At 39.4% G+C, this 211,915-nt stretch overlaps 1 protein-coding gene across 2 annotated transcripts; it reads left to right on the forward strand.

Moving 5' to 3' along the window:
• The first annotated feature begins 51,830 nt into the window (after positions 1–51,830).
• On the forward strand, positions 51,831–209,580 carry LOC100651761 (disintegrin and metalloproteinase domain-containing protein 10). 2 transcript variants are annotated; one of them, XM_003397306.4, is made up of 17 exons: positions 51,831–52,199; positions 64,946–66,913; positions 91,095–91,248; positions 104,063–104,184; positions 169,979–170,249; positions 172,268–172,426; positions 174,070–174,254; positions 178,715–178,855; positions 184,592–184,716; positions 184,841–184,969; positions 185,810–185,978; positions 188,309–188,478; positions 200,145–200,312; positions 203,605–203,732; positions 204,414–204,528; positions 204,662–204,793; positions 206,244–209,580. In XM_003397306.4, the coding sequence occupies exons 2-17, from the start codon at positions 66,823–66,825 to the stop codon at positions 206,979–206,981; spliced, it is 2,997 nt and encodes a 998-aa protein (XP_003397354.1). In that variant the 5' UTR covers positions 51,831–52,199; positions 64,946–66,822; the 3' UTR covers positions 206,982–209,580. The 2 variants fall into 2 exon arrangements, with proteins under 2 accessions (XP_003397354.1, XP_048264012.1); XM_048408055.1 differs by lacking the exon at positions 51,831–52,199 and adding an exon at positions 58,817–58,835.
• Positions 209,581–211,915: the final 2,335 nt, after the last annotated feature.

Below are 211,915 nucleotides of genomic sequence, written 5' to 3' on the forward strand. Positions count from 1 at the left end.
AAAAGTATTTGTCTTGGCAAGCTCAGGAAAAATATACGAACGTTCTTTTATACCATTTTAGAAATCGACGTTTCTCGTGTATAAATGTGCTTCATTACGTATACTTTGAGAATTTTCTTCCAAGTAGAGAATCTATCTTTACCAGATGAGTTTCTGAGGGAAAGGTCAATTAACTACATCGTATAGTAGTTCTTACGACAGATAAAAGTCCTGAATTAATTAATTTTCAGGACTGTATACAGCATTCTACTTTTAACAAATTTAAGATACATACGATCAAAACTGAGCTTATAAGCCTTTATCTTCTCAGATCTTCCAAAAGATAAATTTATTTGTTATATTTCGACAGATATAAGCTTCGACAATTGATCGATGTATTAATTTATTACAGTTTCTTAATGTTAAGGAGATTAAGCAATACAGGGTCTACAATACCTTTGTACTTATCAGAATTCGTAATCAACATTTAACAGAACTATTTTACCAACTTTGAGTCGGGTATAAATAACCCTGGGTTAGTATACGCGCTCAAAACATTGGAGATCATAGAATATCATGCACGTTGCTTCCTGATTTCCATAGGCGCGTAGACGCACGCTTGCTGTAAGTGAGGACAGAAGTTGTAGGCAAAGCCGAACGTAGCGGTGCATTATAATGTTGATTTATGCGCTTACGATGCATAACGAGGCGTGTAACTCTACTCTGATGGACGACTTCGAATAATACTGTTACATTTAACAAACTCAAGCAACATTAATATCTGAACCGAACCGTGAGTGTAAAGAGTGTTCATTTGACAAAGTTACTGAACATGTTAGAAACGTGTATCTATGAATACCGATTCTCACCGGAACAAGTATCGTTTCACGACTATTATCACGTGAATCAATCCATTTGCAATATCAAAAGCGACGAAAATGTCAAACACCTGTGATTTATGGTGCGCCTTTGCTATGAACCATTTGAAAAATGACATGAGAACTCGTTTAGCAAAGATGGCTTGTTGAGACGCATTTGACATAAACTGATGCTTCTGTGCCGGCTGATCGTCAAAAGGAAACTTGTCGTTTGCTAGTAACGAGCGTCGGAGCAAATGCTACTACCACTTCAATGCCCGAAACTTCGAATAATTTCAACCTCAAAGCACATTGCCGGGTGACGTTCAAACGATCGATTCGTATCCATTTGATATCGACGAGGTGATATTTGATCCTTTTACCGTAAGTGTTACCGAATCCTTTGCCTTATTGACCATTTCGTGGTTAATGAGATCCATACACCATGAATGCTTGGAAATTTAATTAAGAGAAGCAGTTTCACGAAACGCTAACACGCTAAAAGTAATATCCGTGACACACATATGTGCTTTATAACATTAACTTTTATATACAGACTATAATTTTTATCTTTGTTTCTTTTTAAAATACAGATTGTTTTTGCCAAGTCGAAACGTTTGTATTGTTCTTACCGATCGTTGTTCTTAAAACGAATTCGTCAACGAAAACTAATTTATTACGTGGTGGAAAGTTTAAGGTGTTCGAACCATTGATTACTAAAACCTTAGTAATTAACGATATACGTACAATTAGAAATGGTCGGGTGTTAGCCGCAAACGTTTACGATCCTATCGTTGACGAGAGTATCGTCCGGCACGGCATGAATTACAGCAGTTCGATCGTCGATTCGATAAACGACGCTGCCCTCGGATTAGCCATCGATCACCAGCAACTAGTCACGATTCTAGCGATGAATTCGGTGACGAAGATAGTGCAAAATCTCGTAATTGAAATATACTACATGATGCCACTATGTTAAACGTGGATTAAGATACTAAATTAGTAGAATATTTGAGCATCGACCTTATTTCATATACAGTGTACGGAAATAAACGCGATAATTCTTGTTGTAACATCGAAAATCAAAACTTCGATTTATCCGTATTACGTACAATTGTTTGAAGTTTATATATGTGAATTTTCACGAAATTGGATCCATATGAATTCATAACAAATGAATTCTGTTTTACTTGTTTACATAGTTGAATTATACCTGTAGAGATATTCTGTGAAATATGTTTTTAATCCCGAAATTCGAAGCCTGTTTTCATCTCTTTAATATGAATTCTATCACGTCAAATGTATATTCGCGTATAAATTGTTTCATTAGAATTGGTATTGAAGATGGTCCCTCTGTTAGTCACTTTCACTTTTGGTTTAGTTATTTCTCCGATATTTATATGTATTGGCAAATGATACATATACATATATAGGAGTAACTTGAAATTCCTTAAAGATTAATCGTATCAGCTGCCACGGCCGTAACATCTTGCCAGGTCTCTTTCGATTTCCATCTTGAGCGCGTTCACCATTTCCGTGGCGAATCGAATCTCCAAGCGGTCTGCAATTTCCGGCGGAACTCGGCCCGTAGGCTGAACAGTATTCGAAGGGAAATCGAGTCGTAGGCCACGGAGAAATAAAACACGAACACCCGTGGAAAATGTCGAACGCAGCAGCATGAAAGTCTGAGTCGTAATAACGGGGCGCGTGTGCTCCAGTCGTAAATATTTCTTATTGAGCTCGCTCGATTGTATCGGCGGCAGGGCAGAACCTACCATTTCGCCAGGGAATCCCTTAAGGGCCGAACCAACGGATATTCAGAAACTTTCTAGACCGTGTCTAAGTCTTATAACTTTCGTCGCGAAATTTCGTTTTCTAATGGCCCTAGGTTATTTCTTTTACGTATTACACGTTCGTTACGTATCATTGCTTGAAACGTCTACAATGTCGTTCAGGCGAGACAAACCGCTTCAATTCGATACTTTTTCTTCTTTTAGTCGTTCACGAAAATATAAATATTCTCGTTCTAACATTTCACAAATATGCGGTATATAGTAATATTTTACAAATGTAATTCTTTCTCGCAGGCGCTATATTTATTAATGGTCAAGTTAGTTGTGCCAAATTGCCTGAACTCAAGACGTTTGATGCTATTTTACTAACGTGAACTCGGTGTTTTATTTGACTTGAAATACCCTTTTAGGTTCGAAACGAAGGTAGGATCTGTTACTGGTTTTCGAGATAGGTGTGAATTTATTTCCGAGCAGTCGATATCGTAATTCACTGTTATTTAATCTGAATTATTTAACACCTATCGTGAACATCAATTGCACAAAGGTGTTAAAAGAGTCAATGAAATGTCCAGCGTGGAGTATGACCACGGAAACGGTTTGCAATCGGTGAGTTTACGGGCCAGTGAAGTGCGAACCGCAGAATTCTCGTTCGAGCGTTAAAATCGCAGATAATGTTATCGTTGTCGAGCCCGACACCGAAAGAAACGATCGAATTTTAGCGAACACATGTTCCCGCCAGGCATAATGCCTTCGTAAATCTCGCGGACAAGCCGTTATACGCTCGGGAACGTCGTCGAACTTTCCTCGTTCCGAATGGATCGCACCCTCCTACCGCCTCAAGATGAATACTCACGCGGGAAATACTTTTTCCAAAGAATTCACCTAATCCAGCGAAAATCTTGCCAAGATACATGTTACTTGTCCAAACTTTCCAACAAATCGACAAACAACTTTGTAAAACGTTTTCTAATGCCGCAATAATCGTCATGTACAAATTTGTGTGCTTTCTACTTTATAATTAGGCCAGACATTCTTTTATACCTTTGAATAAAAAATCCATGGTATATTTGTAATCGAAGACCACACGCAAAAAGAACGATAAGCGTAGTTTCGTTGATCTTCGGACTTAATACAAGATAGTTAAAAAAAGAAATAATCTGATTCAATGATACAATCTTTCAAAAATTGAATGCAGTTTCTCCTTTCGTATCGACTTTAATTCGTACGAGACGACGTGAGCCAAGATCGAAAACTTGGAATTTTCTCACACTGTAAAAAACTTTCTTCATCGACGTCGCCTTTCTGTTTGTTTCGACGTCTCACAGCCTGCTCGTTGGATTCTCTTGGAGATCGATTAGTCGACACGTGGAGCAGATCGGGTCGACATGGTCCGTAGGAGCGTTTGACAAATTATAAGATTAATCGCGAAGGATTTCGGTCCGTTGGGATATCATCAATTATTTTTTTTTGCGAGGCACGTCCAATTACGCGCGAACGTGCCGAGGCTCGTACGAGAGGGTCGCGGCGCTTAATGACACCTTCCCGTTTCTTTCCCGCCGGCTCGAACCTTACGTCTTGATTACCACGACTTCATTACTCAAAAAAGGGGAAAAAGCTCGAGAAGAGGCGAAGGAGAAAGGAATAGAAACCGCGTTCATTTGGCGGCGTTAAAATGCCGTCTTTCTTCAGGCCCGTATGCTCGCTGAAATTAAAATAAACGCGATTAGAACGTGACTCGATTTTACGGCTGAATTGCCTCCGGGATCGAGCATTCGCGCTAGCAATTGAGAGGGTTGAATGAGGCACGGAATTGCGCGCTATCCGTTTGAAATGGGACGCGTGCTGCGATCCGCTCCTTTGCCAAAGAATTTTTACGGAAGCGCGTTTTCCAAAGAACGGTTCGCGACTTAAAGTCTACTAAAACGAACGTATGAATAGCTTTTTAGATTGAAATAAAGTTATCTGTTTCGAAGAAGCTTCGTTCCACGAAGAATCTACAGTGAAACGAAAATATTTGAACGTTTACCATAGAAACATTTTATCGATATATTGTGTATGTTTTACGAAACTTCTTGCAATTTCATTAATAGCATAATGAAACACAACTATCGTGATTTTATTGACAAAATTTGAAAGTATTTTGTAGTTTGAAACTATTGAAAATGTTTATAGAAATTACAAGGTATTTATTGCAAACATGTATTTGTTAGTAAAAAGTTAATATACAGCGTGAATAGTCTTAAATATAGAATTAATGCTAAAGATGATCACACTATAGATACTTCTATTAATATACATATAATGAATAATTGATCGTCCGAGACTGTGAGGAATCCGCTTGCTAGAAATATCTTGCAAATTTTATGTACATGTCCAAATTCGTTTCAAATTTGATCAACACAATCGCGATGGTCGTGTCTCGTTATAATGCTAATAATATATTCATAAATATATTCATGATACGCATAACATATTCATAAAAGCATTCTATAAATGTTCAGTTACTTTCACGAGTCAAATCTGATTCATCATCAGCCTTTTCTGTCGATTTTTCGGAAAACTCTCCTATTACGAATGATGTACACTGTTGGTCTTTTTTCAAGCTTCTCTTTGAACACTTCCGTATGTTCCTAGTTGCGGAGATGTAGGCTAGACTTACGATGCGATTTCTATTGTAAAGTTAGTATGAAGTTCCGTGGAAATTCGGTGGAAAGAGCGACGAGAGGTTTAATCGAGCAACTTCTCCGCTTATACTATAAATCTACTCCCTTATCGGCGTTCCGCGATCTCGGTGAGGAAACGGCTGGCTTCCGGCCGCGCCATCGGTATTTCATAAAGCAGTTAGCCTAGCAGCCGTTGGTTTCCGGTCCGCGTGCCGCCTTCCGGCGCGACCGCTCGCGTGCGACTATATATCGACGCTTAAAACTATGGTCACGCTTCCTGTTAATCCACTGAAATCCATATTCGAGTGTTCACGCGTGTTCAGGGCGACCCATTCGTGGAAAATTGATCGCGACCGGAACCACGCATTACACCCGTCCACTCCTCTGCTTCGACGCGATTTCACCAGAATTAACTTGGACCAAGTCCGGGCCAACTGGCCGGAGAAATCGATGCACTACAAATCCCTTTCTCTCTATGCTTGTTCCTAAGATGTACTTGCTCGGTGTTTCGTCGATCTCTCCAATTTCTGCAGGTTCGTCGTTGTTTTTGGTTATCTACCGTGAAATGCTGATGAACTCATGCCGAGCCGAATCAAACGCAGTTGATTCAACTGAAACGGAGCACTCAATATTTGACAAAACTTGTTTCTATATAAAGACTGCACATGTAGAATACAGAATATCTTGTCAATCAATTTTATATTAGCAATATTCCTCTATATTTGACTTTGCTATTAAATATACTTTCCAGCTTTCGCGAACGCTTCAGAGTTATTAATTGTTATAATATTCATGCCATTGGTTTGTTACGAACAATGGCTTGCATCTTGCAGTAGCATTAAAATTAGGAAATCAACTAATATAAATTTATCATGTTTTTCCGTGTTGTCATAATCTTAATTGATTCGATTAAACGTGGTTTGTATGGAAACTTCTCTAATTACATACTACAGTGCGTCGGTTTTTGTCTGAATAAAACGGCTTAATTAGGATCTGTATTAGCTAATCGTATCAATCTTCGTTCACGCTCCATTAACGTTAAACTTGTATCTGTCCCAGATAATTTGCATCAAAGTTCCAACTACAAATTCGAGGTAAAGTTCGCAGCATTGTTGCAACGTCGTGGTTCGATATCGATGTTGCAATCGAGCTTTCTCTCGAGATCGATGTTTCACCCTTCGCAGATAAAGACGAAGGTCGGCTGGCATAATTTTGACTCGCGGCCCGTCCAGGAACAGAAGTAAAGTGGCCATTTTACGGGAAGCGTTGAAATCTTGTCGATGGTTTTCCTCGTTCACTCGCTGCCTCTAAGAAAGATATTTTTCTATCGGATTATCGGATACGCGACCCTGTCGGGAACTTTGCCTTTTCACCAAACGCCCTGAAAATTCTCAATGAAGTTATTTGACTTTTCATACGTTCTGGATTTTTTCGATTTTTACGACGAACTCGTTTTACGCTGCAGACTGCCATCTCGTTGCAGGAGTGGTGACAGATACGAGTGGAAATCCACTTCGATTAATATCAATATTTTCCCTTTATGGCACAAAACAATTGCGATTTTTCGATGATAAAATTTAGCTTTTTCTGTCATCTAGGGGCTGTTGGGTTCTGAAAACGCATTTTAATCTCATTAGTGATCCTCCTAGAGAAATTAGTCGACATATTCCAGCGAATTTTTTTAAGCTCGATTAATTAAAAGCTAACCAAGAGCTGTAACACCTTCCTTCTATCGTATTGTAGCGGCACATGAGTCAATGGAAGATTTGAATCGGGAGAGACTCATATTATTATGCCTTGGGATACCAACGTTGTTTTGGCTTACTAGGTTCGAAGGTAAACGAACTTCGGACAAAACATTTGTAATCGTCAACCGGAGTTATATTTGAACTTCTTATAATAACACCGGTCGATACAAAAAGACGAACATGCTCTTTAGGGCAGTCATTATAGCGGGTCATATACAGTCGAATGGCCAGCGTATAGTTGAGCAGTAGCATTGAGCGAGCGACGATTACTCTATCTTTGTACTTGTACATAAAGCGATTTTAATATAATTGACTATTACAATTTTATCACTCGTTTCTTTAATAAATCAACACGTATGTATAATATTCACCTCAATATTAATTCGCGAACCTGCGTTTACTTAACATAGTTCTTCAAACAACATTCACGTGTCAGCCTTTCCTGCAGCCTCTTCAGAATTTTCCTTGCTTACAAGCAACCCGAACGTCGACACCAGCAGCCAGGCCCGGGCTGTCTACGAAACGACATATAGATAGAGACTCGGATATTGTTATTCTCTGGGTGGTAGGTATGAGTGGCGCCAGCTTGTCTTGACGTTCCACCCTCGTTTAAGGAATATGACGTATCTTCCTCTTCTCCTGTCCCTTCATCGTTCCTTACCGTCTCAGCTACTTCCACTTATCCAGCCACTCTACCCTCACGATTCGGTTCTCTCCTGCATACACCTATGCAACAATGGCCTCAAGCGTAAGGGGAACGACGTCTTCGAGTACTTTCCTCTCGTATCGACCGCAGCATATACCAACGTATTTTCTTCCATCTCTACCACCGGCATTATCAGCTCGATCCCTTCAGCCAGACCGCATAGTTTTCACGGTTGACACGTTTCTGAGCGTTGTTCGCGTTTCGATGTTTTTGACGAGCGCATTATTATTCAGTTTGGAGTTCCTTTCGATTGATCGACGCGTGATCGCCCGTTGAGCGCGATACTGGATCGCTGGATTTGTACTTGCATCGTGGAAGTCGGATTTGGAAGGAAACTGCTCTTATACAATGTTGCGTTTCTTATCGAGATTTCCAAACGAAAGATTATTTCACAGTTGCAATAAATATCCAGATTGAGTAGTTTTCATAATCGTCATGTCTCTGAGCGCTACTCGTATTTATGGTAAGTTTTTGATGAGCGTATTATTATTTAGTTAGTGTTGTCGCGCAATGTATCGTTAAATTTGTATCGTGGACGTGGAAAGAAACTGTTTGCACGATGTTATACCACGTATAGAAATATTTCCAAGCCGAAGATTGTGTGTGTAATTATTATTCGACGTTATAATAACTATCCAAAACTTTAGCAAAGTTGGTAATTGTTGGGCGTTGATAGCAGGCCACGTGTAGCTGCTCGCTCGAAGGTATGAATATTCAGTATTACATGTTTATTGTATAGCATCTCTGCCATGACACCGATAAAACTACCGTATCCTCTTTCGTATCTTCGTAGAGAAGCGTTTCATGGATGTCAAGCTGATGATTCGTTTATTGCTTTATTGGCGCGGCGAAATCAAAAACAAGGACTCCAATTACAGTGAAAAATTAGTCTGTCTCAAGTCGTAGGAAACGAGAAGATAAATTTACTAGTTTACTTTATTATGGAAAATAAACTTCCTCGATTATCAGTCCAAGCAAATTAACCAAATCTCAATTTCACGAAGCATGCGTTTGCTTTCACTCTATATTATCCGTCTGTTGATCTAAACGCACCTTAACGCGTAATTGCACGATCCGATTCAATTGCGTCAAGCACCGCGTGAAAAGTAACTCAATACAGAGTCAATGTTAACAGCGAGGTAACGTGGGGATTGGAAGCCAAGGGGAGTTTACCGCAAATTTGGTGTCCGATGACATATTGTTAGTACGCGTTCTTGGCAGCTAATACCGAGATTGTTAATTACCCTATTAGCATTCGGAACGGGGAGACCGGAGTTCCGGGTGTGTCGCTATGTATACCTCGTTGGCTCGTCGATAGGGGAGGGTAGCTAGTCATCCTCCATCCACCCTCTAACCGCTATCTTGCCCCTCTCTGTCGAGTCATCCTTTTCTAGGAAACCCCTAATGTACTCCAAGCCACGGACCAACGTTCCTGTTGACGGTACGAGTAGCATCCTTAATTGAACTGGGATTCGTGGCAATTCAATAAGCAAATTCTTGTTGAAATCCATACTATACGAAGACCAACGATTTCCTCCGGGTTTCTCTGGTCTCCTGTTTCACGAACAGTGAATCGAGTGGATCGTCTTTAACAAATTACATTAAAGTTTCATTTATAAGTATGAATTTGTCGAGGGGTAAATAATTTATATGAATGGATATAGAAACTGGGTAAAGTAGGAGTCCATGAATTCTCTTCACTACCTATAATTTTTCGTTGCTATGATTAGAATTCACGTTCATATAAATATAAGTGAATGTGACCTACAGGAATACATTTAATTGGATATTAACTAATATTTCGCGTAAGTGAAGTTCCACTGTACGTTCAATTTATCGACTTTCTGTACGTACTGGTAATTAGGCGTGGGAAATTGTTTTCGAAAACATTAACATCGTTATCTAGGTACTTCTAAATAGCTTGCCACGATTATAAGTATTATCCGTCGTTATTAAGTTCTTGAAAAAAGTACGTTTCTTCTATTTTCACGGAATCAGTAAATAGTAAATCACAGAACAGTATCGTAAAAATATATTTTCTCAATTAATTAATCAAATATTCACTCGTACTGTTACTATTAGTTTATTCAAAGACTCTTAACGTATATGAAAGATTTTTAGTTGACCTATTATTTTGAAGCGTAACTGAGATGTTATATTTGGCTACCGTGGACCGTATGCTAAACATAAAGGATATTGGAATAACCGAGTTAAAATATTTAAACGTGGCCATGGTAAATTTTCCACGAACCGAGCCTCAAAGAATTTGGATTTCCCGTTAAACGAACTCTCTTCTTTTTTCTCTAGTTACTTTATCAATCGTTAAATGCCGCTCCTCGATAAATTAAGAACGATCGATCGTTGTCTAGAGGCAAAAATTAATTACACTGTCCGTTCCAGAGAAACGTACAGCTTGCCGCTAAATTGCAGTATCTTCCGAACGAGCGTTCGACCTTTCCAATTTTCTTTACACTTTTATTCGAATCGACTGCGATCCGAGATTTCAACGTAAAACGTAGAATACTGAATAGAGTCGTTAATTACTTGTCTCTTCGATCTCATTCGTGCTCGTGTCAAACGCTGGGAAATATTTGCCGAAATTTGTTCATTAAACGTTTTTCCAAACAGAGAAAGAAAGAAAAATAAAACGAAGTCAAAGGATCGCCAACTATTTGCGAAAACACGGATACCATGAAATGTTCGGAAATTATTTTTTATTTCTGCTTGTTTACCATATTTCATCGAATTTCCCCGCTACCATAAAGTTTTCATATTTTGTGTACGGTCGACGTTCAATCGAAAAACTCTTTAACCCTTTCTCTCACGGAAAATCTTCGACGATGAGTCGATAAAGCATCCGAACACTGTCTCTCACGTCGTTGCTCTCGCGTGACTTATCTCGTTTCAGATTCGAGGGAAAAGCTGGTAAGATATTTCGAGATGGAAGAGCAACTCGCTTCACACACACGGTATAACAGATGTGTTACATAAAGTTTGCGCGTCAAGAGTCCCATAATGATTTGACGGCGACAAGGCGTGTGCGCGCGTGGTTCCGAGAAAAGTCGGGACCGATTCAATTTGGAAAAGTTAAAGTCGCTTCCGAAAATAGCGTTCCACGCTGTCGAGCTTTCCCGTGTTCCCATGTTTGAAGTCGTTGGTCGGCGTTTCTCGTCCTCGATATTTCTTCCTCTTTAATTCTTTCGCTGACGCGCGTTCACACGTATATTCCTCTTCACTGTTGAGGGAAAGCGACGATGGACTTTTATCCTCGCGAATTACCGCTCTTTTTTACAGCGAGAAAAATTTTCGACCGGATGCTTTCTTCTCGACGAATTCGCGCGAATGGAATTCCGTAATTTATCGGCTTCTTCGTGCTTCGCTTCTTGTTAAATACATCCATGCTCATAAGTGCAGTACAGCTTCTCTTATTCGAACTAATAGGGAGACAAAATTGTTCGGATAATAGAACAATCACTTTTCTCATATGAAATTTCATTCATTTAAATACAGATTAACATTCAAATACACATTCTTTAAATATTTATAGATTCCATATCTTCGTAGCCTGTTAAGTCACATCATTTTATTTTTTCAACATAAGTAACTGTATAGAGTTAGATTATTTTTGTACTTCGGAACATCGAATCCCTTCTTCGAGTACTACGAATACTTCGGCACGAGAAGGCATTTCTCTATTATCACTTCCGTTCGTTGTTTTCATTTGTTTAAAATCGTCATTATCGTCATGTTTATCGCGATAAAATCGTTTGATTACATTACGGTTCAAGATTTTTCTACTGTTGCATCTGAGAATTCTACGCGTTTTAAATAATTTTCAATATCATAGTTTCTGTGATCGCGGGTTTTGCAGTTTCATGTATTTTTGCTAATTCTGTTGCACCTATACCACTTTCGAGTTTTTTAATTACGTCGGATGTTGTTTCGACGCTGAGAACATATTTGAAATGGGAAAGAACATCCATTACTTGGAAATAATATGTTCGGATAATAGATCGTTCAGATAATAGAACATTCGGAATATAACGAAGGAAACACGAAGCATCATTAGGAAATTATCAAAGCCTTTACGAACGCTTATTTCATTTGAAATGTTAGATTGAATTATGAATTTCATATATCGTAATTAATTCAATTCTTGTCTATGCACATCTGTCGCATCTTCTGATCGACATTTTGATCTTGAGAAACCAACACGTTTAGTTCGAGACAATTTCCTTTATACCGTAGATGAACTATTATGTTTCGTACGAAACGCGAGCAGGTGTCCTTATATTTATGAACAAGAGTGTACATTGGAATTTCTTTTTGCTCAAGTCTAGCAGAATCGCCGGGCACGATCGAAGGCAGAAAGCGTTTAATTTAACTCGAGAAGCACGAGGGAAGTTTGAACATCTCCAAACACAAACATTCGTTAGTTCACAATTAAGTGCAGCAAGACTCGACGACTAATAAACAGCTCTTCGAACAGCTTCTAGTTTCATGCCGCTGGTTTTGAATCGACCACTTCAATTTCCTGACCTTCGACCTCTCTTCTCTTCAATTCCTTCCTCTCCTCTCTCGATTCTCTTTTTCTTCAGTCTCGCTGTACTTGGCCGCGTTTAACGTCTCGTTGTTAATCAGAGACGGATTCGTGAAATCGCCGGGATGGAAAAGACGTTTCAGGGGCCGAGTAACGAACCGCGAACTGCCACCTCTTTCGGTATCGTCATCGCGAGAATCGCTTTATCGCGCCGATTACCATAGCTGCCGTCTGCTTTTTTATTGGACTCTTTACGGTTAAACGACGTCGCTTTGCATTCTGCCGCGTGGAAAACGTCTCTCTGTTTCGCCCCTTCTTGAGCGTTATTGAACCGCGCCTCTGGGAACGTCTGGAAACATTCAGACCGAACAGGATTTTTCCCTCCCGATATCTTCTCCATTCGGGTTTTAGCTAACCGCCGAATGTAAACCGAAATACGGTTCTCGGATTTCAGACAAGAAAGGTCTATTCGTGAAATTGTAGTAGGAGAATTGTTGTTATTTATTTATTTTATATACATGGTAAAGTACCATTAGTACGCGATCAGTGTAAGACACGTGTACGCTGTTACTTGAAAGGTCTCAGAGCATCTGCAATTTTTGATAAAATTACTAACATATTAATAAGAAATAATTTCCTCGTTAAACATACAAATATCATTTTATGATCTCCTAGGACGTCCCTCATTTTTAACAAAATTTTCATACGTGACGTAGGTTGTGAATTTTAAATTGCATATATATATTTTAATTATTCGCGATTGAACTGTAATGGTCATTCTTTGTATATTTCGCTAGTAGCATCAGCTGCAAACAAATGAGAAAACAATGCCGTAAATACACTCTCCAACGCCTAAATTATAAAATTTCGTTGGAACATAAAGTGGCTATTGTAACAAGGAGGTACGGCGCGCACAAAGGAAGAACAGAGGAGAAACTTATTGCATTATAAAAATTGTTACGAGTACACTTTATACACTCTCGAGAACTGTTACTTTCTGAGAAAATAACGCAACAACGATCTCTTGTGGGGATCTCTTGAAACTTCTGACCCTGTTGATCGAGGCTGTTCGATACGATGAGCGTAATAACGCCTATCGTTGGAATATTTACGGTACAAGTAGCAGGGAGAAGCGTAGTGACCGTGAGTAACGCGAAGGCAGTGGGAGGAATGAAAAATTCACGGAAATCCGCGTCCGAGGTGGCTGAATTTCGAACACACGTCGGAACGTGCACGCGATACACCGATCCTTCTCTTTTTCTCATTTATTCCTTCGTTCTATTCGTAGCGACAAAACACAGTACGTTGTCAGCTGCTTGTATCCGCGATTATGGCGCTTATTTTCTACTCGCGGGTCGTGAAAATTTATGATCGTTCGTTCAACCTCAGCATCGTCTTGGATGATAGCACCTGAAGGATATTATACAATTCGAGGAAAGCGTAATCTCGTTCGCTTGTTAACGCGAATTTGCACTTTTACGTTTGGCATCAGCGATAATTCACATACACTGTACGTGAAAGACGAAAGAGTGTCTAAACTCCTATTTCGCTAGTTTTGTCAACCGTTAAAATACCGTCTGTTGGTGTATACTGAATTAGCAGCTTTAGTTTTTGCAGAAGGAGGTCATTTATGGCTTTTTATTTGTTGCCGAATAAGTATAGACTTATCGCTGTCGTTTCGCTATGAATGAATTATTCTTCGATTCGTCAAAACAGCGACTAGCTCTACTTCGTTCACTTTGCACGTTCACTGTAGTTGAAATACAGATAGAAATAATCTATGTAACTTTCAGTAATCGAATCATCCGCGATGCATGTGCACAGTGTAAAGTGTAAATTGGCTTTTACCGTGTGACTGCAGTTCAATATTCCGTGATCGCTATTCCCGAGGTTTGTGGGGCAGTTGAAATGTTAACCGATCGCTCTTGCGCAGAAATATCTTCAGATAAAGAGGGTGGAAACGCGCATCGGATAGAGCAACGCGACAATCGTGTCGATATCGTCGAGTAAACAGACCGGTTGAAAGAAGTCCGGTATAAAGTGGAGAGAGAAAACGACGTGAAAATATAAGCAGGAGAGTCAATATCGCGCTGCACAAGAAGATCGACAACTGAAAGAGACGGGTGTAAGCGGTGGTCGGAGGGTAAAGCGAAGGTAGATGGTTAAGGGGCTGCTGCTTGTAACTGGAGCTTCTACAGAGATGGTTACTTGCTGCGTATAAACTTCGTATAACAGGCTCGAGTTCGCCGTGCAGTTCCTGTAGCATGAAAATGAGAATAGTATGTGCCGGCTCGTTTCTTATTCATATTCGCGTAAAGGGGGCTTCATTTCGGTCCCGGCGGTGCTCTTATTGCCCGTTAGCTACGTTGCCTCTATTTGAGAAGGAGCCGCGTCATTATTTCGGCGTCGTTTAAACCAACAACTGTCTCGTCTGTCGGTACGTGCTCCACGCGGATTCCTACGTTCCGCTATTTTTACACTTCACAGATTTCGGAGTCGGTAAAGCTTGATTTTTGAGGTTGTGAAGCGGCAATCCGCATGGATGATGAATGATTCGTTTGATTAAATAGTCTAATTTCCTTTTCTAAATATCCGCGCTCTTTCCACGTTCGTATTCAAATAGAAATATAATCGTGAGAGAGGGTACGTCTGCATTTAGAATACTTCTCTCTTTCTTTTTTTTTTCTTTTTTTTTGAAAAGTTGCAACTGTATAACAGTTTAGAAAGAGAGTTTGGAAAGAATCGAGAGCTGGCTTTGCCATTTACTCTCTTAATTTACCTGATGTAATTTATTCCTCTAAATTTAATAAGTAAAAACCTACCTGACAATCTAGTTCGTTCTTACAGTATCATCAATTGATTTTTGGTATTCTTAAAGTCGACTTTTTAGAGCTGATTTTAAGAACCGTTCCAGGTTAATAAATCAAGCGACGTGCTTTACATTGTACATGATATATATCGGGGTTGGTTACCTTCTAGACCAATGAATCGGAAGGAGGGAACGTTATCGTAGAAATATCGTCTGAGCTTTGATCGTGTTTCCCCTCGACTCAATTTCCCTATTCGTCATTTGAAATTAAAATCATTTTCCTTTTGACGCATGGTATCGTGAAAGGAACTCGAACAAGTGTCACTGTGAAATATTTATGCGACTTTAGAGAGTCGCATCGGGGTGGAATGAGATTCTTTTACCCTGTGTAGAAAAAGGTGACACATTGTACCTCGATGTATGTTGGAGCTCGTAAAACTTTGCCAGCTTAACTTAAACTTGATTCAAGTCTAACTTGAACCAAAGGTCCAACGGTTGTAATCTGTTTAAAAAAAATTCCAAGACACGCACGCTTTACCTCGAAACAAAGATATTTCCTCGCTTAACGCGTTGAAATAAAGAATACCTACGATGTTAAGAATCCGTTTGTTGTTCACGGAGCAGTTCCGGAAAATTTGTGGGGCACACTCTCCAAGCCGTTTTCTTTTTTCGGCAATCCGAAACGGCATTTTCCGGTCGCTTTGTAAACGCGGCCGGTTTTCATTGTTACGCAGATTTCACGACTGGCTTTGTGGTACGGGAAATTATGCGCGAACTCTCGAGAACGTTTTTGGTTACAATAAGCATTCATCGGGACAATGCTCATGGCCGCGTGCACGATTTCTACATTTAAACTGGTCCTGGCTGCGTTCGCCGAGCGCCCTTTGAGAGCGAGAGCGTGGCTTAATTAGTAAGTGCGAGCGGAAGTGGCTTGAAAGGTAGCCTCGCGATTGCGAAATCGGGTCACCAACTTCCATTTTTTTTTTCGCCTTTCTTTTCCCACTTTTTTCTCGCCCTTTAAACGCACAGTTGCCTCCTGTTTTTTCCCTAGACGAGGCAACGGTGCCGAGCAACACACCGGATTTAGGCGCAACCTGAGCTTTCATTATTGTAACTCTTTTGTGAAACAGCTGCATGGTCAAGTATATGTTCGTAGGCGCGCGTTTATCCTACGGTAATGAGATCGAGTCTGGGTAGAAAGAATCTGGCACGAAGATACGTTGCTTCCTGCGGCTGCTATCCCGACAAATTGTTTGTGAACGTGTTTCAGGGTTATTTTATTGTGAATATTTTTATAATTTTGGGCGCGATATTCTACGACGATAGATTACGAATAAAGATGCTTGCGAACGATTTTACATTTAGAATTGAAAGAAATATTTAGTCAGAGAGTATCAGGATTTTCAAAGGTTTAAGGACAAAGGTTAGGAGTGATAGTCGAATTCGTGATGCACATGGTGGATTAGAAATCGTAGTACAGAGAAAATGCTGGTTAAGAAACAGGATAAAGATAACTCGATTGTTCAGCAGATAAAAAGAATTGGAAGATTAGAGCCAGAAGAGCGCACTACACTTGTAACGATCCTTATTAAATTCGATTCAGGTTTCGAGTGTCTCGCCACTGGCTCCAGAAATATTAATCACCGATGGTAAATTACGGTAGTCATCGAGCTGTACAACCGGTGAAAATGTAATTCTACGGGGATAAAAAGAAATTATGCCATCATACGTGTTCCTATTTCTCAATGGGGCAATATCATCGTGGTCGAAACAAATTGCCGCGACCCGTTATCTGGCACCGGCTCGAGGCCGTATTAATTTTTCCTCACGTATCGCATTTTTCAGACCCGTGAGCAGATAATAGTCAGCTCGGCGAGAGTTCGCGGCGGTCTGAATTTATGGGCATCGATGAGATTATTGAGGTGCCGTGTAGGAGGAATCGGTTTTCCAGGAAGGAAAGGAAATTTTACAGGAAGAAGAAGGTTGTATCTCTATCGACACTTTCGAAGGGGTTTTGAACAGTGGCAAAATTTCCGGTGAATATTCATCGCGTTCTTCGCCTTAATTTCCTTAACAGAATTCCGCGATAGACTTTGCGAAAATATACAGGAAAGAAGCGAGTTCCACGAAAAATTTAATGAAAAATTTCATCACACAATATCGTTAAAAATATGTAATATAATGATACCGTGTCAGAATAATGCTACTTTTCAGAGGAACTATTTAGAGAATTTTGTCGAGTTTGTAATATGTTGCCTAGAAAATTAGTTGCTATGTTCTAACTACTTGTTCTTCTCGTTCGTCGCACTATGCTTTGAGTTGCTTAAACTCTGAATTTATACACTGTTCAACTGGATTTCTAACTTTGAAATTCCATTAACATTCACGATAAACAAATTCTTATTCTTCTATAAAACGTTTCACGCACGTGTTTCAAAACCAACAAATCGTCGTAAAATCAACTTGTTCGTATCGGGTCGTGTCTACGTCAGTGTGACAGTAGGTTGTGAAAGAACACGTAAGAAAAGTTTTTCTTCCGCGAGAAAAAGAGAGAGGGTGAGAGCGAGAGAAAGGGGGCGGTTCATTAACGAAGGAAGTTAAGTCGGTGGATCTCGTTATAAAACGTAATTTCCAAGGATCAAGGTTCGAGCAAATCTTTGATCAGCGTGGCGGATTAGCACGACCAGAAGTTTCGGCTCCATTATGTCTACTTCCTTTGGCATGGGCCTCCATCATGTAAGCGTGTTTCGAAAGATGCTTTAATCTACCGATCAGCCGTAGCGGCTCTACGAAGCAGCGTTTAAACTTTAAACAAAGTTCCACAGCAAAGCGGAGGCAACTGCTTCTTAATGGAGCCTTTCCGATATTACTATTTTTCCGAACTTTGCATCTTTCCGTTCCTCGTTTGCCGCAAGCAAGCTGGAGACACGTCCCCGATACTCTGGATGCTAGGTGTTCTTCACTCGCTAGTGCTAATTGCTCATCTATAACCATCGCGATATTACTACACTGCCACTCCACTTTCCACGGATTTTACTTTCGAACGTAATTAACTTTTCTGTTTGCATAATATTAGCTTCCAAATATCTTTCTAAATACTCTTCCTAATTGGTAAAAGCAAGCAGCTAGTATTCGGGAAAATTTCGTGACTCATAAGTTAGAAAGTAATGTGAAGACAAGGAAAGAATATAAATCACATTAATACAATTTATTGAAGTAAATTAACAATAAATTATCAATAAATTATTTTTACGTTCACTGTCTTATTTAACGACTCCTTTGTGCTACTCTATGAAAATGTTAAATGCTTCGCAATATATAATTTAATATTAAACATATCTTCTATTCATGACCAAGTAGCTTGCCTCTACCATTGAACAATCGTTCGTTAATAAACAATTCAATCCAGTAGAGACGAACAAGGGAAGCAGTGGATGCTTACCGTACAAGTAGTAATTCGTGATATTGTCGCGACGAGACAGACAAGCACCGATCGCATTCATCAATTCTCGTACGAAGACGTCAGAGAATTGCGATGGGAAAGCAACAATGCCAGTCGAAAGCTCAGTTAAATTATTTTCCATTCGACGAAGCACGCTTTCGATCGTTCGCGGCAGAAAAAAGTTCCTCTCCTCCCGTTTCTCTTGTTTCCTCGTTGATTCGCTATACTCTTTCGCTCATTCCCGCCTGAACAAGTTTCATATTCCGATTGGATTGTCGCGAGACACGGACAATGATTTATCGACTGTCGAACCAGTCAACCCCGCACTTTTCTTACGCATTACGTTCTCTGCGTTTCGAATGTCCTCCAACGATTCGAGACAACAACCGAAAGGTTCGCCTCTCGTTCCAATTCGGACTCGCAGACGTTCGATTTTTTCAGCTCGTCCGACTTTTTTTTACCGGACTTGCCGATAAATTCCCTACGCTTCTTGCCCCATCCGATTGAAGTGTCAGTCAGACCAAGTGAAATATTGGGAACCGAAAATCGTCAGCTTGGACGTTCGATCGGCTGAACCGACGGTTTTGAATGTTTAAGAATGTCGTGATCAATATCTTTGTTGTCACAGTCTTTGTCGTGCAACACAAAATCGATAATTATCATTGAGTGCTATCAATCACGGAGCAATAAACCCAAGCCGAACTATGATCTTCGAGTCTGGTCGTCAAGACAGTCAAGTAATCAGTGTTTGACAGAAATGATTTAACACTTGACACGCTTTAAACAATCAGATTCTTACATTTCGGATTTTTACACGATTTCGGATTCATTGCTCAATTATTCAAGGAGATTCCGACGAGATACACACACAGATTCAAACGATATCGAAACACATTCTCGCAAGATACACTCCTAGGTTGCAGAACACATTCGAACACGCTACATACAGCGCAAGATCAGTCTGATAATAAATAGATGATAAGATCTGTAAATAAAAACGCTAAAAGAGTTCAACACCGTCTCTTCGACGAAACTCTGCTATTACTGAATCATCAAAGGAACGCGTCACAACGCTATTTTGAGTGATGTAAATCCATCATCGCAATCGCGATACATCAACGCGTCTCACATATTTTTCACATATTTTGAACGAAGGAATTTTCTTTCTAGAGAAAAAAAGGAAAAATCAATGAATGGTAGGAGAAAGAGAGAGAGAGAGACAGAAAATGGCAATCTCCGGTGCGCAGCGTCACGGAGCAACAATTTGAACAGGCGTTTCTTTCGTGCAAGCTCAGCATTGCCACGAGATCAAAAATCAATGACATTTCAGGATACCCGTGTCGTTCTTTCCCTCCGTTCCTTGATGCTCTCCTTTTTTTTCTATATTTATGGAACTCGGTCACGTGGAACGGTCATTTTTATTCCACGGAGTCAGCTTTATTTTTCAACAGGCTTGTTTCTCCCCCTCGTCTGAAAACGACAAACTTCTTGGGTCCCCGTATAACTCACACATTCCTTGGCTTCGTAGTCTCTGCGCCGCATAATACTGCCGGAATACGAGGGTGGGCGGTACGGCAATAAGAAATCCTGCCGTTTTGTGACGCGGTTGGCCGGCCGTGGAACCGTCGCGCCAAATGAAATTTCACTCGTATCTCGTTGAACAAAGGGGGTGCGCCCTCCGATAATGCGAGACACGAGCAACGTCGATGTACTCGCGCGATACTAGAAACATACTCGTGTTGTGCTGTACGGGGACTAGATTTTCCCCTGTTGTTTGACATCTCTGCCTCGTTTGTCTTGTCGAGCTTTAGAGGCACTTCTCACGGAAGTTTGATAGTGTACGCGTGTGTGCGTTCTGATAAGAATTTTCACTCTCCTTGAAAATTGATCTTTCGTTTTAATCAAACCAAACTTTCTTGACTATTCCGATTAAGTAGCAAAGGATGAGTACGTTAGATGTATTCTGTTCAGCTATGGAGAAAGTAACTGATAAAAAGCATAAAACCTTCTACTTTTGAGTAGGTTGAAAATCGCAGCGGGAAAGCGTTATAAGTAAATTTTTGTCGATTTTCTGATTTTGATTGCCACTCGGTAATTAAACAGGAGTTTAAACCGTTAACGGCTGAAATTGTAAAAATTTAGATACGGCGATTTGATTGTTAACCACGAATTGCTTCTTAAACAGGTGGCGCGTTTCTCCATCAATATTCGTATTTGATTCTCGATTTAATCAGTTGTTATTATAAATGGCTACGTATAGCGCTGTTATTGGAATCAATTAAACGCCTGGAATCGATTGAATCAACACCGCGTTCGATTAACTATCAGCATGACCTGTGCCAGCGTTTGAAGCAATTTCCTATTCGCCAAACTGGAAACACGATGCCACGCGGAGGAACGTTGCTCGAAAATAGTTACACACCGTCTGATTAGTTTGGAACTGCGGTTTTAATGTTTGTCCTGCCCATGTTCGTTGACCGTTCGTTTCGTTTCCCGGGCAATTTACAAGGAAACAAATCGTTTCGCTCGAACCTGCCGATGTGCCTCGAACATTCTTGCCTCCCCGTTCCTCGTTCTCGATCACTTCCATGCATCCAGTTGAATTTTCTATAGAACCGAGTGAAATACCCGCTCAAACTTTCTCACAGGTCTTCGGTGTGGTGAATTGTCGCGGCATTCTGTCAAATTTCTGTTCCGCTACTTGCCGGCTGACGACTTTTCACCTCGAAAATCGCGGTGTTTCCGCGATAAGCAAATCATTGATGCGAAAACGATGGCTGCGCGCTCCAAGATCACCGTAACGTCCCTTCTTACTAGAAAGACGCTCTTGAACGACGTTCTCGGCACCAGAAACGTCCCGAATCTTATTTTCAAGTTACCATACAGAGCTTTGTCGCTGTCCCTGTCCCTGTTCCTGGAAAAATTCAGTACGTCCATAAAATCTGCTCCAATGAAATTTCTTTAAAAGATTTATTCCATCCGTTGTTGTTGATGCTGGCTGGTAATCTTCCAATGGGATAAAGGAGAAAAAAAACTCTCACCCCTCGATCACGCGAATAGGAACATTACACAAATTTTCCATCACGGAATTCCATTTCTAGCCGCAGAAAATATGAAAAGCAGCGCGAATTCCATCCCTCGACGTGATTGCATCTACCTTTCCTACTGCCGCCCTCCCACCCCATTACTTCTGCATTACATGCGCCTACCTTTTGATCTCTTTCCTCTTATCTCGTCTCTACGCCCTTTCCGCTCCCCTTGTCCCCGTTTCTTCTTCCTTTTCATTCCGTTACTCCATTCCGTTCGCCAAGTCATTCGCGTCGAGGTCCCCGCACGTACAAAAGTCACAGTCGGCAGACGCCCGCGAACGTCAATGGCCGTGAACATTGCATCCGCAATTTTATATGCTTTCCTCTCGACCTGTTTCCTTACTTCTCGGTCATTCGGATACGCGTAACCGCGTGTTCTTTGTTGCCTCGACGTCGCGGTCACTATTGTATCGTTTTCGTGGCGTCGTTTACCTGCGTGTCGCCCGCGGGCAAGCAGCGTCTATCTGCGAAACTTTCTCGCGATTCGCCGGTTCTCCGCTGTGACTTACGAGATACCGAATGAACTCTAAAGGGAAAACTGCTTGGAGAATGGAGGATTCCGACGAGCATCGTCTTAATCTTCCTAGGTTGCTAGCCTTAAAAGTTGCGGCATTTAATTTAGCTGCCTCTCGAGTTGAATTTCCTTGCCACAAAGATCGACGTTCCAACGACGTCTCGAGTCATCCCTTATACGTAGGTCTTCCGCGGACGGAAGCGAAAATAAAGCGACGAGTTAGATGCAACGTGCGCTAGCCAGATAGAGGAAGGATTAGTCTCGTATACGAGACACGCGAGTTATTCGGTACGGGTAACTCATAACGTTGCACGTTCGCAATATCAAGCCAGCTGCAAGAAAGAGCGACGACGAAATGGAGCAGACAGAGACTACGGATCGGGAAGAAGTTGGCTGAAGGCCGCTTTCTAAATTACATACGGACGAACAAGGTCGGTGCAGACCTCCGGTGTTCCCATTTCTGTCGCTTCGCCGTGTCTCCTGTTCCGTCTTGGGGATCGTTCCTTTCTATTTCTCGTCCGACGAACGATTTTCAAGGTGTATTACAGGCGGAGACAGAAGACGAAGCACAACGAGGGAAATGGAAAGGAAGACAGCCGAGAGAGGATAGATAAAGGGGGAAAATCGAGGGAAGAAAACGATACGGACGTACGGCTGAAAATTTAAGCAGCGGTAAAACGAGGAAGTATTAGGTCGATACTTCTTTCGATCGTCACCGTTTCGATGTGACACTGACGAGATTGTTTTGTACGTATCTAAGGCTCGCTCCGATAGAAATGGATTTTCTATCTGTAATATAGAGAGATTTCGTTCTTCTCTCTTTTCATTCAACCGACGCTACATCTTCGGAAACAACCTTCTACATCTTAGCTGAATTGGCTTTTAAACACTCTTTCGTTTTCTGGGAAATGCAAATTTTATTGCTTGAATACGGTTGAGGGTAAATCTTCCACTCGGCTCTTCGCGAAGTATGTACAATATTGTGCAAACTGCGCGAGTTCAGTGAAACAACCGTGGACTTTACGCATATCGTATACGTGCATAGGTCATAGCACCGTCGTAGTGGAGAAACAAGTTTATTTAAGCGGATACCGGTAGTTCATTTGCGCAAAGTCTCTTATAACTTCCACTTTCTGGTCGACTATATCAAACGATCAATTTTGTGGCAAACTGGTTAAGTCTTGTAAATATTATTATTATCCATTATTGGTAGACGATGGCGAAAATTTTACTCCGTTTTTACGTATCCTGTAAAGTTTATTTTCCAATAGATGGAATTGTAGGCACAAGTAGAATTGTCCCATTATCGGTCAGCCAACGATAGATATAGTATACGTTAACTTATCTAGTAAATAGTACAAGTCAATCATAAATCAACCTACCATTGTTCTATATAATCCTTACACCGAGATTTGTTAACTTTTGTTCCTTTCTAAACAATTACGATATGCATTATTTTATCTAGTGATACAAGTCAATGATAAATCAAACCTTCATCGCCTTTCATAAATTTACGCCAAAAGTTGTTAATTTTCTTTCCTTTTTAAAATAATCAGAGCAATGTCGCTTTATCGGTAGCAACTCGTGAAGAACAGAATGTCTTCTACGTGACTTATTTAAGCAACACGGCTCTGATCCCCTTTATGTAACGACGGCAATCCTGCAAGACGAACCGCTCGGCGTCGTCGCGTTTGTTTTCCGGGGGTATATTGAAAACAGGAGAACCACTTTGCTCCAGGAATTTATCGACGTATCACGAGAAAATGGATCGAGGACATCCATCGCTGCCGGACCTTGCAAATATTTTTCGTTAGCCCCGTAAGATCTCTTTGGATATGATCTTGTTGAAAGCTTCGGTCATATCCTTACTCAAACAATCGAGCGAGCCCTGGATCCGTAACATCATTGGTTTCGAGAAGTCGTTGTGTGTATCGTGTACTATATCCGTGGCATGGTTTCTATACGCGATCCTCTAGACGAAGATCCGAGAAATCTCTTTTCCACCAGATTTTGCCAGTTACTTTCTTCGGTAACAAGCTTCACTGAAAAAGTCGCGTATTTTTCTATGAGAACACGTTGTTTCTTGGAAAACAGCTTATGCCAAGCTTCCGCTGCTTCCCAGTTCAAGACATTCGACAATTTTTAAATTAAACTTTCCGTCCTGGTATTCGTGGCTGTTAAAATTTCATTGAAACGCTGAAAATCGAAATTCACGCGAAACACGCGTTCGCGGATTTCCAAGTTAGTCGTCGTTAGACAAGCATCCCTTTGTTCCTCACGGAAAAGGTGTGGTTTGGTTCTCGCGCATTGCATCGCATTTCGGCGGATGCCGTTTAACGAGCTCGTTAATTTCGCGCCACGCGCTAAAATCTGTCCCCCCATTAAAATTTTAACGAATACCTCGAGCGGAATTCGAGTGCAACAATGCGCTACCGAGATAATTGTTTTCCATAAAATCGGTTAAATCCGATGCAACGCGACCGCAGTCAGCCAGCTGGTCTCTCTATTGTGACGACACGCTTGTCCTCCGTCGCCACGTTCTCTCTTACTCTCTCTTTCTTTTCCGTTCGTGCGAATAGAAAAGCGAGTACAAAGACCGAACCGCGATGACGCGTTTGCAGACAGTTAATTAAATTTTCTGACACGCCTTCGTACCTTTGACCGGTCGCAATTAAAACTCATAGCTTGCGGCAAGTTTTTGAATTGCGGCTGTAGCCTCCGCTCGGATCATTCCCCGAATCCAACCATCGGGAAAATTAATTGGTTCCATCGAAGCGACAGAAACTCAACCACGGATGACCGTGTACTTGCTCGAACGGGGGCTTTCTTCGCTTCGTCGATCGATTGCCTTTGCGATCGGTTGTTTTCACGCCTTTTCGTTAGTCAGAGACCGTATGCCCTCCCCGAAATGTAACGGGATACACGGTGCATCGTTACCAGAAGAGGCATTAACGAGCCAACTTGGTCGTAAACTTTAATTCCATTTGCTTGTAAATCCATTTAGGATGTCAAACGGTACGCAGCAACGGGTACACGTCGTCTGTGACGGCGTATTACGATTCACTTGCGTCGTGCTGCAATTCAATCTCATTTGCATGGCCAGCCTTGGAAAGCGGACTCCATCTTCAGCGTCGTAGCTTTGTCGCGGCGAACGCGATCTTCCAGTTCCACCATTGCTAACTAAGATCTTTCTCTATGAAGGAAAGGAAGAGCGAGGTAGCGGTGGTAGAAAAAGAAGAAGGCAGTCCAGATGGGTGGAATGAAAAATAGAATTGCAAACGAAGGAACAGGCTTCGGAGATCCTTTCGTCTTTCCGGTACTAGACGCGGTCGGTATCGCTCGGCCGTGTACTTTTGTTCGTACAGCTCGGCTGTCGCGACCGCTTCTCTCTGTTCGCTATGCTAAAATCCCCGCCATAATTGTTATGCAAACTGCTCGTTGAATAATGCAGCGCGCGAAATTCATACGTGCCGCGCTCGCGCACTTCTGTCCGCCACCGCCGTATCAAATAATTTTATAGTCTGTTTTAATAATTAATACAGCTGGCCAAAACTGTGTAGCCAGCAACCGTTATCGTTGTCTCTCCTTGCCTGGTGGTCCCACCTCCCTTGGTTTGACTTCGCGCAGACGAACCGTGCAGTGTGGAAATCCGACTACCCGAGGGGAATATTTTTTCTCAACGCTGAAAGGGATGAGACACTTCCTGCTGAGTCGACCGCCATGCCGGTTTTTTCGACGCGCTTTATCATGCCGAGATAATGAGCCGCAGCAACAGGAGGTATCTAGTACTGCGCGAGCTTATTTACTCCGCATCTGTCGCCTAAATTGTTTCTAGCTATGGTTTATATCAAACTCACGAGAAAAGCACGAAGACGCGGTCGGAATCGTCATCGGATCAGCCGAGGTTGAGTCGTTGGTTCCGTCGTTGTTCGATTCGAATGGTGTTGTTACACGACTCTCGTATAAAATCGGCAGGCCACGCCATTAATCTTGATATTATTTGACATGGTCGAGCAACGTGAAGCGTGGCTCAATGTCCGTATTATACCCTTCATATTTCAGAATGGGTATGATGTGGCCGCCCGCTTTTATTTGTAGATAAACAAAGCCGTAGATCGCATCACTCCACTATGTTACAGCTCGACGAGTTTATTTTTAGTTTCTGCTGCACACTTTATAAATACTCGATGTACAGCGCTCGCCACGTATCGCGGACGTACGTCACATTTTACGCTCGCAGCCAAACGGACAAATAAATCACACCGCACCGGCACCAACCCCTTTTACCATTGCTCTGTCTGACCCTCCACTCCTGCGTTCTGTGTACGTCATCGGAATTGATTTTGGGACGACTATTCCCCTACGCTTTATGGACTGCTTTCGACGAAAGATGGGATAGAATTTTTCTGCTCTTTCCAACGCTCAAGGTATTTAGCATTTCGACATTTCCACACGGAAAAGGGGAAAATAAAGTACGAGCAGTTTTATAGAGTGGTAAAGTAGAAAAACCAGTGACGACTCTTCGTAGCTATAAATCACAAAGTGATATATCTAACAGAAACGTGGTTGTTGCAAAACGCAATTAGATACAGACTTTTAATTCATTGACCAATCCATGGGCAACACGACCAATGAGAAAATGACGATTCGCCGATTCTCGAGGTGCTGAAACTTCACAAGCTGGCTCTGTTACCTAATATGCTTGCATCGATCGAGGGCTGGTGTCAATTAATTTCGCGATTTCAAGCTCGACTATGCTGAGAGACGACGCAGTTCGTTACTCGACCGCGAAAAATGCGAATTTCGAGAAGGAACCGCAGGTACAGGGATAATTTGGTGCGGTTTGGCAAGCAGCTTCCTTCGTTCTGACGCGTCAGCATCAGCACAACTCGAACCTCGTGGAGTCTTCGACCGCGAAGCGACGCGCTGATATTATGCTCGATTAATTACCCGTGAAAATCCGGTCGCGACTCACGGCGTCGTTTCACGCGTTTAATTAGGACCTACCTCGACTTATCTCTTTCTCTCCTTCTCTTTCTCTACGTTTTCTCTGCTTATCATCCTCGATAGTCACGGGAAAGTCGGAGAGGTTCCAACCTTGCAAAAAGTACAGGCTATCTGATCGTGAGCTTTCAATGGCGGCTGCTGGATAACTTTTGCCTTGAGGTAACGTCGATAACCGGCGCTAATGTCCTCACCCTCCGTCTATCTTACGTGAAGGGATGAGAGATTCATTGTTCCCTAACGACCACCATCACTCTGAACGATCGTTATTACCTCCCACGAGGGTGGTAAGTTCGACTGTAAATATCCTTCGGTGGCGTTTCAAGGCCATCGGCAACCGACTCTACCGGAGGATGAATCTTTCGCATCTGCCGCCGTTTTGTCAATTAACGATGCCAGAGTCCTGTCGGATTAAGAGCCTTTGTAAATGAATGCGTTTCGAAAGCAAAGGACCGAAAGTTTCGCTTGTAATATAAGCACGTCGTTAAGGGTCTCGTTTGTTTTACGCGTCGCTGAAAAAAAAGAGGATCCTCGTTGGTTAAAGTTTAACGAAGAACGCTCGTCGAGAGTTTACTGAGAAATTTTAAGCCCCCGTCGTCTGCTACGTCGATTACTTGGAGTATCCTGCACTCTGCTTGCATTTGGAGATAACTACGATGTCCACGTATCAATTTCTTCGATCAATAGAAGCTAACTTCGAAACTTCTCCGGCGATCAATTAACATAGTAGCTCGTAATCAACATTGTGTGCACAGTGGAGATAGTTGCAGACTGGTATCGGATAAGATATAAGATCAACAATGAACGAACTCTGAAATCCTCTACGATAAAATTGTCTGCCTTTCACGATGAGATAAAAAGTAGCTTTGTGGCTGTAAATTGTTTAACCACGGATTTGCATCAAATTTTTCGTAATATTTATCTAATGCAATGATATCGATGTAACGTAGTGGGCGAATAAGCGACGAATAAACGCGTGCTATCTCTTCATACGAATGGCTGGTACCTCCACTTTAAACGATCTCCAAGATTTATCCTAGTTCCGATAGGATTAAAGATAATTGCTTGAACATCGAACGATCGTGCAGGCGATAACGAGTGCGCACATTTCTATGATCACGTTTCGATAATAGGCAGGAATAGTTACTTTTATTGCCGCGATACTAGCTACGATTATCACCGCGACAATGTCCGATACAATTCTTGCCCGACTTTCGATTGCTTTTATCACTGGTCGTATTTATCGCTTTAAAACCTTCACTTTATCATCGTCGTAACTTCGTGGGCTTTTTTGCTGTCTGTAACCAGAGATCCTAACGTAGGAGAAAATCGCGTCGTACTTAGTCTTCGATAAATATTAACGTTGTACTTGCGTAAACAAACGTTTGATTACGTCATGATTTAAGATGTCGAAGCTTACTCAAATAACCCTATATTTAGCTTGTGTAAGCAAATCTTGAATAAAGCTTCCCACGCTCATTGATATTATAAATTAGTTTTAAATTAAAAAATTTGCCAACCAAATAAGTTTCTCGTCTGTCACAAATTTTAATATCTTTATTTTGCTAACCATTTAGTCTCATTATTAAATTTTAGAGAAACAATTTTCTTCCTTCTATTAAGTTTCACTAACGCTACCAATTTTCATGAAAAAAATTTAAATTTTCTCCGACCGAAATTACAGTAAAAATACTTGGAATGGTCAGAGTACTATGCGACCTTACCTTAATCGACGACGTAAAAGCGCGGTCCCGTGTGTGGAACTTTAGTCGTTTTGCTATTCGTTAATCGATACGGGAAGTTTTCACAACGAGAACACAGGAAGGAAACGAGTTTTCTCGGTGAATGCTCAAAGTTACTAGCGTTTCCAGGCTGAGTCGACGTTTATGAGCGCAAAAACGAATTTCGTGAATTCCAATTTCCATGCAAACTACCTTTCGGCTTAATCCGTTTATAGGGCTCCCTCAAAAATTTGTTTACTCGAATGGTGCCTTTTGCATACTATTTTTGCTTATGAGCCCGGGGGTGCTCGAAAGTTCGCGCGACTATCAACATCCTGCGCTATCGCACCAACCAGATTTTCTGTCGAGTGTTTCTAATTAAACTTACGATTTTTCTCTGCTTAGGGATTCGCGAGCATTCCGAATATTCGGCGCGCGAATTGTACCGCGAATTTCGCATGAAAGGTCAAACGTCAAAAGCGAAATTGATTAATTCAGCGTGATTAAAAGCGTCTCCGTGCAACGGCAAGTATTTCGCGGCTACAATACTGGCGCACGTCAACGATGTACAATTTGTTTAACCAAGTAATTAATGTCCGCGATTTAGAGTTGGAACTACGAACGAAAACGCAATCAAACGTTACATCAAAATTTCTGAAAGTTTCACGAGCATTGGTCCGACGAGTAATGAGCTTTAACAGATCGCATCGAAATTTAACTTTGCGTTTTGCTTATAATTGATAGCCATGTGTAATTCAGAACGTCCGAAATCGGGGGAAATTTTCATTTGGTTCCAACTGTCGAGGAAAAAATTTCCAGTATTCGTCAGCAAAGCTGAATATCGTTTATTTAGAAAAATGATCGATTTCAATTGAACGCAGACGCGTTTAAACAGTGACATAGAGATTTTTACCATTTACATATCATGATATGTTACAGCGATTAACGTAGTAATGGAATTGAGGATTTTGATGCCGCTACTCTTTCGTGAAAAAAGACAGCAATTTTTTTTATAATCTGACCGCGCAGAATGCATCTACTCGTTAAAAAGTCATGTTCATTCGACGATACATTCGGACCGGAAACCGATCAATTTCGTTTCATCGTGCTTCCGACGAAACGAGCTGCCGTTATAAACGCAGGATTACCTACGCAACATGCAGATCTGGATTTTCCGCTCTAAAACGATACAAATTTCAACATAGCAGTTGCATTCTGTTTCTCTCTGACTTATTCAACTACCGAATAAATTATTAACAATCTTTTCAAATAAATTCTAGTACACTACTCGATGTATTTCTATGCACACACGTTATAACGTTATTTTTAAATATTTGGCTTTTTACTAAAATTTATTTAGGAAGCGAAGCGGAATTAATTCGCATGCATCCTGAATGACAAATGAGAACGAGTCGAAGCGATCACTTTATATCAAATGTTAATTTTGGTAAAGGGAATAGGCAATGAAGGTGGGAATGGAATGGAGAGTAACACACACACACACACACAGAGGACATAGAGAGAATCAGACGATGGGCAACGTGAATGGAAAATGTACGATCAGATTTTATAATTAGCGGACCCATGGTCCATCGTCGTTTCGATGATTCAATGTAATCCCTGTTTATTGAAATTCTCTGTCAATTAGTTGTTGGCGGAATTCGATCCTTCCCTGGACGCTTTACGGCTTAGTCGATGCAGAAAAACAGGATTATTACGGTGGCGAAGATTGACGAGCGTGGAAAGGGGGCTGCCCGGCTGGGCTCGCGGAAATATGCCGATTACTCGATTAAATATCGTTCTCAGTCCGATGATCGTTCGACCAAAAATTTACTGGCGACGCAATGACACGGCCGTATGCACGGGTGCAACGTTATTGCATCCGTGTGCCCCGGGTGCATCCGGCTATGTAAATCCCGGACGATTTATTTTCTATTTTTGTGAATCGGCTGGGCTCATTGTTGCGTAACTTATACACTTGTCGTTCGATTGTCCATTAAGCCGCGCACGGTTTAACGGCATCCCGTAAAAATTCACCTACTGTCCACGAATTCGTAGTGTGTACCTAATGTTTTGGGAAATGCCGGGGATTCCTTGTCTCCCATTTTAGCCACGATTTTATCAAAGGGACTGAACATTTTTATGCGAGACACCTACAGATTTCTTAGATTATTTTGTACCACTGCTACGTCTAATAAATTTCGACGTGGCAAATAAATTTAGAATTAATTATTTTGGCTGAAAGAAGACTAATCACAATCTGAAGGAATCATTGAAGGAGTCGTTAGAATTATTTTGGTTAAAACAAAGAAGTGCGCCATGTGTACCGATTTCTCCTGCAGTAAATATTTTTAAGATTTATTTAACCCCTATTGTTATAAAAAGGAAGGGAAGAAATTATAGGAAAAAGATATAAAAGGCCTGGACATGCATATGTGAGAAATTTTATGGTACAAAAATACACAAAATGCGTGTAATATAAAAAGTTGTATGAAACATTGAAAGCAGGGTATTTATCATATTAGACGAAATGAATTTTCATTTAAATCTCATTTCTTTAGTTACGTTCATTAAAATATAAAAAATCTGCTGTCCAAAAGGAACCATTGATGAACTTCGGTTCAAGCCAGAATATCAACTTTCGTCCTCTCGTCGTATCCTGCACGTTGCTCTTCTCGTAATCATTCAGAAAACCCTTTATCTCGGCGCAGTGCATTGACTTTAAGCCGCTTTTGTGGTCAACCAAAAAGTACGATTAAAATCGTCATTTTCTCGTTTCAGTTGGAACGAATAACTTTGGAAAGAAAAGGCAAAAGCAAAAGGGATTTCGAAAGATAAAAGGGAAGAATGGCGTAATTTTATTTATGTACAGCGATAGCGATTAAATTTGTATTAATCCCTTTTCAATGCAATTCAATCACTCGCTATTCTCTTCATCTACCGTTATTGCAGATTCATCAAGATTTAGCGATCGACTGTGCATTTCGTTAAAATGTTTCCAGGCAAAGTTGTCTTTCGCGCGTTTTCAGTTGAACAAATTCGGATGATACAGAAAGTTCAGTGAACTTTCGTATGTCAATGCAGAATGCATTGTACGAACAGGGTACATTCATGGTAGAGGTGGTTTTGAACCACAGACCGATACATAGGCTTCTCTGGTCAGTCGAGGATTTCAAAGGGCCAGAAATTCTCTGCATGAGCTGAATAGTTGTTGTAACAGGAACGAGAAAGTTGTATACACCTTTTGTTGGCTCGTTGCTCAGCTAGCATTACCGACTTGTTATCATTTTAAGTAGTTTGCTAGATGACGCGTTGTACCAATTTTGTCAGATTCACGAGACCATTGTACGCTCGTTCGTTCGTAACATAATCAAGAAATTACGATCTTTCGATGCTCCGATATTGGTCCATTGAATATCAAACAAAAGCTAACTTTATTAACGAAGCTTCGATTTTATTTATCTTTCTTTGTCTTATCGAGGTATCATCGATGCTTTCTTTTACGACGCAAAATCCCGCGAGCTAAAATATAACATTGATCATAATTTTCTAGGGGTTAAACATTCGATCGTCGGGAAATTTATCGTGCAAATATTATGATATTACGCGGGCTGTGAATCGCACACGGCTGATGAACGAACCTGGAAAATTCAAACGGACCGTAGTAAAACTCCAGGCCTTCCAATACAGCGGAAAATAAATACATCTCGATAAATTTACTATGAAAGTAATCAAACGTTGGAACAACGATGATCAATCGATGAAAAGCGAGTTACGTTCGTGTTACCATCAAGACTAAACTTCTCACACCACCTCTTTTTTCGATAAGGTGTTTAATCTCGGGATTACGACTTCGACTTTTTACAGTTCTCTTAAAAATTTCAATTACCGAGTTCATCTCGTGATCGCTTGTCGTTCGTTTCGTTGGAAACGACCGATATTGAAGAAAGTATTTGTCTTTATCCAAGTTTATTCGGCCAGAATGACGGAGCACTTTGTCTCGAATTTTTGCCCGCGCTACGAGAATAAACTCGTACATTATGCAACCGCGAGTTCCTGCTTCAACGCGTTCTTCCCGACCATGTGCCAACACATAGACGGCGAAGGATCACTTTGTTGCACGTCGTTGCACTCGATGCGGTAGATTTTCACCTACAAATCTCCTAGGACGGTGATTCTAGAATTTTCCTCTTGGTGAGTGGAAATTTCGAGTTGCCGCGACATCACGTCATCGAAGAATTTCTTGAAAGCGTAGGTAACTTTTTGTAAATCTTTCCTCGTTATATATTCGACGTAATTTGGTTGTAAGCTAATTTACACGTTACGTACGTCACTAACATCTGCAATATGAGATTGTTATAATGATAGAATATAACTCAAAATGTTGATTAATTAATCGTCCTGAAAAAACATATTTTTATATTTTCACCCATTATATACATTCTGCGAATTTTTATTTTTATTTCTCCTTTCAATTCTCCATAAATGTATAAGTATCAGTCTAGATACAACGGTTTCAATTGAGAAAAGCAAAAGATGTAAAAGGTAATTTTAATCGAATCTAGTCCACCACCAGCTATTAGGTGATGCAATTAATTGAGCCTTATTTGCTCTTTATGCCTGACATAAGTCCAGAGTTCAACGATCTCGAACGTTTCGATGGATCGATCGTAGATCGGAGAGCTATCGGTTAACCGACGGTGCCGCGACACTCGAATGGCCACCCTTATTGGTTCAGGGATCAGTCACGGTTGACCGGTGGGCTGACACTTCATGGCTATTTACACACACGTGTTCGCTATTGCTTAAGAAGAAAATACCACCATGAAATATGTAATACCTTTTGCCATTTGTTCATTCAGGTCAATCGATAATATATAAAATATGTATACGAAAATGAGGGATATAAACTACTTATTCATTTCGTATCGAGGATGTAGGTAAGAGTGTTACGTCTCGGAAAAAACGGCGGGTTATCTGATTTTAGTGAACTGTTTCGCGTTAAATTAGGTCTCGGTATTGTTTCAGTTCCGAGTTAAAGAATCGTTATTTAATTAGAATTAACGATGGAAATACATCTTCGTTTCCATCTTTCATTTTAAACGGCGCGATTCCAGAGGCAAATATTTTTTTTTTATGAAAGTTACGACGACCGAGGGTTATGGCGATTGCTTATCCAATTGCAACAGAAGCGAAGGAGGGTGTGGATAAATTTCTGGGAGACTGGAGGACCTGACGGGGGATTCCAAGAGATATACCGCAAGTCTGGACCGAATACCAGTCCACCGAGAACTATGCACCAAGTTAAAAGCCAGATACTAGGATGCGAGGGTGAGGGAGGGGGCGCTGAGGTATATAACCTGGATAGTCTGCTAGATGAGATTCGATTCAGAGAGTAATCCAGTAGCCGAGGAAAACGAAAATTAACGAGAGTCTAAGGATCGTGAATATTTCACGTCGTCTGGTGGACAAACAGGTTCTTGAAAATTTTAGCGTTCGATCTCCTAAATAAAAGAACATCGAATTACGAAATAATTAAAGACCTGAAATAAACGAACGTATTGTGACGTATAGGTAGAACGAATAAGGGTAATTCATTTTCGTCACAAAATGCATCGGCGAATGGTAATTGACGTTAATTGTATGTCAATCGAAATAATACGTCAAAGTCATAAATCATTTTGTAATTTCCGAACCTCCTGTGAAACGAATAAAGCGAAATTGCGTTAGACAGATACAAAGAGAGATTACATTCCTGCTATAATCAATAATAATAGAAGCTTTCATCGGAGAGTCGATGTTCAAAGATTTTTACCAAACATATATCGCTTTAAATTGAATTATTACACGCCTTCGAAAGAAGCGGAATATCTGTCTGTGCTCTCTCAAGCATAATTGCAACGTTGAACGTCCATTTAACATCTTCGACTCTTTGTACTCTATACTCGAACCAAATTAATTGTCGCTCGTGAAGCTACGAGTATCTTCATCGTTGTTTAGGTATACGTTCGTCCAGGAACCGTCCAATATTCATTCCAAAGAGGCGTATTCTCACGCGTTCAACTCGAAAATTAATATCCGCCGAGGATGTCAATATTTGCGCAGAAAATAGCGTTTCATTGATAACCGATCGGGAAATCGGGAACTTGTTATTCTCGCGCAACATTGCTCTCAACTGGAACTCTCCAGTAATATATTTTCCCCAGCTGCCTGGTAGAACACAAGTTGCTCCCTTCTTCGAGGACGTCAGATACTTTTTGAAACGATTCTCCGTTATTCCCAGAGGCCACCCTCCGACGATCCCTCTAAATTTCGTTATATCCGCGTAACCAGGTGCGCGGCCGTCTCTGCGGAGCAATAATTTTCGCATACGCCGAACGTTTTTACCAGGATTCTTCAAAAATCTACACCGTAAAGTTGCGGATAAATGATGGTTGACAGCGGGTGGGGACGGTAAACGGCGCGGCTGGAACGAGAGCGTGGATCTACAGGGTGGGGTAAAATGGGTATGAACTGTCGCTATAATTTCACATTCGCTGTTAACGGACGACCTCTCGGTATCCCTGTGTGTCGTCGTTGTTCACGCTGCAGTCGCCTTAATCGCAGCTGCAGACGGCGTTCAAACACTTCTGTCGCTGCTAGTTTTCCATGGCGTGTTAGTCGGTGCATTTTGCCACTACAAAATAATACATTGCAGTCGCACATCGGCGTCGTTAATGTAACATCTGGCAAAGTTTGCGGAGACAGACATTCACGCTCAGGTCTAAACGGTTAAGTATTGATTCACGCGTTTCAAATATGCATGTGTGGTCTGTGTACCCGCATGCTTAGATCCTACTTCTGATTTTTTGCTTCAGATTTCGTACGACCAGCGAAGCATTTTTGAGAACGTCTGACGATACGTTAGACGATATAGTCCTTATTCGTTCATTCATTTAGAAATTACTTTGCTTTGCTCGTACAATTACTGAAAATCGCGTCGTTTTCCGGTCTGACTGCATACTATTCTGTTCTACTTGTTACGTAGCTCCGCAGCATTTCTACAGTAATGTTTATATTACCTCCCATGGTAAAACTACCCTCATTCGCTTGCTGATCCAGAAATTATTTTATTTCGCTTGTACCGATACTGATAGTCATGTTATTTTCTGGTCCAACCATATAAGGTTCTATTCTACACGCTACGTAGCTTTGTAGCTTTTACGCAGTCATGGAAACGATTATTTTGCTAATGTTGTCTTTCGTGGATTATACAGCTATACGCGTCGATAATACAATAGTATGGTTGTTGTCTGATCATGTACCGTTTAATTCTACTTCGCGTATAGAATACCATTTCCTGGATTAACGACAGTCATAACTTTCGTCGCTGTCTCGTCCTACTTGGGTTTCATTAGCTAATCGATATCAAGGATGATGTATTTCCTCTGACTATGGTCAACCCCTTTTCCATTGCGAAAATTTTTTCCTCGAAAACACGACGATCTTCGTATAAAGAATTAATCGACGAAAGACAACGAGCACGCAAATACGGTCGCTTCGTCTGTACCATCGATCCAGACGTTCGCTTGCGTTACGTAATAAGTCCGCGTAAGAACGTTGTCGTGTAACAGATTGTGATTTGTACGATAATAAATGTCTAGACTTTACGGCCAGTGGGAGTATAAATTCCACACTTTTGTCGCTTCCGGGCTTTCCACCATTGACTGGCCATAAAGGAAGATGATCTCGGGGTAAATACGAAGAGTGATGGATTCATCTAGCACGCGCGCCTTTTTCTTTTGTTCGGTTTATATGTATGTATCGTCAGTCATTCATAATGTATTTATGCTAGATGTAAGGTATAATAGCAGTGACAGCTTGTCGATAGGATATTCCCAATAGTTTGATACATTGCCCCAACATTATTGGCTATTATATATTATTCCGGCACGTAACTAAGATCGATGGCTACCAACGACTTCGGCTACATCTATATCGTTGATGGAATCGTTCTGTAACATTTGTCTTAACCACTTGCCTGGCCGATGATAATACACCGCTGCGATAATTACATAAAATGAAACCAGGAACGATGAGGAATTCGCCATTAACTTTCTACTATATTCATTTGCTTCTCGTTCTATTCAATCCTTCCGTATTTTTATTTCCCTATTTTTACATTGTCAATTGTGTCAATGTTAAAATTACTGTCTTTTTTAGCATTTAATATTGAATCATAATATATACACGTAAATGTTAATGCAGACCCATCGGTTTCGTTTCGTCTCATTTCTGTTGGTGAGAATGATCCAGTAGTATACAACGTCATCGTCGCATATTAGGAACTGCAAAACTCCGCCAATCAACCCTTATTGCAGCCTCATCGTGCAATCACTTCATTTAGAGCAGACTGGTTGCTATTATTTGCTTCACTGTAATTGCAGCCACGTATATAGGATACGTTGTTGCACTCTCGTGCAGGTATTCTACAAGAAATTCTCGTTATCTAAATTCGCGTGCCGTACATTTTCTACTCGAACGTGCATGCCATTGCTTTCGCATTCATTTTTAGATTCTCGTATATCCGAGATGGAGACTCGAGGCGATCAACTATTAATGCGTTCGTTTCTCGTGTATACCTGCATATATCCATGATTACGGTAAATTAAAATCTTCGGGAGCGCGCGCGCGCGTTCGTCGTTTAGATAATGTTCGGCTTAACGAGCCTACGTGCTGCGATATCGTTTCCTTTTCGAGGTTAGCGGAATGCCGGGTTCCTTGATACGGTAAAAGCATTGATACACTTTTAATAACTCACCGCTGAATAAATGTTGCGATCATGCGATGTTTCTTTGTTCTAAAATAGACCTGGCCTGTACTACTTTCATGCAATTTCTTTTTTTAAAAATTATTTCATGTATCTAGAATACTAACTTTCTTCGTTTAGAGTTTCAAGGTTTTATTCGTTATTTCGATATCTACAACCCACCCTATAAATATTCCCTCTTTTTATCTTATCTCATATAATATTTTACAAGTAAATTTATTTCAATCGTATCAATATATAGACCAGCGGAGAAGGAAGCAACTCAAAGGAAATGGGAATTACAATCCACCATCAACTATCAGCGAATTCGCTTTTCCAATTTCCCGAAACGCAAACAGCTGCAATCACCTTTCGTCTGAAATCACCGGTTCGATTGACAATTAATATTCTCGGTTGAAAGAGCCGAGGACTCGATCGACCGACCCGATACCATCGATTACCCAAACAACGCGTTCAATTAATTCCAACCCCCAAGATCAACCCACGTTGTATTTCAGCCCGATCTCCATTCACGAGTCGTCAGGCTTCGCGAAGGCAAGCTACCCGTGCCGAAGGAAGAAACGAGAAAGCCGAGACGAGAGAGCCTCTTAAAAACCTTGCTAATCTAATCGCATCGCGCCGCGTACACAGCTTTGCAAGATTGAATTTTCGTATAACTTTGAGATCTCGACAAAAGCCCGCCGAAGATCACCTATTGAATTTTACGTTTTATCGTGTCTCAACCGACCTTCGACCAAATTTTCATCGCTGTTCGCGGGCAAACTCTTAAACGACGTCCTGCAACTCTTATCGTATCCCGCCAACTCCTGTGGGACCAGCAACCGCTGTTTGCACGCCTAATTGGTATTCTTACTTTCCCAGCTGACGAGCTCCAGCTCATGCATATATTCCAAGGGGAGCAAACCCCTGGCGTCCCTTTTAACCCTCGATATGCGTACACCGGTGCGCGTGTACACCAAATTTATCGCACCGTTTCGACCATCGTTGTCATTTCACTCTTCACCCTTCTCCGCTTTAACGTCTCCTGTTCTTTTGGGTAGATTTAAGGAAAAGGAAGGCTGATTGCAGTTACTTGGATGCTATGTACAACGCGAATCGGAATATTACGACTGATCCGTCTGAATGATGTGTTCGTAAAAATTGCCTACAGGCGAGCAAATACCTTCGCGAGCGATTCTATATAAAATTGCTGTTCTACAGTAACGAAGGTCAAGGGGTTATTTTGCTCTTTAAAGTCTCGAAATTTTCCACACAGTACGACTATCCTAGTTTCGTCGTTTCTAGTAGGATGTGGAAAATTATCGATGAAAGGCGGAGAGTATTTGTAGATACACGGCACGAAAACTTGGAGTTTGTATCACGGCAGATGAGTCGTTGAACGAAGAGTGCCTTGTAAATTGTATTACGTGTTTCGTCGCGCGCCAATCAAAGACCATAGAAAGCCGGCTGAAACGGACCCCTAGTCACGTACGCGCTGTAGACTAATTCGCGAAACTGTCAACTGGCGTTTACTATGTAAGACGATCCGCGCGGAATGTAGATGAGGAGGTGCTTTAGAGATAGTTGTTACTTGAGAATTTCCTGAGGGACTCTCATCTGCGATAACTTCTTTACTCGCTTCGTTCCTACCAGCAGGAACAGACAAGCTTCCTTTCTAGGAAACCGCGTTATGCAAACATTGTCTCTTCTGGATTTCTTTTTCGCTTGAGATGTTTTAGGCAGACCGTTGCCTTCCGGTGACGTTGAACGCTCTAATTCTTTCCGTATCTTCGAACCCAACTGACGTTTATTACGGATTAACGCCAAAGTAAATGTCGGCAGAATGCTGCGTCGAGATCGAGTAGCTTCTTCTATGTTTCTCTTAAATTTTTTAATATATCGCGCTGCTTATAATACGCTGGTTATTCGATATCGTCGGGCATTAATGCTAAAACCGAAAGTGGTTGCTACCTCGACGCAGCAAGTTTGCGGATTATGCTCGCTAACACTCTTTTGTTTGCTCCTGACTCTAGACCGGCGCACTATCGTCCTAAATTCCGAAACTGCTTATCTTGTGTTTTATAACACAACATTCGGCGAAACTGTTTACTTAATTTTTTAATTCCCAATGGTGAACGGTCGCGATCGAATGTTTCGCTTCAAGTTTCAAAGTTTCACAGGAAGAAGGAAATGGGAGGGAAGTCGTCGTTAAACTTAAAAATCGAAGGTTTTGGGATCGTGGACCGATTCAGCGAAGCAGAGAGAAAATATAACGGCAAAATAGGAGGGTTCGTTGGACACGTAGCTTCGATTTGTCGAGAAAGTATGTGGAGGGCCGAACTGGAAAAACCTTGGACGCCGTTGTCCATTTCCTGACCGCCGTATCGCCGCCCAATAAATTAGACGGCGAGAAAAGAAGACGATGAAATTTCACAGGATAATACAATCTGCCGGCGGGATGCCTCGAAAGCGGCGAGTTTCTTATTTTTCAGTTTTCTTCCGCTGTTATTTTATTTTCTCTCTTTGTTTGCCATACCTGTGCCCAGTTTTTGGTTACTCTGGTGCAGCCTTTCCGCGTATACTTCGTCCTGCTGAGAACAAGAACGCAACGAATTGGAGAAGTGGATGCTTTCCTGATGTGTATTTCAAATAGATTTTCAAAGAATTTCCGGAGAAGGTAGGAAAAACTCGTTTAAATAAAAAGAAACATGTAATATCAGAGTTTCTTATCGAATTGGGTATCTCTAAATACGTTTAAAGTAGTTTCCCCCATTTCCCAAGAAGACAGATAGAAGAAAAAGGAAGACAGTTTGGAACTCAAAGTGACTGAAATAAATTCTTGCTTCTATTTGTCCAAGTTGAGACCATTTCATTCAACTTACTCGATCTGTTGCCGCTTTTAGATTACGTACGTCATGGTCAGACCTATTCTACTTGTCTTATCAGAGATAGTCCAACTTCACTTTTTCCTTTACTCGACCGTTCTCGTTCACCCGATCAACCAGTGGATGGATCAATGACGTTCAATTTCCGTTTTAATAGCCTAATTAGGATTGATCCTATTCCACTGTTCAAGCTTGCTACTACTCCACTTTAAAGCTCGCCATTAATAATTATAAGCACCTCGCTTAACGCATTCGCCGGTATTGGTAGGATACGATTATTTCCTAAAATTGCATTCATTACATGAGAGACTTTATTTAACGCACTTTTCGTTGTTTTATTTACCTTCGTAAATCAGTTTGTCGAACGCCAATGAAATAGAAATGCAGCAGTTGCGTTTATTTAGATAATTCAATCGATGTACTGTGCAAGTCAATAGCAGCGAACGAATTGAAATAACACTTTGAATTAACGAAGAAAATGTTCAAGGACGAGAGAAGTTAAACGAAGAGAGATAAGTTCACGTTTCACAATGAACACTGCAAGCTTTCTATTCGATCGACAGCTTTTCTCTAGAAAATGAATTTCTATTCGGAGCTTGCTTTCATTTTGGTAGAACGGATTCTCCGACCGAAACATTTTCTTGCTCTTTCATTTCCGAGCTTTTTGATCTTACTATCCTTTTATATATCAAAGACATAGCGATAGTAACATAGTCGATCGCAGGCTACGTGTAACTTTGCTTTAAATCTCTCTTTTTCTACTCGTATGTACGATGTTTAACGATATAAAAAATCGAAGAAATTTTCCAGAGTACAAACATTTAGACATCGATTTATTCATAAATACTTATTCTTTGAGTTTTAATGCAATCGGATAAAATTTCACCTAGAGGAAAATTTGCTTCTATAGAGAATTATTTTCACGATTTTTCATTAAATCTTTATTATGCAAATACCTGGGGTGTCGCAAAGCACACCGAGCTTTTCAGTCGACCCGACTCGAAGGGCAAACGATCGTTGAACTTAATCGAAGAAAGAATTGAGAAAAGCAACGTCTGGTTCTACCAAGTGTTTCGATCAAAGTCGTTCATCGAGTTGTAATTTTTGTCGTTACTCGCTTTGTGTAGAATCCTTTTGTATTTTCAAGCATTCTCTCGGCCCGAGAGTTTCTCGACGTCCTCGAACCCTGTAGCCACCTTCAACTTTCTCTTCTTATATATCGTCAGCGGGAAAATGAAGCACGTTCTTAATGAAATGCATCAAAGTAACTTTACATGCTTCTCAGATTTGTCCTCCAAAGCGCGGCTCGAAAAATATCAAGGAGAGCAGGATCTCAAATACATATATCTCACTGTCATCCAAAACACTCAACAAATATTATCATCGTCATAAGGTATCATTCGTTAAAATATTTCGGTGGGAATCTACTTTCACTTCCGATTTTATTTTTGAGACGTTATACGAGATGACAACAACTGCGTAACTTCGGACGATTTGCTTGTATTCATATTCGATGCTTTAGGTTGATGGTAAAGCAGCCCCAAAACGATTTGAGCGCATGACCTTTGTTTTCGAGCAATTAATCAAGAAATTATGTTCCTGATGCAGCAATTTCTTACCTTTCAAATGTTTAACTTTAAATTATTACAACTTTCATTCGCGAAATTGTAAGAATATGCAGGGATACTATAATAAAATTTATTGAAATAAATTGCACAAGTTTAATATTAAAAAACATATTAAAAGAATCTATAAAGTAAGATATAATAAAAACATTGATCGCAAGGGCCAAGTATTCATATTCTTTTGCAGATGTTGTACCATCAACCTGAAACATCGATCGTTTATACAGCCAACTTATTCGTGATTTTGCAGTTCTTGCTATTTCCTTGTTAGATTTATAATGTTATTTCCCAGTTTCAACGCTTGATTTCGCGATTTCCCATATTTCTTTCTCTTCAAGCTTCAGGAATTTTTGCTGAGCACAATTCGCTGCCAAAAGCCATCATTTCGACACACCTTTTCAACCATGTTGAATACGAAACGAAAATACCTACAGTCAACTTGGCTTGCAATTAAATACAGGTTTCAATACACGCCGATATCCAATTTCACGTCGATATTGAACTTTATTAAATTTGCTTCATACAATCAATTTGACAGTAGCATAGTTGGAATACTTTCGCGAGCCCGTGTATAGATCCTCGAAATAATTAGCCGCTGATCGTCTGGAGGAGATCCGGTGTAGGTTGGTTGGCGAAACAGGTGACGAGGTTAACCGGAAGGAGAATCAATTTTCATGTTGGCCCAGTTGAACGGTTCGATTCACAGACGATGATTTTCTTTTGAACGTAGAGAGCGGGCGGTGTTTTCCCGGACGATGTTACGCCGACGCCAAACGAGTTTTACGTGTAGTACGATACAACGTCGGATGGAAATGGAGGTCGCGGAACGAGTATGCGGCCTGCCTTTTCTCTGCCACGATAATGGTCCGTATTTGCTCGACTCGGTTTCAATCGACTGCACGGAAAAATGTGGGGAACACCGTGCACTTTAATTCCTCCAGGAACAGCCTCTCATTCACGCCGGGATTAAATTTGATCGTTAATCCCTCGATTACATCCCCTTTTCGAATAATCGTACGTATAGGAGCGCTTTAGTGTCTGGAATTTTAACTCTTGCTCCGTGTTCTGCTTATTCCTCGGATCATTCTTTCTGAATTCGTTAACGAGTTAAATTGCACGATTCGTCCAACAAATTATCGGACGCTGATAAGAGGCCAGTGGTTTCTACATTTTCCAACCCAAGCAGTTTGTTTCTGTTTTTAGATTTTACATACGTTTAAAGTCACGATAGATTAAGAAGATTTCGATAAATAATTTCGTTGATATCTGGTGGAAAAGCTGGGTTGTAAATCGTGGCATAATTTGCTTACGACTTTATTCTGCGAGAGAAACTACAGCAGCGGGAACTTTGCGAGAACGTAAATCGTAATTAAAGTTCCGTTCAATTAAGACGCAAGGTGTAATTCAAGATCACCATAAACGCCCCTCCACGGTCATTAATGCACACCGTACGTGCCGAATGTTTATGCCCGGTTATTAAAACTGTCGGACCTAACGAGGTCATCAATGAATCCTTCCTCTTCCAAACGATATTAAATTCCTCGACGATTAATTGGCCAACTTTCGGTAATCGGGCACAAGTTCGTCTCAAAATGAAAGGAATTTATTTCCTGTTTAATAATCGCCATTTAGAATGATACATTTACGAGTTCATATCCCGGAGGAAGATCGCGTATTATATCTAGGATTGAACTCTGCGATAGAAATTTTTATCTGAAACAATTTTACGTTGTTGCTTCTTCTCCGAAAATTCGTGTCGAAAAACATTCTGTTTTTACTTGCGCGGCCACTTCGTTTTCTCGTACTTCTTTTTGTTCGATGAATTTTTTTGCTATTCGAGTCACAGCTTCGATATCGTCCAGCCAGTTCTCGCCATTCCGATTGCATTTCAACGGAGACGTTCGAGGGGACAATCTTCTTATTACAACCAAAAAAGCTTCATTTGTTTCTTTGCTGAATTTCTGACATTATCGATATCGTTCCTGAAGAAAATCGATTGTATGAGTGATTAGCGTGGAAATTACTTGAAGAATTCCTTCAAGCAACCTTGTCACAGGCAATTCAGCGAATTTTTCGTGTCCATCGAGCAAATCACTAACCAAGTTATTACAGCGTGGCACGAAAGAATGTTTAAAATTAGTACGAAATAAGTTATAATTTTTACTAAATACAGTTATATTTGGCGAAATTTATTAATGGACGCAGATAGTTGTGGAGCTTCCTAGAAAATGGTCGCATAAACCATAATGATTTGACTGAAAGATGGTACCTGTATTATATATTCATCATAGACTAATTGATTCTTTTAACAGAAGGATTCTCAATTATTATCTATATGAATAAAAAGTGTCTACTACGAAAATTACTAGCATCAATTTTAAACTTTCTCTTGATAGTCGCCAAATTATTAATAAATTTGAAACTGTTATTGAATGAAATAATAAAGTATTAAATTTGAAACTATTAAAGCGACAAACTATGAAAGGATGGAAATGAAAATAGAAAGACTCTTAGTTTTATACGTGCTACATTCAGTTTGTAGCCATCTAGAAGTACCCATGCATTCTCCCAAAGAACAAGAGGCTAAGTTCGGCTTTAAACGGCGATTGAGACCTCGTTTAAGTCGTACATACCTTACCTCTCCTTTTTCCTTTCTTTTATTTGGAGAGCAATCGTTTCGTAATGTAGAGCGAAATCGAGCTTTACGAGGTCTCCGGATAAATCTCGGAACGGTGTGTTCTTTTGTCTTGATTTTTCTTTGTGGTATCGTACTCCTCGTAACGCGTGTTTCGACCGGAGGATCAAATTAAAAGCCTAGCCAGACGGATCTTATTTCTTTTACCAAGAGATCTCCTTTCGCTCACGTTCCTAAGATAGAGAAACACATAGTATAGCAACCTCTCTCGTTGTTTGGAATCAAACAAGTTACAAGCTTGTTCTTCGTATTTGAATTAGTCAAACTAATACGGAACTGCACGGATATGGTCACTGTCTGGGTCGAATATGGCCTTTTATCCGGAGAGGTCTATTGTCCAGAATTGGTCGCTGATATCTGATTTTAGTTGGTATTTATGCGAGTTAAACGAGAAGCCACGTTGTGCATACATTAAATTACAGAGAAGAATAACGTAAATTACATGCATACGTTACTTTTTACAAATTTACCATACTTGTCATATACCCGGACATTACTAAAAATTAATGGTTCATTAACAAAAACGTTGCAGCAAAAAATAAGTGGCAATAGGTGAAAAACTGTTTTAAAGCAGCGTGGAAAATCACGCGATGGACGCGTTCCCTCAAGAACAAACGCGAAACGAGGTAAAGGGAGTGGTTAACGATCAATCACATCCCCGCAAACAAGCCTTCTACGCCTCCGAAAATTTCCATCCGTCTGCAGGCGTACTATGCTTGACAAACAACCCTCTTTTGAAAATCATCCCCCCAACAACTTTCGCTCGGTTTTAGCCAAACGAACATTCAACAAATGACTGTCCCAACCTTCCAAATACAAAATACATTTCTCTGCCCTCTAATTTCCCTCCTTCTCATACACCTGTAACTCGACCAATTACTTGACCGGCAAGTCAGCTCGTGGATATCATACGTTTTACGGGTGGAGGGACTGGCCTGGTAGCTATCTGGTGACGAAACGACGGAGGATGCGGGCGCGATCAGGGAATTGTTGTGTTATCACGCTTGTTAATCGGCGAACCCTGACAGATGCACGCTCTTCACCAATGCTAGTACTTGGGACAAGTCTCATGCTCCTTAATCAACCAACCGGTCGACATACTCACAGCGTTTTCCGCGCTCTTGACGAGAATCGAGCTCGCCACCAGCTGGACGAGAGCCTGCCTTTTAATCAATGCCGGACCTCCGGCTCCGCTTGAATTATTCAACCCAGACCTGGTCGTTCGAGGGTCACGGAATATTCTCAAGTTCGTGTAGACGCCTCTCTAGAGGCCAACGATCCGCCCTTTCCTTATTTTTCGTTTTAAAGCCTCTCTATTTCTTTTTGCGGCGTTGTTTGACTGTAGAAAAGGAACGATGGATTGTTTCATTTCTTTGGTAGTTCCGATGGCGGCTAAGAGGCTTTTCTTTCCCTTAGACTTGAAATATTCGAGCCGTACAACTTTTTGATGTTTGATACTCACAATTATGATGTAGTACAGAACTACGTAATTAGTTTTATTTCTTTGATAGTTCCAGTAGTGGTTGACAGGTGAACCCTTTTTTGTTTCCTTGTTTTAACTGGAAATATAAGAAATTTGTATTACAATTAATATAATTCTTCCTTTCACAACTGTGATGTACAGCACAAAATTGCACAGACTATTTCTTAAGTTGACTCCGCTTTCTGTAAGTTTTCTAACGCTTATAAAAGAGAGAGTACCTATCTATAGGAGGAAATCATAGTGTCACGAATATTATCGGCCATACAGTTGCATTTACAGTCTCTTTCAAATATTTATCGAGAAAATACTCGAGACGCGTGGTATTTGAACTGACATGAAACAGCCGATACGATCGATGCGTTCGAAAATGGGCAACGTGTTCGAACGCACGCTCTAACGTTGATTTCCTATCCGATCCTTCTCGATTTTTCGTCGCGACAGCGGGGCTCTTTTTTTAAATAGCACCAAGTGAAGGTATGTGGTTTTTCGAACCATTAGCAGGATTTGAAGAGCAAGCGGGTTGGTACGTTTGCTTTCCGGCGTAGAGACTGTTGCAAACACCTGGTAAAAGAGGGGATGAAAGTCCCTCTCTGCGAAGTCAAGGAAAATGTTGGGAAAATGTTTGAAATATTCGAGGAATTCACTACGTAGGAACGCCGGCCGTAAAAGAGTTAAATAACTCGAGAGAAAATCAGAAGCGTCACCTGGCATTTTAATTGGCCCGCGTCATTAAGAGGGTTGCGATACTTTCTGAATGCTCGACGGTCAATTAGAAAGAAACTTTGGAAGAACATCGTGTATTCGTTAAAAGTTTATTGCTAATGGAATTACCATTGTACACTGTCGTTCATAAGCATTTGGACACCTGCTGCTCTCATACGAAACTTAACAATGAATTTCAACAGTTTATTCGAAACGAGATTAAGAAATTAATAAAAGTTAGAGTTGGATGAGTTTGCCAGAAGTTTAAATATAATAAAGAAGCTAATGATATGCCGAGATTAATTGAAACGGTTATCGAGAGATACAGCATATATAGATGAAAAGAAATTTAGAAAGTTATTGCAATACCTAAGTATACTTTTGCATTTCAAACAATATGTTAGATATTATTCTAGTAAATCTAACTTCTCATAAGTGTTCCAACATTTACAAACAGGGTACCGCCGAGTTTTCATGGTGTAATAACTGGTTTCATCCAAAGCCAACAATCTCCCACGGAGATGGTGTATCAGGATAAGCGGTTTCATTATTTTTCGCGTTAGGCTAACGCCGCGTGTCGACCACGAGCCCTCTCGTTAAGCTATGATAAGCGATCGACTATTCAGGGTTCCCGGGCTGAAACGACAAGAAAATTATTCAGCGACATATCGGCTAGGAAAATACGTTTACGGAGGCTTAGAGCCTTAAGCGCGTCAGTGAATTATTGGCTAGGGAAATCGAGCGTGGCGGGGTGCAAATCGAGAATAACCATCTCTATGTAAATCCGGATATAATTCCTGCCGTGATTCATAAGATATATGTCGTTGACGTTCCGACACCACTATCGCACGCTGAATTTCATGACTCCGCATGAATTTCATGAAAAATAATTAGACTAACCCCCGGACTCAATTTTACGCGGAACGATCTTATGGAAATAGAGGGACGCTCAATTTTTCCCTCGGTTTGAAAATAATGCTCGATTAGCTTATCCCTTCCACAAGTAATTTCTACGATATGATAAATTAATGAATTATTAATAAATGAACACCTAATCGTAAATATAAGATACATTTTAAGATTCAATATCTTGCCAATTAATCGCATCAATCTTTCTATGAAATTTAAAAGTGGAAAGATATTTACGTGAAAAATCTTTTGTTTCAATTCTCTCGTAAAGTATTGGTCTCAAAAGTATTGATTGCCGTGTTTTAGATATCAAATATGCCATTAACTTTTTGACAAAGCTTCATCGTTTCATCTTCTATTGCTAAGAGTCTTATGTCTGTAGCGGTACCTGAATCAACGGAAGATTTGGATCTAGAGAGACTCATATTATTGTGCCTTGAAATACCAACTATTTGGTTTGCTAGGTTCAAAGGTAAACGAACTCCGGACAAAATATTATTGCCATTATTTGTAATCGTCAACCAGAGTTACGTTTGTACTTTTTATAATAACAACTGTAGTTATAAATAGACGAACATGCTCTCTAGAACAGTTCAATAGTAGATAGTAATTAGGGAGTGGAGGAGTTGAATTGTTTCAAGCGAGCGACGATTACGACCAGTGTACACTATTTCTGTACCTGTACTCGTCTCTGTATTAAACGAATCGATACGTTTAATATGCACCTCGTGTCTTCGGTTCGGGCAGGTTGTCGATCCCTTTTTTTAACTATGTTACATTATAACACGTTCTTTTAACCGCCAAATGACATCAAAATCAGAACATCAACGACATCGTACTAAATCATATCCTTTCTCCGTAATCTTCACACGATATCTTCGATACTAATAGCATTTTAAAGTCGTCAAGATATATCAATATTTTTCTTTTATAACCTGATGTAAAATATTCCTTGATCAGAAATTGATAACAGAGAATCGATGCAACTGGAGTAAAATAAAAGTATGAAGAAAGGTTGCTTCCATTTTCTCGACGGCGTTAAGTCGAAATCGTTTTGTCCTCCCGGTGCAAATGTTTCCAAGGATGTCGTGGGATCGTTGCGCGGAGGGAGGATCCGTAAAACGAGAGGTCCAAGGATATATTACGGGCGGCTTGGCTGCTCTTTGCGTTGTTCTTGCGGCGCATAAGTAGCAGCGGAGAATCCCGACTTAAATTTCTCGCTTGCTTGCTCGCGAGGGAGCGAGGGTGAGAGGCGATGGCAGGGAGCCGGGCTTGGTTTTACACTATTGTTACACCGAGAGATTGTGGCAAACAACGGCCGACCGGTGTAAATTATTGAAGAGAACCGCTTACCCGGGAAGTTACTCGGAAAAACGCTCTGAAAATGGCGCACGTCCTTTTATTTTCGTCGGCATTTTCCGCGCTTGCGTTTGTTTTGCCACGAATCGTCGCTGCTTCGGTGAGTACATTTTCCGGTAGAATTGTTGTACTTGCCCGTTTTACTGATTGCAGCTCGCTTTTTACCTCTTTCAATTTTGCCCCCATAGCTACGAGGATTCAGTCGCGGAAATCGTTCAACCCTTTCACACCGGCTTTTTGTCCAAAATAGAGAAAAAAAAAGAAAAATAAAATGCAATTTCAAATTAACGATCAACGCTAGAGGCGTCTCTTCGTCCGGCGCGTTTTTGCGACCATTTTTAATTAGCTCGCTTTATGTTTCCCCACTGCACTTTGTTGTTTTTTTAACGCAGAATTATTTTTTTCAATGATCGTTGCTGAATGGTCGCACTTTGTCTGACAAACATGTGCGAAATTTTCTTATAAGTATTTCCAAATGGACACGTTGTAAAGTTTATTGATAACGAGTTGCTACTATGCGATACACTAAAATGTTTATGCGAGAAAAGAGAAAGCGAAATGGAGGGGTGGAAATAAATTGAAAGGAAGGAAAAGGAGAGAGAGGGAGAGAGAGAGAGAGAGAAGATGAGGAATGAGTGGAAGGAAACAGAATGGGAAGCGATGAATGGGAGTTAAATGGAAGGAAAGCGAAGAAAGAAAGGAAGTAAGGAAGGAAAGAAAAGGGAATAAAGAAAAGGAAGTATAGAAGGTGTGCAGGGATGAAAAGGGAAGGAAGGGAAGCCATTACGTACATTTGCTCCAGCTCATCCCGAGAGTGAAACAGCCAGGCTGGAAATAATAACTAACAGCGTAGTGTAGAATTTTTACACTCTATATCTCCACTGCACCTCACCGGAGCTTTTTATTTACTTCAAAACGTTACAAAATATACCTAATTAGGTCATCTATATTTAAAAACCGTTAGAAATAATTACGAGTTACCAGGAATGAAAGATTGATATTAATTTCGCAGTTTCATCCGCAAATAAATTTCTAGGAATTCTTTTTTATCTTTAATTAAGCACTGTGAACCGCATCGTGTTCGATATAAGCCTCCCCCTCGCCCCTACTTTCATGTATCTTTATTTTTCCATTTGCCGAGAAAGATTCATTACCAGAATTTCTGCTTTTCATCCGAGTACACGGAAGCTGTATATTTGAACAATTTATATCTCCTTTCTCTCTTGTTCGAACATGTTCGTCTTTGAAATACGATCACGTAGCTTTACGCGACTGATACCAATCTCCAGTATAATTCGACTCGGCTTTCATTGCATCTCACGTTTGTGAGCGTCGAAATATAAATAGCTCTCGTTACGAATTACCGTGCAAACAACATTGTTTCGCGAGAACCAACACGAACAGAAGCGGAACACTCGCTTATTTAAAGACTCCATTTATCTTTTAAACATGCGGCTAGTAGTCAAATCGAGTTTCAACGAAATTTCGCGATATTTATATTTTTCGAATCGCCGCGTTTCTCGTCGTTTTGTCTTGCTGCCATTTTTCTTCCTTCCATTAATCAAAATATCATAGTATCGCGAAACATCGAACAGTCGAACGATGATCGGCCTTAAATTTATTTGCCCATTTTATATCCTCAAATATTCTTGATGTCGTTTAATATTCCATATATTTCCACTGTTTCCGTAAACAGAACTCTGCAAAAGTTAAAATTACGCGGGGATTCTACAGGTAGACCACTAAAAATAAATGTATACCAGCGAAACAAGAGAATCTGCATCTGCGCTGGCTTTAAACAACATCATATTAAAGTCGATTAAGAAACCATTAAAATTAGCGGTGAATATTAAATTACGAAAAGTTTAACGCTACCGGACTCGTTTAACAATTCTGCGTTCGTAGTCTCACGAAGCGTGGTGCAATTTCGTGTTATATCACCGGCGATGAAACTGATCTTCAAAAATAAGTAAACATAACGTACTGGTGTTTCTACGCTTCCTGCGCTCTCTAACATCTTTTTTCGAAAAAAAGGGGGAAACAAACTAACGAAAAATACAAATACATTAAATACAGACGATAGCAGAAAATTGCACAAAATATGGTGTAACTTCATATTCCATCGATATCGAAACTGAGCTGTCCAATATATAATAGTTTTACTAAAAATAGGAAAGTGCAAAATACAAATACACTAAACACGGAAAGTAATAAAAAAAATACACCTGTAAAATTTCCAATATCCCTCGAATCAATTATCGATCCTTGTACCTTTTCTTTGTCACTTCTTCCTAAAAAGCCGCTGCCGTTTTCCGGTGAAGGCGTCCACGAGTGTAAACAGAATGAGAAACGTACCTTTCAGGCTTTGACAACGGGCCGCCAGGCCAATAATCGTCCGATCATACACCGTACAACTTTTCCACCCATTTTTCCGTTGGCTCACGGCTTGGCGTTCGCGCGGTGGGGGCCGCAGCGACGGTTGGCCGTGAGGTGGGGTTCGTAGGACGGCAAGCAGCAGCAGCGGCGGCAGCCCGGCAGTCGTTCGGGGTGGTTTCGGCGCAGTAGTACACCGCGAGCATTCCACGAGATTGTACACGCGTGCTCGCGTTCCTACTCGTCCCTCTCGGCTCCGCGTCGCGTCATTCTTTCGCGACACGTGATGATTCTCATTCTCCACATCGTCTTCACGCCGTAAAAAGATTTGCCTTTCTTTCCTGTGAGCTTCAATTTTCGCGTGACGTCAAGATTTGTCGGTGGTGAGCATTCATGCCGATTAGAAAACGACGTATGGAGCGGCTCGTGCTTCGAGCCTGGTTTCTCGGAGATTCCTGTACTCGACGACGCTGACGAGACTCGTTCGGCTGTGCATAGAAGCTGCTTGCATGTCGGTAAGTATGCACCTTTTCTCATATCGCTCGAAAGGGGTGCGAACACGTGTTGGCCGAGTAACGACACGGCATCAATGATAGTTACGACTTTCGCGTGTTTATTTACAAAACGGTTCGGTTCGCTCGATAGAGGCGTTGTGCTAGAGTTTTTGTAAACAGAGACAGTTTGTTATTCGAGATTCGCGGAATCGCCGGTAACTGTTAGTGTTATTGTAACGGATTATTTACGCTCTCGTATTTTTTGGAAATATGGTACGGTTTTACGTAGATTTATTTACAAGTGTCGTAACCTCGTTGTGTATTGTCACGAATAATCAGAATATTCGTGTGACTTTCTTATATGTGTTTGCATCTCGAAATAGTCAACATGAATTACGATTAGCGATTTACTAAGCTACATTATCTTCAAGATGAATTGTTAATGTCATGGTTTTGTTATAACAATCGTCATTGCAATAGCGTATAAGTGGTAACCACGAGTCCCAACCTTTAATCTTCATTCAGTTAGAGTCTAATCTTTTCAATTCGTCAAACGGGCAGACTCCTTCATCATAATCAAGCTTATTGATCATTGAACCGCAAAATAATTCACGAGGGTCTTAAGCGTTTCACACGCGAGCTCGCGATCTAAAGCCGGCTTAACGTCTCATTCCAAGAAAGCCCGCGTTGTCGCTAATTTTCCGCTCTCTCGTCGATCATCCTCAAAGTTCGCCGTCAAACCTTTCCCTAGGGGATGTTATCACGACGAAGGAAAAAAGCCGCGAAACTCGAAAGCGAAACCATTACATTTCCTTGGACGACGGGGCCGCTTTATTACCACTTTTTTACAAGCATTATCGCACGATCCACGATCGCAGATATCCAGACGAAGTTGCAAATGTTCCTGGAAGTGAAGTAACACGTGATCGTCGAAAACTTTTCAAACGATTACTTTACGCTGCTATATATCAATGTTACGGTCTATCACGATTTCTTTTTACGATTTTTTTTTTACGACCGTTGCAAAAACCTAGATTAATAACTTAATGTTTAAGAAGGCAACCAGATGTATTTCCCGAGTATTGGATTTTTTGATTTTGTTTTGTGAACTCGTTTTTCTCGATTGGCGAGTATTTCTCGTGGTTCGAAGTACTGTACGTTGCATTCGGAATGTTTAGAGGGAAAAAGAGAAGGGTAGAATATCAAATGACGTGACTTTCCAAGCGGCACCGCCGCCAACAGGTGGAGGACCATTAAAACAGGTGGAGGAACGACGCTGTAACGACGCACCGATCAACGCTCTCGCTGCTAAATTATCAAATTAAATGCGTAGGAACATGGTACAAAGATACGAACAAGAAGAATTGCTTCTTCGAAACTGTCTTCTCGATGCTGCTTACCAGCCTAAAAAATTTTAGCTTGTTTTAATTGTCGCTCTCAGCGAAAACCAAATTATTATGACGAACGACGAATATTGCATTTCGTAGTGATAGAACCAAGTGTATAAATTTATTTAAAAAATAAAATTATTCGCATAGTAGAAAGTAATAAACGTGAGATAGCCACTTGAGCCAGAATGAAGGCAGCCTTGGCGGCTCGAGCGTTAATTATTTCTTAGAATGATGCGTTGAACTAGTATAAGAGACTTTCATGATGCCCAGGGGTATCCTATTTTTATTTAGAATTCGACTTAGAGCGTGTGGTTTACCTTACGCGGTGGTATAAAGTTTTATTTCTATGCGAAACATGTACTCCATTGTTGCGAAGGGAATTCCTTTATCTGCCCCCCAAAACGGGGACGCTGCAATTTAATTTAATTTTGCCGAGTATAGAAGCTCACAGTTTAAAACAAAATTCTGCGCTCTTTCAGAGCTATACGCATTTACACTAAACAGTGTCTTGTAATGGAATGCAAAAAGGTAAGCTGCGTGGCCTTGTCAGCGGAAGAGCACGGCTTTAAAAGGCCTGTTAGCGTTATGCCTCGCAATTTTTATGATTTTTGGCTTCGTTTAACTTTGTTAGATCAGTAAGTAGACGGAATCCGAATGAAAGTTAGTTTTCACGCCATAATGAATACCTATTATAACCCATGTAATCTTTACGTAAGGTTATGCGCGTTTAGCCAAACAATACACGCGGCTTCACCTGTCAATAACCGATGCACGATTTCGCAAACAATCGCGCGTGTATAATTTCGGTGGCGAAATTTATTTGTTCGATATAATGGCCGATATGGTTCCGAGATTAATGTTGCGAACAACCATTTGCTATCGTGGTCATGAATTGATTTAGCGGAAGAATAGGAAGACAGTTCAATTTTCAAGATTATCGGACCACATTTTTCGATGGAAATTAAGTCACGGTGATGATGAATTTTACGCGATTTCCGATGATAGATCGATTATTTCCCCGGACAACCACAGCTATCGGCGGAGCGTGATTTCAGCTACGAATATTTCCAATCTTTATCGAGCAAATCTTCATCGATATTCGAAATATCGTTTTCGAAGCTCTCGGGAATACTGGGTATTCCTAATTGATCATTTTTATTCATTAATCTGATTGCTGATCGAGTTACTTTCCTGAAACTGTTCGAGATTATCATTCGATCCTTTGGAAATATCGAAAAATCTTGAGATCATCGCGAATGCCAAGAATCTTCGATTGTCTGACAGCCTTTATCCGCCACTCCGGCGACAGGCTATTCTTGTTCGAACTGCTTCCCTTGAGCAATTTGCACGAAGACACGCGGCGTCTTTTAAATTGCCAGTCAGTTGGCGGCGCTCCCACGGACGTCGGTCGCAAGAACGCGAAACAGTCAGGCTGGAAATGATAACTAACCGCAAGAACGCGCGTGTACCGGTCGCTAAAAAAGCACAAAGGCAGAAGGAGACTAGAGCTCGACAAACAGCTTGACTGAACTCGCTGTTCGGAGAGACAGAATGCTTTGAGAGACGCGTTCATATCGTTTAACGAGTCGTTGGCAAACAAATGTGACGAGAACGGTATCTAATAAAGTCGCACATTAATATTTAGGTCGTCGCGAAACGCGATTTGAAACGGTTGGGCAAAGGCTGCAAGCGAGGAGGAAAAAGAAATGTTTTTTTTTTTTTTAAAGAGAGGTGGGATGGGGTGCAGCGAAGATGAAGGCGATCAAACGAGTTTCTTTCTAGGTCAATGTGATTTCGAAATTTATGTCGCCTCGGGAATCAGGCGAAAACGTTCGATTTCGGTCGAACTGTTCAGACGATGCGTTACGGAATTGGAAAAATTAAAGCGACGGTAGATTTTCTAAGGAATTATTCGAGTACGTAATCGTTTCTTCTATTTCCGAATGTCTCTCGTATTCAGAATACACACATTCGCTTATCAGCATTAAAAAATTAGGTAAACCTCAAATATTATTAGAAAGTTATTAAGATCACGAAGCATTATCTCGTTTGATATTTTAGATTAAGACAGGTAGATAAAGACTGTAGAATCTTCGATAAATGAAATAAATGCTCGTCTTGATGATGTTTATACGGGTTGCGTCTCGATCATTGTATTTTTAATCAGTCCTAACACAAATTTCCTCTTTTTAAAGTATACACTTTTTTAACGCGGTTAATGTTGCGAAGCATGTAAACGCGCAGATATTATTTAAACGTATCACCGGATATCTTTAATAAGGAATATGTATGTTACAAATCCCCTTTTTTATGTCACCCATGGCGAAGGATAAAGTTGCGCTAAAACCTGAAACGGTAAAAGCGCGCCGCGTAAGAATATCCACGGGCGTGCGTCTGGGAAACGTTAATTTCATAAGGGATGAAAAATTGTAAGTGTAATCTGCTGAAACGCGCTTCTTAATTCCAACATTGCTACATTAATAAATCGCGGCCCACCGAATTAACCTAATTTCATATTAGCGCTATTACAGATGATATATACATCTGCCCGCGTAGATTAAACGTTCTTAATTTTGAAGTAGCAACCGAGGCAAAGTTGATGCGATCTTAATTTCGAATTTCCCACGTTTTTACGAATCTATTCTCTCGTCTCTCGTTCTTTCTCAACTTTCAATTAAAAAGAGGCCGCGTACCGTTAATTGAATCGTGTATCATTTACGTAACACAAAACCAGCTCCTATATCGGCATCGAGTAGAATGTAATTAAACTGTCACGGTAGCAAGAAACCAACAAATTTACCTCGGATAATAACGTCTAGCTTTGACGCAAAGTGCGATACCGTTATCGTTTATCAAGAACCAACGATCAAAACATTCCCTGCGGATTTTACCGATGTCTGGCAAATTAATCAAACGGGCGAAACACAGTGAGTAAAGAAAGGGAACAGGAAGTCAGAGAAACAGAAAGGAAAGACGAGAAAAGGCAAGGATAGGAACGAAGGCAATTGGTTAGACTCGGTCGTGTAACTAACTCGGCCTACCGATCACGTACAATCAGACAAGATTCATTGAAAATCTGTAGCTGTGCCCCGGGGATGATACAAAATTCTGGTCTTCTTCTGGGGTAATTGAATCCCGGTGCGCGGCCAGCCTGTTCTCCACCTGCTTTCCTATCTGTCTCTAACTTTCTCTCTCTCTTTCTCTCTCCTGTGTTCCATTCAGTCGACCGAACTGGAACATATACGCGGCCTTGCAGTTTATTTTCCATCCATCTTGCTTTACGATAAGACAGAAGCAATATCTTGCTACAGGTGGCTGAGTATACGTACCTCTCATTCACGGCCACTCGTGTTCAAGCTCTGGTTCCCGCGCGTTGCTTCGCCTCCAGGCCACGGAAATTTCTCTCGTCGTGTATGCGTTACACGTAACCGTGTTTCGTGTGCCGCTTCGTGAATCAGAGGCACGGGAAACATCGAAGATGCGACTTTTCCTTTATAGCCGAGTTATCAACTCTTTCCAGAGCTTTGGTGGCTTTCCGTCTTGTCTAATTGGCGCATTGGACATTTTTTTCTTTTTTTTTTGAATCGGGTCGAGTATTTGGATGTAATTGGGGAAACTTGTTGGGAAAATATAACGAACGACGAAACGGGAGATCGCAGGAAAAAAATTAGTTAAAACTCTGTTTAAAGGAATATACGAGTGTTTCATTTAAACTAAATCCTATAGCGACCAGTAATCTGCATATCGGAGATATTAATTAGTCTGGCTGTGCGCAACGCGATCGCAATAAATAAAACGCTGGAGCGTAAGCGCGATAACTCGGCATCGAGACTCGTTTTACTATGCTACGTTATTGCCAGCCGCTTCATAGTTTTCGCTCGAAATATCGTTTTTCCGCGGATCTTCCGCGCGTTTTCTGCAAATAAATCCTTTCGCCAGTCGATGGGAAAAAGTTTGATGATGCCATTAAGCAAAGACTGGCGCTGATCTATTTTTTGGTGATAAAATATCGCCGAGATCTATATCAACCACCAATTTTAGTTAAATTTGTTACGGCGTACGACGATATCGTATTTGTGAGAAATCCAATGAAAATCGTATTTTACGAAGTGTACAAAAATGTTATCGGTATACCGGTGTAATTTATAATGGATAGGCTGTGCAAATATTACGGATAAATAGAATTTAATTTTCGCTTGGTGTTTCTATCGAATTAAATATTTCCAGGGCGTACGGATTCTCGTAATTCCGTAGCAATCGATAAAATCATAAATAATCATTTATCCGTGTTTCTTTCATCGTTGTTCCGTGTTATTGAAAGCATTGGAGAAATATCATGTATCTATAATCAACCAGATATCATGCACTACAGTTTTAATGAGTTTAACTAAACACATATCGTTAGTGGGAAACCACGATTTTTATTTACTTGAAAATGAAATCTGATAATTTGCCTGGCAATGTCTGTAATTTATGCTGGCTATGTGTAGATTTATTATTTACTGTAGCGAATACCAGAATAAAAATAATTACTTCGTATTTTTTCGTAGTATCTTCATAAATTTATAACGAAATTTTCGGATTTTTGAGGATTTCGATAATTTTCGATGAAATATGTAGATAAAGCTTTCATCGTATATCTCTTTATGTATCTTTCATTTTGATTTCCTTATATTTTAAACGTTAACAATCCTAGTGTTAATTGGAGCATTAAGAAAGAAGGTAAACCAAACATTTTTCATTTTTTTAAACATTTTTCTGAACGTGAAATAATAGAATCAATTAACTCTAGTAAGCTGTATTAATTATACTTATTATACTTACTTTATTATATAATAAAACTGGAGGAATTCGTTCCTCCTTTTCTCCAAAAACGTTTGTTCGATTTCGTATTTGAGGTATTGCAACTTCTTGAGCGAGCAGTGTATCTATCGTAGACAGCTGTATGATTTGTTGACTTTTTTTAAACATTCTATTTGATCCACTTTTACACTCAATTATCCTCTTGCCCCTAACAAACCATTATCCTCTAAATCTCTTTAAAGCGTTCGCTCGATTTTAGTCGCTCGTCAATAGATAGGTCGTAACAACGATTTTGTAAGAAAGCACATGTATCTACAAGAGTTAATCTTATGCAGGTGTACGAGGAAGATCCAATTAAACCGCGTTTGGCTTTTCGTAAGCTCGGTCTGTTGGGAAATCCGGCGGAACAGCAGCGTTCGTTAAGGCATAGAAAGGGGAAGTAGCGATATAGCAAAAAACTCAGGTAATTTTGGTTGTGCTCGACTGTGACCAATTAAAAGTACTACTCGAAACAAGTCTCCTGCAACGGATAGAACCAGTCATTCTAAATTTATCAAAGACGAGATGTTTTCCTGCTGCTGCAAATTTTTTCATATTTTCACGCTCCGCGATTCGTAATGCGTGCGTAATAATTTTACCTCCCGGCTTGCTTTGATGTTCTCTTACACGTACGTTACGAATACGTGACACGACGTTGAAAAATGCATCGGTCGAGTGCAAGACGATCCCGAGTAGCGACAAGTTTTTCGAAAGGTTGCTCTCGACGCGTTAAGTGCGGTCAAAGTTCACGCCCGACAATTTTCAACCCTTTGTTCGTTCGCGTATCGAGCGTGAACGATTTATCGAGGCTTGATCGAGTATTTTTAGTTAATTTCCTTGCACGTGAACTCGCTTGTCAGAAGCTCGATTAATCAAGTGTATCGTTAAACGTACGTGTATTTAAGCTTCGTAGCGTTTAAATGGTGAAAAACATGATTTCGAAGCTTCCGATCGGTTTGCGCTTAAAAGAAATTAATTCGCAGCGAGATCACATTAGAAGGATGTTCAACCAAAATGTTGTTCTCGTACGATTTAACGAGAAGTAACGGTACACGTGTACCGAGCGGTGTTGTTGTGGCCTGTTTGAAAGAAACGACGTGCAGTAAGTCGCGGAAATCTCGTTTAACGTTGCTTTTATTTCCCTCCTGTCTTCCGCTATCGCTTTGTAAAGCAGCTTCATTAAATTTATTATCGCGCAACATCACTCGCAAATATGTTCTAATTTTCCGTGGAGGATAGGAACCGACCAGGATTGCGGTGTCTCATTATGCCGGGAATTTATAAAATCCTCTATCGGTTATAATGAGAAAACGTGTTTGTGTTTCCTGCGAACGTGATCTAATTACACAAATACCGGTGTATGTATTATATCCTTGAAAAGGCTGGCGAGTACGCCACTTAGAAAATATATTATTAAATTTATCTCGCTCTTTTCATCGAAACAAGTTGGTTTCCGTTCTCAACCTACCACTTTCATCCTTCGACCCTCTGCCGTATGCAGACGCATAATGTAACGACCAGGTCTGCACGACCCGTGTATGTGTTATATTAATTATGTTTATTTCCATGAATATCCTGTAAACGTCTAATCGCTCGATTATTTAACCACGGCGAACATTTATATCAGCGTATATTTTTTAATGTACATATATAGAAGAAAAATGCGGAGGTTACGAAGATTGATTTAAATTGATGCGATTAAAATCGTAAGAGGTTGAATTACGATACGACACGCTGAAACGCAAGGTGGCTTTCTTAATATTATTCTACAGTTACCAAGCAGATGAGAATAATTCGTTATTTTTCACAGAAATTTTGCAGATCTTATCGTCCAACTTAAACAATTTCTTATGGTTAAAAAATATTATTAGATCTGTCAAGCAGCATGCATGGGTTAAAAATATCTCATATCTGTGAAATGTTCTAGATGCCTAATGATCTCTCATTTTATCTTCGAACCTAAGGAATTCTGTTAGGTTACGAGTACATCAAAAATGATTGAAAGAGCACAGGACGGTTAAACAGTTATCATCATATTGAAATATTGCAGATGTTGTTTGAGTTATACAGGACAGAGGAAGATCTTTTCATACGATTGGCATATTTCAATCCGCAAAGTTGTAAAAGCGCGATACGTCCTTCTTTTCACGTTGCGTCCAGCGTCTCCGTGGTGAAAGCACGGCTTTGTCGTGGCGTCGATCGCGATAGGAAGTGCTCATTGAAGAGCACAGAGCCAAAAGCGAGCGAGTGCGACAGTAAGTCGCCTTTCACGCGGTCCACTTTACCGGACGCCACTTGCCGGTTCACGGTCTTCCTACCTTCTTTTATACGGACCACTTCTCCGCCACCGACGGTGTCGCCCTAGTTCAATGCGACCCGTTCGCTCGTAAAACCTGTACGTCGAACAAATAGCGTTGATTTTATTGCTACACATCCGGAGGAAACGCGTGCGAGCTCCCTTTTCGCTTCAGCCTCAAGAAATCGACCAACCCAGCGAATTTTTCATTCGAAGGCTTTCAAAAATACCTTTAACCATCTCGTATTTGGTTAACTCGCGATAGAGTCAGAAAATTAAGCTTTTTGGGGTTGAATGTTTCTTCAGCAATGATATAATGTTTATTAATTGGTTTGTCGTTCGAAAACTAAACCGATCAACTTTATTTTTTATGAATTTCTCGATTTACGAATCCAGTAATTAGTTCAACCTCTTGAAAAACAGAGAACCTATTCTCACGAATTTATCTACCGCAAGGAGATAGCATAAATAATCATAAACTCTACGGTAAACTTTAGAAGGTAGTATTTGTAATCGTTATTTTTCTCTGTATTTCAATTTATGTAGTTCATTATTTTGCAGACATTATTCATAGTAGAAGCACCTGATATATCTTGCGAAAGCGACTTAATAATGAATTACTTGTTAAAATACAGTAAAAAGAAAATCTTCTGTCGATAAATTCACCAGTTTTGTTTTCTCGGTTTCATTACTCGAGTATACGATAGTGTTTAACTACACAGAAAAGAAATCATTTGCATCGTTTAAAAAGAAACCACGCCTCTGTCAGTTTTTCCTGGTCGAGTGTCCGCTCTATTAGCGACAATTAAAAATGGTGAAACGACCAGCATAGGCATCGAAAATGGCTAATTATCATGTTAATTGCGTTTCGTCGAGGTGCACCGTGTTAAATCGGTATGCAAAGGGACGCGTGACTAAAGCAAGACGCGGATGAAACCGGGAGTTTCGTGCAGCAGGTGATAAATAGCGAAAACACGATAAGGCGCAACGAAAACAAGGGGGAAGCTTCGCAATTAAAATTCAGTAACTCGCTTACCGGAGTACACGTCTCGATTGTAGTAGTATCCATTTAATACGATAAAGCCAGCGCCGCTTTACACCGAGTACAAATCACCTCGCAATCACAGCTTTCAATTGCTTCTACGCGGAACGATGAAGTGTTACGACTACCAGGCTAGATTCAAATTAATAGTGTATTTTGTGGCCCTTGTTAATGATCGCCCACGCCATTCAATCGTTAGTCGTCCTTTCATATTTAACGGTCTCTACATATACACGTCTATCCTCGTAAGTATTAGGACACTTATACATAGAGAGATAAATGGCAGAAACAATTAGAGAATTATTAAAAGCTTCAACGATTGGAGATTACAGAGGAAAAATACGATGGCTTATCATATTTTCCCTTGTGGTCTTCAATTATTATCCGCTTTAAAACTTACAAAGATAGGGCAGATTATACGGTTTGAACATACGTGAGGGATCTATATATTCAGTGTTTAATATTTATACCGATTATTTCATCTTATATAAAACTAGGAGATGTCGAACGTAATTTTACATTTGCAGTAAACAAGATATTTTTTCGGTTCATTTACATCTGTTTTCGCGACCTCTCAACTGATTGGTGATCGGTTAAATTGAAAAACTGGAATCGCGAACCTTGAACGATATTAACGCTCAATGTGAAGGGAGATTAAAGAGTTCTAGTTTGATTGTGATTTTTGTCTGTTTATTGGAAGTGTTTAGTATAAATGTGAGAGTATGAAACATTTAATCGTATCTTATTCTCTAAGCGCCTGGTGTTTATATTCTAAGTATCGGTTTAGGGGATATTCTTTCGTCAACGTTTACTGCGAGGTTGGAATCTATGTTTGTCAAATCATGTGACTGTTGAACTACCGTAGGCTTCTCGCGTAGGCTTCAAGTGGTGCGTCTTGTGCATACCTGGTCGAGAGTGTGTAGCGTAACGTCACATTAGCGACTTCACCCGGTTGTCTATCGTCGAATCCCAATCTGTGGTCGAAGTTTATGACACGTCGTCTGTTATTGAGCGGATCCGTCGAGCGTTCAAAGATGCTAATTATGTTGTCGACGTGATCTGAGTTGTAATGTGCAATGTAGAAAATTTCAACTTCTGAACAAATAGCAGGTGTGCTGTCCGTATCGTTAAGTTGAGATAATCTTATATCATCAACACCTGTTATTTTTTAGAAGGAGAGTAATTTACTTACTGTCTGCCCTAGTATTTTTCTCGTACGATAATATTCCTTCCAGAACACTCGGTTCTGTTATCACTCACAACACCGTCTTGCTGTTTTCTTATCTTCCGGAGACAAACAAGCTTTCGTTGCGTCGAAAACAATGCCGCTATCGCTGGTTGCATGTAAATTTTTCTTGTACACGACATTACCGCGTATGGTTACTCTGGCGTCTCGAAACGAACGTTTCTCTCGGGGAAAATTTTCGAGAGAGATTTCTTAAAGTTTCTGAACAACAGATAGCAGCAATTATTATTAGAGTTATTTACGTTTGTCGCCGGTTATATCGCAGCATGAAATATTACAAGTTAAAGACGTTGGTCGAGAAGCAAGGTATAATAATATTTTTCAAATGCATTAATTAATATCAGTGAGAGGTAGCTGTTGTCCTGTTGGACAAAGATAAATCGTTCGTTTAATTGGATTCCTCTAACAATGCAGAGATGCAAGGAAGTGTAAGGGGTGAAATATTTAGCATGAGCTGCACGACTAATTAATGAAACGGGATTACGCTATAATAAACTGTGCGGCAGCAATTGTTCGGATTTAATGTACCAATCGTTACATTTTCTTTCGAACTATAATATACGTCCGTCATCGTGTTAACAATTGTTTCTTCATTGGCATGAATAATGTCTTCGTAACATTAATCAACGAATGAACTAAAATATCGTTACGTATTCTGTTCTCTTTCTGTTTGTTTGATTTGAGTGTTACTCACTGTAAAATTCAAGAACATTAGAAATAGATCTCTGTTTGTTTCTTGATTTCTTGAGTTCATTTCTTAAGAGCAATTTGCTCGTGTAAATGTAGACGATAAACCTATGAAATTTAAAAAACAATCAAGTAACGAATTATTTTTGAAATGCCCAACAGAGTACGAAAATATATATTTAATCCCCTAAACACGTAAAATTACAGATTTCATAGAATGGAGTTAATCGTTGAATTGTAAAATCCCTCATCGTGTTTTCTGCTTGTTATCATCGATAATATTTCAGATAAAAACTAATCGTCTTTATAATTTAATGTTCCAAATTATAATCGTCAAATACTCGTAATATTTGTCGCGGTACAAGTACGAATTACACCACTATATTTGTGGAATATTCAAAACGGTATAAAAAACTACAAATGTAAATTTTATCAATCTGTGAAACTGTACTCGGAGATAATGTACGGCTATAGAGAACCCTGTAAACGTTTGGGATTAGTTTCTGGCACGAATCAAATTATGTCTCTTCATCGAGCTTCTCATCTAGGAGTGTGGCAAGGCAAACAAAGCGAGCCGACCGGATAAAGAGAAAGGGAAAAGCGCGAGAGAAGAAGAGAACGATGCCCGGTGCAAAACATTTTCAGAAGCGAGGTCCCGCTCGTTAGCGGCGTGCGAATTTTATTTGCATCCTATTAAAATGCAACTTCGCTAAATACTTCCAATACTTCTGCGTTCGTGACCCGCTCGATAAAGTTGCAAGTGTTTTGCGGTCGTGAAATTAAACCTTGCGCGCGCACTTGTTCACCGATCGTAGAAAAAAATAGTCAAACAAATACTGTAGCAACGAGATTCTAAATCTGAAACTTTTTAAATCGTAATTGTAAGCTGCGATCAAATTAGTGGAATTGCTTGAATTCGAACCGAGCGAAACAACAGGTTTGCATCAGTAGAGTGTTCCAACTGGCTTAAAGTCGAGTGACCTGATTAGCGAGAATGGGAATAGAAATTTGAAACGGTATTTCGAGTCAAGTGAAAACGCTCACTCGCTTTCAAATAATTTGAAACGCTTTATTAAAAATTAGTATCTTCTTTTTTTTTTTTTTTTTTAACTTGAGATGCGTTTTCGAATTCGAGAACGATTAATCAAAGAATATTTCGAATAAAACGAAGGGGAGGGTTTCGAGTTCCTTGAGTTAATCAAAGTTTAAGCGTTTCTAGTTGTACAAGAACGGAATGAAACGAGTTGTTGCATCGTTTTCCAGGCACGCATCGCTGGAAACAACCGCGAATGTTGTTGGCCGAGCTGTGGACAAGCTGTGGAGCGTTGATCATCGGCAGTTCCTTTGAACGGTGAATGCCGCTTTAATAACCAGTCAACCACGCGAAGTATTTCATTAGAGGCCGGAGATCCTGGTGGTGTTGGAGGGACAGGGACGAAGAAGGATGGGCGTGTTGGCGTCGCGTGATACGAATCCACGAGTTTAGAGGAACCAGAAGCTTCCCTTTGACGCCGTTCTCTCGTCTGGCGAGAAAGGAAGTACGATGTAGCACGATTCCGCTACGACCAGAGGCTACGGAAAGTTTAATAAGTGTCCGCTCGCTGTGACTACTACTTACACATGTTCCGGTGTCATCCCGTCGCCAACGGAGATTTCTATCGATGTAACTGAGCTGTCTCCTTCAAAGATAAAGGTTTCGCCTTGATCCAGGGATGCATCAGTCAAGAAGTATCTCATTCTCTGCCAGTTCGGTTATCGAACGTTTGCCAGCGGCAGTAGAACGAGGGAGATATAGTCAGACATCGACATCGCTACAGTTTCATCGACTTTGACGTATTCCAAGTGTTTAGACTCGATTCGAGTAAGTGTAGATTCTAGAACGCTGATAGATGAAATACGAGAATGACAATAACGTCGAACAGATAGAGATATAGCGACTAGAATCTAGGTTGTTAACAGAGTTACAATGGATACGACTGAAGAGACTACATAATCGCATAGACGTCTGAAGCCCGAAAACCCGTCCAGTTTTTCCACTAAAATCAAGCAAGCGGACTTCAAATGTGGCTCAACGTCAATCGTTGGTTCTCCATCGACGTGACAGTGACTTTTGGCAGAATTTCCAACGGGCGGGTCGTGATGCTCGACAGATCGGTTTACGAATCCATTGCCTCCTCAAAACAGTCTCGTGCATCCTGTTCTTTCCACTCTCTGCTGCCTCGAAGTGGAATTTATTTCCAATCTGTATTTCCAGCCTGTAGAAAGGCGACCGGGGTGACAGCTACGTATGTACGGTCCGTAGGAACACGGAACTCGATTCGACGAAATAACACGTGGCTAGGGATCAGCAGCCGGGGATCAGCCTCACCTCTCATGAGAATAGATCTGCGAAACCTACTCTAATTCTTCCTTCGACTTGAAGTTCCATTCTTCGAAGAACGTCGATATCCTAACGACAGACAGAAATGATACTTCGACAAAATATAGTAGTATAATACAGGTGCAAAGACAAGTTAACACCAGACGATACTCTCACAGTTGAAAGAACACAGCAACGACCTGATTCGCAGTGGTTTTCGACTAATTCAGTGGCGTGCTTAAAAAGCTCTCAGTGAGAAGACAGCACGCACCGTTCGCGTGAAGTCAGTTGCAGCGCAAAAAGGGGGTGGAGCTGTAGAGACTATGATACCAGTTTGATAACGTGGGTCAGAGACTCGGTGCACGGTCGCGAGCAGCTACGTCCGTGTCTGGCCCGGCCAGCCGTGTTCATCCTTTTGGTAAGCAAGTCAGGTTGGTTGGACGAGAGTTCGAGGAGACTCGAAACAAGGAACGAACGATCGAGAGAGTGGGAGAGAGAGAGAAGGTAGAAGTTGCAGACGAGGAAAGCAAGGAATACACCAGGTCAGAGAGAATGCAGAGATTATAGAGAGTCTGTACGTGTGTGTCTGGGTAAAGAAGAAGAGGGTCAACCGGGAAAGTAAGAGACAAAGAAGGAGCAAAAGGGATTCGTAGGTGGAAAAAGAGAAGAAGAGAACAACGGACTGCAACGTGAACGTAGAAGTTAAAGAAGAGGAGGGTGCGGCGGAGGAGGAGAAAGAGGTGAGAGGACAAGCAGGCAAGTTTCCGTCTGTCCAAAGTGGATGGGGGTGAAAATGTTCGGAGTGTTGCTGGCATGTGTCTGGCTGGTTGCCGGCTCCCCGTTACATCCCTGGCCGCTAATACCGCACAAAGGTATGTGCCCAATCTACTAGTAATTTCTTATTACTTCTTTTTTCGTCGATGAAATAAACCCGATGATTATGAATCCACTCAACCATACGATTTTCATATCTTCGTAAGAGCGAGAGGATTATGAAGCAAATGTTCATTCGTCGAATATAGGAAATAAAGTTTCTCGTTGTATCTTTTGTATCGTTGTTGGTATTGTTGTTTATCGTTCTATGCACGTCCGTTGATTTTTTTACATCTTGAACATACGGTCTCTCTTGCGATGCGGTTTGGTAGAACGTCGACAGTTTGTTGCAATTTTTTTTCTCTTTCTTTCCCGGTCCTTTTTCCATCGAAATTACAGGAGCCCCAACGAGAGAGCTCTGGCACTCTTTCACCCTCTTGCCCCCCAACGCTGTTGGCAGACTGTAGTTTTACGGCTGACGCGAACACCGTAATTTAAAATACTCCGCGATAAAAGAGACGAACGATAACGGCTTAACAACAAGAACAAAAAGTTATTCCATCTCGCAACGTTGATAATCCGATGTAGAAAAGTTGCCCGACGTTTCGTTGAAGTTCTTAACGTTGTGCTAAACGTTCTCTGTCGACTAACGATGATAGGAAACATACTCTCTGGTCGAACCACTGTTAAAAAGAACTGTTGACTTCCTTTGTGCTTTCCTTTGTTAATCTAAACTTCGATCCCCATCAACTTTCTTCATTAAAAATACGCTCGTTAGGTTACAAAACTGACGTAGGAAGTAATAAGTGGGGAAGTTTCAGTCTTGTGGATGTATGTTCAAGTAGAATGAGGCTGCCCTTTGTCAACCATTTCCTATGCGTTACGCGTACGTAAAAGTATTTGTTGAACTTTTTTTACATCTATTCAGTGAAAGGGATATTATTCATACCAATGATAGAATTAATATAAATCTTCATTTTATCAAAACATTTTAAATAGAGTAAGGCTATTTATCAGCCTGACGTAATGTTGTTCTATCTACTCTAAATTGAAGCTGTTGAACTTTTGTTCGCATTTATCCATTCAAAAGAGTAATATTAACCGTACCAATTATGGAAATAATATGGATTACCCTCTTTTCTAAGACACAATAAAATTTAAAAGAAAATTTAATTTTGTCATTAACAATTGCTTGGAAGAAACATCATTGTAACGACGACAGCGATTAATACGCATTATGTTAACGATCTGGAGTAGGTAATAGACGGTTCCATGGTTGGCAACCATCCTACAGCGGCAGACACAAAGAAAAGTAGCCACCTTTTTCCAGGCTCTTTGTATCGGTATCACCGTCCTCTCTTTTGTGTCGTCGCTTTCTTCAAGCTCCGTGGATGGAAATGAAGACACGAACCGACGGTAAATCGAGCGACGCGCACACCGGAAAGGCACGCTCGATTTCGCAAACGCGCAGCACCGACTATTACGTGGCTTTGCTCGCGTAATCGTGCTTCCATTTCGAGAATTAGTCCATCAGGATTCAACGTCGCGTGAGATCAACCGACTCATGTCAACACCGCTATCGTTTCTTTTCGGTGCATCATTAAAACGAAAGGAAGAAGAGAGAAAGAAAAAGAGAAGAAATGTTTCTGCCTTCGTCGAAAAGAGTTGGACCCTGCTCTTTATCCGCGAAAATGACCCGTACGGATGTTTCAAACGGTAATTGGCGTAATGTCCCTCGAGTGTTCCACCTCTGGTCTGATGCTGATAGACGCAACTGGTTTTGCGAAGAGAATTCCGATCGGAGTTTTTCCGTTCTAATGAAATTAATTCGTTAAAACGACGAGAAAGTTACTCGTTGTTTCTTTCCCACTTTAGACATTCTCTGGTTGTCGAGGCTCTGCATCGATTAACGAGTTCGGGGGTAAAACTTCGCCCTCCCTTCTTATCTAAGTAATAACAGAGTAACAAAGTGAAATTAAAAGAATTTAAGAATTCGCAAGTTCGATCGATTAATTTACCAGGCGAGACTTTTAATCAAGAAGCGTTCGACGTGTCTCGGATTTCATTTCGCGCGTTGTTCCCTGTCTCGGGATTCCCACGAGGCGATGGATTTCATTGGAAATAGACGACAGAGAGCTCGTCACGTAGTCCGATAAGAGCGATCCTCGATCAACGCCTCGGTGGTTTGTACGTAGCAGAGCGTTCGAATCGGTGATAGCGATCGCGCGTGCAAAGGCAAACGGGCCGAGACTGATAAATATTTAACCAAGCCGTAGAGACGACCGACATACAGGCTACGAGCCAAAAGAAAAATTTAATATCGGCACTCTCGTCACGGTGTGCGCGGTTGCATTACGCGAAAAATGCCGACGCAATTAGAGCAGCAAATGGAACAATTTCATTACGTCTAGCGAGCAATATATCCCCCGGCAATACGTTGCTTTTAATTTGGACAAGTCTGTCTCAAAAGAGTAACTCATGTGGCAGTGGAACACGGAAGACAAAGAGTAAAATCAAGTCTCGCTTCGCTAGCTACTTCGCCTATCTGATCCCGATTATTTGCATTATACATTTGTAACGTTGCACGGAATGGAACATTCGAATTTTCGATTAATATTCTCCAATCAAAAATTGAACATTTCGCACACTTTTCACGAATTTCGCACTGTTACATAATTAAACATCGCTGTGTTTTCTCATCGTTATTATTTACAATAATTTCTGGCTTTCCTCATTTGTTTAAAAATTGTGAAAAGTCGATTTAAAAATATGCGAATCACACGATAGCATTTTTCTTATTATCGTGTATTACTGTTCGCAAACGGGAAACAAAGAAATAGAAAAATATGTGCTTGAGCCTCTCGTATTCATTTTTGACTGTTTAATATCTAGATAATGGAAACCTGAAGCTTGTTTGAGCTACATTTTGAAGTGGAAAATAATTAGGCCATAGTCGTATGAATGGTTGAAAGGCGAAGAGGAGTGATATTTGGCAGACAGAAAAATGAGGAAAACGTTGTGCGTTTCAACGCTGGAATGAACGATCCCCGGTGTAAAGTAAAAAAATGGAAACGAGGCAAATGTCTCTTTCAGTCGAACCTTTGTCAACGCTCCCCCAAATTTCCGTATCCATTTTTATCAAATTCAAGGGAACCACGCTGTGTTGTATCGTATCATGACATTTGCCGTTTAAAGCGTTCGTCATCCTTTATTCCTTTTCTTTTTACTTTTCCTCTATCATTATTTGTATCGTGGTTGAATCCGTTCAGATCTCATTCCCCAGTGAATTAAGCGAAATCACGCGAAATTTCACGATGAAAGCGAAACACGGGCGTGACATAGGGTGAAAGTGACTTTTATTTTGTCGAGCGATGAAATCGGAGATTTCCTGTCAATTTCGAGAGGAAAGAGTTTCATTCTCTGCTCCACACGTGATAAATGCATCGAATCGTAAATTTGATCGCGCCGTTTAACGCAATTTTATTGAATTTTACTGAAAGAAACATGTACTCGGTCAAGAAATAAAAGGAAATTCCAGCAATTCCAGTTAATTTCCTGATCGCATGGGCGAATGTTACGCGACTGTTATACGTCGATAAATTATTCTAGCTATCTATGCACCGCCATATACCTATCTCCTCATCAGCAGGAGTATCTACTTTGTATTACAAGCGACATGTTCTCGAGTGTAAACCAAACGCGGCTGCACACCGGTGATGAATAATACGCGGTGAAACTGTACACCGTATAATTGCATATTTTTGCGGCGACTAATGCACTCGTGGCTCGTGGTCGTTCGTTACGCACACTATTCGGCTACGGCGATGCGAATGTTTTATAAATTCGACTGATGACCGGCGAATGTTTACTGGCTGAAGCACAGTGGATCGATACTCCGCCTCGTTTCATTTCCTCCATTTTATTCTTATATTCGGCTGCAATGGACAACTTTTGTAGTTGACCTATCAACGAAATCAGAGTCGACTCGATTTTTTGATAAAAATATTTCCAAGGATGAATAAAATACGGATATTTGCGATATCTGACCAATCACGGCTTTATACCACTTAAAAACACCGCGATAATAATTTGCAGATTAGTTTCTCTAAATTTATTTCTGGTATCTATATATCGTTTGTTAATTTTCGAGAAGAAGTGAAACGAGTGTTTCTCTGATGTCTGACCGTACCGATCAATCGCGGACTAATACCACTTAAAAATAATGCGCAATAGCAATAGAGAATTTAATTTGTCTAAACTTACTTTTGGAATCTATCATTAATTAACCTATTCAGTAGATGAAGTTGCAAAGATTAAGAGTAAAATTTTGGTCGCAGTCCAACACCCTACGTGACCAGAATCGGGGAATCGTGTATAGTTTAACGTACATTTTGCACGCTTTTCAGAGATTGCCTTTCAAAAGCAGCTCTCGAAGAGCAGCTGTGAGATTGTTAAAAGCAAGGAGCTAGAACTGAAGACAAAGCCGAGCCCGGAGCACATCCTGTACTTTGAAATCCGAGAACCGCCTACGTAAGAAGGACGGGCAATGAGCTGGGGTTGGTTGAAAACCATAAGAAAAAATCAAGGTAACTGCTAGCGGGCAGATTATACGATCCAAAGGTAACCGTGCTGGTTAACGATGGCGTTGCCACGTTGATGGCTCCACAGAGGGAAAAGTTGCAATCGCGACGGGTAACAAGCCTGTGTAATATAAAATTGCATATTCATACTTAGCTCGAGGCGAGCCGTGAATACGTGTCGTCTTATCTGAACGATGTGCATTATCGAATTGTTTTCGCTCGAACGGGGAACAGAGGGTTGGAGCAGACCCGTGTTAAATGATGGAACGTTGATAAGGGGAACGTGGCCTTCGTTTGACCGATTGTGCACGGGTCAAACGTTGTGGAAAGTGGAAAACAAATTGAGAGTGGAACGAGGCTTCGATTAGATCTCTCTCTTACGACATAACGTAGAATTCATCCGGTAAGGAATACGAGAGACGATTAGCAGGAACTGTTATAACGTTGACTTAACAGCTTGTGGAAATTTAATTAGAATTTCATTTTTGCAAACACGGATCTTTGCGTAAGGGTAAAGCTAGCCCATTTCAGAGACGTAGCTTTCACGGAAGCGAGGAGCACTGATGGTACGGTGGTTAAATCTGGCTGCACACAGGCCAGGTATTTAAAGGCCAGTGCTACAAATAAACGTTAAATTATTGTTCACTATACTTCCTACTACGGTCTTGAATAGAACCGTTATGAAGTGCCTGTAAAGACGGTAATACGACCAAGTACCGTACTGGTCTAAGTACCATTCACTTTCGGTTACATTCACTGGATTCTTTTACATTTATTTAACGTTCGAGAAATCGTTAAACAATTCTCATTGTTAGAGTATACCGTTGGTCGATAGAAAGAAGGGTTAGAAGGAAGGGATAGAAAGTAGTATAGTGTACATTAACATCAGACAATGGTATATTAATAAAAGTTAATTGGAAAATTTCATAATTAAAACAGTGGTATAGTTCGATTATAATAAATAGTATATCCAAGTTGTCGGTGTTGAGCGAAGGGTTGTTGAATTTCGTGTACTATAGACACGGATCGGAAAGAAACAAAGAGGGCAGCGTTATCGTGAACCGGTTGAACTGACTGAAGGGCTCTTGGTTTTTCGAAGAACCGAATCACAAGGAGGACAAGTAGAGGAGGATAGACAGAGGGGAGAGGAAGAATGTCTTGCAAGGTGGCTGCCCCTGGCAGTGCTCGCGTGGAATAAAGGGTCCTCGAAGGGCACTCGACCTCGATGTAACGACTTTGCACACGCTCGTAACTCGATATTGTGAAATCCTCTTATCGCGTGGTAGCAGCTGCAAGTGCATAAGAGCCATCGGGAACGCGAAAAGACTGTGTCGCGATTACTCGCCATTACTCGAACCCCGTGAACTCTAATTTCCCTGTTTGAATGCCAAGGAAGCGGTGACAAAACGAATACTCCTCCTTCCCCGTCTTTCCTCGTTCTCTCATCTTCAGTTTGTAAAATTTATCGGACAGAGCGAGTGAATCTCTTTCTTTATGACCACAAATACCTTGGAAATTAATAAGTTTCTCGTTGGACGATACTCGAGATTCTCTTCTTCGCGAGCATCGATACTTGAAATTGAATACTTTTTTGCACTTTCGAAGAGGGATATCAGATCCCCTGGAATAAATAATTTATCAGCGTGGTAACCAGCATGCAAAACGAGGGTCGAACGCATAACTCTGTGAAAAAGGGGATGAAGATGTTTTCGCTCACTACGAAGAAAAAACAAGCTCCACCTTTTAGGAGGGATCGAAAAGTTGGTCCGAAGAAGCTCTCGAGAGGATCTTAATGAGGTTCGAATGGAAGTCCTTCGTCTTCGTCTTCGAGTGGTTACTGGAATATTCTAGTGATCGTAACGAGCAGCCAGAATTCTTAGGGATCGTCGAACGAATCCATCTCTTCGAGCATTTGACTATAAACTGTCAGATATAACGATTTTGGTCTCGAAAATAATTAGTACATCGATAGACAAATTATAGAGAAACTATTGTGAATTCTGTGACTGTAAAGAAGTAGTCAGGCAACGACTTCAGGTTTAACAGAAATCATGAATTATATTTGATCGTTCAGGTTGAAAAATTAATTGGTACTTCGACAGGGAAACTGTACAGGAATTATTGTGAATTTTATGATTGTAAGAAGAAAGCGACGAGACCACGATTTCAATTTTAATCACTCGACGCTTTAATAAAAGGAAGAAGAATTTAGAATGAACAAGAAATACATAGATACTTGCAACTTTCCATTGAAACTAAGTACGTATTAATAATAGAATTTGTTAAAAATTTATTTAACGTATATAAAGTTAATATTCAAAAATATTTTACGAGAGAGAAAAATCAATTTAAGATATTAAACCCATAATACTATATTTGGTACTTTGCCCGAGTTTCTCTCGAGATTCTATTAACGGCTTAACAGAAATTATGAATAATATTTCACTTCTAGGGTATGAAAGAAAGGAAAAAAAAACAGGGAAGATCGAATGCAAACGCGCTAGAAGATTTCATTCCCTCCGCGGGCAGATATCACGTCTGAAGATGGCTCTGATGACGGTGCATTTTGTTTCAAGTCCTTCGGCGGTCTCATTTCTCTCCATCGTACGTGTAGGCACTTTTTTACGTTTATTACACTCGCGACACCACCATACTACTTTTTTTCCTCGGAGCACCGTGCATACGGAGAGAAGCTCCCCCAACTTGATGAATTGCTGCGTACGCGAGGAACAACACCCAAGATTAATAACGTCCTTGCGCTTGAAAAACCGGATAATTGAAACAATGTACTGGTTTCATTCGTACGGTCACTACATCTGCTAGACCGTACCAGACTTTATCCTAAATTACCTAAGAAAATGATTTATTACTCGGTTGATCTCCGTTACGAGTCTAATTAAACTAGTTAGAGTAATATCTTGGCAGAGGGTGCGAAACGCCGATAGCGTATGAGGAAGCAGCCTATTAGAGACAAGGGTTGGCGGCAGTTTCTTAATTCGTTAGGAAGTTTCGCCAACGTATTAACGGCGCTAGATTCGATTAACGGACGCCGGGTGGATGCACGTCGGGCTATGAACGTGATTTAATTTAATCAGCACCTAGACACGGAGAAGGAGCTAGAAGGTCGGGGATCTAAGATGGTATAGCTCGGTGAAAGGGCAGAACACGTCACGAAACCCTTCAGGGTTGAAACACAAGAGGGATGGTAGAGACACGTCGCTGTTAAGGCGTCAGCGATAGTTAGTTTCAAGTTGGGTCTATTTTTGTGTTTCAGATTCTCTACTAAATATTTTTATCATATTTCGCTCTAGTTTCGTTTGTGCTATAGTCAAGAGAATTTCTAATTTCCTAGGATTAGTGGTTTTCTTCTTGCACATTAATAGTAATTGATATGCATCATAAACTCGCGAAGTTTCGGGCTCTACACGAGCAATTAGTACCATTACCATTTCTAACTTGGGAGACGCGTACGTCTCTCCAATATTCTCAAGGCTGTAATTATTCGTGAACATTGCCAATGTTCAAGAAATCAATTAATTAATTATCAGTCGACGCTCAAACATCTTATTATCAGGAATGGGATTTTCACGTGGAAGGGAATTATTCAGAGTTCGATAGAATACGTTTACCGAATGACGTATCGTCACGATACCTTTCAGTAAGCGAAAGGACCTGTACATTACCGTTTTTAGTGTAAGCCTCTTACAAGCAGGATTCTGGGATGTATTTAATGCGAATTATCTTTGTTTCCGCGTTTCTAAGATATGTTTGCTGCAGTAACAGCCACGTAATTTGCTTTTTCAATGGAAGCAAGCCTTTTAACGCAGTGTTCTGGGATTATCCTGCGCGAGGAGGCTTTCTTCAAGCTCTTGCTTGGAATTTAATTAATGCCGCCTTTATCGCATGGCATGAAATAAAAACTGGTTTTAAAGGCGAATCTTAGCGCGATGCAAGCTCTGTATGAGAACCTACAGAGCCTCGATTCGAAATGAAGAAGAAAAACGTTAAGAAACAAGATCTAAGAGCGTACAAGCCGGAACGAAAATTGTAAGGAAACTTCGTGAACAGTAAGTTTTTGACGAAGGATTCTGGTGAATATTAAGCGAATTATTTTACTAAGACTTTATTTTTCAAACAGCAAAAATTAGGTGTATGCTTTTTTCAAATACCGCAATAAAACGCTTGGAATTTATCAACTTACGTCTTATTCAATTTAAGTTCAATAAAATAGCGAAATGTTGGAAAATATCCAATTTGAAAGACTGTCTTCACCACCTAAATGTTTTCAAGCGCCGATAAAAAAGAAAGTACAAGTTAAATATTTCTCTACAAACTAGCTTCAAGAATTTCAGAAAAATCGATGATTAACATTTAAGCTAGGGAACCTTCCTTGTTAGATACGAAATTAAAACGACTCATAAATTTAGCGAAGCGTCTTAGAGCGGATAAGATTTTGTTTAAACGAACGTTTAACTCGTTCCTTGCTGCATTTCCCATCCTGGTGCATTATTAAATGTCAAAGTAATTTCACAAAGTGATGCAAGCGATGATTCGCTTCTAGCGGCGAGGGGGAAAAATAGTGCGAGTCTTTGTGAGAATGACTGCAGTTTACCGTAAGCAAAATGGAACGGGAAAAGCTTGGATGAAGCTTTCTCGACTCGAACGCAAAAGAGATTGCGGATTATCATGACAGATCTTGATGCTCTCGGGGATCAAGGCTCCTCCTATAGCCAACTCCTTTAGATCCCCGGAGACGGTACCAGTGTTTTGCATAAAACTGAAGAAAAAGCTGGTAGAAAAATGACGAAAACACCGATGAGCCGGGTACTAGTTAAATGCACTGGCTACAGATGCTGGTTAATGAGCCGTTCGATCAATGTTATTAAATAATTAAGAGATACATCATCTCTCCTGTCTACGGAAGATTACTTGCTTACCAGTGTCGTTCATCAACGCGAACAACTACAAGTTCACACAACATTTCTACGTTCTCTGTAAAGCATACAATCGTTTAACTTGCGATAAAGTTACTAGAAAAATCGTTGTTTCAGTTTTTTCGCGTGTAACGCGTCGTAAGTAGATCGTGACCGCGACTAGTCGGACCGAATCGAATCAAGGTACGGGCGAATTGTGACTGGATTTTTACCTCGACCGCCAGTTCGATCACTCGACAATGGGTTTAATTATCTTCTTTTTGCTTGAATTACTACACGGTCGTCGGACATTTCCTCAAAAACATCGTCAATTGGCCAATTACAATCACCGGTGAATGACGGCGCGTTAAAAATCCGATAGAAAGGCGGCCGACACTTTTCCACGCGGACGATCCGATTTAATCGACGCAACGGATGACGGAGGGCTCACTATCCAGCGAGAATTTGCAATTACGTTTCTCTAATTCCTCCCGACGTGGCGACATAGACCGGACACAGGCGTTCCGTTTTTATCGCATGAGCCGCTCCGCTTATTTATCGATAGCTCGTAAAAGAGCGGCCGGCAAACGGCTCATAAACGAGCCTCCAATAAAACTGGCATACTTTCTCTCTCTATCTCTTCTCTTCCCTTTTCGTTCATGCTTTCCCAATCCGGCCTCTCGAAGCGGATCGTTAGCCGGAAATTTCGAGGCTCCTCACTCGTAAATTTCGGCCATGAATTTTTACGGCACGGCGAATAGCCGTCACGTTCGATCACCGATCCGTGAGAAGAGACAGACCGTGTCCCTCTGCAAAACGGCGTTTTTAATTGCCCGACACAATTGTAATTCGACGGGTATTAAACAGAAATCACGGGAAAATTTTGCCCACGCTGTACCACAGGTGTTGATTTTTTCCCTTTTCTCGTTTTTAGTATAGCGCTGTTGATCAGCCTGTAGTTGATTAGTCATTGTCGCTTCTTAACCCTCTGCCTCGTGATTTTTCTAGAAAAATATAAACGATAGTATTTAGTTGGGTAGTGTTTCGACGTTTATATATTTTTTATATTTTTACACATCATGCGTATTCTATGCGTGTTTGTACTCGTAAATTTTTCATAATTCGATTTACTAGACAGCGAGGCACCGATATATTATACATGTGTAATTTATATTTATATACTTTGGATCTGAAAAATCGAAGTTGAGGTCTGAATGTGAGACAAACTCTATTAAAAATATAATTTGCAACAACCATAATCTGTACCACGAGTGTAATGAGATGTTATAAGGCAAGAAGTTAATTAACATGCGACGCATCGAAATTAGAAATCTGACAATCTTGTTACGCGTTGGTTCAGCCGAACCGCTGTGAAGTCACGGACCGTGGTAATTTGGCGCAACAATTAAATACACTGGGCGCCATCGAATGCTAATTAAAATTTGTACGTTGTTATCGGTTTGTCGCGTGGTTGATCGTTAACCATGGGAGCGCAGGAAAGCGTACGTTTGATGGGCCGCAGGAATTGAACGTTCGTTCCCTTGCAAATTCATTGTCCGCTTTATTTTATTACGCAGTATGGCGTTCGAAAAACAGCCGCAAGATTGATGGTGTCCCGTATTCCTGTCAAACGCAAAATACACCAAATCTAGTTACTCAATACTCGTTATAAATATATATTAAACTGACTTTTGATGCATCATTTTTCACTTATTGGTAAGCCATACAAATGTGAGTTCACTTGTATGGCCGACAAATTGAATAAAATTAATATCTCGCTCGTTTTTCATTTTATCACAAAAGCAATACGTACGGATTTTCCACGTATTTTGTTCATTATTCGTTTATTATGAAGCATGCAGGAATTCTATTGCTTTACGCGAAGAAGAGTTCTTCCCTTTTTCCTTCATTCAACGCTAGTGATCCATTTCAATGATGGATCAGTCACAAAAGAATGCCTTCCATCATCGTTGAAAGTAGTACAATGATGTCTAAGGGTCGTAAGGGAAATATCCCAGTCAAATACAGCCCTCAGCTCGAAGACTTAAACGGTTTAACCTTATCTATTCTGAAAAGCAATTTTGTAATAACAGGGAAACCGTGACAACATGCATCATAGTCGAAGGTAACCACATCGCAAGTAGAATAGGTTGACCATACATCAGTCGAGGCGCATGCGTTTTATTAAAGCCATATTTTTCGCGAATGTTTAAAGATACTTACACTGCTGTCCATACGTATTTCGACGCAATTCGATCAAGGGTTCGTATTTTTATTATATTTCGAAAGTTAGTACAAACACTCTGTTACATTTGAATCGAAATAAAGAATGTATCCGCGTCACTCAAGTCCCGTGTTTTCCTCTAACGAATAGTTGAAACTTCGTAAAATCTCAATGCTATAATACTAATCGAATATTGAAGTATTGATCGCATACTTACGCATGTAATGACCATTAAGGAATTGGTAAAAGGTGGAGCTGATCAGTTTGGTTTCTGGAAAACTCAATTTGAAAGTGTTCAAATACTTAGAGATGGTAATGCACATTGTAAGACATACAATGTACTCTCTGGAAGTAGTAATCGCCTGGTTTAATCCACCTTCCGCGAAGAAAAAGTGGTTCGAAATGCGTTAGCGTTCCTGCTATCGGTATTTACCTCCGTATCCAATTCGAGTCTGCTAATTCGACTCGGAAACCGGATACTCTCTCGCTTTTAAATGGATCTAATCTAACCATCCCCTCTTCCGCCAGCTACCCCTCTGAACGAGCGATCGTTTTTTGTTCCGCTCGAGCGGGGGTGTAGCAGGCTGCGCGCGTGGACCGTCCGGATTTCCAAACGTCGTAGTCAGAGTAGGAAACTTTACGGAAATGGAAAAAGTCTTGGAAGAAGATTCCTTCTCGTCCTTCGTTGGTCACACAGAGGTCGGGATACGGAGGAGGTTATTCTTGCTTCTCTCCAACGGGCCAGCAAAAAGTCGATACGCCACTGCGGCGAATTTTCAACGTTGAACCAACTCTCGCCGGAGAGGTCAGGTGGGATTCACGCTGGACGCTTCACGCGGAGATCGAACTTTTTATCAGCGACTCTTCTCGAAATTATATTTCAGAGTTCAGGGCACAGAGTGGACTAATGTCGTCCGATTTACTTTCACGAGAAAGATAAATGGAGAGATATTTTAGGCCAGATATGTGGCTGTTGGAAGAAATATTCAAGTATGACAAATAAATACGGTTAAACCCTTTCCGCGAACTTGGACGTATTAGCGAAATGTGCGGTTGGAAAGTAGGGCATGCTATTCCAGATTTATTTAATTTAGTAACCTCGCAAGACAAAGTGCTGTCCTTCGCAAATAGGAACTTAAGCTGAATAACGTGAGCTCTTGGTACATATTTGGACAAGAATTAGGTAGAGACCCAGGACTGACACTTTTTACCTTGAAACTAGCATGCTTGAAGCAAATATCCAGGATTAACAACGGATTGCATTCTTCCTTCGTACAGTTTTTCATGTTATTCCGAGATAATATAACTATTTTACGGTGTAACACAGGACAGACTTGGATAAATAGTCAAATGTAGAATTATTTGCGTATTAGGAATGATATGGTGGTTAGTTCCTAAAAAGAGTTTAAAGCTTGTGCTTCGTCATAAATATCAGAACTCTTATAAGAACCGAGATAAATCCCAAAAACCCGGAAAACATTAATTCCAAATTCTGCGTTATTTTATTATACCGTCAAAGTTCTATAAAGATCAGGGAAATTTCTCGCTTTAATCATATTATAAACGACAAATTCAAGGGGGAAGTTAGACGTTTAACAAAACGATTCTCCTTATTTCCGATTCGACCTCGGTATACCTTCTTTCCAAAAGATAGAAGAATTTTCAACGTTTCCAAGGGGTAAATACGTGACCAACGAACAGTAAAAGAACAGAGGGAGAAAGGGAGCCAACCCGATAGACAGGACGATTGTGGCGTAACGCAGTCGTTATCTCGCGTTTTTTTCCGTCGTCAAGGGCTCTCCGCCTGCCTCCGGCTTCTCCCCTCATCATCATCCCTTTCCACTCTCGTTCGTAACTCGTCGAGAAGTGCGGATAAAGGGATGAATCGACGGTTGAATAGTAAGGGTGAGAGGGATTAGAGTATCGGAGGGAAACGGCCAAAGGGATACGGAAAAACCGGTCGCTGGGATTATTGAAACTTTTGGGAGCAGGATGAAGGAGCTCGGTGTGTAAATTAGTAGCGATTTCTTGCGAACTTCGAATAATTTCACGAAGGAAGAAGAACGTGGAAGCAGAAGAACGAAATATGAACCTCCGAGAAGACGAAGAATTAAAACGCGGGGAGAAAAGCAGCAGATGGAAACAGATTAGTGGGGAAAATTAGGAAGTGCAAGGTAGAAAGGCGAGGGAGAAATAAAGAGAGTACGAAGTCGAAAGAGGCGGCGATATTGCAACAAAGAAGGTTGTGTAAAAGGAGAAAGAGGAAATCAGGTAGCGTGTAAAGGGAGAAGAAGAAAAGGAAGGGGAAAATATAGGTATACTGAAAAGGGAAGAACAAGTACGTAGTGGATGGACGAGCCGAAGAATAATGAAAAGAGACAAAGAGAGACAAAGAGTAGGGTATAATAGATGGAAAGAATAGGAGAAAATCAACGCGTCCTGCAAACATCGACGCCGAAAAGAGCGCCACGATGGTTTGGAACGTATGTAATTGCAGCGAGAAAGTGACCTACCGAATCGGGGACACGGTACGTGACACACGAAAAATTGGATAATGCGAATTGGCGGTAACAACCGGCTACCGTGGGAGGAGTAGCCGGAGTAGGGAGCAGGAGGTGGGCGGTTCCCGAATAAAATTGCGGACAACGATGTGTACGTGTCGAGGATGGGGCCGGGAATGGAACGTGGAACGACGAAAATGGCAGGCCGATTGCGTTGTAACTGGCACAGGAAAAATGCCGCTGTTAATGTATATCATTGCTGACGCGGCGAGGTATTATTTTTCGAAATATTTCGCCCCCGCATCCGCGACCTCCGATCGTACATTTTGCAAGTGACACCTCCGTCATGGACAAGTGCACCAGGAAAATTGATAATTCATCTTCTTTCGGACGAAACATTGTACTACTTCTGCCTTTTTTCTTTCTTTTTTTGATTTTTTATTTTTTTAAATTCATTGCTCTATGTTGGAACGAATATTTCATATATACAGAGCGTTAAAAAAGACAGCCCACGACTTTATATCAGGTTATATTACTCATTCAGTGAATTAACAAATGTTTAATCGATAGAAGTCTGAAAGACAATACTTCTGATATAAAATCAATTATTCTTAATTGTGACATCGCGGATTTGCCATCGTGAGATGCTTCTTTGTTTCTAGATACAGATCAACCCATTTTCGGTTAATAAACTGAAACAGCTCGTACTGTAATTTTTTCGAGACGACGTCTGCCACGCGAAATCGAATTACTTTCACTAATCTCGTCGAGTTTCACGGAATTTAATTCGATCGGTTGAGAATCTCTGGCGGAGATCTTAACGCAGATTTCCTTGCGGTAATTTCGCCCCAGCAGCCGGCGTTGCGAAATTCCCTTGCAATTCGTTAATGTTCTTCCGAAGAAAAAGTAGCGAGTCGATAATCCCAGCAAGTTTCTCAGTTTGCGGAGAAACATTTACCTGTGAAACTGTTGTGCCTGTGTGCACAGATTATTCCGAGGCACTCTCCCGCGCGCGGTTACGTACGAACCGGGTAATTATGGAAAGTTACTGCTCTTTGATCGAAGTAAATCCGTATATTTTATTGACAAACTCCGGCTACTAACTTTTCCATTAGGAGACACTAAGGATTTCCCTACAGGCGAATAAATCCGCCGAGTGGTTCTAGATGTTGCCTCAAAGGAAGGCACTGTTAAAAATTGCGCTTAATAATGCATGCCTTTTGGTTAAAGGGAAGTTAAGGGAGGAAAATATCTGTATTTTTCAAAGCAAGTTAATATTTCGGGAAAAATGTAACGATTTATTCGTTAACGAAGGGATACACTGACTGGCGAAAGTATTTGAATACTCGCCGTAGTAAAGTTTTACGTCCGTGGTAAAACATCGTGGAACTTCATTAGAACTGTTGCAAAACACGAGTCTCATGAATATATTGCTAAATTTGTAATCAGTTCGAAAATATATGTATAGAGAAATTACAAGATATTTACTGGAAACATACATTTAGTAAAGCAGCGGCGAAATTTCAAAATGTTTCGTAGAACACACTTAATATATTCGTAAAAGGTGGTTACAAATGTTCGAATACTCTACCGAGTATGTCTGTGCACCTTGAGTTATCGAAAAATGGCAAAGATAAATACGGTGGATACCCGGTTGCTTAGAAGACACTGATTTCCTATTCGGTGAAAATCTGTCTGAAGTAAACGCGATATTAACCGACGAAATCTATTTAACGTTTCCTATATCGATATTTCATCTCGGAGATACGGACGATTCGGAACTTCGATTAAACTTTAATTGCTTCGCATCACCGGAAGCGAACCGCGTTGAAAATGACATTTTCACCGTATCACTTTTATTCGCCGTGATAAATAGCGCTTTTATAGCCTCTCACTTCGTTTATCGTGCTCGTTTCATTTAATGTTACGTAAAATGCCGCTTTCGTACGTAGCTGTTTCTGTAATATTTGATAAAACTTTTGAAAACCGCATCACGCGGTACATTTCAAACGTGAAACACGTCTACTGAACTTACAGTTACGACTCTATTTAAATCGTAAGTAAATTTAACGTCGATTCTTCGTCGGCCCGCTTGTTTAAAAACGGTGACATCGATCGGTCGATTTCGATAATTGAATCGCGCTCATCAGCGGACGCTTAAAGGGAATCGAAAACAAGGGGCGAGGTTTTAATTACGTAGTTAAAATTTTACACGGGACTCGTAACGAGTGCGTGCGGCGCATATAAAAATGGGGGAAACTCGAAACATGGATGTTCGTTTTCATGTAGCAAGCATACCTCCAATATACACAGAGCTAACTCCACTGTGGCTGACCTTTAACGAGTTATTCTACTGCGCGCGATTCAAGTCGCGTTTCATCGTGAACGCTCGACTGCGATGCAATCCGATGGTCGAAATTATAAAATTGAAACAATCAATTTATCGATGCCTCGATTGCTTTTCAGTTTACGTCCGTCAGATAGAAAAGACGTGCCCTCCCAGTCCCGTCTCGTAAAACGAATTTCATTACATTCGCAATTTATCAATTTTCCCTCTTTCTTTCGGATGTTCAACGAGACGTTTCACGACGAGATCCGTATTTCTTTGATATTCCGGCTAAAAGAACGGTTACTCTTATTAAGTTTCCAAGTACCACGAATTGATTTTGTGCGCGTGTTTTAACTCGTGAATGTAAGCGTTAATAAATAAGCGGTACGAGCGTAGATCATATAAACTCGTTGACAAAGTGTTTCGTGAGAACTTGACTGCATATCTCGACCAAGAATTTGTTACGTACTTTAATATGCCGTAAATTAGGGGATACGCGTATCAGACAGAAATACCCGCGCTGCTAAATTAAATACAACACACGCAACGCTGTGAAAGGTCGAAGGCGAACCTGTCTTAATTGTTTTAGCAAACTCCATCGAGAAACGACTGTGGAAATAACAGGATAGAAAATAAACGTTAGCATGCAAAACTGTAATGTGAAGAAAAAATGCAATTTATATGAAAAACTGAATCAAGCTACTGTCAAAGGTAAAAGTCCACCTTTAGCGAAACGTTGCTAGCTCGTGTCGATGTTCTCGTTCGTGAGAGTTTATACAATAATTCGTTGATTCTCTCAAAGTAAGCACGAAACGTAAGGGAATGCCTGTAATATAATGTAAGAACGATAGAACCGATCAAGGGCCTCGCGGTTCCACGAGAATTTCATCGAAGCTACATTGCCTTCGGCGTCATTTCCACATCGTAGAACCAACGAATATTCTCCTACATAGCGTAGTTTCGAAAAGTCCATAGGCTATTGTCATTAGAAGAAACGACAACGAAGACGCCGTTCACGCCAAATTGAAAATTAATTGCAAGAAACTTTGCTAGAATGTTAACAGATGACGACGTGCGGAGTTTTAATCTATGGAGAGACCAACGTTTCGTTAACGCAGCATTTCATTTGTAGCTTCTTTTCAGTCAATTCACGTTATTAGATCCTATAGAATTCGTGACGTGATTATGAAAAGGAATTTCAAAAGTTTATTCCAGCAATATTACTTTCATTACTATTTCTTCTTTAATTTAGAGACGGTAATTTTATGAAATTTCAAGAAATTTGAGTATTTTGTAGCATCGCGGTAAACTATTTTTTTATTAAATTATAGAACTTCGACATGATCAAAATTATGAATTTTCTCTCTGTCGGAGAACCGTTCTTAAACACTGAGCGACATTGGCATACAAGAAGTTCATTACGTGTTCCCAACAATTTCGCAACGCTATCCTCGCACGTCTTTCGTATCCTTCCGTTATATTTAATTCGCTGCCACCTTTCTCGAGGTAGATCTCGCGTATTGTTCGTGAGAAACGCCGAGAAAGCCCGATTCCGTGGTACAAGCAACATTGGGGAAAACGTTGGTATAGTCTTCGAAATGAATGGTGGGGATGAAAGGAAACGTAGTCAGCACGGTTGTAAATTCACCTTGCACAGGGATTACAAGACTCTGTGAATGGAGTAGTTTCCATGATTATTTAATTCATCACCGGACCGGCCTTTGTGAGCAATTTTTTAAACTCGACTTCATTTTTTCCAAGAAAATTGCCACAGAATTTATTATCCAAGGCAGATCGCTGTATTTTTAATCATCTGACAATTTACCCTTTATTAGTTGGAAAGAATTTTATAAAAGTGCCTATGTACATTTTCATAACTCGTTTGTGGTATCGTAACTCTGAGATATTAATTAAAGTACGAGACTATGCATCACAATCAAAGTTTTATTGTCAATCATATTTTTAATAAAGCTGTTTTGTGTGCTCACGTAGAAATGTTTCAATAGATAAAACGATAATTTCCGCTTAAAAGTCGTCGAGCATTTCTCATCAAAATAAACACGGTTCCTAATTGTCGATAGTATCTTTTTTATTTTTATGAGTTTCGTCTCAATTATAACACCTAACAAACTATTATTAATTAATTCGTTAATAATTTTCCATATCTTTTATGAAACGTCGTCATTTCGATTTCCAATAGCTTTTTTACAAGAATGATTTATGTACTCGTCTTTTATCAAGGCAACATCAAAGAATCTAAGTGAACTCGATTCGAGTTAAGTTGATGGATCATGGATAAGAATTGAAGGAATAAGCAGAAAGCACGTTGCGATCGAATTCTATGGATCTCACTGGATAATACCTTCAAAGAAACGATTTACACAGTCCGGACGCGGGCTATTTCCTTTACAAATAAATGATCAGTCTATTCCATGTAGTTTGTTTCAAGCCCGTGTCGGTTCGTATCTCCGTTAAATATTTTATCGGTCTCCGAAGTTTTAACCAATGGTTCGCACGCATCAAGTGCTCATCCTCGTCTGCTAGTCCAAAGTATAGGGGAAAAAACGTGAACAAAAGACAGCTCGAACGCTTGTTATCCATTTAGCACAGTGTTAATCTTAAATTGATGAAACACGCGATGGGAAATCAAGATTCCATTTCCCTTCGACTCCCTTTTAGCCATAGCTGTTCGTTTACTCTCTTTTCACCTATCAATACGATAGAAAGGTGTTTGGTCGTGACGTGATCTTATCTACAGGTAACCAACAAATCCACTGGAAGACATAGAACGATTGACTTAAAAATATCTTTGTGTTGAAACCCAGACGAGAAACTTCAAAGATAATTGCACAGATCCTGATTATTTAAAAAAATTTTAAATCATATTCGAGTGTTTCACTTTCCTAGTTATAGTATATCATATACACAGATGATCATACACAAAATATATATTCAGACCAACAGAGGATTAACATTTTTTATTTGGTCACCCAACAGAGGTGTGCTGATAAAGGAATGAATTTTGAAATTTTGGAGAAGGTACACGTGACGAAACGAATGGCCTGTGATTTATGAAACAGGTAGAATTTTACTCTTCGTCGATTAAAATCAAATTCAAGGAATTTCGGATCGGCGTTAACAAACCCGGTAAGAAGTTGGAAAACTGCTCTGCCACTGGCGCTGCCGTGGTTGTGGATATATCGTTGCCATGTTCAAGTTTCGATTGCAGTTAGTAGGTGGAGAGCAACTCGTGCGCCCGCGCTTCGGAGAAAATTGCACGCGGAATTCGTCTTAGTTTCCATACACGAATTTCCTTTCCTATTTGTCACAAGCGTAGGCGAGGCTACTTATTTGTACACGTCCGCGTAGCCATGCACCACGATAGAACGCAACTGCGGCCTCGAATCTACCAGTCCGGAGGAATGATCGATTCACTTAGAGGGTCAGCTTGCTTCGACGAGACATTAGTCGTCGTGCTGCGTTTCTAACTCACCCCTACATACACGTGCATCATTCATGGATGCACACACAAACGTTTGCTGGAACCTGATGTTGCGACTATTCTGTTACACGGGACCAGAGGACGTTGGCAAACGTCTCTGCAGAACGTTCCGCTGTTTGGCGAAATCGACTGGTGGCGAGATTCGATATTACTCCGTCAGAAAAGTAATTTACGGCGTCGTTCGGATTTCATCTGCACGGTCTTCGAAATCGAACGATTCATAAAGCGAGATAAAGGCCGCTCGCCGTTTTTTCTCCATACATACAGATTTTTTCTCTTGTCAAAACACACAGAAGGGGGGCAACGGTTGTCAGGTTTCCGTTTTATCAAATCCTCCGCTCTCTCTTCCTCCCCCCCTTCTACCGAGTTTCGCTGCTTCACAACGCTGGCAGACGGAGCCAACTCTGGTAGCGATGTAATTGAGTTTGAAGCGAAAGAGGATGAAACTTTGAGACAGTTTCGGCTGGTAAGACAAAGAGGCAAGTTTAAAGCTTCTGTTAAAAGCAGTTTACACGTCGGCCGGCCGACCTGTTAAATAGCCTGGTCTCTTGTCCCTTCCAAGATTTTGCTCCCCTTTGAGCGATAACGGCGCCATTAAATTTGTAACACCTTAAGAAAAGAATTGTTCTGAGATATTGTTGCGTATCCGTATGGGTGAGTCTTTCATAAAACACAATATAATTTCACGAATTTACTGCGATGTTAGTGTTATTTCTATCTTTCATATTTAATCGAAATCAATAGCTCTAACACCAGCTGTATTGTCTGAACCTTTGAGGATTTCTAATAATTCGTATCTTCCCTTTCATTGCATTTTCAACATATCATTTTTCCGAGATAAAAAATTCAATCTTTCGATCCTCTAGAAAACTCGCAGATTTTGGTTAATCGCGGTAACCATTCTGCTCTTAGATACATACGTACCAGTGAATAATCTCGTATTAAACAATTTTAACGCCGTAATTGGCAACAAATCACATCTCTTAGCGTTTCGTTGAGCTCGTTCGAAATTCTCACTGCGACAACGATTTCTCGGCGGAAGTTTCGACGAGAACCAGCGCGCAGATAACCGGTCGGACGTGTCACTCAATGGTGCGTGCGATATCCGGCGGAAATGCCGGATAAATCTGTCGGCAAGAGAGTGGCCGGAGTGATGGCGGCCGAACGATATCAGCGCGTACACGCGCCACCGAAATTTAGCATATCTATTCCACGCTCGGACGTGAAGTGCCTATCGAGGTCATTTTTTTGAACTTCGTTTCCGATCGGCTGTCATAATTGCATCGCGCCGATTGACGCAGATTCGAACATTGCCCCGAATATCGCGATGCTTCGAAGCCGCTCGAGCGTCATTAATGGGATTTCAACGGGGCTGCACAGACCCATACGCGATTTCAGGACAATAACGGTTACGGTTACGATAATGGGTAGCGATAACGACGACAGAAATAGCGACAGCTCTATTTTTGTCGAGCTCGCGACGCAATATCGCTCTAATCGCGTCAATATCGCGCAACTTGGGGACGATGAACGATGTATCAGAGTCAGCACTGTAACTAGATTAGGTTGAAATCTGAGAATGTCTAATTCAATATTTCGTTTTATTTTAAAGACGAATTTTATTATTATTTGATGTTTGATTTCGTGATGTTTCGAAGTACTAATTGGTAGAAAAATTAATGAATGGTGTTTATTCGTACACGATATTTAGGCATGATAGACAGTTTACGACAGTCAGCACCGCAATTCAATAATTGAAATAAAATATTCGTAATTGAAATAAAATATTTGTACAGTAAAATATTTTTACTGTCTAATATAAAGACAGCTAATTTTGTAAATTCTATTTTATATACAAATTTTAATATTGTTTGATGTTTCAAACTGAGTGGAGTACAGATTGACAGCAAAAGTTGAATTTTATTGATATGCGACATTTATCGCTAATCTATGAGAATGCAATTTGATCATTGAAACTATTCTTGTTACAAATCTGAAACTATCTAATTAAACATTTTATTTTATACAATCGTTTAATTTTATATATTTTATATCGGTGCTACTCGATGGCTATCGGTAGAAAAACATTTAACTATTTCGGCTGCTTAATAACAGTTAAAAGTTCGCCGTACAATGTGAAACACGACAAATGTTATTGTTATCGCGGTGTTTTGAAGCGAACGAAATACAAATTGGTAGCAAAAGCGAAACTTTGAAGTGGTGCTCGTTGCGCCTGGAAGGTGCCAGCAAACAGCTGCAATCGAGGTTGATCTACGTAGCACAGAAGCGTAATTTCGAACGCGTTCGACGAGCTTTGGAAAAAGAAACGTGTCGCCCGTAAGTTACAGCTGACTCTCGAGACCGATCGAACTCGTTTCAAGAGCGAAAAGCATCGGTGGGAATGAAATTTGTGCTTGGTCCCGTCGCAACGGCAAATATTTAAAGATTAAAAGGTCGACGAGCATTTATTGTCGGGGGTGTAAAGTGACCCGATGCAAGTGACGGCGAGCAATTACCGGCGTCAAATGTTTGCGCGGGTAGATAGTTTAATAACGACGCAGTCACTTTATAATGCACAGCTAATGAAAATATTCTTCGGTCCTTTGTTCTCCAGTCTACGCAAGATTAATTCAAAAGTTTCGCGACTCGAGAAATTTCTTCTCTACTGTCACGCGGGAAAATTCCTTAGCTTGGAGTATTTCGTTCCTTTTTTATTTAGTTTGAAATTTTAATACAAGATAGCGAGGCACAGTATTAAGATTTCAGTTACTATGCTTTATAGTAACGTGTATGATAAATTATATTCTAAATTTCTTAGATAGCAGTATTTCTCTTTTTTACTTGTTTCTTAAGTATTTCATCTTAAATTGAGAAAATTAGTAATCGAGTCTTTAGTTATATGTTCATAACATTTAGCTGCAATTCAAGGTGGCGAGAGTAATAACCGAGACTTCAATCACCGTGCATTTTGCGACTGTGTATGGTAAACTAAACTGTATACTAGTTAACAAGCTGCAACTTCCAACACATGGGGCGGGAAATTATCTAAGCTACGTCTAGTAGTCTAATATCGATTCGCCATGGTTTCCGAAAATTAATAATTGCCATCTATCGACAAGTATGCGGCAGCAACAGCTGCTGAGGCTAATATCGAATTAGCAAGGAGCCTTGAATGGAATGGAGGAACAAGAATTTTCGGAAGGTTGTCCATGTTCCATCGACCACAGGTGGCAATATTATTTATCAAAAGATAGACGACATCGTGGAATTTCTTTGTTGTTGATGCCGAATCGCGAGAATTGATCGCCGTGCCTCGAAGAAATAAGTCAGCAGGTTTCGTCTCAGACCACCTCGCGGCATTATGAAAGCAGAACGATAATATCTTCGGGGGTTGTAAGCTCAAGGGGCTGGAATCGTTACGGCGTTGCGTGCGGTAAATAGATAAATGTCGACTTGAAGTGCATGAAACGGCACGGCGAAGATAGGGCGCGCCGAATCGAGAAAATGTATTACCACGGAAATAATTTGCATTTAGATCCCTCGATATTTCAAACCAGAGACCCGCGTCCCACTGAGTTTTGCAACTCTTGTGAAAATTCCATGCTTCAACGTTACCACGAATTATTTTCTACTCGCGATAGAGAAACTATTCTATAGTTGATTCGGAACTGAGAAATTTTGTTTATTTCTTATAGCATGTCAGGATCGTTGATTCATGAGCAATAATAGCTTTAATTCTATTACCTGATCTTTCAATTTTTCACGTATCAATCTTTAGTTTCAACTGAATGGTTTAAAAAATCATTAATGGTAAGAGTTTCTTCTTGTATCTCAATAGCTATTAACATAACATAAACCCATAAAATCTAGAGCGAGCAACAAATAGCGTTGCCTTGTGTTTTGCCTAATTCGGATAACGTGTGAATCGTTTTAGTATTTTGAAGGAGGTCAGTTATTTGTGATCTGCAAGAACAAACTGATACAGAGCGATGAAATAATATCCTTTCTACGTCCCAATTAATTCACACGAAATTAAGTCAATCATCTCATATGAACCTAATGAAGAGGTCGCGAAAATCTTGAAAAAAATTATGCCGAGTGCTCGTGACGAATTTAACGATATACTTTTGAATGTTTAACGATTTATTCAAAGATGACGAATTTAATGTGAAACGTTTCTCGTGTTTTCAGCGATCATTCCTGGATCGTACATCAGACACTATAGCGCCGTTTGGTACGACACGGCTGCTCTAAGGGAACATCGCAGTAGAAGTCGTCGTGACACTTCAGCTTCCGGGCATCCAGGAGACGCGACGCTGAATCTACGTCTTCACGCTCTCGACAGGTTCGTAAAACCACGTACCACTCTTGCTCCGAGTATATATGCAGGAAGAAAAAGAAATCCGCCAGTAATGGTAACGCGGTCAACAGGGGAATGAGAAACAGGTGGGAGGGGGAAGTTTTATCGAGGAAAATTCCAGTTTCTCGCTGCCGTCAAAGGCGGAATAATCTATGGACGAACGGCCGTTTTACCTGCACGTGGTAACAGAGGAATATAAATTTTCATTTCGGCTCGACGTCAACGAACAAACATTGGCCGTGACGTATAAATGATCATGGCGTTAGGTAAACTCGGGCGAACTCGGGATTTTACTAAAAATCTAGAAAATATTCAAATTTCTTCCACGACAAAATGAGAATTAGTACGTTTAGTATTGTAGTACATTTAGTAGTACAGTAGATTCTCGCTAAATTGATTCTTGTGGAATCGAGTGTCACCGTTTAATCCGAAAATATATATCAATTATCATTCATCGGTTGTTAATAACAAAAAGTCACATATAATATTGTAACTTATTAATATAACGAATAAATTGATCGTGCAAATATTTCGATTGCAAATCGTTGCAAAAAAATAATCAATATCTTGTAACTACCACATATATTTCTAGATCGGTTTCAAATCTTATCAATATAATCATGACAGTCGTGTTACACTGCTAATGAAACTTCAAAAGGTTTTATAGAACATATAATTTATAGAACATGGATATGAAAGTTATCTATGGCAACTGCGTACCCAATATGGCAATGTCGAATATGGTATATGTAAAATGATTTTTCTGTAGGTCAATTGTTTACATCTCGATAAAAATGTAATCGATTAAAGTGGAACCAGATAATGGAGGTTCTACTAAATTCAATTTAAAATAGCAGGGCCGCGTGATCGTCGATCGTTATTTGTCTGAAAGAAAACGTAATTTTCTACTTGCCCGTACTTACATGAACATCGATTAAGAAAAGTTTCGCTGTTTCTAACGTGTTAGTGCCACGATGATTTTCTACGTGGCACCGAAGTAATACAAAGCAAATGCTAGTAGCTTAGCCCGTCACGTTGCAAAGAGGTAATTGTTTTGTGCACGTAGAAAGCACTTTCTTGTGAGAGCGCTACTTTCAGGACCTAGTTGGGCCAAAGAAGCCGAATCTTCTTACCAACCGAGACTTGTTTCATTATATTTTGTCCGGACCAACGCGACCGTCTGAAGTTGTGCGTGTAATTGAACGTGCGTCAGTAGTTGAAGCGAACCACTGCGGACGACAAAATAAAATATGGGCTAAAATGGTGGAATACACGTTTGGAAAGAAATCTTTCATATTTTGATATATCACGGAAATGATTAATTTTATAGTTGTTACTATTTTATAGTAATCTTTCATTTATGCTATTTATATCAAGTAAAATTACACGATCGTTACGCAAATATGATTTCGGTAAAAACGGTCAAAGTTAGTCAGATGCATTAATATACCGTTTCATCCGATATAATCAATCTCTATCAATTGTTATATTCATGAACTCGTGTTTGATAACGATCACGACGATAAATTAGATAAAACAAGCGTTTAAATTATTGCTATTATATTATGCTTCAAATTAGCGTGATATGTACTTAGCGTGGCCGCAGTTGCATAATAAGTCACTCTATATGTTGGAATTGAATGGTATGTGGCGAGGAGGAATAAACGAGGCAATAGATGTACATAAAGAGGAAAACTTGAACAAATTTCCATAATTCAACAATTAAGCAAATTATAGCATCGAGGGTAGAGTACCATAGAAAATCAATTAGAAACACATTATAATGTAACAGTTGCCGAACGAATGGCATGACGTAATAGGTAGATGGATGTTTGGCCTCTTGTATATTCTCTACATATGGCAACTATCGTCAGCCTTATGTGACACTGGCTCGACACAGTAACCATATGCCTCGTTGAGCATCGTGATACACCGTCATTGTGTTGTCAGTGCCATCGACACGAGCCCTCTAAATCTCCGCGTTACACTCAAGAGATGCGACAGTTCTGTTTCAGTGTCGCTGAACCGTTCTCTGTTATGCGTGCTTTTGCCTTCCCTTTTCTAAAATTTCCTATATACTGAAGATCACGGGGGAAAAATATGATTATCTAGCAGTTTTAAAATTTACTAGGTTGTCGTTCGATCCCACGTTACCAAAATTTCACCCTCTTTAAAATTTTCAAAATATTGCTCGTTTTAATATACAGACATATATGTACGATGTAAAAACACATTAAAGTCAGAAAATCAACAATCCTTTATTCCCTTTAATTCTTTTATCTCATAAATTCTCTTTCATTTATCCATTGATTCATCATTTTCACTGTTGGTTCCACTGTTTTTCCATTCCTCTCTGTATATTTGATTTCTTATCAAACCCATTCTTTACCTAACTCCGTGACATCGATTTTATTCTGCTCCCATCACTCGTCACACGTAGGGTAAAATAAATTCAGTTTTTTGACCTGTTAGTTTATTCTACTTCTTCCATTCACGATCGTCGATGCATCCGCGTCGGTTCCTTCTACTTCGTGATGGAATGGAAGATACTTGGTCGATACGAAGCAGAGTTCCCATTCGACTCGCGGATACCTAGCACTCGTGCGTCGATTCTCCTTTTGATTCAGCCTCGAAGATCGAGGGAAATCGCGTGCACGCTGGCCGAGACGCCACATCTCTAACCCTGAATATCTCTCTACCCCCTTGAGGATGCACTCGCTGCCGCGGCACTAAATTTTCCTCGAAACACGAACGGTGGAACGTGGCGGGGAAAAAATACCGGCGGAAAGTGGCGGTGAAATTTATAAATGCTCGGTTCGGTCACGGATAACGCGCGAAGATAGTCTGGATATATAATGGAAGTGGTCGGTGTGTTGGTGAAGATGCTTTACGACGGAGCCTGTTTTTCGATTTATTGCGAGTTTTATCATTCGCTCGTCTTCCGATTCGAATACGGAAATGTTTAGAGGTTGATTCGTGGTATACCGCGTAGTTTACAGCTTTAATGGTCCATAATTTAGGACAGAATCAACTCGAGGGTCACTGGAAAACACTGGAACATACCGCTGAACGTATTTAACATTGTAACATTATATTATTCGAATACGATTCTGTTTGATATATCGTGGCATACCACGGTGTTTACTGGCCGAGCAGAAAGCAAACCTGAAAGATTTTCTTCGCAAAACCTTTTTCGGGTTGCAAACTATAAAACTTCGTTTTTATTGCTTGATTCGGTTATGGAGGCCGATGGTGGGACGGTTTTACGATGGCCAGAGTATCAAACTCGAGGGAAAACAACTGAAATTCTTCCCGCGTCTCGATAAACCTAAGTAGAGGATAAATTCGAGAATTCTATGGCCTCGTATCTCTTCTGGCTGTCCTGACAAAACTCGACTATATCCGGAGATGATCAAACATGAACCTTTTTCTAATCAGGCAACGTATGGGCGCTAGTCGAATCCAAGATCTTTTTTTGCTTTGCTGACTAAATTGCGATTTACCGAATGATATAAAAAATCTTGAATGTTCTAAGATAAATCGTTCATTAGCATTTAAAGAAGATTCGAAGCGATACCAACACTAGAAGTTTCTAAATATCTCATTGAATAACAATATTTTCGACGGGGAAACATATATAATCGAGCAATTCTTTCTCGTTACACGTTATACATATACATATATTGGTGTAATATAATTAGAAAGACGCAATAACGAATTATCAGACGGGAAGGTCGAGCTACTCGAAAAGGGTAAAACAGCTTTTCATGGTTAACTCGCTTTACAAAGGGGTAGATAAAGAGCGATTGTTATCGCTTGGACAATGGTATCGCGACGGGAACGTACCAGTTAGCGTTATTTTCGAGTTAAACCCAACCTGTTCCCAGGATTCACCCCATCGAATGGAGAGAGGGAGGGATGCAATTAAAATCAGCTACGTTGGCGTCGTCGAATCCCGGTTTCTTTTGTCGGCAGCCTCCGTTTAAGATTTAATTGGATTGTTCATTAATGAGTGATAATCGGACGGACCGTTGCAAATAAACTGGCGATACGCTTCCAATTAACCTTAATATCGATACTTATTGCTTTCGGGCCAATTACATCTTCTAATTGTAGAAATTCGGACGTGCCGATCGGCAAAAGGGCACCCCGGAGAGTGTACCAAAATCAATTCGAAATCGATTCGACTGAGGCAAACAGGGTAGACCACCTCTCTCCATGTGGGTTGTAGGTGCTGCGCGTGTTTCTACCTCGGTATCATGGACTAACGATTCTCTGCTTATTAAACTCTATTTATCGAACTATCTTTTGCTACCGATGAGAGATTCTATTAAGTTCTGTTTGTTCCTCTTACGTTTATTACATCTTTGCTATATACTTACCAAATATATTTACATTCAATTTTCCTACTTTGCTAAGAACGATTGCTTCCTCTTCATTCCCATTAATAGTAGTATATGAAATGTAATAAACGAGAGAAATTTTTATTTTATTAACAAACCATTTCCATAATCATTAGTGTAAGTAAGGTGGGCAAGTTCAAGAATATTAATAAATCAGAGAAGTTGTTGATAGCATCGGAAAGAAAGTTTTGTAAAAGTGCAGTGCATATATTTAATCATGAAGTTATTATACGTTTTTTCAGTAGAAACATCCATAGTCAAGAAGAAATCAGAGATTTCAGTAGAAACGTCCAAAGTTAGTCAAACATATAAATATATCATTTTATGCAATATGGTCATGTCAATATAGTTGATCTCAGCTGATTTAGCTGAGACGTTGTTGCTACATATCATACTTCACTTTCTGAAAAAATAGACTCAAGATAGAATCAAGTAAAAACGTATGGATAGACAGATAGGTGTATCGAAAAACATTAATCGGGAAGGTTGTTCATAGAATTCAGAAAGGAAGCTTTGGAAGAGTGTGATAGAAGTATTTAATCCGGAAGTTATTATACTTTATTTTACTTTATACTTTATACATCTTACTTACTTACAATACTTACAATCGAGTGAATTTATCGGATGTATTAAGCGAACGAATTTCCAGTACAAATGTCTGATCTTAGTCACATATATAATTTTATGCAATTTTAACTAACTGTTATATTTATGAGTCTGTACTTGGTCTGTCACAACAAGACAGCAGATTGGACGAGATAAACGTTTAAATTATTGCTAAAGTATTGTATTATTTTAATTCACATAAGCAAATACTTAAACACTGGAATGAATAAGAAAGCTTGTTCGTATTATATAGAAATATTTAATCATACTGAATACATTACTCATGTCGAGCGAAATTATCAATTCATTAAGCAAATAAGACTCCAATAGAAACGACTACAGTTTATCAGACGCATAAATGTATCATTTTATAAGATTATTTATAAGATAAACAAAACAAACATTTAAATTATTACTAATATATTATATTTTAAATTAACACAATATATATACATATATATATTTAACCATTTGAATGAAGGAATAGGGAAGTGGACACGTCCAAGGGCATTAATCAGCTTGGGAAGGTCGTTCCACGAACGATAGCATAAAGCAATGGGTAAGGGAGGGCAAGAAATGGCTTTTACTTCCCGCGTTTTCCTCCGATGTGCGTGAAGCTATATACACGTGAACGTGTCCCTTTCGTGAATGTATGTTACGAGGCAAACGAGGTTGTCGTGGGTGGAGCGTGCATTACCCTTGCAACTAATCCCATTTCTCAATGGTACATGCATCACTCACCGCTCCTGACTAATCGTCCTTTCGAGGAGGCGAGCGTCGTTCTCGCGTAAATTGAGCAATAACGGGATAACGCGTGCCTCGACGATAATTCTCGTGCCACGATGCAGCCAACTGTAACCAGGAATTTCCATAAATATTCGCGTTTCTCAGACCATCTCTCTGTTGCTCAACCTTTCAAACTTATTTCAGACAGGCAGATCGCTTAGATGGTGGGAAGCGTGTCTTTCTTCTTCTTTTTGTTTTCTTTTCTTTCTTTTTAGCAGAAAGGGCTTTTTTAGATTTAGTGTTAATATAACTCCTAAATTATCAGCAAAATGGTTATTGCCAAAATGAAGATGTTATACAAAACGAGGCGGGAAAAGTTTGAAAGAGTTTCGCTGAGCAGCACCGCAAGACATTGAAAGCACAGTGTCGTGGTTTCTTGTTAAACATAAAGCGAATTTTATGTGAACCTTTAAATACGAAATTATAGTAGAAAGCCCGGAAATAGAGTCAAGTGGGAACGTGTAACGTATTCAATTTTTTATAATCTAAATGGACGAACTAAAATTTCATTACAGAACCGATGGCCGAATAAATCGATTAATATTCTCATAACGTTCGCTCATTCTAATTCAATTTTGCATAAATATCGAACGACGTGGGATTAATTACCCTGCTAGCATTTAAACTTAAATTAATTGATAATCAATAGCCGATGGAATTATTAGGCAATTTGGTTCGTACGGAAGCCTGACAAAATTCAGGCTGCTCTAATTAATTCAAGCAAACGTTAATTCGCCGACGTATTATACCGTTTGATTTCTCTCGCGCGTTCCCATTCTAAACGCGATGTCTTTCACGAATCATAAATCAATTATCGGCAATATTATTAAACGGCCTCTAAGAGCTGGCTCGCTTTTATCTAGAAATTGTTGCTGGTAATTAGTACCAGACGAACGCTAATTAAGAAATACCAGCCATTGTCTGACTTCCTGTAACATCTGAAACTGCCGTCGTATCGTAATTAGAAACGTCGCGTTTCTAGGATATTTCGCTTTCCTCGAAAACGCGCGCGCACACGTGTACAATTCGTTCGGAGGTAGAATGTCACAGCACGTCCGATGCAAATCTGCACACGATATTGCTATCTGGCGAGTAATGCCGCGCAGATACGCACCCCGTATCCAAACTTTGGGAATAGTTGTTTCCTTCCCCGTCTAACGTGAACGTCGTTTGCATACTCGACCAATGGACGTCAGCATCTTCGCGAACCGCCTCCGTGTATTGTGTTCGGCACATGTGAATAATGTGCATCGACGTCGCTATTGTGTGCCCACTGCACGTACTATTGAGCGGTTCAGCTTCCGGTTCATCCAGATAGCATCCACTTTTAGTAGTTGCTCTTCAGTCTTTAACAATTCAGAGACTCTCTTCTGCTGGCGATCATTCGTTTGCATTTTATACAGCCGGAATTATAAATTAATAATATGCAGAAATATACAAAAATATAATTCATTTAATTTAAATGCCGAAGAAAAGGGATCATAAAGACCTGGAAATCAAGACGTACTTGGGTTAAATAATGAAATTTCTAAATTCTCCAGAATAGAAATGTCACAGATCCATGTGTCTCTAACAGCTTATCATAGAAACTTAGTATTTAAGAAAATGTACATCTTTGATAAAAGCATTTGTTATGGAATTATATTTATCGTGATAATCGCGTCTAGAGAGATTGATAGAAATAGGAAAGACACTATCGATTATCGGTGGAAAGTTGGAGAAGCCTCGTGCAATTTTTATTTCACATAATGCATATCGTTGCGCTTTCGTATCAAACTTTCCTCTGCGTCTCCGTATATATCAATTTCAAAAGTTACTATGAACGTAGCAGTGAAATGTAAGGAGTCATGGATTTATGCGTTCGATATGTCAGCTGCCGGTGTTCGTTCAGCTGTTTGTCGCGAGCTACTGGGGGCGACAGAGTCTCATGTTTTCCGACAGGCAAACTTCTCCATGCATGGCTCCCTTAAGATTCACACAGTAATCTCACGTACCGACTTACATAATGCAACGACAAACTTGGCAATTACGCGAGGAGGAATCAGACGAAACTGTTGATTGCTGCTTTGCGGATGTACTACTCTGTCGAACACGCCGTATCTGTTGATGAAAATCAGTCTGACCCAGCTGCATTCTCCTTATTTCTCAACTAAACAGAGAAAGAACGATATTCGCGCATTGCCTGCATAGAACTTTACCAATTTCACAATTTGTAAATTGTGCATTGCTGAAATACGTTTGTGAACAATATTCCATTGGACAAAATTGTCCGTGGACAAAAAACCAATGTAATGGCATATTGTTATGGCAATTAATGTTTTTAAAAGGTCGAAGAAAGTGGCGGAAATGTATTGTGCAGAATTGGAAAATTGACTAGCGTAAGGAATACGGATCTGATTGATCATTTCTGATAGGCCTAACGCAATCATAAAGATACGCGTATTATCACATATATAAATAAAACAATATAAAAACGCGCGACTGTGAGTGATAAGGGAGCGGTACCTCTCTTATCTTTGGGTCGTTGCGGTAGTCATTTTCCCAGCTCTGCACTATACATCCATATGTGAAAGAAAAAGAAGGGGCAAGGAAAGAAAGAGGGAAGAAGAAAGCGAAAGAAGAAACGAATGAAGTAAGGGAGAAAGAAAGAAAATAAGGACGAAGGAAAGGGAAATAAAGGAAAGAATGGAAAAAAAGAAAAGAGGGAAGAAATCCTTCAGAATTAATACTTAACTTAGTTCCTACTTTTATCATCAATTTATTATTTTGGGGATAAAATCAATCGACGTCTCTAAGAAACTCCCAATTTCAGTTCTGTGCTTTCCGTACTTCGAATCAAACCTCACGCGTGTCTCAAAAGAATAAACGAAATTAACGTTTAATTCTAATATCCATTTTACCCTCATTCCATATATTTAAAACCGACTCAGCGAAAGAAATTGAGTCTCGATCATGAAATAAATGGCACGGTAAAATTGTTTACGGCTTTCAATACTCTGCTCTCCGAACAGCAGTTTTCGCGTTGCATTAACGTTTATGCAATATGATTACTGTTGAGTAACTTCTATGAGAGTTAGCGTGCAGCACATAGCGCGACAGTGAATCGTTTACGCACGTTATAGAACGTTGTAATCCGCTTCCTTATTTTCTGCTTCTTTTTTGCGGTTCTCGTTATTACACAGAAAAGAGGATATTATGCTGTCTTTTCTTTCGTCGCGAAACAATTGCTGGGGAATTGCGTTTCGAAGCGGCGACGCGTTGAAGAGATCGCGTCTCAACGACCGTAGGATAGTTTTATTAAAAAAAGGATTTAATCCGTTGATTGGTTGGTTCGTTTTCCATTCGCTACTAAATATTCCAGTTTTTGTGCTCGTTCAACTGTTAGAATTTGTTGTCTAATTGTAAGCTAAGTGATGGCTGGTATTTGGTTAATGACTGGCACAAATTATTTTAACGAGATTTGTTTCATAGCCAAGTCACTTGTGCGAGTACAACGAACTAGTTAACTCATTTTAACTAAAATTGTTGGCTAATGAGTTCCTCTGGCACGATGGTCAGTTCGTATACGTGAAAATTCAAGCAATCGAGAACGTTGTTTGAACAGTTACATTCGTTCTGACTATTTCATCGGTTCTTTAATAGGACGAGTCTCGAATTAGCTTCTCAATCGTGTAAATCAGTGTTGCTCGTTCCGCTTAAACGGTACTGGCTTGAAAAAACTATTTTTCCAAGGAAGAAACGAGGTTCCAAAGGCGAGCGGTATTTCTTGAAGAAACAGCGGGGCTGCGCATGTTTCAAGCAGTTTTTCCATCCAGCTAAAGTCTCTTCTTGCGTCTCGGCCTCGGTCCATTATGGAAATTCATTAAATCCCAGCCATTCGAATTCGTCGCTCCCTCTGAATGTAAATTTTCAACCTACCAATTCCGTAATTACTTTCGCATAATGGGCATTTATATGTATTACGCATTTGCAGGAATGTTAAATCTTCGACGTTCGCTCGTATAAATATGTATGATTCTTTTTTCCTGCTATTACACGCTTTTAACGGGGTTTACATATAGAGTAACGAACATTATCGTCTTCGTTGGTTGCATAACAATTTACCGCGAAGAGCATTAAGGACGATGTCGAAATTTTTTACGCGCATATCCACGCTTACCAGCGAGGCAGACCGTATCTAAATCACGCGTTACATCGTGTGAAATGATTATTGGTACAGCGATATGGTAATTAACGTGTCGCTGTAATTTAATTAATGCTCCCTGTAGTACACGATAACATTACCAATTTGGTTGCATTAGCTACCCTCTGACATCGTGATATTAGTTGCTAAAAGTATGACGGTCGAACGCGCTTCAATTTACGTTATTTCGCATACAAAACAATCAGCTATTAACTTGCTGCATAAATTGGTTAAAAATGAACTCTCTCACGAATCGTTGTGCATTTACATATAATACTTCCGTTCTTCGTTTTCCGCTTTCTTCCTCCGTTACCTTTCGACTTTACGAGTTTACATTGTTTTCCCGAGAAGTCAGATCGAAGTTTATCTTCTTACACGCGATCCAGGTCAAACAGAGAAACTTTTCAGAATAGAGCAGCTCCTCTGAACTCGAACGGAAACCACAAGGGCTTGGTCCTCGATCTAGAAATTACGTCTTCGGTTAAAAGACACCCCCGTTCGTTATCTTGAAAATGATATTTTTCTCATTTCCATCGTATACAGTACATGTGTAGTACATATATATATATATAGTAATATAGTATGTATAGTTATAGTAAGACTGTTATAGGAGAGAGTTATTCCAATCATGTAAGCTTCGATATTTAAAAATTCAATCTGGAACTTTGCACGGAATAATCAAACTTGTTGTATACTAGACATCGGTCGTTTTTAATGTAATAACGAAAGGATATTAAGGATGTATCTTGCTTTTTATCACGTCTCTACCAACGAGACAAACAGTCGGTTTTCAAATGTAGGTCGCTTAATAAATATTCATAGAATTACAAGCTGAATTACTTGGCCTGACTCAAATATGAGATTGAAATAACGCTATTTTACCTTAACTTTCTTTAACGTGAGAAACAAAGCCTGTCGTGTTCGATGAAAAGCATCGACGACTCCGTGCGATCACGAAATTACCAGGTTTCATCAATCTTTCCGCCCCGCGTAGGAGATAAAGCCGTGCACACAGGGGAAAAGCGTTCGACAGTCGATAACCACTTCATCAGCGCGAATTAATCCTGCACGCGTTGCTTTCAATGTCTCATTAGGTACATTATCACGGTGACATCCGCGTGCACAAACGCGAGCCAGCTTTCTCCATGATGAATGATTGAAATCAGCGGAACGTTAACTATGAAAGGAGAGCGGACCTCGATCGATAGACTATCGTGGGCTTAGACAATAATTAGGTGAAAACATCGACCCCTCCCGATCGGATTATCGATTGTACGAGAGCATGGTCGCGTGTAAACCTCGCGCACGACTAGCTCGAACACGTAAGGGACTGGTTGCAACGTAATATGTGGCTCTCGTTGCGTTACATCGCGCGATTATTATGTGACACACCTGTCCCGTGAAGTTTAGTTCCCCTTGTCGCAGTGTTTCTCAGTCTAAATGCCTAGAAGCTTTGGTATTAAACTCCGAGATACGCGATCATTCCATAAGTAATTTACATATCTAACTTAAACTTAAGGCACGAACGTCTGTGAATATGTGTAACTTTAAACGAATGAAGTTTACTTCTTTCATTGAATGATAATGTATTATCTTAGCCTCCTTGCGCTATTGAATTAACATTATTAGTGAAATTTTACAAGTTACCAATACTAATAAATACCTTTGCACAGTGGTAACAAGTTTGTTAACCAAACAAATTACATGTTCCCTTAATACCCTATATGATAAACAATTAGTTGTAACTTGTCAATTTACTAATACTATTAGTTGGTAAAAATTGTTGTATAAGGGAGTCTTTCAATTGTTTCATAATCTTTGAATTTCACTTTTCAAAAAATTATTAAAATTCAAAATATAAAAAAATAGGGAATGAAATTACTTACGGAACGACCTGATATAAATTGAATGGAAATTTTTTAACGAAGTACGAGAAAAACCTGAATTTTGCGAAATCGTTGTTACATTACTTTTTACTGATTTATTTTCGAGGAAGTAAAAATGGGAGAAATGGGGTTAATCAGAATAATTGGAAATCGACTGAGAATCGACTAGCTGATGAAAAGCCGACCTATCGAGTGTTGTGCGTAAAGTCAATTCATAGCTAGCAAACGAAGACTATTATTATATCTATTATTGCTATGTTATATATTTTACTCTGTCCTCTCCTTGCAAAACCAATATTGCACCTCACAGGGGCGAGCTGCGTTTGTAATTCATCGTTCCGAATCTAATAAATCGAGTTGAATTACATTTACAATACCGGTGTATCTCGATTTCGTGAAAACATCATATGTCGATGAACGTTTGTTACCGAAAGAAAAATATGATCGAATATCTATTCGTTTAAATTATTTTTATGTCGTTTATTTTGGATTGAAGCATTTATCGCCGATCGTGGTATCCATTTTGAACTACGTACAGCGCATAGTTTATTCGATTATTACGTGAAAACATTATTTTTTACTCCTCAAAGGTGTAACGTTTAGATGTTTTAACGAAGCGGTAAGTTGCGCGGAATGTATTGTGCGCTAATATCTAATAATCGATTGCTCATGCATTTACGTAGAAATTATTATACAACGAACACATAATTTATGCGAGTTCTACATGTAATCTATTTTCTGACATATAAGAAAGTTTTATTAGGTTATGATGAAATTTTAGATTGAAATAACTAGATAATTTACTTGCTCATGTAATAATAGACAAACTTGATTGCTACACGTATGAGTATAAATTACCAGAAATTGGTACCAGATGAAAGAAAATTAACTTTTATCCCTCAATTATGTGTAATCTGATCTTCTCTCTGTTCCAGGGTCTTTAAGATGAGGCTTACGAGGGATACGAGCTTATTCGATGAAAACGTGGTCTTCGAGGGATCAAATGGTCGACAAATTGCGTTCGACCCATTGCACGCCTACAGCGGAACCCTTGAGGGTAAGTGGGCAACGAGTTTGTTAGAATTTTTTTAGTGGAAAAGGGGCATCGCGAGCGAACAGGCACGATCGGTAATAGCACAGAGGTAATCCATTAAAACGAAACGCGCTTGAATGTGAACATTAAGCGAAATCGCTATAAAATAAAACGGGAGAGCCTGGCATTTGATTTCCAACATTTTTGAAGAGCCCGGTTCATTATGCTGAAATTGTCAGAACTGCGCGGTTCTCGATGTCAAAGTAAAAGAAAATAATAATCGCGCGGTCCTCGCGTTTGCTTGAAATTACATACATTACCACTCGGCGAAATATTCCTCACAGTAAGGGATAAAAAACAATCTCTCAACTTTCATTTAGTTTAAAGGTGAACAATTTTTGTTACCGTGGCAACTCGTTGCCGTAATTCAATTATCCATTCGCTGATTACCGTGGATATTTCAACTCGGACTACTTTCAAACGTTTGCGGTTCATTTTCCTCGGAATTTTTTCTCGCATTTTTCATATATTTAAACGTACTAAAAAAAAAGAAAAAAGAAAGAAAAAGAAAGAAGAGAGAAAAAGAGAAGGGAAACGAAGAAAAAAATGTATTATAGAAGAAAATACAGTGTACGATAACCAACAAGGGATCGAGCTTTGAACCGGACGCATCCAACGAGAAATTCACGCGCTGACTCTAATGAAAGCACTTCGCGCTTATTTCTGAATCTTCTAGTCGGCGGATGGAGGAAAAAAGAGGCGAATTCCGGTTGGTCGGTGGTGAAAGAGCCACTAGACGATTCCCTTTCTTTCTTAACCAAGATCCTGCCAGTGAAATTAAAATGCAGACGTGAATCGATTCGCTATAGTCTGGCCGGAGTTTTCGACCGGTTTTCCCCAACGAAATATCGCGACGATATTAAGCTGTATATATACTGGCTTGTTCGCGAGGATTCATCGTGAGTGTCGGTCAAATAGATCGATAGATAGTTGGGAACTATTCTCGTCTCTGGGGAGGTTAAAAATTCCTCTAAAAAATACTGCAAACAGTTACTGGATGAATAATCGAAATTAAAGCGCCCAAAGATATTTGACCAAAATATTCTCGTTCGTCACATATTTTCGCCGGCATGTTTTTTCATTTTCGATTAACGTAGCACGAGCGTCCACAAGAGCAACCTGCAATATTTTTTAATACAATGCAGCGTCAGTTGTCACGAGCAGATGGCACACAGCATCGAGATTCGAGTCACGTGGACGTTTCTCGCGCGTGTTATTCGATTACATCAATTTTAAAGCCCCTCTCTCTCTTGCTCCTCCTTTACGGACGCACGGACGACGCGTAACGAAATTTCAATAACGTGTAACATAATTACACGCGCGACCATTTGAATATCGAAATCGCTGGCGAAAAGCACGGCCGATTCGTCCGTGTTCCACGTTTCGTTGCAACTTTGAACCCACCGAAAGCGTGATAAATTCTGTAATAAATTCTCGAGAAAATTTGCGGCCATTGAATTTCATCGCGACTGTCTTATCCCTTTCTGTCATTTTTTTTCCTCGCGGCCTATCGTTCCTCCACATCCCTTCCAATTTCTCGTTTTACGCCGCGGGACTCTCTTTTCCGTTCTCGCCTTGCTCTTTGTTTATTCTATTCTCCCTCTCCTCCTCTCGCTCTGTCGCTCTTCATCTTTTTTTTATTTCGCGTATCTTTCTGTTTGCTTCTATTTCATACTTCTTTTCCTGCCCCTCTACACCTCTGCTTGTCCCTCTTTTTTGCGTTTGTTACCTCTCTCGTGGCAACGATACAGCAAGCCAAGTGGGTTATTGGATGGTTTCCAATATGCCGGCTCGCTCGACCACTGCGGTACTTTATGCGCCCTCGTATCATTTCCACGGTTTTTACGAGGTGACGTTGCTCCTGGCCAGAGTGGCTCGTTGACAAGCCTGGGTAATTTTTAAGAAATTTTTAGACACCGAGTGCTACTAACAAGCTTAACATACTTGAATGGGGATAAAAGTGGAATCCTTTAAATATGATTGTCATCGATAAACGAAACAAACATTTAATGAGGCAGCGTTGCTGTCAATTAACGATATTGAAATTTTTATTCAGTTTGAGTTTGAGTCTAAATTATATTTTGACAATCCATTTATGTATCTACTTTATTTAAAAAAATTGAATGAACTTATTACTGAACCTAATAGAAGATAAGAACAACGAATGGACTCAATTTCTACGAAATATTAGTGAATTTTCTATTACTTACGATTAGCAACTAGAGTTTATACATAAAGTAACATACTTTTATAATTTTATCACTTTCTGTAAAATACGATATTTAGAAGAGTGACTTGTGAAATTTTGAGTATTGGATAACCATTTATTGCAGTTTACGATAATGTGCTACATCGGCGAGTCCAAATTAACGTGAATTAATGTTCTTGCAGTACTATATTCGGAATAATATCAGGATAATAAAACCAATGAAAAGGAACTACGGTCGTGCCCTGTACAGGGTACTTGTCTTCGAATAAATTGGCCCAGGTTCGATTTCAGAGAGAGAGAGGCAGTGTGTGTGTATTTTTGTTTTTTGCGAATTTCACCTATTTAATTCGATCCTCTCTCCGTGCAGAGTTTTTCCAAACTGAGAAAACCAACAATTATTTTCTATTAGGAAGAAAGAATAAAATGATTTCATATATAAATATCCTAAAAATGAAGATGCACGTATTTCCGAATAAAATGTCGTTATACGACTGTGATAAATATAGCTTACATGTGTTAAATAATACTTAAATAATATAACAGTGTAACAAAACTGGTGGGTAGAAATTTAAAAAAATTCAATCAAAATGTCCGTGTCAAAGAAATCCAAAAACTGAACAACTGAGAATACAGAATATACATAAAAAAAAAGTGGCTAAAAATCTTCTACAGCAGTCGAACAAATATGGAATTAAAAACATAAAAATACGAATTGGTCGTTTTTTAAATACGTTATTTAATCTGTCACTTATGGCGCAAAATACTGTGTGCATATAATAAATAAAATTGACAGTTCTATTAACTATTAACTACTAAGCTAATAAGCGTTTTAATACATCTATGAACAACTAATTCAATAACATTATTATAATGAAATGTATAGAATATTGATATCTGGAACACTGTGATGTCCAATTAATAAGTCACCATACGTACAGAAAGTAGGAAATTAAATAAAGGGGTGCAGTGGTTGATTCGATTTAGAATGTTGCAGTCGCGTGTAAACACGTGTGCGGAAGTCAAATAGCGAGTACGGGCGGCTAATATGAGCACTCAAAATTCAATGTAACAGTGTAAACCTAAGCAAACGAAGCATCGAGCTTTAACAGGGCCTGGCATAAAAGCAAGTACACTCGCTGAAGGAGTAAATCGAGTTGAAAATCCGAAACTTTGTGAAGTCCCTTCCTCGTTGGCGTCTCAAAACTCCTCCCTTTTAGCAACAGGACCGTCTGCATGCGTCATACTATGTTTCTGTGTGCTTCTTTCTCCCTATACATATAAAAACCTGCACCATGGTCCCGAGTCCCGAGTACACGTTTACACCTATGTTTATGGCTACCTTACACGGACAAACGTTATCACAGGTTGCCCTTAGAACTGTATCCATACCGAAATACAACAAAAGTCCGTCTCCGTTCCCTTTATACACTTTTCGACAAATATAAAATTTAAAAACTCGTATTCTTTCCGGGTCACCGGTGCCGCGCACGTAACGCCGCGTTTTCCACGCTAAAAGCGTGAAAATTGAAAGACGCAGATCTAAATTTCATCGGCGCGTAAATTTTTTGCCGAACGGCAAAAGAGAGAAAAACGCGGAAAACGAGAAATTCTTCCGCGCTTGCTTTGTAAAGCGAATTTTTCGCTCGTTCGTTGTTTAAAAAAATTTTACTTTCGTGAACGGTTATAGTTGCTCGTAACCACTTCTGTTTTTAATTCAACTCGATGTAAAACAATGACATTGTAGTCAATCGACGATTTGTTGTAAAGTGGAAATTGCATAATAACGCGACGATACCTCGGTTATACGGCAACCTCATAGAAGATAACGAAAATCCGTGTAAAGGATATAAATATTCATAGTCTGGGCGTAATGAATGTATCACCTCGGCGAGGGGCACGAGCACCGTGATTAAAAGTGCATTGCCACGACAAAAAATTGACGGGGCGATACATTTTTCTAATTAAAACTTGAAAGCGGCTGGTAATTTCTCTTGGATTTTATCCTAATGTACTATTTGAAATAGCCAAGCCGGGAGTGAAACATTCGAGATTTAGCTCTTGAGACATTATGTCATCGTTTTAACGATATTAACGTGTATTTAAGTGAGAGTTGGAAACGGAGACGAAAATATTTCTCTCTGCCTGAGTCGAAATCAAGAAAGTCCTGTGTCAGAAATGCGTCTTTTGCGCTCACGAGAGCTTTAAAACGACAAAAATATTCAAGAATCAAGGTATTTTTACCAAACTATTATTTAGAATGACGCGAGGAAGGATTCGATGTTAATTTCGTATTAATTTTAACGCTTTCATAGACGCCTGGTTTTCGATATCGGTGAAAACACAGTGTTCCGGTATTAAGAGAATAGGACCGCGTTTACTCGATCCCGTTATTTATTAACTATTCGTTATTAATTAAGCTCGTTGCGCGTGTATACAATCAATCACGGAATTACAACACCAGCCATGATTCATTTCTATTTAATGCGTTTAATTATGTTCGATTCGCTAAAACACGAAATGTTTTCCAAATATTAAAACCATCATCGCTATGAGAAATGTATATTAATTTTGCACTGGCTGCGTGTAAACAAACTTGAATTACACGATACATTTAGCACATCGTAACGTTTCGTCACTATATGATAAAACGCCATTAATTTTGCCATTCATTAACCTACGTTTCACCTATCTTGGATTAAAAGATTGACATCAAAACGAATGTATCTGAATATAAAAGAGACTAGACCGGAAATAGAAGCGTGAACTGAATCCAAACACGGACGAACCACTAAATCGGTGAAGCTTCGTGACAGCTCGTCGAAAGGAGTTTCTGAATTTATTAGGATTCCTATCTTTTAAAATTCGCGAATAACAAGCCTGAAAAGAGGGAAACAAAGTTTCAATTTAAGTGAGTTGTTTGCACGCTAATCCCCGATTAGCTCAGTCATCGGTCCACTGTCTAATAAAAGGCAGTCGTCCGTCATCCGCTCTTCATAATCCTCTCGTAAATTAGCATCGAAACGACAACTTCTCCGAAAATACGGATGAAACCAGGAATCTTTAGACGAACGACGATCGTACAATGACGTTTTCTTCGTTCATCGACGCTAGAGCGCTAAATGGCTATTTTGCAATGTCCTTGGATGCTTCCCGCGGTGTTCGACAGAAGGGGCGGGGATATTTTTAATCATCTAAGAGTCACGAGGCAGCCGAGAAGAAAGGAAAAAGAAACGTCCGCATAGAGAGGGGAAACGTCACTTACGAGGAATTGCAATTTTCTTTAAAGACGTCGAAAGATGAGGAAACCACCCCTACGATCACCACCCTCGCCACCATCGGTGTCGAGCGAATTCAACGCCGTTGTGCACATCTCTACCGAACCATTCGTCGAAAGCAATTTCCATCTACGAATAGTTTTCATCGACTGCCATCCAAACTCTATGACTTAGATTCGTGGCTTGGAACTTTCTGTTCTCACCGCGTTTGTCATGCAGTCTGCTAAGGTTGTCTCCCGTTTCCAAATATTGCACGTTGTTGGAGGACTGTTCTCTATAGCATATTCTAGTATATACGATATTGTCTACACGATATCGTGTATATGCCGTTGGATGTTGAAACTCTGTGTGAATATTGTATTTAAACCTTGTGCCGTGTTAAAACTCTAATGTACTGTTACCAGCTATCTGTGAGAAAAGCAGTCTGTAGTATCCTTTTCCTTTATATCCTTAACGCGACGTTTCTCTGGGGGAGTGGTAATGTATTACTCTTAAAGCGTATGAAATTTATGACAGGATACTTGTTACTGAAGCGTGGAAAAGTAAAAGCTACAAATGCTATCTAAATCCGCTACAAACTCTTTAAATCATATACTACCTCAACGTTGGTAAACGAATGGCCGAAAAGCTAAAATCTGTTTTTAAAAATAATAATTTCCTTTGAACATGTCATAAACCTGGCCAACGTCCAACACAGTCGATGGATAAATGCAGGAACGGTTATTCCGTGGCTGACAGGATCGCCTCTCTGTTTAAGGAAAGCAAACACTATGGTGGTAATTGGAACACGATGGGAGTACCTTCCGCTTTCTAGCTGGTCCCTATCTATACCCGTAACGAAGGGATGAGTAGGTAGCTTCGCTTTACCGAGACATCTCGTTAGAAACGACGCGTCTTAATTATGTTGTCGACCTGCTGGATTAGGTTTTCTGACAGAATCCTGGCGTGGAGAATTGTCTAGAGGCGTGTAGTCACCGTCGTGTCGGGGATTTAACGTCCACGAACTCCGAAGGCGGTGACTTACTCACCTTTGGTGCTACATGATTCCCTCTTCGTATAAGCGTACCATTACAATCCAAGTCTCTTGAAATTCAGAGTTGTTCGAAGTGGAAATAGAATCGCTAAATTCTCATTCTAAAATATAATACAACGGATAATAATACAAATAATTTGAAGCGTTTTTTTTTTTCAAAGAACTTGTCTCACAACCGCCGAAAAGTTTTATGACACATTATATACTTCAAAAAGATTCAGTATTTAAGATATGGATTATGAACTTCAAATTAAATGCTAACAGCAATTGGATCAATTATTAAATATCGTTTCCGCGTAGAATACTTTATGATGAGAGTGTCGTAATCGAACTTGTACTCCGACATCGTTAAGACAAAGGAGTGAAGATGTGCGGAAATTGCGGCAATCTCTACGATTTAATCGTCCAGCCTAGTCGAAATTGTCTATTTATAATTATCAGAGAGACAAAGACAGGACAGCGGTGGGTGGAGAGGAGGCAGGGCGCACGATACCTTTGAGGGCTGTATGTCTCTTTCGTTATGAATGAATCCGGCAATGAGTTGGCACGGTACCAAAGGATTTCCAGGTGGCCGCGAAATTAAGCTCGACCCCGGGCTGGAATCCTCGACTGCAATCTATGCTTCACTGAATTTACTGTCCTCTACTTCCACGACCCGTAGACGACATCCACCCCGTTTCACCCTCTCCGTCGCCCACCGCAACCACCGTGACAACCCCTCCCTTCCGATGTTCCAGCCCGCGCTCAGCCACACGGGGGTCTCCTAGAAGCGTCGTTCCTAACCTTCGTCTCGAAGTAAGTCCTGCCAGCTGCTACCAGGATGATTACTTCTTCATATTTTACGCTCCGCCGACCGCCACCTCTCATCATCTTGTTCGCCATGCTCTCGCGGAGTTTGCCCGTACGCTCGCCAACGTAGAGGGGTCAAGTCGCTTCTTCCACCACAGCAATCCACTCTGCCGGTTACTCCTCGGCCCAGCGGTAAAAGAGCTATCCCCCTTCTCCGGACCCTTCTATCTAGAGATGAAAATTTAATCAGGACCGATATCAGAATGCGAAATGAGACAGAGATTCTTTAGAATAATTTGTGATTGAAACTTTTTAGAATGGCCATATATTAAGAGCTTAGAAACCAATAAGTGTTTCATTGATAAATTTTTAGACATTTGTAGAAGATTCAAAGGTACAAAAATGCGAAGAATACACGTAAAGTGGAGATATATGTAAAATATTGAATATACAGCTCTTTGTTAAAGATCTGGTAGGTGAAACGTTCACTCTCTAAGTTCTTCTTCTCTAATTCTTTAATGTATACAGTCCATTCAACGTATTTCACCTATATACGTGAAATAAAGCAGCAGAAATTAGCAACAGGAGAAGGGAGAGGACGCAGGTAATATAGGAACGCGTGTAGACAGATCTCGCTTTATTTCGTGTTTTATTTTAGGTACACGTAATGTAGAAGAATTTAAGTATTCGTATAAGTATATAAGAACAGCTCTTCTTAAAATATCTAACAAGGGATTGTATTTGTTTATTTCTTTAATATATTTATTAAAAATGATTTGTCATGCAAATACCTTTTTAATATCAAAACCTTCACAGTTTAGCCACTATATTATAATGATTAAATGAATATGAATGTGAATGTGAATGAAGTGACACATGTTATTTTTAATAAGAGATTAATTTGCATATTACATCTAGTTTGATACCTGATATTCGTTTCTTATTTTATCGACCACCAAATATTTTAAAAGAACTTTTCGTTTTATCTGATCTTAAATAAAAATTGCCAAGTAGAACCATCGTTCAGTTTGTCTCAGGTATTGACATTTACAGTGACAAAGCAGCAGAAGATTACGAGGATGGAATCGAAAACCGAATGTTCTAATCAAGTTAATGCGTATTTTCCTCGCGTCCACGGTACGCCGAATTACAGCCAGAATTTCGTTGCACGTCTACAGACTACCTCAGCTTTCCGTACTCCATCAGTCTTTGATGTCGAAGCGAATGGCGTGCCTCGACTTTCGACGCTTTAAATTTCCAAGCTGTACCCAGAGACAATTCTGCGACCGTTCTGCCAAATTCGATCTTAGGTTTCCACAATTCGACGATTACACGGTGAATAACCGTGGTCCGAAATACGAAACACCAGAACCTTTAGCACTTTGCGATCGATTTGACAGCGCATAAAAGCTCCATCGGAGCGTTAACAAGCGAGCGTTTCGCATAATAATCTTTTGTGCAGCGTCCATCGTCTACATCATGCTAGTAATGCATTGGAAATTAGTCACACCCGCGTAGATTACTTATTGATTGAACTTGGGTTACGGAATCAATCTTTAAAGGAAGTTGTAAGTCGAGCACAAATGACGTTTAATAAAGCGAAACAGCCGTCGAGTAGCATATACCTTCCACCAACCTTAAATGTTCATGAAAACTTTCGTAAATGTTCTTCTCCATATTGAGAAGTTAAGAAGCAATTTTAATTTTGTTAACTTCGTCTCAACTACGTGTTTCTTCTTAATTAAAATGGAATAGGATGCGTTCAAAAATTTCGTATAAAAATCTGAAACTCGTTCGTAGTCGCGAAATAATTAAAAACCTTCAAAGAAATCCATTTGAATATAAGAAAAGCTCGAGCGTCTAAAATAATCTTCGAGATTGAAAATTGGTTTCGGCGAATTAGCTTCGCATTTAAAAACCGTGAAAGTAATTTACGGACTCTTGATACACACGATAATTGTTTTCGAAGAAATATTTGGTTTGAGAATGAAGGAAGTGCAGAAAAGCACGGGGTAAGGAGAAGCAGGGGTCGCGGCGGAAACGAATTTCTTCGTCTTGAAGGAGGAGGATGTAACAGCTGGTGGTAACAGGATAATTACTTCTTAGCATTTCACGGCTCGCCGAATCTCAGGCACATTATGCACCCGTGCTGAAAAGCTCCTTGGCCGTTTTCAAGAACTCGTGATTCTTGGCTCGTGAAAAACTTCCTCCTCTTTCTCCTTCCTCGTCTCGCTTATCCACCGCCACGGTTCGGTGATTACCGACCAACTATTCGTCATTTTTCTTCAACGAGGAAATACGTTTCTCTAACTTGGCTCTACGGTTGTACATTGATTAACAAACTCGCGCAACCGGCGACTGCCGTTTCTCCCAAACGTGGAAAATGAGAAATATTTTCCCTCGTAAAGATTAAAACCTCAAACGATAAAAAGATTTTTCCTGTAGAAGATGTTTCGTTAATGAAAATATCATTGGTATTTTCGCCGCTAATAATGAACAAATATCGATCGTTCGGAGAAAAGGCAACAGGAGCTTCGGAAAGACAGACACCATCAAATAAACGGCGAGTTTAATCGAACGACAACAGAGACGACGCGCACACGTACTTTGCACACCGTTCCGCTTTACCTTGGAGCAAACGCGTTCAATTCACTACCCTAATAATCGATAGCTTCTCCATGGGAACACACCAGCTCGAAGATTTACGGAGGCGCTTTGATTGCCAGTGATTAATTCTTTAAACGCAATCAACGGAGTGCTTCTAATTCTATGGCCCCATTGTTCCACGTTAATTGCATATCATTAGAAGGTGTGGTTCGTAAATCAACCAGGTTTTTCCTCCGTTAATTAACCATTCTTCGAATCGAGTTACTTGGGTTGTTGAACGTCATGGAAGCTGATTAAATTTTAATAGAACCAACGACATGAATCATAATATTATATGTAAGTCTTCTTTTAATTAGATTCGAAAGAAGCCGAGGAAAGCTGCAGGAATACGAAGTTGAAACGCAATCCCATTCTCTCCGCCATCGACTATGCGATCAACGCTGATTGAAATATATAGGCGGTCTGCCGCGCGAAATCACCGGTCCAAAAGAACGTTTGGTAATGCCACGCCGGTGCGAACAGATTGAGGGCGAAAAGGGTTAATAAGGGGCGTCGAAACAGAATCTCAACCTTACAACACAGCTTTAAGCGGTAACGATAAAAACGTACGAAGCGGTTCATATTCATTTGCCGCTTAATTGGAAATTTATGGCTACCGGGAATATATTACTCGGTTGTATACCGAAACTGTCAGCCGTAACTTTCGCGGCAATGAACTCTAAGCGCGTATTGGCCTGCGCGATTCCTATGTCTTCTTAGACTAGTTACATAACTTTGATCGTGGTGAACATTTATTACGAAGGATACGAACTGATCGATTGGAAAAATACTTCAATAAATCGAGCCAAACTCGAGTCTTCGGATATTTATATAATTTTCAGAAGTTTTTTATGTGAATCTAACATACAGCCAGGAAGCAGATGTTTTTCGATTTCGGGGGATAATGAAAAGGGAACAGGAGCGAATCCTTCCGATAATGAGTCAGTCGACGAACGTAGAAATATCAAAGGTTACGGAACAATTTTCTCGCCCTCGTGGGAGTTAGTTAGATGGGAGGGTTGAAACGGAGCGCAAAGATTGAGCGGATTTAATGGGGTATAAAGGTATAAAAATGACATCGCTAGGGAGAGGGTGAAGGTAAGATACGGTCAGCTATGGCGGTATTTCAAACTAATGGCCAGATGTTGTCACCTCTCGTCGACCAGTTTGTCTTAAGGAGCGTACACAAGAATCGCGTGAAGGAACCTCAGCTCGAAACTGCAACATTTTTCTGCAGCACGTAACGTTGTCTAACTTAACTCCACAGTCAGATAACTTAATTGCGTTCCAGCAGAGAATTTCTAACCGAGTTGAACCTTATCTTAATGGAAGCATATTGTTCATTCTATCCGTTGGTTATTAAATTAACCTTCCATCTGATCCAAATACAATTTACACGTTAAATCTACGATCATCTAAGATCAACAAATTTCAGGGGAGATTTTTTAACAGAGTTGAACTTTATCTTAATGAAACTACATTGTTCATTCCACTCGGTGGTTATTAAATTATCCTTGAATCTGATTCGAGCGTATTTTGAGTGTTAAAAATTGTAACTTTTGTTGAAACTTCTTCATTCGCCACGAATTTAATTAAATCTACTATCATCCAAGATCAAAAAGTTTCGAACGAGAATTCTTAACAGATCTTATCTAAATGGAAGCACATTGTTCGTTCTAGTCGTTGGTTATTAAATCAACCTTGATTTTGATTCGAACACATTTAATATTTTTTGAATATATTTTTCCTGTCTTTTCTGTGAATCTAGTTAAACTGACGGTCGTCCAAGATCAGAAAAGTTACAAAGTAACTCGCGAATTGGATAAGGAATCGTTACGTTTAGTTGGAAATTCATGAATGCGTTTCACGTATTCAATCCGAAAATACGTATTTTTCAATCTCCACGGAAGATTCACTCCGAAAAGTTGGAAAGGAGCGCGGCGAATTCCTGACGACAAGTGTCGAACGTCCTAGCGGACGGACGTTCAATCTCGAATTCTCGACTATGCTGTGAAGGAAAACGAAGTCGATAGGAACCGTGGGACGAAAACACGATGTTCGAAAAGACGAAGCGTGTCGTGGGTAGAAAGAAAGGGCAACTATTCATGGTTCGTTTGCAGCGTATAGAGTCTAAACACGCGTATACATACCGAAGCAACAATGTTACCTTGTTGGCACAAGTTTTCAAGCACTGAGATTTTCGACGGTATGGTTAAGTGGTTGATGTGTTTGGGCCAATAAATCTCCAGCGGCGAACAAATAGAGGGAGGAAGATGGTAATAGCGTTAAGTGGCAGCCACCGAAGAGAACGAGTATTAATTTATGCAAATCTGTCCCCTCAAGTCCAGTAATTCTGTCAATTTCAAACAGAATTGACGTTTCCGACCGATTAAACGTGCATTTCATTTTAAGGATCGTACGGTTTACGCGATGAACAATTTGCTCCGTTTTGTTTTTGTTTTAATTCCACATTCTGTACCAGACAAACGGGGAAAAATTGAAATTATTTTTCGTCCAGGGGGAAAAAAAGCTGGAAACGATCTAAAAGCAAAAATATTGAAAAACTCTGAGCGTTGTTTCATAAGAGATTTTAATTTTCAAGAGGAAAAGAGAGACTTCTGTTCCTATTCTCTTTCCTGGTTTGGTTAAAAAACTTACGGCAAGGTTTTTCTTATTTCTGGTCGGTAAAATAGACCCGTGGAGCTAGATTTTATTTATGGGTAGGATCTACGGACAGGCTTCAGCCGGAATGCCGAGTCGTTTGTTATTTTTTATCACGACCTTGCCGCAATTATCGCTGGCGTTTCGTTATCATCGTACCAGGGAGACGATATCTTCCCCTTAATTTTTCACTTTGGCGCGGTGTGGTCCGCGCGCATTCGCGCAATCGCACCTCTGCTCCAGCAAGATTGTTATAAGGCAGATAGAACCGGTTCTCTGGCGCTCGTAACTTACGCGGAATATAAATTAAACGTCGCGCGTTTACGCTGCTTAGTTAGCGGCGAAGAATAATAAATTCTAATGAAATGCAACCGGCATTCGCGGTTGCGCGTGTACACGGCCGCGCACTCCTGTCCTCTTTGAAAACTTCGTAATTGCGGCGACAAGGGTGTGTGCACACCTGTAAAACTCTTTCCGTGGCGAACAATCCGTCCCGGTTTTCTTTGCGATTAACTTTCTGCAATTCACCGTCGTTCTAAATTCCTGGAAACCACGTCATACCGAGTTATTAAGTATCAGCCCTTTGAGCTTTGTCCCATTCGACATGATAAAAATTCACTGAATTGTGAAACGTAGAATCATGAAACCATCTTGAACATATAACAATTGTTAAAGATGGCCCGACTAAAAAAATTATTAATGTTTATTAATAGAATGACGACTTCTATATAGCTGCCGCGTTTATTCTTAAATTCGTTTCAAACTTTACCAATATATCTATGGTAGTCGATTTTCATTGTAGCTGTAACACACATACATAATGTGTTCAGAAAAGATTTGTACTCGAATGTTTCTGTAAGTCACTGTAAATGGAAGTTGTTCAAAATCGCTCTGTTTCTCGTTTCATTTTTGAATTATAAAACATCACTTTATAATCATCATTTTATACCATACTCCATACAACCATACTCGTCTTCTTTTCAGGATATCAATTCGATAATCAATTTCTTCCACTTTCTGTCAGTGGATTCTCTGTTCGTTCGCGTTCCAGCGCGCATCTGATTTATCAGCGGCTCGATTATAATCGTAAATCCTCTTTCCAGCCCGGCGAATTGCTCCCACGGGCGAGAGATGGAAAAAACTAACCGAATATTTTTCGCCAACAGGCCAGCAGTCTGGCCGTTTGATTCGGATCAAACGAAAGAGCCGTTTCGCGAACGAGTCATCGCTCCTTTCTTTTACTCTCACTGTTCTAACAACTTTTGTTGCTGGCATCTGTTGAAAGCACTCGTATTTTCGTTAAACTTCGAAACACTGTAGATAGACAATTGCGTGAATCGTTGTAACACGAGTATAAAAGTTAAAAAAGAAAAAGAGCATGAAACGGAAATTTGCGCGGTTTTTGCAGCAACGAAAGCGTGAAATCGCAATTTGCACATGTAACGAGTGCAATCACGCGGGGAATTTGTTCGGTTTCGAAAAATATTTAATATACAAGCGAGGCAAACTGCGGTTCTTGGAAGGGAAGCGATTCAACACAACTCGCTTCCCAATATCGAGAAATTTCCATGTGATTTGCATGCCAGTGTTTTTTAATCGATAATATTTTATTAGGTATACTGCTGCTCATAAGCATCCAGTCGCTTTGATCGATTTATTTGTAATCAGAAAATCTGAATTTTACCAAAGTGTACACAAATCGGTGTATTAATCACTAGAAGCAACACTTACTACTGCTTTTTCATAGAATTGTCAAACTGTAAATCTAAATTGTCTATTTAAAAACAGTGGAATACTATATTTTACTATTTACGATATGTACTCCGGTATATATCTAATATTCAGTTATCATTGGTTGTATCAACACCATTTATTCCCATTTATTCCCATTTGTTCTTTATTTTATAATTAAAGATACATGTAATAAAAAACGAGCAATTGTCCGGATATTTCTAAGCGGTGACATATATTTTAAACGGACATAATCGTTCGGACTGGTGCAGCCTTAACAAGGGCGCCATTCTCTGTTATATCGATTCAACATTGTTAACGTTTCGCACAATAACGTGACATTAATATGTATACAGTAGTTACTTCGTGTTTATGGTCAGACGCAACCGCTCTATTGTTGAGCTACTTCGCCTGTTTCATTGTGTTACGTTTACAGCGTTAATTTGTCTTCGAAAATAACAACCCATTAGAATTCTCAATGGAATAAACGCTAGAAATACGCTGTATGCATAAGGGGCAAACTCGCATTCCGTTTTAACACCGGCCTTCATCTATCATCCAACGATCGTAATGTGGATTTAACGTGGAACCATGGAACCGTGGATAACATAAATACATCGATACGACGAAATTATGACAAACAACTGGCTAGAATTCTTGCCGAGAAAACTCGGCGGTTTGCAAGGAAATGCAGGGGAAACTTTTCATACAAATGTTTCATCATCTGTCCGGTGGTCACGGTACATTTGTTTCGTTCCCGGCAGCGGATACGTTTCTCACAAATACCAGAGCGTAAAATTTGATTTCCCGAAAGCTGTTTCGTGTGTTATTTCTTACGTACGTGAACGTACGTTCACGTCGATTCATTTAATCGTTTCGTTTAGCCGGCGTTCTCGACCAGGAAATGGAAACAGAAACAGAGATCGGAGAAATAAGATGAACTTGGATATTTTTAAGACTTGACGAGCGGCGCCGTTTTACGTTTCTCTGTTATTATGGGAAATTTCAACGAATTTATCGTCGAATACGCCGTAATGACTAAACTTTTCGGTATATTTTATTCTTTATCGAAATCTTAATCATGCACAAAGCCGTGTAGGTGTTTCGAGCACTGAATGCCGTCGTTCCTCAATGTTCTCGGGCAACAACATCGCGTCGCACTTTGCAGATAATTAACAAGAGTTGTAGTTCGAGATGAGCCGTTTATGTTTGCTTTCAAGTTGCACACAGCAAACGTGTCATCGTCTAACGCAGCAAGGCAGTTCTCCTTTGATCTCCGCTAAATCGCTGTCTTCGAATTGAAACATTTTTGCCGAACAAATTTCTCATTAAGAGAATTTCATCCGATACGTTTGTTTTTGTTAAATTCCTTCCACGGTTGCTTCCGCGATTCCCTTTGTTCCTTCGTTCAAAAGCATCGTCCGTTTCTCCTGTTATTTTGTTTCGCGAATAGATCGTACATTGGAAATGGTTTTCATTCGATTCCTGACGATGCTCGTGATAGACACGCGTTTTCATTGCTGCGCCCGTTGAATATTTTATAGCGGCCGCACGCGATATATATTATGCTGGCAACCACCAAATTAAAGCTCGCGAAACGGATATGAATTATTACCGTGCCATCGACTGGTTCAGACTTTGATACTCGGCGAGTAGCGCATCATATTCAGCTGGCGTGCGGCCACTGATTGACGTGCTCACGTTACATTTACCATCAAACAATGCTGCTACGAATATGTTGTAATTGCGTGATTTCCATGCTGACGGACAGCACAGGATCGATCGGACACTCTGGAATCGAGCGTCAAGTGAAAACCTCGTGTTTTAATCAAGACCCGTTAGTTACCTTCGTTAACTTGATTTCTGAAAACTTTCCGCTACATCGATGTCATTATTATAAATTATAGCGTGTTTTTCAGCCTCTTGTTGCTTCCAATAATATTTTGAAACAAAATATGAAACGAAACGCGAAGTAAAATAATTGACGTCTGACCGTACACGTTCCTATGCTACTGGCGCTCTACCATCTGCTTTTGTTGGTAATTTTTGATATTTTGTTTTATGCATAGATGCAAAAGAAGAATTTTCCAAAGTAAAATACGAGATACTACGACGTCCGACTACACACGCTCTTATACTACTAGCTCTTCTCGACTTTTTCTCGTTGGTAATTTTTGATGTTTCATTTCATGTATATATTCAACAGAAGAATGTTCAAATATATAGCGCGAAAAAAAGCGATGCGCTGTTTTCGACTTTGCCTTTCTATATAATAATTTCTGTTGTTTCATTCGTATATGGAAAGAGGGTATGTTCCAAAATCCTAGTCGAAAAAATATAGCCGCATAATTACCGCATGTGGCAACCGATTAACCTTGTTGCAGTCACGGTCTAGTTACATTGATGACATACGAAGAGGCACGGGTGCACACCGTGCAGGCGTCTCTGTCAAAGAGATAATTGCGAGTAAATAATGCTACGTTGTGGCTAGGCGGTATGGTCTCCATTGGGTGGATGGTTGAAATTGCTGCAATAATAGTTACACAAGCGTAGCTGGAAAACACGTTCTAAAAGATGGACGCCGGGACATTACGAAGCATAATAATAAAATTCGAGTGTAATTGTGAAACGCAAAACGCAGGAAACGGCGCAGAACGTATGTACGTACACTGTCGTAATTTTCGAAGAAATTTTGTCACAAAGTAGAATTAAACGCCGCTGTCCCGTTTCGTCGAAATAATTTCCCGTGGAATTTAACAATTACAATCAATAACATGTTATTGGCGAAATGAACATCGCGTAATAATTCGACGAAAACGGCGGCATCGGACCGATCGATCGAGCTTTCTCCCCCAAAGAAATCCCATCTCCTTTAGATTGTTTTATGCGAACTCTAATCTCGTTGGAATTGCATGCAAAATTCAGCGTGCATTCGTGTGCTGTATTCACCACACGTGTACTATGCGGTGCTGGCGGTTAGATGTTACATACTCGTATACAAGAGATGACTTTGATCGAACGACCGAGCCAATCAGGAACTCAATTTGTCGAAGCTAATCCAGTTATGCGAGATATGAGCCGGTCTTTTCGTGAGCTATTATTATTGCAAATAATAACGCGATACCGAACACAATGCTCTGCTAGTTCAACATCAATCGGGCCAAAGCGCTTTGTGCTTCAGGTTGACGTACATGGCGTACGAAATAGACAATTTCACAAGAGAGAACGTTGTTATACAGACATACCGGTTCATATTAGAAAACTTACAGAATTCGATTTAACCTTAGAAACAATTAGAAAATAATTAAAAAATCTTCAACAATTATAAATGTAAGATGGTTATTCGTATTGCGTAGTAATCTTTTTCTCTAAGTACATGTTTCTTGAGTGAATGTCTTGTAATTTCTATATTCGTTTTTAAATTAATTTCAAATTATACCAGTACAATTACGAGAGCCATGCCTCATTACAATGCTAATAAAATTTAACTTCAATTAAAAGAGTACTAGCATGAATTGGCGCTTAGTGATGAAAACTGTTCGATATAATGATGTAACGGAAGCTGGATATAAAAATTAAGAAGGTTCATGTTTACGTAGGGTATCATCAAATTACCAAGCTTCACTGCAGACGCGCTTATTACGAAAAAGAAAGATGCCGGTGGTTTTTCAGGCAGACGGTGAAAAAGGAATATTAACCGTGCGGCGAAACGACCCGTATGTATGTATATGCCGCTCACGTAAGTGGATTTTCATGTAAAATATTTCACGAGAACGTCAGTCCATTCGTATAGCTGAATCATGAGATACTTCGTGCGTCTGCTCAAGACCAGACTTTGCCATTTTAATTTACACTTTATCCCATTATTTCGTCTCCTCGAATTCACTCTAATTTGCCCTCTGTTTGTCTGCCATCATCGTCGTTAATCCTTTACTAAATTGAATTCTGATTTATATCTATATCTCTGGTTGCCTTGAAGACTAGAAAAGAAACAAGCCGATCTGTTCCTTTTCTTCTTTGTCAAGATTTTTGTCCTAATCGTAAAAACAACATCGAAGAAATCCGTCGAGTGGTTAACTTTTGATATCCTCTTCCAACTTGCTGATTCCACGCGTTCGTTTCCATCAGTGTAATGTCCTTAATATCATGCTTACCGCATATCGAGAAGAAACAGTCTCATCAATTTTCAAACTCTCAGTTATTAGGGGAAGGCAAAAGAATTTGTGAAAGCAAAAGGTTACGGTATGGACAGCTTTATTGGATTCGCCAATATGAACACATTGCTGATCAAGCACACATAATAAAATCCCATTTTTACATTTTCTCTTATATCTATATTGAGAATGAATATATATATATATATTCAGTTTTTTATGAATATAACGAAGAGGATAAAATCTAAATTGAGATTTGTTTCATTCTGTAAATATTACAACAAGTACTTTATATCGAATATTTTATACGTTTTTCCATATTGTATGAATTCTATACATTTTTGTACATTTATATTGTTCGTAAATTCATAATATTCGCGATATACTTATATATTAATCACTTGTCCACTCAAACATTGAATGGCCTAGTATTATATCTGTCTGACCACCAAAGAGCGGATCTGCTTAATTCACTGATGCCTTCGCTGAACGACAGAACGGATGTTCTTAAAATCAGACTAGCGATTAAAATTCTCTTACGTGATTAAAAATCTGTGCGATTGCCGGATGTTCGCACGTTAGAACTTCGTAAATATACAAAATTTATTTTAAAGAACACAGAAGCAAGCAACCAAAAAATTATTCTTCCATCGACAGAGAAATATCCATTCGATTAAACTCTAAAATTATCGCGTGTATCACGACACTTGGCTCCATCTCGCATCGTTCGAAGGATGGTGCAGCAAAATTCGCGAAGCCTTCGAGGATATTGTAAAGTTTCCGAAAATGAGGAGGGGAGAATTTCGAAAGAGTTTTCCAGAAGATATCATGTCCCAGAAGGAAATCACGAGTAATTCACATAAAAAAGCTTCAGCCAAGTTAAACGACCGAAAACGGTCAGGGTTGAAATTTCGGTTGCTCTCCTCTCGGTTTACGTGCGACCAGTCATCTGGAAAACTCGAAATAAGTGAAATCCCCCCTTCTCCCGGTCGCTATCCCATCCACTGGAAGAATTGTTACGCAAAGCTTGAGCGTAGCTGAGAGCGTGCTTTACGGCGCATTCCTTTAAGCTGAGCCACTCTTTTTCATTATCTGCCCCCAACCAGCCAGCCACCCGTCACCCCCTGCCATTTTTCCGTTTGCTTTCTTCCTTTCCTGAGGGTTGGAACAACGACGGTAGAACGGTGGTCAGGAATATTGATCGATTTGAATTTTACTCGAATCTCCTTATCTGGATTATTTCAGTTACAGTTCGCAAAACCCCCGACCTTCTAGGGAATTTACATACAAGTGGGAAATTTATTCATTAATAGTAAAATTATCGGATAAAGCGTAAATCTTGCATGAGAAAAATCTAAATGAAAGCTATAGAATAAAATATTAAACGCAAGATTTAAATTCTTAGAAGTACGTTGTGAATTAAAAATATTATTTCTTCTAAATTTTCAAGCGGCCAAAGTAGATCTCGCACCCAAGAAATCAAAATGGCGCGAGAATTAAATTTCCAAAAATGCCAAAAATATAGTATCGTTGTCAGTGCATTCTCCTTCTAATTTTAAGTTCCAAAGTAACCGTTATGATATAGGGTTATATACCGTCTATAGGGTTTCTCTGAAAAGCCGCCCCTTGGTTATTTTAATCGCATCGGTGGTTCTAATATTAATAGACTCGCATAGATTCGCGCAACTATAGGCAATCTTTATTATATCTAGGTGCGGTAAGACAGATTTATCGCAAGTCAGATTTGTAGCGGCGACGTTATTGTTCGAAGTAGATCCGGGAATCAAAATCGCGTGATGTCTGTAATTACGCGTTGATTAATTGAGCGCTCACGGCAAGCTGCTGCTGCCTCATAGCGACGGCTGCCAACGCCTCTTTTTTACAGCGAATTTATTGGGCGGTAGCCGTTCACTCGGTTAAATAAACCGTTCCCGTTAAAATGTTCTTGCGCATTAATAATGCCATATCTGATCAAAAACGCAGCACCCGTTGCCCCATTTTTCCAGATACACTCGACCGATAGTGCATGACATCCGCTACAGGAGTTGCTTGATGTTCACCACGAACGCGACCACTTTTGTCACTAGAAAAAAGTATCTATATATCTGGTCGACTTATAGCTGATTTTAGAGGAAGGTAAATGCTGCGGGGAATTCATTCATCATATGGCGAATTGAAAATCATAGTGCTGTAAGTCAAGATTTTGAAAGTTTGAATTTAGCTAGCTTTTTTAACTAGTTGTACTCTAAATTCATAATTAATCGTGTCACTATTAAATATAACAACACTTCTGATAGAATTGGGTTAATTAGGAAGGTACTTTATTAACAATATAATTTTATAACTCCTTTGTAAGAAATGGAAAATGTGCTTATAATGTAAATTCATGTTTTAATATTTAATCTTTTGTTCAATAACGACCTGAAGAAATATCAACCGTACCTCGACAAATTTGAACGCGCGTTGGCACTGAATTTTTATCCGGTTGAATGTCTGACATGTCATCCGGTCGGTGAGTTTCATTTACGACGATTTAAAATTCGCGAAATCGTGTGCAAAGCCAAGTAGATCGTGTTTCCAGGACGGGCATGAATTCTTAAGTGAAACGTTGCTCGTTGCCGTGTGACGGCTGGAGCGTCTCACCGAGGAAAAAGTTTCGTTAAATTTACCGAATGGTTGGTAGGTCGGCGGCCATCAGACCTACGTTAGTTACTTGGATTAGCTTTTTCATTACGCCGTCCCCGAGTCCGTTTAAAACGAGGCCAATTCGTGCAACCGGATAAATCATTCATGGAGCAAATTACCTGTTCGCCAGACGATCCCTGCTTGTTTAGGGAATCTAATCACGTTTTTCTCCGTCATCCGACCAGCTAGCGGACTCGGCAACAAGCCACTGAAAAGTTTCCAGCCACGTTTTATTTTTGTCACGATTCCGATTCATTTTAATCCTTCGTGATCCATCAATGTTTGCAAATTGTAACCGATGACGTGAACACTCGCTCTTTCAACCTTATCAATTAGTATCCTATATACATAGCGATGTAATGTGTAATTATTGCACTGCTCGATCATCGCTCCCATGACAGATCCTGTCAGACTCATCTGTCTTTAACTATTGCACGATATTGTCGTCTAAAAATATGTAACTTCTCCAGACTATATCCTGTCGATGTTCCTCCACGTTCTCTTACCATGCTGTAATAATGTTTTGCGTTTCTGTTAACACTTCCACTGTGACAAAAATTTCACTTTGTTCTCCGCAGAAGCGATATACATACATGCTTCTCTGTCAAGAATCGGTAAGTTATTATGTAAGATAACTAACACTACAATTATCGTATCGCGTCTTCTTCGATACTTTTCAAACTGAATACATCTGTCTTGACAACACTTTTACTTAATACAAATCGAGGCTTAGTTGAAATTGTTTCACAATTATCCATCCGGGAGAATAATCATCCGCGAATATCCGCACAAATTATAGAATTAATATGAATTACCTTTTATTTACTTAAGGCGAACTTTTTTTCACGCATATCTAGAAGAATAACATGTTTTCTAAAGCTAAAATCCGTTTCTCGAAATTAGGTCTTTTTCCTGATGATGATGACATACCAATGTCCGACTTCTGCACATCTCACGAGACAGATATCGAAGCAAAAAGAAAATACGGATCCTTGTACATTCGGTAGACCGAAGGAAACCATACTGATAAATAACCAAGGGATAAACTTGAAGGGTTCGACGCCGATCGCGGAAGTTACTCAAAGTGACAGGGATTTATTGAGAAAGTTGCGATTGTATGTATAAGCGCGCACCAGGTGGTGGGTGGTGGGACAGCAGCCCTCGTTCCGTGGTTGGCGTTATCAGCCAAGCCAGAGGGTGAGAAGTACGCTTTCCTGAGGAGTTCCTCGGAAGCAGGATGATCGCAGCCGGAGAATTTCCAATCTGCAATTTGGAGTTTCACCACCCAACCGTTCTCTTCGAAGGAGGGCTAGAGAGAATAATGGGGATGTCGCCGAGCATATTGTCGATTTCGCAACTTTCCGAATCTCTCGCCCGTCGCCGATCGATTCTTCGATCTGTCGCGCGTATGTCTGGTTGCGACGGTTTTCTGCGGACTTTCGCGGACTTGTGCGCTCGTACGCTGGAGTTCACTGACTTTCTCCTCTATTTCTTGACGGGAACTTTCTGACGTCGAAACCCTTCCGTGCCGTTTCTTTGACACCGCTATCAACAGATCTGATTGAACCAAACCACATTGATTTTATCCCGTTAGTATTGTACATTATATTTTCCATTATATTTCTAATCTTACTTTATTTGAAGAATAATTCTATATCGCGTGATTCACGATGAATAATGAAAATATACTTATAATTTAAAACACTGTGATTTAGATGCGAATATTTAAATTTATGTTTACGGGAGGAATGTGGTTTTTATTTGAAGAAAATATGAAAAATCTATTGTTGTTGATTCTCTAAACATTATGTCATTTGGTAGATAAAAAAGTATTCGTGTAATTTGCTCATGGCAAATATCATAGAAAGTCGAGTTGAATTCGAAGCTTCTATGGATCCAATAACTTTCTGCCGTTGGAAGCTCTTCTCTTTACGGTTGCTGCAAGAGATACTCGGCTTTCAGTTTCGATTTCGGTTTTTTCCCTATCATCTTGCCGATCGCAGACGCAACGAAAAAACAAAGATACAGGCTGACGCTTTCGCGGAGCCTAGATACAGAAAGGATGACAACTATAACAGAGGACTCGAAAGAGGAGGATGGAAGGGTAGAGACGAAGCTCAAAGAGAAACTGAAAAGCCACGATAGAAATTCTCTCGTAATTCCGTTCGCTTTGATCTTGAATCCCATGCCGCAATATTTTTCCCTTTTATACATTTTCAGTTGCAGTACACAAACTAAATAAAAATGTCGGGGAAACAATCGTTCCGGCCGACTGAGCCTCTTTCTTTGATGCCCACGCCACTACGAACTATTGTTTCAGTAAGATCCTCCTCGTGTTTATTGTTCGGAGACGCGTAATGGAAAGATAGGTTTCGAGCTCTCTAACATTCGGATATGTTCGCTTTAGTAGGAATTTCGATTCTTCAAATGATGTCAGTTCTATAGCTTTGAATTTTTAAAATGTTTTTGACAAACGTTTATTCAACGACGGATCTTTTTTAATCCTTGGCCAGCAAAAGCTGTTGTCACCAGAGTTGAATATTTTATTTTATGGAGATTAAAAAGTCTTTTTATCCCTCTGTCATAACTAGATTGCGATTTTTTATGCAACTTCGCATTTTAAAACACGTAAATGAAAATTGGATAGAAATTTCGTTCATTCACCAGATATTGTAATTATATTTATTTTGGGTACCATGTTACATTTTTGACTCCAGTCTCTTCTTATTAAATATGTTTTTATTAAATATAACAACATTTTAACTTGACAATTTTTACCGCTAAATTCATATAGCGTTTATTCATATTAGTCATATATAGTACATAGCGTTTCATCATCGTCATATATAGTTTCATGAGATTAATATACATAAATATAACTTAGAAAATAATGAACATGAAATATTTTTCACCGTCTGGAAATGAATTCTAAATGAAATTTCTGCACAATCAAACATGCCTGTAATTTCCTGAATTCTAAAGAATTAAGAGCAGATGCATGAGGATATTGTAGAATAGCTTGCTCTAATGATCGAATTAATTAAAAATTTGCCTCGTATAGATTCGATGCGTATTTGGCTCCTCGTCGATGGTGGTGGCGTTTGAAATTTAAATAAACTATAAAGCTTGATATAAAAAGAGGAAGTTGGTGACGGAGGAATACCAAGGGACTGAAGTGTACATCGGGTCCGCGATGCCGGCGGCGTCTTTGACAAATACTTCCCAGCTCGTCGTCGCGTCTCTCGTGACATTTACTCGGGTCACCTCAGGCCAAATGCAATTTATCTTCGCCCGAGGGCTAAAGAAAAAGGCAAAGAGAGCTATCCCTCGTTCTCCATCCCCTCTCTTCTTCTCCTCGAGATCTACATCTTGCAAATTACTTGCTAAGTCCACCGAGACACTACCATGGTTACAGGATATCGAATAGCTGGACCTGATGCTTGGTTTTGCCAAGAAAATTGCATTCCCCGTTTAAAACACAAGAAAACGAAAAAAGCATCACTTCCATTGCTTCTACATTGGATATTTAGATATTAAGTTGATCGAAAAATTCGTTCGGTTTTATTATTTAAAAGGGAAGAAATTAATTGTTTTAATTGAAATTCATGTTAATTTGCTTTTTATTAATCTTTATTAGTGATATGGTTATGTATTTACTTCGTTATTTTTTCATTCTTCATTTGTGGTATTGAAATATTTCTGACACGATACAAAACGCATTCTTTATTAAATGCTTTTATATTTTTTTAACACATAAGCAAATTATTAATCTACCTAAAAAATTGATATTCTACCAAATAATGTGAAAACTCTCTCAAGAGATAAATTTTTTATTTATAGTTTCTCTCATAATATCATACCCTTTTTAATAGTTTGTTTTATAAAATATATATATTTATACTCGAACCTCCAAATAAAGTTATGAATGTACAAGGGGTATCGAATCAAACAAATATATGATACAGAAATTTCAGATGAAATAGAGGCTAGTTACCGATGCAAGATAATAATCACAATTTTCTTCATTTCAATGAGAAGTTTATCGTACAAAGACAAAAAGGTGACAGTCGATAACAACTGGATTATCGGATATAGCTTTAATAACATTTCATCGATGGTTCGATTTCATAAATCGAAACATGCCAATGTTAGATCAGTAAGTACACATACATTGTAACACGTTACGTATGTTATTACGACAGATTAACTGCCAGCAATCTCAATAAACCATATTCTGCACGCAAATGGTTGTAAATTGACATTGTCACGCTCTACTCCAAAATAGCGATAAATGAAAGTTTCCAGCGATTAGTTACGAAATCCACTTAACCTTGTGGAAATAAAGAGATGTGATTTTGTACCGCATATATCTGTACGCCTCCCCTCGAAAGTTATCGTCGATTAATTTTTTTATCGCATCGTTAGCCACGGATCGAGCACTCGAACAACCTGCAGTGGACACGTTTGACGTGATCGACGCGGAGATTGAAATTTTTTACTAATTTATCATTGCCGGTAGTATCCTGTCGTTGTCCGCGAAACGTAATATCCGTTGATTTACAAGTTGATGAAAAACTCGATATTTCCCCTGTTGAATTTATTAACGTTCCAAGGGAAAAATCAATACAGCCGTAGCTGAATTTTTTTCCTCGCAAATGAAAAAATTCTTGGACGCTCCGCAAGCCTTTCGTCCCTCTGTCTGTGTTTAATCGAAAGGCGAAAAGGACAATTAGATTTCGTCAGAGGATATTTCCCGCAGAAATGATTATCTTCGCCGAGGCGTCGGCTTTTTAATTGACAGCCGATTTTAATTAATATTCTTATTAAATTCTCCACTGCCTTGGTCACGGAATATAATTACGCGGAATTGCTGCGGTTAGACAGAAAGGGTAGAGAACGTCGATATTCTCAATCTATCGAACATGCCTAGATGTGTTTCTGAAAGTTCGGAACTTCGATGCAGGGCTATCAACTTGCCGACTTTCCTGATTCGTTAAGACGCGTCAAACTCGTTTGCAAAACTTCAAGAACTGGAAATAAATCCCCCGGTTTATCAACAGGCGACTGACGTACTTCGATTGGAAATAAATTAATTCACGTGGCTTCGTACTTTCCAATTAATTACACGTACTGGGACACATTGTCTCCTGACGCTATTAATACTACTGCTATAACTCAGTGTTACTTTCGAGACTGTAGTACGGTTATTTCAGTCACTTGAGCTTTAACATCTTAAATTTCAATCTTAAACTTTACAAACAATAATCAAACTTGTTGCGGGTTACGAAACATCGTTAGACTTTAATATAATAACAAAATAATGAGCAAAATAAATAACATTCGAGTCGACCAAAAGGTATTATAAAAATTAATGATATAAAAGAAATAACTTCTACGCATATGTAGTATTATGTATGTTGTACAAAACATTTTGAAATTTCATTAGCATTTTATTGAGAAACGATTGGCAGTGTATAGGCTGTGAGCCAGTGTAGTTTGACTCGACTATCGTTCAGGCTCAAATAACCCTACCTTACCCTATACTACAATACAGAGGCTCTGAAAAACAGTGAATCCATAGAACAGAATCGTTCGATGCAGGCCATTCAGCCCGTACAAATATCACGTAGTTTGTTCTCCAAAATTGTTTCTCCGACAACGGTGTACCATGTATGTCATTAAAACAGGCCAACAAAGAACGCATCTCCCCGAATATCCCATAAAAATCAACTTTTCCCGTGTAAGGAAGAAAACAAAGACAGAGAGAAGATATAAAAAAGAGGAGGATAAAAGAGAACGAATGGTAGAAGAAAGAAGGGATTCAATAAGCTTTCATTTTGGTTCTACCGAACGAATTGGTGCTCGTTACAAGGATGCTTCGAGACGGGAAAATCTCGCTCGGAAACATTTCGAGGAGAGCCAAACCCGATTGAGTTATGGCTAGTTGCCGGTACGCTCGAAGAAAAAAAGGAGCGTCGGGCTGCAGCCGCCTTTTTTACTCTCCTTTTTATCTTTTTTTCCAGGCTCGACGATGGAATGTTCGCTCTCTATCGGCGGGAATTTGCGAAAAGCTCTCCGGCCGGCGAAGTACAAGCTTCTGAAACTACCGTTAGTTTTCGCGGCTGCGCGGGATTTATGGGGGCTCGCTGTTCGGAAATTCGTAACACGCTGGGGAAAACCTGTTTTTCATAGGGAAATTTCGTTGTTCACCGACCGGGCATCGAATCGATTGGATGCCCGGTGATCCTTTCTAGCCGCTTTTACGGCGGAGCAGCATCGAAGCTCTGCGTTATTTTTAGGTGTTGCGAATCTCCCTTTTCTCGCGTAACATTTTTCTTCCTTTTCTTCTCCTGTTTTTTTCCTCTACTTCTAACCAACAGTTTCGTGTTTGCTGTGTTAGAGATGAACAGGGCGTGTCTCGAAACAACAAGCAGAGAAAATTACTGTGTACCTGGGACAAAAGAAACACGAGACAAAGATGACGAGCAAATAATTTTCCAAAGAAACCTGTAAAGACGCTTGTCTCGAGGATCTGTTGGAATCGATAACATCTCGGTCGTGGTTTCTGGTTTCTGGCAAAAGGGAGCTTGCAGAAATCGTAAGCTAGTTACGAAACGATTCGCGAGCTGTCCGCAACATGCTCCATCCAAACGAAATAATAATAATTGACGACACATGCTGTTGTATAAAATCGTACATCTAACATTTGCACGTTTGCTTCTACATTTGCTTCTAAAGAGATACTATGTAAAAAATATCTATTCGTCGGAAGTTTCTTTTAATATATTAACCTTCGTCTACTTTGTCTCGTTAAACATTTTATTGAAACATAACTATTGTTTTATTCGTTTAAATAATAGAAATGACGTACCGTGTGCGTCAGTAGTAGCGGAAATATTAGTTCAGACACTTCTGGCGTTTAACGCTTTAACCATAGTCTTGGTCAACCAAACATTGACTAATGTGAGAACGGTTTAAGAATCCTCACATTTTTCGAACTAACGACTATTACTGACCAAGAATTAAGTAGGGTAGCTGAGCAGACGGTTCAAGTGGTATTAAGAAGTAGGGGTTAGACGGGAGTTAATAACGTCTTCGGTGGAAACGCTTTAAAACCGAGGCGTGAAAGCGTGACGTCGTGTCGTGGCGGGCTTTATCGAGCCAGCTCAGAGCCGGCAATATCGGGCCGCGATAAATTTCCCTATATCTGTGAGAAATTCTCCAGGTGGTTGGTCCATGTCGCGTTGCGTCACAGAGCGAGAGAGACTCGATTTAACGAGGATGAGCGTAGCCACGTCGCGAACCTTATAAATTCCCGGCAAAGAATGGCCCTGATGATGAGAAACTCTCGTTCTACCGGGCTTCGAGTGCATTCGAGGGGAAAATGGATGCTACGATTAGGCGGCTCGCAGATGCCTCGGTTTTCAAGGAAATTGAGAATGGGTTTGTTCGTGTGGTAATTTCACGGCCTCCGGTACCGAACTGTGAAGTGTTTCAAGTCGAACTCAAGTGAAACTCTCCATTTAACTGGAGCTCGAAGAAAATTTTTTAATAACAACTGCGCATGTGCTCGTAACGCAACATATGCGACATTTTATTCTTACATATAGGGTGATTCCAAAGGAAACCGAATAATTTTATCAGTATGTTTGGCAGGTCATTCTTAGTTTAAAAATGTCAGATGCATTACGAATCTTGGATCGTTCATTTTTTAAATAATCGCCGTTTGCTTTGCTTAAGTACGGGATAAGATAAGATAAAGACGAACAGTAGACTGTCTATGATATAATCTGCCTGATTCTATATTTTAAGCTGTCATTTCAGTTCTGTGGCTGATGAATTTTTAGTCGCGATAATTTTTAGAATGAAGTGATAGTTACGTTTCGATTTACATATGAATAGTTTTACGTTTACAGACAAATAATCACCACTTTGAATATCTCCTTCGACACGTACAAGTGGAAAAATTAAAAAAACACACATCATATGCAAGTTATTCAATTCCTTGCTAGGGCATCCTGTATAAAACCAGGTACAATTATACTTTAATAAAAACGTGAGAATTTTCTCTACTCGCCCCCAGTATCAGCCAGTATTAAGTAGCAAAATCGATGAATAAAATAGAAAAGGAAGAATCGCGGAACAGAAGTAACCGGATACTTGCCGAGGGTGGATCGCGTTTTATAATAATGGGTAAATGAATCTTTCTGTCGGAATATTGACGCATAAAAGACTAGTGGCTGGCCAATGTACTAATTGCTGGTTGCCTCGACCGCTTCGATCGACCACCGAAGTAATACCAGTATACCGATCCAACTAATTACCCAGTTGGTCCATTAGTGTAATTGCTGCCAGCACAATATCCAAACATTACTAGGATATCAGAGCCTGTTTGTTAGGAAATTAGACGTCCGCTTCGTGACGTTTATGATCGACTCGACGAATACGAATCTATCGCTTCGTCGATATATTTGCAAATTCTTTCTTTGGCGATTTAAAGTATATAGCGATAAAGAGAAGCGTTCAACTAATGCACGTTACCTTATAAAAGCACGGAAAGGAACGAAGATTCTTATCAGTAACTTGTTCGGAAAGTTCTCGCCAGGGTTGGTGAAACATTAAAAGTGACGGGAGCATCAGTATCAAATTTACGTCGCATTAAGTTGACGGCGATGTATCTTCCAAAGTTGAGACGTATTTGTTCAGAGTGAGAAGACACATTGTCCGAGTTGGGAAATACGTCTTCCAGGAGTTGGAAGTTTCCCCCCGCAAAGCACAATCTCGCCATAAGTTACGAGTATAAATTTTGAATTGTTTTCGGGGACGCTTACGGAGGTCTAAAAAAGATGGGAAGAAGACTTAAGACACCCGTGGCGGCCTGGAAAAAATATTTTTCAAGCGTATAAGGTAGGGAAAGATATACCGAGGTCGTAAACTAACATCAAAGATCGACTGATATTGTCCTAGTTAAAGCTGCACGCTGCATCCTTTTCTAAAATTTCATATAATAAATAAATGACGCCTTGTGCCTAATAATATTTCATTTTTCTTACTTCTAAATAACTATTAATGCTTATAAAATCTATTTTAGCTTACTTTGATAATAAAGTTTGGAAGATAGAAAGAGAATAAGAAATAAAAGTGATTGAAAATAAAAAGAACAAAACAGAAATTTAATATTAATTTAATGATTAATTTAATTTATAAGTTATATCAAGTATGTTAACACTGGACTAAATATTTCGTTGTACGACTCTTGCGAAGCTTTCAAGTTTTTAATCTTCATATTTTTGTGATTTCGTAACTTCACGTTTACTTCAACTTCTAACTGATTTTACCAGCTCGCTGTATCTTGGACCAAACTATAATGACCATGCTCTTGTTCGCCAGTGATGAAACAATATTTCGAATCAATCAACATCCTGTTACTTGGTCGTAATCATATTTCAGAAACGAATGCGATAAAATGATTCGGCGTGCGCCGCTGCGAACGTGATTATCGAAAATATTGAAAGCGTGTTCCGACTCGAACATGGTCATTCGTTACCGAAACTCGACAGTACTGATTCCATTGTTTCGTACTTTTAGGGGAAGCACCATATTTGTGAACATCCATCCTCTTTTTTAATTTAAATTTAACCAATTCCACTTCGTACCGCCATATCCTTTGAATTTTTATGAATTCCATTGTTCCCGAAATACCTTCACCTTTTCCCGGTTTCAATTAAGTTAGAATCATGGTGAAAAATTGTGTAATGGAATTTGTGTTTCGTTTTCCTTTTTACCACGTAGCTAACTTCAATTTGCTCGATAAGAAAGGATATAACGTATAACCTTTTGCATTTTATTCTTTGAAAGATTTCTTTTCCGTCGAAAAAAGTAAAGCATAGATCTTGCCGAAGGAAGAAGTCATAGCTGGCAATATGATTTAAATTTATGAGCTGTTCATCAGGCGTGAGCTGTACGTTTACGTTTCGTTAACCGAACAGGAGCTCGCCCCTCTTGCTTTTTGCCATTGAACACCATCGAGTCGCTTCAGAATAATCGATAAGTCGATCGTGGAGGGAAAGAGAAGGGTAAATAGTTACGTACCTGGATTATGACATCGTTCCGGTCTTACGACCTTCCGCCACTTCCGCCATAATACCTTCGACTCATCTCGGAAAGTTGTAGCATCGTTCCTTACAACTGTGCTCGCAGTCATGAAATCTCGAGGCAAAAAAAGAATATCGACCATCAGACGGAATTAACAACTCCAAGAATTGGCAGATTTATCTTTGTTGACGCGTTAGAAATAAGGATAAAAATTAGCCTTAAGTTGAATTTATGATACTAACGTAATCTTGCTGCTATTTTTTTAAACAAGGGTATTTATCTATATTTTTAGCTATTTCGTTTCTACTTTCGTTTATCGACGAAAGAACTGTAGATTTTCACTTTACAAAATTGGGAAAATTTTTAATTCTCCATTTAAAGTAGTGCGCCTCTGCGCGTAAAACTATTTCACGCGAAGGTAACTCCCTGCGTTTTTTGTTAGGAGTTTTTCGTTAAAAAAATTTGTCAAGTATGAAGAAAATAAAAAAGAATCATTATTTGTAAGTGTGGTTTCTACAGTCTCAATTTTATGTTAAAAATGTTTTTAAAACATTAGAAATCTTCCTCACGATCGAAACGAAAGCAATATTGAGACATAAAAGATTTACTTAAGTTGCCAATTTTATCAGAAGTATAAAGGAACAAAGGAACGAACCGATTGAGAAATGAGAAATCACGTGTTGAATCAAACCCAAGCATCGACAATGAAAGTTGGCGAGCCTAATACTGTTGAACATAACGGCCTATCAATTCAGAGTAACGAATATAGATAATCAAGGGTCGGAACTTTACCTTTGACCCAACTTCTCTACATAAATCAAGGCTCAATGACTTTTTCGGTTTGCAGAATCACATTGTTCTTGCTCGATCGTGACCCGTACACGTAGGGAAGAGTCCTTTCGGTATCGTAAAAGGGGAACCCTTACGACATTTTTATACGACGTGGTCAAGCCCATATCGTATCCTGCTGGAGGGTTGGGCCGGTTTCAAAAGGAAAAACGTCGATACAGAAACCGTAACATAGGGATAGTCTTGTACGGCAAAAGTAACGACCACCCTTGGATTCTCTGTTAAGCGAAAAACGAGGCCGTAGAATCCTGTTATTGCTTTCCTACGATATCAAGGATTCAGATTGATTCAAAGTTACAACCGACCTTATATCCTCCACTATTTTTTCTCTTTTGTTCTCCACAGTTGTTTCTTATTTCACTCTGTAATGTTCATTTGCGTTTACGAATACATTTAAATATATTCATATCTCATTTTAAAGACGACCTAAATGTTCCGCGTTGCCTTTGGGCAAACGTCCTTTCCGGTGGAACAGCCAAGGAGAGGACAGTGTGGCGTTTGAAAGCACGGCGTGTGACAAATAAAACGCCAGGAACGACGCATAAGAGGAAGAACAAATACTCTTCGGAATGGAAGGAAGAAATCATCTAAGGAAGTCGAGTGAGCTGAAAGCCATATAAAACCATCCCCACGATTCTCGGTTCATGCAGAGAAAAAAAGAGTAGGTTTTCTCTTTCTTCCTGCATCGCGCGACGGGGTGAAGAACGGGGAACTGGCACATTTATTTCGCGTCTTATTCAAAACGGCGCGTAAGACACGATGAAAAGAGGGGAAACTTATGCGAATATATTTATTTTTGCGGCACATCGCGAGTTGATAGAGGAGAGAAGAAGCCAAGGGATGCAGACAGTTTGTTTACGTAACAAACCAATTTATTTCTTTGTCGTTCCTTTCTCTTTTTGAGCCCCCAACTTCCCAAGGGAGAGTAAATTTCTGGTCCTCCCAACGTGGCTACCCATTTTTCAGAAAAAAAAAAACTCCAACCCCTGTTGACTCACGTTTTAGGCTTCTGTGTCACTTTGTACCCGGCCTCTGGTTTCTTCGATTCCCGTGCCGTATCTCACTGATCCTCTGGGACACCATGAATATCATTATCGCCCCTTTTCAACCCCTACTGAAACTTACAAATCTACTAGCCAACTGACCCGACGATAATTCCAAACGCTATTTCTAGATAAGTTCGTGATATCTTGGTTATTTGTAAGTTTTGTCCATCTTTGATCCCTTTTGCGTGACGAGGAATCGATCCTTGCGATTATTGGCATAGAATATTTTATTTCATGGTAATAAATCTAGAGAACACTAAAGAATAATGGCAGAGGCAAAACGACAAAGTAAAAAGGGAAATAACGAGAATAAATTACTTAACAAGCTTAGGGACGTCTCAGGACATTTGAAAGCGGGGTTCCCTTAAGGGGCTGCGATTTTCTCGGAATTAATAAGGGGGAGAGTCGCCGCTTTTGTTCCCTAGGCTGGCATACTTTGTGAGGGGTGTGATATTTAAAAGTTTCGAATAAGATCCTTTCGTGAAAGCTTTATTCTGATAGAATATTATTTTATGTTCATCTTGCGGTGTCTGAAAAACGACGATTAAATGACAATCATATATCATTCAATAAAAATACCATCTGTATAAGTCCTTTTAATATTTATAACTTCGAATAAGATCCCCTCGTGACAGATTTATTCTGGATATTATTTTACGCACATTTTTGAGTTTCAAGAGAATAAGCGTGAAATGACAATTATATATTATTCGATGAGTGTTGCGTCATAAATATCAGTTTAATAATTTTGATATTATGCAATATTTGTCGGTGGGAGCTTGAATTCAATTAAATCTCGCGTTTAAGAAATCTCCGAATTAATCTATAACGTAATGCGTGGTCTCGACATTGATGAATAGGGTTGCACCGCTCGGTGACACACACACATACGCGTCGAACAGTCATGAACGTGTTAATTGCCTTAATCCAGTATTCGCTTGTATCTATATCCTGACGGGGCAGAAGATAAATTACACGCGCGTTGTTTTGGCGCCAATCATGCGAATACCATTTCCTCGATCCGTCAGATCACCGATTCGTGTTTCCACCCGCAGAACGTCAAAAATAATTCCCAACGATCAACGTTGTTTGTCACTCGTTGTTCGCGTACCATTTGTTCTTTCACATATCACCGATGAGTAAAGGAGACGTGTAGTACTTACCATTAAATAAATCGTTCTCGGATTATACAATAAAATTAACAAGAAAGCTACAACCTCGTCGCCATTCTATCTGTCGTAACAAAATTGTTTCCCCCAGATGTCATGTCTGCTTTTTTTTATCAGAACACATTTAATCTTAGGCTCCGTAGGAAGAAAAGTGAATCCTTATATGTCTTCCATTTTCCTTTATTTCTAACATCAAATGTATTGTTTTAACTCCATCTATTAATGCATTCAATCCAGTAACAAACTAACTGTTTAAGTACCTTTGTGACGTTTACGAAATAAATATTTCGTAATTACCATATACAATAGCAGGCGAAAGTAAGCTTAAAATCTATGATTGTATGGAATAACTACGCTACATTAGTAGTAATTTTGTCACATTGAACATTTTTTACCATGTTGATAACGGTCACCCGTATTATACGGCGAGCAATGAAAGAAAGCTAACAAATTTACTAGAATTCTTCGTTGAGCGTAGAATGGGCTGGTTGAAGGATTCCAAACCTCCCGGGATACGATGTTTCAAGACTTTTAAGAGCAGTGGAAAAGTTCACGGTTCCTTAAATTGATCAACACTCTCAAGTCATTCGCGAACTCCGTACCAGCTCGAACGCTTTTAAAGTCGAATAATATTTGAATGAATTGGAACACGTTCGCGAGAGTGGCTAAATATCTGAAAAATTTACAACAGAGCGATTCCCTTCTGAGAGTCCCAAGCCTGGGCGGACTCTTTTTCGTTTGCCGACTTCCGGCCGCGTTTCTTTCCACCCCTTTTTGACGCGTACTAGGCAACTTCGTTCCCGTCGCTACTTTTCCTCCGTTTTAACTTCATCTTCTCACTGTCCTCGCTTCTTTTCGCTTCGACAGAGAGAGAGAAAGAGAGAGAAAGAAAATCCCCTTTGCCGGATCTGTTACACCAGAAAATCCTGTTCCGAGGTTTGTCCCGCGTTGAAGAAAAACGAAGCTGACTTCATGACCGTTATCCCTCTTAGCTGGCAGATAACGAGCAAATTAAAATGCATTTTTCCGCCGCTCTTTTAAAGCCGCTCGCAATACTCGCCACGTAAATCAGTCTTTGTGCGAGTCGTTTAAATTCACATAGTGTTTTGTCGGTAATTCTGATTCCCGTGACCGAGTAATTAATGATGATGCAAAGGTTGTAGTATTCAGTGAAAAATCTAACGAAGGTAATTACAAAATCAAGGGAGGATACGAATGCCGTGGAAACAGTTTCTCGCAGTTATACGACGATAGTAGAGATACATCTCGGATGGAAACGGTCACGATCCTGTTCAGAGATCCAAGAACACGCAAATTTTTCTGGGAACTCGATTCATATTCGTGTTATTACGTAGAGGCGGTGGAATTTTATTTCTCGACAGTCATTCGCACAATAAAAGCACATCAAAGGGTATCTCATGGTATTCGTGGAAGAGCTTTTTACGGCTCGGATTATACATCTTGAACGATCGAGACTCTATAACTGCCTTTAAATTTACGCTTTGATATTTCTGTCCATTTTCATCGGCGATTTTTTTAAGAGAAGAATAAGAAAAAGAGAAGAATGAAAACGAGTTTGATGCGATAGTGCTAAGCCAATTATGCACTTTACATACGATAAGTTGCTTTTATATAAGAACATATTATCGAGAGTAGTGCGCTTGGCTTTTATAAATTCTATCGCTTTAACCACCGAGATTTCAACTTTGCCAGGCTTCCAACTTTGAAAGAGTATTTCGAGCGGCACAAAGGTAGCATTATAAACGTGGTAATCGGATGGCGTGTGTAAATCTTGGGCAATCGATGGATGGATTCAGCGAACCAGATGGAACAGCGAATTCCACTCTTTTCGTCTCGTGTCAAGAAGCACTTAAGAACAAGCGTTGACGCGGAATCGATCGCTTACACGGCGGCAGGAACTTTGTACACGATTCGGCCAATTCGTTGTGTTCGTTTGTAAAGTGTCGCCACTGCTACCTATGACACGCTGCCTCGATAAAGGGAACAGAGTCGCAGGGGCACCTGACAGCGAAACATTTATCCTCCGGGGCGAAAAGATAGAAAACTTGGGCAGGGATAAAAATTGCCTGCCATTCTGGAGGAAGTATACTACCGCCCATAAGTATTTGGACACCTGGTGCAATTTGATCAAAAGCTTGATATCTTTGTTATATTTCCAACATTATCTATTGTACATTTGGTTGGCAACAACAAAATCCTTCATTCGATAAATATTACTTGTAGTTGAATATTATATACTATAATTTATATTGGACACCATATAATAGTTAAAGAGAAACAGTCAGAAATTGCCAATGTTAAATTGACAAGTGTCTGATTTATTCTAGAACATTCTACTTCGTTACATTCGCTGTACGATTCGATCATCGTTTATTCCACATAAAATCTTTTTAACGTCACGAAATTAGATACATTAGAGTCTGAAAATACAATGAAACACGAAAAATATAATAGATAATTGATTATTTGAGTACTTTTGTGATTTCTATGAAATATACAACTAAATATTTTGTAGCTTTTTCATACATTCTCGGATTTTATTTAAATTTTTATCAGTATAGCGCTCTCGTTGCGGTGCCAATGAAATTTCCAGATATTTTAGGTAACACATACAATATACAGCTTTGTATGACGTATGATATATTCACAAATTTCTACAGTTCTTCAAATTTTCGTGCAAGTTACGTATTTTTGCGATAATTCGAATCTGTGTACGTTCAACTTTCTCTCATTCAATCTCAAATAAATTCCAAAATAATCTTGAAGCTCCTAGTGCACGGAATAAAAACCAGCTTTGTCCGATCCACTAATTTAGACTGGGAATAACGATGAAAAATGAGGGCGAGTCGATATCGTTGCGTTGGAAGGGAAACCAGCGACTTTGGTGATCCTCGAATACTATGGCTCTACAGACTGGAAGCGTTACGAATTATAATTTCCGGGCACGCGACAGCAAGCCGATCCTACGGATTACTAGCAACGACAGTGTGGTCAGCCGAGCATGCACACGGTGCTCTCGCCGACCAAGGGGTGGGAGCTTGGTCGGTTCGTACCGTGAATTTTAACCAAAAGGGGGATTTACCTCTCGCCACTCTCGTTGCGCTCCAGTCTTCACCTTTCCGTGCTTTGGAATTTCCGCTCGATAGCCGAGCTTTGATTCGCCCCGCCACCCCGTCCACCTCTTTACCCTGTTCTTATTGTTCTCTGCAATTCCTGCTTCACCCTCTTGCTGCCGATAATTATCTGTCGAGCAACGGTACTGTTAATGTACCTTTCCAATTTGTTATATTTTCTTCGTACTTCCGACCGTGTTGAGGATTTAAGATCGACTACGACAGCGAACTTTCAGTTTGTCCAGTTTGATAACACAGTTCTTGACTGTTACTGTGGTTACCGATACTTTTAAATATTTTAGAATGATTGAAATAGGATTTCTATATCGATAAATATTTAATCTCGAGACCAAATCAAATCAGAAAATATATGAATTTTCGCATTGTTCTTCTATGAAGGACGGGAAACATGGATTATTACTATATGTGTTTTACTCTTAGTCTTCGTATTCAAGATCAACAAAAATCACACTAAAATTATTGGAATTCTTCGTAGTGTGAACGATAAATCTAGTTAACCCGAGTTCGATTTACGATTATTTAATACGGACGAAGAACTGTGCAGTGTTTATTTTCTAATTCATGATTGAAAGTCTTGGGTACGGCGAATTAACTTTGCGAGATCTAGAGGCAGACAGGGCAAACATCCTTAAAGAAAGAGCGAAAGCTTGCTGTTCCTTGCAACAGGATCCCCGGTCTCGTTCAACATGCAAACACGGCCGGCTTGGACGGTTGTTTGCGTTCTCGAGTGCAACTTGTTGCGTATCCCAATTTCTTTCGCGAGCTCTTCAAAGCTTGTCGCGGACTATTCTTCGCGTTAATGTGAATTTCAATGCGAGGAAAGCATGATTACAAAGCGACGTCAAGCGTGGCTGCCGGTTTTGTTCGCCGACAAGGTGTTTATTCGCTTTTCGTCGCGTTCGATTCGATTTTGCTTTTAACGAGACATCAGTAAAATAACGAAACTGTAGTTAGAATTTATAACAGGATATCTCACGAGGAATTAAATTTATTAAAAAAAGTTTTCACAAAAGATATTTAATTCGAAAGAGGTCATCGTATAGCGCAACTCTTTTGTAAATCAAATAGCGGGGGAGATTTTATGGATAACTTCGTTCCTTTAAATAGAACCATATATTTTTCAACACGTAAGTCGACCCATCTCTGCATTCGCTATAGAAAAGTATTAATTTATGTCGAAAAATTATTAGTTTAGCAGATATTTGAACCTTAATCTATCAAATTTAACTTATGAAAGACAGGATACGACGCGAAGCGATATTCTTGTATTTACATTGTCTTTATCTTGTTAAAACACCTTTTTGATAACTTTAATCCCTCATGATATATTCTGCCGTTTCTAGTTAAACGAAACCATCCTGTATATATAATTCTCAATGTACTTTAAAATTTACTATTATTTATGTGTTCTTATAATAAGTAAATTTACGAAAGTAAATAATTTACTTTTTAAGAGTTGAATACTAATCATGAATTTGTGCAATGGAAGTAAGAACATTCAAAAAACGGAATTGATCGATTTAACTGTGAAATACCCTTTGCTAGTGCACTAATATTAGATATTGTGAAACAGGGTCCTGGAATACTAATTAAATAGAGAGAACGATTGCTTCTGAAATTTCCAATCGAATGATCAACGAAGGACGACGGCAGATGAAATCAAATAATTATGGAAATTTAATGAAACGTGCAATTTATGTTTAACGCAAACAAAGCATTAATATCGACATTTGATGTACCGCCAATTAATCTAAAACTCTGTAAATAATATCTAACCAATCGCTAGATCAAAATCATTTATAACGTATATACATATAATATATAAAAACAATCGATGAATGTTTAATGATTTGGATGAACTCTTGATGACATTTTCCTGTCTGGATGTTTCTTAGAAACGATCTCTCCCGACGACACGACACGCTAAAGAGACACCATTGAAACGTGAACTTGCACTCCCCGGCGGTTTCTCGGCAAACCCGACGAGCATAGTCGGAAAAGTTTCTTCTAGTAAGCAGAACGTAGACAGCGTCTCGGTGTCTTTGTCTGGAGAACAGAACACTCCATTTGTGAGCTGCGATTGACCTCGATAATTGTGCCGGCGAAGCACGTTATAATCTTATGAATAGGTTTCATGTAACTCGACCGTACCTAAAGGCGCCCGAGCTTGTAGCCGAGAAATGGAGTAACGAAGTGAGAAGTTGAGCAAACAAAACGGTTAAAACGCAGGCAGAAAAAAGACATGAAAGGAAATGTTTGATGGGAACAAAAAGGAATAGAAAGATCGTATATCATAAAAACAATAAAAATTCCTACAAAAGACATGGAGATCAAGTGTTAAAACACATTGTCAAGATAGCCTATAGTTCTTAAAATAGTAACGTCTAAATTTCTTTTAGTATCCCAAAAGTCGAAAAGACATGTTTTCTACTGTTCTATGTTTTTCTACTAATCCATTTACTTTTAAAAAAGTTCCAGACGATCGGTCATCGTAACTTCTAATTATAGGAAACTATTTTGTTATTTAGACATAAAAACAGTAAATATGCAAAAGCTATAATGTTACTTGAGATCTATCAAATCTATTAATCTGCTGCATCAAACAATCTAAAGTCTACTTAAGCTGTAAAATACACACTGAAGAATTAATTAAGCACTAGCGACCTAAGGGTGAAACAGCGCGAGGCAAAGTGTTTGTGATCGGTAAGAGAAATAGTAGAAAAAAGAGTGTGTTTCGCGGTTGTAGGTGGAGAAAGACGAAATAAAAGGACGGCTGACGTGGAGACTGAAGGGAAGGCGGCAGGAGGAAAGGGTGGAAAATTCGCGAGCGTATTTCAAAGAAGAAAGGAATACGTTGCACAACTATATTGTGGCGGTTAATAATCACCGTCATTAAAATGCGAGCAGTTGCCGGTATGCGGCCGTAGTGCAAATTGAAAAGGTCTCGCAGGGATCGTGAACCGGCTCGCAGAAATGACTGGAAAAACGAAAAACGAGAAGATGGCTGGGTCGAAGGGAGTGGAAAGGAACTAAGTAGGCGAGGATGTGAAAACGGGAGCCGCCACGTAACTTCTAAAGTATTTTCTGAGCCAGGACTTTTTTAACTGACTCTTTCTCCACCTCCGTTGGTTTCTACCCTCTGTAGGTCTTCACGTCCCTCCCCCCATGAATATTCATGCTCGCGAACATGCGTGAACCTACATTCCGACTTGAGAGCGTGTTCCTCGTGTAACAAATTTTTGTGCCTTCGACGGTTTCCTTTACTACTACTGCCACTATGATTTTATTCTTTGGAATTTAATTCCCTTTTCTCGCCGTACAGGTATTACTATATAGATAGAACTTTAACAACGGACAATTAACAGAGGGCACGCGTGAACGAGTAACTGTGGAGAACTTTTAAGGGACAGACCATGATTTATTTGCTGTTACAGTTGCGTGTTGTTCTCTGGATTTGTGTTACTCATGGTGTGTAGTAGCGACATAGATTAACCCTTAAAAAAGAGTTTTGTTTTTAACAATAGAGGTAATATTTAATACAGTGGTAATTTCCATACGAAGCACCCTGTACAGTACTTTGATCAAGTTTGAGAAATAATATAGGTTCATAATAATTTCTAAAACAGTGGGGTCAGAGAAGTTATAACAACTTAGCAATCTTCCCAGAAATTACTCTGCTACGTTTGTGCCATTACTCTAAAAAGAATTAATTTATCCTCCAAATATTAAGCAGTGGTTCTACTCTAATTTTACTGCGTTTGTCACACATTATACGAGGAAAATTGGAAAGCAGGAATGGGAAGTGGGAAGAAACTGGAACGTTGGTGAGAACCATAAACTCTTGATTCTTTTGTACGGTTACAGAAGAACGTTGCATCTATATTCAGATAATAATACCGTTATCCCCGCCATTATCGTTATCGCCGTCTATGTTTCTTTTCCTTATTCCCTCGTATAAGATAGAATTTAACTGTGAACGCAAAAATGAGACTTTACTCGCAATGAGGCGGGAAACAAAGTGTTCAAAACGATACGTACGGCTTTTAGGTAACTCGCAGTAGTATTTACTTTTTCCACGATCGAGATGGACGTTCTATTCTCGACCTTAATAACCTTTGTGACATTCAAAGGAACTTGAGCGTCGCCGACCTTAATGACTGTGAATTTTCCATGAAATAATTATACATAACTACATACACGAGATAAATAATTACATACTCGTAAAGTTTTGTAATTGTGAATTTTTATACAAAATAATGTGTTTGGTTTTTCATTTGATAAATATGCATCAGCTTCTGCGGTGTTTAGTTTAATTTTACAAATTATACTGCAGGAATTTTCTTGGGAGTCTAATTTGCGAACCTGCAACTAGATTGCTAAGGGTCAACAAACTACAGCTTTTAATCGCATCATTTTAAAACACATTCTGTAGTTTCCAAAGGAAATCTAAGTTAGAGAAATTACTAAACCAACTTTAATCGTGTTTTGTTTTAATTTCCAAAGGAAGAGTTAATCGATGAGAAAATTACAAAAAGAAATACATGTTGAGATTCTAAATTTATTATTTACATTTATCAATAGATAATATGAAACTCTGATTCTACAAAAATGTATTAACTTAAAGTTTTTCTCGACGAATTGTCGAACAACCTAATATCACAGATAACGATCTTCTTTAATTCAAGTAAATTCAATTCTCAGCACGGTTTCTTTGCCTCCAGATGTAATTAAGCTTTCGAACAGGTACTAGAGGTATTAAAATAAGGCACGAATTCGCTATAGATCTAGACAAAAAGCAGCCGATGCTTTGTTATCGGTTTCACGACTCGATCTCAAAGGAATATCGTTTCATGGAGGATGTTTCAAAGAGAAATCGTTAGGCTTGAAAATCAGCAACAAGGCTCGAAATAAGGCGACCTGAATAGTTTCTCCACCCTCGTTCTATTGTAACATAAACCTTTTGAATGCTTGCCTTCTGAACACATCTTTGCAAGACTTTCTGGAAATTACACTCCGATAAAATTTCAACCCAACGTAAAAAGCAGCTAATTCTTATTTGCCTCATCCATTCGCTCGAATCTAAAAGCGTAGAAAAAAAGCAAAAAGGAACGAAGTTAAGAACGTGCGGAAGTTTCATTCCATGTAGAGACACTTGGCTGCACCGGACGTTATCTTACGTCGAACATAATGCAACCCTCCCTGGAGCTACTTCATCGCCTGGTAAAAACATCCCGCTGTATCAGCCGCGATACACACACGTCGTCTAGATAAATTCAGACCTCGATGGGAGGAAACCAGTACAAAGGGTTAACTCGACAAAACAAAACTGAAAAGCGTAAGCAGTCGCAGAGGGAGAAAAGAAAACTCTTAACCTGGTAAAAAATCTCGTGGACGTGGCAGTTCTAGAGACACGGCTATCCAGAGAATAAGATAAGCGTATAACTCATTGGCGAGGCGATTCTTCTCTGGAAATATGTGCTAATTATACAGAATGTCATAAAACAGCGGAACAATAAAAATAATTTATGTACGAAAATGTCATTGGAAGCTTCTTTTCCAAGTTATAAGTAATTTCATTTGACGATGGAAATATATATAAGGAAATTAACGAATCAGCTGATGATCACCAGAAATTGTCAATAATTATCGAATTGTAAATTTCGTCTAATAAGAAATCAATGTTGGATTGAAAAGTGTCTGACCTTTGCTGGGCTACTCTACTTTATCGTATGTACCGCACATACATTATCCCATTGCATTTACTTCATGTATACAACATTTATACATATATATATAAGAATACAAACTCAGATGTGTTTGCAAGCATAAATTATATGATCAGCTTCCACACCTTAGCATAGCACAAGATTGAAAGTATAACTGCAAGTTTTAATAAATTTCTAACAACGATCTTAACACCTATGAACAGGAACGTATATAAAGGCCAATGTAATCGATGAGGTATCTTTTCTACATAGTTACCAGACATATTTCAACGAAGAGTAAAGAATGGAAAGTGATGCGTGGCAATGGAGAGACGGCATTTTAAGTAGAACAAGACACGCGCGGCCATCAGTGTAGGTAGAAGGTTGGCCGTGTTTGCGCGTCAACGTACAGCTATTTATACAGCGGTCGCATCCAAAGGTCCTCTGGATCACGCGCTGGCACAGCCTGAAGCAAGGCAGACGGATTGGGGTCGAAAGTCGTGTACTTAGCTTAATTAATAAAGCTCGCGGCCCGAAGCTGCCACTTTTTCCCCCTCTCGCCCACGTTAGCTGGGAACTGTTGCCACCCTATTGTTTCTACTCTCCATCTCCCTCTTTCTCTTGCTTTTGCTCTTTCTTCTCTTCTCTATGTCCCCGTTCGCCCGCCTTTGTTTGTCCATTTATCTTCGAGCTTTTAGTACGCTGTGCCAAAGCTGCTATCGGATATCTTTCACGATCTTAATTGTTAATTTATCTATTTGCTCGATTTCACGGGAACGACGTTTACCCTGAACTCGTTGTCGATCATTTCATCGAATGCATTTGCGTAATTCGCGGTGTGTACAAGTTCTAAAGAACGAGTATACACGGCATCCAAGTATTCGAATGTTTGTAGATATTTTCTATGAATATGTTATGCGACTTATACAAAATGGATTTTGAAATTAGCATTGGTTATATTGATAAAGTTTAAAGCAATTTTGAAAATGTGTATAGAAGGTACAAAATATTTAGTACACATATATATTTCACAGAAATCATAGAAGTATTTAAATATTAATTTTGTACTAAATATATATTTATTTTAACTTTTATATACATTTTCAGATCGGTTCGGAACTTTACCAAAGCAAATAGTTACGAGGGTCCTGTCTCGAAATTTCAATACGTTTTGTACAACATATAAAATATACAGATAAAAGTTTGGTATAGTATAAGTGTTCGAATACTTCCATAAGCACATTCGAATCGGCGGGATTAAAAGCAACAAAGCCTCGACAAGATTTAACCGATTTTCCGATGATATTTGCATCCGTGTGGGAAACGGCTAAACGTTGGTAATAATTTCCGCTGGAAACACTGGCGTTCGGGAGTTTTTACGGAAAACAAGAGTGCGAATCGATTCTCCGCGGTGTATCACACAGCGAGATCAAAAACAGGTCGAACACCAAGAAGCATCAATCGTGAAATGTTTGATCGCGTTACCGGCTGGATTTTTCGAGTGTACCGTAAACTCAATCGGCCGATTAATCATGTGAAAGCGCGCGTAAATCGTCAATCCGATCACATTGACACTCTTCTTCCCTGATCGGTGATTCGAAAACATCAGTTAACAGAGAGAAAGGAGGGAAAAGGAAATATAGAATGCCGGATCGTGCCATCATCGAGAGTGTTCGTTGCGTTTTATTTCTCGCGTGACTGGTGATTCTTTCGAAATTCCTCGTTTTCGCCCAGTGGTGTTTCTGCGAAATCTGCGAAATTTCAGCTACAAAAAGAGAAAGAGGGATACAATGTTGGAAATCGAGGATAGAGAAGAGACGCCGCGAGCAAAGGAGGGGGAATATGGCGGCTGGTGAAACGAGGCGTACACCGGACGAGACAAGGGTTTGCAATTTTGATGGGTAGATCCGAATCGTGACCATGAAGCTGATGGGAATCTCTGACAGTTCGTGGGTCAGCGTTTTCACGAGGATTTAAGCACTCGTCCTGTCTGGTCCTGTGACGTTTTCGTAGAACACGATTAAATTACTCGATTAAATTAAAAATTGCTCGTCCGCATAAAGACAAGAGGAGATTCGTGACGTTCATAACGCAATGCCGCTTTACATTTTAATGGCATTTCGTACGCGTCTGTACACAGTGTACCGCTAGATAGTCGTATACCGCGACATGGAATAGAATTCGAAACTTGAAAGCGCGGAACCGTCCATAGGTAAGAAACTTGTGCGTTCAATGGATATTAATTAATTTTGGAATTTCGCGAGAAATATACAGCAAATTCGAATAGTTTCCTGTCAAAGTGTGGTGTTATTGAAATTATTTTGCATTATTTAATTTGAATTTCATAACACAGCGCAGATCGAGAGCACTAGAACGTTCCAGGTATTAAATTACATCCAATGGAATTTCATTAACTTCAAATGTTGAACAGCGACGCTAATTTAAAAGTATTAAACGTGCTACTCTAATCTTATTAGCGAACTCCTTCAGTACTCCATTATATTTATAATCGTCCTGCGTTCGCGTTAATATCTTGAAAAGGAGGTTGCATCCGGAATAACCCAGTTTTAATCATATACATACGTATATACGATTAATTATTTACAAGTTAAATTCGAATCAATTCTTGTTCGAGTTTACCAATTTCATCTATTATTATCCGATACTCGCAATGTATACTTTGTGAACTAGTCTTAATACACAGAATAAATAAAGATCGGATTTCGATAATGGTACCAGACATTTGTGGCTTGGTAGTAGCATTAGCCTCTCGCACTTGAAAGTAAAAGGCATTAGTGATTAAACGTTACTAACTAATTGTTCGATCATTTTGTGCAAGGCTTTTGTACGATATGCTTCATGTTCATATATCAGAAAATCTCAGAAATATATTATATATAAATCAAGTTAAGAAAATTGCTCTAAATTAATTGAAATATCTCCGAGGTCCTTTAACAGGTAATTCAAGCTTATGACTTACCAATTCCATGAAAGTTTAACAAACGTTGCTATTAATTAATTCATCAACTGTTTATCATTGCTTGATATTCGTAAAAAATTTGGACGTTAAAATGGTTAGATCATGAAATTACACTAAAGAATGTTTACCGAATCTTCTGCGCTTGATAACATGATCTGCGTGTTTCCCAGTATCTAAAATCCGTATTTCAAAACTATCACTCAAAATTTCCAAGTAAGATTTTCCATTAGTACCTAGATTAAATCGCCGCCTAACAACTAGGCGACTTATACTGGAAACTGACCCACGATAGTTCGTTTGATTTGCATCCCTAGCAGCGGCAAATATTGGATTACATTATTCAGTGATCGAGCAAAACGTAAGATTTGATCGTTAATTATCCAATAGAAGTACAAGCAGTTTACCGGCATTCGAGCATGAAATATTTTCCGATCGACCGACGCGATTCCCGATGAACATTAATAACGATAAAAAGAAGAGGATCGACGTTGCTCTAACGCCGAACAACAAAAAGTTGTCGGTTCTTACACGCCCACCGAGATTCCCCCCGACAACCTTACTCCTTTTTCCGTGGTTTTAGAGTGTTCGGCTACTTATCGGATCCAGGAAACTACTCCGGAAACTTTCCAACTCTCCCCGCGAGTCTCGTGAAACGAGAAACGAAGTAAAAGAGATCGAGGATTCTGAGAAGGTGGAAAGAGTCTCGACACGATTCAAGGAATAGGGGGGACGAGAACTGTTCCTACCCAGGAAATTTATCGTATTTAGTAAATAATTAATTGTTTCTTAAGTATTTGTGCTTCCAACTGAGCCATAAATAAATTGCTTAGAAATCGTGCTGATCAGTAGGCTGCGAATCTTTACGCATTTAAAAGAAATTTTAAAATGTAAACACGCCCGTATATAATATACAAAGGTATATAGAATATTCGAAGTAGGGTATTTAATATAATATTTAGCAAATGAAACGAATTTCCATTTCTTTAGTTATATGCATAAAAGTATAAAAATGCATAAAAATCCGCGGTGTATTGATTAACTTGATCAAACTGATAATTGTATAAAAAGTGGAGTTAATTAACTTGACTTTTGATAGGCTCTAATATCCCTCACTTCACTCGTCCTTATCATTTCGCACGAATATTCCATTCGATTCAGTTTTACTCAAAATTACAATACACGACGCTGTGTTTTCTGCGATCTGGATAGGATCAGTTTTGCGTTTCTTGTTGAACCGGATACTGAATAGGATTCTGGATAATTTGTAACCGAAGCCAGTTAAAATTGAATCCTCGTCGGTTACGGAACGGTAGAAGGTCGATTATGACTCAGGGCGATCTTTGATAGAATTCCACGGGAAGGAAAGTTTGATGGAGAACAGTTGGCAGAGGGATCTTTGGGGAGTACCAGATGAAACTATGAGGATCGTTTAAACTGTGCGCTTTGAGGGGGACAAATGGATCAGACGGTAATAAAATATGTGGCTCCTTGTCTGGTGGAAAGTTTAAAGAGCTTTCGAGTTTTCATTCCGATAGCTCGAGGAAATAATTGACTCGAATGTTCTTCGAAAGAACGAAAATACGTCCTCCAATGTCCGAAGATACTTCTCCAAGACTTTTATGGTTATATAGTTAACTTATTAAGATCGAATATCTTGGAATTGTCTGATATTTAAGGAACGTTCTGCAAGTTCTGTATCATGAAATATGTTTACTGCAATTTTACGATTCCAGCGAGTCACTGTATTTTTATGACTATACTTGAGAGAAGACAGAAACATTTATAGATATGACAATATATTTCGAACGTTGCAAATAGACAGTTCGGAATACAATCGTTATTCTTCTAGTATGAAGATGCACGGCTGTACTGATCGTCAAAAAACGAAATCACATAATTTTTAGTAGTTGGATCTTAGTTATACGTCCACTTAAAGGATATCGTTCATTCTTAATTGAATTTAGATATATAAAATAAATTATGCAGTTTAAATTACACGCAGAATTACCTTACGTTAATTACATTTAACCTAGTCAAATTTATAATACATTATTTTCAATCGACATCAGTGTACACGGCGATGAACCAGATTTTCTGTAGATCTAGAATTTTAGGAAACGAGGCTATGTAATTTGTTTCAGTGCAGCTCGATCGTGTTTATCAGTTGATAAGTGAGTTTGGCTTGATTATTCAACAGCAAAGATGTTTGCAAACGTAAAAAGAAGTTTCAACGGAATCAAAAACTAGAAAACTAAAAACTCAATTTCTCACGCCAGTTTCATGATGTCTGTTCATCGAATAACATTATTTTCCCATCAAATACCATTTATGAGAGATAACCGAAGCACGTCATGAAATCATCCAGGTAATCAATAGATGCGTTTAACTATTCCATTAACCTTGATCAAACAGTCGCAAAGTTAATTACACAGAGTTTGAAAATAAAACCGCGTTCTCACAATATCCTCTCTTAACTGTTGGAATATTCATGAAAATTCGTTTCATACGAAAACAAGGCCAGATTAATTACCAGAGAAGTGCTCGATCAAAGAAACATCCGCGCGGCCACTTTAAACAAGCCAACCGAAAACAATAAAAGTTAGACCGAGTAGCGTTCGGGAAGCGACGGGAGAGTATCGGGGAACAATTAAGGAGAATCATGAAAAACAGGAACGGAAAAACCGGGCGGACATCGAAAAACGAAGGTGAAGCTTCATGTTCCGTAAAAAGAGGGGAGGCAGCGAATAGCGTTAGTGTGTTCCGTGAACAACGCGAGAAAGAGGAAACGTCGAGAGACGCGAGCGTGGTTTCGCGTGGCAGTCGAAGAGGAGAGGGCATTTGTGTGTCTGCTGGAAGGCGAGATCTCATTAGAGCCTGTCGAGTCTCGTTAAGAATCGTCGGCAAGTGTTTACTTTCTCAAGAGATGGCGTACGCGCGAATCGGTACGTTAGCCAATGAACGTGTTCCGCGAACGCTTTTGGTCCATTGAATTTCTGTCTTGATCTTTCGACTGCTGCTCGAACAGAATCTACGGACCGAGTTTTCCAGTCGAGCGTGACTGAAACGAAATTGCAGTAATTTTCGATTCTAACGAAGAGATTGAGATATCAAAATAAGCGCAGAGCGTGATAAGGAATCGGTGAAAGTTATTGGATCGGTAACCGAGTTCGTAACAGCTTGTCACGTCGTTGAGCGAAATTATTTATTGAAATCACTAACGAATGAATGAGGTTCGCTTTGTTGAGGGATAAATCGTTTATATAATCGGAGTCCATGCAATAGGAACGTATCAATTTTTCTCGTTACCTATTATTTTTCGTTCACATAGTACAAGCTCGCGTACGAATAAATAGATCTAATCAGTAAAAGTGCAACTAATAAATTAACTAAAATCTCGTTGCAATAAGTGGAGCCCTACTGTAAGTTGCAAACAGGAAAATTCTTCATATGCAATGCTAAAACATAGACTACAAAACACTTAAAGTTAATTTGACTTTATAAAGTATGGAAAGAATAACTGTGGTACGCATTGTGCATTCCTTTTATCTGTACACTTTCATCTGACTTTATCTATTCACGTAATCCATTCACCCACAAAATCAAGGTATAACAGTTAGCCATAGGCCCTTGTCGAATTTCGAATTTACTTCAAGGAGAATGAGAAGATGCAGACATAAAATAATAGAACAACGAAATGGAGCAACGTTTCATGAAAATTCAAACGCTGAAAGGAAACGTGAAAGAATGGCGGAGCTCAGCTTGACGCCAGAATTTCTCATCAAAGTTCACTTGGTCCTGGCACAAAGTCCTCGCGGATCCTAAAGGGGATTTCGTTGGCTTTGATCGCAGCAGGATATCGAACCAGCCGAGAAAGTATTACCCGTCTTAATACTAATTTACTACGTATCTCGATCAGAGACACCGATGAAAGCACCGCGGAAAAATTCTCGCCTTTCTAAATTAAGAATCCTCGCCTGTTCAAGAGCGTCCACTCGAGTATTTCAATTTATTCCCCCCACCCCCCTCCCGAGATTCTCGCTGGTAATTCTTTCGTCAGAGAAGAGACAGGGTTCCATCAGGCAGGGCATTATCTTCCAGAAGTGCCCAGAGGATTATCCACAAGGATCCTTCTTATCTTCGATCTTTCTGTCGCGTTTCCAAGCTTCCTACAAGAGGAGAGCCGCCCTCGAGCTTCGTTTTCCATCTCGTAATCTTCAGCGTTTCCACTCGCGCCACGTCAGGTCACTTTCTTTGGATGCACACGGCTTTCGTGAGGTCCAACTTCCACCGGAAAATGAAGTTTCCGGTTCTTTCAGTATTCACTGAGAATTCCCAGGAAACACGGCCAGCCGTTCCTAGTCATTCCGCCCCAGCGTATAAGTGAAACGTGTACTTTTAACGACAATGGTATGTCGAAGATCGCTCTTGTAGATCTCCTGCCGCTTGAATAGTTACAAATAACGCGAGAGAATGTGGAAATTCAAGCTTTCCGGACGTTCGGACGCTTGCTGTTCAGTATCTTATGAGGCTTAGGGAGATACAGCGATAGACATTTGAGAGCGTCATATATTATAGTAACTAGACGTTGAATCATGAGTTAAGGAAATAGACTGACATGCATCTGCAACACAGAGAATAGGTTCCTATTTCTTGTAGAATCGATAATGAAGACGAAGCAAAGAATAGACAAGTAACCAACATAATCGTAACAGTTATGTCTCGTTACAATTCCGATGAAATTTTTAAATGTCTTAAGTGACACATGCGATACGAACATAAATGTTTCCTCCGATAGACGTTCAAATATTTCCATGAACGTATGAATGTATGTTCACCACTGCGTATACGCTCTATCAGAGTCCAGTCTTTTAACTTAACCACGCATCAACAAACTATAATCTTAAATCTTACGATAGTTTGTTCAAATTACGTATCAGAATGATTAATATTTCTTTCTTTCTCCGTATAAGTACCATGGAGAACACGGCGACAGAATGTGGAATGCGTGTCGCTGGAGGCGGAAGTATCGAAACGAAAGCAATTTCCGAAGTCTCGGTAAGTGTCCTCATCAGATTACAAGCGTGAGAGGGGTTGTTTTAACGTAATATCGTCGCCGTTCTCGTGGGAGGGTCGTAGCGCTTGCGATACGAGGTCGAGAATCAGGCGTGGAAAAATCCGTGTAGCATCCCCCGGAAGCCGACTCCGACCCCCGGATTAAAGTAGTTTACATCGCGGGCGATGTAATACATACGAAAACCGAGTCGTCGAGGACTGAAAAGTTCGTGGTATCACGTAAAAGGGGTGGGCCGCTTTTCCGCGGATCACGTTCGCGACTTACTGCCGAGCCAAGTATTATGGGAAGAGCATAGTCATCCATAGACGTAATCGGTCGACAGTTTTTCCTCTGGGATACACGCTGATCTAGTTTTTCAAGGTTTCTTCGATAGATCAAACGAATTCCATGAACGTCGATATGAAAGTGTTTACCTTTCACGGGGCTGAATTTTGGTTCGCCAGAGATTTTCGGGATTTGAACTTTAATATCATCGGTTTGAACGATGTGTGATAAAAGGGGGAAAAACCAGACCCTGCATATGATGTGGACAGTTTTTTAATACATCTTTTTTCTTTTTATTCTTTTCCCTCTTTTTGTGTAAAACATGCATGATGAATACAAAGGGATAGGGTTTGGATCTCCAATTTTACATGAAACTGATAGAGCGGACAAGGGAAAGATAATAACAGCGAGGACAAATTTAATATCACGTTTCTCTTCCCTGATTTTTTTTTTCGTGAAATAAATAGAAAATCAGGATAAGGCCGAATATTTATATTAACTTCGAAATTCATGGCTATGTGCGTCAGTGGAAGAGAGAATATTGAATATACAAGTTCTTTATAGTCTAACGTTTCAAATGAAATAATAAATATAAATTTTATAACATAATTACAATACATTTTCATAGGTGATCTAATACTTATGAACGAGATTGTATATTAATAGGAACTGCACATAACGAAAAACTTTCTATTATATCTTTCTGCCCCTCTTTACCAATGAACAATCGGAATAGAAAATTCCTTGTTCATCCGGTGATGAAGTTTAAACTCGCTAACATAGTTAACGCGTTGGTAGCGAGGAGAACGAAGCCTCGGCACGAATGGGGTAAGCATTATCGATCAGTCAGATTGAACTAACAGAGAATAGTCAGTTCCAACGGGGAAAGTATCGATTGATGGCTCGACATGGTTTTATACCTGGTCGATCGTTCGACTGTACGCACGTGCTATCTACTGAACGCATTCAAATGAAGTTTACTTTTCAAATGGATTCCCCTCGCCCCCGTGGCACGCGTATAAAGTACATTTCCCACGAATGTATCTTGCAAGGCGAAGTATTCTTGCTACGAGATGGAATTTCAAGTATGCGGTGCGCGAGAATAAAAGCCTCGCTCCATTTATGACTTTGCTTCCCGATCGATTGACCGATTGTACAGATCCTGATATCAAGAAAGTCTGGCACGGAACGCGCACCGAATGGTGACATTTTCGAATGGAACGTATACCAATGCGGCCTTGTCAGTCACATTGAGCTTAAAAATGAAAAATCGCGAGAACTTGTTATCCAACCATTCTACTAAAGATGAAACTTTGTAGAATAAATTTGTTGTTGTAGGAACCTAGTGAAAATAGCAGATTTTCTACTTTGTCGCTGAATTTTATACAATTTCGTGAAATTTGTTGGAAATGTTCGGAACAGTCGTTTCTGTCACTATGAGTTTTGGAAAGAGTAGGCAAACACTTGACAGTACCATAAATTAGCTCTTTCTGATACTACAACACCTAAAAAAATATTTATTTTTTGTAGAAGCGATCCAGATGAATATCTAATAGTGTTACCCGAATCTCGAAGAATTTTTGAGTATTATATGACTTGAGGATATTCTATCTAAGCCCCCTATTTTTAATTGCATTCTCGAAAACGTAAATTTCCATGAAAATCCGTAGTCTAATCATAACGCTGTAAAATTCTCACGAAACGGTAGAATTTCTGGAATAAAAGTGGAATTGGTCGATGATTTGTCGGGCTCGCGACATCAAACACAGTAGTTTAGCATCTCGGCGAATGTAACCTACGCTATAATCAAAAAGTCACGCAATCGTTATTGAACTATTTATTAGAAGCTCTAGTGTGTTGCGTGACTTTTCGATCGTAGTTCCGCAGAGACACACACACACACATACGTACGCCGCATTCTCAGAAGCACACGTCGTTTTAGTTGAAAGTTAAACGGCGTGTTTGGATTAGACTAGTCAGCCTGTGGCGATAATGCCAACATTCCGATGAGTAAAGTTTCTAGAGGGATCACAGTTGAGCGTGCCGAGACTTCGGCGACGTTACAATGAAAATCAGTCGACGACTAGACCAAAAACAAACGAGTCGATAAAACAAGAGCTCGCACGAAATGAAGGATCCTCTTGGGGATGCCCTGTTGAAGCAGAGTCAGGATCACAGCCAGAAACACGGACTAGTGACAACGTCGTTATTTCTCCACCGAGATTTCCTCGGGGACCTCGTTAGGATCCGTTTTCCATGCAGTTCGATCGTCTTTTAAATGGTTTCTCCGCGGAAAATTATAGCTACCGTCAGCCACTTACCATTCGACAACTCTGTTTTTTGATTTCGTTCCATCATGGTGTACCATCGTATTGATTTAAATTAGCGAAATAACGTTCGCTGTTCCATTGGAAATTGAAGTCGAGAGTTTTTTCGAATCTTTTTTCCGACTAGAAATGAAAATTGTACCGTGTGAATTTCAGAATTGGAAATATCACGGTTGAAATCATGGCAATATGATTCAATACAATGAAGTTTCGTCGATACTTGCGCGATGCACGGTTCCATTTATTAGCGTGAATGATTAAATTTTGGTGACACGCCACGAGAAACATAAATTTCCATAAAAATTCGCTTCTACTCGTGAAACGACAGCGAACTAATGACAAGGTGCATCGTGGTAACGGTAATGAAATAGCTATCTTCGCGTTTCGATTCACCATCTTGCCGGCAGACTGACCACTAATTTGCTGCATAACAAGGCCGTGACTGGCCCAATTAGCGAGCTGATTGATAGAATCCGAAACTCGAGCAATTAAGCCGTCTACGGAATTTCATGATTTGACACCGCCTCCCGTTTATCGTGTCCCTAAATCGATTTCGTTCCAACCACGGCCTCTAAGAAAATTGATACCTCCGTTAAACCACCCCTCCCCTTGCTGAGGTGCGGGCTTTTCTATCACGCGATATATTTTCTCTTTACATCGAGGCTCTAATGAGCTGGCGACTCGTTCGAACGTTGCACGAGATACAACAGACTCTGGTGGTCTTATTTCCAGCGTTTCAAACGAGGATTGCATTCCCTTTGAGTCACGCTAAAGATAAAAAGATATAAAAAATGTTGGTCGAAGAAGATCAGTTAGAAAGAAAAGATACTTTACAATTTTCTTAGTTCAGATTATAATGTAATTTTTCTTTGGATCATATGTCCAATATTCCTTGTTTTTAGTTTTATTACAAATTATAATTTCCTTTCATCATATCTCATTACTTTATTGAATATTAATAAGGTTTGCCTCAACCATAAGAAAACTGCGTCACATGATATTATATACAAAAAAAAAAGAAAACAACACATCAGAATTACAATATCAGTATTGGAGCGGTGCACGATATGTTCACATAATGCATAAAGATATCTACTAGCCTCTCTAGACTTCCAATGCATGTAAAAACTCTGCATACGAAATATCAGGAAAATATTACTAAACACAGTGTAGATCTGTTATGTCGATCTGATATATACAGTGACAAAACGGTATAAAATATTTAGAAAAACGACTCGTCGTCTGTTACATCTGTTTTATTCTACATGATCCTCGATCACTCATCGTTTAAGTTTATCGTTTACTACACAATAATATTTGACGAACATGCGATGAAATTTAAATGATCCCAATTAATCGAACCAGTGGAAAATGACGAAGACGAGAAGATCTGTGACAAATATTCAAGCCCGTTATCGACCAATTATGACAGGCGAGTATCGAAAGCAGGAAAACTATTGTTTAAGAGTGACTCCTCTATCTCGTGACACAGCACAAGTGATACCGATGATGGGCGCATCAATCACTGGCGTTGATTGCGAGGTTTTACCACTTACACCGGCGTCAAATAACAGGCGTGCCTGGCATCAGCATTAATTTTCGTAACCACTGATCCCGATAGAATACAACGTGAGTCGAACGGGGTTGACTGACCATGCATACCACAAAACCCATCCTGATGCGCTGACGGAAAATAAATATGGCATTGATGGAAGAAATTCAGTGGACGTGTGAACATCAAAAGCTACATCTCTGCCAGATGAACGTACGTATTATATTACACGCTCTATGCAGATTGTTCGACTTTAATATATATAAGTTATGTAATAAATCCGTTTTCCTTTCATATTTCGAGTAATATCATATTAGCTGCAATGAACAACATATTGGATTCGGCGGAAAGTTAGTAGTAAAATTTTAAATTTAAATTTAAAGGAAAGTTTGAGGGTAATACAATATAATTTCCCAAACTAATAGGGGTATAAATAATGAAATTTGATCAAAGGAGTTGCGCATTTTAATGGGAAATTATTAACTATCCGATTTGTAACTTGAAATTTCCCGCAACGTTTTAAAAAACTTCATTAGAATAACGCCATGAAGTAGAATTGAAAGTTTTCCAAGCGTTTACAGAGGAGAGAATGGGGAGTCTTAGAAAAAGTTTGCTACACCGTTAAAACGTTACGCGCAGTTCGATGAAAGAAAGATTTAATTCTTCTGGAAGCTGACTTCCATTGGAAAATAAAGGGAACATCCAAATGGAGCCAACTTTCTAAAAGCTTTTCGAAAAAGAAAACTCCGTTTTCTCAAACTCCCTACAACAGTAAGTAGCGTTTAAAATTATTTTCCGATAGCAAACACCAGATCCTTTTCTTTGATCCTTTCTAATAAAACTCGAGAGAGTTCAATGTAAAAAATTCTAACTTGTTTGATTCGAAAACGAATAATTCTGACGAGGAAACGTAGACGGGCGTAACATTAATGAGATGATAAAAAGAATAGGATTCCGATCAATTTTTCGGATCGTGCTTGGCAAATGAATCGTTTGGAATATTCAACGCACGTATTAGGCGAAAGAGGAAACGCGAGAGGTGGGAAAATGAAAAAGAGGAAGAGACGGAGATAGCGTTTAGAGTGAAGTTCGAAGCGACACAAATTAGCCTCCCGCCGGCGCGGTATTATTATCGGATAATTAGCAACATTCGGCGGAGATTTATCGAATCGGGTTAAATAGAGACGTGTGCTGGGAATTAATGATGCCGATTTTCAAAATGAACGCCCGATCAGTAAGCACTTCGTTATCTAACCAACCACGTGACGTGTATTCGTGATTCATTCGATTCTTCTTTATTGATCTTTCGCTCAAATTTACGAGAGATGTTACACGCTTTTCAAATAAGTAGTTCCAAAGAGTTAAGAGGGGATCGATTATGGTTTCGTAATCGTAAATGCAATACTAATTTCAAGATTATTTTATTGCTAATAATTTGCTTACAACGTTTTGATAATGAATTACGTTTAGAATTGTAAGCGTTTTGTCGAAAAGTGTTAGCTGCTTTAAAAATGTGTGAGAGGTTAAAAGTGGAGATGGTCAAATTTGGCATTATATTTATTAATTCTATGTTAGGAATCATAAGGCAGGGATAATATGGATAAAGGAAAGAACAGAAAAATTCGAAAACGTAAATCTTACGAGATATCGCAACTGGATTGAGCATGCGAGAGAATTTAATTCTGAAGCATCGTCTCGTCAGCAACAGAGAATGGAATTTGCACATTTGCGTTTCCGCGAATGGGCTACACCGGGGTAGAATAGAAGGATGCACGCGCAAAAGAGAAGAGTCTTTCGACGGATTCTGAAATCTCGATTCACGGAAGAGTAGCTTTCACGCGGATAAACAGAAGAGCTTGCGTACGGAAAGAAAAGGAGGTGCGCTCCGACTGCGCAAGAAAGATTGATAAAGACGTGAAACGAAAAGAGCTGGAAACGAGTAAGAAGAGAGGTGAGGCATAAAAGGGGGAGACAGAGAGAACCATGGGGGTGCAAGCGAAAAGAAATAGGAATAGGGAAGAGGGAGAGTAGTAGAAAGGGTGAAAGGAAATGGTGAAAAGGCTGAGCTGAAACGTAGCCAGTGTTGGGGCCCGTTCTGTCACTTTGCAAGCCAGATCCACTTTTCGAGCTGGATATATAGACTTTGAGAGGATGGATACGGTCTGCATTAAGTTTTGAATAATTGGGAGACGTCGCCGGGTCGAGGACTCTAATGCACCACTAACGAAATTGAGCTTATATACGTTCCTGCTCGGTGAAATTGTATTTAAAGTTCGTACGTTGTTTGAGGTCTACTTGAGGCTTCTGATATTTCTCCGAATAATTTCATTAATTGCTTTATAAATTGAAACGGAACATGGCTTGAAATTCGCCAACCCAATTGAGTATTTTCGGAACGATCCAACCACACCCAGACCAAAATAGTTTTATAATGTGTACCAAATAATATTCACCGACAGAGTCTATGCTCTATACTCGTAAAATACGACGATTCGAATCACGGAAAAAGGAACCAGGAAACGATGGTCAAGAGAGGAAATAGAAGAATAAACGTTCCCAAATTAAATGCAAACTGGTCAGGTCAAAGCCTCCATGGCTGAGCGTGGAAACCTGTCGGAGACAGAGAGAAGGCTGATCTTTCCGGGCCGAAAGGCACACACACATACGGTGGTGGAATTTCCTCGAAATTTTCCCAGTCGTCGGGCACATAAATTCCAAAAGGGATCGACGTCGATGCAAGGAGAACATATCGGAGCGGCGGTGTCACGGCTGCCGTCGAATCCCTTCGTCTGCGATCCCGAAAATGGATAAACCGAAGAGGGGGATTCGATCGAGAGCGAGTGATTTACCACGAAGGACTTCTACGGGAAGCCTTTCAGAAACGTACAGAGACGTCTGCGTTCTCCATCTTACGTATCCAGCATTTTACATCAGATCGGCTGAGAAAAGCGAATGGAAGGGGGAGGACGTTGGAGCGAAAGCCGGCACACGCGCGGCAACGTGAAGAGGGAACCAGCTGAATTTTATTTTCCTCCTGGGATAATCCTTTAGCAGCAAGAAAATAGTGTACCTCTCGGGACTGCGAGTTTCCAGATCTCAAGAATAAAAAATTCAGTATAAAAAATTATTCGACTTTTTCCATTCTATTTCTATCCTAACGAGACTTTCGTTTTATGTAATAAGCTAGAATTATTTGAATCACTCGTGCTACAACATTTTAAAGTTCAATTTTGGATTATTCCAGAAATAGGGTAACATATATATACTACTGAATTAGGATAACTACAACTGAAAATATTAATATTGAACAGGCTTCTTCTCTTTTCATGAATAGAATATTCTATCAGAATAAAACATGTCCAGCTGTCAAGTACACGATACACACACTGTTTATCACATCACTAACAGCTAGTTAAACAATCTGTTTCCAAATATATTGTAGATTGCTTCAGAATTGTACATAATCTTTTATCCCATCTATTGATCCCCCTTTCTCAAAATTTCTGTTAACTAAACGTTAAAGCTGATCTCTCTGTTTTTACACGACTAACAATGGTTTCGTAAACCTTCGACTTCTTTCACTTGCTTCCGGAAGTATTATTTTCTATGAACAAACTCGAGACTCCATGATATCGTTGCACCAATCGTTCATTACCGTGATCGCTTTTGTTAGCACACACGATGTCAAAGGCAGAATCAGTATCTCAGTGTTAGCTATTGCCCAAACATTCGCGCGATTTCAAGCAATTTACATGAGTTGGCCGACTCATAAATCGCTCATGAAGGACGGTTTGTCTGTCTCCTTGTACACTTGCAGAATCACGCCTGGCGGGGCAAAGTGTATTCCGTATGGCAAGAGAAATGATTGGAGGCCGCGTCGTTTGCATGTCGCGAACGAGAACAGGCTGCCACCCGTTATCGACTTTCTATCAACACGTTGGTCACTCGAACCCGTCGAAATACGATTGGCTTTTCGAACGGCGACCGCGTTCCCCTGACGACAGATCGTTGTAATTAAATTCCATCATGGGGAGAGAGAGCCGGCTCAATTTTGCATTTAAAACACCGGCAGCATACGCGCGTTTACATGTAACCGGCCAAGCCCACCGACAACCGGCTCTTAAAGGGACAAATTGCCGCCGATACGCCTGATAAACTGCCGGATCAGACGGAATTTTCATCGACAATTTCGCTTTCTCTCGCGAGTCTCTCCAAAGGGATTCGGAATCTTACACAATGACATATATTTAAACATTACTGAACAAGAATTTGTAATCACTACACATTAACTAGAAAGTAAGATTTTTAAAAGAAATCGGATCAAAATTGTGTTATCTTAGAAGGTATTTTTGACAAAAATCTGTCAAGAATAAGTGAAATTCTTGATGTAAAGTCGTGCCGCAGCAACAACAACGGCCGACATTATCCAAAATACTGTTTATTTATTTGATAATTATTCTGTATTGATTGATTATCAAATTCCATTGCGTTGAAGCACCTCAACAGCTATCAAATGATAATCCATGAACAGGCATTAGATCACAGGCCACATAACGCGCTTTGTAATTTACAATCTTCGAAATTTCGTCTCGGCTACTTATTGTGTCTCATCATCATCCACTAACAAACATTTTCCAGAATCGTCTAAATAGTTTCGATCTTTATATCGTATCTAGAAGAACAAAGTTTCTGCGTGTGAACCTAACTCAATGACCAGAAACTGTAAAACGACACCTAATTGATTTTCCATTGGGCACTAGCAAACGCGAAGAAAAAAATTAACGACTTTTACTTCTCTCCCGTGGTCGATCGAAGGAAAGAAAGTATCGCTCATTTGTTAATCAAACAAGGTCCGTGATCCGCGCGATCGTCGCCTGAAAGGATTCGCTCGCCGAGGGTGACCGCGGAGATTTTCTATTTCGTCGCGTCAAAGAAAACGAGTCGACATCGGGGAAGAACCGAGCGAGTACGTCTGCGAATTAGCTAGCAGCTCGGGCACTTTGTGCAGAGTTACTTTCCCATTCCCTTTGCTCCCTTCTGCCTTTTGCACGGTCGCTGCCCCTCAATGCGACTGCACCCGTCGACGGAGTACATACCGCGGCACGTTCCTCCATTATTCATGACATTATTTTCCACTTCGATAACTAACGCGATCGACTTTCCGGGAATCCTGCAGCTCGCAAATCCGTCCGCGGTCCGGCTTGTTTGAAAAATTTATATTGATTCGATGTACTACCGTGCTATTTGCACGTTTTTCAAATACGAAGGATCAACGCTCTTTACAAAGTCGTTTCTTTGAACATCGGTCTCCAGAGAGAATATCTACATCGTTGCAATTACGTAGAATCCATTAATCCTTTGAACGTTGTTGAAATAGAATTTCGGTATAAATATGACAATGGTTCGTGCAGTTCTACGAAAAGGTTCGTTTAAGTTCGTCCTGCAATTGATTAAGATTCTTACGATCTCCTCTCGCGTCAATCTTATGAACGTAACGTTAGATACCAATACGTGACATTGATATTACACATTGATTTTGCGTTAGAACTTTTCTTTGATCCTGCCAACGTGTTTGAAATTTTCATTTACAAATATCCTACGGGTCTATGTGCTTTTGTACATTTGGATGTTTCCAGCGGAAATCGGCCTCCGGCAGAGAATTTCTATATCGGTTTAATTATATAGAATCGATTGGTCCTTTTAACGTTGATAAATATGATTTTTATAATCGTTCCTCTCGCATTATTATAATTCAAAATTCGCTGTCTCTGATTCTATTAAACGATCCTCGTTATATGTTCAACTCAAATTATCTACCAAGTGTTGGTTGAGATCCTTTGAATTAAATGACACTATTAAATCACGTAACACAGAATAGCAAGAGCAAGGAATATTGAAGATAACACCAGAAATTTCAGATATATCGTAGAATCCACCCTGGGTTTTATAATTCGCTACGATTGGATCCGATGATGAAACTGATCACGTGGAATCCGTACAGCCTCGTGGACCTGGAACAAATGTGCGATACGTTCGAACAAAAGGTTTCCAAAGTCGCTTCGAAATGGCAATAGTATTGAAACGGGGTGGACAATAGAGGTAACTTACAATATATGGCGGCTTAGGAAGCCTCAAGCGAAAACATGAATAGGAGCGAACCGTGGAAATTCATAGAGAACGCACATCACGTTGTAACGTAACCAACGGACACGAATATCACAGACGGAACAGTGGGAAACTGTCTTTTCCCGCGAAAGCCGTTGTTCGCTATTTTCGGAATCTGATTAAAATCCGAAAATAGAAATCATCAACGAGGAATATTTACAAATTGTTAGATATTTAATAACTCCGACCCTTTTGACGCGACAGAGTATGAAGTAAAATCAAATCATACCATCGCTTCAGCTTTTTCTGCAGATTAATTAACTTTTACGCTTATGCGACGCGGCATGCGGAATAAAATATCACGAGCTGATATTCTGCTACATGAACTAGCGATGGAGTAAAGTATAGTGCGAGCAGGTTCGAATCTAATTGAAAGTTTCGAACTTCTAACACTTTTAAGTAGGGTCGAACTTAGACAGAGTAAGTTTAAATTGCATATAAGTACTATGAGATGCTTTCAATTATAATCGTACTTCGACTAAATACATTTGCTTAATAGTAATTTTATTAGTCTCAATATCTGAAAAATACTATCGAAAGATATTATTTCATTAACACATATCAGTTTTAACGCGTTTCATTCCTTTCTGATGAATCGATTGAGATTTTTCTGCATTTATGCGAAATTTGAAGATAGCGATGATATATTTGCCTTCGAAAATATAGTTTCCGACGGATATTCCCATGATGCAAAGCATTTTAGAAGAAAGGTATTCAATAGAATTTTCAGCTCAAAACAATAAAACATCAGCTGCATGACATTTTGATAGAAATTTGGCAAATCAGAATTCAATGACGTTTAAAACGCGTTTTACATGTCCTAATCTTTGAAGGATGCTTTGTCTTTTTAGTGCTACGAGTTCTGTACTCCACGTTCGTTATATTTTGAGCCAACAGGGAGAATAAGTAAGGCGATACTTGAAATAATATCAATCGTACTTAAACTTAGCGAAGTTTAAAATTTCAAGTTAATCGATCAACGAGAATGGCTTATATTTGCTAAAAGAATCCCGATGAAGCTGGAAAAGATAACTCGACTATATTTAAACTTGTTCTTATTGTTCATTCTTTATTCGATCTCGATTAATTAAATCATTTTCCATCGGAAAACATAATGTGGGAAGAAAAATTTTGGGCTATTGTTTTCTAGAAGTGATTGAGCTTCCATTGATAGAAGTGCGTAAATGGATTCAATGCTTGAGATTAGAGTTTGAAGAAGGGTTAGAAATTCAGGAATACGATTTCCTATAATTAATTGGAAAATACGTCAGATTTTATTAGAATTAATCTATTTGTTAAAGGATTATGTACCTAATGCCCTGTAAACCTTCCAAATTCTCTATTATAATCGTGTACAAATATATGCACTTCTACCATTTCTCACAATTGATTACTGATTATTGAAAAGCAATACGTCGTACAAGAGATGTCAAATGCTTAACGACGATTCTAATCTTTGTTGGTGAAAACTTTCGCTCCTATTATACCTAACATTTCTAAATATTTAGCATTCTCTCTAACCATTTTTCATATACGGTTGTATGATCCAAACATTGTAGGTCCTAACAATATAGATATATATATATTTTACTTGAAGTAAATGGAAGAGATTGTGAAATAGAACAAGAGAGGATACGTATACCCTTATATTTTAACATTGTTTTAGTATATCATTCAATTACAGTTTTGTCTTCACTGTCCCAGAAATATCATTTTAAAAATTCCTACGCTATCCAATAGTACACAACTGCAAGTATTGAAGAGCAACGTTATCTTTCGAGTAACAGTTCTTTCCCTTAGCTTTGCATTTTTCTTGCATTCTGTATGTACACGATTCTCGACAGAATAAAAGAGAACCACACGCGAAGGAATCTTACAGTGCGCACCCTTGTATGCAAAAACAACAGGGCATTGAACGTTGCATTCTCAAATAGAAATTCTCAAAAGTAAACCGTGGTTATCGTTCCATGAAACAATCATACCAAAATGACAAATACCTGTATAGATTGTATTTATCTATATACATATTTAATATATAGATTGTATTATAATTTCGGGCTTCTCCGATTACACATTGTTATATAAACAAGAATTATAATAACCTCCTCTATTAAACGTATTACACAATATAACTGCGCGAATAATATCGCAAACAATGTCACCACGAGAATCGAAATTTATGTTGCAACGTGATAATAGTTAATTAACTCAAAGTCAATCAGCGAAGGGTAATCGACGCTCGAGCTGATCCATTTCAAAAGAATGACAAACTCGTTGATGAAATGGACATCAGAGGATACAATTCAATTCCATTTCGCTCGAATTAATCAATTGTTCGTAATTTGGAAGATGTTCGGTGTTGATGTATTAAAAATTCAATTATCTCCTCCAATAGGTACGTACGGGGGGAAAAATATTACGAATTGTGTCCAGTGAAAAATTCGGACAGAATATTTTGATCGACATCCAGGCCTCTAGCTCTTCTCATCCACGACAATCTATTTTTGACACGTTTGAACTTTGCAGCACGGATTTAAATAGATAATAGAGATAGAACATAAATGGATCTGGGCGAGGGTCTACGTTAAACGAGGACACAAAATATAGGAAAATATTGTAACAGCGAATTTAGTAAAATTATCTAAAAAAGAATGGAGGAGGGTAAAATAGGAATAGCTATTTATATTCAGGATTAAACGTAAGATTTCAAAATCAAATTCTACCGAGGATGAGATTAAAGTGTAGCGTTATAAAAATGCTATGGACGTTATTTCATAATCCGTAGAAAAATGTTACAGAATATTCCGTGAAAAATTGTTTTCATTTTAAACGAGTATTGTGCACACATTGTGTCACGTGTATATACGTAGAATCGTTCGATAACCACCCTAAATGTTAAGTAAATATCAAATAATGAATAATACAATACATCGCCGTGAGCGTTTAATCTCGATATTAAACTGCAATTAAGTATTGAACAAGCCATATTACGATGTATGGAAACCAATGTGGCGTCCCGTATTTATACATTTACAGTAGCAATGAGTGGATCTCTATTATGAATTCTTCCACTAATTTGAATTTTTTATGTTGATTAATCTCTTGGCTTACGATTTACTTTATTATTATGTATACTCTTTAAACTCAACTATCTGTCTTTACAACATTCTGAGTAATATTAAGATTACCGAGATGCCAAATATAACTTTGAATTTTATGAATTAATTGGAATATATGTAATTCTTTGTCGTTGATATGATTATAGTTTCTCATAATAATTACTTTCTAAATCATTTTACTACATTGACATACGGTTAGTATATTACCCAAGGATTTTTCTTATCGAATTATTTTATTCAACAGTAAGATAAGAAGGAACCTTCGAAAAAGGAGTATAAAAAGAAAACGATCGAATCACACATACGAAACCCGTCGATGCATCATCGATATGATATGCTATGATGATGCAACGGATCAAACGTATATAAATTCGCACTTGCCGGGGCCATGTCCGAGCGGGCAAACGTGATATAAACGCGGATTCTCCCGTACGCGGTTCTTGCACGCGTAAATCTCACGATTTACGAGCATAGTAGCAACGTTCAGGAAAAAGATGGTCAAAGTGACTCAGGAAGCATACCGACGTGCATTCACGCTAGACATCGACGCTGATCGAATTCTTACAGTTCTCTCTGAATTTCACAATCGGAAAATTAGATCTTTGTCTCTCTTTTTGGCATCGACAACTCTAAAGAAGATTTCAAATATTGCATAAAAAGACTTTGATAAAAAGCACTGAAAGGGAACAATGTCTCTTTTCAGTCAATTTACATATCGAATTTTATTTTTCCAACATTGTGGTTATGAAAGAGAATTCTGAAGATATGTTCGGTAATTTCTTCGTCGCTTCATTTCTTCTCCTACTTGAAGTTTGAACTTCCTACCTGGAGTTTTATGAATTTAACAGAAACTAGAATATTAATAGTAACGTGATAAACTATTATATAATATTTTTCGTTAAGTCAAAGTAAATCTTCTGCATATTTTTTATTTGTGTTCCTGGCTTCTGAAACGTGTCTATTATTCCGATACCACATATAATATATGAAACCATATATAAATCCTTCATACTGTTGCATTTACGCAACTTTGACTAAACAACATAAACTATCAATTCTTCATTTTTTGTTTCAGATGATGAGAACTCGTCGGTACATGGGGTCGTAACAGAAGAGGGACTGTTTGATGGAACTATCTTTACAGCATCCGACGAAATCTACATCGAACCAACCAGCAGATACGCACCCCTCGTATGTCATCGGCAAGATGGCGAAGATAAAGATACAACAGACGCTGTGCATCATCATACGATCGCGTATCGTTCTGTGGACGTGAATGTCCCACGTAGTAATGGGTATCCATGTGCCAGTGAGCTTTTGCGAGAGAACACGTTAAATGAATTAAGGTAAATACATTTTAAACTCTTGTGTTTGCCATTAAGCTAATTATTTCGACGTAATAGTACAACAACATGAAAAATGCAATTTCCCGTATGAAGACTCTTAAGACAATTTAATTAAATAAAACATAAATTATACTTCGTTATTCATCTCCCGCTGTTATCTTTGTTCCTTTGAATAATATAAGAAGAAATTCAATTGGCCGTTCACAGTTGAATTTCCAACCTAGTCTCGCATTTGAGACAGCTTAGCATGCAATTTGGATGTATAATATCTTCCCGTATGATCTAACACGTTCAATATTCCAGGTACAAACTTAATATCGACCGGCTTAGTATCTACTGACCGGTTTAATAGAATTTCAGATGGCACCGTAATGGCGGTTAACTGTACGAGAGATCAAGCATTCCAGTTTTACATTAGAGATCGCGATAACTAACGTTTCAAAGCATCAGTGCCATGAATCGAAGTTAACAAAATTAGTAGGGAAGCTGCGCGACACAAAGGCTCTGCAAGGGAAACCGATCATTTCCTGAGACACGTTCGTCAAAGTGCACTCACGATTACAGGGAGAACGCATTTTAACAGAGTATTAGAGAGGGAAGCAGCTCTAGCATTGATTAATTATAATGTTCTCTGGCATGGAGCTCAGAAAGAGTTGCTGGAGAGAAGGAAACAGATTTTAAGTTATCTTAATAATTGAGTAAATTGTATTACATGGAAATTTTAGTTTCAGTTACGTGATATTAGCTACGTTCTAACTAACTATTATAGTGGCTCTTAAATCACATAAATCTTCACTGTAAATTTTCTTAATTTCGAAAGTTTTGATCCATAATTCGATAATTGTGAATTTTTGTACTTTGTTTCAAATTATTATTAATTAATCCCATCTCAATTAATAACATCTTTTTTATTTACTCATATAACTTTTTTCTTTACGCGTATAAAATAAATCAAAGTTTTATAATTATCCAACTGCGTGATTAGAAAATAAATATATATTTAACACAGATTAGATTCTTACCTCGTTTCATTCCAAAGCTTATCAGTGAAATGAGTTTTGCGAGAGTACTGGCGAATCTCATCGGATATTCCGGTCAGATGGCATAGAAAGAATTCGAGGCAATCTTTCTATCTACGCGCAACAACCTATCGTTTCTGCTATATATCGAGGCCGTTGGAACAGCGTGGCGCAGTCTCTAAACACTTTAAGCGCTCGTTTCGTCTATGGCTTCACTGGTGCATTTTCGAAATCACGTCACGCGCACGCAAGGAATTAAACGGATACAGTGAAAAAAAACACATAAAACGCGGCAACTGCGTTGGTATATAAAAGACTCGTAAAAACGGAATGTACTGAATCTTATAAAGAAAAGAATAAAAAAAAAAAGAGAGAATAAAAATGAGAAAATTTAACGAGTTTTAATATACAGTGTGTACAGAACACGAACATATATTGAATCAAAAAATTAATACACGGCATGAATCGCATAATGGATAATTTGTTGCTTAAATACATTTATAATCTCTGCGATATATATGCTTGCAGTAAGTATCTTATAACATCTATGTACATTTTCAGATTTACTTCAAACTTGACCAATGTAATCATGATAATCGAATCTCTTTACAGTAGCAATATAATTTTCAAATGTTTCGTATAACGTACATAATATACTCATATTATTATATAATATGAGTGTTATACAATATTACTCAGAAACGATTTTTACAAGTATTTGAATACTTTCGTGAAATGCTGTAATTCAAAGACGTGGCCTTGGTCATCTTGATACGAGCGCGTAGAGATTCGACAGGAGGCCCGATGGCAACGATCCTCGAAGTAAATTGGCTTCAAGCCTGTTACGTATTACCCAACATATGTCACTCTTATCTCCTTGCCGCACCCCGACGATTTCTCTCGTTTATCCCGGGCGGCCGGAGTTGATCAGTTCAGCATGAGGGATTCACTGGTGCGCTGTAGTTTTCCAAACGCTTACCGACGAAAAATCGTTCGCAGGACGAACAGGACGTGGAGTGGATATCTCGGGGACACAATGCGGCCGCTTTATCAACACCTGAACGAGGGGAACTCCCGCGCCAAGCCGGGCTTCTATCCGAAAGACGTTAGGAAGAAAGACCCCACGGCGAGCTCGCACAATTTAGAGTTACTCGATAGGTAAGCTTTTCAATTTAATCTTCCTTTTTAATAAAAACTTTACAAAAGATTTGCACATCCTGCCAAGAAGAAGCTGAAGTTTCCTTTAATTTAAAAATGTTTTGCCTACACACCTACGTTAAGCCTTTGAGTCGGCTAAAAGTGAATGACGTCCGTCTGATCGCGCCGAGCTAATACTACTTGGGTAGTCTGTTTATCGGGGATGAGTGGGTAATTCGTCACTCGAATTATTAAACTCTTGTACATATAGGAGAATTTATTGGATAGTTATATGTTACAGAATTATTCATTCATTTTTCTATCATCTATACTTTTTTTCATATAATAATTCTCATCCTGATAAATAGATTCAGACAATTTAATCAGACAGGATCTAAAATATTTCGTTAAATAAAGTGTCGCTGTACATTCCAGTATATATATATATATATATCCCGATATAATTTTTTTATTTAAAAACCTTTATTTTTCATAAATCATTCCATAATTGTTAAAAATTAATTATAGCATATTTACATATAGAAGAAATACCTAGACTAAAAATTAATTTATTTTCATCAATTTTTAACTCCGTGGTTGTGGAAAGAACGACCCAGTTAACAGGTTAACTCGTTTTAGCTGTCTGACCATGAACCGCCTCGTTTCACTCATGTCTCCGCTGCAAGTTGCATCGAAAAGAGGCCAAGTGTCTTCCGTGCAACTAATTGAAATCCCCCGTTTCCCTTTTTACGGTAGCGACTGGAAGTTGGAAAAAATAAAAAGTTATACAGCCTGTAAAAGTTTTACACGGTCGTTCGTTCTCGATCACCGGTCTCATCCCCCCAACCCTCTTCCCTAACCCTGTTCGACTCTTTTCTTCCTTCCCGGTTGTGTTCAACGTTTTCCACTCTGCTTCCACTTAGCCCGTCTCTACGAACACGTCGATGAAATATTCTAGCAGATGCTGGGAAAGCCAGGTCAAAGGAAGAAAGTTGCCCGTTGCTGGGGAAGAAAAGCGCAACGGTTACTTATCGTCCCGTCGATTCTTCCCCCGGACTGTTTGCCGTGCTATGCTTGCGCTTCCATTTAAAGAGCACACCCATTTCCGGGCAGAGAAAAGCCAGACTATCCGGCAGCGAATAGCGATGAAAACGTCAAAAATCGAGAGCAAACACCATTATCGAACAATCCAATTTAACGTTGCCCGCGACCGAGTTATCCTTATCGGACGTTTCCCGCGATCGGATTCTTTTTCTGGTAGAGAGATTTGATTTGTTGTTCAAGTGCGGATCGCGTATCGGTTAAATCGACTATCGTAACATCGAAAATCCTGCTCTTTTTACAGCCTACGAACCAAATGCGGACGTAGTACGCGTAGAATCTAGAAATTTTTTCTGTTCACCGTTGAAGTCGATAACTCAGTTATCTCGTTGTTCAAACTTCAGAGGTTAGAAATTAAAAAATTTTATTTCTACGGAGTTCCATATAATACGGAAAATATATTTGAGATGAAAGAAATTTCGAATTTTGGAAATATACGAACATTAATTAAAATTCTTTTGAAGGCGCATAAACGGAAATATATTATTAAGTTAAAGGCGATAATGCTTCTTTGTCAGGCTAATTGTATTTAGTGAAAATAGATGTCATTTCTTTGCAATCAGATTGTACAGGGAACGATATTCTCGAGTGCTCCGCAAAAGGACGTCCGTGGATCCGAAGAAAACCACTTGTATGTTGTACCTGCAAGCGGATCACACGTTCTTCAATCATTATAAATCTGAAGAGGCCAGTATCGAGGTGATGACTCGGCATGTACAGCGTGTCAACTCAATTTATAGATATACAGGTACATAAAAATTATTAATAGATTACAATAGACTGTAATATTAGAGTATAAGTTAGGATAGGTGATACATGAACCGATTGCCGATAGTTTTCTGTTTCGTTTTAATGTAAGTAGGAGATGACGGATTGATAGCTACGTGCTGTTCTTGTGAGAGACGTAGGCTTAAGCCAAAAAGAATGTGGATGAGCATGTGTGTATGTTTGCAGCGTGTGCCTGCGTAAAAACAAAAGAGTCTTAGTCAGCAAATGTAAGTGAATGGAACACCGAGTGTGAGCAAACTTATCTCTTTCTACCTAGCAATAAAATAATAGTTTAACCTCCCGTAATAGTCATCCGCTCTATCATCCTTACAAATCTGATTAGTGTCTGTTGTTCAACCAAATTCCAACAGAGTTTTCGTCCGAGATCGGTACATAATTCGTCGAAATGTTCTATAAGATTGGTTGTCGAAAGAGAAGTATCAGGACAGCAATGAAAATTCTTTCGTCTTTCCGGTGTGGCAATCGGCAACGTTTCCTCCCGAGCTAACAAGTGCGCGTCTTCTGTCTCATTCCGCTGTAATAACTTCGCAAACCAATTAAAACTTTCCCGGACCTTCCAGTTAAACCAACTTTCTGCCAACGGCGATCGGAGGAAATGAATGTTCCTTAGCCTTACTGCGGTTCCTTTCTGCGCTGCGACCGATTAATGTCAGTTTCTGTGTCTGACGTTGACCGATTGATTCCATGGAACTTTATTGCGCCACTACACACACCTAATGCGTAAACTTTAAACGATGGTTATCAAGGAATAAGACGGGAGGAGAATCGCATACTGCCTTCCTGAAATTGCTTTCGTTCTACTCTTTCGAATAAAGATAAACTACCCCCTTCTTTCTTTTGATCAAAAAACTTTTCCCCAAAAAGAAGCAGTACATTAGGATAAAATAGCGTTATTTGACTCAAGCCAAGTAATTTGTCTCGTAATTCGTCAGATTCGGTTATAAACAATTTTTAAACGATTTACATTTCATAGCTTGATAGCCGTACTTTCCTACGACGATGTAACTCGTCAAAAAGAAAGAAATTCGTCCAATATTAATAGCCTCAATATATTGAATCTTAAAACGTGCAAGCTTAAATGATGCAAATAGCCATATTTCACTGTATCTAGTCCACCATTCGAGCTATTCAATTTCAGCAATTTCTTGATTGTTATTTCGGCCCTACGTCTCTTTAGAAATTTGTACTTTGTAGCCGAAACTATCCACGCAAATTATACATATAATCCGCCGTTTAATGAAATTATTTCATCTACTTCGAGTACAACTGAGAAACAATCAAGTTCATCGATAGTGACATTCAGCACAGGCGTACAAAGCTTCGCAAATCAGAGGAAAGCGTTCCTGAAAATCTCATTTGACCAGTGCGGCTTGCGAATATTAAGTAAGAGTGGGCGCACAGGCGAAGCACGGGCAAGCTCGTACTGGCAGAAGGGCTTTAAACGTCGCACCACCTGCCGTAACAACAAGCAAATATTTGTGTCTCGTGACTGAGCCGTGTTTAACGTAGCGTGACCGCGCCTACACGCGGACTGGTCTAGTGTATTACTTAGACTTCCCTATCTCATCCGTCGTACGATTCGCGGATAAAGCTAGTCTTCCGCTGACGTTTCCGTCTTCGTCTCCTTTCCCTCTTCTTCCAGCCCTTTCTCTTTCCTACTTGTTCGTTCCGTCTCGTTCTATCGTAACTTGACCATATATATACTGCGAGCTAGGATATCGATCTTCCGGAACGATGGTCGCGCGATTATCGGCCATCTCTACACGCGAACATTTCGGATGACCGATCGACCACCCCTCGGAAATGCCAGCCCGAACGTGCCTCCCTTTGTCTCCGGATTAGACGGCATTAACTCTCTTCCCATCGCGATATGTACAACTCGGTGGCCGCCTAGCTAAACGCTCTTGTCCGACGAGAGATCCGGAATTGCACCGATTAAGGATTGCCCCTGTCCCTCTTGCATTACGATTCCGTGTTTCTCCGTCGATTTTGCACGACCGCGCAACCTAACGGACCGACTATTATCTCCCTGCTAACGTCACGATCTTTCAAAATTTCGATTTAACCACTTAACTCCGTCGCGTCAATTTAACGGTGAATTATCTGTTTCGTGCTTATGTCAAATCTTTCAAACCTGAAACCTAACCAATTAACTTTGCCGCGCTATTTAAAAACGAATTAATGTTTCCGTGCTATCATTGCGATTTTTAGGATTTAAATTTAACGTCGCAATCTTTGAAATTTATGTTTAACCGGTCGACTTTATTACGGCGCAATGAACTCACCGTGTAAACGCCGTGGACGCGGCTATTATATAATATTACGGAAGCTCGGTGGATATTATTACGGTAGAAAATAAAGCTAACGCGATAACGGGATATCGCGACGGTGATATCGGTCAAAAGTGGAAGTTCGAATGTTAGTCATTACACCTGGGACGCCTGAGAACCCTGACGACCAGCCGCGTTTACGATCCTTATCTGGCGTACTCACGTAAAAAAAACTTTATTTCCGAGCGGCATATCCGAGACAGCTGTCACGCGACGCGTTACCCCTTTATTTGTTTGCGAAGTAATTTTTTACGACATCGGAACGCGAACCAGCAACTTTGTAACACGAGTCTCACGTGACGATCGCCTTTTAGCTATTCAATAATAAGCACCGTCTGTTTCCGTCTTTCTATATTTTTGTTCTTTTAATTTTATGCGTAGAACATAGGCTTAGAACAAATTTCTCGTGACTTGTCGCGATAGAAATAACTCTGGAAAAGAAACACCTATTTTATACAACTATACGGTAGCAGACCCTGATTGGTCTGATTATGCATTGACTCATTCTACTTGATTTTATGCTGCAAATTCTCCAGAATCTACCTCGTGGATTCGATAAGGGATAATTTTAAGATTAAGATTAAGATTTCTTTCGCGTTTAGATCGAATGAATACTAAATAACGTTAGTTGTCTCCATAGATTGAAAAATATAGAAAATTAATGATATTACAAACACTGTTTTTAAATTTACCTTAAATTTTATCTTGCTGTTTGTTTCTTGAGGATTGAATTTTTTTACGTACCGAAACTAAGAAATTTAAAAAAGGTCGAGTTGATCGGTTTGGCTTTTGACAGGTATTTCGTATAGTAATCTTTAGTTCCTTAAATTTTCGTGTGACTGTATTTGAAACATGGAACTTGCATTTAATCGTTAGAAAATTTTATTGGAAAGCAAACGCATGCAAATATGGCATCCAATAAATGTTGCACGCGTTACCATGATGTACGCAGAGGCGGACCTGATTAATGCAACATCAAACTTGAATACAATGGATTTTACGTTAATTACCAAATGCACATATACATTACATGTCAGATATAGATATAACGATGCTCGGCATTGACGTTGGAATAGGTTGCTTGCGTATGCACACGCGCAAACATCTGGAGACATTACCATAGAATTGCATCGTTTATGTGAGATTGGAAATCTTACTATCGTGTCTTCTAAGTTTCACTACTTTAACGTACAAGGTGTCTCGATCTAAATCGAATAGCTAAATATCCTTCATTTTCAAGAAGATAAAAGAAATTATAGATATGGATGGAAATGCTACGAATGCTCAAAAATTGAAAGAAATGATATGAGATAAATAATATCTTTCGTCCATAACATTCTTCTTCCTCCTTGGAACCATTAATGGAAATCTTAATAAATAAAATAGAAAAGTTACTGAATTCAATCGAATTAATTATCATCTCAATTATCTTACCATTAATATTAATCACCAATTTGAATGCTTAAATATTCTCTATTATCACTAAAAATAAAGGACACATTTAAATGTCGTGTTCATACGCGCGATACCGAGGATTATTTTATAATTCGACATGGTCGATTAAAGGTTGAAAGATTGGAAACCTTGAGATAAAAGACGAATTCTCCGCAGAATAAAATTACGCTTGACTCGTAACTTTTTTTGTGACGCGCTGTCAAAATTAATTCGTAATAATGAGATCAATCAAAGAGATCTGCATGAACGGCCGTTGGTTCGTTTTATATTTGAAAAATCATGAGAATTCAGCGGCGGGAAGGAATCGCGATCGCGTGTCACGGAATCGTTTTTCCAGTTTCGATTGGTATTCCCGCGGAGGAGGTGTTTGATTAAATGCTTTCCACCACGCGACGGTTCAACCGTTTCGGAATACATTGATCACTGGGGGAAACCCGAAAATTACTCGTCTGGAGCCCCGGTGATTTTCCTTATCAGCTATCGGTTACCTCGATGAGTAGTTCCTCTCGACTCCTATGAATTTCATAGTACCACAATGTCTATTCCGCAAACGGACTTTAATCCGTCCAACGTTGCAATTTGAATTTCTCATTTCTCCTTTTCCATTTCGAACGTATTCTTCGCTATTTTACAGATTTCAATCAGGATGGCCAGCCAGATAATATTAGCTTCATGATAAAGCGCATTAAAGTTCATGGTGACGATGCACTGAACGATCCAAGCTACAGATTCACTGGGACTTACGGGGTTGAAGAATTTCTTGAGCTGTTTTCCGGTAAGTAAATTACTTTATCTATCCTCTCCACGACTTGTCATAAATTATTACTAGTACTATTGACGGTGTTATACATTTTAGAAAAAAGCTCGAAGTTTGAAAAAGTGGCGAAAGTTACTTAATCAAAGAAATCTGATATCTCATTAATATTGTATAGTACTTTCGTCTTAAGTATATTATTAGATGTTGATTCCTTTCACGAGAATTTCTAAAACAAATTTATTGTTTCAACTCATAGAAGACATTAACATGAAACGAAACGTAGAATACTAGGAGTGAAGTTAATTAAAGAAAAGCGTTCTTGAATTGAACCCGAAGGTGAAAGGCTCGACTAATCCAAATACATCGGTATGCGTTGGACATCACCCGATGAGGGTCCTTGAAAGTACTTTCGGCACTCGTTCGTTAATTAAAGTGCTCGTTTGCGTGAAATTTACACGAAATCGTCGATACCAAGACCGGATGAGTAACACGTTGCACGGCGCGACGTTTCAACTTTAATGAAACGTCTCGTGTCGGTCATCATTGGTTCATCGCAAAGTGTTCGTTAAGCGCAAACTCCCCTGTTCCGTGACTTTAAAGCATCCTCGGTTCCGCCGGTAGTCGTTATCTAATACCATAGTTAATAAACACGTGAAGGTTAGATTACACAAATGAAAGCCTACACCGCATCTTCCCTATCGAAGGCTATTAGGACGAAATGTGCATTTATCACCTTTTATGGAATGATTCTCTCGTTAATTGACTCAGAGGCTATAGAAATACATTCCAAGACTTGGTTTCCATTATCGTGATGTCTGACTAAGATACTAGCTAGATTGTCTTATTCTATCGTACACTTCTTTCCTTCCTTCTTCCTTATTTCATTCAATTTGTCGTTGTTGAACAAACGATTACGATATTAATTGGCAATACATTTTCAAGCCCCTTTCATTATTTTGCTATCTAAGGCACTGGGCAACTAGATTGTCTTATTTTACTTGACTGCCCTTTGTTTCTCTAGACTGTCTTATTCTATTTTACTCTACTTCCTTTCTACTTTACTCTCTCTTCTTTTTATTTCATTGAATTTGTTGTTACTTTAAACAAATAGTTACGTTATTACTTAACAGTGTTTAATAGATATACAATTACATCCACACGCTTTCTAGAATTTTTCATTCAAGATCATGAAGATATAAGAGACATGAATCGGATCATAAAACATCGCGTGACAAAGAAATCACGTCGAATATTGGGTCCAAATCCTTACCACTCGCATACCAAATCTAACCATCTCTGCTACAGTCGATTAATCGTTGATCCTTTCCTTCCCCTCGGATTTCTCTCATTTCTAATCAACTATTCCTGCAAATGTCAAACGGAATCCACAATTCTTCCATTCTTTTGATTTATTTCTGGAGTCGATGTTTTCCCAGCTTTCTAACTACCAATCCTACCCTCGTTCAAAGAACATGGCGAGGAAGTTTCGATTCATCGATCCGTTTTCACCAAGAATGCCTATATGTTCGAGTAAAATCCCTAATAGTTGGACAAGAGTATCGCTTTATCGAGTAACGTTCGGTCCAATATAATGTGATATCTCGAATGTGCTATCTCTTTTGCGGAATCCCGCCATTCCACTCGATTAATTCGTGTTCAGACGTCGTATAACAACAACTGACAGAGAGCTAGCCAAGAAACTATATCGCATTAAAGTTTCCACCGAACGAAGTTAAAGTTTCCATATAGCCGGGATTAATTATTACCAAACCACATCTCCAACGAGTAACGAATCGCAGCTCCATGTGGTTGGAATTCCTAAGTTAGGATCATTGAAACCATATAATATATATAGAGTTGTTTTCGACGCTCCTTCGAGCTGATTTAAGCCGCCACTTTCTCTCTATCCGTCTATACAGCGCACGCTTTTGAAGATGGCTACTATGAATGTTTCTCTATCAGGGGCTATTTATGCGAAATGTATCACCTTCTAGTTTTCACGTGGTGAAAACAGTTTAATTAAAGAATAATCGTGTTTTTATGTTTCCATGGAAATGAGAAGATTGGTAAATATTTTTACTATAGAAAGACAGAAGAATTTTTAAGTAACCGGAACTAATATAATTGAAAAACTTTCGTAAAAATGAAAGTTTGAAATTAACTGGTCGTCATGACATGATACAAAAATAAAATAAATTTTATAAATTACAAGCCATTTCGTTATTGTATTTAACACAAAAATATAATATTTTTTAAAAATGGTCTGACTAATATATAAATAACTAGTAACTTGTCAATTAAGTAATAGTATTAGTTGTCAAATTATAGGACAAAAGGATCCATTTATTTAATTTGTTAAAAGTATTTGATAAATCGAGTTACAATTTGACGCAAATATGATTTTGTCCAATTTAGCAAATTCGATTTCATCGTTGGTTCCATTCCATTATTTATGAAAAATATTTGCACCGTAGATGACATTTGCAATTTTAGAGCCAGTAAATTTTGTCGGAATATAATATCGATTTTATTAGAAGTCACTTCGTATTACATGTCATATTCTTCTACATGAAATTTGAAAACCAAATGATATCTAATACGATACTTAATTAGGTTGTTTAATATATCCATATTATAATTATATTCAAGTTATTGATTACATTGAAACGTTAATATGAGTTACCTCTAGTGCATCGGTGTACGCATTCCCCAATGCATTTGAATTTGCATTGTCTACCATAATTACGCAATTTCGGTGGAAATGTTTGCAGTTAGCGTGATGACTAATAAGCACGATTGCATCGTTAGGGTTGTAGCGTGATTTTACTATCGAAATTCATTTTTCTTCGTGTCCAATTAATTATTTGGTCAATTAATACAAACGGTACAAATTATCGACATGAGAGAAACTAAACCAATGAACATATTAGTTTTATACATATCTTCTTATTTTATTGTATAATCCTTATTTCATCGCTCGGTTCTTATATTCCCTACCCCATATCTAATATACACAAGCCAATGCTAACATTCCACACCCAACATTCCCTACCTCACACCACTTTTCTATTTCTTATGTTCCTTATTTTATTTCCCAAATCTTGCATTCTCTACCGCACAATTGATGTATGCAAACGAATACTAACATTTTAAATCTAATATTCTCTACCCCATAACAGTATTCCATCCCTTACCATTCGTCATACTTTGCGAAAACTATAACCTATAGTTAAATTATTCCATTGTTCCTATCTAATTATTTAGCTTTACACATAGCAAATAAAAATCTGCCTACAGCCGAAAATTCCAAAAATCTTCTATAATTAATCACAGGTTCGCCCGCCACGGATTTTTACAGAGAATATTTCGATGAAAAATTCAGTACACGCGTAATCCCATTGGAATTTCGATGCAGATTACGCGGACAATTCACGCAGGCACATTTGTCGAGTGTCAGGATAATGTAACATCGTTTCACGTTGCTCGGTGCGACAGGTACAATAACGTCTCGTCGGAAGAGCGTCTGTCACCTTCGCGCTAGTATTTCGCTTCGTGTTTCGCTGATATAATAATGGCCGGGCCGTTATTAAATAACAGCTACTCGTTCCTGGAGAACGTTCTAAATATTAACGGTTCTCTCTCTGCGTTGAAACGCGACACGGTTTGCCTTGAAATTAGCCAGTTGAGAAGAACGAACCAGACCAAATAATTTCCAACGAAATAATCCACAAAGAGAGACACACACACGGTCTGTCTACTAGTCGTGGTTATTTCATTGACAATGAGAATATCAGCGAAATGGTGTCTCATTTTGGTAGGTACTAAATTGAAATCAAGGTAGAGAACATTGAACAGCTCGTGCAGGTACAATAGCTGATGTACTAGGATCGAGAGAAACACAACCGAGCAGCAGTGGACCATGACGTATTTGCCGCAGGCATACAGTAACCAAATATGCCTCCTGAGACACGCTACACAGCAAACACGTATCCCACGTTCTATTCTCTCCCCTTGCAAAAAGCAGCTGCCGTGCATGCAGACTGCAAAAACCATTGTGCAAAGAACCAGGCTTGTTTTCTCGATGATCCGCAGCACTTTTACCTTCCACACGCTTGTGGGCACTTCGTGGTTCCAATAGCTCGATTTTATGCTCGAAAGTTGAGCAACTATGACTGGTTTATTATCTACGTAGATCAATCTATAAGCGTTAGGCCATTTGCTTCGTAGATTTATTAGAAAAGTCGAAGAAAATTGCTTTTAGTTTAATGTACTAAATTGTAAAACACATATAATGCCAATGAAATAAGTGAAAAATGTAGGTAGTGCAATCGAAAAAGATTGCAGTGTAGTGGAATTGAAAAAAGATATTTTTATCGTTAGCTTAAATATAGAAAATTAATTGTCCTAAGGCCACGTGCATTATTTCAATCTTAAAAAGATAATATATCCGCAATTTATCTAATAAACTATTTTAAGTTTGGTTACTAAATTCTGGCGTTAAAATTGCGTAAAATATATTGTCTTTTTTTCTTTCTTTCTTTTTCCTTTTTAATAGCAAACGTTTGTCCATCGCGCACAATAGTGCCCTCGCTGGTCCGCGAAGTACAGTTAACTTTGGAAGAACGTGAACGCGATGAACACGCTGCTGGACGTCCGTAAACAACCCTTTTCATTGAAATTCATGCACGACGTTCACAGAGTATTCATCGCTCGTTTTACTCTTCTGTTCTCTCTCATTTTTTCAAGCACCACAAAAAATTTCCGTGAAGGAGAAGGGCGAATAAAAGGGGTGCAGACGAGCGGACGTTCTCCTTGTTTTTTTCATTTTTTTCTATTTTTTTTCATATACCCGGCTACCGAACACACCGATCCCAACGGAGGAAAGTTGCTACAGCATAAAAGTTCGCCAGAAATTAAATTACCGGACATTCTGGACGCCTGATTTATTATTTTTCCCGGATAACATCTCGGCCGATGTTTGGCCGCGTCGGCTGGGAATTCAACGCCCCCTCGAGCCATCCTCTTTTTCGCGCGCGCCATCAGAAATCCAGCCAGGTGAAATACTGCCAAGGGTAGAGTGGCCGAATTAAAAATGAAATTAATTAAAAGGCTGCGAACGACGGGTATTTGTCTCCGTCCCTCGGAAATACCAGCGTGAGACGCGACGTTCTTGATTGGATGCAACGAATTCCAGGGGTATTGCGAGTACAACGGCATAGAATTTTGTCCGTTAATTCATTCGCGACAGATTAACAGCGAACGAAATTGATTTACACTCGAACTTTCGTGATATATGTACATATATACATAAATCGGTCAATAAGAAAGTTATCTCCTCTCTCCAACTTTTATTCTAAAAGAGATATGGCGGATTGAGAGTCATTGTGGTGCATGTACGCTCGTGGACAAAAATAAATGGACAGAATAGTGGAAACAGGTATCAATGAAGTTTCGTTAAACATACAGTTACTTCGTACACGGAAATATAAACATAAATAAAAATTATTTACTAAATACTTTATAATGATCTATAAGGATATATAATAAATAAAGCTATACAACAGATCTACTCGTATTAAGTTGATTAAACTTCGTTGATACCTATTTTCATTGTCTACACATTTATTTTTGTCCGCTACCGTATGCTTACGTATTCTTATGTGCCTAAGTATTTTACGAACGAAATATGATAGTCGATCAGAGATCAAGAACCGAGAATTATAACGATTAATCGTCCACTGAAACTCGTTACAGAAGAGGACTATGACGCGTTCTGTCTATCGTACATGTTCACGTACCGCGACTTCGAGAAGGGAACTTTGGGTTTGGCATGGACTGGAGATCTAAAAAATGCTGGCGGAGTTTGCGAGAAAAACGGGGTAAGTTCTGTTCCGAATGTAACGAAACTAATTCGACCGTGCCACGTCTAAAATAACATCGTTCACGGCGCATTCACGATACTCAGACAATTACCTCGAGAACTAACGCTATTTCGTCTTGCAGCACTACAGGGGTAGCATGAAATCGTTGAACACTGGTATAATCACCCTCCTGAACTACGGCAAACACGTACCACCGACGGTTTCTCACGTCACCCTCGCACACGAGATCGGTCACAACTTCGGATCCCCTGTAAGTTCAACGGCGCATCGAGGTTGCATGTTGTCGGCGCGTACGGCGAATACATTTGAAAAGTTTCGAGGGTTGTTTCGGAGACACTACCCCGTCGAAGCAATCGTGATCTATGCTACGATTGTTCTAATGTTTCTTTTTTTTCCTTCTCTTATTTCTTTCCGATTCAAGGAATAGTACGACGTAAAATTGCATTTCTTTGATAGAACGGCAGAGGGGTAAGTTTCCATCTAAAGAAGGTGTTTGAGGAAAAAGTCCTGGAGAAATATCCTGCATAATTAAGTGATGAATTGTTTGAAAAATTGCCGTTGGAATTTTACACGTGGAATAGTGCGGATTCAGGTTATTTCAAGAACGTTTACACACATTTTTCTTGCTTGTGACTATGAAATATCAAGAATTTAGACAATTTGAAATATAGAAAATATTTAGTTGGAATAGTTAATTACATAGGAAAATTGGAGACTGAAAATTAGAATGTTCGGAAACTGGAATATTCAAAAATTAGAAAACATTAACATTTAGAGTCCCAACAATTTTTACATATGTACCCGCGTGTTTATTCCCGAGACTTCGCCGAAGCTTTGTTCTCGCTGGACGTTAACACGAGGAAAGAGCCATTTGATAGCCCATTACGATCGAAACTGTTTCCGCGAGAAAGGTCCAATTATTTAATTCGCGTGGCTACAGTTGCCGGCTGATTCAAAGGGTAAAGGCACGTCAACGTCGGAGTTAATTACAACTCCTTTCTCAAAGTTAGCTCCGTTCACCGTGTTATACATGATGAATGATAATACAGAGTCGTCGTCTAACGTTTGATCTTTCTGTTAACGCGACAAGCACGATCCGGACGAGTGTTCGCCCGGAGGAGAAGACGGAAATTTCATAATGTTTGCCAGAGCCACCAGCGGGGACAAACGAAATAACAATCGCTTCAGTCCGTGCAGCTTGGTCTCCATAAATCCCGTTTTAAATGCCAAGGCCCGTTCGTCCAAGGGATGCTTCGCCGGTGAGTAGAGAGAAGCTTTCGGAATTTTAATTAGATCCCGAAAGGGGTCAACGTCTGGCTTGCTTCCAGTCATCACAGCCCTGACCTCTTCCGTGCCCCCCTCGATCGTCTCTGTACACGGTCGTTACCTGAATTATTTATACAATCGCTGGTAAAGCTGCTTACAGGCCCCTTTGCTAATTACTTGTTAACGTATTTCCTGTTGAATCTCTGCACCGCGATAGTGAGAGAACATTTAAACTGGAGAAACTTAAGCATTGTTTAGCTCTTGCATTTAATGTAAGAAATTGTTGCTGTTGAGAAATGTAAATTACAGAATAACAGACTTGGTGAAGGAAAATCGAACCAAGTTATTGTAGAATGCAGTTAGACACGCATTCTCCTATTCCGTATTTTCACTTTCACTTCAAACGCAGCGGCGCACCTATCAATCAAAAGGACAATCAGTATGAAAATTAAACAATCTCCTAACTGTAACTGTACATAGCTTAGAAATAAGAATATTAAGGAAACGCATACATTTTGTTCACGAAACTCTCCTGTTTTTTAAGTAACTCAAATTCAATTTCGTAATTGTGCCGCAACAATTACGTACGAGAAGACATAACGAGAGGAAAAAGAGCGTGATGCTCTTTGACCTACTTATATATAATGCTAATACCATCGTACAGCAACATAAAACGAAAAAAAGAAAAACAAGGAGAGGACGTACCGGTGTTGCTACAGTATATCGATCGACCCACGGTCTAACTGCAACTCAATTGCAATTCTAATAGCAGGGCTCTACATGGTCCGCGCGAAACTCGTTTTGGACAACGAGCATCGACCGCGCGAACGTACCAGCAAACGTGCGACAAGTCGGCCAAACAAGAAACAAATACGACTCGTTAATTGTTCATAACATAAAGATCCTCGTGACCGTTTGAAATCGATGGAAAAACTCGTTCGAGTATTGCGAAACACAGCTACTTTTATAATACACATAAGACAGCGTGGAAACGAAGGGAAATAAAAAGTAAAATATTATCCAGACATATACAGTAGCTCACGAAAGTGCTTGAACATCTGCTATAGAACATTTTTATGAATATATTTACTCTGCATATTGTACGAAATTTTTTGTAATTTCATTAACATTGTAATGAGACAGGATCGACGTAAAATTCAAAAATGTATATAAAATTTAATAATAATTAATTTTAATGTTTGCAATAAAATATTTATTGCAAACATACGCTTAATAAAATGTTAATATATAGCATGAGTAGCAGTTTAGGACATATATGTAATTAGTGCCGTCGCTAAATTATTATTTATGTTATTCTTTTAGGATAAAGGTATTTACGGATAGTAAGCGATTCATTTTTTTCAGAATCGAACATTAATCATAATGAAATTGTAAAACTTACAAAAAACGGAGTTAATTATTTTCATTTCTGATTCAAACATTTTGTTGATTTTTTGACTAGGTGTATACTTGGCAACAAATGTCTTGTAATTTCTATATACATTTTCAGATTGGTTTCACATTTGACCAATATAATTACGATAATTCTGTCTCATCGCACCGCTAGTGAAAGTTCAAGATCTTTTATATGACACACATAATATATTCGCAAGAAATATAATTATAGCTAGATTATTCTCATTTTGATTCAAAACGTTTTCGAATATTTTACATGTGTAAGGTAGAGGTTCAATTAAGTCACTGACAAATTATGTTTCCGTGATTCCTCTATTTATAATAGAAAAGAAGTAACACGCGAAAGATTTAGGAAAATTCCCGCCAACCTCTGTAAAAACAGTGCTGTCCGAGCATCGCTCGACGCGGCTCGCAATTGATTACATTACACAGTCACGGTCGACTTGTTGAGCTTCATTAAATCGAGGATTTCATTAAGCTCACAGCAAATCAGGCTAACATTTATTCCATCTACTTTGCCTTCACTTGCGGCTCATTCTTCGTTCGTTTAAAATCAAAACGATACGATGTTCTCTTAAAACTCTGTTAAAAAAGTTAACTGATCATTTTCTAAGTTTAATTAACAATTAAGAGAATAGATCTAATTGATCCAATTGATCTAATAATCCTACAGATATAACTGTTTTCCCTGTCTCTCTTTATCTATTAATTTTTTACATTTCGCTCAAATAAAGCTTACCATTATGTTGACTATTTTTTCGAATTAACCAGTCATTCGTTTATCAATGATCGTGTCAATAGTTCGGTCCTACGAGGACTAGTTAAGTGAAATTTGAGAAAATGTTATTGCAAAGCATATGGAGAATCACGTTGATCGAACTGAAATGGAAAATCGATGATTCCTCAGAGCCCCAAAATGCCATCTGCGGGAACGGCGTTGTGGAAGATGGCGAAGAGTGTGATTGCGGATGGGAGGAGGACTGCAACGACCCCTGTTGCCACCCTCAACGGCTTCATCATGCCCCTCACGAGGTACCTTGTCGTCTTGCCGATGGTGCAGTGTGTAGTCCCAGTCAGGTAAGTGGCAGTTTTCCTTCATTTGTTCAATGTCCAAATACGTTCGTTTCCCCAATGCGTCGTGATTAAGTCTAACGTTCCTCCTATAACGTGATTTGTTCCCATTCAACGTAACATTCTTGCTTGTTGATCGTTCCATAGAGAATTCTATAGAAATAACAGTATCAATCGACTACAAAATATCAGATTAATCCATTAAGAACTAAGCAGCGCACAATTTACCATGATGTTGTAAGTATCTTAACTTCTTTTATAAAATTATAGAATCTAAATAGAAGAAATATTAGAAATATTAGAAGAAATAGTACGAAAATATGAAGCAAATTCTGGAAATTCCCTTTCGTAGCCACAATGTTAACTGACAGAATTAGCTAATGTAAATTGATCGAAAGATTAATAGATTAAATTTTTCAGTAGCTAAATTACGTAGTAAGTTTTCATTTGGAAAATGGCCAGAATTGATTTAGAACAAGTGACAGTTAGGTTGAACGAGCGCACAAAGTACAGGGGCAAACTGAAAGTTAAAATTGCATTTTTGAAGAGAAAGATGTCAAATTCTTGCTTACATTTGCGTTGAAATATTAAAACGTTACGGTAACGGCGGAAGCTGCGAGTTTTCTAAGGTCTCCGAGGAGAGATATTTTTACAGACGTTGCAAATACGGTCTTTTAGCAGCGAGCTCCTTTGAAAATTTCGACAGAGACTCATTTTCATTTTCTACGAAAGCTACACTCTGAATATGTTATGAATTTCTATTGAATATCTTGAAAGCGTAATGTAGGAAACGAAATGCGAACGTGCAATGCCGACTTTCCCTGTGAGACGCGAACCAGTTTTTCCAGGAGACGTTCGTCATCGATTTACTTTCATTACCTCGAAAACGAACGCCTTTATAATTTTTTACTGTTTAGCGATTGGTCAAATTCAATATACTTTAACAACTATTCTTACATAAGTTCCATTTTTCGTAACATTCGATAGTAATCGAGCGATTAGTATATTCGTAAGAGATTATGTAGAGTGTTATAAACTATGTTACACACAATTATGTGTAATATACACTCCAATCTTGCTCTAGTTTTATGTCTTCACCGAGAGGAGAAAAAATCTAACCAACGTATATCCAAGAAACAATCTTTTTGTTTACTTTGTTCTCATATTTGTCATAGACGATATTGATTGTTTATACACCGATTATTGTAATTATTTATCGCTGATAGAACAAAAATAGATCCAAAGAATTTAAGCTAGATAGCTGAGGAGGCTATTTTATTATATTAATCTGCCTCGTTCTATCCACCTCTCTTGATATTTTACTCAAAATTTTACAAAATACACATAATTTTATACTGTAATTATTATAAAAATTATTAACAATACCATTACAAACTGTATGGTTAAAAAAGTATACAAATTTATTCGAATACGCCAAAATACGCGAATAATACCTATTAAAACTACTAAGAGTTTAAACAATTGTTGTTGCAAAACTAGCAAAGATATTTTAATCCTGTTTAAGTCACCAGAAAGAGCGAAACTTCCGCTGTAAAATGCTTTCTGTTTCACTCCGGTGCGACTTTGCGTTATTGAAATATCGTAGTATGAAGAGAATCAAATTTTTCGATGATTCTCTATCTCTGTTTCTGTTTATGTTGGTCAAACATATTTTGCTCCCTTCAACGAGTACCGTAAGCTGTTAAACTTTCAGAAAGTTTAACACCCTCGACTCCGATATCATCACGACTGATAAATAAGAAAAACTTCGATTTAAAAGCAACCACTTCGCGTACTTCCTCCTGACCTCTTAATTATCCACAGCGAAAGCCATCATTTTTCTCCGAGCTAACCTACATCATTTTTCCCCCTGTATCCGACAGAAGCCTGTAATGGATGATTCTCGAAATAAAATAGAAGCTGAACGCGTTCGTTCTCAATCCTCTTACGTGTAACGTCGCTAATTAATAACGAGGCACGAGGCACGTTACGCGACAGGCTATGCGGTACGGACGTATCGATGTTTATTAATGATACACTAAAGCCGTAATTAAACGCGAAACGTGCCGTTACACGCGTCTCGTCCCCGCGCACGAACCTCCAACTCCACGTTAATCCAACCAATGCCGATCGTTTGTTCCAACGAACCGAGCAACTTGGATCCTCTATACCAGGCATGCGTTGGGTGATTAAACGGTGAGCCAACGATAATGAGTACAGGAAATCCGGCGCATTCGAAATCGAGACGGTCATAATTTATGCAACCATGAAGTTCGACGTTCCTTCGGGGGTTTCGGTCGGTCCCACGCACAAACTCGGCCCTGGAAGCGGCGAAACACGAAGCTGGATATTGTTACTTACCCACGATCATTTTGTCAGGTTTCGTGGATGAACTTTGGGATATGAAATTACGAGAGAATGCGGGAAATTAATGGGAAGTTAATGGAAGTTAATAAAATTAGGGGCCACGGATATTTGCCCACTTATAATCTATGTATATTAACATATTAAGAGCGAAACAGTGAAACGATTTGTAAAAGTTGTAGAAGCTTAACATTACTGCAAGATGCAAACTAAGTAAGTTATTGTTTTATGAAGGTAAGAAAAATTATTAGAATAATCTATTATATATAGAGATGCATTATAGAACAGAAAGTAGCATAGAACAAAGTAGCATAAAGAATGTAATAATAAAAGCTATTAACTATATAATATCAACAAATTTTAACGATTCAAAAACCGACGAAAATATCAAAGGACAAAGAACGTAACAAGAGAAATCGACAAAGAAGTATAAAAATGTAATGATAAAAAATATAGTCGAACAGTAAGAACAAAAAATTTCAACAATCTAAATGACATTACGTGTCTAAAAAAAATCTGTTCAACCACTTACGACCAAAGAAAGTAACACGAGGAACAAAAGAGAAAGGAACTAGTCAAAAGACTGAGTATATATACCGACCGATAAAACCAACACAATACTGGCTGTGAATACAAGGCCATTTTCCAGGAGTACAGCGAGAACGAGCACTTTTCTAGATGACGGCGGGTCGTGTTGGAAACTACATGTACGATTCTTCGCGCTCGAAGAAACTTACTGATCACGGACGCACATAAGAGAGAGAGAGAGAGAGAGAGAGAGCTCGCGTTAGAGAGTTAGAGAAAGTAAGAGAGAAGAGAATTAGTTTCCAGGTATGTTCCAAGTCTCTGGATCTCCCCTGGTTTCTGGATATGCTCGGCGTTATTGTCGACAAGGTGCAAATACACACTGATGATGAGGTTTAATTTTCAATGTTGATCGACCCTATCGTCCGAACGTCGTCGTAGACGACGATGATGGCGATGGCGTCACCCTGGCGTACACTAGCGCATTCACCGCCTTGCTCGTAGTATTCCGGAAAACGGGACTAATTAATCAAACTGAAATCGAGGAGGCTGCTATCGGCTAGGAAGCCTCGGCGAAGCACGAATGGGAAACTCTCCGCGAACCAAAAACAATTAATCTTGTTATATTGTACGAGAGGAAACGTTTGATTCCAGAATTAGTAGATCGTTCTTTCGAAATTTCGTGGATTAACATCGATATCGGTTCGCTTCCCTCGCTCCTTCTTTTTATTTTTTTCTTTTTTTTCGGCCGCTTGATGGTACTTTTTCCTTCTTTGTTTCCTCCGCGGCACGTTGCCTACGTACTAATTAATGCACGAACTTGCAAAGTCCGAAATGCTAGTAACGAGGTTTTCAATGCTGAAAAATAATTACAATGGCATTGTTCGACCGACTTGGCAATTGCCGCGTTTTATCGCCTCTTTTTCATGCCCCTCGCTACTAATTATGCGCGTAAAGTCCGTGAATAGACTGTAATTTTAAAATACTTCGTTTCTGATGTATTCACCCCTGTTCCTGTTCCACTGCCTCGGCATTATGTCCTGGGAATCGACTGCGGGCCTGTCCCGTGATTCTTCCCGGACAATCGAGTGCAATTACTCGCGGATTTGTATAAGTTATAGCTACTAAAAAAGGCACTATGGTCCCTAAAATAGTGCTGCGCGGAGATTGTTTTTATCGCGATAGCATCACGCCTCGCGTTCGCGATGGTTTCTGGCGGCAGCCGTAGCGTGTGATAAACCAAAGAAACAGGACAAACCGAGAAGAACGACCGCGATCGGTGCCACCACCGAGGTGACATAGGCGTGACTGAAAAGTAAAAAGAGCAGAAGCGTGAACCGATGAAAAAAAGAAATAGCAAAACATCCGTGCAAGCAACGTTCGCGGAAGTCGATGCATTAGGTGCATCACGGGAGAAAAGTGCCGGATGCAAAACACGTAGATTCGTAAAGCGTGAAGACGTAGACGAATGGACGACGTCTTTCCCCGTTCCTCGGCCAGGTTGAACGACGAGGACGATAAACAAGAGGCAAAGAGGTGGAAAAAGGATGAAGCAAGGTGCTGGAAGAACCAAGCAAACTGTGGACATTAAGCGTAAGAGCTGAGAGGTTGGCAGCAGGGGTGGAATAAGAATGGTGAAGAAAAAATTGAGAAAGATAACGAAGGAGGTGCAGGGTCGAGACTGATGAGAGAACGAGTGGAGCAGAGGGTGAGAAAAAGTGCTGGAAACGAGCTGCTAGCGAGGAAAGAAAACAGGGGACGGAACAAGAAGAAAGATAAATAGTGGAAGCAAAGGAAAACAACCAGGTACTAGAAAGATAAAGCAGAAGGAGCATGTTTGCGGGGATGGAAACACGTACAGCTCGTAAGATGGGAAGGGTACATTATTTTCGATGGCGATTCTAAAGCTTGAAATTATTAATAGCCGGATTAAGATGATCAGTGTTCGTTTTCAGATATTTTAGACATCTTATTTCGGTAAGGAAGAAAGAAGAAAATAGGCTTGCGATCTTTGTTGACCAAAATTATTGCACGATTAGGAAGGCAAAGTATTTTTAGAATATCCGAGCGATAATCGTTAGTCTCTTTAAGGTTTCTAGATAATTTCATATTCATTTATACTCAAGTTTGTAGGCTTTGAAATTAGACGTTTAAAAGATGCGAGCGAATTTTGATAACAACAAAATAACTTATTATTTCGCAAAATATTTCGAATGTTTGTTTTCGTCCACAGATGCTTGCAAATGGTCGTCATCATTGTATATCATAAAGAGAGACAGCGTCATCGTTATTCTCGAGAGCACTTTAATGAATATACGATGCAAGCGTTGAATGTCGAGAAACGATCTAGCTATCTCGGGAGATTCGATCCTTCAAACGCGGAGTGGTAATGTGACTTCCTTCGGTAAAACGAATCCCCCGCGTTCTATTTTCACGAGACGGGGTTTTGCTGTTGCACACAGCCAAGCAGACACACGTGCATAGCGGCGCTTATATTTGCGTTTCAATCGTGACACCTATACGTGGTTCATTTTCCGAGAGAAGAACATCTCGCGGGATCGCAATCTCTTATCCTTAATGCCATCACGGAAAGAACGCGACACCGTCGAGAATATCGGTGAATATTCACCCCCTCGGCGATCCCTCTGTTTGGCGTCCTTCGCTCGCCAATATTCCGCATTAATTCGCGAGAACGCGAGACAGATCTTATCTTGAGCCCTTTATTCGCGAAAAATGGCAAACGCTTTTTGATTTGCTCCATATAGTTGAACATCGTGGAAAATTCTCCTCGATCGATCGAAGAGTTATTTTAAGACGAACGATATATCGATCCGTTGGGATATTAATTTTTCACGTTAAACGTTTCTTATAAATGTACGATGGCTACAAAAGGTATTTGTACACCATTGTATCTATGATAGCACATGATTTAGTCGAAGTATATTAAGTTTCACATCATTTGGTAGTACTTTCGTATGACTATACCAACCAAAAAAAAAAAGAAAAAAAAAGAAGCTTTAGTGGAAAATAAGTGCAACTTTTTGTAGCTAGTATACGTATCTGTATGAAATACTCAATTGACATTTAGATTTTGCTGGTTCACAAGTGGGAAATTGTTTCTAAATCTGCGGTTCTCATTTAACATCCTGTGCACAATGCGATTATTTACATGGCAAATATCAAAGGATAAGTGATTTGGTCTGGTCACCAAATGTTTCTATACAGCTATATCGAACCGGATGAATTCCATCAGGGATGATTCGAATAATTCTTCGCTTCGTTAGCCGCAACATTTTGCTACATCCGCAGCGGCAATTACTCGAGGACGGAGTTTCGTGATTTCCCGCCATTGTCGCACCATCCGCCTCCTTCGAGTAAGGAATTCTTGCTATTGAAGTATTGAAATTCGATAAATTGATTCGTTTCAGTCTGTGTTATTACGTCTCGGTTCGCGAAGACCAAGACTCAACGTGAACGTAAGGTTCCAACCAAGAGGGCTGCTTGATTTTCGTTATTACATGTTCACTATACAGGTTCGTATAGATCTGTGTGTGTGTGTGTGCCAAGTAAATTCGGACTTTACGCCGCAAATAATTTTCGCTTCTAAACTACTTTTGCTTCGTAAATATTCAAACACTATGATTTCGTTTGATAATACTGTATGAATCAATAATGAATTATTAATTAAACATGACTACTTTAGAAGTATTATTGTTTGTACAGAACCGATACATTACATCCAAATTAAATTGCCTAATTAAAATTGCTGACTGAAAGACGTTTTATTATTTAGTATCCTTAGATTGAAGTAGAATGCACGTTTTAAATCTTCATCAAATGATAAATTTATGTTCTTATCTTTACTCATGTCCCAAACCTAAACTCATATAAGATCATCATACCAATATTTTGATGAATATTTAATGAAGATTTGATAATTTCATCTCACTAATCTTCACTTTAACAAATCGATTCGCCTGTAATTTTACAATTAAAATGCGTCTCGTGTGAACTAAACAAATATCTAGATCTTTTCTTTAGAATTCTGCTATACTTTCACGCTTTGAATAATTCATTCGAGAATCGTAAATAAAAAATATCGCAGAGAATCCTTATAATACGAATAAAATGAATCATAAACGGTTTAACGCGGGTCTAAGAAAAGTTCGAAGTTAAGTTTTAATCTTTTTAAGCGAACTTTCAGAATCTCTCGTAGGAATCTTGTATCAGTATCGTCTACGAAACTTCGCCGAAGTTATGACACAGCTGATAAGACTAATTAACAGGATGTACGATTACGTAAACATGGACTGAAATAAAGGGAGGGTTGATTAAGCGATCGCCGAGTAGATTTCTCGAGCAATTTAAATTTCAAGGCTTATTCTCAATCTTCTCAAAATTGTAACCCTTATGGGAACGAGGCTCTCTCAGCGTTCGACGATACATCTTATCGCTCGTAATTAAGAATACCCAAGATAGACGCGGGTCTAAATAAAGGGCAAGACTCTTGACGTCGACCGCGCGGTCGAGGCATTAAAGCAATCCTAAATCTTCTTGGGAATTGCAGCTTCGCAGCCGTTTAGAGATAAGTCTTATCCTTCTCTGATTGAAAACGTTAATCGCCAACTTGGAATGAAGCATGCTTTCTCTTGGATCCTGATATAAAGGCGTGATTAAACGCCGTCGACCCTTAAGGGAAATTGAAAATCTTTTCGAATCTGTAATTGGCGAATCTTCCTCGAATCTTCCGCAATCTTTCCGACATTCTCTTTTTCGTTTTCTCTTCTCCTTCGTATACTTCGCTTCACTTTCATATGCTAAATTACGTAAAGGGAAAATAAATAAGAGATAGGGATAATGATAATAATAATAATAATAATAGTAATACGTGAAAACTACATGGAACAAACATGAAAAATTAAATTTTCTACTTTTACAGGGAAGTAATTTTTAAACTCGTCGTCAGTACGAAAGTTGTCTGTTTACTTGGTCGTAAAGCTAAAAATATGTTGTTTATTTACTCGGAAATACCTTTACTATACACCTGAAAATCATCGAAATTAGTATAGTGTACCTATTCTAAATAATTACCCATAAAAATTTATGTTGAATTTTTTCTATGAACAAGTGGATCCAGAAAGTGACGTATTATTAGAAGAGAGAGAGAGAGAGAGAGAGAGAGAGAGAGCCGCACGCAGGAGCGGATTTCCGCTCGACAGTAATATTCTCATAGACTGAATGCACCTTTCCATCGGGTTATTTATTTTTTTGATATATGCACAGATCGAGAATACATCCACTTGCATCAGCATCAAATTCCTTCCGCTGCTTTCCGTGCCAATTCGTTGAACCGGAAAACGTATCAGACCGAGGAACCTTATTTTCCAAGCATCGGCTGCCGGTCCCACGGGTATCCTTCTATCAGATATTCAAACCGTGGATCGTTCTTATCTGCACGTTAAGCGAAAATCATTCGATTCGTTTAAACGTTTTCCCGTTCAGCATCCGACGAACCTCTTTCGTTCGTCGATTTAATTAAACCGAAAATTGTCACGCTACGGAATTCCCTGTCTTTATTTCTCTCTTGCAGTGTCTTCCGACGCGGACCAGTTCCTCGATACAAGAAGCTAACTTCACTGTAGATTGTAGCAAGAATGTTATTAGATTCGTTTATTGGAATTTCGTAAATCTTCCGCGTAAAGGGAAAGGTGTTGCTAGAATTAGAGTTCCTGCGTATTGAGTTAGAATCCTAAGTGAAATGTACGCATGTTACGTCGGACAGATGACATAGTAATGCTTTGAAAGCAATTTACTCGATACAACGTTTTCCAGGATACGTCTCAATTAACAAATATTGCCATTAATTGGCTTGCCATTCTCAATTTTATTAAAAAAAAAGAAAAGGTAAAAAATTATTTAATGTTTCCAGCGGTCTTAATTTCTAACTGGATTTTACTGGATTGCAATTTTTTTAAAAACACGTCGCTATTCAATTTTCTCGCGCGTACATGAGTAGTTTGGATGTAACTGCGAGGCAGATACAGCAATTTCGCAGATGGAGGGCTCGCAAGTCGCTGGTAAGAACGAGAATCACGACCCTTCTCGCAGACAACGTATTTAATCGCCAAATGCTTTCGTAATATCTTGAAACGCGCAGCTGGAGAATTTCAACAACGGGTCAAAAAGACCTCAACAATTCCAACAGAGGCGATCTTCCTAATATTTATCATTTTCTAGCGAATGATTGAAAACATACATAGCCCCGAGGAATGTGATCCAATGATGTTAACAGTAGCTGTTTCGCGAAACAACTTTCATTTCAATAAAAACCATTAGAGGTATTTCTGAATGTACCGAAAATAAAGATTCGAGTGGCCTTTAATTTTTACCTTACCGTACAGATCGATGGCACGAGATTGTCGAATTACTTGAATATTTATCGTCTAAAGTGGATCACGGAACAGAAAGAAAATCAGGGAGAAAGTTTCTCGAGCGTAAAATCACGGTTTCGCGGATTGTTGGCACCCTCGTCTCCCCGAATATTTCTTCGACGTATTTGCACGTATCACCTCGGGACCAACTCTGAAACTTCTGCCCGTTGTTCCCTAAATTTCATAAATATTCATTGTCGCGTGTGTGTTCTGGCAAAAGTGGATTTTCAATACAGCCACGCGTATACAATAAATTAATGCATGCAAATTCGAATAACGTTAGAAGAAACGCTCTCATTGTTAAACAAATAAATAGAAAATAAACAGACCGGTAAAATGGAAAAAACCAAAGAGTCGATAGCGTTCTATTCGCGTATTAGCGGTTTTGTAGCCAAACTTTGAGCATATTCTCGATGCACGCATTGATTGCTAATTATTCACCGGTTAATTGCAGTTTATTTGTTAAAATTGGTACATACCACACGTCACTGAGTAATGTAATAGTTATAAGCTTAATCGTGCATTCAAACGTACGAAACAGAGTAGATTTATGAGCTTGTTGCAAATATGAAGCTATAGTAAGCTAATAATAATGAATATTATCGCATTACGGTTAGAATTTGTGATTCGATACGTTACGGGTGAAAATACGCGTTCAGGTATCAGGGATTTTTTCACGTGTCACGAGAATGACATCGTCATATATAGTAACCAACTGTGTTATCAAGGGTCTTTTCATATGAAAAATGGCAATTCAATCCCAGCGGCCATGATAGCGTAATCGATAGGGTGCTTGATTACTGTGAAACCATGGTTCGAGTTCCAACACGGATGGATTTCAAGCGCCAATTGCATTTTTTTCAGTGAATTTTCATTACCTTCGTCGAAAGCGTGTTGTAGACACAGAGCAATGTATGGCGCAATTTAAAAAATTGGAAAAGAAATTTCCAGTATGAAAACAACGAAAAAAAAGAGATGACAATGAGTTCTGTGTAATTATACAAAATGAATTAAAAATAAAAAAAATTCACGGTCGAAATGGTTACTGGAAATGAATAATCCCATTTTCCAAAAAGGGGGAAAAAACAAGAACAAAGAGGCGCAAATTACGGAGAAATAGGAAAAACAAACAAAAAAAGAAAAAAAAAATAGCGGAAATAAGGCGAGAGAGTGGGAGAGAGGGAAAGAGAAAAAAACAGTCTTGATATTGCGTTGCCCCGAATCCTCTGGTGCGCACTACAATGTTGCCCATTGTTCTGTCCAGAAAATCGCTCGAAAAATCGAGATATTGTTCCTGGTCTCGCACAATACCCCCGGAGTGGAACGCGTTCCACCGAACCGCGCATTATCATCGACACGCGCGGCGAAATAAATTAACGAGCGACAAAGCGGCAGGGCCCGATAACCCGCGCACGAGTCGCTGAATATCGCTGCGGATCCGTTTAAAAAACAACGTCACGCCGTACGTTGCAGCAGACGGGATGGTGAATCATGAATTTTCGATCGGACAAAGGCACAGCCGACGATCGGCAATTATAAAATTGCCATCACTTGTTAGGAAATTATTGCTGATAACGCGCGTTTGGTTATCGCTTCCATTTCGTCGTTCTGCTCCATTTAATTGTACGGATTTTTCATTGTTTCTCAAGTTGTAACGTCCTAGGGATTTCGATACGATAGAATTCCTTTCTTATTATTACAATAACAACGGAATGATGGAATATTCACCATTATGGGAAATGTGTCTTACTTTTTCCATTTTACCGTTTCTTTGACCAAAGCATACAAACTAGACAAATATTCCACGTAACCTTGAACGCTTCTTTCCTTATTTTAGCCTCAGAAATATTCTTCCCACGCATTTCTAGCGCTTAAAATGCAGTCATTCGCCATAAACAATCACGCGAAACTTCCATTTCCCGCAATATATCGCAGGAAATACCATTCTGCGTTTTCCAAAAACCATTCTTTCTATGCACTCGGTGTTCCTGGATATACATAGAAAGGACCGTACATGCTAATGCATGCTGCTCAGATATAACGTATATACCATGACGACAACGTGTATAGTCTGGCAAAAGGAAACAGAGGAGCTTTCAAGCTACCGAAACTTAGCGTGGACAATACCTGATACAGACCTTGAAAGGTTCACAATGAAAGCGTTCTCCTTTGACACATCCATCGTACGAACAGCTTCGTCATATTTTCAGGCGACCTAAAAACCGATCGAGCGCGTACCACGTTCCCAACTGGACACGGTATACACGGCGTCCTACTCTCTTTCTTTTTCGCTGGTTGCTTCCATCTTCCGTTACAGGACAGTGTCGTTCATCTCTCGGTGGTTGTTTCCAGGGCCCTTGTTGCACATCCGGCTGTACTCTGCGCAACGGCGATAAGTGCAGGGACGACAACGGTTGCAGGGATGCGAGCTTTTGCGACGGCCGTGGTCCCCAGTGCCCGCCATCCATCAACAAGCCCAACAAGACCATATGCAACGAGGAATTCGTCTGCTACATGGGGGTGAGTCTAGACGTTTCCGTCTGCTCTCTTGTTACGTGCTGCTCCTTTATCTTCTGGTGAATTTCTGTCTCTTTTCAGAACATCTTTATATATATATGAAAGAGATAGAAAATATTCCTATTACAATACTCGTTATGTCATTTAGCGAGTGAAGCGAATCTCTGTGTAGCTCCCAGTTGTCTATTCCTGTCTATGAAGATGTGAAGTCGCAGAAACAATTTTAATTTCATTACTTATGAGACTCTAAATATAGGACCTTTCATTGCTCACGGATCTAACCGAAATAATAATAACAACAACAATTTCAGCAAGTCTCTTTTTAGATTCATCTCATTCCTTCAAAAAGTGTTTTAACATTTACGAACACAGGGATATATAAATTGAAGTTTACAGAGCATGAAAATCCACAATAACTTTGCCTGTCGCACTCTATTGGTGTTGAAACACGCCATGACGCTCAGCTTTATGATCGCAGATGATCAAGCAGCGCGAAACCGAGGCGAAAGCGAAGTGCCGCTATATCGCGAAATACGATCGTGTTTCGTCTAAATTATCCTCGCGACGAAAATGAGTCCGTTGCAGCGGACGATGGTGACCGAAATTACGCGGAAATTTACGATTTCCTAGCGCGAAACTAGCTGCTTGTCTAGTTACTTATTCATTGGAGACTGCTTGCCACTTTCTCGTTCGTAATAGAAACTAGAGGAAGACTATATGGTACACACGATGCTAGAGTTACACAACAGATACTACCAAAAAGAAACCGAACCGTTTTTCGAGACTGATTAAAAATAACACGCGATAGCTTCGTGTAGATGACTTCTCTATATTTGTATACATTGCCTCGAACTATCGTTACAATGTTCACAAAGTTCGATGAAACCTTTCATATTGATGGATTTTAACAAGTCATCTGCAAAATCATTAAATGGTACCTGCTACCAGTACTGTGAAATTAATATCATCATTTTCTCTGTGATAAAAAACCATATACAGATGACGTTAAAAATGCCAGAATCGTGAAAAGGAACACGTAGACGTTCTTTGAAACACAATATCTTTGCACCGGTACTTTCCTTTGATAAGATTTGCATTGAAATTTCCATTAGTCGTCGACTTTGGGAGCGCGAGAAAATCCGTGGATCTTCGAAAACCGAAACCAGCAAAACCCTGCTCGAATGTAGGAAGCTTACGATTGGTTCTGTTTCTGGAAAAAGAGGGAAGGAAGAATCCACGAGGGAGTGATTTCGAAATGTACGCGTGGCATTTTCTTACGCGTAGCTTCCTCTTTCTCCACGAGCGCGCTTCGAGTCTCGAGGGTAGATTTAAGGCTCCGGCTGCCGTGCGCACGCACACCCGCAATGAAATACCCTTCAGCTCACGGTAGCACATTCATCTGTTAAGAAATCTTGAGACTCATCCCCCGCCCTTGTCGATCGGGTCGGAGTTAAACCGCGTGGAGAATACGAATTAGATTTCGAGTGAATTTTTCATTCTTTCTAATGAAATTAATTTCGGAAGAGAGGAACATCGGAGGGATCGAAATTATTCATCCATCGAAGGTATCGTTCGACGAATGAATATAAATCAAAGGTATCAGGAAATCTCGAAATTCATCCGAACATATGGAAGTTAAACTGCGTAGAGAATATAGATAAACTTGCAAGTGAATTTTTTTAACAAAATTACTTCTACGGTGAAGATGTATAAATAGTTTGAAGTTATCGGAATTATTCATTGATAGCAAGCCGTCTTATCTTTTTACATTCATTCGTCGAGACAAAGGTGTAAAGAAATCTCGAGAGTCAGCTAAGAATCAAAATTAAATCCAGCGGAGAACATAGATTATCTTCCAAGTTTTTCTAAGAATATTAAATTCTGCACGGAGAATATCGAAATTATCAATCTTCTTGTGTCCACTCGTCGAAACAAAGTTATCGAGAAATCGTGAAATTTCCTCGATCGAACAGAAATTAAACTGAGTGGAGGATATAAATTAGCCCGCAAGTGAATTTTCCTAAGAGAATTAATTTTATGGAGATACATATCGAAAGGATATGAAATGATCGAAATTATCCATGGATCAAAAGCCATGTTCCTCTTCGTACGAGGAAGCGAACAGTGGACAGCGGTGATAACGACGCAAGGTTATTTCCTCTAGTTGTAGGTTCGAGTAGAAACATTCGATTATAGTCAGCCAGGCGGAAAATGCGTTTCAGCCGCACACGTGCAACAGTTCGACGGTACGCATCGGCAGCTACGAATCGATACTCCCAAAATACAGGCTTTCTAATCTGCAAGTACAATAACGAGCGAGAGAGGCCGAGACGGGGGCGGCCGGCTGTCGATTGCAATTTGCTTTGCTGTTTCCGTGCCGCGCTGCCTCTCGCCATTGCTCGACAACGACCGTTCTTACCGTCACGCAACCATCTAAAAAAGACGCAACTTTACTTGCCAAAATAATTGACGGAAAGATGCAAAAAATACCTAAATAGAATCTGAGTATAAATTTATTTCATCTATTGAACATTACAATAAATACTATACATTGATTGTTTTATACGTTTTTACGTATTACTCTGTAATATTGAAATTTCTAATTTCCTATAAATTCACAAATGTCCATAGTCTGCGTATCACGCGATTATTACGATATAGTCAACACATTAACGAAAGATAAAGTTAAATTAAACAGTCTATGTATTGTTCCCTTCGCCGTACTATTTCTAGTTTCGAACTAGTCTCATCCCGTCTCGATGCATGTTAATCGATGAATTAATTAGCCTTTTATGCGGACCCACAGACACTTCAATATCAACTTGCGTGACCTGTATGTAATGTATGCTCCCGCGCGACCTATCTATTTTTCATCGAACGAAGGATTTTCTTCTGTTTTGTGCACTCCATTATCGTTATATTTGTTATATTGCTCTCAAAGGACATAGCTCGTTTATTACACCAAATAAATAAATAAATACAGCACGATAAAGCTAAGGCAAACGCGCAACATGGCGAACCACTGTATCAATTACACGCAATCTATTCGAACTTAGCGATCATAACTTGGAAAATTACTTACACGATAGTCTGTATTGCGGTATAAACCGTCTTCAACGAGCCAAACAACGAAGAAAGGATAAGACGCCGCGCATCGTGTAGATGCGATTCAGTTCGAGAACAAGGTTCGAGTCGCGAGCTTATCTATCTTCGGTGACCCTGCTGGAAATTACCTCGTATTTAGAGGTCTATGCACGTAGGCTGACACTTTATCGGGCTCTTGCATTGCTTGCAGGAATGCACCGGCAGCATTTGCCTGGCTTACGGCTTGGAATCCTGTCAGTGCATCGCAGGGCCCGTGGATCCCCCGACCAAAAGCTGCGAACTCTGTTGTAAATTGCCAGGAGAGGATCAACCGTGCCTGTGAGAGACGATCGTTGTACAATACGCGGTTTCACGCGAATGTTCGTGTCACTCGTTTCACTTTGCTGCAGGGGAAACTCTACTTTCACCCTCGAAATAATTACCTTCTCTGTGTCTAGGGAATTCCAACTAAAGAGATTTGACCTTGTGATAATTATATTCGATTTTCAGTTTCATTTTATCGGTACTTCGCAGTTGAGCTTTTCCGATACGAAACCTGTGACGATGAACATTCGCAGGAATTTAACTATGTATATACAATACATACAGTGACCACAAAAAGTATTTGCACATATCCTTAGTTTCTAATGAAGGACTTTTGGCTACATTCTACTTTATTCTGTTCTGTCTCTAGTTTCTATTTTATTTTCGTGGTATGAGATTTGTACAGGCATGTAGAAATATTATTCAGTGATTCGAAATTTAACAAACTTGGACTCGAGAAATTAACATGTAAATACAATAAGAAACTCAACGATATGCAAATACTTTTAAATAAAGATTCACGCTCCTTTCAACGAGTAAAAACCTGCCTGCGACCGAAAATCCTTCCTACATATGCTTTTCTTCGTTACCTTTTTACACGACCAAAGCTTAGTCGAAAAAAGAGAAACGAGTCGTTAACTAAACATCAAAACGACCAAGCAAACGAGACGTCATTGCAGGTGCGTCTCTTTACAGATCATCGTTCGCATGGAATTCAGCGCCTTACGATATTCCTGATATGCTGTCGAAGCCAGGCACACCGTGCAACGATTACAATGGCTATTGCGACGTCTTCCAAAGATGTCGAGAGGTAATACACCGCTCAGACTTCTCCACGACCCTTCAACCTTTTTCAAATCAAAAAATCTCGCGTGTCACTCGGACAAGAATCTTCTCTCTACGTCTCTCTGATTACTTTTCTAATCATAGAAATTCTATTGTAGGTGGATCCAAGCGGACCACTGGCAACTCTACGAAGACTTTTGTCGGACGCTACTCTGGCGAGTTTTCAACGCTGGATGATCAATCGCTGGTACATCGTTGCAGTAACCGTTGTTGTCTCGCTGTTAATCGTGGTAAGTTTCGATTCGTCTATTTTTCATCTAGTTTTATTTTTTTATCCGAACAGACGAAGTATCGTGCTTATTTTAACCATTTCTAAAACAACGTGATAATTTTCTAATCGGCGAATCTTCCAATCTGAAGATTTCATATCGATTGTAACACTTTTGAAATTGACAAAGGCAAGGTAATTTAAATAAAAAATGCTGAATTATTACGTTACGGTTAGCTTTTCTTCTTTTCTTCTTTTTATTGTCGAAAGCTATTTGGAACGGATGGCATGAAAAACACGTCAGAAATTTGAAAACGGATTATCCAAACGTTCAAACAATTCGCAAATTTTCGAGTCCTATTAACTTTAACGCCTTTGCTATTCTCATTATTTTTCAAATTCGAGAATATTGCAGTTTGCGATAAAATATATTCTCGTGTTCACAGTCGAAACAAATTGATCTCGAAAGCGTGCGGATAATGCAGTTGCATATCCGGGGCAAAAAATATCGTCGACGTATCGAATACCCACGCGAAGCCAATTACCTGTCTTGTCAATTAAAATTTGTACATACGCATAAAAAACACCAGGAACAGTTGCACGATCTCGTTCTCCTGGAAAATACATACACATGCTGCGAACATCACGCGGCGAAAAACGATTCAATTACACCGATGTTTTCGTTCTGTTTTCCCGTAAAAGCGCAAGAACATTTTTGTAACGTTTAATACGATCGAACAATGAGTCAGTTTGTTTTATTCCGTTTAATTTCGAGCCGAGCGCGTGAGTGTTTATGATTAAAAACGAAAAATGTACGGTAAACATCAAAATTTCCTGAAATAAATTACCAGCTTTAATATTTAATTAACAGTCTACCCTTTCCCTTTGCAGTTTACCCTTCCCATACATCTTTCCGAAATATTTCAATCGAAGATTACAGGAAAAAAGAAGCACGATTCCTACGATTATTTATTTATTATTTATTATTATTAGGGGAAAAATATAGAAGAAAATAAATACAAGAGGTGGAGTATTCTCGCGATCGCGTTATAAAATGGCGATTAAGCGGAGGAAGGTGTCGACCGAGATATATTGTAAATTCAATTGCACGCAAGTTGGCCAACTTCCGAGCTGCGACGGCCGCGAAAGCAGCCGGAAATTCATCCGGAGATAGGTTTAAAGTAGCGACGGTAACGCGACGCCGCCACGAATTATATTATAAACCATATCCCGTGGGATCTTGCCGGCGGATAATGCAGCCGCAAACTTTTTCCGCCCCAACGTCCTCCTAACGAACATACTCTTTCCCCTTTCTCTATTTTTCGTGACGCAAATTTGTTCGTCAAGTTTCATTATCATTTAAATCCGTCGTAGCAACCAAATTATTTCGCATCGCGCTCTTTAATCCAATTAAATCGTAACGATCAGCATTTCCTTAAATATAAAACCGCATTGTGTGTTTCATGCCGCAGGCGCTCGTAACGTATTCCCTGAGCAAACGACGCAACAGCCGCGTGAAAATTCTGGCAAGCACAAGGGATCAGCTACACGCGGTTTCCGAAGGGACGAACGCGAGCGACGAGCCGACGAGGGAGCGTTCGTCCGTGCGGAAGGTACAATCTATGGACATTTCGTGGCTGAAAAGGAGGATCGTCGAAACGATGAAGAGCATCGCGTCCCCGAGAAGGAAGAAGGACGCGTCCTCAGAGGCGGGCACGTTCCTCGCGCGGATTTCTCGACTGTTGGCCAGAGATTCGGCCGTTCGTAACTCCGAGGAGAAATCTTCGAACGAAGTGGAACAGCTGTGTAGAAGCAACGTGGATGAAACGAAGGAAGAAAGCAAGAAGAACGGAAGCAAACAAAAAGACGAGAATGAAAGACTCATGGTGGTAGTTTCGCCAGAGAAGGAGACCGACGTCTGGAGGCGAGTCTGTCTGCTGTTCGTCGGAAGTCGCCGTAATCGTGCAAGTTCCTCTCCAACACGAAGAAAATCGAACAGTGGTGAATCGACGCGTGCACAACCTTGGAGAAAGACGGTTCAAGTTGAGAAACTGTGCACCGGTTCCAAGGTGATCGTGAGTTCTTGTAGAAGAGGAGACAGGTGTCAAACGGAGCCTCTAGTGGCTCCTGACACTCCGGACACTCCTGGCGAGACTTCAGAGACGAGAAGTCAGACGTCGGATTTGACTGTGTTGCTCTCTGATAGTTAGTTTCGAAAGAGAAAGTATCGTGAACTCTTACCTGAGAATCTGAGTGTTTATTTTCACCTGGAACGCTCATCCGCGAGTATTTTCGTCTGTGGTAAACATTTATTTCGATTTTACAGTTGATTCTGCTATTCCAACAATCTTCGTGTTTTAAGTTTCCACTTTGGTTTCTCTGACGCACTGAAGCAGCTGCTGTGTAGTTCCCGAAATTACGAACTGAAGGGTTGAGAACTGTAAGAAGATACTTCTACGATAATTCTACAAGAAATCAAAAATGTTGATGAGAAATAAATTTGAGAAACGACGTATCTTTTTAAGTGTAAATATTGTACAGAATCTTATACCGCTATCGTCGTAGACTACTTTTTAGAGTAAGGCCAGCAAGGTTTGCGGAATCGAATGGATTGTTGTAATTCATTTTAGTCAGAGAGCTCTTCACCTAGAAGCGGACCAAACGTAGATGGAAGATCGTCCAGCGCTGAACTTCGTAGACTCGTGTATATAAAAACCGAACGATTGTTACTGTATAATAAATCGTGCGTCACCGTTCATTATTAACCCGCAATTAACTCATCTGTGTTCCCATCATTCGTCGATTATGGATATTTCGTTAGCTTACGGCATCCCTCGTTTCTTTCTCGAAACTCAATTTATCATTCAAAAGCCAAGTTGATCAGATCTACTTCTTATACATTTTTCAGTTTGTTTATTCATTTACGCGATTAATGTTCAATTTTCAAAAGACAAACAATTCACTTCCATAAATTCCATTATTGCAATGAAATTGCATACATAATTACAAATTTCAATGCAAATTTTGAAAGTACTGCGTTTGGAGTCTCATTACGCAAATTCATTTCTTTATGAATATGATTAAAGAAGTGAAACGAAATTAAAGATTCGTTTTATCCGCTAAATATTACAATGAATATTATATTTTGAATATTTTGCATACATGTATTTTTGGTCTACTCGTTACTTTTCTCGACATCTCAACTTATGAAGGTGGTTACTATGGCTTTTGAGTGACACGTGTGTCAGACATGCTCGACCTATACTACTTGAATCTATTTCTGTTGAATAATACATCGAACGTACACTAAATCTAAGTATGTATCTATTTATTATACGATAATATCGCTTACTAAGAAGTTATAATTTGTTCGATAAGGACTTCAATGTTAAATATTTGACAAATTTTTCCAAGGATTTCATATTGCCATAGCTAATTATTTTGAGCATATTATTATAACGTCTCTGTACGTTTGAACGAACGTTTCCTTATTATAGCTGACGTTAATTAAAATAATAATACAAAAGTTGATTATAATTCTTACTGTACCTCCGCTTGAAAGAAATGTAACATACCTAAATATGTAATAAAAAAAGAGAGTGAACGTTTGGAAAAACTTTCGTGTGAATCGTTTAAATAAAAATACGTTCGACTTTACCAACAAACTGTAAACATGAATTCAAACGTTATCGACTATGTGACTGTTCTATTAAACTTCCCATCTGCTGGTAACTTTTTAGAGTATCAACATTTTTGCAAGAAATTCCTTGCTTAGCGATTAAATACTCAAAATGAAATATGAAAAAGTGACAGTAAATTAGAAGAAAAGCCTGAGAATAATTTAGATAATTTGATTAATATTCTAAACGCGATTATATGTCAAAGTACAATATTTATAAAATATCAAAATCAAAATCGTAGTCGATATTATTGTAAAAATCGTCTATGTAAAGCTTGAAATATGATAATTTTATATGTAAAACTATATCTGTGAAAGCAAAATGGAATAATAGCAAAGTTATCGACTGAAATTTACCGAGCGTAGTTTCGTTTCCATATCGAAGAAGTCGATCTAACCTCGGCGGGTATAACATAAACTGAAAATTGAAACGAAGCGTGTCACGTATCAAAGTGGCGTAGCAGTTTAGAAACGACAAATACGAATCTCTGCAATTTTCTTTCAATAATTTACAACCCTTACATTACCTTTATCTATCTGCCAATATTTTCCATTTTCAAACAGGTTGAAGAGGAGATTCCAAACAACCATTCGAATATCATTTTTTTATTAACGTTTTATCAGTTACAATTTTGATTACATACATATAATGTAGATTCTTCTTTAAACACATGTCGCTATAATACAAATGACGAGGATAAAAATTTGGAGTGCGTAAAAATGTAATTAGATGACAATTTTTTTTCTTTTTGTTTCTTTCTTTCATTCTTGTTTTCTCCCTTATTATCCCATTGGTCATGGCGATGGGCCAACTTTGAATGTATATTAATATAATATACCGAGCTGGCCCATGTCCACTAAGGGTTAAAGTTTAATTATTTTTTACGGTCACATCTTTTTTTTTTAAATCATCCCTAATTCGCTACTTCGTTTCACTTTTTTTTTTTCTTTCCTTTATACAGTATAATCGGTGCACATCCGTCGCGCAAGACTGGTCCAGTAATTAGCGATTGACCGATGCGCTGATCAAGTGAAAATCTCGAATATTGTTTACACCGACCACACAGGCACGGATTAGCGCCAAATTCAGAGGACAGGATATTTACAGATGAACAAACGGCTTGCCCAGGCGTTCGTCCACTCGCTTTGTGGACGTTCTACTTTATATACACGTTCGGTGCACCTTCTTTTTCGTCTCTTCTTTTAACATTCCTTCACCGTTCCTCGCATCGTTCACCCCTCGAGCCTCGATCAATAAATACCTATCGATATATCGATTCTCCGGAGAAATAAAAATTTGCAAAAATAAAACAGACTTAAAGCAACGAATTATCCTACTTTCACCCCTAACTCCAAACGTTGCCTTGTAAAACAAGATACGGAGCAAGACACAAGGAGTTCGAGTACCGAATTGAGTATTCGAATTGTCATTAGTGGCGAGAATCAAATACGAAAATCGAACGTCGTGTCGGTTCAAACATTCGAGGAACTAATGAGAAGAACGCGTCGAGGTTCGTGAATTTAAAAAGCAATAGGAACGGAGAAGCTCGACTTGTCTTCCGAGAGTATTGAAAAGGAAACAAGAGGGTGGTCCTCCGAACCACCGAGAACGAGTGGTATCTCTTTCTCTTCCTCTGTTTTCGTATTTATATGTCGAACTGATTGTTTTTAAATAATTATGTACTTGTTACGTATCTGCCCAACTACGGAAGTAGAGAATAATTGTAAAAGAGTACGAAGTCAGTTTATTTGTAACATTCAAATAATTGTCTATATCTTATCTCTTGATTGAACGCAACAAAAATTGCACAGTATAATAACACTCTGTATGAAAACACTCTTTTTGGTAAAACACGGTAAATGTAACGAACTACAAAAGTTTATGTGAATTTATAAAACATTGATCGTTTAGTGTTGAAACAATCGATGACTAAAGTATAAAAGCTGTACGAGCAAAAACTGAAAGTTTAAGACGTAAAGAAGAATTCTTAAAAGATTTAAATACAACGAAATTGATGGTATCGTCTATTTTTTCGTGAGTCTATAAAAATTTTTACGAAAAATTGCGAATTTGTCCATAATTGAGCAGACTGCAAAGTGGAAATATGATTTAGAGAAGCAGACACTAATCAGCCAAGAGCGTGTTCAATCTGGTCGATTACCTCTCCGTTTCCCAGCTCGAATTTCAGAAGATTCGCGAAAGGAAGAAGGATTTTACCGTCTGCAGTTCGGCTGCTCAGTCCAAAGGCCGCAAATAACGCTTTCGAGTAATTTTTGTTCCTATCCCTGAGCCAAAATCTACTTGGGACCTTTCTGACTCAGGACCGATGTCTTGCTTTCATTATCTTCCGTGTAGGTGTTACAGTTGCCGTGGACGGAAAGGAACGATCCTTTTTTCTGTCGAGAAATCGTCTTCTCTTTCGGGTAATTAACAACACGAATGATAACGTCGTGAGTCCTGGTTCTCACGAACTTTTTACAGGCTAAGGAATCTTCCGCGAATCTGAAGACATCACGAAGTGTTGCGTTTCAATGACAGGATGTGATTTCAACTCGAGAAACGAGAGAATAGATTGAAACATCTATTTGGGTGTTTCATTCGTAGGAGCTCTGTCGATAAGTGTCTTCGTAAGATGAATTATAACGAAACAACGTAATTAAAACTACGAAAGAATACATAGTAGAAACATTCCTCCCCCCCTTTTTTGGCAATAGAAACGAAACAAAGAAAATTAGTTCTGTAAAATTTTACATTGAGAAAGGCGGAAGAATCAATCAACGAGAAACATCCTATTTTTTTACGAATTAATGCGAGATCCGCTTTCAGAGAATTTTACTTTCGTCGGATCGTTAAAATCTAATAATCGACGGTAATCGTCTCATCGTGTCCTGTCCCTTCTTTTTACGCAACGTTTGAAACTAATTTGCATGATTTCGATACTCGGTCAAACGAACTAGGTTGCCAGGAGATGGCGAAGATCTTGGTTGGATCCCTGACTCGCGACGAATATTATTTTACAAAAGGAAAGGAAGCTACAACCGACTAAAAGCGCAATCGTCTCGATCCTCGCCACGTCCTGCCTTTACGTTTGTACATTCTAAACGAAGCATCGCCAAGATTCGCAAAACGCGAGCAACAAATTGGCGAGAAGCTAAAGTACGACAACGGACGATTCAATGAAACAGTACACACGTACGTAAAATCCGAATTCGTTTACTAGCAGAAAAATTTACAAAGTTAAAGAATGTACAGGGTTCGCGTGTAATGGTCGCGGTATGAAAGCGAGAGAAACTCGACAGAAGAAAATGGTTTTCGTTGAAAAGTTGGTCGATGCTCTTCTCGTTGGCAAAGCATTCGGTTCTTCATGGTCCTCGCCGGTGCGAGAACGCTTCCTCGCTTGGACCTTTTGATTTTTTTCTTTTTCTCTCTCCTTTCTTTTGTTTTTTTTTTCTGTTTTCTTTATT

This window comes from Bombus terrestris, chromosome 8 (assembly GCF_910591885.1).
Source record: "Bombus terrestris chromosome 8, iyBomTerr1.2, whole genome shotgun sequence".
NCBI lineage: Eukaryota > Metazoa > Arthropoda > Insecta > Hymenoptera > Apidae > Bombus > Bombus terrestris.

Bases quoted from the DNA above. Each gene is read 5' to 3' on its own strand.
- LOC100651761 (XM_003397306.4), top strand. From the start codon at position 66,823: ATGGGGGTGAAAATGTTCGGAGTGTTGCTGGCATGTGTCTGGCTGGTT. The intron at 170,250-172,267 runs GTAAATACATTT...AATCGTTCGCAG, and splicing joins AACACGTTAAATGAATTAAG to GACGAACAGGACGTGGAGTG. The intron at 200,313-203,604 runs GTGAGTCTAGAC...CATTGCTTGCAG, and splicing joins AATTCGTCTGCTACATGGGG to GAATGCACCGGCAGCATTTG.